This window comes from Diceros bicornis, chromosome 22, assembly GCF_020826845.1.
Source record: "Diceros bicornis minor isolate mBicDic1 chromosome 22, mDicBic1.mat.cur, whole genome shotgun sequence".
NCBI classification, from domain to species: Eukaryota; Metazoa; Chordata; class Mammalia; order Perissodactyla; family Rhinocerotidae; genus Diceros; species Diceros bicornis.
Genome location: NC_080761.1, coordinates 45,741,725 through 46,030,082, shown reverse-complemented (window position 1 = coordinate 46,030,082; position 288,358 = coordinate 45,741,725). Strand labels below are relative to the sequence as shown.

General features: G+C 38.5%; 1 protein-coding gene and 1 non-coding gene across 7 annotated transcripts; both read left to right on the top strand.

Annotated features, from left to right (window-relative positions):
* Positions 1 to 20,221: 20,221 nt before the first annotated feature.
* LOC131420292 (U6 spliceosomal RNA) lies at positions 20,222 to 20,323 on the top strand. Its single transcript, XR_009223521.1, has one exon. It is a non-coding gene; the product is annotated as a U6 spliceosomal RNA (small nuclear RNA).
* A 114,539-nt stretch (positions 20,324 to 134,862) lies between these two features.
* ELAVL2 (ELAV like RNA binding protein 2) lies at positions 134,863 to 266,452 on the top strand. 6 transcript variants are annotated; one of them, XM_058565909.1, is made up of 8 exons: positions 134,863 to 135,346; positions 192,886 to 192,976; positions 195,765 to 196,008; positions 226,850 to 226,953; positions 251,466 to 251,619; positions 255,508 to 255,733; positions 263,068 to 263,106; positions 263,677 to 266,452. In XM_058565909.1, the coding sequence occupies exons 2-8, from the start codon at positions 192,905 to 192,907 to the stop codon at positions 264,002 to 264,004; spliced, it is 1,167 nt and encodes a 388-aa protein (XP_058421892.1). In that variant the 5' UTR covers positions 134,863 to 135,346; positions 192,886 to 192,904; the 3' UTR covers positions 264,005 to 266,452. The 6 variants fall into 6 exon arrangements, with proteins under 6 accessions (XP_058421892.1, XP_058421891.1, XP_058421894.1 ...); XM_058565908.1 differs by having other exon boundaries at positions 263,674 to 266,452; XM_058565911.1 differs by lacking the exon at positions 263,068 to 263,106.
* Positions 266,453 to 288,358: the final 21,906 nt, after the last annotated feature.

Here is a 288,358-nt window from a genome sequence, read left to right as displayed (position 1 = left end):
TACTCACATGTGGAAGATAAACAAACACAAAGATACAGAGAACAGGTTGGTGGTTACCAGAGGGAAAGGGGGTGGACGGAGGGTGAAAGCAGTAAAGGGGCACGTATGTATGGTGAGGGATAAAAGCTAGACTCTTGGTTGTGAACATGATGCAGTCGATACAGAAACTGATACATAATAATATACATCTGAAATTTATACAACGTTATAAGCCAGTACAACATCAATAAAATAATTTTTAAAAATTATATCTATGGGGGGGTCCAGTCTGGTGGCACAAGCGGTTAAGTGCACACACTCCGCTGCAGTGGCTCGGGGTTCACAGGTTCGGCTCCCGGGCGCACACCAATGGACCGCTTGGCAAGCCATGCTGTGGCAGCATCCCATATAAAGTGGAGGAAGATGGGCACGGATGTTAGCCCAGGGCCAGTCTTCCTCAGCAAAAAAAAAAAAAAAAAAGAGGAGAATTGACAGATGTTAGCACAGGGCTGATCTTCCTCACACACACAAAAAAAATTATGTCTATGGGTTTTGAAATTGTAAACTATTTTTTAAATTTCTTCTCTATGCTTTTATGTTTTCGAACTTTGTACAATGAATATATATTATTTTTAAAGCAAAAAAGGAAAGAAAATGAAATATGAGTTAGCCAGTGGTCAGTAAATATCTATTGATCATCTACTCTCTATTAGGCACTGGGTTAAATGACATTCAACTCAATAGGACTCTCTTCCCGGAACCTATTACAAATGGTTATGGGAAAGGTGTCTTTACAATAACATAAAAAGGAGAGGCTACTGATACTTTATTCATAATTATGAAGACTGTCTCTTTTCTCTCATTTTTGAAGTTTTCTTCCTCGTGAATATAAACACACTGACATTTTCAATTTTTTATGAATGGATATTTATCTCATAATGGGAATTTTCATAAATCATAAAATGCATCATCATTTATTAAGCATCTACAAGATTTGAGGGGCTTGGAACACAGTTTACTGACACTATCTCTAATGTTCACAACAAAGAAATAAGGTAGACATTATTATTCCCATTTCATGGAGAAGGAAACTGAGGCCCAGAGAGGTTTATGACTCCTTCAGGATTCTTTGAATATCAAGTGCTCCAGGCATATTTTAAAGCATATTTCAATTTACACAAACAAATGTTAAGGCACCCATCTATTTCATCAAGCAAGGTACACCTATAAAACCCTACACGCTGTTTGGTAGACCACAAGGTTTTTTAACAGCATCCCATATTTCTGTTTTGAGTCTCTTGCCGCTTGGGTAAACATTGTACTTTTCATTGGATATACTGTAAGTCATTAAAGTCAGTAAATAGCAGAAATGAATAAAACAGCAACTTAGATATTTTTAACACCTCTGAGTTAAAACCACTTTGCAGTGGGGAAGAAGAACAGACGCCCGCTTCTAAATGTGAGAGCCACCAACTGGGAATTTGCTAGTTGTAACTGCCGCCATCTGTTTTCCACTGTTCTTTTTACCTACCTTTCTTAGATTTAGTATTTGAATTCTGGGCCATGGATTCTTGGTATAAGCAGGAGAGGAGTGGGAGGGACTCCAATTTGAAATTTTCCCAGGTACTCTCCCGCATTAAATCAAAGGTAACTTCTCAGGGAAAAAATATCATGAGGGCGATTATTTAACAACTGCATTTTTATTCTTCTACACATACTTTGTGCTCCTATTTCCATGTGCATTTTTTCTGTTTAATCAACTTCCTGCTTTTCCTAAGGGCATTACGGAAATGCCTCTCTGATGCCAATTAGGGCACTGCTGTGTGAATTAGTTTCTTCCCTGACTGAATAAATAATTTTAGTCAAGACATACATACATTCAGAACTCTCTTAATCAGCACGTAAGTAGCTTTCGGCACGAGCGTAGTGGGCTCTTCCCCTTAAAGCCAACATGTTGAAGGAGACACTACGTGTGCCGAAGGGAAGTAGATGAAATAGACAGGTTAATAGGACTATAAAGGATAATAAGAGATTGTCCCAGTTCACCCTTCTGCCTTCACATAGAATTGCTCCTAAACTGTACACAGCTAGAAGAGAAAATGTGCCCTTTTCTTTTAGGAACATCTGTAGGGGAGGTTTCTCTATGTTTGAATGTAATTCTGAACGACATATGTGCATGTGCATATAACTTCTGGCTAAAGGCCAACAAAGAACAAGAATAATCATCCAACCTGCAAATGAGCTTTCTCTTTAAGTCTATATGATAAAGGTACACTTCCCATTTTTACAAAAGAGAAACAGGTTCAGAGAAGTTATGTAGACTGGTCAGAGTAACACAGCTAGTTAGTGACATACCAAGATTTAGTGCCAACTCTGCCTGATTCTGCATTTCGCCCAAAATAAGAGAGCAGTGCATCAGAAGGCAGAATTGAATTAATAACTTCCATTAGGAGTTTCTTCTGCTGCTTTCTTTTCATAGTTAGTCTGGAAGTGTGTAAGAAATAAACAATGTGGAAGGATCTTTCAAGCTATATCCTCAACTGAAATGCCACGGCAAAGGTCAAGCCTAACTAGTCCTCTCCAACCAAACCAGGACGCTAATCCTCATACTGTAATATTGAGGCAGAGAAACCTACTTAGGAAAAGCCAGTCTTTTTAAATCACAATGTACAGTCAATAACACAACTTTGGTTTATTTGGAAGTTCCTTCAACAACTGTATAATAAGTGAGTCAAAATATCTGTAGAAAAATAAGGGATATCAACATGATAAAAGGGCAGAGAAGATGATTATCTGCTTGAGAGAGTTTGAGGTTTCCTGGGATGGGCCATCTGATTCTCAACCCAGACCAGCAAAGTTTATTTCTAATACAGAGGCTCTGTGTTTAAGATACAAATTCCACTGGGAGACTTAGGTGAGTGGCTCAGAGTAACTCTTTTCAACATATATTCATGTTCATATGTTTGTGCTAATGTGTCCTATTAAGCACCATGGTGCCTGAGCTAACATGAGGATTGGATTGTCAAATCTGCCCACACAAATCAGAGATCTCACTCGGAATCAAGCTTTCCTAATGATCTCAAGGATACAGGCAAACAATGGGAGACAGAGCAGAGAGAGGTCTAGGACTTCAAGGGTGGTTCCTCAGGCCCTTCCTCCCTCCTTGAACATGGGCCTCTGCTCAGAAACCATGGCTGAGTTCTCTAACTGAGGCTTGAAGGTTTCCCCCACACAGCAGGGAGCATTTAAGTTCGGAAGCATCTTTGTTTTATACCCTAGATCAGAGGCTGTCAAACTACAGCCCACAAGCCAACCACGTGTTTTTATAAATAAAGTTCCCCTGGAACACTGCCAGTCCTGTTACCTATTTTCTATGGCTGCTTTCCCACTACAAACCAGAAATGAGTAGTTGCCACAGAGAACATTTGGTCCATTTGCCTAAAATACTTACTCTCTGACCTTTAAGAAAAAGTTCATCAACCCCTGCCCTAGATTATTTGTAGCCCATATGACATTCTCCAGCCTCATATTTCCTGGGTTCTATTTACTATAGGTAATCCTTGGCCAGGGACATCCTACTACAGGCATTCTGCAGATAATGTCTCTTCCTCCCGGCAAATATCACTATCCTACTTACCTGGAGGTTAAGTCAACAAGGAGACTAGACCAGGATGTCTGCCTTCTTTTTTTTCCCCCAGAGCGTCTCTTACCCCACCCTCACCCCAGTGAAGGAAGTAAATGGATTCCAAGCCAGGTGTTAGAACTCCTTCCTCCCCAGTGCTGAAATGTCAATAAAACCTGGTGTGCCCTCAAGGAAAGGAAGAATAGAAACAGACAAATTACAAATGATAACACCGTGGAGTGAATGTCATATCACAGACGTATACTAAGTGTATGAAAACAAAGAAGGAATCCATAATTCCAAGTTGGGAGAGGCAAGATAATAAAGAAAGAGAAAGTAGGGATTTGGAGTGTAAAAGAGAGCTTAAAGAACAAAAAAGTAAATTTGACAAGTGCATCTAAGAAAGGAACAACAGAGGGAATAGCATGAGTTAAAATATTTTTTTTTTCAAGGAATGCATTTGATGGATGAGGAGGAGAGAGTGAATTTGAAAAGCCATTTGCAGAACATAAGGTCCCTGAGCTCCGAAGGTTGGGAACAGGGACCAAGAAGGCAAAGAGACAGAGGTACCTGAGGTCATCATTCTGAGTACAAGTGGAGAAGAAAATTTCCTGACTACAAACTCAGTTTGAGGAGTTTTCTGCCTTTTTTTTTTAAAAACTTTTCTTCTCTTACATTTACTTACTCTTGGTCACTGCATGACTCCGGTGAAAACCGATATAATACTTAAAGGTTAAGCGCCACAAACAAATTTGCCTCATGATGGGAGAAATGTCAGGAAAAGGAATTCATTAAAAGAGAAAACACTGTCCCTCGTAACCAAAGTCCTTATCTGCAGTTCAATCAAGATCTTACCATCCCCAAATGTCAAATTTATCTCTTTTGACTCACTCCATTTTTTTAAGGAAGGAGGTATTACCTCAAGATAAATTAATAACAACATTTCCATGAGAAATGATCTTTACTTTTTAAGTAAAGAAAAGGGTCTCTATCACAAGCTGAATATCACAGGAATAGTTGGATTCATTTATTTACACATATATATTTACACATATAGAAAGCAAAAAATTAAACTCCAAAAGCTTGTGTTTATAAACAGAATCCAAACAACAAACATTCATTTACTATTTTTTTCTTTTAGCTCTACAGCATCTTTCAAGAAACAGCTTTTTTTTTTTTTTTGGTGAGGAAGATTGGCCCTGAGCTAACATCTGTGCTCATCTTCCTCTATTTTGTATATGGGATGCCGCCACGGCTTGGCTTGATGAGTGGTGCATAGGCCCACACCCGGGGTCTAAAGCAGTGAACCCCGGGCTGCCAAAGCAGAGCATGCAAACTTAACCACTACGCCACTGGGCCAGCCCTGAGAAAAAGCATTTTTTTTAAAGCCAAATTCAGTCAGCATTTTTGGCGTAAAAATAACCTGCTGTATGTTATAGAGTTCAAATATAATTCTTTTTAATCCAAAATCATTTTGACTCTGAAGTAACAAAAAGTATAGTAAAGTATTTCAATCAACAAAGAGAATGTGTTCCAAGGACATAGACTCTACTGTCAAAAATAACTCACTGGAGGGAGATATAATGAAGTTCTGAGAACTGTTAAGGGATTCCCTTCCAACAAACAGCGTGTCCCTCTAATCAAGGCCCCACCAACTCCAGGTGTCTAATCTCCTCTCCGTCCACTGTGACTGCTCAGATGCCTCAGGGCATCCCTCCTTATTCTCTGCTTCCAAGATGACTTCGGTTAGGAGAAAGATTTTATCCCAAAGAGTTTGTTAATCCCATCTCCTTGATCCTTATTTCAATGAGAAAAACTTGTCAAGCCAAAAACAAACCGGGAGTTTCCCTTATGATTCTATATCAACTATTTCAACACACATCGAACAGATCCCAAATTTAGGGGGAAACAACTTTTAGTTGATAAAAGCAAATTATAGGACATGATACTCCCCTTCAGTGCATGTCATTTGAAGCTTTCTGACCTACATCAAAAATACCTCTGCCCCGTCCACTAACATGCCAGCTGGGATCCAAAGGCTCAAGATGACTACATGAGAAGCAGTTGAATGTCCCCGATGCTCTATATGGTGGTCAGAAAAACCACAGAGAGACTCTTGATGAACTCCTCCTGAATTTACAGAAAAATGGATTTCCAAACTCTTGTACTGAAATAACTGTAGGAGAAGAAATAGCACAGGGCTTTTGTAAATGGTGCTTCTCCATCCAAAGGGGAACTAAAGCGAACTTTATTTGTAATAAAAGATAGTTTAGCAATAAGAATAAAGTCAGTAAATATAAGGTCTCCAGATATATCATTTGGGACCCAAGAAATGCTATCTTGGGCATAAATATTACAGGTCTGTCGTTTCTTAACTTGGCAGCAAGATTTTCTGTAGGTGGCAGGAAGTCGTTCCTGCTCACTGATTTGGAAGGTCTCTGTTTTAATCTTTTCAAGGCAGAAGATTCTTATATAACCCAAAAGGCTTTAATAAATTGGTAGAGATCATTTTATAAATCATGGAAAATCAGTATTTAATAGAATAATCTAACTCTGGGAAAATATTACATCAATATAACATGACATCTATTTTTCTGTGAGGCATTCTCCTTGACTTGCTGTTTTGTTGCTGTTTTGAAGCGAGTTGTTTGTTTGTTTGTTTTACCTTGCCTGGCTCTTTTACCCGGAAGCAGGCATGATAACCATGGCAGTCCCACTTCTGCCGCATACCCATTATGAATAAATCTCTAAAAGAGGAATTCCAAGACTTTAAGGCAAGTTGGTGGGAAGATATTGAAGGAGCCCTAGTTTCGTACATCAGAAGATTCCCTATAGCACTGAATTTACTCACCACTCTAGTCACGGCTTCGTTTCCAAGACCATGTGCGTGTACAACTTACAACCCAATAACACCCAACTGGGGCTCTTTCTTTTCTTCTTTTCATATATTTAATTAATTATTTATTTGTTCATCAAATATTGGGTTCCTCCTCTATACCAGGCACCCTGTTAAACAACGGGGGTCATAGTGATAAGAGAGAAAGACTCTGCTACCCACAAGTTTATGGATGACTAGCCCCTGCGATGACCAACTTCCCTCCCACAGATCCTATTCCTCTGAGCCTTCTTAACAGACCCTTCCTGCAAGAACTTGAATCTAATCTCTGAACCCAAGCACTTTAGCTGAAGTCTTTCTAATTCGTCTTTGAATGGCTACCAAATGAGATTTGATGCAGGATCTGGAAAACAGCTGAGCTTCTTGGGCACTGAGTGGTCCTTGTTAAAGACAGAGCAGAGGTGCAATCACAGTCTCAGGTGGACTGCTAGATCTGGAAGTAACCTCGGACGCTGATTCAGATCCCACTGCGATCCCTGGGCCCCAAGTCAACCAGGCTCCTTACGATTCTCTTCCCTTATGAACTCAGGTCTCTGACAGCAACTGCATGAGACATTTCTGAAAAACAAAACCAGTGAAGCAGAGACTATGTTTTCAAAAAGTCCTATTTGCTGACTCCTAGATAGAGAAGCAGACTTACTTCTGAAGCCTAGGTAGCTAGTGCAGTCCTGACCTCAACTGCTTCTATGTCACCTGGGTGACATAGAAGTCAAAGGAGGTCAGCAAGTCAGTTCTGAAACAGTCAATAAATGCATCTGAACTAGAAAATTTTCTCTAAAATAGTATTGTTCGGATAACTTGCCCTCTATAATCTAAGACGTGCCGACCTCTGATCTGTGAACTGAAGGAGCCCAAGTGGATAAGAGACTTTCCCAAGGTGGGTCCTCCTGCCCGACCTACCCCTAATTCCACACCCATTTCCAGAGGCAATTTTTAATTGTTTCTTTTCTTCATTTGTCTGTAGTTTCCTCCATACACAACTACATAATTAAAAATGAGAAATTTATCACATTTATATCTCCCAACCGCCAGAGGCAACTTTTATTCTTATCATCTAGAGACTCCTACTCCAGAGAGGAGATCACCCCAGTGCAAATATACAGACAGAAGCACAAATAGGCAGAAAGAGTGACAGAAATAATAGCAGTCCAACATGATCATACCTATTTCTGATTTCTAAATTACTTTTATCTACTTGAATTTTACTGTAAGAGAATAATGTAAAACTGAAGAATAAAGTAAAACTATAGTTTAGACACCACTTCATTCACCAGCACATAATATTGGTTCCTAGAAGATTTCTTTGAAGTTAAGAGAAAATATTTTAAAATATTAAGAGAAAGAAATCATTACTTCAGGGGGAAAAAAAAACACATGATTTAAATTTAGACCATGACCTTGAACCTCTACTATAAAAGATGAGGAAATCAGCACAGGAATACTAACTCCTATCTCTTCTCTCCCCATCTTGTAATATTTAGTTGTTAGTTACAAAGTTTGTAGCATTTATATTCCGTTCTGCTGAAGAAATTCCCACAGTTATTTAATAGTATATAATTATATTTCAGTTTAATTATATTTCAGTATACTCAGTATATAAATAATTATATTTCAGTATATTCAATGCCAAACATGGGTCTGCCATCCTGAGTTTTAGTTTTGTTCTTTTTTTGGGGGGGGGGCGGTGAGGAGGATTGGCCCTGAGCTAACATCTGTGCCAATCCTCCTCTACTTTTTGTATATGAAATGCCACCACAGTATGGCTTGATGAGCAGTGCGTAGGTCCGCGTCAGGGATCAGCCAAAGCAGAGCACACGGACTTAACCACTACGCCACCAGGCCAGCCCTGCCATCCTGAATTTTTTAATTCGTTTTGTCATTTTTTTGGCTGGATATCATTGTCCAGTTTTTATATTTTTTCAACTAAAGTTTGTGGGTACAGTATTGTTTGACTGACTTACTTTGAGAATGTCTATCCATTGTTTTGTTACTTGAAGGAAATTTTGGTTGGATTTTAAGATTATTAGGACATACTTTCTTCTCTCAGAGTTTTGTAGACATTGATCCTCTGTCTTCTTACTGAGACTGATGGAGAAGTCTTAGGCCAATATTACTTTGCATCCATATAGGTGACTTGTACTATCCATAAATTTTTTTATCTTGATCCTTGGTAACTTCACGAGAGTATGTCTTGTTGATGTTTTATTTACATTTTTCCTTGGATATGGTGTGCATTTTAGTGCTGTTGAATACAAATTCCATGAGAACAGTCACCTTTTCCATCTTTTTCAATACTTTGTTTCCAATGCCTAGAATGGCATCTGACAAAACTAGTCACTTAATGAATATTTTTTGAATAAAACAATAATATAAGTGTTTATTTCAGAAAAGTTTTCTTTTAGTATATCTTTAATTATTTTTCATATTTCATTTATCCTTTTTTTCTTCAGTATCAGCAACTATGCAAACATATAAACTCCCCAATATGTCTTCCATATCTATTAACCTTATTATAATTTTAATATTTGCACTTATGTTTTATATATGCTCATCTACCACATCCCTGATTGTACATACAGTAGTCCCCCCTTATCCGTGGGGGATACGTTTCAAGACCCCCAGGGGATGCCTAAAACAACAGATAGTACTGAACTCTATACATACTATGTTTTTTCCTATACATGCACACCTATGATAAAGTTTAACTTATAAATCAGGCACAGTAAGAGATTAACAACAATAACTAATAACAAAATAGAACAATTATAACAATATACTGTAATAAAGTTATGTGATTGCGGTCCCTCTCTCTCACAATATGTTACTGTCTGTACTCACCCTTCTTCTTCTTGTAAGGATGTGAGATGATACAATGCCTATGTGATGAGATGAAGTGTATGGCGTATCCAAATTGCCAGCATCACTACTCTTGTGCTTTGGGGCATTATTAAGTAGAATAAGGGTTACTTGAACACAAGAACTGCGATTTGCAACAATCGATCTGATGACCACAACGGCTACTAAGTGACTAACGGGCAGGTAGCATACAGCCTGGATATGCTGGACAAGGGGATAATTCAAGTCCTGGGCAGGACAGAGTGGGATGGTGTAAGATTTCATCACACTACTCAGAGCAGCATGCAATTTAAAACTTATGAATTGTTTATTTCTGGAATTTTTCATTTAATATTTTTTGACTGCAGTTGACCAAGGGTAACTGAAACCACAGAAAGTGAAATCATGCATATGGGGGGACGATTGTCTTTTCAGTCATATGATTCTTTTTGTGTTGCTTTTAATGCAGTTCTCAACTTAAAATATTTCAGGGATTTTTTTCTTTCCTGAGGCCTGGCATCTACCTGTTTAACTGCCTATTCAACTGTTTCATCTAGATATCTGAATGATATCTACGTGCCCCAAACCTAATCTATAATCTACCCCAGAAACCTAGTCCTCCTCCAGTAGCCCCTATCTCAGTAAGTCACACCACCATCTATCTGATTTTATGAGGCTGAAACTTTAGAGTTACTTTAGGATAGCCTTCTTTCATCAACCCATCTCAATCACCAAGCCATCTCAATCACCAAGCCAACACCCACTCCAGTAAAATCCTTCCTATAAAACATGTCTTCCACACATCTACTTCTGTATATCTGTTCTGCCACCAAATAATCTTAACCATCTCTATCTCTTGCCTGGATATAGGAAGTACAGAGTATTGTGTACACTACAGTAAGGAGTTTAAATTTCATCAAAATAAAAAATTGGGATCTCAGAGCTAAGCATTTTGTATACTTTATCTCATTTAGTTCTTCCAACAATCTGAGGTAAGCAGGGGTAAACCCATTTTGCACATGCAGAAACTCAGTAGTTTCTCAAAGTCACAGAGCTAGTAAATGATGGAGCTTGGATTCAAATTCATTTCTATTTGAATCCAGAGGCCAAGGTTGTAACTCCTATACTACACTGTCTCTCATCTAGGTGGAAGTGATAAATGAAACCATAAACTAAGGGATTCCATAAAACCATAAAAAATGAAACATAAAATAAGGGATTCAATATGCAGAAAGAAGAGATGAAAATCAAGGATGTGCCTTTGATAAACAACTGTATTGAAGGATAGGAAAATGATTCGATGAAGGTGGCAAAGGGGTACCACTTTCAATATCATGAAAACAAAGAGAAGAATGTTCCTTAAAACACGTAACATGCCTAACAGGGATGGTGAACAATGACATCTGAAACCTGTGATCTGTGATAATGCCACTGGATGTCCTAATGAGGAGGATTTCTGGTGACCTGTGATAGTGCCATTCTTTTGTAGTGATGAGGACAGACTTCAGATTGCAAAGCATTCAGGAACAGTGGTTGCATAATTTGAAAATGAATATACCAAATGTATGGGTTTTTTTCAAAAAATTTGCCCATAAAAGTAAAGACAAAACCTTATATCTCAGAATTGTTGCAACAGAGAAGGAATTGCTAAGGGAGGAGCAACATTTACGTGTTTGTATCAGTGTAGAAAAAGAGCACCTGTCAGATGAACTCTTACCGCAGCCATCTGAACAAATCAGTTAGCCAACGCTCAGTTTACCTGTTTAGAAACTGACGTTAATAACACCCACTCCAACCATCTCACAATTATGACAAGAATCATACGAGATAATACTTGTGAAAACTCAGCAGTGCGATACAAACATAAAATTTCAATTTCATTGTATGATTTTCATTACAAATCATACATAGCATTCATTACAAAGCATACAAAATTGCTTCACATACATAAAAGAAGTCATTTAATATACAGGTTTTCTGCTTTGTGCAAGTTCACTAACGTAAGCCTATATCTGTGTGTGTCTGTTGAAGAAAAGAATTTTCAGTTGAATTTCTTAACTAAATTAACAGTCAATTTCTTCATAGTAGACAAGATCAGTTGTGTCATGTACCTAGCCAAACTGATTGGAAATACATTTAAAACAACCAATCAATCTGTATTTTGGTCTTGTATTTTTTTCATGTCACAAGTCATGGGTGGAACTCCAGTTAATGTGTACAGTAGGGATGAACAATTCACAAATTCAATTCACAAATTCATTAATTAGAAGCCCATTAGCACATCAGTGGTTAAGTCCAATAAAAAATCAGCTTTTATTAATGTCAGTTAGTGAGTAGGCTTGAATTTCCTCACGTGTAATTAATTTTCACACTCCTTTATTTTTTATCAGAAATAAAACTTCAGTAGTACTCAACATCTAAACATAGTATTGTGTATTAACTTAAAAATGATGATGATGAATTTTATCAAAAAAAATCATTTTACCAAAAATGGTGTCTCCTCACAATACAAATATGGAGCAAAATATGATTTTCGAAACATGTTCATTAGTCTTCACTGCCACAATCCTTAAATAGTTCTCTCTCCAGATATGCCTTCAGGGATCGAACACACGTCCTAGAGATGCAAGAGGCAGGATAATTGAGTCACTAAAAGTATAGTCTCTGGAATGCACAGACACAGTTTCAAGTCCTAGCTCTATCACCTAGTAGCTGTAGGATTTGGACAAATTATGTAATATTGCTAAGGTGGATTTCCTCAGTTGTAAATAGAGATCGTAATAATAATAAATCCCACCTCATATTGTTGTAAGGATTAGGTAAGTTAATGAAACTGAAGTTCTTAGCACAATGCCTGGGAAGTAGCAAGATTTGTTTAAACATTAGCTATTTTTCCTCTTTTTTTCGCAGTTATACAGTAAAACAGGGCGAGGTAAGGATGATAGGTTGAGATTAAGTATATAGGAAACTTACTGAGGAGTCTCTTGGAACAATGCCTATGGGGGAGTGAAGGAAGTAGGTAGCAGAGGGAGAGGTCAAGCTGCAGTGCTGTCACAACAAAGGCCTCAGCCAATTCTATGGTGAGCTCTGCAGCTGGGATGGCCAGACAGAGTTGTCCCCAGTTAAGGCAAGAGGACCAGGTTTTTATATTTCCACTAGAGCAGGCACAGGGTGCAGGCTGCCCCCCAAGATGGGGTGTGACCTTGGTCAAGATGTCACTCTTTAGTTGAAGGCAATTCTCAGAGAGGGACTCAGCTGAGACCCTTCAGCCAACAATATTTCTAACAGCTTGGGAATCAGTGCCTTGGTCCGAAAGGGGATCTGGGAGGGGCACCACGTCATCTACTATCATAAGTTACCTAAATTTTTCACTAGTAAGTAAGCTATAGTATGGTAAAGCACTATTCAGATCAAGGGAAGATCATTTTAAATTACAGAAAAATATGCAGAAATATTCTTAAATATATTTGATTATTTTAGCAGATTCTCATTTAAGGCAGAAATAAGTTTTCAATCTTAAAGACTTTTCAAAATTTGTTGTGTGTGTGTCTGCTTATATGTATTTCCTGCAATTTAATTATGCTTATCTCCCTGGTAAATTTCTTTTTAGAGATAAGATATTCAAACTTCAGCTCAATTCAGGTAAAATTATTACAAATTCAGCCTTAGTGAAGACTATTTCAATAAAGTTTCATTGTTTTCTCATTATAGACAAAGTATAAGTACTTTGCCTGCAATAAGAGAAAAGAACATTTCCTCCATAGTTACTAGGAGAAAACTTCCTGGAGAAGGTTACATTTGAGCAGTGGGAAAAGTAGAACTTGCGGAGGTGCAGAAGTTCTTAACATAGATGTAAATTGAGTGAATTTCAAAACTTCTGAGATAGACAATCAGGCACATTGGAGAGTGAGTCAGTCTGCCTCAGTGGCTATTTTGAGAAAGCCTGATTAAGAGATTTAAACCAAGAGTTTTGTTCTTATGCCTAAGGTAATTAGAGTTTCTCAGAGAAATGTAAAAAAAATCTTATTATGGTGGAGGTAGTGTTCAGACAAAAGAAATGTGACTATGGCATTCAGTACTGACTATAGGAGAGGATGCTGGGACTTGGAAATTGATGTGGGTGAGAACAGAAGCATTCTATTGGAAAGCGACCAATACATGGGCTATGGATATATTCTAAAAAAAAAATTCAAGAGAGGCAAGATATAAGGAAGGGTGATATATATTTAAATTCAACCTAAGTATGAAGGATATTAAATTAAGAGAAGTCTAAATTGTTTAACTTTTCTCTGAAAAAAATGTAGCTGAGAATGAAACATTCTCAATTCAAAAGAGAAGTAAAGCTGAGAGAAGAGATTAGAGGAAGAAACAAGCTCTTGTTATTTTTTTTCTAAATAACTGCATTTATTTTTGCATTAAATGAAGAGAAAAAAAAACCCGGAGCCATAATTGGAGTTCAAATACTGGAAAATCCAGGAATTCAGAAGGATGAACAAAATCATAAGTCATAAAATTTTAGAACTAGAAGTGACTTTAGATCCATCTAGGCAAAGGGATTTTAAACTTCTTTTAATTTTAATTGCAGAAAATTTTCTTTTCTTTTCTTTTGCAAATGAAATCTTTTTCATTACATCTTATATAAAAAAAAGATAAACGCACAGCTTTCTTGCTTAAAGTACTACCCATCAGGTTCATCATCTCACCCTTGGAATAAAATTTAATAAACCCCGTTCTAGTTCAACAGTCTTCAGTTTATGTATAAAGATACAGAGAACTAAAAAGGCCAACTTACGCAATCCAAGAGCAAATGCATGGCAGAGCCAAAACTAGGATCCAGATACTAAACTCTCTGCACAACTTGCCTTCTTACAAATTGTTCCATATAGACAAGACTTCACTGTCATTGGAGGAGAAATATAGACCACATAGAGTACAATGTAATTTTATTTTATTTTTTTAATATAATTTTATTTATTTATTTTTCCCCCAAAGCCCCAGTAGATAGTTGTATGTCATAGCTGCACATCCTTCTAGTTGCTGTATGTGGGACGGGGCCTCAGCATGGCCGGAGAAGCGGTGCATCAGTGCGCACCCAGGATCCGAACCCGGGCCACTAGCAGTGGAGCGCGCGCACTTAACCGCTAAGCCACGGGGCCGGCCCTGTAATTTTAAAAATAGGTAAATATTAGTAAAATATAAAAGTCTAGAAACATACTTTATATTTTCTAATAACACAAATTTGTCTGAAAATATGCATCACAAAATTTCAAAATGCCTTTCACCCAGAAATTCCACTTTTAGAAATGTATCCTACAAGTACATACTAACACAAGTTTATAGAGATTCAAGTTCAATGATGCTCAGTGCACACCATGTGAAATAGCTAATAACTGGGGAGAGTCTTCATGTCTGTAAGAGAGATGTGAATTTTAAAAAATTACACCCTTAAAATCTAATACTATGCGAACATTAGACAGATGGAGGTACATCTATGTAAGTGGATATGGAAATATTAAAAATATATTACTGAAGACTTCTGATTTTTGAGATTTGATGGACTAAATATTCTGAAAGGTCCTCATATTACCAAACAACTAGATGCTGCACAAAACATATTGTATTGATAGACTCCCAAGAAGTAAGAAATCTCCAAGGGGAATCAATATTCCTGTGAGCTGAAACTTGATTAGTGAATGATAAATACAAAAGGCAGGCATATCAGATAGATACTTGCCATTATTAATACCACAATCAAGAGACAAATGTCTTAACCTGAAGGTCATGGGTATGAACCAGAGACTGCTCATTTAAGCTGGAGATCCAGGAAGGGGCTAAAGTAGAACCAGGTTAGTAGCAGCTATTGCCTTTGAAAGAAGTAAATGCAAACCATTTATGAAGGATAGGATTTATACATTCAACCTTTAGATCATCCCCAAATTAAAAGCAATCAAATACGATATCACAAAAATCACAAGTATACATTTTTTTAAAATGTATTATAAATAACTATCAGGCAGATTTGAATAAGAAAAAAGTAGAAGTTTTTTTATAAAAGTGCTACTCATCACCTGTCCCTCTACAATTGAGTAACAGGTAGAAAAACATCCTAAGCCCCACCACAACCGGTTAATTTTGGGTTGAATTGTGTCCCCTATTGTGAGTTGAATTTTGTCTCCCTCAAATTCATATGTTGAAGCTCTAACCCAGTATCTTAGAATGTGACTTTAGAGATAGGGCCTTTAAAGAGGTAATGAAATTAAAACTAGGTTGTGAGAGTGGGGCCTAATCCAAACTTACTGGTGTCCTTATAGGAAAAGGAGATTAAGACATATGGAGAGACACCAAGAATGTGTGTGTACAGAGGGAAAACAATGTGTAGATGCTGCAACAGGGTGGCCATCTGCAAGCCAAGGAAAGAGAGGCCTCAGAAGAAACCAACCCTACTGACACTTTGACCTTGGGCTTCCAGCCTCCAGAACATGAGAAAATAAATTTCTGTGTTTAAAACACCCAATCTATGTTATTTTGTTATAGCAGCCCTAGCAAACTAACATATCCACAAAAAAATATATGCTGAAGTCCTAATTCCTAGTACTTATGAATGTGACCTTATTTCAAAATAGGGTGTAAGCAGATGCAATCAATTTAACTTGAGGTCATACTAGATTAGGGAAGGTATTAAATCCAATAACTGGTGTCCTTACAAGAAGACCATGTGAAAATAGAAACACAAAGAGGAGCATGTCATGTGAAGAGGGAGGCAAAGATTGGAGTGATTCATCCATAAGCTTAAGAAGGCCAAGGACTTCTGGCAACAACCAGAAGTTAGGAGAGAGGCATGGAACAGATTATCCCCTAGAGTCTCCAAAGGGAACTGACCCTGCCAACACCTTGATTTCCAACTTCTAGCCTCCAGAACTGCAACAGAATAAATTTCTATTGTTTTAAGCCATCCAGTTTACTGTAATTTGTTACAGCATCACATAGGCAAGTAAGATCCTTCCCTGAAGCTGGAGGAGGATCACTAAGACTCCACATTCAAGACACAGGAACATAACACATGCCTTTGACAGAGGCTGAATCAGAATCCTAGAAAGCACTCCATCAACCCACACACACACACAACTAAAAAAGTAAGAACCAAGTGAGAAATAACAATAGTCTACTGCTTGAGGAGAGACAAGAAGATAGAGAGAGAACCTCTCTGAGGTACAATTTTGATAGAGAATGTCAAAAGCTGAGTGTGGAATGAGTACACTGAGAAGAATGCCCCATCAACTCAATCCCCACTCTAAGCACAAAGTAATGGGAGGGGAATTTTAAAACTTTGGAGCACTAGGGAAATTACAGCAAGAAGAAAACACAAACATAGCTCAACTCCTGAATAGACTGTCTCAAGATCCAGCAAAAAGAAGAAGCATACCCATTTAGAAACATTAATACTATTAACCTCAGTCTCTAGTATCCTACACAGTTATGTCCCATTTTCAATCAAAATTACAAGACACACAAAAAAGAAGGAGAAAAAAAAGGAAATACAATGTCAAGAGTAAAAGCATTTGACAGCACCAGACTCAGATATGACAGATGTTGGAACTATCAGAGAATTTGAGATAACTATGATTAACATTTTAAAGACCCTGTGGGAAAAGTGGACAACTCGCACAAACAGATGGAGAATTTCAGCAGAGAGGTGAAAACTGTAGGAAAAAAAATCAAATTGAAATGATAGAAATGAAAAAGATGGTAGCAGAGATGAAGAATGTTTTTGATAGGTTCATAAATAGGGTTGAACAAGCTGAGAAATGAATTTATGAACTTGAATAAAAGTCAGTAGAAATGACCCAAGCTAAATTTACAAAAACGAAAGAAGAGTAGGTGGAGAGAAAACAGATCATTCAAGAGCTGTGGGGCAATAAAAAATGGTCTAACACATGTATAATTTGTATACAGTAAGAGAAAGTGAGGAAAAAACTGAGCAGAAGAAACAACTGAAGAGATTATGACCAAGAAAATTCTAAAATTAATGAAAGACACAAACCCCAGGTACAAGAAGCTCAGCAAACACCAAGGAGAATAAATACTAAACAAAATCACACTCATATCATATATCATATCATATTCAAACTTGAAAACCAAGATAAAGAGAAGATTTTGAAGAAAATCGGGGCAAAAATACAAGTTACACACAGAGAAACAAAGATTTAAATAATATAGCAGACTCTTGTCATAAATTACCCAAGCCAGAAGACTATGAAATAATATCTTTAAATTACTGAAGAAAAAAATGTAAGCCCAGAATTCCATACCTATTGAAAATATCTTTCAAAAATGAAGGCAAAAATTAGACTTTTTCAGACAACCAAAAGCTGAGAGAATTCATTACCAGCACACTCGCAGTACAAGAAATGTTAAAGGAAGTTCCCTAGTTAGAAGAAATATGGCACCAGACAGAAACTTGGATGTACCCAAAGAATGAATAGTTTTGGAAATAACATTAATGAATGTAAATATAATTTTTAATTGATCTAAAAGATAGTGGACTGTCAAAGCAAAAAATAGTAGCAATCTATTGTGTGTGTGTTTATAGTATATGTGAAATTAAAATTATAACAACATCACAAAGGATGGGAGGGAAGAATTAGAAGTATAATATAATAAGGTCTTTATCCTACATGTAAAGCATTGTAATATTATGTGAACACAGAATATTATTAATTAAAGATGTAAACCCCAAGACAACGATGAAAAAAAAATTTAAGAGGTAAAAAATAATAAGCCAGTAGTGTAGATAAAATAGAATCATCATACAAATGAGTACTCAATGAAAAGAAAAAGCAAGAGAAGAATCAAAAACAGATGGAACAATAAAAAATTACTAGCAAGATGGTAAATTAATCAAAAAATATCAATTGTTACATAGAATGCAAAAACACACACCAAGTTAAAGAATAAGATTCTCAGATTAATTTAAAAAAGCAACACTCAACTATATTGTCTACAAAAAACTCACATTAAACATAAGTATATGGGTAAGTTAAAAATAAAAGGATGGGAGTATATACACCATGCAAACATTAACAAAAAAAAAGCTGTAGTGGCTAAATAAATAGTAGAAAAAGTAGACTTCAGAAAAATAAATATTATCAGAATAAAGAGTAACTACTTATTAGGAAAACTTAATCCTAAATGTTTATGCATTTAATAATAGAGCACCAAAATATATGAATCAAAAATTTATATGATTGAAGAGAGAAATAGACAAACCCAATTACTGTTGGAGACTTTAGTACTCTATTCTCAGTAATCAATAAAACAAGTGAACAGTAAACTCAGAAAGAATATAGAAGACTTTAACAATACAATCAATCAGCTTAACCTAACTGACATTCATACAACACTCTATCCAACAATGACAGGTCACATACTCTTTTCAAGTATACATGGAACATACACTAGGATAGACTGTATTCAGGACATAAAACAAAACATCAGCAAACTTAAAGCAATTGAAATTATACAAAGTATGTTCTTTAGCCATTACAGAATTAAACTAGAAATTAATAACAGAAAGATATCTGGAAAATTCAAAAATATTAGTAAATAAACAATAAACTTCTAAATAACCCAAAGGTAAAAGAGGCAGTCACAAAGAAAATTAGAAAACATTTTTAATCTAATGAAAATGAAAAAACACACTGTCAAAATTTTTGAGACACAGCTAAAGCAACAGTTAAAGGGATATTTATAGCATTAAAATGCTTATATTGGAAAAGAAGTAAAGTTTCAAATAAATGATCTAAGACTCATTAACGTTAAGAAAACGTTAAGAAAATAGAAAAATAAGACCAAATTGTACCCAAACAAATCAGAAGGAATAAAATAATAAAGTTAAGAGCAGAAATCAATTAAACCAAGAACAGAAAAACAACAGAGAAAAATCGATGAAACCTTAGCTGTTTCTTTGAAAAAAATTGTAATCTGTTAGCCAAATTGACCAAGGCAGTAAGACAGAAGACATGAATTACAAATATTAAGAATTCAAAAGAGGAGACATCACTACAGATACCACAGACATTTAAAGACATAAACTATGAAAACTCACTCAACTAAAAGATAACCTGAATAATCCTATTTCTATTAATTAGAGTATTCCTAGTTTAAAACTTTCCAACAAAACACACTCCAAGCCCAGAGGGTTACATGGGAAAATTCTCCCAAACATTTAAGAAAGAAATAATACAAATTTGACACAATTTCTTTCAGAACAGAAAAGAAGAGGGAACAAAAAGTTCCCAAGTCATTTTATGAGGCCAGAAACACCCTAATACCAAAACCAGAGAAAGACAACATAATGGGGAGAGGGCTACAGACCAATATTTTTCATGAATATACAGAAAAAAACTCTCAACAAAATACCAGCAAATTGAATCAAGTAATATGTAAAACAAATAGTGCATCATGACCAAATGGGGTATTCAAAGAATGCCAGGTTTGTTCAACATTTGAAAAGTAAGTAATGTATTCACCATATCAATGGAATAAAGAAGAAAAAATACATGAACATCTCAATAGATGCAGACAAATCTGGTAGAATTCAATATCAATTCATAATTTTAAAAAACTTTCAGAAGACTAGGAATAGAAGGGCATCTACAAAAAATCTACAGCTAATGACATACTTATTAATGAAAAACTGAATGCTTTCCCCCCCTAGGATCAGAGCATGGCAAGGACATCTGCTTTCCTATTCATCATCATACCAGATGTCCAAGACAGTGCAATAAGGCAATTTTAATAAGTAAAATGAATACAGATTGGAAAGAAACAGAACTGTCTCCATTCATGGAAAACAAGATCGTGTCAATTTTCTGAAAACCCAAAAATCTGTGCTCACTTCAGCAGCACATATACTAAAATTGGAACAATACAGAGATTAGCATGGCCCCTGCACAAAGATGACACAAATTTGTGAAGCATTCCATATTTTTCGAAAACACTAAGTTGAAAAGATATTTGCATCACTATGTTCATTGCTGCATTATTTACAATAGCCAAGACTTGGAAACAACCTAAGTGCCTATCAATGGATGAATGGATAAAGACGACGTGGTACATATATACGTAATGGAATTCTACTCAGCCATAAAAAAGATGAAATTTTGCCATTTGCGACAACATGGATGGACCTTAAGGACATCATGCTAAGCGAAATAAGTTAGAAGGAGAAAGTCAAATACTATATGATTTCACTCATAAGTGGAAGATAAAAAGAACAACAACTAATAAACACATAGATATAGAGATTATATTGGTGATTACCAGAGGGGAATGTGATTACCAGATACAGAGATTAGATTGGTGGTTACAAGAGGGAATGGGAAAGAGGTAATAGGGAATATGTGTATGGTGACGGATGGCAATTAGTCTTTGAGTAGTGAACATGATGTAATCTACACAGAAATCGAAATATACTTGAAATTTATATAATGTTATAAACCAATGTTAACTCAATTTTAAAAAATCTATTCTTTAAAAACTACTAAAAATTAGTAACTGATTTAATCAAGGTTTCAGATATAAAGTCTGTATACAAAAATCAATAGCATTTCTGTAAACTAGCAATGAACAATTGGAAATTGAAACTTCAAAAGTACCACTTATAATAGCACCAAAAACATTAAATACTTAGTTATAAATCTAACAAAATGTGTTCAAGATCTGCGTGCTGAAAACTACATAACACTGATGAAAGAAATCAAACAGACATAAATAAATGAAGAGACAAGCCACTTCTAATGGACTGGAAGACTGAATATGGTTAAGATATCATTTCCCCCCATACTGATGTATAGATCAATTTAATTTCAATCAACATCCCAATAAGTTTTTTTGTAGAAACAGACAAGCTGATTCTAAAACTTGTGTGGAAAGACAAAGAATTAAATAGTCAACATAATTTTTTTAATGAACTACCCAATTTCACACTACCTGATTTTCAAGACTTATTTTATTTATTTATTTTTTATTTTTCCCCCCCAAAGCCCCAGTAGATAGTTGTATGTCATAGCTGCACATCCTTCTAGCTGCTGTATGTGGGACGTGGCCTCAGCATGGCCAGAGAAGCGGTGCGTCGGTGCGCGCCTGGGATCCGAACCCAGGCCGCCAGCAGCGCAGCGCACGCACTTAACCACTAAGCCACAGGGCCGGCCCCAAGACTTAGTTTAAAGCTACAGCATCAAGATAATATGGAATTGGTAAAAGAGTAGACACATAAATCAATTTTTTTAAAAATAAAGAATTCAGAAGTAGATCACACATATGTGTTCACTTGATTTTTAAGAAATATGCAAAGATAATTCAATTGAGAAAGAATAATTTTTCAACAAATAATACTGAAACAATTAGCTATCCATATGCAAAAATATAGGAACATTGGGGCCGGCCTGGTGGTGTAGTGGTTAAGTTCACGTGCTCTATCAGCAGACCAGGATTCGCAGGTTCGGATCCTGGGCATGGACCTATGCACTGCTCATCAAGCCATGCTGTGGCAGGCATCCTACATATAAAGTAGAGGAAGATGGGCACGGATATTAGCCCAGGGCCAATCATCCTCAGCAAAAAGAGGAGGATTGGCAACAGATGTTAGCTCAGGGCTAATCTTCCTCACAAAAAAAAAAATAGGAATGTTGACCCATACCTCACAATATTGATCCATACCTCACACAATATACTAAAATTAATTGAAAATGGATCACTGATGTAAATGTAAAATCTGCAATTATAAAACTCCTAGAAGAAAACATAAGAATTTTTGTGACTTTGGGTTAGACAAAAAATTCTTAGATACAACACTGAAAGTATGAACCATAAAAGAAAAAAATTGATAAGTTGGGTATTAACAAAATTAAGAATTTCTGCTCTTCCAAAGACACTATAAAGAAAATGAAAAGATAAGTCACAGATTGAAAGAAAATATTTGCAAGTCACATATTTGTTAAAGGACTCATTTCTGTGCATAGAAATTTTCAAAACTCAATAAGAAAATAACCCAATTTTTAAAAGGGCAAAAAATTTGAACAAACACTTCACAAAAGAAGATATATAGATGGCAAATAAGCACATGAAAAGATTCTCAACATCATTATTCATTCAGGAATTGTTAATTAAAACCCAATTAGATCCCCTAACAAAAGAATGGCTAAATGTGAAAAAAATAAAAAATGAAACAACTGATAATATTAAGTGCTGAGGAGGATGCAGAGCAACTGAAATTTTGAAAAACTGCTCGTGAAAATGCAAAATGATATAACCCCTGTGGAAATATTTGCTATATCTTATAAAGTTTCTTATAAAGTTAAACACACACATGCTATATGACCCAGAAATCTCACTTCTAGGTATTTACTGAGGTGAAATAAAAATTTATATTCACACAAAAAAAGTGTATCCAAATGTTTATAACTGATACATCTGTAATTGCCAAAAACTGGAAACAACCCAAAATGTTCTTCAGCTGATGAATCAATAAATCATAGCAAGTACATCTCTATAATAGAATACTACTTAGTCATAAAAAGAAATGAACTACCAATACATTCAAAAACAGGGATCAATCTCAAAAGCATTATGCGGAGTGAAAGAAGACAGACTCAAAAGACCACATGATGTATGATTCCACTTAGATGACATTCTGGAAAAGGCAAAACTATTGAGACAGAAAACAGATCAGTGGTTGCCAAGGGCTGGGGTGAGGGGGTGGGACTGACTACAAAGGGGCTTTTGAGGATTTTGAGGTGACAGAACTGTTGTATATCTTTTTTGGGGGGGTTGCCCTCATGTCTCACTGCCTCAGGTTCCTTTTATTTATTTATTTATTTATTTTATTTATATTCTTTGTGCGTGTGAGGAAGATCAGCCCTGAGCTAACATCTGCCAATCCTCCTCTTTTTGCTGAAGAAGACTGGCCCTGGGCTAACATCTGTGCCCATCTTCCTCTACTTTATATGGGAGCCGCCACAGCATGGCCCAACAAGCGGTGCATGGGTGCGCACCCGGGATCCGAATCCGCCAACCCCTGCCCCCGCAGCAGAGCACGTGCACTTAACCACTTCCGCCACCAGACCAGCCCGTTTTATTTTTTTTATTGTGGTCACATTGGTTTATAACATTGTATAAATTTCAGGTGTACATCATTATACTTCTATTTCTGTGTAGATTACATAATGTTCACCACCCAAAGACTAATTACAATTCATCACAACACACATGTGCCTAATCATCCCTTTAGCCCTCCTCTCTCCCCCCTTCCCCTCTGGTAACTACCAATCCAATCTCTCTCTCTATGTGTTCGTTTGTTGTTATTTTTATCTTCTACTATGAGTGAGATCATACGGTATTTGACCTTCTCCCTCTGACTTATTTCACTTAGCATAATACCCTCAATGTCCACCTATGTTGTCACAAATGGCTGGATTTCATTATTTCTTATGGCTGAGTAGTACCCCATTGTGTGTATATACCACATCTTCTTTATGCATTCATCCCTTGACGGGCACTAGGGTTGTTTCCAAGTCTTGGCTGTTGTGAATACCGCTGCAATGAACACAGGGGTGCATGTATCTTTAAGCATTCTGTTTCATGTTCCTTGGATAAACACCCAGCAGTGGGATAGCTGGATAGTATGGTAGTTCAATTCTTAATTTTTTGAGGAATCTCCATACTGTTTTCCATCGTGGCTGCACTAGTTTGCACTCCCACCAGCAGTGTATGAGAGTTCCCTTCTCTCCACATCCTCTCCAACACTTGTTTCCTGTCTTGTTAATTATAGCCATTCTGACAGGCGTGAGGTAATATTTCATTGTAGTTTTGATTTGCATTTCCCTGATAGTTAATGATGTCGAACATTTTTCGTGTGCCTGTTGGCCATCTGTATATCTTCTTTGGAGAAATGTCTGTTCAGGTCTTTTGCCCATTTTTTAATTGGTTGTTAGTTTTTTTGTTGTTGAGATGTATGAGTTCTTTATATATTTTGGATATTAACCCCTTATCAGATATATGGTTTGCAAATATTTTCTCCCAATTGTTACATTATCTTTTTGTTTTGTTGATAGTTTCCTTTGCTGTGCAGAAGCTTTTTAGTTTGATGTAGTCCCATTTGTTTACTTTTTCTATTGTTTCTCTTGCCCAGTCAGACACAGTACTTGACAATGTGTTGCTAAAACCAATGTTGAAGAGCGTACTCCCTATGTTTTCTTCTAGAAGTTTCATGGTTTCGGGTCTTACATTCAGGTCTTTAATCTATTTTGAGTTAATTTTTATGTATGGTGTAAGATAACAGTCTACTTTCATTTTTTTGCATGTGGCTGTCCAGTTTCCCCAACACCGTTTATGGAAGAGACTTTCCTTTCTCCATTGTATATTCTTGGCTCCCTTGTCGAAAATTAGCTGTCCATAGATGTGTAGGTTGTTCTATATCTTGATTGTGATGATGTACACATTTATCGAAACCTACAGAATTGTACACCACAATGGGTGAAAGTTACCGTATGAAAATTATACCTTAATTTTGAAAAATGAAATAAAAAGAATATACATTTATGTGATAAAACCATTTTAGAAAAGGAAATGATAAAATTCAGGTTACTGTGTATCTATGGGGAGGAGAAAAATGGGATGACATAGGAAAGAAACACCATCACATAAGTAACGGTCCAGGTCCTTATGGATGACGGATTCACTAGAGTTCAATTATTATTATGCTTCATCACTTAGGTATCTGTAATACATATATTCTTTTACATTTGTCAAACATTACATAACTTTAATAGAGAAAAAAAGGAAGTGTGTTTTAATTGAAAAACGAAGCAACAAAGAAAATATATTATTTAAATGAAAAAAACAGGTGAACCTCACCTATTCCTTGATGTGAAAATGTTAGGTCAACCGGCGCGCACATTTTAAATGTTTGGGATATATATTAGCAAATTTATTTATCTAACCACTTTCCGTTCTATAAAAAGTCATACATTTATGCATTTTTTTGATGACACAATATTAATTCTAACCCATTAATTTAGAAAGCTTTAATCCTTGAAAACAAAGCACACTCTTTCCTGTTTCTTTTCTATTCCATCACTTCCATTTTGAATTTTAACAAACCCAGCCCCATTTTAATATCATGTACTACTATAGCATTCCTAAAACTTGACAGTCTTCCTCTGAGGTATGTATGTGAATCGCATATGTAATGTTCAATATCTTTACACAGCCACATCAACCCAAGAATTATGATAATTCACTGATTGCATGTATATTTTAAAAGAAGAACCCTGCTCAGTCATGCAAAAATTCACGCTGGGATCTCTAAACCCTCCAAGTGTTTGACTAAATATTTCAAATACTCTTTAGTAAGGGTAATACAAATGTGAATCGCTTTCTCCTTAATTGTCAGTATATGACTGCTCAAGATACACATGCAATTGACGTACTGCTCCGCCACTTGCTGCTCAGAGGGTTGGAAAAGCAGCTGTCACTCTGATACTAGTGATCAGATCAGGGGAGCAATCAGGCCAGGCATGCACAGATTCCATTATCTTCCCAGCCTTAACCCTAATTGTGCCATCCCACTGAGCAGGGCTCTAAGAGGAGGATCCAGCCAGCACCCCAGCTGCAAGTCTTCCCCTAGTTCTACATTAGCCGTCATCAGCAACACGCCACCATGGAGTCTCATGGGAAGTGCTGGTCCACTGCTTTCATCTACAGACCTTAAATCAAGCAGCCAACATCTTCGCAAATCGTCCCTCCCTTCCCTTACCACCCCTATATCCCTAATGTGACTTATTTATATTTTTAAAAGCTTTGCAGGCAGTCTGTCCCATTTTTATCATGGACTAAAATCCATCTGAGTTAAAATCATTCAAGTCTCTATGCACGATGGGGGAAAGGGACAGTGTAAATTAATGTATTCATTCCAGAGTGTATTTAGCTAACATCTTTCTTCACTTGAGCCTAACAGCTCGAGGGATTGCAAAATTATTGCATCAGCTTGACTGTGATGTTTTGTTCATTTAAAAGAAATAAATCTTTAGGCTCTGGTATCACCCTACCTTAAAATACTATTATAGTTTCCTAGTGGCTATAGGGACTGTGTAGTTTCATTTAATCTCTTTGACTCTTCAGAGATCTGCATACCCTACCCATCTCCATTACCTCAGGAATTATGATTGGATTTAACCTTCTGCTCATTGAATTAGTGTCAGCTATCATCCTCAGTGTACATTTGTTAAACTCAATCTTTCCTATAGGAGAATGCCAGGCAGAGAAACGATAAGTGTATTAAATACTCAGAGATGGAAGACTGCAGAAATTGGGACTTAGCATCACTGTGCAGATAAAGAGAACTAAGTTCATGTTGCTGCTTCGTTTCTTTCAAGGAGGATACAATCGCAGCAGGACGTGTAAGCCTTTATAGTCAGCCTTCCGGAGTGTAAGGAATATTAAGTGACTTGGGACTTTCTTTTCCCTAAACTGAAGAGGTGGGTTTTTCTAAATCAATGCTAGTGCAACTGGGAAAGGAACCATATGGAAAACCCTAGAAATTCTGGTCTTCTGTTAATCTTCAAAAAAAATTACAACACAGGCAGTCGCTGTGAACACTTCCTGCCAGCAAAGCTGAGCACCTTCAACTACTGGTTCAGAAATGAGGCCATCATATCCTTCTTAGCCACGTGGCTCACAATATGGAACCACCCCTGATCTGCAAAGGTCCACAATGCTGGTTAGAGTATGTATTCATCATGCTTTCATAGGAAATCCCTGTGTGTGTTCCAGGGCTGGACTAAAAGTAAATAAATGAACAAAATACTAAGAAAATATGGCAAAACAATCCATGTATAAATGAATAATCAAAACTTTAAAAATTGGTCAGAAGAAATAAGACATCATATCATTAAAGTCAGAAAGGAGAAAGCCAAATAAGGTTTAATGGAAGAAAAATCTAAACCAACACACTTACTACAATATATCCCACTTGATCTCCCAATCCTCCCAAAAAGAGAGAGCTGGCTGATCTAAGAAGCTTCCAGAACAGAAACATCCATAAGCCCAAAGATAGGATGAAATATGAAGGAGCGAGCAAACACACAGAAACGTTATCCTGCATGCCTTGGGCCTAAAAGGAGTCAAGGGGCCCAGAACATAAATTAAACAATAGGCCTAAATGAAATTTAGTGTAGGCTGCCTTTCATTTCATTTCCCTTTTAGCTTAGTTTTCTAAAGAATTAGTTCCTCAGGGTGAGACTGTATGTGTTTTAGCTTCAGGGAGAGAAAGAGATTTTGGCATCCTAATACAATGTTTCTGTAACATTTTTCTCCCCAGCATTCCTTAATACAGCAAAACAGTCTGAACTTTTAAATAAAATAAAATTTCTTTAAAACCCTGGGAAGGGTTTCAAGATCAAACTGCTAGAAAAATATAAAACTATATTGCCAACACGCAAATGCAGAAAACAGCAACTGAGGCTTATGAGGAGAGTAGGGAAGGAAAGAAGCATCAGAGGTTTTATGAGGGGGAATAAGCAAAGGAGAGGGGCAGGGATAAGCCAGCCCTGCTCACACTACTGTGACAAGAAATCCATTTTCTCTTCTGCTTAATTTTTATGAAGGGAGGGGTGGCTGGAGAAATGGGGACATTCAAAATAATACAAGATCTGGTTTCTCAGTGTTTTCTTAACCTGCCTTCCTGCTAGGAGACCACAACTATAAGAATGAGTGGTCTACCAAAGGACTTGAAGGAGGTACTGTATTTCATGATGGAAGAATGAGAATTAGAAAACACACATACATATATATTTATATGTATTAATTATATTAATACATTTATTATAGTATATATTAATTATATATCCATCATCACTAATAAAAATAATCTATATTTAACAAAGTTCCATCACTTTTCATTTATCAAAAGAGCAAAGATTAATACAGGGAGAGAGACTGGCATCATGATAAATCCCTGGCAGGAGCAAAAGGCAAGACTCCTTTGGAAAGCAATTTGTCAACTAGTATCAAGAGACTTAAAACGTTTGAGATGCTTTAACCCAGTAATGTTCTTCTGGGAATCCATCTTAAAGACATAACCTTGGGGGCGGGCCTCGCAGTGTAGTGATTAAGTTCAGCGGGCTCTGTTCCGTGGCCCGGGTTCTCAGGTTCAGATTCCAGGCGCAGACCTATGCCACTTGTCAGCCATGCTGTGGTGGCAATCCACATATAAAGTGGAGAAAGATTGGCACAGATCTTAGCTCAGGGCTAATCTTCCTCAGCCAAAAAAACAAAAGACACAACCTTGAAAAATAGTAAAGCTTTATTCAAAAAGATGTTCAGCACAGTATTCACTATGAATGAAACTGTCGGAAAACAGAGGAATCAAGAAATAAATTCAGGGCTGGCCCCGTGGCTTGGCGGTTGAGTGCACGAGCTCCGCTGCTGGTGGCCCGGGTTCGGATCCCGGGCGCGCACCGACGCACCGCTTCTCCGGCCATGCTGAGGCCGCGTCCCACATACAGCAACTAGAAGGATGTGCAACTATGACATACAACTATCTACTGAGGCTTTGGGGAAAAAAAAAAGAGGAGGATTGGCAATAGATGTTAGCTCAGAGCCGGTCTTCCTCAGCAAAAAGAGGAGGATTGGCATGGATGTTAGCTCAGGGCTGATCTTCCTCACAGGAAAAAAAAAAAAAAAAAGAAAGAAATTCAAAGGCCAGCCCCGTAGCTTAGCGGTTAAGTGTGCATGCTCCACTACTGGCGGCCTGGGTTTGGATCCAGGCGCACACCGATGCACCGCTTGTCTGGCCGTGCTGAGGCCGTGTCCCACATACAGCAACTAGAAGGATGTGCAACTATGACATACAACTATCTACTGGGACTTTGGGGAGAAAAAGGAGGAGGATTGGCAATAGATGTTAGCTCAGAGCCGGTCTTCCTCAGCAAAATAAGAGGAGGATTGGCATGGATGTTAGCTCAGGGTTGATCTTCCTCACAAAAAAAAAAAAAAGAAAGAAATTCATTTTATAATGTATTCTGCAGTTATGAAAATGTTCGTACAGACAGCAATATTAAAAAATGTTTACAATGTTTACTTCCTATGGAAAGTTTGAACATTTGTATTGGCCCTTAGGATAAAGGGATTCCATTACCAAGATAGTTTGGAATATCATTATCCTTTATTCATACAAGAAAATACTCATTCTCTGACATGGTTGGTATATAAAGTATCAGGCACCTAGAACAAGTGAAACAACATATTCAGTTTCTCTTAGTTCACTTTATTTTTTATGGAAAAATATATTTTTCAGGAAAACTTGTATTTATTGTAAATAAATTCTTGTGTTCTCTCCTGGTGAGATGGGTAGCATAGGACAGAATACTCTAGCAGGAAGTAGAAATAAAAATTATTTATGAACAATCTAGAATTAATAACGCTAGTAAGGTTACAACAGGACACCAAACTGCTGTAGTCCTAATCATTTTTTAAAGTCATCGTTAGGCTGACTTGTTAAGACTTTGAAGGATTCACTTCATAAATATTTCCAATACCCAGTATACTTCAGTAATCTAACTGCACATTTGAATAGGAAATTTTACTAACATCCTTGACCAATATATAAGAATTCTCTTGTTCATACTTCTACAAATATGGTTGCTAATATTATAGCAACATCATCCTTTAACTCTTTGCAAAATGTTACCTGCTCCCCTAACACCACCCTTCCCTCCAAACACTCTACTTTAAATAGACCAGAGTTGCATTGGAAGAACTGTCCGGGAAATAAAATAAGAAACTATGGTTTAATTATCAAATTGACAGGTAAGAACAACATGGACTCACTGCTTGCTGAATTCTTTTAAAATGTTTTATTTTTCCATATCAGTTATAGATAACCTTGGGTATATGGTAACAATAACTAGTCATTTCTAGACCAGACAGATGAACTCCTGGACAAAAATTTAATAAAAGATTTGCTTTCTGCCTGGCAGAGATTTTCACTATAAGCATAGAGATACCATCTTTCCTTTGACTGTTATGAATAAGCTGAGAAAATAGCAGATTACTAAGATAGTACCCACGTATTCCCTATGATAATGGCTCGAAATAAAATTAAACCTGTGAACAGTTGCAGTATATAGTGGCTCCTTTTCCATCTACCAAAATCCCTAAACTTTTTCTTTAGTTAAGTCATCATTAACAGAACAATGTAGAGGATAGTATTTCAAACTGATAAATTACTAGATAGGAGAATTCTCTCTCTGTTCTAAAATTCTGATGTACTGGTGAATTTCCCCTCTGGGAAATTACAGAAGTATTTGCATGTCCTCATCTTCTAAATATGGTTATAGGTTTTATGCTTGTGCAGGCATGTACAATTGTTGATTTAAAAAAAAAGGCTGAGGGATCCCAGAACCCCATAATTGATATGCCTCTTGCTATAAACTAGAATTCAAGGTATACGAAACCACACAAAATTATTAATAGCATCTTCTTTGCATAGAAAAACATCCATCAATTTCTCTTAACTCTTGAAAATCTAAACTCTTTTCAAGTATCTTAAATTGTAGACATGTAAAATGGATACATTAAATATAGTAACTAATGAGAGATTTTATGGCTCATGCATTATATAAGCCTCCAACTCTAATGCATTTGTTTTTTCTTTTCCCTTAGGGTTCACTATTACTTCCCAATTATTTCTTTTGATTTTTATTATCATAGGAAAATATAATATTATATTTTAATATAAAAATATGAAATTTAGGGATGAAAATGTGGCCTATAGCAGTATCATTCAACAGAACTTTCTATGATGATGGAAATATTCTAAGTGCTGCCCAATAAGGTAGCCACTGTCTGCAGGTGACTATTAAGCAATTGAAATTGTGGCTAGTGCAACTCAGGAACTGAATTTCTGATTTTATTTAGTTTTAATTAATTTGAATTTAAATAACCTCATGTGGCTAGTGGCTACCATAGGAGATAGCACAGATCAAGACCAATCAACCTTCAGATGGTTGGGACCACTCTTGCAACATCCCTCTGAAGCTTCTGTCTCCAAATGATCACTAATAACTATTCTGAATTCTACTTTGAATTTTATTATATAATTCTAAAACAAAACAAAGCTCAGGTTTGATTACACTAAAATGCCAAAGGTGTGTGTATGTGTGTATTGAAAGTTTTCTATTTGCTCAGATTTGTACTTCACGTAATGCAGGCTGTAAGAATAAGAATGTGTCTATTCCTTGCTAAACAGCTTAAGACAGACACATACAAAAACAACCCTGAATAATACACAGCAATGTGTGGTTATATATCTACGTCTGTGAGTGCTGAAACATTTTGAAAGAGAAAAATTAGGAAGGCTTTTTTCACTAACTCTAACCAATATGGCTTCCTAAGAGGATAATAAGACACTTAAGTTACACTATGTGCAAAATTAGTCACCTATTCTCTGAAGAGGGCTTGGTTTTCATTAAAAAAGTAATTGCATGGCTATTTTAAAAGCAATATATCATCAAGAAAAGTTCCATCAGTAACCAGGTGGTTAATTAACTGCAAATCATTAACTTCTGAGCATATCATTTCAAATGTTTTATTGGTTATATAATGATAACAATATCATCTTTTTAATTTAACTTAAGTACTATCATAAGGGTAAAAATATCTGAAAATGCTTTTGAAATTAAATGTGTAATGTACATACAGTATACTGTTTTAGGATTAAGATTCAGCAAGAAAATGGTACAACAAACTACAGAGTAAAAATATTTGGCTACTGGCTGAATTTTCAAAATTCTAGAGGAATAGAAATACAACTCAAAATAAAAACGTTACCCTAGACAAGAAAGTACACAACACTTTGGATGAACTACCGGACCAACACCACTTCCTCTAAACAATAAGAAAGCAACGTGGGAATTAATGAAGATCTGGCAGCTTGTCTGCACAGGCTGCTCAACAAGGCAGACAACCTTCAGAATAAAAGATACAAGCTGTCAGGTTCCTCCAGCTATAATTGGAGTATATATTGACTTTGGTCAGTTTAGCAAAGAGAATATCAACTCACAAAGTGCTGGCTATGATGGAGATGTGATAACTGGAGATCATTGTTAAGATGTGTGCCACTTTTAAGGATTCGTCCTCAGAAGTTAATAGGAATTTTAGATTGCTGCAACAATTGCATGTCAACATGAACTATTTCTTGACTATTAAACATAAATTTATAACGTATTAATTTGCTTGAGCATGTTCTTTCTGTCATTTAATTCAATTAAGATTGAATAATTGTAAACACATAAATCACTAGAGCCTAAAATAACTAATTTTCAAGAAAAAATAAGCTAAGAAGATAACAGATTATTCATACGCAATCACATTTTGCCATTGAGCTTATTTTTCTGGTGAAATAAAAACTTAAAATGGCGTGCTATAATAGAATCATTAATAGATCCTTAACTCCATATAAAATGAGTAATTCTTCCATTATGTATATTATATATCGTTTGGGTTAAATATATCATTGTATCTAGTAAATAGTTCAATTGGTCTGCTTTCTTTTAAACTAAAGCAAATCATTTCACAAAGAAATATATATTTCAGAAGTACATAGAACCATAAATAATGGATATATGTGGAAGCATGAAATTGATAATGCCTTGGTTTGATAGACTCCAAAACTGAAACTGAAATTATAGTCAGTCTGGATAATCTATCTACTGTTTTACATAGTTTTGTTTCAAGCTTAAACATTAACAGAAAGGAAAAAAACTAAATTATTTTCACTGAAGCAGCAAAATATTGCACCATAACCTGAAATGCAAAGTTTACAGTGACCTGAAAACTCTATCACGCCTACTTAGCTGAAAGAGCATTCTTAGACCACCAACTCTTGCTAATTTAGTAACAGGAAAACCAAATTTAAAGATTCTGTTCTTCATTCTCATTTAAAATCAAAATACAATTTTTTTAAAGTAACTCAGAAAAAAGTATAGGAAACTCAGGTGTCCTGATCGCATAAGCAAAACTATCTTCAGTCCAGCCTTTAGAACAATCCCTGTCCCCTCAATCTAGTTCCTAGTTCATGAAATGACATTTTATAAACCAGAATAAACGAGAAAATCCATTTCTGCTCTACTGAATTGGACTATTGTCCTCGCTAGGATTTCATGAAACAGTTTCAATGACATAACGCAGTTACAATAAAATATTTTGAATCATATTAACATGATCACCTCAGCTTCACATAGAAAATATTGAGAATGTGTAATTTTTTTTAATTTTAGCTTAGTAAATCCTATCATGTTTTCCATTAAAATACTACTAATGCTAAAAGGTACACAATACTTCTTCACTGTAGGCTCCACATGACTAGAGACTTGGCACTTGATGGCTCCAGGGGAATCACTAATGAGCAACAAAGCCTTTATACCTCTGGGTCAGGAGTTTGGATTGGACCTAGGTTGGGCATGACAGAAAGTCGTTACCATCTCATGATAGTTCAATGGTATATGTGAAGGGAATTCATTGTTTCAGGCCACTTTCTAATGAACAAGCATCCACCTCACAAAAAGTCACCACCACTTTTGACAGTAATTGGCAGAGACCCAGAGAATGAAAAATTCAACCAAGAGTTGTGTTCCCTCCATGCTAGGACTACCAGATCCAAGTTAGGAATTTTTTTTAATGGAAAAAGATACAGTGCTTTGCAGGTATGACTATGAAAAAGACGGCTATGAGAGAGAGGGAAGGAGAAAAACCAAAGAGAAAGGAGAGAGCCATCCAGAACAGAGTAAATCAAAATGCTATAAGATTCATTATCAAAAGCTTTACTTAGTACTTACACGACAAAGGTATTTAATTCAGAAAAGCATATGTTTTTTAATCTGTTTCTCCTCTGATAAGAAGGCAATACAATTTTAATAATGTTACTTGAGGCCTCTCAATTAAGGAGTCAAAAAGATGATAAATGCCTTGAAATAATGATTCCTTAGCAGAAAGTTGTCACTACACGTCACTAGAAAACTTTGAATACACACATAAACACACACACAGACACACACACATGCCATTGGCATTTTAGTGTAATCAAATCTGAGTTTTGTTTTGTTTTAGAATTATGTAATAAAATTCAAAATGAATTTAGTGATTAGTGATAGTTGTTAGTGATCGTTCGGAGAGAAGAGCTTCAGAAGGATGTTGCAGAGCGGTCTCAATCATCTGAAGGTGGATTGGTCTAGATCTGTGCTATCTCCTATGGTAGCCACTAGCCACATGAGGCCATTTAAATTCAAATTAATTAAAACTAAATAAACTTAGAAATTCAGTTCTTGAGTTGTACTAACTGCATTTCAATTGCTCATAGCCACATGTGGATAGTGGCTACCTTATGGAGCAGCACTTATATAGACCATTTCCTTCATCACAGAAAGTCCTATTGGATGGTACAGGTCTAGACCACATTTTCATCCCTAGGGAAAACAAATTTCAAAATTATATATCACTTTAAGATGCTTTCAGATACATGTAACACAAAACCTTAGTCAAACCAACTTAAACAATAAGGTTTGGACTCTGATAAGTACAAGTCAAAAGGTAGGCTAGGCCTCAAGGTAGGCTTGATCTAGTATTTCAGCTCTATTTCTCCAGGATCCCCTTCACTCTTCCTTCCCCCAAATTGGATTCTTGTCCAACATAGCTTCCTTCGTGCCAGAAAAATGGATGTGGCAACTCCCAGCTTCAAATCTACACATCCTGAAATCTAAAGAAAGAGACAAGATCTCTTCTGATCTCTTCTGGGTCAGAAAACTTCATTCATTGAAACTCCAAACAACCCTATCTCCTTGCAATTCATTGACCCAAACTGGGTTCCATGTGCCTTCCTGAACAAGACACTGACAGGCTGCCTGGGTCAGGCCTATATTCCTGAACACCAACTGTGAAAAAAGGGTAAGACTGATGAGGCTTAAACCAACCAGGCCCTACTCCTTGGAGTCAGTGTGCCATTACCTTCCTTTGAAGCACTTGGACAACATGGTTGAAGGAAAGCTACCTGAAATTTTGGGGGTACCCTTATGAGAAAGGAAGAGTGACAAGGAATGCTGGGTAGACAAACAATAACAGCCACCATAGGCAGAGAAAAAATTTTGTTTTATTATACAATTTTTATACATTTACTAAGACTTCCTTTGAAATGTGACAATTTAGGAGTCAGTATTCCCACCCACTTGCCCCAAAACACTGAAACATAAAAATAAACAGCAGAAACATCTTTATTTTTAAATTATATGAGGCTCTGACATTTGAGTGGGTAGAAAAAAGTGAGGCGAGTGACAAGGGTTGTGCTACCACGGAAGATAATTAAAATACAATGTAAAAAGAAAGAACTTCTAATCTGGGGGGGGGGGGGCGGGGTTAGAAAGGAGAATTCAAATTAACATATCCAAGAAAAATGCTCTGTCCCAAGGCAGATCTTTAACAATTCTCCCAAACATAATCTAATTTGTGTCCTCTAGAGTTTAAAAAAAATAAATCTGAGATATTAAGCACGTGCCTAGAGACGGTCAGTGGCTGAGCCAGATCTCACACCAGATCTATCTAACTCTAAAGCTCCTTCCAGATCCCTTCAGCCAAAGCCAGTACATCTGAGCCAAAGCCTATACACCACATAGTTTCCATTAAAGGCCCATGTACTAAGGAGCATGATGAGGAAAGCACTGAGCTAAGCACTGGTTGGGGAGATAAGATAAAAATTTAAATATATGCATCAGTGCATGGAAGCATATGCTGAGGGCTCAATCAGTAATTCAGGCAAGGAGCTCCAGCAGAGTGCAGAGATGGAGAGAAAAAAAGAGGAGAAACCAGTTACTACAGTCCCAAAATAAACCAAAGGGAAAGGACATTATGGATTTTGGTGAACATTGGGCATATAGAAACCTTCAGCAATATGAATCTGAGGAGGATCAACATGAAAAGTTTTCCCAAGAAGAATCTCAATTCTTCATTTATAAAGCACTCTGTAAATTTTAAAATATTTTCACATCCATAAATTCCAATGAGAGTTACCACATAATATATCAGATATTCTACATGTATTATCTCAATCCTAATTGTAGCTGGTATAGACAGGTCATACGATTTGACCATAGTCACCCAGTGATGGAGCAGAGAGGGAACTCAAACCCAGAGCTGTCTGACTCTAAACATTGTGCTCTTCTCACTACTTTGTGATTTCTCTCATTGCTTTATTTTACCTTCAAATTGATATTCAGAGATAGGGTGTGAAATTTTATAATATTTCAACTGAGTTGAGTTGAGAGTTAAATAGTAGAAAGATGGATAATTGGAGAGAGAATATGCAGTAAAATTTTATATGTGGAAAATGGGGAAAAAATGATTTTTATTTTTGTAACTTAGACAGTCAAGATAGACTGTACATTCCTGGGTGTTGAAGATACCAAAAAATCAGCATTGATCCTCCATGAGAATTCCAGAATCCCTTCTGGAAAGGATGGGGGACACACGATTTTATGTTTATGATTGCTTATGATTGTTCTTCCTCTGCCCAGTGTGAGATTCATCCATATGAGTGGATACACTACGCCAAAAGAAAATATAGGTTAACAGGTACAGAAGGAATTATACTAGGATTCCAGAGGCACAGGATTGAGTCTTAAAAGATAGGAGAAGAAAGAAGAAGAAAATATTCAGAGAAATAAGATGTATCTGTAAGTCTTAGGTCACCTAAGCCAGCCTATCAACTTTTAGCAATGGACAGAAAGCAAGGGTCTGAGTGGGTGGAGAGAGACTTGTTATGAACACCAGAACTTTCTCCACTGAGATGGAGTAGCATACATCAGCCCTAGCATTATGTCTTGCATTTCTCCTATATACACGCCCTGGAGCAACCACATTCCTGCGAATATGAACAAAGTTTAACAACAAACCCCTTTCGAACAGAGTGCTGTTGGTTATGCTATCACAGTTGATAGTTCTTCCCCCCTAAAACCAAAACTACCAAACAATGTACATCTTTGCACCTGAGAAGAGAGTTGAAAGCAGAAAATACAAAGAGAGGTTCAACCTAGAATCACCACTGCAAAGATGAGAGTAAACAAAATCAAAATGCCCATAAGAAAATATGCTGATACCACAGTCTAGTAGAATGTTATTTTAAGTACTATTTTAAATACCTTTATTGGTTCTGTTACTAAAATTATTTTGCTCATTGAAAAAAAAATCAGACAATATATAAGAATACGTAAGATATATATCATATATAGATACATGAATATATATAAAGGTATATACACATAAAGATAACTGTTAATATTTTATTGCATACTCTCCCAGAATATTTGGAATATTCTGATATATATATCAATAATTATATATTTATATCATAATTTATAATAACTGGCAAAAAGAGACTCCCCTCTTCAAATATAGATTTAGGAATCACTGGAGTAAATTGTCTTAACTAAAAGAAGAGTCAGATTTAAGTTCCATTTGTCATAAATGTTAAGAAAAATAGTATTTGAATTTTAAGAAAATGTAAAGGAAGAAATTGATGACAGGAAGGGCAAAAATCAAAGATCCGTTGGAAAAAAGAACGTGGTGAAAATCCCTTTATGTTTGTATTTATAAACTAAAGTTTTAAATTTTTATCACTAATCTGATTAATATATTTTAATCTGATGACAAATTTAAACTTTTAAGATAATATTTTAATTTTAAAGACATTTGTATTCAAGAACATTAATAAAATTTATTTTCTCTTAAAATGGAAAGGATAATGCTACATGAGCACTGTGAGATCAAACAGAAATGCTAAAGTGATACTGTCTTTCTCTCCTCTAGACTCTTAGGTGCTCCTTTTCTCTCCAGCTAGTTTTCACTTCATCACTGCTTAATGATATATCTTCCATGGCTGAACTGAAATTTCAATAAAAGTTAAATAACCACATTGGATTCAAAGCATAAAACAGTATTGCTTTCTCCAAAATCCTTTTGTTTCATCTCTCGATATATTTGCAAAGTTCTTAAAGATATGGGCGTTTCTTATCCTACGTGCCCCAAATTGGGTAAAATGAAACCAGAAAAGATAGATAGTCTGTAGTACCTACACGAAGCCATGGCCTAAATATTGTTCATCTCTCTTGTCAATTTTACTCAAAGGCTTTTTGGGGGACCGGTTAAGCATTCCTTACCTTTAATATCAGTAAGAATTTTAAAATGTGTTTACATTGTTTAAAATCCAATGCAAAAATCACATACAAAAAACAAAAAAATCTTGAAAGAAATGTGCTGGTGGTCTTTTTGGGGCTGTTTCCCCAGAACCCTGAGGGTGAGAGGTTTCACACTGCATTTGGGATTTTTGGTAGAAAGGTTTGAGAAGCAATGTCTTACGATTGGCACAACATTTCTTACACATAATGGAAGTGCAGTAAATAATTATGTTGATTTGGTTTGAGTTGCCATTAGATGTAACTTGGAAATCTTGCAAAGTTTACTTTTGACACACTAGACAGCACATCAGAGGGAAAGGAGAGGAAAAGAAAATGAAAAAAAAAAAAGAATAAATTCTGTTAAATGACTTCTTAACACCTCTCACAAGAATATCGGAATTCTCCAATGGCTGCATTAGTGCCAAGTGATTTCTCAACCGCCTGTGGAATAAAATCCAAATTCCTTAGCCTGTCGCGTATCCAGGATCTTAACACATCCTGAGTGTTGCACTTTGTCTCCCCATTTTATTACTCTGTTTCAAGCCTAACTGCACTACTCCCCATTCTCCACACACATCCAAAATTTTCCTATCTATGTCTTCAGCCAATCTATTCCCTCCGACTTGAATACCTTTCCCTGTCCCAGCATTATCATCTATTACACATAGTCCAAATGTCGCTTTTTCCAGAAAGCCTTCCAAGATCTTTCACCCTGAAAAATTATGCTTCTTTCTGATCTGAATAAGAAATGTATAGATGCGCTTTTCGTTGAATTTATTTTCTGCCTTATGTTATATTTACATATATGTCTTACTTTCCCTATTAAATTATAACTCTTTGAGAGAAGATAAAATACATGTGTAAATGCCTAATAAGTAAGTAATGAACACATTCAAATCCTTTCCAAAAGGCAGAAATATCATTAACTTGTTTGAATTTTATCCTTCAAATATATTTAACCCTGTACCTAATCAGAAAGGCAGAATGAAAGGACCACTTTGGTAGTCCATGGATCAATTTTCATTATCTCCTATAACAATTATTTCATTGACTGGAGAAAGCAGAAAGGGAGGGAAACACCCTTTAATAAAATTTGCAAAGATCCTATCTGTTCAAAGTCTCTATTAGGAACTCACTGCCAAGTTCCTTTTGGATTCTGTCAGCAGACTTTCAACCACTTTAATTTAAATGAATCATCCAAAATATTTATGGCATTTAATACACCCACCTCTCAGAGACATGAAATTCAGTTTTTCTTTATGAATTTAATTGATGGTGCCATATAATGTCAAAAACTTACTGATTAATACCTCTTTCTGGTTTGGCGGAAATAACCAAAACAAAAGTTTGATAAATTATTTTTTACAGAGATATTTGGTCTAAGTGCAGAACCAGACTTAGTACATAATAGTTGCAGGATCTTCTCGGGTCTGAGTGTAACTATTATAGACTGTAGAATGAACTTTGAACTGGTTCAAATGAGGGCATGATTACAGCAAAATATATATTTGTAATTAGCCCAACCACACACAAACATAAAAATATGTTTGCTGTTGTTTCAGAAAGGGTTGGAGGCATCTGAGAAAACAACATAAAAATAAAAGTAACACCACCATGACATCTTTTTGAACACAGAGATTGCCAACAGGAAAATCTTATTTTAATTTAGCTTAAACTTTGCAAAGCAATCGAATGTTGAGAAATCTACAGAACTTACTGTACGAAATCCTATTCCTTCTATACATTGAAGTGCGTATAATATAATGTAAAAATTGTTAACCTAAAAATAAAGAGCCGAAATGAGAGACAGAGAGGTGTTTATTTTGGGATCAAAGAAGTGCAATCCGAGGAGCACAGACTCAGGTAGAAACCCAAATAGTGTCCTGATTACAGGACAGGGGTTCAGGGTTTTTATTGGAAAAAGGGAGGACGAGGTAAGTTGTATTAAAGAAGAGTTCATCATCCGTGCTAGATAAGGTAAAGCTAGGTTTATACTTCACAGATTGGCTTGAGATTCAGTCATCAGGCAAAAGGCTAGACTTGTCATTCATTGATTGATTAGTGATTCGTGATTCCGTCATCAGCAAAATCGAATTTCATCAGTTCTTACAAACAGGGTATTCTTGCCTTTACTGACTTCTTGGAATGCTAGTGGTTTGGTCCAGTTTGGAAGATAAAGAAAACAAGACATGCAAAGCAATTCCTCCGAAATGGCTGCTCTGGGTCTATTGTCATATAGCTCCACCCGTGTCTTCTTTCACAAAACAAATTCTCGTGAATGTGTGTGATTTTAATAGCTTTCTTTTTATTCTCAGCTATACTGAGATATAACTAAGGAGTTCCTTTTGGATTTACTTCCAGAGTTCTTCCAGGTAACTCCAAAAGGAACTCCTTAGTCTGATTGGCTTAGATTTATGCAAAACTGGTTTTTGTTAGAGGTTACTTTTTGAATTGCTTATTTTCCTTAACGGGAAATTATCATTTTCAAGGAGCCTTGACTCGAGTCTTTCCTCTTCTCTTAGAATTTCTCAGCTATTACATCCTTATCCATCATTCATAATATGCACAAGTATTTCTGTTGCACAAGAGCAAATAAGTAAGATTTTTTAGCAAAAGAAATAAATTCTATTAGCTTACTCAACTTTTCCAATAACATCCTATGTAGAAGTATAAATAATTTTATATCCTTTAGAGCTGGAAATTCCAAATAAGGTGAATTACCCTAAAATATGCCCAATATCACAATATACTCTCAACAACCTCAGAGAGTAACTGAATATCCGTCTGTTATCAAGAGGTAGACTTTGCTGAATTCTTTTTTACTTTTTTCTTCAAATCAGCTGTATGGAGGTATAATTATATACAATAAAACTCACTCATTCAATGTAGTTTGATGAGTTTTAACAAATGTATACAGTCATGTAAACATCACCACAGTCAAGAATCAGAACATTTCCATTATCTAGAAAAGTTCCTCTATTCCCCTTTAGGGTCAATCAACCTCCTAACACTTAGCCGCACGCAACCACTGATTTGTTTTCTGTCCCTATAGATTTCCCTCTTCTAGAATGTAATATAAATGGAATCCTACAGGACGCAGTCTTTTGTCTCTGTCTTCATTCACTTAGCATCATGCTTTCAAGGTACATCCATGTTGTCTCAGGTCTTTGTAGTTCATTCCTTTTTATTGTTCAATAGCATTCCATTGCATGAATATAACACAATTTATTTATCCATTCATCATCTGATGGACATTAGGCTTGTTTTCAGTTTTTGGTTATTATGAATAAAGCTTCTGTGAACATTTGAGTACAGGCAGGCCTTTATGTGGACCTGTTTGTATTTCTTTTGGTTAAATACCTAGAAGTGGGATTGCTAAATCATATGACGCGTGTTTCTCTTTTTAAAAAACACTGCCAAAGCTGTTTTCTAAAGTGTCTATATCATTTTGTATTCCCGTCAGAAACATATGAGATTTCCAGTTATACCGCAACCCCATCATCACTTGTTATTTTCAACCTTTTTAAATTTTAGCCACTATGGTAGGTCTATAGTGGTATCTCAATATGATTTTAACTTGCATTTCCCTACTAACTAATGACGTTAAGCATCTTTTCATGTGCTTGTTTGGTGAAATGTCTGTTTAAAATTTTGTTTATTTTTTAAATTGGAGTGTTTGTGTTCTTATTACTCTAACAGCTCTTTATAAACTCTGGGTTCAAGTCCTTTATCAGATACGGGTTGTGACTTTGCCGAGTATCGTAGTATATATCCCAGTGAACACTCATCCAATGACTGTAGGTCAAATTAGATATGGACTGTACCACTTGAGATCAAATTCCCTAAGAACTGTACCACCCAAAGGTCAATTTCCATGAAGACTGTATTACCCAGTCGTCAACTTCCAAAGGACTGTACCACACAAAAGTAAATTCCACAAAGACACCCAAATGGCAAATTCCATGAGTACTCTATCATTCAATGTCTTAGAAAGAGAATAGCTCTCATTTATCATATTCTGAAATCAATTATTGTGTGTTTATATAAAAGATGATCCAATTAGGTCATTCTCATCAGGTCATGTCTTATACCTTGAAAACAAAAATGCTTAGAATTTATACTGAGGGCAATTTCTAAAAACATTTATCTTTGTGCTATCAAAATTATACTTTTGAAGATTCAATAACCTCACTAACTCTAGTTTCTCTTTTCCATGTCCAGACTCATTATTGGGCCACTTGGTTATGTTAATTTGCGTTTGTATATTTCATTGCAGGTGTTCTGGTGCCTGTTTTTTGCTTGTTAGCAGCGTCTCTCCTAAGTTAAGAAGCTGTTCTTTCTAGAGTACAGAGGCTAGTACATTGCTCAGTGTTTAGCTATGTGTCAGTCAGGATCCCAGGAGGAAACAGATTTCACACTCATAAGGGATAATAAAGGGACTATTTACAAAACTGTAGGCAGGCATAAGGGAAACCAAGCCATAGTTGCTATTACTTCTAGGTCTGAAGAAAAATGGAGAGGGAGAAGTTGCTCAAACCTCAATAGAGTAACTATAGCTAAAGAAGGAATGGTCTGTTGTAAACAGATTCAAGAAACCTTATGGAGATATGACAGGAAACAAAGCAGGAAGAAAAAAATACCCCAACCTTATTCTCCTTCAGACCTCCAATCTCCTGACAGTGACTGCCATTGGGAAACCCCAACAGGAAGCCAGAGAGCAAGAGATCACGTTGAGGCACTTCATGAAGGTCAGCCTCACAGGACACAGAACAACAGAGAGAAGAGTGGAGAGTGGATCTGGATGGGCCACAGAAATTATTAAACATAAGAAGATAAAAAGTGTGCTCTAATGGCTGAATAGCTACTCCAAGTAGAACTCTGGATCCAGAGAGGAAATAACACATAAAATAATGAGATTAGTGTCCCCACGAAGAAATAAATGACTCTTATTAAGTCAGATGTTCCACAGACTCTTTATGTTTGGACACAAAGCCATTCTATATGGCAGAAATAAGGCATATATTTAGGTGTTTTTTTTTGTTTTATAACCAACTAAAATATTAAATTCCTAAAAGGAGAGGGCTTGGGGGAAGAAGGATGAGGGAAAGTAACACTGCCTGATTTTTACTTCCTCACCTATCAATATCTGGTAAGAGTATTGCTGCTGCCATTCTTGAACCACCTCTACTATCCTAAAAGTTACATAAATTTCACAAAAAGGTTAATTTATCTTCTTAATCTGAGCATTTACGCTACTCTTAGGAAAGTATATGGAAAATGGCATGGAATTAGGTATTTGGTAGACCTAGGCTGGTATCGTAGCTCAATCTTTACTAGTGGTATGACCTATGGCAAAATAGTTAACCTCTCTAAGCAAAAACTTCCTCTTCTGGGAAAAAAAAAAAGGAAAAATAGTAATGACTATTCCTCAGAACTAGGGTAAAGTATAAGTAATGTGTGAAGAACTTCTCATCACTACCTCTGGATAGAGATACCTCTCTATAAATATTAGCCTCCTCCCATTTTTACTTGGGGGCAAAATCTCTTTGGATCCTAAAGAAAGCTCTATATCTTTCTTTGAAAAGCCACTTTTCAAATAATTCTAGAGCCATTTTACCTGTAAAGAAAAGGACTGCCAAATGATATAGATGACAGTGGGAACACTATGGCCTACACGTTGGAGTTTTGTACTCTATTCCAATTACCTTTTTTTTTTCTACGCACACTCTGGGCTCACACTCTAATATCTTTGAGCCTTGAAAAAAAAAATAACATTTTGGATTTCACAAAACTCTTCAAATCACCTATAAAAATATGCTAGACAATAATTATTTCCTTAAATCTCTAACTGAATGGAGGTGGGAAACAAAGGAAGAACACAGAGAAATTGATAATCTCTGACAACAGTCACTGGACTGAGTGAGCAAATCTCACGTTTGGATAGCTTAGATGATCAAAACCCAATGAGAAACACAGGACTAGACTAAGGAGGTACCCTCATCCTCGGGAAGAACAATCACATTTGAACTGACAAAATTCACACACTTTCTAAAGCAATCGATATTCTCTATGTATCCTACTTCCAATAAACTTTGCACATGGCAACTCAAATTTAAGGATTAGTAACAAAAATTATAATATCCCAAATATGAGCTCATCAAGTACTCAAGATCTCAAATATAGCTTAACAAAATATTGGACAATTATCTATTCTGAGTCCCAAAAGCAAGATGGTGTGGAATGTTTTTGATTCTATTCAATTGAGAAAACTATTTAAATAAATGTTTGCATATACATTTACTTAATTTAAATTTTTGTTATTAGCTATTTGTGTGAGTACTACTGAATTTAATTTTTTGTTATTCATTATTTGTATAATTACTACTGAAAATTATAAAAATGATATCCTTTTCATTTTATCTATTAGATAAATTTAGTACCTGCTAATGGGTAACGACATAATCTGATATTGGAAAATACAAAAGAAAGTAACATTTTAACATTTGGACGCTATTGCTATCTAGGACTGGTTATATACACCTAACTAGAAAGGATAGTTAACATTACGTGAAACGTGTGTTTATCATTGGCATGCCAGTTATATACTTAAAATTATTATGTTACATGAAGTGTTAAGCCTACTACTGCTCAACTTCCTGCTCAGTCTGGATAAAAAGGAACCTCTACTAGGTTTCCTGGCCCTAGGGAGGAAGCAGATCAGTGCAACTGATGGGAACACTATCAGAGGAAGGACTCTCTACTGTGCTTTGGAACTGAAATATATGTTAAAAAATGATACCAAAAAAATCACAGCAGAAAAATTAGTATGGAAATTTCAAAGTAACCAAATGAAAGAGGTGGGAGGATGTTAAATTTCTGACAATGAATAAACCATCCCACCTGCTAATTTCCCCAACTGAAATTATATCTAAACCACCAGCTTCAATTTTAAATAATAATAGGTACCGTGTATTGAAGAAAGAGCTTTACAAACATTGTGTCATTCAATCTTCAACATAACCCTATGAGGTATATATTATGGTTTCTATTTTATAAATGAGAAGATTGAAAGTCAGAGACATTAACAATATATCTAAAGTCATACGCTTATAGCAAAGATTAAACCTATGTTTTCCAGAAAACAAAGTTTGCACTCCTAGCCATGAACCTAGGTTGTCAATTACTCCAAGTGCTTCTTAAGGTAGAAAACTCCTTAGGACAGAAACAGCCAAATAATCAAACCATGATGTTTTTGTTTTATTGATAGATCCCAAAAGAGAATGACAATGATAAAAAAGTTATAAGAGGTAGGTATATGTTGTCTCTCATGCTTATTTATGGCAATCTCTGTATTACTCAGTATTTTAAGTTGTTTTCAAAACTAAGAGTGTAACAAAAACATCAAATTAGAAAAAAGATCAACATTCAGTACATCAGAGCACTTCCAGAACGGCAGAGTTAGGACCTCTGAAAATCTGCCTTTCTATAAAAGCAATGAGAAAGAACACTGGCAAAAATCATTAAAATCACCTTTTTCAGAACTTTGAAATTAACTAAAAACTTGAAACAATCCAATGAGTGTTTATGCAAGAGAAACAGCTAAAACTTGATAAGAACAGCAAATTTTGTGGCATTTTAACTTGCCCTAATTCCATCTCCTCTTCCTCACCTTGAGGTAGCCTGGAAAACCAACAGCTTCACAATGATGGTAGCTATGAAACTCTTGAGCCTAGGAACCACTGGGGAGGGCAGAATGGGTTTGGAACTCCCCCCAAAAGCCCTATCCCCAGAGAATATCACTATTTGACCTAAAACCTCCCTGAAAAGCACCATTCTCAAGGTTTGTCTTTATTTGGCCTGATGCAGAGGGTGCTCAGTGCAAATGGACCTATCCCCAGCGCATTTATCAAAAACAATCAGCAATGTTTAGTGTCGATGAACGTGGTAAATATTTAATGTAGCAGCTGCCTGAGGGAGTATTATCAGTTACGGCTAATAAGAGGACGACCAAAAAAGCTTGAAAGGAAAAACTGAGGAATGATGTGTTCACAGGGGGTTTGCAAAGCTCTGACATTTACTAGAATCTAGAAGGCCACATGCATGCGTAGGTTTGTGGGCATGCCCAGGAAGACCTAAGAACATACTAATGTCTCACCTCTGGCTGACCTTGAGGCTCTGCACAAGCAGAAAGCTAAAGCTAAGGCAGAGTTATAAGCTGCCCATTGGAGCACTCAAGACATGCCCCAATACACACACAAAGCCTCTCAGCAAAGGCTGGGAGACTTACCCATATAAGGCATTTAACCATTCAACCGTGAGCTGACCATTGGGCTAACCAAGTAGAGACATCAGTGGTCAGACACAACAAAGAACACAAACTTTACATAATTATTCCAAGAAAGTCACAAATAAACAAATGGCAAGAAATTGCAACAACAACAAACCCTGGAGGTGAGGGGAATCTAATATCCAAAATTACCATACTATATTATTTTAAATGTCCACTTTTCAACAAAAAAGTGTAAGACACTAAAAGAAACAGGAAAGTATGACCAATATACGGAGGGAGGGAAGCAATCAATAGAAACTATCCTTGGGAAGTCCAGATTATGGACTTACTAGACACAGACTTTAAATCAGCTACTATAATTACGTTAAAAGAATTTTTAAAAACTGTATCCAAAGAATTAAAGAAAATTATTAGAAAAACATCCCTACATCATGCCACATATAAAAATTAACTCAATATAGATCATAGATCTAAATTTAAGAACTAAAACTGTAAAACACTTAGAAGAAAACATAGGAGTAAATCTTTGTGACCTTGGATCAGGCAATGGTTTCTTAGATATGATACCAAAAGCACAAGCAACCAAAGAAAAACAGATAAGTGGACTTCATGAATATAAAAATGTTTATGCTCAAAAGAACACCTCAAGAAACTAAAAAGACACCCCACAGAATGGAAGACAATCATATACATAACAACAGATTTGTATCTAGAATATATAAACACTTACAACTCAATAATAAAAAGATACCCAATTTAAAAATGGGCAAGAATCTAAATAGACATTTCTTCAAAGAAAATATATAAATGCCCAACAGGCACAAGAAAAGATACTCAATAAAATTAGTTATCAGATATACAAATTAAAACCATAATGAAGTACCACTTCACACCCACTAGAATGACTGTAATCAAAAAGATGCTTAACAACAAGTGTTGGCAAGCATGTGGAGAAATTGGAAGCCTCATACATACCTGATAGGAATGCAAAATGCTGTAGCTACTTTGTAAAACAGCCTGGCAGTTCCTCAAAAGTTAAACATAGAGTTACCATATGAACCAACAATTCCTCTCCCAGGTATATACCCAAGAGAATTGAAAATATGTCCACACAAAAATTTGCATATGAATATTTACAGCAGCATTATTCATAATAGTCAAAATGTTGAAACAACTCAACTGTCCATCAACTGACCAATGGATAAACAAATGTGGTATATCCATGTAACGGAATGATCTTCAACCATAAAAAGGAATGAAGTACTGATACATGGTACAACACGGATGAACCTTGAACACATTATGCTAAGCACAATAAGCCAGATATACAAGACTACATATTGTATGACTGCTTTTATATGAATTTTCCAAAATAGACAAATCCATGAAGACAAAGTAAACTAGTGGGTGCTGGAGGCTGAGTAGAGGGAGGAACAGCAGGTGACTACCAATATATGGGGTTTCTTTTTGAGGTGATAAAGTGTGAAAACCCTTCTCAAATTAGATAGTAATAATGGTTGCATAACTTTTTGAGTATACTGAAAACCACTGAACTGTATAGTTTAAATGGGTGAATTGTATGCTATGTGAATTATATCTCAAAAAAGCTTTTATTTTTGAAAGTATAAAATATATTTGGGTTGCTGCAGACTTCTGACTGGGGCCCCAGGGTTCTGAGCCCGAAGCCTGTGTCGCTGCCCTGGGCCCTTCCGGCTCCTGGAAGGCTATATTTTGGGGGCCCACCCATGTGCAGTTCACTCCAGTGCACTGTATTTGGGCCAGAGCACGTTCCCAGCACCTAGCTGGGCCTCTGGGGTGTGGTGCCACTGCGCTGTTACTCTGATTGGAGGGGGTCAAGGAGCCCACGAGCATTGGGAATTGCATGACAGCTGGTGTGAGCCAAACTCCTTAAGTACCAGTCAGCGCTGGGGCACCCACGTATTTCTCAACCCAGGACTCCCGGCGGGCCTCCTGAGATCCCGCGAGATCGGGCTTCCTCTGGGATGCCTGGATGCTGCTGCAGCTGCTCAGGCCTGATTGTGCCATTCTCTGAGCCACCACTGACGCCCGGTACATCCCAGTCCATCCTCTCCTTGCCACTCACCAGCACGTGCACTTACTTCCCCCACACATTTGAAGTCAGGTATCGCACCCCCTGACCTCCAACTGTGCCCTGTTTGCCTTCCTGGAAAACTCCACACTCTACCTACCCAGACTTGGCCCCGGTCCCTTGGTCTCGAGCATCCTACATGGTATTCGAAAGAGAAACTACTTCCTGATGGAGGGGTTTGGGTGAAGGAGCCAGCTCCCCCATCACGCAGTGCCAATAGAAGTCAGAAACAGAGAGCAATGCCCAGAGGCTGCTCTTCAAGGCAAATGCTCCAGGACAGAGAAGGTCTCCTGGGATGAGTTTTAGACAGTGGCAGCTGCCAGGAGAAACAACTAGCCCTGGGGATGTGCGTGAGTGCCTGGGATTCTTTGCATTCTTGTATGAGAGAATGATTGAGTGGGTGTGTGTTTTAATTCTCCCTACTGTGTGAAGTGCAGTAATTTCACTGAGCGTCTTGCACTTTCTCCAGAGCAATGCCCAGATGGGGAGCCCAAGGTGCTTTCAGACCAGGTGTAGACTGTGTACTCGTTAGTGTACCTTGGGTTCAGGGAGTAAGGGCCGTTTTTAACCTTGGGCTCAACTTGTGCTGAGAAGGCCATTTCATCCAATGGGACAGCCGCCAGGTCTAGTAGTGAGAATGTCTAGTCTGCCATAGTCGGGGCACAAGCTGTTGTTTGGGAGGGTTGGTGTGTGTCAGTGAAATGCAGGCGCCCTGTGTACCGCAGAGACATAGTGGGCCTTTCTCTAGGGCATCAGGGGTGGAGTGCTGCCAGTCCCTTATGAGCCCTGGATCTGCAGGCCCAGGTGATCACACAGCTGCATGCCCTGCTCCTTTAGCTATCAGAGGCCTGGGCAGGTGAGGGTGACACGATCTGTGGGTTGTATGGACGCAGAGGCAAGTGGTCTTTGGAGGGCACTGTACTCACATCTGCGGAAGAGGAGAAAGAGGCAGCCAAAGCTGGCAGCACCGGGTATTATCAGGCGGGCTTCCATTCAGGTGCTCTTCCAACCTGACACACCTTATTTTCTGATTTTAGAACGGACTGGCGCGTTCAGGTTGCTTCGGCCTTGGACCTTGGCAGACGTCGGATTTGGGCCCCGAGTTCCACGCCAGAAGCTGGCGTGGCTGCCCAGCGCCCTTCAGGCTCTTGGAAGGCTATAGATTTGTGGCCTGCGCTTGTGCAGTTCACTCCCCCGTCCTGCTTAGGGTGGTCCCTGCCATGCACAGCTTTTGGGGAAGAGGTAGTGAGAGAGAGAGAGAGAGAGTGTGTGTGTGTGTGTGTGTGTGTGTGTGTGTATGTGTGTGTGAATGTTGGACAAAATCCAACAGAGCTAAGGAACCCAAAACCTCAAATGGAATCAAAAATCACAAAAGAGAGTATCCTCCCCCAAAATCAGTTTTTCCTTACAAACTCAAAACAATTTCATGATCATAAACATTGAGAGCTGGGAGAAAAAGTAGGCCTTGGAAAGGAGGCTGATTCATTCATTACAATTTAGCTCTACTCCAGGGAGAAAGCAGAAAGAGTCCTAAGACAAGTGAAATAAAACATTGGCCCTGGTAACTTACAGCCATCATAAGGGACAGAGAGCCTCCTCATAAACAAGAAAAATCTATCCAACAAAAATGTCACCCAGTAATAAGACTCAATCCCTTACTTCCACAAAACTATGAAAGTTCTAATACCTGTAATAGAAATCTACAGTCACTTATCCTAAGAATAGAGATCCTCAGAGACTATAATGATAGTGGCTAATAAAGTTATTGTAGACCCTAATCCATAAATACAAATGGGTAATCAAAAATCACCAACAATTGAGATGGACAAACAAAAAGTAAAAGAAAAATAAACAAGAGAGAAATAGAACTCAGATATAGAACTAATTGCCAGGGATCAGGATTAACACAGGAGAAAGTGGAAATTTTAAAATTACATTTAAAAATTATTCGTAGAAAGAATATTGCTTCTGTATTTAAAAAGTAAAATAAACAATAAGCTACAATAAAAGAGAAGAATTGAAACTTTCAAAACATTTGCTAAAATGAAAATTTAATAAAATGGCTGAATAACAGACTAGATATAGGTGAAAATTAATTATTAAACTGAGAGATTAAAATATGGGATTATGCCATAATGCAAGGCAAATGGAAAAAAAATCATAGGAAATAATGATGTAAAAAATGTAAGATAGATCCAGAAATCCCAGAATCTATTAGAACTTTGAAATGAATAGGAAAAAGAGAATAGAAGGAGAAAATAATGGTTACTTATTTTCCTTAACTGAAAATTCAAATCTTTAGATTGATAGTTCCCCAAAAAGCTGAAAATGAGAAATGAAACCATATGTAATGAAAATGTACAGATATATTACACAGTCTGTCTAGTATGTATATTTCTCAATAAATGTTTAAAAACTTTGAAAAAGGCAAAAAAAATTTTTAATAAGTGAGAAACAAACTACTGATAAGGAAACACTAACAAAAAGAAAGCAAAAGTGATAACATAAATATTGAAAAAATATCCACGGGGAAAAAAAGCATTAAATGTGACATGACAAAAAGTGGTATTTTATACTGATAAAAGATACATTAAGAAGTTACAACAGTAATAAATATTAATGCACTTAATTGCACAAAGTATAAAAAGCAAAAGTTATTAGAAATAGGAAAAAGTAGTTTCTGTTTCAGAGAATGTGGGGCAACAGATATCTTGAATGACTTCCCACTACAAAACATTTAGATTCAGGGTAAAACTTTTTACTGTATTATTGATCTTTCAGGAAATTAAGGAAAACTCCAAGAGAAAAAGAAAAATAAAGTTATAAATGAAAGAGAAGCAGTAAGTTCTAGCAAGACGTAAAAGGTAGGAGTACCTGAAGGATAAATGATATGCCAGCACTGTACCAGGCCTTGGTTCCCAAGTGAACCAAGTTGACCACGTTATTGGTTTAAAGTCACTAGTATCCTCTAGTCTCCATAAAAAGCAATGGTAAATATACTCTAGGGGGAAAACATCATCAGTTTAAGCCCTTAAGATTTCTACAAACTCAGATCAAACATTGATGAGCCTACAGTCAAGAGGATATAAATACTGAACTGTTTCTATGAATGAAACTCAGCATCAATATTAACGACAAACTTGAATACTCAAGAACTTCAGGTATTAAAATTATCAGATATACAATATAACAGAACTTGTATAAGATGGTTAAAGAAATTTTTAAAAAATGGAAATAACAAAATGAGCAAGCAACAGGAGACTATCCAGAGTGACCAGGCAGATCTTTCAAAATAAGCAAATAGAATTTTGGAAATGTAAAATAAAACTGTTGAAATCAATATATCAATGGAGAAAGCATATTAGACACTGATAAACAATTAATGACAACACAGGAAAATAGAGAATAGAAAAGATGAAAGAGAAATCAAGAGACCTAGAGGATAAAATGAGAAAGTCTACCATGCGTCAAGTCAAGTTCCCAGGAAAGAATGAAGAAAATAGAGGACAGGAACCATTTGAAGAAACAATGACAGAATTTTCTAGAACTGGCTAAAGATATGAATCCACAAATACAAGAAACACAATGTATTCCAAACAGGCTAAGAAGAAATCCACACCTTGAAAGTTGTAATGCATCTGCAGTACACCAAAGACAAAGAAAAAAGAAACTGATTAATATGTAGATAAATCTAACTAAAATAGTCTGTATTAACTAGTAATAATAACAATAATGATGATGATGATGCCTAATTTTGAGAGTTAAACAAAGGCACAGTACTGAAATGTTCTAGCATGTTATTCAGGAGGTCAAGTGTACTTTGTACTGGAAGGGTGTTAAAACATGAACATTAGATTTTTGCATAAATATACATCGTAACAATATCAGGGATAAATATTAAAAGGATAGAAATAGAGAATGTTACTTCAAGCCACTAGAGGAACAAATGAAATAAGAAAAAGAGAACTATAGCAAATTCTGAAAAAAGTAATGAAAAGAGAAAGACAATAAGCATTTGTAAAGCTGAATGAATGGAAAGCAAATAGTGAAACAAAATTAAGTAAAGATATAAAGGATTTGAATAACTGTTTAAGTTTGAGTTAGTAGATCTACATAGCAATATAGAATTTTGTACCCAGCAGTGAATATGCATTATGTTCAGATAAAAAGGGAGTATTTACATTTACTAGGGTATCAGTCAGGATCCATCAGGAGATAGAACCCACACCGGCATACTAGGCCTCAAATGAAATATCAACAAAATTTAAAACTAAGAACATAGACCACATTTCCTCATCACAATTCAGCAACACTAAAATTAAAAACAAATGGTTCCACCTTACCACTTAATCAGGGAAGGAAAATTCAAGCATGAGTGTATCAGTTTTCTATTTCTGTTCTAAAAAATTATTGTAACTTAGCAGTTTAAAACAACTCAAATGTATTATCTTACAGTTCTATAAGTTAGAAGTCGAACATGGATCTCAACAGCTAAAATTAAGGTGATGGCAGGTTGCCTTCCCTTCTGGAGGTTTTGGGAAGAATGTTTCCTGTTTATTCAGGTTGTTTGCAGAATCCAGTTCCTTGCGGTTATAGGACTAAGGTCCTGGTTTTCTTTCTGTCTGTAAACTGAGGGCCATTCCCAGCTTCTAGAAGCTACCATATTCGCTGGCTCATGGTTTCCTACTTCCGTCTTTAAAGCCAGAAACAGTGGGTCAAGTCCTCATTCTGCGTTTCTCTCACCCCCTCTTCTGCCTCCCTCTTTCACTTTTAAAAGCCAGTATGATTATTTTGGGCCCCCCTGGATAGGATAATGAGAAAAATCTCCCATCTTAAGGTCCTAAGAATGGAGATCCTCAGTAAGAGACTATAATGATAGCTATTAATGAGGTTTGATTAATAACCTTAGTAAGCTTAATCATATCTGCAAAATACAGTTTGCCAGGTTCTCAGAACTAGGACATGGGCATCTTTGGGGGCCATTAGCCTGGCTACCACAATCAGCTTGGCACACGCACACAAAAAAAGATTGACATTTCCTGATGGTTAGGAGGAAGGAAAACAGTATTGTTGTATATATATATTGATAAAGCCTTTTAGAGCCCAATGATTTCTATCTAATCTAAAATATAAGTTTCAGCCCTATGATTCCAATTCTAGGATGTTCCCCTGAAGAAATACTTGCACATATGCACTGAGATACAGGATATTTTTGTAGCACTGTTTGCAAGAGCGAAAATTCTAAAGAATCTAAATTTCCACCTATATGGTAATGATTAAATAAATTACGATGCATCCATAAAACTTAATGTAATGCAACTTTTAGGAGAATGAGGCAGAACTTACTGAATGTACTGACTTAGGAGAAAAGTAGAAATATATTATGAATCAAAAAACAACTTGCTTAATATATGTGATGAGAAACAGCTAAAATAAAATCTATCTCTTTGAAATTTAAAAATACCCTCCTAAATTACTTACATTAAAGAGGAAATCAAAAATGAAATTAATGAGTATTAAGAAATTACTCACAAAATCTATGTGATGAGCAAAGAAGCACTTAGCAAAGAAATCATAGACTTAAATGCATGTATTAGCTGCCAAGAAAGAACTGAAAATAAATGAGCTAAGCATTTAATACAAGAAGCCAAATTATAATAAAAAATCAACTTATAAGTAGTTGATATTTATAAAACAATAGAAAACATAATGAGTTAAAAATAGAAAAAAGGAGAAACAATTTTAAAACTAGTTCTTTAGAAACGAAAACTTTAGAAAATCTTTTTTTTAGCAAAAAGATATCAATAAATAAAATTAGGAACAAGAAAAGGAACATTGGGAAATATTTTTTAAGGTAAAGATAATAACATAGAGATTGATTACCATAGGTTGGGGGTGGGGAGAATTAGATGAAATGGACAGTTACAGAAAATTTCCCAAAAAGGTTTATGCTACAAAAATTGAGTTTAAAAACAGATAGGAAACCTAAATTAAACAATAATGAAAAATATATTGAAAGGATAGTCAATATCTATCCTTCTTCCAGAATGCACAAGTCCCAGTTTTACTGGTCAGTTCCACCAAATTTAGAAAGAACAGATAAATCCTATGTTATTTAAACTTATTCAGAGCATAAGAATAAAGATGAAAAGCTTATCAAAATCATTATTGTTTACAAAGAAACTATAGATTCCTCTTACTCATGAATAGAGATTTTTATAATGATAAATAAATATTGGCAAATCAGGACTAGAGTTGTATCATGTTAGGGTTTATCACAAGAAAAAAAGTTCTACATTAAAAGAGCTATTAATATAATGCAAATCATTAACAGATTGGCTTAAAAAATATGACAATCCTAATAAATGCTAAAACATTTTATATATAATTTCCCCTCTTGGTGGATCCAATCTGAGGCACCATCTATACCCACAAAGTCCAGGATGAATTCCACAATGTCACACAGTATAGGTTAAGGAATACACTTTTGGAGGGAAAGGGGAAACAGGCATGCCAGTAGTTAGCAAGGGAAGAGATGACATAGATGGACACCCCTAATCCTCCCAACATGCCACAGGGAGGCCAGCCAAGCCAGGGCACTGCTGGCCCAGAGTCTATGTAGGCTGTTCTAGCAGAGGCACCTTAACCCCCACCCCTACTACCGCATCCACATCCTCGTCTCTTCCTTATAATTCTAGCATGAGTCAAACTTGAGGGTGGGGAGAACACTCAGGCTGCTTAGCATCAGGATCTGTGGATTTGAAGTGAAAGCAGTTTACAGGAATTTCCCGGGAAGGTCAGCCATCTGTCTTACTGAAGACTTTGGGGCAATAGGATGCTGCAGTCTCTCTTGTGAAGGTGGGGCAGGGAGGGGGTAGAAGCCGGGTTCAGTAAGTTCTTTCCTTACTGAAGTAGGAGAGGCATCCTTGTCTCAGCTAGCCTGATCTCCAAGCAAGCCAGCCTGAACCACAAGGTCACCTTTGGATAATTCTGCTTCTTGCCTCACAAAATTCAATTCCTATGCATGTCTTTTCAAATCTTCATAAACTTGGAATAGAAAAAAAATTATTTTGCTTTATTGAGGAAAATCTACCAAGAATGTGAAGCAAGCTTCATATTTGATAATAGCAGATCAAAGGCATTCCCTATTTAAAGCAGGAATAAGATAAGGAGGACCTTGCTTTTATCATTTCTGGAGACCTTCCCAATACAGTAGGAGCAAAAGAAAGATATATTTTTAAAAGGCAGGGTTGTCAGTATTTGAAGATACGATTGACTAACCAGAAAACAGAGGTTTCTGAAAGAGTGTTGATTTTATTTCTTGACCTAGCTGATGCTTATATGGTGTGTTCACTTTGTAAAAATCATCAAGATTTTTACTTACAATTTGTGCGTTTTTTGTATATATCCTGCTCTTCAATTTTGCTTCAAAGAGAAAGAATTAAAATCAAGAAATAACCATGCATATATGGATATTTAGTATAAGATAAAATTAACATCTCAAATCAGTGGTAGAAAATTGACAACTCAATAAACAATGTTGAGACAGTTATCTAGTAAGGGAAAATTTAATTTAGATCACTTATAGTTAGAGAAAATTATAGATGGATGAATGATCTAAACATTAAAATCTATAAACCTACTAGAAGAAACTATAGGGAAATATTTTTATAATTTTTGATTGAAGACACAAAGAAAAAATTGATAGATCTGCCTACAAGATACCAGAAGCAAAGTTAAAAGATAAGTGACAGACAAATGGGAAATATTAACAACATATATAGGAGAAAAAGGAATAACGTCAGAATTTATTAAAGAGCTCGTAAAAATCAATAAGAAAAAGACAATTCAATATTTTTTTAAAGAGCAATGGTATGAACTGGCAATTTACAGAAAAAGCAATGCAAGCGACCGACACATTTAAGTAAATATGTTTAGTCTCATATACTGAATGAAAAAATTAAAAATAGTAATGTAATACTATGAATCACACAACAGATTGACCTAAATGAAAAATTTGACCATATCCAGTGTTGGTTAAGATATGGGGAAACAGGTGCTGTTAAGAAGCATAGAGGGGCCGGCCCGGTGGCGCAAGCGGTTAAGTGCGCGCGCTCCGCTGCGGAGGCCCGGGGTTCGCTGGTTCGGATCCCGGGCGCGCACCGAAGTACTGCTTGGTAAGCCATGCTGTGGCGGCGTCCCATATAAAGTGGAGGAAGATAGGCACCGATGTTAGCCCAGGGCCGTCTTCCTCAGCAAAAAAAGAGGAGTATTGGCGGATGTTAGCTCAGGGCTGATCTCCTCACAAAAAAAAAAAAAAAAAAAAAAAAAAAAAAGAAGCGTAGAAATTTGTGCAGCTCTTTAGAAAGCAATTTGGAAATATCTATCAAATTTAAAATAAGCATACTCTTTGAGACAACATTAACATTTAATACTATTCTACAGAAACACTTGTACAAACAACAAAAGAATGAAATATTTATTGTATCTTAGTATGTAATAATTAATAAAATATTAGAAATAGCCATCCAATGGTAATGTTAAACAAATAATATATATTTGAGTTATTAAAAGAATGAGATAGCCAATATGTACAAACAAGGTAAAATGAAGAGAAAAAGAAGGTCATAAAAGATTATAGTATAGTCCCATCTTCAATGAAAAAAAAAGTCTATACATGTTGCTGGGGATTTTGAGCAGAGCCTATCAACACCACCTCTTCCTCATTTAGAGTACATAAGAAATTGAGAGAATCTAAGCCCAAATAGATGCAGTTAGAGAAAAAATATCATCTTTATGTGACAACTATAACTGACAAGGTATCAGATAGACTTTCTCTTCTAACAGAGTATTTAGTCAAGTGGGAAAGAAACTGATAATAAACAGATGAAAAATAAACCAACAAGATACTTTCAGATGCTGATGAGTGCTGTGAGAAGAATAAAACATAGCAATGGAGAAGTTAAGGGGTGGGGTTGGGATGGGAGGAGCTACTTTAGATTGGGTAGTACGAGATCTCTTTGCAGAGTTGAAAATGCCAGGGCTTAGCCTCTTGAGATCTGGGCGATAAATGCAAAGGCCTTAAGGCGCTACAGAGCTTGATAGGTTGAAGGAACAAAAACTATGACAGTGTAACTAAAGCACAGTGAATAAAGGGGAGACAGTTGAGAGAAGAAATTTTTTAAAGTAGGCTGGAAACACACCTTGTGGGGCATTTGGACTTAGGCAGTTGTTTGGATTTTATTCTGAGTATGATGGCAGGGTTTTAAACTCAGGCTGGACATGATCAGATTTAACATTTCAAAAGGACCACTTGGCTGCTGGGCACAAAGTGTAAGGAGACAAGAAGGAAAGCTGAGGGGGGCTTTCTCTGGTTAGTCCTAAATTGAAAGCAGGAACAAAAATTAGGGAAGCTCTCAGTTGTTAATGAAGTCCTGGCCATTTGGGGCTAATTGTTACAGAAGTTATTGTTTTTCTTCTTGGATTGTTTCTAGAGATAGCAATCAGGCTTCCTGCAAGTCTGACCTGTAGCAGGCTGGCTTCCTGGGCTGTTTATTGTAGATTAGGGGTTAGTTTCCTGGGAAGATTGTGGGTTGGAGTTCTACTTTTATATATGGTCTGGCTGTTGTCCATTTGTATATTCAGTCTCTCAAGTGGTAGTGGTTTGAATGGGAAATGACCAGACTCACGGCATTATCTGGCCATGGACCTAACAGGACTTGTTAATAGATTGGACACAGGGAGATCAGGGAAAAAGAAGAATCTGGCATGATTCCTAGTCTGGGCCCTAACAATTAGGTATGTTAGACAACTTACTCTTACAATCGAAGAAGCAAAGTGTAGCTTGGGCCACAAAGCTGAGCCCTTGTATTCAGAGCAGTGGTCAGCAAAATTTTTCTGTAAAAGACCAGATAGTGAATTTTCAGCTTTGCAAACTATGTGGTCCGTGTTAGAACTCCTCAACTCTGCTGTTGCAGCATGAAACAGCCATAGACAAAATATAAATGAATGAGAGTGGCTGTGTTCCAATAAAACTTTACATATGAGCAAGGAAATTTGAATTTCATATAATGTTCTTTTCATTTTTTTCAACCGTTTAAAATGTGAAACCCATTCTTAGCTCACATGCCTTACACAAATAGACAGCCGACAGGATTTGGCCTGAGGGCCATAGTTTGCTGACCCCGATCTAGAGTCAAGGATTGTTAGGTGTATGTGCCAAACATCACGCTATGACTTAATACAGATTATTTTATAATTCTTACAACTCTATGAGGTCGCAGTTATTATTACAGTATACCCATTTTAATAATTAGGTAACTGAGTCTTAGCGAAAGTAAGTAGCTTTTGCAAGGTCACTTGCCTAATGAGTGACAATACCATTTGTTACTGAACTAACAACATTTGACTTGGATTCAGTGCAACACCTCTCTTCACTAGGCAGGTAACCTCAACTCAGTTGGCCTCTCTCACCTTTAGTTTGCACAAGATTAAGAATGATAATAATATATATCTATCTTCCTATGGTTGTTGTGGAACTCAAACAAAATAATACACTTTGTAATGCATTTTATGAACTGTAATGTTTTATCTCTACTCTTACCCCAACGTAGCCACATGGTTTGCTCCCTCATTTCATTCAGGTCTTTGCTTAAATTTCACCACATCAAAGAGGTTTTTCCTGGCCATCCTATCTAAGATAGCACCCGCTGTACTATGATGCTTTTTCTTCATAACACTTTTCACACTCTGATACATTATAGATTTCTTTATTTGATTACTGTCTGTCTTCCCACACAAGAACACCATGAGAAGCACCAGGAGAAAAGAGACTATCTGTTTAGGATGGATTTTACTGTTCCTGGCCACTAAGAATTGTACAGTGAGCATTACAAATGTGTGTGTGTGTGTGTGTGTGTGTATGTGTCTGTGTGTGTTGTAATAGCAATACAGTGTGGTAAATGCTGTAGTAGCAGTAGGGAACAAAATATGTTTTTAGCTGCCTTGGCAGAATTGGAGAAGGTCCTTCACAGAGAAGATAACATTTCATATCGCCAGTAAAATAATATTTTGGAAGTTGCAGAGGAGGAAAGATGTCCAGACAGGAGAAACAGCATGATCAGAGGCACAGAAATCTGTAGGCCACAAAGAGAAGTCCAGTGGGTTTCAAGGTTGGGGATGGCAGAAAATGTGAGGTTAAATGAGAGGTTAAATGACCATTCATCAAGGATGTTTGATAAAGTACTCAAAATTTGGGAGGAAGGTTGAATTCTAAGGTCCCTTTCCACTCTATAATACTAGGCTATGTTTATTTACTATCAATAACTTATGGCATCATATACTGTTCTTGCCTCAGTGAGCTATTTGTAAAGTGAATAATCAGCTTCTAATTTACTTGTTAGCAATTCACAAGTTCACATAAAGAGTTTGCTAACACTTGAAGAGTCCCTATTCTGACAATAATAACTGAAAACCTGATACTATCTATTGATGAATCATTCTTGTAAACTGTTGAATGCTGTTTCGTTTTAAAATGTTCTTGGAAGGACCAGTACAGAGCTTGGTTATCATTTGCCTTAGCAAAGTGTCTCATGGGTAAAAGTTCTCATGGGTTGAAAATTTCTATAATGGCTATACTAAAAAAGAGATAAAAACTATTGCTTTTGTTGTTATAGTCAAATAAATGACTCAATATAATATTAACAGCAGATTCTTCCACAGGAAAAAAAAGTGTAATCGTGATTACAAGAAGCCCAAATATTTTATTTGGACACTTTCGATTTTGAATTATTTTATACACAAAATTGTGTCCATGCAAAACCCAAATATTCATAAACATGTTGCTTAACGATATCACAGAACATCTCTAATTTTAACAATTAGTGTTTTCAATATTCCCTAGCCATTTGTGAAAATAATTTCAGTGTATTCGACTCAGTTCATGCAAAAATTAAATGTATGACATTTTATATTTTGTTGGCAAATTGAATAACCTAGCATTTGATCCCAATATCTTGGAAAAGAAACTCTTTATAGGTAACAGTGGTCCTATCAGAGTTTTCTCAATCTAGCCATATCTCCAAGACCAGCCAAATTCTATGTGTAGTAGAATAAACACAGATACACTTTCATGGAGACAGTGTGCCAGTTTTTAATCATCCCTTTAATCACCTCCAACATCTGCCAGCTTTTGTCTTTCTGAAAGTGCAGCCACTTTTAGCGTGACCCCCAAGAGGCAAGTGCAATATACAAAAAGCGTGGTGTGGTGCTTTCCAATTGAGTCCCTCTTGGCTTTCAGTTGAATGATGCCCCAGCCTGGTTTGGCTGAGATCAGATGGATAACTCCCCTCCCCCACCTTTCAATATGGCAACACCACAGGAGTCCTGGATCCTGAAGGGTTTTCCAGCGGTTCCTGAAATAAAATAACATAAAGGAGAAACCTCTGAAGAGGAGGTTCACAAGTCAAAAGGACAAAAATTGTGTGAGGTGGGTGGACACTAATATATATGTGAGCAAAAGCAAATCACAGGAACTATGTAGGATTTATCAACAAATCAGATGCCTTCGTTTAGAGTAGCAATTCTGATTGCAAATTAGCTGGGTAGGATAAAGTATTGGAGACAGTTTACAAATCAGACAGATTCAAAGAGTGCTCCTACTGGGGCTTGGCTTAGAATAAATCCTGCCTGAGTACCCTGAAATTCTGAGTTTAAATAATCAATTGCTATTGATTTTTCACTTTTGTTCTGCCAACATTTGGTTATTCCCTGGGTCATGTAGCCCTGCCATTTGAGCCAAAGTCAATAAAGAATTTATTCATTCATCAGAATCTGCAGAGGTAGAATGTAATGCTGAAAAATTACATTTAAGATTTTCTACAGTAAATATCAAACATTTTGTGTGGAATTTTAATGTCCATGACCAATCTGTATTAAGGACACCAGCAAAATAAACTAATGACTGATTTTGATGACTTGAATTGTATTACTGCAGGAGAAAAGTAACTTAAAAAGAATCAACTTATAATTGTTTTGGACCTTGTAGAAGGATTGTGAATATTAATTTCTCATACATAACGATCATGAAGTTGTATTATTATTTTCTTTATAATTCTTGGAAGCACCAGATACAAATAGAGTGTTATGGTCTGACCTCTATTGGCCAAGTTCGTTTCAATGATAAGCTGTTGATAAGCACATAGAAGTAAAGATTTCTGTAGCAATATTGAAGTATAAGAGCTCCCAGTTTGTCTAATCTTTACAACTAGTGCTCGTGAAAACATCTCGATTAACTAGAAAAAGTTTATTCATTTCTCACTTATTACATTTACTCTAATATTCTCTTTAATTTTTATAAAAAAACAAAATGTCTTGTAGTGCCTTTCAAGAAGGAGAAAGCTCTAGCTCTATCAATTACTTCCAATAGTAATATCAAACTGGTTTTTTTTTTATGTATATAAAGATGGTAAATGTTGCTCAGAATATTTTAGTAAATTAATAAGGTTCTATTTCATCATATTATTTAGCAATTATTTTCTAGGACGTTATTTCTTTTTAGAGTCATCTGTTGATTTCTACCTGGGAACCTCTTTGAGGGTAACCATTGGTGTACAGTCTTAACCACATTCTTACTTCCTTCTGTGATTCAGTATATGAAGTTCTCAAATTTATGACTGTGGAAACTTCTCGGATCTTCTATGTCTTTCCTAATATTATATAGCCTTTGTGTAGTGCTTTATATTTACAGAAATTTTCTCATCAGTTTTCCATCCTATCCTCACATCAGGCATTTCCTCTGTTTTACGCATGAGGAAATAGATACGAAAAGATTAAGTGAAACCAAAGTGTAAAAATGTCACTTATAGAATCCAGATTAGAACCCATCACTTTCTCCACTAGATCAGTTTCCATTCGTCCTGCTTGAGTTAAACTTTAAGGATAATAGCTCCTATAAACTCATTAGTTTCAGACAATGTTCCATAAATTCAATAATTTTTTTAGCTATACAAAACTCAACCTGGGACAATGAAGATAAGTGCCATTATACTCAAATTTTAAAAACTAATTCATGAATGTTAATTTATAAAATTTACAAAATAGTAAATCATATGAACAAGATTTTCTTCTCCCAAATAAATGAATATATTAATGTAAAATTGGATTTTCCAAAAATGACCATATATTTTTTATTTCCATTGTAATTTTTTTAAAGAATTTTAAGTTGTTGGGGGAAGGTTAAACCTTTAAGAAAGTGCATAAAACAAATGTTTGCCTTAAGTTTCTTTTCATTAACAACCATTAGAAACCCACATGCGGATTTTCCAAATTCATATCCCATCATCCAAAGTACATATTTTAAATAACTCTTTGGATTTGTATGGAGTTTTGTTCTTTTTCATACCAAGTCATTCATTCCTATATTAAGAATGACATTTTGAATCATAAGATATTTTTATCAAATAAAAAATTAAATGATTGACTATCTCAACATTTTCATTTTACAAATACAAAATGTAGATTTCAAAGATAGATTCAGCAGTGTTTTTTGTGACTCTAAATGGTATTTTCTTTCTGCTTTTTCAAAACAGGAAAAAAAAATTAAGTGAGGGTTTGTGTGGCACACAAGTGAACACAATTAAGGAAACCCTCATTGTTGTCTTCTGAATAGACTTGTCACATTACTATTCACAGCTTTGTCTAGTGGCAGTGGAATATCAAAAAGATACTGAATAATATAGCAAAAATCTATTGTGCCACTGAGATCTAATCTTTGTCTGAATGTAATTGCCTTATTAAAAGATTTGCAAGCTTACTCTTTCTGTGATTCTAAAATAAGCCAAGAAAAACCATGCTGTAAAACTATAACTGTAGTCTCTATGATATGACAACAGCTTGTAAGTCAAACTGAAAATTAAAGCCCCATTCCATGGCTCCCCAGCAATGGCATGGATGCTTCTAGTCCTGCAATTATCCCTGGTGGTATGAATGGCATTTGGAAGACTTTCTTCCCATGAACTTAGCTCAGAGTGCCTGAGGAACTGCTTATGTAAATATGAATATCTCATTTAGATTGTAATTTATGTTATGTGGCAGTGTCTGCTTCTTAGTACCTGTTCATTATAGGTAATAGATTCAGGATAAGCTCCTTTGTCTTTTTTCCCCACCCCCACTCCTCAGAAACACCTTGCTCTAAGCCTTCCTAGGGGGAGAACAGTTTCACCCTTCAGTGGAAGTAAAGAAGTCATTGCACATACTGATGCCAATACCCATTACAAATTGTCAGCGTTAGTAAATAGCGTAAGTGGATGAACCTTCTCTCTTTTTTTTTGCCCTTAAGCCTATTCCTTTTTTATATATTGTAATGTTCTACTTTTATAATTTCATAAAAAGCATTGGTTCCCACTCCCTTCACTCGAATATAATAATAAGACATAATACAAGCTCCACAGTAATAACAGCGTTAATTCTCTTTGGTTGTGGCCTCATGTCCTAATTCTTAATAGAGAATGAATAACAACCAATTTCATTTTTCTGTAATATAACTCTCTCATTTAGGAAACAGTAGTCGGTTTAACACAACCCCTTCAGTAAGAGTGGATTGGAGTAGGGCAAGGGGCGAGGGCTGTTGATAGATTCATGTATATTTTAGCACTGTGGAAGTCAGAAGAATTTTTTGTTATTCATCCAGCCTTGATGGGTTTTTGGTATATATTAGATATGTATAAGATATGACTTACGTAAATTAGACAAAGTTTTTCTTCAATATTCTCTGCACTTCAATAGCATAGGAGCAATCTATTGACATAATTGTGAATTCATAACCACTTGTTTGCCAAAATGAAAGTATAAAGTTAAGTCTACTCAGAAACTATAACTCATCACTGTCATCACCATGAAACATCAATTTAGCACTCAAAATTACATTTGAGCTCATCTTCAAAACACAAAAATTTGACATATCAACTACACAAAAGGGGATTTCTTCAGTGAGAGTATAGCAAAATTCCCAGAATGTAAGCTTGTTTATAGTAGTAAGCTTCCCCTTACAAAATCCAGATTTTGGTTAGCTGTTATGGAAATTAGGACTACATAACTGTCCTTAAAAGAACATTTTTATTCAGACTATAGGTATACAAATTAAGAAGACCAAATATATTTGCACATAATTTGCATGTGCAAATTTATCTGTACCTTCACATCTAAATAGTCACGATTTAAACTCAATTATTACTTCCCAATAGTCCATTTCTTGATTTTTTTTCCTTCCTTTTTCTTAAAATGCTCACCAGATCTTCTAAGTTTATATCTTGCATGGGAAATTGGAAGATAGAAACAGAAGACTAAAATATATTGTCTCAAATAAGTCCAACTCTTAGTGTCCTTGAGCAAGAATGAAGTAAATGCTGCTGTACAGCAAGACTAACCCAAGTTTGTCAGGTAGATAATACACAATTGTCCAATTAAAGCAAAATTAATGTGATACAACATTGGGCTTCTAACTTTATGCAATTCTGGCAAAGCCGTTCATTCATTCTCTTTCCAAAATCTCTTGGATTAGCTGTAAGAATGTAAGCAAAAAGGAGTATCCACTCCACCTTACCCCATCCGCATGGCTTAACCAAATTAAACGCTCAATATCCTAGGGTTTCCAAACTTGGATGGACAATTCTGAGTGTAAAAGAGGGAGCTCTTAATAATTATACCAAGAAAAGAGTAACCAGAAGTGTCTCATGAAAACTAGGATGAATGAATACTACATCCTTCCTCCCTAATCTCCCCATTTCCAGGGCAGGATACCTCACACTTTTCTCTCTTAGGATGGAGATAGTGAGTAATAGATGTGATGTTGATGACGTATCTTAGACAAAGACTTGCCTGTTCCTGGAGACATCCTTTTGTAATCAAAGGGGTAAACTGTAAAGTTTAGTCTTTGGGGGTCTCAATTTTTCATCTGTAGAATGAAGATGTTGGAATGGATAATTTCTAAGACATCTTTCCTATTGTAATATTCTAGGATTTCCCACATGAACTTGAAGTTCTGAGTTGTTAGGAAGAGGAAAACACAGAAAATGTTTTGCTCCTTGTTTTAAAAATGTTAGTCATATGTTAAACGTAAGAAAATATCACATTTTTTTCTCTTAAACATGAAATCTTTGAGGGCCTGTTTTTAGAGATGGTACATAAGCTTGGGTTCTAACATCTTCAAGGAAAAAAATATTTCTTTTACTAAAATCTAAGTGTAAAGCAAAATTGAAAAAATAGATTGTAAGTGATACAAATATTGTCATAAACCAATAACATTTTTAATATTTTATAAGACCAATACTGATCAAATAAACATTACATGTAATGATTTTTATTTCAAACTCTTCAAATTATGCCAACATCCCTCTTCTTCTGAGTTTATCTCCTTGTAGCCTCCTACACCTTCAGTGAAGACTATTTTCTCTCTCCAATTTCTGAAACAAATTACTTTATCTCTGAGATGTTGAATACTCATTTGTTTCTCACCAGACAGAAACGTTTCTTAAGTTTCTTAGGTTCCTTACATGCAAGATCAGTTATTGTTTGAAGACAATTACTTGAAACAGATATGGATGTTTTTTCAATTAAATCATAAAAGCGTATCCAGTACAATCTCATGAACATCCATTGTAAATTTTCCATTTATTGACTTCAGTTGGTTGTATGTTTTCTCCCTCTTTTGTTTCTAATTTTACCTTACATAATAAAGGTTAGCCTAAAAGTTCATAGAATTTGTGCAGAAGATCTAAAGTGCCTAATATCTCTATACAATATTTAGGTTATTTTAGAAGCCATTTTCTGAATCTAGCCATGATTCTTGGCTACAAAGAATTAGAAAATATATTATACTTGTGGGTATAATTTTAATGTAAATATTTTTAGAAAATGATATTTTCATCCCTGTGATATATTATGATGCTATAAGTCTTGATTTCAAATTGGAAGATATTCCAATGAACATTTTCCTTATTGTCACAGTCAATATGACAATAGGTATCCCATCTCTTCTCTAATATATTGACTGTATTCATACCGAATGTAGATTTTTTATTAGTATCTTTTTAAAACGTAAATTACTGGGGCCCACCCAGTGGTGTAGTAGTTAAGTTCACACCCTCCACTTCAGTGGCCCATTGTTCACGGGTTCAGGTCCTGGGTGTGGACCTACACACTGCTTATCAAGCCATGCTGTGGCAGGCATCCCACACATAAAGTAGAGGAAGATGGGCATGGATGTTAGCCCAGGGCCAATCTTCCTCAGCAGAAAGAGGAGGAATGGCAACAGATGTTAGCTCAGGTTAATCTTCACCAAAAAAATTATGTATATAAATTACTAACTTGTAAGTCCAAAAAATAGTGTATTCTTCTTTGAAATTCCTAGAATATGATTTTTTGTACTACATTTATACTATCCCATAATTCACATTTATTTTGCTTTTGTTTTATCAGAAGCAAGTCTTTTGGATTATTTGCTTATATTGACTACAATACAGTGTAGATATAATCAGAGAAAATCTACTATTTAACTTTAAGGTTACCGTAGGCATTAAATATTCTCTGACAGATCTTATATGGTATTGTCATAAAAAAAGTAATAATTGTTACCTTGAGAAATCAACTTGGATTAAATATGAACATCATGTATACATTTCTTAATTAATCTACTGGTACTTTCAACAATATTTTCAACTTTATGGTATTTTAAATGAAAGTTATGTATGGACTTCTACTAAAATCATTTTTACTATAACTTTCTGTTTTAAATTTTTTATTTTATCGTATTTTATTATAAAATTAACACATAAATATTACCTAAAATTTGTAAAATAGAGAAAAGTAAAAGGAACAAAATACATTCACTATCTCAACATCTAAAGACAGTTTTTATTACCGTTTTGGTAATTTTCCTTCCAGTCTTTATTCCATAGACTGTTTTAAAGTTGATTTTAATTACACTGTGTAAAATTGTGTATACTGATTTTTACATTTAACATCATATAATGTTTCTTATAGTGATATAAACTATTCATGAATGTCAATTTGAAGGATATTGCGAGAATCACATGAGATAAGGCATAGAAAGGACTTAGTATAGCTCATGATACACAGTAACTATATGTCAGCACATGTCAGCTACTATCTTCATCATTATGTTATTATATAATACTGAACCATAAGGCTCTACCATAATGTTCATAACCATGGAGTTATTAAAAGATTTTTAGTTTCCTTACCTTTTTAGCTTTATAAATAATGCTGGATTTGACATATTTTGTACATAAAGCTATTTCCACATTTTATATTGTTTCCTTAGGAGAGATTTCCAGAATGGAATTACTGAATAAAGTGGGATGCACATGTCAAAGGCTTTTAAAATACATCACCAAATTTTTTGCAGAAGGTTGTCTTGACTTCTACTCCCACTATCGGTTTACAAGATTGGACCCTTTGTGGCGCTTGCTCTGACATTCAATACTGTCTCTTCATTTTTTTCCTTGGTACACATTCACCTACTACTTTAATCATATTCTTAGCTATATCTGTACCTAATACCATATCCCCTTTTCTATTTTTGAAGAATAACCTTATTGACATAATTTAAGAACAACGGAAAAGACAGAAGAAAAATGCAAAGAATTCTCTAATGCCCTTTATCAGAGTTCCAAGGTGTTGGCATTTTATTACATTTGCTCAACCCTTTTCTCTTTCTCTCTCTCTCTCTCTCTGTTGATATAGATACAAGTTTTTTTCTGGAATGTATAAGAGTAAGTTGCATAAATGACACATCTACCTGTAACTACTTATTTTACATGAACACAATTATCAGTAAATTAACATTGACATGATAATATTGTCTAATCAATAGATTAGACTTTTAATTAAAGCATTTGTGCTATCTCAGGATTGGTTTCTATTTTCTGCTTTTTTTCTGGACTATAGGTCACATTTTCCTTTTTTTTTTGCACGGCTAGAAAAAATTGTATTGTGTACTGGACATTGTGGATGACACATTGTAGTGACCAAATTTTGCTTTCTTCCTTTGAAGAGTTTTGAGATTTCGTTCTAGCAGAAAAGTGAACTTGGGATGACTCACCCTCCAAACTATCTCCCCTGTGGTGAGCAGCAGCTGAAATCTGCTCATCTTTTCTAGCTTTCTGACTTGACATCACCAGACTGCTTAGAGTCTTCCTCATGCATGCCCAGTTTGGGGGTTAACCACGGATTTGAGGAAAGATTATATATAGATTCAGGCGCTCCCCACTCTGTGGAGCCCTCTTTTGTGAGATTTACCCCCTTTTGATTTTAAACTATTCAGAGGGCCCCAAAATCCGTACTTTGACACCACAAGCCAATAATTCTGTCCCTCCACTCTAGCTGCCCTGCACTGCACAGACTAGGGAGAGTCCTCAGGGAAAAGTCTATACAAATGTGGATCTCCATTCAGTGCAGTTTTCTTCTTTCAAGGATCAATTTTCTTTCAGTACTTTTTCCTGCTTTTGGTTAAACTCCGTGCCTTCTATTTTTTTTTAAACTTAATCCACAGATTACAATTGTTATATGCAGGATGATTATTCCAATACAAGATCTTTGGCTATGACTGGAACCAGAATTTAATGATTTTGTAATCTACATCAGACTCTAACAGATTTAAAGCAGCATTTCCCAAAGTCTGTTGTATAGAACACAAGTAGTTCCTTAAAATGAACAATCAAGGGAACGTCGTTCTGGGGTCAAATATTTAGGAACACTGCCTAGTCTTTCATCCACTCTGCCTCTCAGACATTTACAGTTGTATAAGCATATTGAAGGATAGTCCAAGTCCTTAAGTAAATAAAACCATTAAACTTTAACACACTGTTTCACTGATTTAATAAATATTTATTAAGTGACATTTTAGTGTTTTTCCCAGACATATTTCATTATGGAACTCTCTTTTATTTTCTTTTAACATTTTTTATATTCTGTAACCTAGTGTTCTATGTAACACACTTTAAAATACTGCATTAAAAGTATGGCCTTCAAAATGCAAATCAAACCTACAATGAAATATCACCTTCTACCTGTCAGAATGCCTATAATTACCAAGACAAAAAAATAACAAATGTTGGAGGGGATGTGGAGAAAAGGGAACCCTCATACACTGCTGGTGGGAATGCAAACTAGTGCAGCCACTATGGAAAACAGTACAGAGATTTCTCAAAAAATTAAAAATAGAAATACCATATGATCCAGCTGTTCCACTACTGGATATTTATCCAAAGAACTTGAAATCAACAATATAAAGAGATTTATGCATCCTTATGCTCCTTGCAGCATTATTAACAATAGCCAAGATATGGAAACAACCCAAGTGCCCTTCTACAGATGAATGGATCAAGAAGATGTGGTATATATGTACAATGGAATACTACTCAGCTGTGAAAAAGACAAAATCATCCTATTTGCAACAGCATGGATGGACCTTGAGGGTATTATGTTAAGTGAAATAAGCTAGACAGAGAAAAACTAATTCTGCATGATTTCACTCATATGTGGAAGATAAACAAACAGATGGATAGAGAGAACAGATTAGTGGTTACCAGAGGGGAAGGGGACTGGGGGTTGGGCAAAAGGGGTAAAGGTTCAACTATGTATAGTGATGGATAAAAATTAGATTACTGGTGGTGAGCATGATGCAGTCTATACAGAATTTATAAATAATAATGTACACCTGAAATTCCACAATGTTATAAACCATTATGACCTCAATCAAATAATTGAAAAAAAAAGTATGGCCCTTACCTAGAATTTTAATTTTTTCTCCTAGAACTACATTTCAAAAATTTTCTGTTCCAGAAAACTGGTCTATTATCCCTTAAACACATCTGATTTGTTTTTAACCTCCATAATTTTATTTAGGGCAATTATATTTATCAATATATTTCATCCCTAACTAGTAAATTTATATTTCCCAATTATTTTACCATGAAGGTCAATATATTTTTTACTGTTTTTATTCAAACTGGAATCCCACTAAAAATCTAAGATAGTCCATAAAATTTCTCCCACAGGTGTAGCACATATTAGAGAGCAAGCAGAATAAAAATGAAAGCAGAATTACAATATATAAAGCAAATGTCTGTTGTTGTTTGGTTATCTATTACTGTGAAACAAACTACCCCAAAACTTAGTGCCTAAAACAGTAACTGTTTTATTATATCTCATAATTTTGTGGGTCAGATATTCAGGGAGGATTTCGTTGGCAACCTCTTCCTCCCCACGTGGCATCAACAAGAGTTACTCAGGGATCTTCAGCGAGCTTCTGGGCTGGTCAATCAGGTTTAGATAGCTTCACTCACTTCCTTAGCACCTTCATTGGGATGCAAGGAACCATCTGCATTTCCTGTGGCCTCACAGCCTCTCCATGTGATGTCTCCTGCTGAGGAGTCAGATTTTTCCTATGGTGGCTCTGGATTCCAAGTGAGGAAGGTGGAAGCTGTCATTCCTCTTAAAAGTAAGGTCCAGAATTGGCTGGAGGGCCCCTTCTCTCATAACATTTTGTCAATGTAGTCATTGCCCATCCAAGATTCAAAGCACATGGGAGGAATTTCAAAGAATTTGTGTCCATCTTTAATCCACCATGCCATTCTCAGGGTAAAAGGCAGTAGACATTCTGCAGAAACTAGTATGAAAGATAAGGAATTCTGTTCTATTCAAAAATTACATAGATAGGGACAATAAGTTAGTAGAAATTGCTAGTGTTAAGACATATTATTGAAGAAATTATTAGAGGTACTGCAGACATCAAAAATATATGAGTATATGATGAACTACTTCATGCCAAAACATTTGAAAATTTAGATGAAAAAAATTTCTAGAAGGTATAGTTTATAAAACTGGTTTAGGCAGAAATAGAATTATCTAGGTAGTGCTACACTATTGAAGAAATTGAATCCAATCAAAAATCTTGCCACCTGGAAAACTTCAAGCCCAAATGACATCACTAATGAAGACTTCCAAACATTCAAGGCAAAAGCTATTCCAGTCATAGGTCTTCCAAAGAATAGGAATAGAGGTTATATTCCTATATCATTATATAAGGCTAGCATAGTCTCATGTATGCTATGTTTATTGGAGAGATCAGCTCATAATTGCCTTTTCTTGTGCTGTCCTCAGCATGTCAATAACTCTAGTTTGTCATTATGTAAATACATAAAAAATACAAAATATAACTTACATTATACATTCAATATTACCTCACATTATCAAAAACTAATTAAACACTAACACGTGTTAATGTGTGATGATCAATCCCCCTCAAGAACTTAAGGGACATATATGATTGGATTCTACACAGTCTTTTTTTCCTTTAGATTTTCTGGATATAACAAGGAAAAAAGGTTTTTAGTGTTAGTGTTCTCTGTTTTCCTCTCTTTCTCCCCATCACTACTAGAGCTAATTTTATCATTGTCCATTTAGATTCTCTCTCTCCCTACCTCCTGATGAGAACTCCTTTTTTGCTGGACCTGTTCTTTTGTGATGCAAAAGTATAAGGATGAGAGTGAGAGAGGGAAGAAGGAGAGAGTCCTTAGCCACAAAGGCTACATTTATTTATATAACAGAACTGGGAGAGAGGGGACAAAGAGATTGAAAGACCTGGGTATCTGGGAGAGTTTTAGGAGGTTCCTAAGTAAGATTCTTCAGAGAAATTACAAGATGAGTAAGGTGCATTTTAGAAAGTATAGTTTGGGACTATAAATTTGATCCTCTTTTTTGTTCTATAGACATAAGTAAAGATTGAAATTACGTTTCAGTGACCAATGTAGTAGTAACTAACACTACAGTGATAGTCTTTGCTTATTTATGACACCCTTCAAAGAATGAGCAATGTGGAGCACTACAATGAACATGTTCCATTTTTACAATAAATATTAAAAGAAAAAATTACTCATTTATCCCAGGTATCAGCTGGGGTGCCCTATGACCTGAGCAAACTTGGCTTGATCTGATTTACAAAATACAAAACTCTTCCAAAAATTGCAACAAATTCCTGAGAGGTTTGTGTTCTTAGAACCTCTTTTGCCACCATGGCTTGTTAACTATTACTATAATGCGCAGCTTGAACCTGGACATGGAACTCAACACTCTCTTCAATGTACACACACACAAATGGCATGAAGTATTCATGCTTTTAGTAGACTTTACTGACTTTCCAGGATAGGAAGGGAAATAGGCTTATATCTCATCAATTAAAACAATTTCCCTTAGAATATTGTCTGAATTATTTTTAAATGCCCTTCCACCATTCCACTATTTTTTTCCAACTTTATGAAACCCCTCACCTCTTCTCCCTTTGTCTTTCTCCATGTCTCATGCAGAGCAACTTTCCCTCTTCTGATGGTGAAAATAATAATAACTAACATTTATTACTTCATACATTTCAGATACCAGGCTAAGTGTTTTACATGTATTGTCACATTTATTCCTCACAAGAATCCTAGAAGCAACTAATAATATTATCATCCTTTTTACAGATGAGGAAACCAAAAGGTCTAGTAATTTTTCCAAGTTCACACTTGGAAGTTTTCCAAACTAATAAATAGCAGAGCTGGGATTTGCACCAATACAGTCTGATTCTAGAGCCTGTCCTTTGAGTCACCCTACCTACTGCCTCAAACTATAATATATGACTCTCGCAACTGCCACACCATTGCAAAAAAATACAATTTATCCCATGTGAGCGTTTTACCCAAAATCCCTTCTCACCATGAGAGGAATTCTGAGGCCAATTGCTAGGGTGATAAAATATTTTCTCATCTCATTACACTTGTATTTTTAAATCTTGAGACAAAAATTTGGCACAAAACAAGGTGAAAAAAGTATTATTGTTTGATCACACTAGAGATATTTATAGACAAATCAATACTTAGACTCAAGGCATGGTGATCTGCTTGGGAAAATAGGAAAAGACAAGAGGAAAAGGGGGAGGGGGTGGTGCAGGCAGAGAGGATCTGAAAGGATACCTGTATCCTAAAACAAGTTAGGTCCTAGGGAAAGTGCCCTGGTTGCAAAGGTAGAGCCGTGTAAATAATGTTGTATCCTACATGTATAGCTTTGGTATTCTCAGTCCATTAAATGGAGATCAGAATCAGGATATACAGGAAGCAAACAATAACTAATGAATTAGATGAGCTGGATGGTAGAAAGCTAGTAATTCATTATTCAGTATAAGGCTTTATCCTATAGGCCAGCTTAGGGGAGGCAACCAGTAATATAAGATCCAGGCAAGAAGTTAGCTCTATTGCCTATACAAACACGCAGTGGAGGAGCTACAACAGAGGTCCTGAGAACATTAGAACATGAGAGTCACATGGGCATCTAGAGGTGTTTGTACCTGTCATGGTTCTCCAAAGAAACAGAACCAATAGGAGATTAGATAGGTAGATTGATTAATCAATCAATAGATGTAGATAGATATTTATAGATAGAGATGTTATGTATGGATTTTATATTACACACACACACAGATTTTTAAGAAATTGCCTTATGCAGTTGTAGGGGCTAGCAAGTCTTAAATTTGAAATCTGTAGGGCAGACTAGCAGGCTGGAAATTCATGCAGGAATTCTATATCACAGTCTTGAGATGAAATTCCTTCTCTCTTGGCAAACCTCAGTCTTGGGTCTTAAGGCAGCTGATTGGATGAAGTCCACTCATATCAGCTACGGCAATCTCCTTTGCTTAAAGTCAACTGAATGTAGATGTTGATTAGATCTACAAAATACCTTCACATCTAGACTAATGTTTAACCAAACAACTGGGCACCGTAGCCTAGCCAAGTTGACACATAAAATTCAGCTATCACAATATTCTTTAGAGACATTCAATTCTACATCTGGTTACTAGGGAAAAAAATCATGGATCAACAAAGGGATTTCCCTCAACACAGACTCAGGACTGAGAGGAGAGAGACAGACTGGTGTAAGAATAGCAGACCTTTTCGAGAAGCTAGTGAAATGGGAGGGAATACAGAATGACTTAGAGGATCATGATTTTTAAATGTTAGGTTAAACAAGAATCACCTGGGAAATTTGTTAAAAATGCATATCCCTACATTTTTGATTCTGTAAATTTGTGCTGGAATCTAACAGTCATCCCAGGGGATGCTGATGCAGGTCACACAAAGATGACACAAGGAAAAATTGAAGTTAGTAACGTCATTCATCCCATGACCAAACAGAAAGTGAATTCCTAAATATAATACAATCCCAGTGAAGACAGGCTTCACACACTGAAATAAAGGAATGGCCAGCTAGACCTAAATCCTATCATCCCACAGAATGAAGATAAGCTCCATAAAACAAAAGGAAATGATAGCCTAGATATGCCAAGCAAATTTAATTTCAGAATAGCCATTTTTGAATGTACAAATGGAATTATAACAAGTCACAATTGACAGCCAATTCAGGGTATGGCCTGTACCCTACTTCCCATCCCTACGCCTTTCATTTGTTTGTGGTAATAAAATTAGAGCATATCACAGAGAAACAGAACAAAGTAACTGTGATGCTAAGTGAACAGTTTGTTCTCTGTACTCAGTTTTCCAAAGTGCTGTTTATGAAAAACAACTGCATTCTTTTTGCCAAATGAGATGCTCACCAGTTTGAATGACTTACACAGGGTATTAGGATGCAAGCATACCAAAGACAAAGGTTCTGACAGAAGATGAGCTCAAAATTAAGTTTTAATTGAATTACTGTTGGTAATAGAGAACAGAAAGTAGAATCAAACTTTCATCTTATAAGACAAACCATTATCATTATCATGTGTTTGAAATCATTCTTGTAGCCACATAAGTAGAAAATAAAAATTTCTCCTCCTCTGAACTGATCTAATTCATTATTGCCATCCAAGGACCTCTAAACAGTATCCTATCATTTAGAATCATGGATTTCTAGAATCTTCCATTTAAAAGTGGGCTTGATATTAGATCCAAATAACCAAATCCCCTACAAAATGTATAAGCCAAAGGGAGGCAGCGGAAGGAGTGGCAGCAAGTGGAATCTGCGACCAATACTACCACTATGCAACGGAACAAATCCACCCCATCAAACAGTATTAAGAGGTATATTAATAGTCCAGACCAGAAGGAAAATCGCAAGCACCCAGAAATTAATCCTGAAGGCACAGAAATTTACAATCTAAATGACAAAGAATTCAAAATAGCTATCATAAAAAAACTCAACAAGTTACAAGAAAACTCAGAAAGATAGTTGACAGAAATCAGGAATAAAATTAATGAACAGAGGGAATTCTTCACAAAAGAGATTGAAAGTATAAAGAAAAATCAATCAGAAGTGTTAGAAATGAAAAACACAGTGATTGAGATAAAGAAAAATCTGGAGTCCTTAAATGACAGAGCTGATAATATGGAGGACAGAATTAGCAATTTAGAGGACAGAAATATAGAAATGCTTCAGATGGAGGAGGAGAGAAAACTAAGACTAAAAAGAAATGAAGAAATTCTCCAAGAAATATCCGACTCAGGAAATGCAACATAAAGATTATAGCTATTCCAGAGGGAGAAGTGAGGGAGAAAGGAGCAGAGAGCTTGTTCAAAGAAATAATGGCTGAGAACTTTCTAAACCTGGGGAAGGAGATGGAATTAAAAGTAAAAGAAACTAATAGAAATCCTTATTACATCAATTTAAAAGACCTTCTCCAAGGCATATATAAGTAAAATTGGTAAAATTCAATGAAAGAGAAAAAATATTAAGGGCAGCAAGGCAGAAGAAAATAATCCACAAAGGAACCCCTTTCAGGCTTTCAGCGGGTTTCTCAGCAGAAACTTTACAGGCTAGGAAAGAGTGGAATGATATATTCAAAATTCTGAAAGAGAAAAACTTTCAGCCAAAAATACTCTTTCCAGTGAAAATATTCTTCAGATATGATGGAGCAATGAAAACGTTCCCAAATAAACAAAAGCTGAAGGAGTTCATTGCCACAAGACCCCTCTGACAGGAAATGATCAAGAAGGCCCTCATACCTGAAAAAAAAGAAGAAAGTGTTTACAAAGCCTTGAGCAGGGAGATAAATAGGCAGACAAAATCAGAAAATTGCAGCTCTCTATCAGAACAGGTTAGCAAACACTTAATTATGACATTAAAGATAAAGGGAAGGAAAACATCAAAAATAACTATCATCACTTCATTTTAACCACAAACTCACAACACAAAATGGAATAATTTGTGACAACAATAACTTAGGCAGAGAAGAGGAAAAGGGTGGAATATGCTTAGACTAAGGGAATAAGAGACTATCAGAAAATGGACTATCTCATCTACATGATCTTTTATACAAACCTCACAGGAACCACTATAACGAAAAACCAGAAGAGAGATGCAAATGATCAACAAAGAGAAAACTGAGAAAACCATCATAGAAAACCACTGAACTGAATTGGCACTCCAAAATACATGGGACAAGAAACAAGGAAAATACAGACCAACTGGAAAACAAGTGATAAAATGGCAGCATTAAGACCTCATATATCAATAATCACTCTAAATGTAAATGGATTGAATTCTCCAATCAAAAGACACAGAGTGGCTGGATGGATTAAAAAACAAGACCCAACAATATGCTGCCTCCAGGAAACACATCTCAGCTCCAAAGACAAACACAGGCTCAGAGTGTAGGGATGGAAGGTGATACTCCAAGCTAATGGCAAACAAAAGAAAGCAGGTGTTGCCATACTTATATCAGACAAAGAAGAGTTCAAGATAAAAAAGGCAATGAGAGACAAAGAGAGGCAATGAGAGGCAATGAGAGACAAAAGGGACAGGCCACCAAGAGGACGTAACACTTATAAATATATATGCACCTAATACAGGAACACCAAAGTACATAAAGCAACTATTAACAGACCTAAAAAGAGATATTAACAGCAACACAATAATAGTAGGGGCCCTTAACACCCCACTTACATCAATGGATAGAAGATCCAGACAGAAAATCAACAAGGAAGTAGTGAAATTAAATAAAAAACTAGACCAGATGGACTTAATAGATACATATAGAACACTCCATCCAAAAACAGCAGAATATACATTCTTCTCAAGTGAACATGGAACATTCTCAAAGATAGACCATATATTAGGAAACAAGTCAAGCCTCGATAAATTTAAGGAGATTGAAATCATATCAAGCTTCTTTTCCAACCATAATACTGTGAAACTATAAATCAACTACAAGAAAACAGCTGGGGAAGTGACAAATATGTGGAAACTAAACAACACGCTACTGAACAACTAATGGATCCTTGAAGAAATTAAAGGATAAATCAAAAAATACCTAAAGACAAATGAAAATGAAAATACTCAGTACCAACTCACATGGAATGCAGCAAACGTGGTCCTAAGAGGGAAATTCATAGCAATACAGGCCCACCTTAACAAACATGAAAAATCTCAAATAAGCAATCTCAAACTATACTTTAAAAAACTAGAAGAAGAAGAACAAACAAGGCCCAAAGTCAGCAGAAGGAGGGAAACAATAAAAATTAGAGTAGAAATAAATTAATTTGAAATAAAAAAGAACAGTAGAAACAATCAATGAAACTAAGAGATTGTTCTTTCAGAAGTTAAACAAAATTGACAAACCCTTAGCCAGACTAAGAAAAAAAGAGAGACTGCTCAAATAAATAAAATTAGAAATTAAAGAGGAGAAATTAGAATGGATACCACAGAAATACAAAGGATTATAAGAGAATACTATTAAAAACTATATGGCAACATATTGGACACTCTAGAAGAAATGGATAAATTCTTAGACTCATACACCCTCCCAAAACTGAATCAAGAAGAAATAGAGAATATGAATAGACCAATCACAAGGAAAGAGATTGAAACAGTAATCAAAAACCTCCCAAAAAATAAAAGTCCAGGACCAGATGGCTTCTCTGGAGAATTCTACCAAACATTCAAAGAAGATTTAATACTTATCCTTCTCAAACTATTCCAAAAAATTGAAGAAGATGAAACACTTCCTAACACATTCTATGAGGCCAACATCACCCTGATCCCAAAGCCAGACAAAGACAACAGAAAAAAAAGAAAATTATAGGCCAATATCACTGATGAACATAGATACAAAAATCCTCAACAAAATACTGGCAAACCAAATACAGCAATACATTAAAAGAATCACACACCATGATTAAGTGAGATTTATACTAGGGATGCAGGGATGGTTTAACATCCACAAATCAGTCAATATGATAAAACATATTAACAAAATGAAGAATAAAAATCATGTGATCATCTCAATAGATGCAGAGAAAGCATGTGACAAGATCCAACATCCATTTATGATAACAACTCTCAATAGAATAGGTATAGAAGGAAAGCACCTCAACATAATAAAGGCCCTATATGACAAACCCACAGCCAACATCATACTCAATTGGGAAAACCTGAAAGCCATCCCTCTGAGAACAGGAACAAGACAAGTGTGCCCATTCTCACCACTCTTATTCAACATAGTACTGGAGGTTTTGGCCAGAGCAATAAGGCAAGAAAAAGGAATAAAAGGAATCCAAATAGGCAATAAAGAAGTGAAACTCTCGCTATTTGCAGATGACGTGATTTTATATCTATATATAGAAAACCCTAAAGAATTCATGGGAAAACTATTAGAAATTATCAACAACTACAGCAAAGTTGCAGGGTATAAAATCAACTTACAAAAATCCATTGCATTTCTATACTCTAATAATAAACTAACAGAAAGAGAACTCAAGAATAGAATTCCACTTACAATCACAACAAGAAGAATAAAATATCTAGGAATAAATTTAACCAAGGAGGTGAAAGACCTATACAATGAAAACTATAAGACTTTATTGAAATAAATTGATGATGATATAAAGAAATGGAAAGATATTTCATACACATAGATTGTAAGAATAAACATAGTTAAAATGTCCATACTACTTAAAGCACTGTACAGATTCAGTGCAATCCCAATCAGAATCCCAATGACGTTCTTCATGGAAATAGAACAAAGAAACCTAAAATTTATACAACAAAAGAACAATAAAAGACCCCGAATAGCAAAGGCAATCCTGAGAAAAAAGAACAAAGCTGGAGGCATCACAATCCCTGACTTCAAAATATGCTACAAAGCTATAGTAATCAAAACAGCATGCTACTGGTACAAAAACAGACACACAGATCAATGGAACAGGATTGAAATCCCAGAAATAAAACCACACATCTATGGACAGCTAATCTTCAACAAAAGAGCTAAGAACATACAATAGAGAAAGGAAAGTCTCTTCAATAAATCGTATTGGGAAAACTGGACAGCCATATGCAAAAGAATGAACAGAGACTATTATCTTTCACCATACACAAAAATTAACTCTAAATGGATTAAAGACTGGAAGGTAAGACATGAAACCATAAAACTCCTAGAAGAAAATACAGGCAGTACACTCTTTGACATCAATCTTAAAAGGATCTTTTCCAGTACCATGTCTACTCGGGCAATGGAAACAAAAGAAAAAATAAACAAATGAGACTTCATCAGACTAACGAGCTTCTGCAAGGCAAAAGAAACCATGAACAAAATGAAAACACAACCCACTAACTGGGAGAAAATATTTGCAAATCATATATCTGACAAGGGGTTAATCTCGAAACTATATAAAGAACTCACAAAACTCAACAACAAAAAAACAAGCCACCCGATCAAAAAATGAGCAGAGGATATGAACAGATGTTTTTCCAAAGAAGATATACAGATGGCCAATAGGCATATGAAAAGATGTTCAACATCACTAATCATCAGGGAAATGCAAATCAAAACTACATTGAGATATCTATCACCTTATACCCATTAGAATGGCTATAATCACGAAGACAAAAAATAACAAATGTTGGAAGAAGATGTGGAGAAAAGGGAACCCTCATACACTGCTAGTGGGAATGCAAACTGGTGCAGCCACTATGGAAAACAGTATGGAGATTTCTCAAAAAATTAAAAATAGAAATACCATATGACCCAGCTATCCTACTACTGAATATTTATCCAAAGAACTTGAAATCAACAAGTCAAAGAGATTTATGCACCCTTACGTTCACTGCAGCATTATTCACAATAACCAAGACGTAGAAGCAACTCAAGCGCCCATCAACGGATGAATGGATAAAGATGTGGTATATATATACATACAATGGAATACTACTCGGCCATAAAAAAAAGACAAAATCATCCCATTCGCAACAACATGGATGGACTTGAGGGTATTATGTTAAGGGAAATAAGCCAGACAGAGACAAACACCGTATGATTTCACTCATATGTGGAAGATAAACACATGAACAAAGAGAACAGATTAGTGGTTACCAGAAGGGAAGGGGGTTGGGGGTTGGCATAAGGGGTAAAGGGGCACATATATACGGTGACTGACAAATAATAATGTACAACTGAAATTTCACAATGTTATAAACTATTATGACCTAATAAAATAAAATTTAAAAATAAAAATAAAAAATTTACTGAAAATCAACATAACTACATCATAGAGCTCACAAGCCTATTTGCTCAGATGCCATACCAGTAAAGAGTGAGTTTACATTGTATAAAGGAAATCTTGACCCAGCTGAAGAAAAGAAAAATGAATAGGAATCCTGCCTCTATTACTTACCACCTATGTGACAACGAAAAATTATTTAATTTCTCTGAGCCTCAGTCTCTTCATTTGTAACATACGCATAAATTATTATTATTGTTATTAAACTATCTTACAGCATTGTTGCAAAGATTACAAACATTTCTTGTGAGCTAATAAACACAATACTTGGTACATAGTGAGACTCAGTAAATCATAGTTGTTGTCGTTGTTGTTGCTTTTGTTGTTTTAAATGACCAAAAGTCAAAGCAAAAAAGACTCAAAGCAAAAGCAGGAAATTTAAACAGTTTCTATAGTGTTTATGACGATCTTTTGATCTTAGAATTTATAACTATTGAAATATGATATTGATATAAGAATTCTTATATTTAGTGAGTTTCTAGAAAAACCTTTCATGATAAACATTACAATTTTTTTCCCCCTAAGGAAGATTCACCCTGAGCTAACACCTGTGGCCAATCTTCCTCTATTTTGTATGTGAGCCCCCGCAACAGCACGACCGTCGACAAGTGGTGTAGGTCTACACCTGGGAACTGAACCTAGGCCGCTGAAGCGGAGCATGCCAAACTTAACCACTAGGCCACCAGGGCTGGCCCACAATTATTTTTAAATGAATATGAAAAAAAAAAGAGTTACAAATTATCACCGTACGATTTAGACAAGAAAATCGAGCCTCAGAGAAGTCACTGCTTGATCATGATCACACAGGTAGTGCACTGGAAAATCAGAACTTTAGGCAAAGTCTTCTGAAACAAGGTTCAATGTTTAGACTAATAAAATAATAAGGAGAATCAGAGCCAAAAAAATCAATTTTCCATAAAATAGGAGTGGTCCAATATGAGAACATGAACTAAGCATATACAAGCCAAGGTATTCAAAGTATTTGATCCTCCTCATATATCCCAAGCAGAAAAGACCACCTCTTTCAATTGTTATTTATTCATAAAATAATGAAATCAAATGTAGGATCTGTTTGTTAAAACATCCCCTTGAATGTTTTCATCATTAAGTACAGTCATCGCCTGGTATCCACGGGAAAATAGTTCCAGGACCCACACAGATAACGAAATCTGAGGATGCTCAAGTCCCTTATACAAAATGGCATAGTATTTGCATATAACCTGTGCAAATTTTCCTGTATACTTTAAATCATTTCTAGATTACTTATAACACCTAATACAATGTAAACACTATGTAAATAGTTGTTATGCTATATTGTTTGGGGAATGATGACACGAAAAAAAAGTCTGTACGTGTTCAGTACAGATGCACCCATCGTAGGCCTTTTTATCTGCAGTTGGTTGAATCCAACCAATGTGGAACGAGCAGATAAGGAGGGCTGACTGTATTAACTTAACTATAATAATTATATATTAATTTTTATTAAAATATATGAATATATCAATATAACTAATTTGGCACATGTGTGTGGTGATGGGTTATAATTAGTATTTGGGTGGTGAACATGATGTAATCTATGCAGAAATAGAAGTATAATGATGTACACCTGAAATTTATACAATGTCATAAACCAATGTTACTGCAATAAACAAAAAAATTTAAAAAAAATAATTACTATATAATTAATATATTATTATATAATAATGTATTTATAATATAAAATATATTTATATAATATATACAATATATATTTTATATAGTACAATACATTATATATGATTATTATATATAATTATATTGATTACTATTATTAGTTATTCTAAGTATTTATCAGGGATCATATAGAAGTAACATTCACTAAGAAAAAGTCACTTAAGTCAGTATTCATTAAAGTATGCTCGATAGTCCGTTTTATTTAGAGTTGTATTATTACTTTATGATACTTAACATGAACAATTTCATCACTAGTGATTTATCAAAAGGAATTACTTTCTCCCCCTAAATTCTAGTCAGTCAGTGAGTGTGTGAGTGAGAATATTGTCAAACAGATCAGTTAGGTGATCCAGCAAAAAGGAGCTTAATAAACACTTGTTGATTATTTCATTGATCGGTGCATCAAATCTAAAGAAAACTGCTATCGACTACTTTCAACTTCAATATTTTCAGCTCCTTATCTTCAAAGCTATCCTGAAGAAAAGAGGATTTTCCCACTTAAGAATGTACTGAAAATGCATTTTAATTAATAAAGGACAAGGCATCAGATGATAACAAGCAATCGTGATTATGTGAGAAGATGTCTATATGTTTTAGAGATGCATACTAAAGTAGGCTTCAGTATGTAAAGTTGAAATGACAATGTCTGGAATTCACTTTAAAATACTTCAGCTGGGGCCGGCCCAGTGGCTTAGTGGTTAAGTGCATGCGCTCCGCTACTGGCGGCCCGTGTTCAGATCCCGGGCGCGCACCGACGCACTGCTTCTCTGGCCATGCCGAGGCCGTGTCCCACATACAGCAAATAGAAGGTTGTGCAACTATGACGTACAACTATCTACTGGGGGGCTTTGGGGAAAAAAAGGAGGAGGATTGGCAATAGATGTTACCTCAGAGCTGGTCTTCCTCAGCAAAAAAAAGAGGAGGATTAGCACAGATGTTAGCTCAGGGCTGATCTCTCTCACAAAAAAAAAAAAAAAAAAATTTCAGCTAATGTAACACACCAGAAATGCACACATATGTTCACCAAAAGACGTGTGCAAGAATGTTAACAGTAGCACTATTTCTAATACCAAGGACTGGAAACAACCCAAGTGTTCAACAGTAAAATGGGCAAGTAATGGCCTATTCATACAACTGAACTCCACAACGACAAACATGAACAAACTCCAGCAAAGTGCTATATCGTGGATGAATCTCACAAACATAGTGTTGAGCAGAGACACACACAGAAGAGTTTACACTATATGATTTCATTTATATAAAATTCCAGGAACAGGCAAAACTAATCTATGGTGATAGAGGTCATAATACTTGAAGTTGGGAGTGGAGGCTGGAAGGGGCATGAGGAGACTTTAGGATTCTGCTTCTTGATGTGATGTTTATAGGGTTATGTTCTTATGGTCTATGCACTTTTCTGTAGTTTGTTATTCTTTTTTTTTAAAGTGCATATAAAATACTCCTGCAAAATTATAATTATGAAGCAATCATGATAAAGTCTTGATAACTGTTGAATTTGGATGATGGGTATACAGGGATTCATTTTACTTTTCTTTCTACTTTTGTGTCTCTTTGAAAATTTTCATATTAGAAAAATCTAAATGTAATCTAAAACAATACTACCTCATTAGGTGGGGACCTGAGAATTTGAAATTTATGAACCCTTCAGAGATACAGATTCAAGAAGAATTTAAGTGTAGTACATTGAATCTTGCGAAAAATAATCAAGATTCTGCCCAAAATGCCCTTTCCCTATAGACCTAACAGCTTATTGTTAAATCAAATTGAGTTGTCCGCCCTAGACAAATTACCTGGCTAATGCAAGAATAATCACATTAGACTCCAACATTTCCTTATAAAAGAGCCTGAAGAAATTAAACCAATTGCCAACAGGACGTCTTCCCTGACAACTGAAGAAAATAGCTATGCCTAAGTGATTCTTATTAATGTTTATTATGTGTATCCTAAAGACTAGTTCTAAAAAATTTGGATGGGGTGGGAAAGGAAGTAAAAGGAGAAAGTGAGTATTTTGAGAGCAGGCTGGCTATAATTTTCAGCAAAGCAACTTCAAATTTAGATGCAGTTAGAGCTGGACAAAATATCATTAGGCTATTGATTTAAGGAGGTAAAGAAAATTTAGCCTACAAGAAATAGTGTAATATTTCATTATGTTAACATGAAACCTCAAGAGTTTGCTAAATAGAACCTACTGGGTATGCATGGCCAACACTTTGTCTTTCAAATTAGGCCATTTTTATACCCACTATCAAGAGCGCTCTTTCTGAGAGTGTTATTAGTTAAGCTTTGCAAGCCTAAAAAGGTATTCTCTTGGTATATGTAGAAATAATTGATTTCTCCCTCTTCTTTGTTTTGCTTCTATGAATATGCTTTTTACATTACATACAATCAGAAAACTTGATGTCTGAGGTGAGGCTGGAAATTACCAACTCTAAATATTGATTGATTTGTTTTTTCATTTTGTAACTATTTGCTAGATTATTCCCACTTTTTTTCCTTTTAAAAAAATGTTTTACAGCAGCCAGTTACAACAAAAGTCAGTTTCTTTTTAAGCAAGCGAGCACTGCTTTTTGCTTTTTTATGTTAAAACTCAAAAGGAATTCACACCTAGTCACAGGGTATATGAATTGCTGTTAATAAACCATTACTCTCTGTGAACATTATGATTCTAGGTTCTTACTATTATATATTTCTTAAATTAAAATGTAAAAAAATCTCTTTTCATTCAGTACAAGTAAAATAGGCTTAACAGTAAGTAATTGCTGATCATTTTTGCCAGATATTTTTATTAGAATTGCATGGTAACCATTAAAATGGGTTTGCATTTTCTTCAGGAACATTAATTTTCGGATTAAATAAAATACATGGTCTTATTTTAAAGCAGGCTCATTTTATACAATAGACCAATTTTTTAAATGAGCTACCCTACACTTAATGTCATTAGTAAACAATGCATGTAGTCACACAGGAATACCAGGCTCATACATTTAAAACACTTCAGCATCTTGTTATGCCAGCTGAACCCCTACACACTGATGTAACCTAACAATAGCTACTTACATAACCAAATGAATATAGGGGACCAGATTTTCCAGCCCAGATGCTGCCTCTTATGTAGCTTCTCTAGGACAATGCCAAAACAGTGATCATTATCTGTATATGTTGAATTTCTATTTGGTATTTTTCCGGGAAGAATGAGAAAATCGGAAAATTGATTGTTATCCACACCCTTTCACAGAATTCCATGGAAATCTACCAAGTAAGATTTTCCAGGAGATTGTTCTTAGCTCTAGAGCCTATTATGGTATATCACAGGAGGTATCATAGGTTACATCTGTTATACATGAGGGTAGAAGTCAACAATGGTAACATCATTCTATCATTAATAGTCAACAATTATTAAGCATTTACAAGGCAATGTGCTAAATCCTTCACATGCTTAATCTCATTAAATACTCACAAGAGCCCCATGGTAGATTCTATTTCCCCATTTTACAGATAGAGAAACTGAGACTCCAAAGGGATAAACAATGTGCTAACGATTATACAGCTAGAAAATGGCAAACTCGGGATTCAAGCTAAGCCTGTCTGACCATAAACAGAAAATCACCTCAGCCGACTTTCTAGCTTTTTAAAATAGTGACTTCTGTTTTTTGTCTTACTTTATGCTTTCTATTTTTCTCTAAAACTGAAGCCCCAGCATTTGCTGGTGCACTGAAAGTTTTGGCACTAACTCCAACACAATTGAAGCACCTATACAAGTTATGTGCAAATAAATGACTTCTTTTCTTTATTTTAAATAATCATCAAACTGTGATGCTTCTATAAGATGTAAAATAATAAATAAAAATTAGTAGATCCTTAAAAATTTTATTAAATTCAATTTCTTAGTTGCTGTTATCATAAAGATGACAGTTCAGATGTTTTAAATAATAATATAGAAACATAATACTTTTATGAATAAGGAAGGAATTTTACAATATTTGAATCACAGATACTGTGGGGTAAAAATCTATAGGAATCATCTGGTCCTCTTCTGCCACACCATCCCCAGCTCCAGTCCATTCTCACAATGTACACACACACACACACACACACACACACACACACACCCATCAGATGCTTCAGCACCCTCTAATAGCATTTCCATATTTGGAGATTCTTTCTCTGCTTAATTGCCCACCAACGATGAGAAACTCGATCTCTATCTATCTTATGAGGAAGCTTATTCCATTTTTCAGGTAGCTCAAATTGCTTAAGTTCTTCCAAAAATAATGCTTGGCCCCTAGTCTCACTAAGTTAAGTAAGTAAAATTCAAAGTAATTGGTCAGAATAATAATTGCAACATTAATAAATGTCTCCCTTTTCATTCTATTCGTCCTTGTGAATTTATATCTCTTCAACTCCTTGACTGTGGCTTTAATATAATTTCAGGAAGGAGCACAGACAAACTCAAATTTTCAAGAGATGGATTGATTGATTGATTGATTGATTTAGTGAGGAAGGTTAGCCCTGAGCTAACATCTGTCTCCAATCCTCCTCTTTTTGCTGAGGAAGATTGGCCCTGAGCTAACATCTGTGCCCATCTTCCTCTACTTTATATGGGACGCTGCCACAGCATGGCTTGACAAGCAGTGCATGGGTTCATACCTGGGACCCGAACCTGCGAAACCCGGGCCTCGAATGCAGAGCATGCACGTAAGTAACCACTACACCACCAGGCCAACCCCTCAATGGATATATTTAAATAGTATATTATAAATTTTCTCACCTCTATGGCTGTCTCAAGAAAGGTCTCTTGTGATATATCCACTCTCAGAAGTTTAACTAGAAAGTGTATGGTGTATAAATTTTGCGCATTAAATATTTCACAACTAGTTTCCCTGTAAAATACTCAAATTTACATAAAATATATTCATATTTAAGCATAGAGTTACACATGCAATTATAACACTTTCAGTTTACTACAGAGTGGAGATTTTTATTTTACGAGAATGAGTAATTAGAAGGAAAAATAACTCTTCATTCATAAATTTTAAATGATTTTAAGTGGTATGTATATATTTAACATGAATTATTGTAGTTAATAGGTTCATATTATGGCTTAATAAGAAAGAAACTAGAAAAGTCATTTCACCTGTGTTGTAATCTCAAAATAAATCAACCAATACAGTGACATCTGAAAGACTAACCTTCCCTTCTGGAAAGCAGTTTGTTGTTTTCTCCTTTCAAAATTTAGTATTTTAATAATAAATGATAGCTTTGTTATTTAATTCTGAGTATTCTGCAGGTTTGAGGATGGTGAATAACTTTGTTTTCATTTATTTTTGAAACATACTTCACGACTATTAAGTTGTAGATGAATGTCAATGCTGTTACTCTGAGTCTGTTTGATATTCAAGAGAGGACTTATTTTCATACCTTTGAGATATTAGAGCATCCTCATTCCAGACTATCTACACGTTAAACTTGTGAACAAGTCCAATTAAATTATTTTAAAACCTGGAGCCAACCAAACAGGTCTAGCAGTTTCCCATCCATTTACTACAGAAAATAGTTCCAACAAATTACTGTCATACAGCAGAATTCTTTATTTTATTTTTTTTTTTTTTTGCTGAGGAAGATTTGCCCTGAGCTAACATCTGAGCCAATCTTCCTCTATTTTGTATGTGGGTCACCAACACAGCATGGCTGCCTATGAGTGGTGTAGGTCCACACTCAGGAACTGAACTCAGACCGCCAAAGCAGAGCGTGCTGAACTTAACCACTAGGCCATGGGGCCAGCCCCAGAACTCTCATTTTTAAAGCAAAAGTGAGCACTGCTATTAGTAAAATCAAAAGGTTAATTAAGATGTTTGTTGTAGATAACATAATCTTAATATTTAAATTTAGATTAACATTTGAATTTGTTCCTGCTATTAAAAGATATTAACACCAAAATTTGAGAAAATACTTGAAGTTAATGCCACTCAAATGGTAACAAAATTATTTTGAATTACTTATTTTCAGTTTAAGTATCAATGAAAAGAAAATGTAAGCTATCCCCCAAAGGCATAATTCAATTTATGTGAATCATGTCTTCAAATATGTAATTATATTTATGTAAATATATTTTTTTCCAAATTGTTTTCCATTTGTTTTCCAAATTGCTTTCATTCTCCTATATCTTCAAAAATCATTTTTATTAAATACCTTGATAGGCACACTTAGAACTTTGAAAAATTAAGCTAAAAAGAACTAACCCATGTCACTTAAACATAAAGTTATAGAAAAGAAACACCATTCCATATCTAAGATATTTCTGTGAACAATGCATTTTAAACAAATTAAAAAATAAAAATTCACAGTTCATTTGTATAGTACTTTAGCTTGTGATTGGTGTATTTTCTCCTTTCTCATAATATTCTGCATTATACGGTGGGGGAGTGGGTTCGTGGAGGAAAAAAAAGAATGAAACGACGACACAGTGATTAAGAGTAGAAAGGCTAAGGAAAAATAGAGGCTTTGAAAAACCAAGAATAAAAGTAAAGTAAGAGGCAATAATTATGTTTAGCAATGGAAAAGGAGCCAGAAAACTCTCATAGTGAAGGGGAAAAGCAGCAAACAGCACATTACAATTATCCCTGTTTTGGGTGCAGGGAGAGGGGATTGGGAATTCTGGAAAAAGTGGTATATTCCCACAATGAAATATCATAATACAACAATAAAAATGGACAAACTACATCTGTAAGTAACAACATGGATGAATTTTATAATGTTGAACAAAAGAATCTAGGGAAAAGAATACATACTGAATGGTTTCATTTATATAAAGTCAAAAAGAAATACAACTAACTTACAGTGTGAGAAGTCACGGTGGTGAACAGGGACAATAGTGACTGGGAGGGGGCACAATCCCTATGTTACCAATTTCATCTCACTCCGGTGGGACTCCAACCCACATTCAGAGAAGCTCCAAGGAGGGGCCCAAGTGTGGGCCTCGTACCCGCAATCTGTTCTCACTTCCCTGAAGGGCTCTTTTCTGTTCCATGTTGCAGATTTGAAATGAAAACAAAGCTGAGCATTCGATGGCACAAGCTTTTGTTCAATGGCCAAAGAATGGAGAAGTGGGAACTATGTTCACAAATCAACTTCTCAGATCTTGGGGCAAGTAAGCAGCTGTTATAAGGTGTCAAGGTAATGAAGGCAAGGAATATTCATAGTATTCGGGGGACAGGGCAGGCTTTTCTGGGGAGCAAGGGTGCCACCTCTTTTCTTTCCTTATTTAGTCATATCCTGCCATTGCCATGGCAATTGTAAACTGTAAGCTGGTGGGTGTGTTATGTAGCATGGTAATGTATTACATTGAGCTTATAATGAGCTGCAGGGTCTATGTCATGTCAAATCAGACTGCCATGTTGCCTTCAACTGACGTTAACTGGTTTCAACTATATGTCTCAGCTATCTCCTCCTTCTTCTCATTGTGGTTTCCTGTAAGCTAAAGAGAATGTGTCAGGCTTGTTCTGAGCAGGGTGGTGGTTGATATCTTATGGGGCCAGGGGCTAGGGTAACACATGCTCCTGGAGTTTGGGCCATGTTCTATTTTTTGACCTGGATAGTGCTTTCCTGGGTTTTACTTTGTGTTAAGTCATTGAGCTATACCTTTGTATTTTGTGCACTTTTCTGTGTAGGTGTTACATTCAAAGTGGAGTTCAAAGAAATAATTGAGAAAAAAAATCAATGAGATAGTGACAAGACACAAAGCCAAACACTAAACTTCAGTCATACAATTATCAAGGCTCAAATACTAATACTATTCCATCTTCATGGGCCTCACTGCCCATTAAAAAAAACAAATTTAATTAGAAAAATTTAAACCAGTGATCTAAAAATTTTTTATAATTTTATTTGTTTATTTTTTCCCCCAAAGCCCCAGTAGATAGTTGCATGTCATAGCTGCACATCCTTCTAGTTGCTGTATGTATGTGGGACGCGACCTCAGCATGGTCGGAGAAGCGGTGCGTCGGTGTGTGTGCCCAGGATCCGAACCCAGGGCCGCCAGCAGCGGAGCGCGCGCACTTAACCACTAAGCCACCGGGCTGGCCTAAAAATTTTTTAAAAGGTCAATTTTTTTAAATCTTTCTATTGACTTATACAAAACGGGTTTTAAATAAACATTAAATACCAACTACACAGCATTGGGCTTAATAGAGAAACAATGAAAGCATTTCCATTAAATCAGGGATAAGTAAAAGATTTTCTTTGCCACTGTCGCTGTTGAACACTCATTCATTCAACAGACTTTTATTTAAAGTGAATTGATGTTAGGCACTATTCTAAGCAGCTGGGATGAATCTTTGTACAGAAGAGCTAAATACTCTGCCTTCATGGAACTTACAGTATTAGGGGAAAACCAATAAATGAGCAAAATAAATATTAGATAGGTGTCGACTTAAAAAGCAAGTTCACCAGTTATTTTAAACTGGTGAACAAGTTTATTTGAGAATAGCCAAAAGAATTACAATTCAGGACGTGCATGTTATGGTGAACCATATGCAAATCTGGAGAACAAAGGAGAGGAGCTCACTTTTATAGAGAAAAAGGACAGGCTCTTCTGAAGCAAAGTCCTCCCTTGGGGGAAAGGAACAGTTCAGGGTGGCAACAGCTTCTCATTGGCTGAGCTGCAGCATTTCTCATTGGCTGGGCTATTGCTGGGTGGAGAGAGAAATCTTCCTTCAGTAGTAAAGTAGTCCTTCTTGCTGAAGTTGCAAGCCGAAGTCTCTTCCTCTTTAGAGAATTGATGATGTATGAGAGGGCATTAGAGCTCCTACAGGCCATCCCCACTCCAACTTAGTTGTGGTTTCCTTTATAAATTTCCACAGTAGGGATAACTGCCATGGGCAAAAGATAAAGCAGGGTAAGAGAGAGAGTAAGCTAAGTTGTAAAGATGGGTGAGGCATTGCTATTTTATATAAAGTGATCAAGGACATCTCTTTTAAAGGGACATTTGAGCAGAGACTTGAAGGAAGTGAGAGAGCAATCATGATGATAGGCGGAGAGGACTTGTTGTGGAGGCGTTAGTCAATGCAAGTGAATATCAGAAAGAGAAAGAGATATAAAAATTGGAGTGGAGGAAATAAATTAGTAGTAGACAGTAAAATCGTTTATCTAGAAAATCCAAGAGAATCAGATAAAAAGCTATTCCAAATATCAGTAAGATGGCTAGGTATAATATTTAATCAATAACTTTCATATATTCAAACAACTTAGAAGACATACTGAAAAAAAATACCCAGTTAAAAATAGCAACAAATAAGATAAAATCCCAGGAATAAAATTAACAGGTAACGTTATTAGCTCTGTATGAGGAAAACATTAAAATGCCACTAATGGACACAAAAGAGGAGATAAATATTCAGAAAGGCATATCATGTTCTTAGATAGTAAAATTTAAGCTCATAAATAGTCTAATACTCTTTAGTTTAATTTTTAAACTTTAATTTTATCCCAATACAAATAGTTAGACAATATTTTTGGAACTTGACAAGCTGCTTCTAAAGTTCATATGGAAAATAATCAAGCAAGAATGACCAGAAAATTCTGAAAAATAAAAGTACTAAAGAGTCCTATTCATGTCAAAAGTATTAAGGTATTCCAAGTGGAGAGCCATAGCCACTCCAGGTATCAGATATTGAAAAACTACATTAATTAAAAGACGATAGATTGGCCCATGAATGTGAGCGTGTATCAATGAAACATTAACAGACCCAAATACATATCAGAATATAATAAATGATAGAGGAAGCATTACAGATAAATGAGAAAAAGATTGGGTTATTCAGGCAATAGTGTGGAAATAAATACCTGGAAAACACAACTTTGCGTCCATACTGCATACCTCATACTGTAGTAAATTCTAGATGGATCAAAAATGTACTGTGAAAAAAAGCAAGCCATAAAAGTTCTCAGAAGTGGGAGAAGCTATTTAAAGTATGATTTTTTAAAAAGAGATACATAAGAAATGTTTAAATTCACTATATAAACTCAAAATTTTCTGCATGACATAAAACAACATAAACCAAGTCAAAGATATGCAAATTCAGGAAAAATGTTTGCCACTCATATTACAGAAAATCATTTGATTTCTTTAATATGTTTATTTAATGATAAGAATCTTAAATTCCTATCATTTAATTTTTTTAAAAAGTCTCCCAAAATGAGCAAAAGACATAGACATTTCATAGAAAAGGAAAAACAAATGCCCCTTAAATTATAAAATGATTTTACTTTCCCTTACAGTAAAAAAAATGCAAATTAAAGTGACAATAAGATACAATTGTTTTATTTATCAGATTGACAAATTAGGAAGTTTGATTACACATTGTATTATATTGTCCTGTGTGTCAGAAAATAGGTACTTTCATAAATTGCTGATAGGAGTACAAATTGATATATACCAAAATTTTTAAAGTATAAATCATTTTATTCGGGAATTCTACTTATAGGCATTTTTGCTACAAATGTGCTTGCACAAATGAAAAATGACACATGTAAAAAGAAGTACAGAATTGTTGGTAATAGCAAAATATTGGAAAAAACTTAAATGTCCATCAATAAGGAACAAGCCAAATAAATAATACAGGATGTTAAGATTGAAGTTTCCAACAAGACATATATGAAATTCCAAAGATAAATTGTTACATATAGAAGTTACAAAGCACATTTAAAAACAATTACTACATCAAACTTAAGAACTTGTTCATCAAAGAACACAATCAGCAGAGTAAAAGGCAACTTACAGAATGGGAGAAAATATTTGCAAACCATATATCAGAAAAGGGGTTAACATCCAGAATATATGAAGAACTCTTACAGCTCAACAATAAAAAAATCAAATAACTCAATTAAAAAATGAGTAAAGGACTTGAATAGACATTCTCCAAAGATGATATACAAATAGCCAACAACCATATGAAAAAATGCTCAACATCAACAATCAGCAAATTATTAATGCAATAATTTAGAAATGCAAGTCAAAACTACAATGAGATAGTGCCTCATACCTACTAGAAAAACAGAAAATAACAAGTGTTGGTGGGGATTTGGAGAGGTTGGAACACTTGCACACTGTTGGTGGGATTGTAAAATGGTGCAACCACTATGGAAAACAGTATGGCAGTTCTTCAAAAAAATTAAAAATAGAACTACCATATGATCCAGCAATCCCACTTCTGGGTATATATCCAAAAGAATTGAAAGCAGGGTCTCAAAAGAGATATTTGCACACCCACGTTCATGGCAGCACGATTCACGATAGCTAAGAGGTGGAAGCAATCCAAATGTCTGTCAGTGGGTGAATGGATAAACAAAATGTGTTTTGTACATACAATGGAATACTATGCATCCTTAAAAAGGAAGGAATTCCTGTCACATGCTACAACATGGATGAACCCTGAGGAAATTATGCTAAGTGAAATAAGCCAGTCAGAAAATGACAAATACTATATGATTCCATTTATTTGGTATCTAAAGTAGTCAGATTCATAGATATAAAAAGTAGAATAGTGGTTACAAGGGGCTGGGGGGAGGAGGCAAAGGGGAGTTGTTGTTCAGTGGGTATAGAGTTTCAGTTCTGCAATGTGAAAAAGTTCTGGTGATCTGTTTCACAGCAATGTAAACATAATTGACACTGAACTGGACACTTAAAGATGGCTAAGATGTGGGTACTACAACAAAAAAATTAAAAATAATCACTAACACATTTAATTTTTTGAGTGCTTGGCATTAATACAAGCAATTCATATGAACTGATTCATTTAGACCTTACAGGAATTCTACGAGGGACATAATGCTATTATCACAATTTCACAGATGAGGAAATTGAAGTTCAGAGGGTTTAAGTAATTTCACTGGTAACTGGCCAGGGCAGGCTGTGAACCTAGCTAGTTTATTTCTAGAGTCTATTTCTCCAAGTGGTAACCATAGTACTTCTTCATTACCTACTCAGAACCAATTTCAAGACTGGTGGATTTCTCAGCTGGATCAAACTATCAAAACAACTCAAAGTACAGAAAGAGGGAGGATTTTGTGAAGCAATTTTTCTTGGAGAGAAGTGTTGCATTGATGTGGAGGGGAAAGAATGAGGAATTTTCCCTCTTTTAGCTCAAAGTACGAGCAGGGCCAAATGCAGAACTTGACTGCTAATATGTTTTTTGGGGGTGAATTAAAATATTACAAAACCGTGATGATTGAAAACTCTGAGAATATATTAAAAACCAGTCAGTTGTACACTTTAAATCTATAAATTTTTTGATATGTGAATTACACCTCAATAAAGCTATTACTTAAAAAATGTAAGGAAATGCCAAAAACATAGTAATCAAGATAAATAATAGTTTAATGCAGGATTTTCAAAAATCAAAATTGATGCAAAACCAATCCACACTGAACAAAATATCAAAATTTTAAATAAAGGTAGGCTGTTGTTGTTTGTTTGTTTTATGACCTGGCATTATTGTGCAACGGAAGAGTCATTTCCAGACAGCCCTGGTTCCAGGGCAGCACAGCCATTGTGTCTTTCCCACTGGGCATGTCTATGTGGGTTGACAAAAGTATGCAAACACATTGGACAACAGTGAGGCTTTACATAGAGTCATTTGGGTAGGTGGTGGAAAAAGAGCTTTGAACTGTCTTCTGCTTGCTTCAAAATATGGGAGGATATTTTTATACGTGTACATAGGGGTGCGCATTTTCCTTTTGCCTCAGATGCCATTGTAGCTCAACAGAGTACTAGAAAGGGGCTTTCACTGGGGCCAGTGAGAAAGCTTGAGATGTGTTTCCTGCAGGGGACACCATGGGACATGAGAAGTTCAGATGGTAAAAAAAAAAGGGCTAACTAACCACTTGATGGCGAAACCAAGAGAGTTCTGCGGTGGTGAGAGCGGCCCACAGTCCCAAGATTCCCCATGTCAGGGGAAATGATGTGATTCCCTGTGGACTGGCTACGGACAGAAGAGAAAGAACCAGGCTGCGGCCATCTTCAGCTTGGCCTAAGAGGGCTTCTGGAAACTGGCAGAGGGTGAGGGGACTGGTCATTGAGTGACTATATAGGGTGGACTGCCAGAGACATGTAAGTTGAGGCAGGACAGGAAGGGACTTGCTGGAGGTCCCCCTATTCAGTGGGATCCAGCAGGGAACCTCTGAAAAGCTCACTAGAGAGAGTCCACTTTAAATATATGCCCAGTCCAGAAGGCATGAAGAAATGCAGCTTAAAAGGGGTCCATCCAAATATCTTGCCCTTCCGCATCCTCCCAGCTCTGACCCTGGAGGGCTCAGAAACCAGCAAATTTCAAGTGGTTGTGGGCAAGGGTGGTTGGAGGGCCTCCATAAGGAAGAAGAGTTTCACGTTAAAACAACCCTGTTTCCCTTTCCCTCAGCAAACTTCCCACCTGAAGCTTGATGTGTTAAATCAATTTCAAATTGATTTTCTCTGAGTTTTGAACGATCTCTGAGACAGTGCATTCTGATTTCTGAACTCAACCTGTGTTTGTGACAAAGAGACTGTAGGACTACCATTTCCTAAAAGGGAACAAAAAAATCACAGGAACCTGCCCATGTTTCCATTGTAGGAGCAAGGGAAGATTATGGCCACTAAATAAATTTTAAAGGAGCAGATGGGGAAACAAAAGTTTGTTTTTATTACATAATGTGAGTCTGATTTACGTAATTATGCATGAATATAGAATGAAATATGCACAATTAAAAAGAATACAGCACTTGTATATGTTTTTATATGGAACAACCTTCAAGATATAATGTTTTTAAAAAGTATAAAACTGTGTATCCTGTATGCTATTTTTATTAAAAAAAATAAAAAATAATATATATGTATACATATATACACAGAAACCATTTCCAGAGATTTACACTAGAAATTGGTAATTGTAATTGCCTCTAGGGAAAGGATCCATATAGATGGGAGATAGGAGTAGGTAGGATACTTCCTTTTCCCTGTAAACATAATTGTATCTTTTGCATTTTGTACTGTGTATTGACTATTCAAAAAAATAAATGTTAATTAAAAAGAAAAAATGACTTCAGACTTACACATAGAGATGACCAAATGAAAGTAAATTACAGAATTGACTACAGAAAATATAAAAACCAGGCCAAAATAATCACATATAGAAGAAAAGGGGCATAGTCCAAGGCCATTAAAAAAAAAAAAAAAAAGATGGCCAAGGAAATGAGTAGAGGATTCTGGAAGACAGCATGATGAATCTCCCAACATCAACCTCAAACCTGCCCCACCCACACCCAAACCATAGTGTTGAGGTCTCTGAGGGGGTCTTTCTGGCCTACATGTATTCTGAAGGGGAAAAAATGAGAAATAACACAAGATATAGGCAGATGGGAGACATAAATATCACATTTATAACTGAAAGCAGCTCAGTTGATGTCACAGTGTAGAGTAAGAGCAAAACGGGCCACCATCTAAAACCCAGAATGAGATAGATTTATCCACCAGGTCAGAGGCACCGGTACCCATCAGAGAAGTCACTCCATCTCCGCTGGAACTGAGAGAGCTAAGCAAAGGCCAGAATAAAGTACTAATGGACCTCGTTCAATAGGAAAAGTACCATCAGAAGTGGGTAACTGTATCTTTTCCTTCTTCTGACTGGAGAGTAAAAGGAAACAGTCACTAAAGGGAAGGAGATGACACAAGGAAAGTGAACAATGGTGTGGGCTCTCTCTCTGAAAGAAGTGAGGTCTACAGTCAAAATTGAGAGCACCCTAATTCCCAACGAGAGTGAAATACACCACCACTGCCCAAGTAGGGAAAATGAACCCTGGTAGAAGACCTGTAACAAAATGTGCAAAGTGATAGCAGACCCCAGATGTTCACATAATCTTAAGTTCTCCCTCTTCCCCACTTTGCCTTCATGGTCCAGGGAAAACAAAAAACTAGAACACTGAATTCCCAGCCATCAAACTCTATATAAGTGGAGAAAACAAACTGGCATTAGTTAAGGTGCCAAGGTTGTCAAAACATTCCTTTAATTATAAGAAAATAAATGTAGGTCTGGGCAGATCTCCATGCACATACATGATGCAAAGAAACAGCAAAGCAACAATGAAAACAAATTAGGAAGAGAGGAAGAGTGTATAAAAGACGGACATTGAACTAAGCCTAGAAAAAAACATAATGCAAGAAATTGAATTAATTTCTCTGCAAGTGTTTTGCCATTTAGAATAATTTAAGAAGAATAAAACAAGAATTCAAAAATGAGTTTAAAAATGCAGAATGAAGAAGAGGGATTGCAAACCTAGGGAAATAGAAGACTGAAACAATATCATTAAAGAACTAATAATAAATTTCAAAAGCAAGAAAGAGAGGAAAGACCTGAGATAATCAGAGTAAACGCAGATGAAAAAAGAAGAAATTAAGCAATCAGAAAGGAGCTCATAGAAGCAGAGGACTGACATATTCTGTACAGCAGGGCAGTGTCTCTTAGGTAGAAAATCCAGAGGAAGACAGCAATGTATCCAAACATACAATTTTTTTTTTTAATGAAGAAGAAACTTTCTCTGAAATGAAGGAAAATTTAATCTGTAGATTGAAAAGTAACATATATTCCAAGATAATTTGATTGGGAACACTATTTGCTGAGATAAATCCTTAGTTAAATTACCAATAGCCAAGGATAAAGAATTCTTTAGGGGGCCAGCCTGGTAGCGTAGTGGTTAAGTTCACACACTCTGCTTCCGCAGCCTGGGGTTCAGATCCCGGGTGCTGACCTACACATCGCTCATCAACCCATGCTGTGGCAGCATCCCACATACAAAATAGAGGAAGATTGGCACAGATGTTAGTTCAGGGACAATCTTCTTCAAGCAAAAAGAGGAAGATTGGCAACAGATGTTATCTCAGGGCCAATCTTCCCCACCAAAATAAAAAAGAATTCTTTAGGCATCCGAAAAATCAAAGCAAATCCCCGTTGAAAGGAAACATCCATGCTGGTCTCATACTGTTTCATAGTATTCTTCAGTATCAGAATCCACTGGAAAATATCTAAGAAATTTTGAGGGAAAGAAATCTAATCTAACAATAATATAAACATCCAAAATATACAAAGAATACATGAAAGAAGTCTGAAGAATACAACACCTATGCACCCTTCTTCAGCAAAACAAAACGAAAACCAAAAAACAAACACACATCACTTGGTAATGAAATCCAGCTACTTAAGAAATGACGGAAAAATAAAGAGAGGAAAATGTGTGAAAGGCCTCGGGTGAACATTGAATCAATGTAAAATATATCTAAATAATTGCAGAATAGAATGTAAACGTATAAACCTTGGCAACATATAAATAATATAAATAACAAGATCAAGAGGAGGAGAGGGAGAAAGGGAGAGGCTAATGTCTTCATCTTTCGGAGCAGGGAAATGATTGATGCTATCTACAATTGAAAAGTGTAGGTTTTAAAGCTGTGATGTCAACATTTTAATGTTTTTAATAATTTCTTCTTAACTTTAGAGAGATCTCTTAAGAAATATCCTGTACCGAATCCTACATTTATTAAAAGTTTATCAATCCATTCCAATTAATTGCAGCTTCATCCGGCTTCTTTCTAACTCATTACTTATTTGTAAAAATGGCAAGTATTATATGTTGATAACGGTAAAAAGGGATTTGGGGTGATTTTTTAACAAACCTCTTTTTACTTTTCTGCATGACTTGAACTCATTATAATGAGCAAGTGTTGTATTTACAAAATCAATAAAGTAATTTTTCTTTTAAAAATGAACAGGAAAGATAAAAACAAGGAGACATTTAATTTTAACAAACAAATGTCGAGCTCAATAAAAAACTGTTGTAATTTAATTAATTCTTAGACTTAAGACTTTCTCTTCACTTGAATAGATCTCATCTCCAAATTCCAGATAAGTGCTTCCATTTGAAAATCCTTTGATTCTGTAAACAGAATTTAGCATGCAGAAGAAGTCCTAGCACTTAAATTACTGACTTGGCTGCAAAATCAACAGCATAGATGGGACCCAGGATTGGAGCCAGAGGAAATGATGAAAGTTTGAGACTGGAATTATTACATCATAATAAGAATGCAAAAAACTGCCTCTACTTTTACATAACCATCTTTTGTTCTGTTTCTTCTGTTATACCTGTACCCATTTCAGTTGGATCCCCATTTCTTTGGGAAGGGGCTGGTTTTTACAAATGCCCTCGGGTTAAAAACATTTCTTACAGAACATGAACTCCAGAACCACATATGCTTTTAAAAAGTTACACTCACACAGTCTACTGCATAACAATTTTCTTCTCAATCTTATTAGAATTTTCAGTACTTTACATGGATTCCCTAAAGTCAAAAAGCTTGTCACATTTTTATTTGTATTTTGTCTTTGTGAATCCTAGAGAATAGATGTCACATCAGATACTTGTTTACCATGAGAAATTTGTTTCTTCACTATGTAGATGTACTAGGCAGAATAGTGGCTCCCATTTAAGATGTCCATGTTCTAATCCCCGGAGATTTGTAAATATATGTATGGCAAAGGGAAATTAAGGTTGCAGATGGAATTACGGTTGCTAATCAGATGACTTTGAGATGGGGAGAGTATCCTGGATTATCCAGGTGAGCCTAATGTAATGGTAACAGTCCTTATAAGTGAAGGAGGGAGATAGGAGATCGGTGTCAGAGTGATACTACATGAGAAAGATTGCACCCACCATCACTGGCTTTGAAGATGGAAAGGGGCCACCAGCTAAGGAATGTAGGCAGCCTCTAGAAGCTGGAAAAGACAGGGAAACAGATTCTTCCCTAGAGCCTCTAGAGGGAACACAGCCCTTCCAACAAGTTGATTTTAGCCCAGTAAAACACACTACAGACTTGTGACCTGCAAAGATTTGTGTTGTTCTATTGTGTTGCTGTAAGCTACTAAGTTTGCAGTAATTTGTTATAGCAGCAATAGACAACTAATACAGTAAATAAAAGGTGAAAACATGGCACAACTTTCCTCCCTGGACATGCTTCTGAATGCCCATGGCTACGGGGCTGGCCTTAGGGAAAACATCAAGTAGCTGTCTTGGGCAACTTGCTCCCTGTCAGCATCTTACTGCTCCTTTTGGGTAACTTTGCGTCATACAACCCACAGAATTTAAAAAATGAAAAAGACGCTGTCCTCTGGATACCTATACTACATTGCCTCTCCAGGACTAGACAAGTAACTCGCGTTTCACTGTCCTCCCGCTGCCGCACATTTCTAAGACCCGGGTGGTGGGTGAGACAGCTGCAATAAGAGAGCCTGTAGTGCATAAAAAAGACTGGGTGTCTGAACGTAGAAACAAGGCAAGACAATCATTATCCAAAAGACAGGGCTTCCAAGGAAAGCTTTCCATCTTTTATCCTCTTAGGGAGGGTGTAACGGGAATAAGGGAGTGGAACAGACAGGACACAAGCACAGTTGGCAAGTAAATCCTGTAGCAAAAAATGAGCAGGTACTCAGGCAGGTAGATGGTTGTTTAATTTCAGGGAAGTTCAAAGGCAGATATTGACCACTAGGACAGGTGATGAGTAAGGCCTGTGTATGATCATACCAGTCAGTTAATTGTATAAAGATCTAATAATACCCATTAGCAAAGAAAGTGGAGAACAAAGCAGATTTCTTCCTAGAAAATTATGGTCAAAGCAGAAAAACCTTTAGACCGAATCAATGCTAAGCTAAAAACTTCAGACATGGAGATCCATATAGCACCTTTACCCTATGAGAGATGTCGTTTATCTCAAGCTTGTCATTATATACTTACTGTGTTCAAAACAATACTTCTGAGTCCCATTCTCACTGGAGCCTTTATTCATTAGATTTCACTGTGTGAGAGTAGATTTACCAGATAAAATAATTGAGGCAGCATAATGCAGTGCAGTAATACTTCTCAACCTCTGTTGTTGTTGTTAACCCCTATATACCTGGGGACTGGAGAAGATAAATAAACCCATCAACAACAAGAGTTTACTATAGCAAGCATTCCCATATGGGGAGAGTGGGGTGAGGATTTTTCAGTCCTTGAAGGGGTGGTCTGAACAAGCCCCCCAGGGTGATCCTGTTACATATGACCTCCTGCCCACACTGCACCACCAGAGGGAATCCTTCGGCCTGTTCTGTTGAAAATCACTGGTGCAGTTTGAAGCTGACCTCGCTGAGAATCAGAAGACCAGGGTTTGAGTCCTGGCCCCACGACTGATTTGACTCAGCCTTTCTCAGATAATTCATGGCCCACCTGCAGCAGAATCATCTATTATGCTTATTTAAAAATGAATATTCCGGGGCCGGCCCGGTGGCGCAAGCGGTTAAGTGCGCGCGCTCCGCTGCGGAGGCCCGGGGTTCGCTGGTTCGCATCCCGGGCGCGCACCGAAGTACTGCTTGGTAAGCCATGCTGTGGCGGTGTCCCATATAAAGTGGAGGAAGATAGGCACCGATGTTAGCCCAGGGCTGTCTTCCTCAGCAAAAAAAGAGGAGGATTGGTGGATGTTAGCTCAGGGCTGATCTCCTCACAAAAAAAAAAAAAAAAAAAAAAATGAATATTCCTCTGCCCAGGTCAGAACAACTCTGAGGATGTTGCTCAGGATCTCCATTTTTGCAATCAGAGGTGAGCATTTGGCATTATAAAGATTGAAAACTTTATATTGTGAATCACTTTAGCCAACTTATTGCACTTCTTTGGTTTCTTTACCTGAAAAATAAGAGGTTTGGGCTGGAAAGTATACACAGTCCTTCCAGTTCCTACAGTGTGGCAGAGTAGAAAGATAGGACCACGGGCACTAAAAGGACATGGGTTCCAATATCAACTCCACCACTTACTGTGCGACATTGAATTATTCAACCTATATTACTCTCAATTTCTTCATCTGTAAAATGGAATTGATAATAACGTCCGCTTTGCAGAGTTGTTGTAAGAATTAGCAATGGTGTCTATAAATTGCTTGGCAATCTTTACAATAATTTTTATAAAGCAAATGTTTTAACGTAATGCCTTAACCTCATTCAAATGTTATCATTGTAAAGTTTGTTTAAGGAGGGAATAGAACAGTATGTCTTCTACACATTGGGTAGGGTGTATCAATTCCCATACTGCCGCATAACAAACCACCCAAAACTCAGTGGCTTAAAACAGTACGCATTTATTGATGCTCATGGTTCTATGGGTCAGCTGGGCAGTTCTACTCTTGGCTGGCCTTACTCATGCATCAGCTGTGGGCCCTGTGGGCAGCTCTCCTGATTTTGGCTGAGCTGTCTCACGTGTCTGGAGTTGACTCATACGCTGGTCTGAATGGCCTCAGCTGGAACACCTGGGCTCTCCTCCATGTGCACTCTCATGTTTTAATAGACTACTCTAAGAATGTTTATATGGCAGTGCCATATAAATCAAGAAAAACGAAAGATGCAAGGACACTTGAGGCCAAGGTACAGAATTGGTACACTGTCACTACTGCCACTGACCATTCTGTTGGTCAAAGCACTTCACAAAACCAACCCAGATTCCAAGGATGTGGATAGAGACTCCTTCTCTTGATGGCAGGAACTACAAAGGCACATTACAAAGGACATATTCCTTTGCTCAAGCCTACAGCAGTGGTTCTCAAACTTTAGCATGCATCAGAATCTCCTTGAAGGCTTGTTAAAACATAGAGTACTACGTCCACTCAAGTTTCTGATTCAATAAGTCTGGGATGAGGCTCAATAATTTGCATTTCTAACAATTTCCCAGGTGATGACGATGCTGTCTGCAGATCATGCTTTGAGAACCATTGGTCTACAGCGGAGTCTTCTCTATGTCAAAAAAAAAATTAAATTTAACATATACATAATTTTATTTCTAAACTATTTCCTGCATAGCATAACATCTATTATTCATGATATATTTCTGTTTTAGTAAAATATGAAATTTTAAAAATCTAAGTACTTTTTAGAGGACTTGGATTTTCCCTTTTTTTCTGAAAAATATAATTTCCTTTTTGAGATTGTACCCTAAACACATAATGAACTCTAGTCGATCAAAAACTATGAAAGATTTTATTTCATCTCTCCTTTTGTCTTTCTCTGCCACTTCTTCATTCTATCCTCCTTGATGCCGAATACAATTAGGTCAGTGAGGGGAAGGTCTGGTTGAGTCAAATGAGAGAATTGTATTTTATATTTTGTTAAAATTAACCAGAAGCAAATAATTAACTGAAAAGTACATTCATATTCCACTTCCTCATTTAATAGGTGAAGGAACAGGCTCAGAAGAGTTGAGTAACTTGCACCCAAACACCGATTTTTGTTTAATCACCTCTGCTTGATATGTCATAAACACACATGATCTAAAGCAACAGTCATCTACCTTCTACTTTTACCTGAGTTCTCTGAATAATGAAATACTTCTGAAGATCTCTTGTAAACTCCAAGTTAATTGTGACTTCCTGGTTCTTAGAAAATGCATCTGGTTTTCTATTCTTCATTAGCAAGGAAGAAAGAAGAAATTACCAGGTTCTTGCCTATTTTTTGAGAACATTTCCCTGAGAAGAGAGTCATTAGCTATATTATATGGAGGTAACATGAGACTTAGGTAGGTTAAGATTTATCCAGATTGATACACTGGAACCAGGACTGGTTTGTTTAGGACAAAATTTCTTTCCACCACATCAAACAAAATAATAGATAAATATCCAGATTAGTCCATGTTAGTTATCCACAATTAACACATAATTAACTCATAAATTTATTGTTAATTTCTTTAGTCTATTTTTCAAAGTGTCAAGGAAAACATCTTTATTCCATTAGCTAGCATTTCCATTTTTCCTCTCCTAATAGATATAGTTCTAGGTTAGAGGAGCAGAAAGAGAGATCAAAGAAAAGTGAACTAAGTAAAATGTATATTCTTCAGAATGCCTTCAAAGCTGTTGAAAATTAGAGTTTTGGAGTTGCAGTACTTGGTAGCAACTCCTATACAGCCTAATATTCTTTACATTTTAAGTATTTCAGAGACTTCACTATTTGCCTAACATGGTATTATCATAAGTGAAGCTTGTTGATTGCTTACTATATGCTATGAATTACACACAAAGCCCATATTTATTATCCTATTTAATATTCACAACTCTCAGGGCAGGCCCAGTGGTGTAGTGGTTAAATTCATGAGTTCCACTTCAGCAGCCGCAGGCCGGGGTTCTCGGGTTTGGATCCCTGGCACAGACCTACACACCACTCATCAAACCATATACAAAATAGAGGAGGACTAGCACAGATGTTAGCTCAGGGACAATCTTCCTCAAGCAAAAAGAGGAAGATTGGCAACAGATGTTAGCTCAGGGACAATCTCCTCACCAAAAAAATATATATATATGTATATATATTCATAACTCTCTAAGCTAGGTACTATTTTTATCTTCATTTTACAGATTAAAAAAAAGTAGGCTAAATGATTAAATAATCACTCAAATCACACAGCTAATAAGTAGCAAGGTTGGAGCTCAAATGAAGTTCTGTTTGATTCAAAATCTTTCTATCTCATCCATGACACTATGTTATCTTGCTACCTGTACTTTTTTTTAAAAAATAAACTATGGTAAAATGATAGTACTACAAAAATGTCTTTGAGTCAATTGAACACTGAGCCTGTTTCAGGAAGAAGAAATTTGTGACAGAATGGAAGGGCAAAGGTGAAAAGGAAACATCTGGTTTCTTCAGAGAAATTGCAACTGAAAGTAGCTATAAGACTGACGAGTTTGGCTAACACACGTGACCAAGTGTGGGGACCTCCAAAGCAGTCACCTTGGGAAGACATATGTTTATTTGAACAACTCTATCACTGCTACAACACATCATTAGACTTGTTTCAGGTCTGATGATTTTGTGTACATATTTAATTGTTTTTTTAACAACCACAAAAATAATTCCAGCTTGTAAGTGATTGCTTACTTAATTTACTAGATTTGACTCTGAACAACTTTTGGATATTTTCCAAAATCAAATCCAATCTTCAGAGAACATATTTGTTGACATGGCTGGCATTACCTAAAATTGTGATTCAGATTCTGAACATAATTCCTAAAAAAGACATTTAAAATTGTGTTGGCTATGGAAGCAAACTAGGGTCATCAATTAAATGTGTTTATAGTCTTTCAAGGTGAATATTCTGGATATTTCAATATGAATACATTCCAGGTGACTATGCCTATATGTTTGAAAACAAGAACAATGAGAAATTTTATTAGGAAAAAAAAGGGGAAAGATATTTGGACTAGATAAACTGTAGGTTCAATCTTATAGGACAATTATGGTAACTCCTCAAAAAGAATTGTCAGTGGCAGGACTTCCTCAAATAAATGGTCCTTACAAACCCACTCCTGCTTTAATAATTTGAGCTAATCATCCCACCCAGTATCAGTGACCTGGTTTTGGGTGGAGTCTCAGAGAAATCTTTTACCTGACATTCTTCAAAATGGCTGACATCCAGGGTCATAGGAATAAGGCAGATTTCAATCACAAGCAGGAAACCACAACAGTAGCAGACGTGTCAGGAAAGCTTCAAGTTACAGGATATTCAGCTAAATATAGCTTAAATAAAGAACAGTTTATTTTTTCACATAAAACAAGAAGTCCAAAGGGAGGCAGCCCAGGACTAATTGAGCAGCTCAAATATGCCATCAGGAACCCAGGTTTTTCTCATCTTTCTTCCCCACCATCTTTCAGGATTGGCCTTCAACTTACTGCTTCATAATTGCAAGATGGTTGCTCCACCTCCAGATGTCACACAATATCTAGGTAGGAAGAAGGGGGTAGAGCAAAGGGGCAAAAGATGGGGGCAGCTCTGTCTACTCATCTTTCATCAAGAAAGCCATAGTTTTTCCAGAAGACCCCTCAGCAAATATGTATTTACATTCAATTTGCCAGAAATGTGTCAAACAGCCACTACTAGCAGCAAGGAAAATTGGATAAACATTCAACTTGCTAGTCTCTAAACTAGAGTAGGATAAGGAGTGAGGAGGTTGAGAATTCATGTTGAGTGAGCCCAATTACAACGTCTGTCTCAATAGGGCTTACATTTTACAAGGCAGTGCGTTCTCACACTTTGTATCATTAAATCACCACAACAGTAGGAGTTGGTCCTTCTTCTTTTACTTTTACTAAAGAGGGAAGTATGATCTAGAGTGGTTAAGAGAATTGTCCAAGCCATTCAGCTCATAAGCATTGGAATCAATTTCTATATGATTCCAGAAACCCTGCTATCTAACACGGGCAAAGAAATCATAACAGCTCGAAAACAATGCTTTCTCAAAGACTGAGTATTGAACTTGCTCTTAAAAGGCAGCATGCAGGAGAATCTTTTGAATCCTTATAGGAGTCTTACACAGCCATCTTGTTCTTACCTGTAACAGAACTTGTTGAGAAGTTCCTAAAAAGAAAAAGAGCCAAGATCACTTGAGATTAACCATTGTATTCCATTAGTCACTGAAGCCTTCGAATGAGTCTCAACATTTACCGATTTGTGGGAGATTTACAGATGGTGAATTACTTATTTAATATCTAGCTTATACATTTTCCAAACTTGGTTTGCTTTTATTGATTATAATCTAGTCCCTGATGTATGCCAAAGAAATTATTTTGTCCTCTATTTTTCCCTGCCACATAGAGTAAGGCCTGAAATAAATCAGGCCTATAAACATATTAATAAAAATAGAAAATAGAACATATTACTTTCTTCGGGTATTAAACACCCTCTTTTCAGAGTGTACTAACACCATCATATGGGTTATTATGGAACAAGCTAGGAAATTTCGGTAGAATAAACACATTTGCAAGATGGTAGTTTTTTTTTTTTTTTTTTTTTTTCTTAACACATATACAGTTTTTCTTTGAGCTTGATATATCCTTCCCTCCTAAAAAAATTTCAGTTTACATTTAGGTATATGATTCTTGCCAGTTCAGTACAACTGTGTTCCACACTAGGCTCAAGCTCTCCTCATTAATGCTGAGTGAGTTGATGTGTCTTAATAATCTCCAACTGTGTTAACTTCTCCCAGGTGCAATCTTAGGTTTCACAAGGTTAATACATTTAATGCATACACTTACCGAAACCGTTTTTATCACATCTTAAAATTTTCATTTGTTAAAAAATCCAATTTCCAAATTTATTGTTTATTTCTTTATTCTGTTTTTCACAGTGTCAAGAAAAACACCTTTATTCCATTAGTTAGCATTCCCATTCCTTCCATTTTTCCTCTCTTAATAGGTCTAGCTCTAGGTTGGAGGAGCAGAAAGGGAGGTCAGAGAAAAGTAAACTTAGTAAAATGTATATTTTCCAGAATGCCTTCAAAACTGTTGAAAAGTTCATAGGGTTAGAGGAGAGAACTTACCCCACCGGTTAATGAGCTAGTCTTTAAAAAGTGTCCTAGTAATTTTCAACCAGGGGAATATGTTCAGAGATAAGTATTTAGTATCTTTCCCATCTAGGTCTTGAGGAAATGGAGAGCTGTGATAACACCATAAACTTTTATTGTTTGTTATTGTACTTATAATTAATAACATACTACAAAAGCCATTGGTTCTGTCACCACTCACAACTATTTTATGAACTAACCCTTTTACATTAGGTACATTATTAATAAAACAATGTAAGAGGAAATGTCTTAAAAAAGTTTTTGATACCCTTGAGAGCTATTTACATAGACACAATTATTTTGTTAATTATATATAATTCTTATTCTTACTCATTAAGGTTTATCTCTGAGGATTTCTTCCAAGCACGCTTTATTAAGTCCACGTTACTGTTAGTCAATAAATTAATTAATTAGTCAATTAATTTAGATTTCTCACTAATTCCAATCCGTCTTCCCTCCTCCCCAACCTCTCCCCTTTATTTAATTATAGGAAATATGTGAACATAAGTCTAGCACAACCTTTAAATCATAGAATTGTAAAAAGTTGTGAAAAGTAATAGGTTAAAAAAAGAGCAAGGCTTCTATGCCCTTGAAGGTTTATAAGACCGGAAGGAAGCACGTAAAGTCAACACCACACCCTTCTTTTTTTCTATGCTGAAAGTCTCTGACAAGATCTCTCCTTCCCGTCCACTAAAAGTGGTTTCTTATTAGAAGCAATTAAGAGCTTCTGGCTCTTTTCCTTTCCCCATGGATCAGAAGCTCTTTGAGGAGTGGCATAAAAGTCTTCTTTAGTGCTCTCCCATGGCCTAGAACAGGCTGCACAGCCTATATACACAAATTTTAAGTGATTAATAAATAAATAGCTGACATAAAAAGGGAGAGATGCTTCATTAGACATAAATGTCCTGTTTTCCCTCTGCTTGCTTTCTCTTAGCTGCTATAAGGCATCAATGATGAAAATATAGAAGCCGATTACACAGTGTCAGAAAAGTGGTGCTCCATAAACTGTAATAAACATAAGTATCATCCACGCAGTTCTGGGGAAATCGCTCAGAACGTTTGGAACAGGTGCTTTGTAGCCACGTCTGGAGTGTTAGCATCACAGTAAGTTGGAAATGGAATGTAAAGTAACAATCTATTTGTCCACGTGGGGAAATAAAGTATCCTGTAAGGCTTTCTTCAACTTGACACATTAGTGCCCGTGAACTGGGTTCTTCTGACCGTTAGCAAAATTGAAAGGAAAAAAAAGGTATCCGCGGATGTTTTCAACGGGGCAACGGGGGGGAAGCGAAGCAGACTCAAGACTCTCCACAAAGGGGGCGAAAGGAGAGACGTTTTTATGGGCTTTCTGCCATCCGGGGCAGCCTGGGCGGGACGCAGAAGGGAATGAGGCTGGCCGGGGGTGTCAGGTCTGCAGGGAGCGGAGGGGAAGAGGCAGGGGTCGCGTCCCGAAGCTGGTGACCGCGCTGCGAGCAGGGAAGGGAGCAGCCCGAACTATGACGCGGGACACGGGCGTTGGCCCGAGGGGTACCCAGCGGCCGGGGGCAGAACTCGCCCCCAAACCGGCCGGCTCCTATCCCGGAGCTCTCGCCAACACCGGCGGCCCCGCCCCGGCCGGTCGGGCTCCTGGTCTGGGGTCAGGGTTCCTCCCCCACTGGCCGCGCGCGGTCCAGGTGCGGGGGCCCCTCCTGCAGGCTCCTCCCGGCCCGGGGACTCTCCGGTTGGTCTCACTGCCCCCTCCTCACCCTGCTGCCCTCCCCCTAGACGGTCTCGGGGCCCCGGAGGAACGCGGCGGCGGGGAAGCGGCGTCCCGCGCCGGCCCGCTCGGCGCAGAGTGGGTGGTGCGAGTTGACGGACAGGTGCAAACTATTGGCTGTGAACGTCCCGCTCGCCCCCCACCAGCCCCACCCTGCTCTTCTCGCCCCCCTTCCGCCTGTATTTTAGATTTTAGGATCTTCTCTTTCCTAAAGTGTTTGGATAAATTCGCTATCGATAATCTGTTCAGATGGAAATGACCCGATGCTTTTCATACTTTGTTGAACGCTGACTGCAGGAAATGTCATAGGGAGGTGGGGAAAGAAGGCAAGTGTGTGTGTGCGCGCGTGTGCGCGTGTGCGTGTGTGGGTATGTGTGAGAGAGAGAGAGACATCGACGTGTAGACCTAGGGGGAGGGTAGGGGGCTTCCCTCTCCTGGAGGACAGACAGAATGATACATACTGTCATTAACAGTTTTGACCCACCCAGACCCCACCCTTCGGTTGCATCCATCACACAGTCATTACAAAGGGGCAGCGCTGTCACGCTGCTTGCCCTGCTCCTGGGGCTCTCGGGCTGGTTTAATGAGGTGCACCCAGCCGGGGCTATTGTGCAGCGCGAATGAGGCAGGAACGAGACGGCACCGATCCTAGCAGCTGCTCGCAGCAGCCCCGCAGCAGCAGCCAAGCCCAGACTTCAAGTGGATGATGCCTCTGGAAGTGTTTTCCTGAATGCACCCATCAGGCAGTGGAAGACTGTGGCAGGGCTAGTGAACTTAGATGGGGCATTCCTCTCCCGCAGTTGAGCTGGCTGGAGGCAAGTGCAGTCACTCGGGTAATCGCGGGGGTGCTGGGGGCGGGGGGAACGGTGGTGGTGATTTTAAGCCAGTCCTCAGTCAAAAGGCGGCTTGGATCAATTTCCCCTCCAACCACTCAACTCTCCCCTTTACCTTTTGTTTCGTTAGCTTGGCTTTTCCCACCCCCAGCCCCTCCCTGGTGTGATCCGAACTGTGCGTGTTGCTCTGGGGTTTGTGCATTTTAATGTAATTCTGATTGGTGAATGTTCTCTCCTTTTTGTTGTGATTACTAGAGACACTTTAGTCCTGCCTTCCCAGTTCTGCGCCCTGCACAAGCAGTTTTGAAAAATTAAGTGCAAAAAGCATGACAAAGCAATATGAGGTTGCCGTGGTAAGTGAACTTTTAAACAAAAAATTACCATTTCTTCTCGTATGCTTGGTTTGTGGGTGGCTTGAAGGGGAATCATCACACACAAAGGGCTGGGGGCTGGGGGGAGGGGGCGGTGAAACAAAAAACCAGTAGTTCTGATTTATTTTCGTCTTTACTATGGTCCATAGACGTGTTCCGTATTTATCTGTTTGATACTCTTGGGATGGTAATAAGTTTGATGCATTTAAAGTGAGTGAGAGTTGGCAGTCGGTAGGATCGAGGTGCAGGGGAGGGAGGCGAAGGGAACGGGTTATTGTCTGGTTTCGAAAGAAACGTGCAGCTCTGACTTTCTGAACTCAGCACAGTAGTCGGGTCATTCCTGATCAAAATCCTTAAGGAGAAGAGGAACAATGGGGTCACCCTCAGTCGCTACAACTATCTCTGTGCCCTCACCCGCTGTTAGACCTCCTTTCTTCCTCACACTTCCTCAGGTAGCAACATTAGAAGCCATCATTCTTGGACAAATTTTAAACGCTAAAGGATGATCAAATCATACATTGGGAAAGTTATGGTCTTAAAAAGTTCGAGGCTGGAGAAAGGAATTTCTGTTTCCCACTTCTCCCTTCTCTCCTCCGCACCACCCCCCTCTTTTTTAACTAAAGTTTACAGATTCATTTAAGGGTCCTTCCTCAACCCTTCCATTTGTTTAAAAATGGGTGATATCTTCCAGGGAAGGATTTCTGAGTTATACCCTTTTATCTCATTCGCTTTCTGAGAATAACTATCCGCCTTAACATTTGTAGTCAAGTTAACAATTCCAAGTTTGGTAAAAGGCTCAACCTTTCCTTCTGGAGAATTCTAAATTGTTTGCCCAGCTCTGCACTTAAAAAAAAAAATAACAGTGCTCAGTAGTCTTAACTTTTTCTGTCTGTGAATCTAGTTGCCTTTTAACTTGTCAAGGACTGTTGCCATGGAGATGACTGGGATGCCCCATATGGGAAAGGACCTGCACGTTCTCTGATGAGGCAGGGCGATCTAAGTTTTCTCATTTGAAGGATAGGATGGAAACAAAAATGACTCCCTGAAAGGGAGTTTTCATGTTTTGTTGAAACCATTCTTAACTTTCATCTACATGTGTGCAGATAAAATTGCATGTGCTTACATTTCTCAAGATCTATTCTGAGATAAAGATTTTTAAAGTTGTTATAAACTTCCTCTGATCAAGAGAAACACAGAAAATAACTTTTTTTAACAGATTATATTACAATAAAGATTAATGTATTTTATTGGGCATATACTTTTAATAACTTATTTTAACAACAGGCTTATTTTCTTGCCTATACTACATGAAGTTACTGTAATTTACTAGTAACTATCACAGGAAAGTGACACCTTATGCAGCTGGCTTCCAAAGTCATCACTGTTGCTCTTAGTCTTGCTATTTGCAATCACCATCCTTAAAACAATTTTCATTTTGAGATCTTAAACACCGAATGGCTAACTAAACTACTAATCTCTTGGTATAAGTGGAATCAATTCCGCAGAACTTTGAAAAAAAAAATCTCAGAACAGTTTGGATTAGATATAGTATTTTATACACTTGTAGTAGCAAGCATTTCAGTTGGCAAGCTTGCTTTCCTTATGTACTGATGTTCTTAGACTATAGAGTGTGAGCTAACAATATTTTTACCTCATAATTTATTTTGGACCGTACTGCTCAACCATCATACCTATTTAATTTTATAACTAATCTTGAACTATACTAGTACTAACTGGGGTTTTTAAAATAAACATCTTGAACTGTGTTTATGTACAGAATATAAACAAAGTAAGAATTCACAACTACTGCTGTACAGATATTTGCAAGTAAGTTTATGACCTGTATATGTGTAAAATTAGATTACTTTGAGAAAAACACCTTTAATCAGTTACTTTATCATACTCATAATCTCAAACGAGCCCTCAACTTTACTGTAATTTTCCACCTACACATTCAAAATACTGTTTCTGTTGAAGAAATTCATAAAAAATTATTATTTAAAATCAGTTAGATAATTGAAAGTTGTCTAAATGATAATAGTAGTGCATATAGTTTAATATCCTATAAAAGTACTTAGATTATTTAATGCCATATATTCCTGGCATTTTCCCTCACTAATATCATAATTCTGTGGCAATTTTAGATTTGATAAATATTCTCAATATGGAAATTTCTTTATATCAGAATGTAATACTAGAAAAATCCATTTCTTTCCTCAGTGTTCTAATTATGTGTTATTGGCACATGAGAAGTACAGTGGCCATGTTCTGATATTTTCCCTAAACCTCAGTCCTTTAGAATAAATTTTACAAATAACAGAAAGCTTACAGTGTTCATAAGAACAAAATTCTAGGTGTTTTCAACTAAGCATTGCTCTCATAGAAATATGCATTGCTTCCCATAATATTGACTCAGTTTAAGTAAAAATGGATGAGAGGTAGGGAGTGAAGGTTGGTGGCAGCCAGGGTCATCTAATATGACATTGCAGGTTTTACCCCCTGTACCATATTTAGGACACGAAATGTGCCTGCAAGCAAAAAAGTAAGAAAGGAGTGGCTGAGGCGATACCATGATTTTAAAAATTCAAGAATACCTTGCACGTATTACTTCTAATTAGGATTAAACTTAAGGTGTATCTTATATCAAATACACCATCTAAAACAGCTAAGAAGTTAACTTTAATAGTGCATTTGTGGTCTACCTGCTAGGATCCAGGCGTGAATCCAGTCATGTATACAAGGGCTGTACGTATATTATCTCAGCTAATCTTCAAGACACGCTAGGTAGTAGGTTTTATTATGCCTAGAAACTGAGTAGTATAAGGTCAGACAACTCAGGGAAGATTTGAATCAAAATCTATCTGACTCTAAACTTGTGTCCAAAATTTAAAAAATGAGAATATTAGATAATTTACTAGAAAATAGGAGATAATTTACTAAATTTAAATAGACCCTCCACATAAAACCCACATAATCACCACAAATTCCAAAGATAGGAATGATTACCTGTTAATCTTGGCACTTTCCTCCATAAAGCACTTTTGAAGAAAAAGATCTTACTGAAATATTTCTAATTATACTCCCAATTGAGTTTGGATACATCAGGCTACTTTGGCTGGTTGTTTCTCTTTACGGGCAACAATTCTGGAGAATTTATTGCATTCTCCATCCCACCCCAAAAACAAAAGGAAAGGAAGATTAAATCAATTATGATGAAAGAAGTGTTTTCAAACAAGTACCAACAATGGTTACTTAATAAAAGGAAAACCTCACTGCAAATTCAGTTTTCCTTAAAAGAACTCTTAAAATCAAATAAGCAGGGTTATTTTTTTCTCATTTTACCAACTTAAATGGGATTTAATTTTTCATTTTAAAGACTTTAAAATTTTGATTACAGTAACATTTGCTAAGGTAATGAAATGTTATGAGATTTTATAGGTAGCAAATCATTTGATGTTTTGACATATTTTCTAAGTTATTATAAATAATAAATATATAATATAACTATTATAAATAATATAATAAATATTAAAGATGATAGATTCTCAAATACTGGGAAAAAAATCTTTTCGCTTTAAAAATGTCTAATTTTGCTCCTTTTTTTATTTATAAAATCTTTGAACCTGAGAGATTGGGATATAGATATTGCATCTGCTTAGGTTTATTTATTAACTCATATCTGCATAAATGGAGATGCTAAGATTTTATCAAGATAATCCATTCAAGTCCCCCTAAGTACCAACGAAAAAATGTTTCAGGACATCATTTACGTTTAACAAACCTGCTCAATTTTTCACTTTCACCTGAGAAGAAATGAAAGCACTCAGAATAACTCTGTACTTTATGCAATAAATGGGCTCCTGAGTTGTTCTGTGTAAACTTTTTAAAAAATTGGGTTCCTTTTTGTAAAGTGCAGAGAGCTCACATGTTAAAAGGGCATTTGCATTAATGCTCTTAAGTGAAGAACTTTTTAAAAATTGATTCCTCTGTTTTGTAAGTTTCAGATTTTTATGAAGTGAAATCATCCAGATCTATCATGTTTAAACCCCAAATACTATGAGAGTGCCAATAGCTTTTTTAAAAGTCGGATAATTTTGGACTGTTAAGAACCATGTTATAAAGGTGAGAATTATGAGGCTTGAGCACTTCAACCCCACAATATTCTAGCAGTCAGTCACATAACTCAGTGCCACTTCACTCTGACCTCGGAGATCACGCCTTGAAAGACCCTTGGATTCCCCACCCCCCCAAAACTAATTCCCATTACTGGCTTAATTTTAATAAAATTTAGGCTCCAATTTTATCATAGTTAATAAAATATTTGTATAATTTTCTATTTTATCCTTGATTTGGAAATTAACATTACATTATTATGTACTAAAATCATAGGACTGTATCTAGACAGTTTCTTTCCTTTCCAATTTATTGAAGGGCACAGTTCTGTATATATAAATAATAAATATATGTAAATATACATATACAAAAAGTTATGGTTATATTAATATGAAGTAAAAAAGAAAAGTTATTAAAGCAATTTTTCATTTTTAAACTTATGTTATAATTAATGCCACAAAACTAAATTTTATCTAATGATAAGAATATTAGCTATATTTATTATTAACTAAAAATCTGTGAATAATTTAGTATAGGTCTCTGGAGTCTATTTTCTTCTACCTCTCCACTATTGCTTTCCCATAACTTCATACAAAATGATAATTTCACTTGAAAAATTAAGAGGAAAATGTGGACTATGTTTAAATTAGGAAAAGAATGAAAAGACTTGAAGATAGTTCCTGCATAGGTCCTGGAATTCTTCAAGCTACGCACCTCAATTATCCCTTTAAATTCTTTTACACATGAAATCATTACATTTTGTGTTAAAAGTAAAGTTATATGTTATGGACTTTCAAACCTCTCAGGGCATGAAGGGTTTACAGAAAAGGGCAGAATAATACAAGTTAGATACCACTACACCTGACAGACATTGACAAAGACTAAGAAGGCAGGGTTAATGGTTTTAATTTAAAAAAAGAAATATTAAGCTAATGAAACCTGAGGTCAATACCATTAAAAACTGAGAACTCAGCTTTTTGAGTGTTTCCAGTAAAAATAATTAACCATGAGACACATTATAAATATTTAATAAAATCTAAAAAATTACCACTATCCTTTGTTAAAGATCATGAGAGTGAAGATTGCTGTAGAAATCCAGACTTTTGAATTTCTAATATCTCAGGGTTTAATTTACCACCGTTACATTTGATAGTATGGCAGAGATGGTATTTAATACATGTTTGATTCTTATCATAGACACCATAACATTTTGATGTGTCTTGGAATACACATTTGATGATATACTTCATTCAACAAACATTATTGAATGCTTACTAGGTTTTAAACACGGTGCTAGAGCCCGGGAATACTCCCCTGGAAAAGAAGGCTTTGCTGTCAAGCAATGCACAGTCTATGTAGGGGACTGACATGTCAACAAATGGTTATAGTTCAGTGAGATCATTGCTCTCAGAGATATGTACAAAGTGCTTTTAGGAACACAGAGGAAGCTATCACCAATATGCCTGCCTTTGGTCTTAGTGTGGGTATTCAGGAAGTGCTCAGTGGAGGTGAAGTTTTGCATAGTGACTTTTTTTTCCCCATTAAAAATGTGATAGTGGACCTTCAAATAATATAAAGACGAAGTATGTATTTTTCTAGTTTTTACATATTGATAGGTACTTATGACAAAGCAGAGCAAGTTTTCTGTGTAGGATACTGAATTTTTCAAGATTCATTAGTGCAATTTCTCAGATACACTGCCTTTGACAAATGTGCACAGCCGGGAAAGCCTTTAATATATTGATTATGTTAGAGTTTTGTTGCTTGTAGGATAATGGATAAAGCAAATGCTCCATTTTTATTCTTCTATGCTCTACCAAAAAAAAAAGTATCTTGCAAACCATGAAAGACACACAAAGCAAAAGTAATTAAATAACATAAATGGAGAGGGAGATTGCCTGTGATCTGGGCTAGAATTAGAAAGTGAGGTATAAGAAAGAGGTTATTTGAGAGGAAACGATATGAAAATGTTTTTAAATAGGAAAAAGGGTTCTGCTCCCTAACAATAGGGTATCAACTTAAGGAATTTCACTTTGCTTTGCATTGCTTTCACATTTACAACAGGGGAGGGAAGTACTGTTAATCTGAAATTTTCGTTATTTATGACTAAGTTTCATCATTGAGCAGACTAAAACACCCTGTTTTCTTTCATAAACTCCCAAATGCATGAAAAATCTTCACTTAGGCATGATTAGTACTTTATGCGAATATCATTATGCGTTTTGCTCCCTGATATCTTGACAGTACAGTTTAGCCCATTCTCACCGGGATTCTTGCCTGGTAACAAAATTTTATTTCCTTGTGTTCATTTTTAGGAAAATCCTCTCAATATTATTCTATGTATTATTTTATAGGAAGGAAGCGTGTAAAATACTCTTGAACTCATTTTACTTGTGAGTTTGAATAGCATTCAGATTAGAATGATTTCCCCAGAATTTTATAGGCTTGCCCAATCCAGCTGTATATTTTATATGCTAATGTAAATTCTATTTTTGTTCCCCTTGGGGGTTTAAGTGATTATAATTGTTGCTCTTCAAAAGCCAAACAGATGATGATTGCTGCTTCAGGAGTATACCAAAAGAAACTGGCTTTCATTAAACCTGCTCATCCACTTCATAATTATCTCCATTTTATCTAGCTAAGAAGCAGGAAAAAATGGCAAGTACAGTTCATTGAAGCCAGTTCAGTTATTTAAACATTGCTTTATTGAACTAGCAGGAGGTGTCAAAGTAGGGGGAATGTTTTCTTTCTAACACTGATATGTAGCCAGTGGCCCAACTCAAGAGTTAGTTGAGCATCAAATGCCAGAGGCCACAGGCAATGAGAGGGGAGATATTTTGAGCCATTCTGAGAGGAGTCCTCTAGTGGATACAATAAATAGTACTGCAGTGGCAGCTATTCTGAAATATTCCTTTTGCTTGTTCTTCTTCCTGTAAGTTCAAAATGGAGTTAGCTGTTTAGTATCCACTAAGAAAGACTCAAAAATGCATCCTAAATGAAAGGGACGTTTTGTATATAACGTAAAAAAAAAAAGGATGGGATATTGTTAAATTCTAAAAGGATACCAAATCCTGAGACTGACTGACATCACAAGTCCTTCAAAGAATCTTTATGGTCACATGAGCCTTGTGATCTGACCGTGGATCAGAAAGCAGATTCTTATGGAGGCTGGTTTTCCTCAACCTAGAGAATATCTCCCCCATTCAGGCGACACAGGGACTCTGAGTTGTCTGTTCCCTAGTCCTAGGGGGTGTGCAGAGGGATGGCCTTGGAATTGAGTAGCATTGGAACATGTTTCTGACCACATCCATTGCTGGCTGTCCTCCTGGTGGCACAGTGAGCGTCCCTGAACCCTCACCCACGGGGATAGAAAAATGCCAGTGGCAACAGCTGTTCCACCTTCCAGCCGGGAGAAAGCAATTCTCTACTGGCTAAATGAAAAATTCTGAAAGGACTCTTTCCCCTAAAATTTCAGAGCCACATTTTAGAAACCAATTGTCTAAGGCTAGACATAGATAAAACATTACATTCATAAACAAAGAAAATGGAAGATTTCACTTTTTCTATAGATTTTTATTTTCATGTTCCATGATAGTTCAGCAAGTTTCAGGCAATTTCACTTTTTGAAGTGTTAACATAGAGTTGTTATCTGACAACTTGATTTTGAAACTTTTGGGAAATCATATTGAAAAAAGGAGAAGGAAAGTTTACTTAATAAGAAAAAGGAAATATGTTCCTGAAAGGCTTTTGGACAATTTACTGGACAGTTGTGGGCATTAAAAAATAATTATTTTCCTCTTGATTCCTATGCCACAACACTAAAAATTTTCCCAGTTTTCGTATATGTAATTTTATTTTGGCTTCACAGTAATCTCATGAAGTCAGAAAAGCAAATACTATAATTCCATTTTATGTATAGAAACACAGAGATTCACAAACAGTTTTAAAACTAGAATCTGGGTATACCAACTCTTGGATCAACGTTTCCTTGATCTAGTAACAGCTTGCCAATACATGATGTTGAACTATATCTTGACTGTAGAGTCATTTCTAAACCCTGAGGGGTTTCCAGAGAACAAGTATTTTCCCAATGGGCTCTTAGGTAATCTATGCAATTTGCGTTCTTAGATTCAGGGAGGGGTACCTCATTGGGCTGCTCTCTAAAAACTCTCTAAGTTAAAAACTCTATCTGGTGGTATAGCAGTGTCCTAAATGTATGTTATCATTTGATAAGACAGACCCATTCAAAATCAAGTCCAGTCAGATGACTGCCAGATTTCTATGTCAGGGGAAGATATTAAGGAGAGTAGTGGTTTCAGTTAATATTTACAAGTCGCTCTCAGGGAAAATGCCCTCGTTGTTAAACAATCATGCTGAGTAGCTTGTAGGGTGGTCATGTCAGGCCAAAATATATATTTTTCTGGTAGTTGCTTTTTTTAGTGGCACTTCTTGATCTCTATCACTGAAGAGACTGCTGACTTATCTCGAAATTGGACAGTTAGAAATGAACTACCTCCACTAGTTATTTTCCTTTTCAGAATAACTCTGAAAAAAAATGGATTTGGTAGTATTGGCTTATCTGCCTGTGTTTATTAAATAGAAGTAAAAGCTACAGGACACAATAAACACTAAAATATATCCATGCCAATGGAATGACTCTGTAATTTCCCGGGGTTATCTCACTTGTCTGTTCTTTTCTTATAATAACAGGAAATTGTGGAAAATCACGCTCTCTGTGACCTCACAGATAAATGAATGTAAATAAAATCTTTTAAAAGTCTCCCAGTTAAATCTCTTTTAACATAACACAAAGTACAAACCTGGCAATTTTTCTAATTCATCTGCTCAAGAGAGAGAGGCAAACCAAAATAGTTCAAGCTCGAGTTGACTTTAACTTCTTGTTAACTTAGCAACTGAAAAATCTGTACTATTTTTCGCTTTAAAGCAGTGGTTCATTAGAATCATCTGTGGAGATTTTGATAAACACATGTGCTTAGATCTCACTTCAGAATTACTGAGTAGAATCTCCCAGAGTCAGGACCAGGCTTCTTAAAAGAAAAAGCTTCCACAGGTAGGTTGAGGTGTTGATGCACAGCTCTGTGTCAGAGCCACTGAGCTTTCATCTCAAGTCTTCTGTTGCTCACTGAAGATTCACTCTGTGCCAGGCACGCTCCTAAGCACTTGACAAATATTCTTTCACTTAATGCTCACAACATCCCTAAAAGGTGGCTATTGTTTTTATACTCATTTTACCAACGAGAAGTCTGAGGCTTGGAGACGTGAGCCAATGGGCCTTAAGTCATATACCAAGGACACAGGAGAGGCAGAACCAGAATCCAGGTCTGCTCGAATACTTTGAACTGCTACAGCCGTGAAAAGGCCTTTTTAATATACAGATTGAAAATGTATGGTCGTCTTTTATAGCTGTAATTTCCAACCTAGAAGCTTCCATTTTGCTGCTTTGATTACCCTAAGATTATCCGATGCGTACAGGGATTGTTTCCTTTTATGGCCTTAAAAGAGAGCCACTATGTTCATGTGAAAGGAGACGTGGTCTAATAGGTAAAAGACACTTTAAAGTTGTAGGTAGAATGTTTTGTTTTCTTTGTCTAAAGGTCACAGATGACTTTCTACCTTAATTCTTAATTCAGAAACTCAGGAGTTGCTGTAAACTACTTTTTAATTTCATGGCTAAAAAAATATTCAGAAATGAGACAATGTTAGAAGAGCACAATTTTCCTTCCAGGTCAATTTCTTACGTAAAAAATATAAAAAATTGTATAAAATCATTGCAGAGAAATGCAGTTTCCGGTGTGGAATATGCAATTTTAGGATTTGTTCTTTCTGATGTGGGGCTGACACCATTATTTAGAATAGTGATGACTCATGTCTAGGACTGAAATCTGTTTTTCATGGGTTTATACATTTTTCCCCTTGAATTGCACCAAAAATGGTTTTTTAATTGGCTTTAACTCATGCCCAATAAATTGGACGAAAATTGATTGCCGCAGTCATGTTTGGTTTAAAATTATTCAAGACTGCGCCATGAGTCAAATGAGAGCATGAGCCAGGGCAGTGGCACTTTATGTCCTCCGTTTATGACAAATAACATTTTTCAGAATGGTCATCATTCATATCTAAAAGTTAATATATGTTTGCAATTTATAAAGCTTGTAAGATAGTAACAGGGCCACGTTCAAACACATCATATTAAAAAATAAATTTCTCTTATTTTGATATCATTCATTAGTACCTTCTTTTCCAGTTCCATCAATACTACAAATTTAATCATAATATTCCTTTAAATATAAGTAATACCTGCAGGTAGCTCTTGTTAGATTCTTGGTCATAATATTAGAATATTTTTAAATGGCAAAATTCAACAAACCAGTGAGGATGTTCAGACTGTACCGTCCTATCGAGTTGAGACGGTGAGCCAGTTTCCCATTCTCTGCAGAGTGATTTTAAAGACAAAAATTAAACAATGTGAAAATTGAATTAACTCAGGTGACTGCTTAGGGCATTGAAATAGCAATTTACTAAATGGTACTGTCAGGAAGCCAGTTTTTGTTCAATCTCATTATAATTATTTACTGTATTATGGTTTTCATTTATTTATATGCTGTAGAAATATAAGCAAATCACTTTAAGGGCTTTGCTAGTTGGGAATAAAGGTTCATTTTATGAGATTCTCCAGCAACTGTGGGAATGGGTACAAGAGAAAAAAAGAAACGATTAATTAAATGAAAAGAAGAACATCCCTTGGCCCTAATACTACAGACGGGCAGTAAGTGAAGGAAATAGTTGATGTTCTTGTGTGTAATTAATATCAGCAAATCTAATTGGACAGGATAGTTACATCTGATATTGCATCTTCTAAGAAGCTGGGAGAGCAACTTTGGAGATTTTTGTCATTTTGCTCTGTCATATTTATTTTTCATATATATTAAATATCAAGATTTGTTTTTGTAAGTGAATATTATTTTGTTGATAAACTGTAAAGCTCCAGGACTGTCAATCTGTCCTCTCTGAATCTGAGTTGTCTTTTAAGAGGTCACTGGTTCTCACCACTCAGCATCTACCACCTGCTCCCACCTGGTGGCTACAGGACTGAAGCCTGAGCTCTTGAGCTGCGTTTCCCACTCCAAACATAAAACAACCTATTTTTCTGATTTATAAAAAAGAATGCATGCTCAGAATTTTTACAAATCCAATGATACAGAAAACGTAAAGAAAAAAGTGACTGTAAGTCCAACTCTATTACCTTAAAATAGCCACTGTTTAATGTTCTAGTGACCATCCTTTATATGTTTAATACTCCAGCAATATTTCATGAAACTCTTTATATGTCATTAAATTATAAGTATATACTATCCTTTTTAATGGTTTTATAACTGCTTGCTATATGGTTATGGACTTCTGAAAATTAAAATTTATAAAAGCTGAATTATTAAAATTTCCTCAAACCCCCAAATAATATTACAAGTGGTTAGGACCTTCTAGACATCTTATATAAAATTTCTCAAAATCCTATTTGATTTGACCTGAATTATTTTAAAGAAGCAAATCATCCAATTATTACTTTTATTTCTCTTCCATTTGTCAGCAATAGGATGGCAAGACAAGAGTATGATTATTTCTGTTATAAAAAAGAGAGTTTTGTCTGTTTATATTAATAGTAATATCTATTTTCCTTATGTGAAAGTACCTTAGAGGTCATCTAATAAATAGTTGCTAAGGACTTGGGCCATAGAAATGGACTTCTTGGGGTCAAATCCCAGCTCTGTCAATTTCTAGTTGTGTGATTTGGGACAAATTACTTAAATTCCTGTTTCCTCATCCTTAAAATGATAGAATTGTTGTTAGGCTTAAACGATGTAATGCAAGTAAAGCATTAGAATGCTGCCTAGCACATAGTACACACCCAGTATTTGTTACCCATTATCATTATTTTTGCTCATCCAATCTCCTCCCGGGAATCATGAGGTTTAGTCAGAGTGACTTGCTGAAGGGAATCAGCAATTAGCGGGAGAAATAATACCAAGATTCATGTCTCCTTTCTCCAAGCCTAGGAATTCTAGCTCAGTGCATCCTTTCCTAGCATCCTGTCTTTAAAGCCTGCTCTTGACAAAGGCACAAAGATGTCTTCGAGGCATCCACAGCTAAGCAGGGTACAGCCTGATAGGCTCTGGTTCCTGGTTTCTCTCCTTCATAGCTTTCTTGGGCTTTTTGGCTCAAAAGTATGATTTGTTCAGAACCCTATATCTTTCCCAGTGCCTGCTATAAATATTTTGGCCGTCAAAACATTTTCATTATAATCAGTGTGAACTCCTCTTTATACCTGTCAATCTTCCCCCCATCTCTATTTATCCTCTGACCTTGCCACCTCGTTCCAAGGAGTCTTAGAGTTTTAGACAAAAAGCTTCTTAACCTTCCTATGTCTTGATCTGATTCCTATACCTTTAGTCTCTTCCTACTTGGCATGTCCAAAATTTACACTTGTCAATAGATATATCCTGTATCCAGTAGTTTTATGTCAGCACTTCCCTCTGCTGGCTTTCAAAGCCCTCCATAATGTGACTCCTCAATACCTAACCAACCTAATATCCTGTTGCTCTCTAGCCCACTTCCTCTACCAAAGTCTTGCAGTTTTCACCTCTGAACCTCATTTCATCTGCTCTAAACAAACATACACAAACACCAATAAAGTAGATTTATATGAAGATCTTTTAAAACTAAGGACTAAAACACCATAACATATATTAATATTTTCCTTTTTTATGAAAACCTTGTAAAGAGACTCAAATTTTTATGTATCGTTTTGATATGACTAATATGGAGACACACCTCTCTTTTAGTATTCATTTTACATCTAGGAAATATTAGTATTCTAGAAAACATCAGTGCTCTATGAGTTAAATAATGAGCACTGACATAAAAGAAAGGCTTTTCTTTTTATTGCCTGCACAAGGAATCTAGAAATATCAGCAAGAGAAAAAAAGAAATTTCACAGTAAATTGTGTCAAAATAATTCAAGGAAATGTCTATTTGTTACTCAAACAGCTTAAACAGTCTGTAACACCATTCATTTATGTTACATCTTCCAACTCATGTTTACACAAACTGACATTTCAAACAACCATATTCTCTAACTTCTGATACCAGAATGACAGTGACCGAAGGAACAGAACATCATTTCTATTACAACAGTATCCTCAGCCTTAAAATGCACATACATATGCTCAATCAGAGATATAGATTTTCCATTTAGTCGCATCAACATGAAGCTTTTAAAAGGGTTGGTGTGAAATGGCAATAAAGAGCAGCTCTGGCTAGTCTGTGTGTATGCATGTGTGTTTCTTCTTAGTGCTAATTACACTTCCTCGTAGAAGTTTGGCAGTTACTTGACTGGGCTTGACTTTGAGTGGGTCCATCTTATCCAAGTATAAGATACATTTAGGATACAGATAGATGCCCATTATTTAAAATAAAAACATTCAGTCTGTCTTTCCATTGTAAGCTATGAATTTAGATATCCACAAGTTTAAGGTTCATTCTTTTATCAGACTGCTAAGTTTTGTTTCTTTCCATTCTACTCACTCACTGGAAGTCCACATCTGTAGCTACATCTATATCAATCCATAGCAAAGTAACCCCAGGAGGGAACTGCAAAACTATAAACCATAAGCAAGTTGTAGTGTTCTTTTGATAGTCTATGTTTTACAATGTCAAGTGGACATTATTTCTCTATTGTGTTTCATTCAAAACAAAAAACTATTATAAAAAGCATATTCTCTTGTGCCTTTTATACAGTCTACCTCTATATTCCTTTGGATATTTATTTTGATAGATTTTTCAAGCACAGACAACCTTAGAAATAGAAAACTAGAGAAGAAAGTACTGTTACCCTATGTAAATGGAATAAATATAATAGCCTATAAAAATATTTGTGGAGAGAGGGAATGAGCCTGGGGAGAGGCAAGTGATAGGAGATTGAAACTGATTTCTTACAAGGCCATAAATGACTAATAACTTTTAAAATCTTGCCTTAGAGTTAACACAGAATGGTAAAAAAGAATGGATAATGTATGCATATACATATATATAATTGAATAATAAAAGTGTCTCGGCATAAAATAAAAATATTTTAATTTGATTAGATTGTGATGCTATGTATTTGACTTATAACCTATACTTAATGCCAAACACTAACATTTTGAGCACAACTAAAGTAACAGTGGTCATAATTAATGCCAAAGAGAATAACACATTGCAGAAAGACTGACATTCAGGAAACCTGTTCTCCATTTCTATTTATCTTAGAAATGCTACTTAAATTTATAATGCCTCTGTTATGCCCCTGAAAATGAGAAATAATTTATATCCTTTCTTACCTTCTGGGTTACAATGATAAATATGTAAAAGTGCATTGAGCTTTCTGTGATAAAAGGTACTATAAAAATCTAAGGTGTTTTTATTATTATATCAGTCAAATGGGATCTCAGACTAAGTTCCTTTTTGAAGACACACAACTTTTTATGGGTGAATCATGAAATCCTATTGGGAAATATATTGAAGCCACAAAACAGGGCAGACAGAAGATTTTATGCCTTTTGGGGCCTTTTAAACTTGGTTCTAATTAGAAATGTGAGAAGATATTTATCACAGGATATTTCAGTTAGGACATTAATGAAAGCAAATGAAAATATTTAAGAGACAGTATGTAAAAGCAGGCATTCTAATTCTGGCTTCATCAAATAAATGTGCCAAGTCACCATTTTTGTCCCCATAATTGTAGTTACCATGTATCTATCGACTGCTTCCTCTATGCCAGGAAGTTTGACTATTTTACACCTGTGATTACGTTTAACCTCACAGTGATCCTAAATTAAGCATTATTATCACCATTTTATAGATGAGGAAATCAAAGCTTAGAAGACACAAAGTAACTTGTCCGAGGCCCCGCAGTGGCAGAGTCAGGTTCAAATCTGGATGTGTCTGAAGGAAAAACCCAACCTCTTAACAATTTGCAAAATTGTAGCTCCTAGTAGAGTAATATTACAATTTCTATTTTAAGGACTAATTTTTGACAGTCTATACTACTAAACGACTTATAAAGAGGTGTTGTGCATAACTTTAGAGAGATAGTAACAACAAAATCCAGACACATTGTAAGGATGTTTTCTACAGCACATTGAGTTGTTTGAACCTCCCAAATTTTCCTTTCACTAGGATTTCTAAAAAGTAATCTGCTTTCCTTTAAGCAATTATTGTCTCTAATGTAATTTTATTATTCTGGCACATGATAGGCACTCAAAAGATGCTTGAATCAAACTGAAACGGGTCTTTTGTCAAAATTCAGAAATAAGTATTTAGAAATAGGAACCGAATATGTATCACTCATTTGACCCTCACCTGAAGATGAGTGTTGTATCTGGAAGGACACAATTACTTATCTGATTTTTTTTTGGTAGTAGAAATATAGTCAGTTTTAAAAAAAATATTACAACTTTAAGATATTTCCAAAGTGTCCAGTATTTTTGCCTTTATACATCATAGAGAGACTGTTTGCCTTAAAAATCTACTATCCCATTTTCCACAGAAAGGAATTAATAATGGGGAATCCCTTTTAAAAAATGTTGCATTTTTGGATTTTTTATTTTTCATCATTCATAATGAATTGCTAGAAACCATATATATCATTTATTTGTGATAAAAATTAGATGGGAGTGGTTTTTATATAATTTCATGCTAAAACATTTTTCTCTCTAATAATGAATATTTTCTGAAAATTATCTTTCAGTTTTGAAATGTTATAATAGTTTAAATTTATAAAATAGCTTTTTCTCACATTTCAAACTTAGTGGGAGTGAATCTTTTAACCCTATGCAAATTCTCATCTTTAAAATGTCCTACCTGTATTGACAAATAGTTTAACCCGTCCATTGTATGCATATTTTCAATTTAATTAAGAAAAAGAAAATAATAACCACAGCTGAAGAGACTATTAAAACTGGCAATTCAAACTTGTTTGAGTATTTGTAACAAGCAGAAAAATATCTGATTATCTGAAGATAATATAAGAGTGCCTAAAAGGCTGGAATTCATTAAAAGGATACTTCTTAAAATGCTTGTATAGTAGCCATTAATTAAACCAATATGATAACATTATGGAAAGTGCTGGTATGGAAGGGAAAAATTAACTTATATAACATAAATTTCTCTCTCATTAAAGAATACATACAGCACTCATTCATCCATACACTTGAATTTTTTAAAAAACACCTGTTCTCTGTGTTACAAGATAGGAAGGATTTTTATATAAAGTACTCAACAGAATAGTATTTGAGATTCCATGACTTATATTTATTTCCTTACCTCTCTGTGAGTAATCAGATAACAATGTCAAAGTTTTAAAAAATTGTTTTTTAATATATCTAAATAGTTTAATAACTATTGAAACGTATACTAGCATCTTAAATTTTTTCTCATCACTTTTCCCGACAAATTCATTTTTAATTCATCCTCACTCCACTGTGATTTATGCAGCCTTTATATTGTCAGTTAAGTGCACTCTGACATTGATCAAAGTTTTGGGGTTAAATAAAGTAAAAACTGATTGATCTTCTAGAGCTGCATTAACTATGTGTAATCAGCTGAAGGTATCTTTTTAGAAATGTTACTAAAACTTAAAACATAAATGCTGTTGCAGAAAATGCAGTGCATCCTCTGATACTTATACTCTCATAAATGCACATCAATGAATTTACAGTCCACTCAAGGACACAGAGAACAAGGTACAGTGCAAAGTCATTAGTGAGTCAAGACAACAAGGTCACTGCCTATATTCTGGTCATTATACATTTTAAACTTTTTGTGAAACATTTATCCAAATAATTCATAGAATTTCATGCCTTATATACATGAAAGTAGACAGAAGAGTGTAGATATAAAATGTGCTGTAAGACCTAGGTGGTGTCAAAATACACTCGTGGAATTTTGGAGTTTCCTGAATTATCCTATAGTAATTATCTGGGTAAAGGGAAGGGGATGAAATATGTCTTATTCCTGGAAGTAGCTAAGTGGATTCTTTTCCGTGGTTGACAACTTCTTATGCTATTCTAAAAACACCTGGGGATGTCTCCTGTGGCCCTATCACTTCAACAAAAAGGTCAAGTTAACCTCAGTTTATGGTAACTCCTCTGATCTGTTTTTCTTACAACAAAAGGAAAACTTGAGTCCATTGGAATCTAATACTGAGGTCAGAGAGCTTCCTCTGCTCCAAGCTCTGACAAAGACAGAATTCTATTATATATCAAATGGTTTTAAATTTTTCCTTCATCTCTATTACAACAAACTTCACACAACTCTATACTTTTCAAATTGTTTATGCATTGAGGCTATGATGAGGAATCATGACCAAGATATTGTGTCCCTTTGCTATTTCTCCCCACAGCTTCCCCTCTCCAAATAATTTTTAAAACTGGTGGATTTTCTCTCTCTGCTCCCCTCCCCCCATTAAAAAACAAAACAAAACAATATCCATTCCAGGCGCCCCCTCTCTGCCTGCGGAAAGCATTTTAATGACAGTTTACTTTAGCGGTCTATCAGCAGACTGCTGCCTCTGCCACCTGAATTTCAATTTCTTAATTTACAGCCCAGATAAAACAGAATGGAGCAGGATCTGGGCTGCTCTCTACATTGGGTTGGCCTTATCAAGCGTGAAGTTTGGCGCATTGCAAACCTATTCAAGTGATTATCTGTTGAGGACCTCTCGAGCCATCTCCATCTCTGCAGCGGGCTGATAAGACAGCTGTTTCTCTAGCCGCTGTGTCTCCCCGGGCCTCAGTCTTCTTCTGACACAAACTCTGCCTTTGTCACCGTGCCCCGGTGCGGTCACTTGCTCTATGGGGCAAGGGTTTGATCTGAACACACGTAGGGGAAAAGTGTGAGTGTGTGAGAGAGCAGAGGAGGGAGGAAAGAAGGGGGTAGGGCAGGGAGAACGAGAGGGGGAGGAGGGAAAGAGGGTTAGAGACCAGAGAGAAGGGGGGGCAGGGCGCGCGCCGAGCGCAGTTGATAGCTCTGATAGACTGGTCGCTCAGCCTGGCTTTATTATTTGAAATTAGACGTGCATCGCACACAAGTGGAAACATAAATCTTCAACATAAGAAAGAGCCTCCGAGCATCGGAAGCAGAAAAACCGTTTCTTCCTAGGTCCCGGTAAAGGAGCCGGCGAAAAGACTGATTGCCACCAGCTGAGACAGATGGTTTCCTTTAACTTTGGAAACTGCTATTTTTATTTACTTGTATTAATTTTGCATGAGATGTATCGGCTCCAGGAGGAAGTTTAGAGACGGCTGTTAGCATCCCTGAAGGAAACGGACGCAAAGTTCTGATTTGCCCTGTCTCACCTCCAGTTTTTCTTACCTCACCTTCGCCTGGTCGCCTAGATCTCCCTTTGCATGCTCTGGAAAGACGTGAGTTTATCCTGCTAAAAGTTGCTACTGAGTAAAGGCGGGGAGGAAAAGAAATCTAAGAACATTTGTGGGAGCGTTTACAGAAATGATCGTCGATCCGAAGCTGCAAGTATATTTTCCGAGACACTCTGGAGCACGTGCAACAGATCTTAGTCTGAATATCTGCAGGCAAATCATCTAAAGGAGAATGAACCTCATACAAATTTTGCCCAGAAAAAAAAGGTTGTGCTGCTGGGAAGGAAGAAAAATCTAGGCTGATCTCAAAGATTTACCGGGACACTAGATTACATTTATGTATTTTTTAACATTTATATAAACAAATTCACATGTCTTTAAGTGTAAACAGTAACTTCAGATTTTAGGGGGAATTCTCTCTGAGTCTGCTGTCTTTATAGTCTTTTTCCTCGAACAGGACTTTAAATACAAAATGTAAAGAGAAAGTAAAGGATGTTTGTGATACTGCTCAGTGCCGCCCCTGGCACTGTCCCTCATGGAAATTGTTTGTAATATAAAGGGTCCTTTGCAAAATAGTCTAGGAAGTCACTCACCTTCGGATAAAAGGCTTGTGCCCCTTCGCGAGGAAGTGGAGGGAGCCGGGAGGAGAATTGGGGGAGGGGAGCGAGGGTGCGCGAGTAGGCGTTTTGTTGCGATTCCCGCTGGGAATTTCGAGGATTAAAAACTCTGGAGTAGGTTAGCAGACTTTTCGATGACTACCTGGATTTGCATTTATTTTGCATGACCACTTTGATGAAAGACAGGGCAAGGGAGTGCATGAAAAAAGGACAGTGGAAGGTGAGCAGTGAGTTCGGGGCTCTAACCCTCCTGGCGGTTTGTCTCGATGGCCAGGTCCTAGCCAAAGCCAGTCTAATTCAAAATAAACGTGTTTCTATGGAGTAGGACAGCCTCTTCCTTAAAGTCTGTGGAATGAAACGTTCCCAAGAATTGCTGTTTCCGTGTCTCACAGGGAGGGACAGAAAACACTATCAGGCTTGCAAATCTGTATTCCAGGTCGGCGGGTCTCTGTCCATGGTGCTAATTCCTGCCTTACGCTCTTGCCCGGTTGCCACGTTCTAAACTCACGCTGGTGTCAAGTTTTTCAATAACTTTTTCTCTGTTTTCTAAACTGTGGAAGAAAAGTTGACGTACTTCTTTAAGAGGAATAAATAAAAGAGTAATCGTCAAGCTATATAATATCTATATTTCTCACGAAGGCATTAAACTGTCACATTGCCAAAATGATGAACCACGGACACTCCCCCCCACACACACCCAAACAGCCTAAGAAACTAACACAGAATGACATTTTTATTCATCTGAGAGGGCATAATGTTTTGAACTATCGCCCTAAGCCAAACATTGTAAACTAATTTAAATAGCTTAACTGCTTTATTTACTTAAAAAAAAGTTACAATAGTAGTTTACCATGTCTTTTATCACAAAATGCTAAAATTCTCCCCCCACTAGTGTAAAGGGGTTATTTATCCTAAAAGACCTTGTCCACAATAGCTTATGAGTATTTCTGCGAATGACTCTTCCTTTATAAAGACACAGGTAAAATAATCAATTGAATTCATTACTTTTTCAGCTTTGAGAACCATTCTTTTTTGCAACTTTCTCCATATTAAACTTTATCCAAGCTCTCAGTGACTCTGTAGATCTCTCCCTTCTCTGCTGCAGTTTAAAATAATGCCAAGAAACTTTGAAGATATATCAGAGCTAACATGACAATCATAACTCAAATGTCTTTTAAATGCTTTTCTAATGCACGTTATGATGCTGTGGATAATTCTTCACCTAACTATGAATGAAGAAGAGTTCATTACGATTGCTTAATGTGGAGTGTGATGTTTACACATAATCTTTATTAATTCCAAGATAGAATATGTTAATATTTCAGGCTATGACAACATGAATTTCAAAGTGAAATTTACGTTCAGATATCATTTGTTTTAAAGTGGCTGTATTCAGTTTTTATCTTTAAATGTTGGAAAAGTACATGTTATTTATGGTATCCCTATCAATTTAAAAGGCTTTAAGTTTAAAAACATCTGTTTTATTGAGGAGGCAAACTAGTATTTTACGATATTTTCAATTTCTTAAATAATTTACCTCTATTTTACCTACATAGGAAAAACAAGATGTTGAAGATAACAACATTTTGAAAATATTTGCTCCTCTGCCCAAACTGAAAAAAGCACATGCACTGAATCCACAGAATTTAGCAATTTGCATTTGAATGGACAAGTTTACCACTTTCCAAATAATTTCTTTAACTACATAACACACATACTAGATTTTCATCACACCACACCACACCCATATCCACCCTCCCCCAATCCTTTTGGAAAATATACCACTGTAATCTATAAAATCTTTCTTGTGGATACAAACACACACCAAAAAATAAAACAAAGTATTAGTTTCCACCCAGTTAGGAGACACTTATGTAACTGTAAGTTAATGGTAAAGATTTTCTTCAACGTGCTGAGAATTTCACGAACACATGCAACTAATTCAATATTAACTTCAGAGCATGTTAACAAGGAAAAAAGACAATTCATTTCATAGATGTCTGATTAAACAGTATTATAGTTTTACCAGAATTGTATTTATTCCTTTAAGAGTTATTTCCCCGTACTGAGCTGGGGATGAGGGGAGGAGTTGAAGGAGGATGACAACAAACCCAATCTTCCCACTGTTGATTCAGACAGTGATTAATCTATTTTAGATGAGGTGGACTCTTTCTTTCTTTTCCCTTCATTTATTCTTCCCTCAGCCCCTTGGCTCCATTTCTTCAAACTGCTTTTCTTTCTTCTTCCCATGAGTTCCACTCAGGTCTAGAGAATAGTTTTAAGTTGAAATTAGGACCCCAGGCCTGATGTTATATAAAATGTGGGGGCAGGGATTAGGGCATATAATTATACAAGCTAATGATAAGATAATATATAGATTCAGGCCTTCTTTCCCAACCCCCAGTTATTATCATGCAAAGTATAGAACTTGGACATATTATACAGGCTATACAGGGAGATAAACAGGTCAGGTTTTCTGTTCTTTGCCATTAATCATTTATCAACACTCAAGGACACTCTGACGGAACCCTGATTTACTTCACCCCTCACTTTCTAGTCCTTTTGCTTTGTGACTATCTGTCTCTTTTCCCTCCATCCCACTCCACCCTCCTGCAATTCTAACTCTTACCTCTGCCTCCACTTTCTTGCATTCTCAAAGATAACGACTAGTAGTAAATAAACAGGTAAAGGAATTCTTTTTAGAAAGGCATGAGCTTCAAGAGAAGATATATTACATTGTGTAAGAAATGTAAGTACTGTCTAGGAAGTTGGCACCATCTTTCAAGATTAAAAGAAGAAATTCAGGCTGGAAAAGAACCTAGGTCAAGTGAATATTGTCTCTATCTATATGTCAAGTCCATCTTGAGGACCACACTTTAACTTGGAGGAAGAAATAAATGCTATGAATAAAACTGTATTTTAGCCTCCTGAATATTATTAAAATATGGAGTTTAATAAAGTGGTCTTCATCTATAAAGCAGAAGCATTGACAGCACTTGGTCTTCTGGTTAAACTATCTAAATCCTCATAGACAGATCCCTGATAAAGGCTCGACTATCTTTACCGTCAGCAATGCATGTGTGGTCCAAGAACTGTATCGCCAGCAAATGCAGAGTAGGGGCTTGTTCTAATTTTATATACAGCTGCTCTTTTTGAGAGTCATCATACACCTCAAAGAAGGACCTTAGCTTTACTCAGCACCTCCTTTCCTGGACAGGATGTTTATCCTACACTCTTCTATTCTAACACGAAGTGAAAGCTCATTCAAACCGTGCAGCTTTATTTGAAAGCATTTCTGACTTCCTTCTTATCCTAAAAGGATGCTTAAAAAAATAAAAAATAAACAAGAGAGCTGCAATATGCATATATTAAAAAAGAGAAAGACATAAAATTGCCTAATATCTAATACAAAACACTGGAACACAAATCGAAAAAGGCATGCGGGCAAGTAATGGATCTACATTCATCTCTTTCACTCAGATCAAAGAGAGGGAGCTCTCAATGACTCATACATACCGGACAGAGTTTAATGTTATAAAGAAACGTGCCATAGATGCGGCAGTGATGGCAAAGAAATGAGTCTTTCGGAAGCAGAAAGATTTAAGAGGAAAGGAGATCGTGCCATATCGCAAACTCTGATAGTACAGTTCCAACCCTCCCACGTTGCGCTCTCCCCATCTCTTTTTGCTTCTTGCATTTCCCTTCGCCGCCAGTGTTAAGTGTGTACCTCCCCGCACAACTTACCTTGAAACGGGACTCCATTGAGCTCTCGAGAGTGACACAAGTTTCTAACCAATCACATCACGCAGCCTCGTCTGGGCGGCCTCAATGGAGGCGTCTGGACCAATCAGGATCCTGAGGAGATGAGCAAGTTGCGTTGTGGCGCGACTCGGCGTATACTTCCGCGCGTGCTGCCCGGGATAGGCGCCTGGCAGAGCAGCTGCACACACGGCAGTGCGGAGGCAGAGAAGGGGTTGGTGATACGGTGCTATAAATCTGTGGTCCAGTCCACCTCCCTTTTAAGACGTCCTCCCCCCTTATTTCTGTTCTCAGTTAGGGATGCAGCAGCCTACTCCTGTAGCGACCTACTAAAAAGCAACAAGGAGAAAGACATCGTCTTTTTGAAAAAACGTTCTTTCGTCTCTTTTCTTTGTTCCTTCGTTTGTTTTTCTTGCCCCTTTTTGTTTAGTTGAACGGCAATAGGAGGGTAGTCTCTCCGTCTTTTAAAACTCTCTTTTTTAAGTTTCCCCTCCCCTTTCATATTTTTTTTTTTTCGCCATTTCTTTTAGCGTTGGACTTTGGGGTCGAAAGCATTTCTTTTTATTTGCTTCTTTTAAGCCGAGCACAGTTTAGGTTTCGTGCTGTCTTAAGAGAACTATCCAGCAGCTTCTTGCTCATCCTTATTGGGAGAACTGCACCGTTACTTTAAAACACACATACACAAAAACCTTAAGGGAGAAAGGTAAGTTTCGGTTTGGTTTCTTTAATCATTAGTTGCAGCGATGCGCTGGCAAAACCAGAAAACCTGTAAGTGAGCGGAATACAGAATATGAAGTTAATTACACATGTTTGTCTCATATCAAAGCTACTGCTCTGCTTTTTAATTCTAGAGAGCTAGACTAAAAGACGATGGACGCGTGCTTGACGTACTGAATATTCGCAAATGTCAGTGGCAGAAACTTAAGTGGTAAATGTGGCCAGGGTAGAGCAGGGGTACAGTGGAAGTCTAGATGTTGAGTGAGCTTCGGGATTGAGGTTGCAAGTTCATTTCGTGGGAAGAGAGGGATAACTTGGGTTTTGGGGGATGCATGCCTCTACTTTCGCAAAGCAACCGAAGGACCAGAGAGGCTTTAATACTGTTAAGGGGAATCAGAAGCCCGGACTTGTAGATTAGACCAGCGAAAATCCCAGACTTAATTGCATTAACCAGATAACATGTGCTGAGGAGATGAGATGGCCAGATGGAATTTAGATGCTGCACCAGGCAGCGAGTTGTAGTTGACTGAAAAAAGTACATGCTGCCTGAGGGCTGGGGCTGGGCTGTGGCTGGGGTGGGTAGAAGCTGTCAAAACTCATCATTGCTAGGTGTGCGGGCTGTAATTCACGGGCGCCAGTGACCGTGATTCTTTTTTAAAAGAAGATAGCCAATTTGGGGCCGAATTCTTAAGCCTGTACCGGATATGAGATTCCCTTTGTTCAGAAAAGCGTAAATAAGATCCTGGGAGCTGTGTCTGTGCAGCGGCGGCTGCCTGGGAGCCTCGCTGTGCTGGGCGCTGGGAAGTGGATTCCAAGCCCTGTCCTTGGTCCTACGCGGCTGACTTCGCCTTCGGGGCGAGGGGGAGCCCCTTCGCAGCCCCGAGGCTTCGCAGCCACCCCGGGAGCCAACTCGGCGACGTAGTCTTCACCCCCTTCCTTACCGCCCCCCTCCCCTTTTTTCTCGAATAGCTATTGTTAAACTGACGCCGGGAGAAAGATGGTTGGGGATGAGACGTTGGGCAGACACATGCTTCATTTTAACTTTTGTGATTTCTCAGGGTTTAGGAGAAACCAGCTGGGTTTTACTGCGAAAAAAGAGAATCCAGGGTAGATGTGGGAAAGGGGGAGGGCGTTCGAGGGGCGGGGAGGGCGGAGGGGGTGGTGGTGGCGGTGAACGAGGTGCTGCCTTTGCCTAAGAGAAGTTTAAATTATTGGCAGGAGGAGGTGTGGGTGAGTGTGTGCGTGAGAGCGCCCGTGTGGGGCTTGAGAGGGAGACGATGGGGGAAAGGTACAAAGCCGGCCGGGGTTGTGAATTTCTCGCTGCTCTCCACCCCACCCACTCTCCGGGTTCCAAAAGCCAACGCGCGGCCAGCCTCCTCCAGACTCGACTCTCCCATCTCTGGGGCGGTGGGGACTGGGGATGGCAAGGTGGCAGTGCCCACCATGGGAGCTCCGCCGCGAACAGGACCTCTGGTGGCCATTGTTGCTTAATTTATGCCCAGCACGTTGCTACGTACCCACCTATTTCACGTCTGTAAAGAATTAATATGAGAGCTATACAACTGTGGCAAATTGGAGGTTGGATAGGTTCCCCGTTTTCCATTTTCAAGTACGGGTTAGCGAGACTGATGTGGAGACTGGGTATTTTCTCTTGTGATTACCGGCTGCAGATCTGGCTTTATTGTGGTGCGAGTGAGAGCAATAGTCAACCGTTTAGTATCTACTCTTAACACTGCTGGGCCGGGAGGGGTGTCTCTCTGTACTTTCTCCCCAAAATGCATGGGTTCTCTCCCCTCCCCCACTCATGTACAAACATTTCTGTTGGTTAAGATTCTAAACCTTCAGCCCTTCCCCACACCCCTATTTATTATACCCATCCTCTGGATGTTGGGAGTGGGAGGGAGATGGAGATGGTTAATTTCTTAGGCCTACACTGCAACCTATGAGATATAGGCTTAAAATGGGGGGAGGGGGAGGTGCAGAGCAGACAATAGTTACCGAATAAATTATTTTCCTATTTGAAAATCAGTTCTTAAAGGTCAGGAAAAAGGCATGCATGTTTTGGGGATGGAAGCATAGGAAATCTCTTTGGGCCGGCAAGACGACTTCAGTAAAATGGCTTCTTAAATGGGACATCTGAAAGATTTGTCAGAATCTGAACAAATAAGTTTGCAAAAAAAGATGTTGAGTATTTAAAAGTCGCCTTTTGGGGCGTGTTAAAGAAATTAACTGTCCCCCTTAGTTATTGCTGTCATTCCTTGTGTTTGTCTTACATCAGGCACTCCTGAGTTCCCCTTAGCTCTTTTCACCGACTGCTTGGGCATCCCCATTTTATTAAGCCAATCTGTTCTGGAGTTCTCCACTAAAACGCAAGGTTTGCAGGTAGAAGAGGTTTGGAAGACTTGGGGAACTCGGTTGAGAGAGAGGTCTCCCATAACTTCAAGAAGTCAGCTGCAGGAAGCAGGGCCTTCTAAGAGTTTTAGGTTTGGACTGGCAAATTTGGTAGGCCCATTTTTGCCTAACGTTTGGAAACAGGCGTTTTTAGCAATCCCGCCTGCCTGGGATGGGAAGATTATAATTAACGGTTTAGAGGGAGGTCAAAGAGGCGCAGGCGCTTTGAGCGGTTTTCCCAGGAACCCGTACAAAGTCAATTAAGGTCATTTAATTGCTAATCGAATACGGGGTGACAACAGAAATGTTAATATAGAATCAATTAGCTCTTTCTGGTGTCCCCAGTCTAGGTCCCCCTAAATTGAGGAATGGACTGTCTCCATTTCGATCGTGGTTGAGCCCCCTACTTTACCGTGCCTGAGCTGACTTCGCCCAAGAGGGCAATTTTGCCTCCCCCACCGGCCCGGGGTTAGAGGAGTCCTTCCCGGCTTCTCCCCCAGCCCCGCCCGTCGCGTGGGGGCGGGGAGCGCTGGGCGCCCTTAGCGGACCTTGCTGCATCAAACCCGCATCATGCCCTTGAAGCTGTAACCTCGGTCACGTTCTTGCGGCGACTCAGTCGCCCACTGCTCAGTTCCTTTCTCTTACCTCCTGCGATTTCAGGTAGGTATGACAGGTGATTTTTTAAACGTAGCCTTTTAGGGGGAAGGGTTAAAACGGAAGCCTTTGCAATGAAAAAAAAGCCCAGAAACCCACAACCCAACACGCCAGGTGCTCTCCTAATTAAGCGGCTGAGCAGGTGTAAAAACGTGCTCCCGCGGCGTGGCTCGGGGTCGGTTTTGACTCCCAGTCGTGGGGCTGGGTCTGAGGACAGGCACAGGTTTTTCTGGGGAAAAGCGATTGAGCCGGGCGTGGGGGCGGGCGAAGGAGAGGCACCGGTGGGACGCCCCCTCGGTGAAGAGTTGGCCATTTCGGGGCTTCGGTGGGGGGCGTTGGAAGGATGCGGCGAGCGGCAGGCACTTGTATAGTTGAGTGCAGAATTTCCTACTTTGCATTTGAAGCAGAGTATAGCACCCCGCACAGGTACCTGGGGCTTCTCTGAACGTCAAATTCCATCTAGAGAGGCAGAGAGGGGCGGCGGGGGCTAAGCCTTTAGTTTTCCGCCAAGGGACAGGACCCTTCGGTTGTGAAGTAGGGAAAAAAAGAGCCTTTAACTCCGCTTGCAATATATGGGTACATATATGTATATAGATGTATTTGATACACATATATATCAAAGTAACCCCCGCGCGAATCGCTCCGGCTCGCGGTTAGCGCCCCGAGCCTCGGGGTTTGCAAACTCGCACCTGGAATCCGCCGCCCCTGGGCGCGCGTGGCTGTGCGCGCGGCCTGGGGAATCTGGTCAGGGAGCTCGCTGGGCAGCGGAGGCCGGGAAGGACGGAGCCCGGCGGCCGCAGCCGGGCGTCTCCTCGCCGGCCCCGACCCGCGGGGCGGCCGGGCAGGGCACGCGCCGGCGGCGGTGGATGCGGCGCCGCGAACTCGCCGCCGGCCCCGCCTCCTGGCGCTCTTCCAGGCAAGCCCCTCCTCCCCGCCCCGCTACAAACGGCGGGCCCGCGGCGCCGGGGCGTCACTGAGGCAGCTGCCGGCCCGGTGAGGAGGCCGGCGCGGCGCGGGTGGGGCGGGGGTGCCACCGGGTTCCAGCGCGCCTTCCCGCCACCGCCAGGACTGGGGACGCCGCCGCCACCGCCTCTCCGCCGAGCCCGCCCGCAGCGGCTCCTCCGCGGCTGTGCTGCCGGCCGGCGGCGCGAGCCGTAGCCGCCGCAGCGCCAGGGGCAGCAGGCAAGTGCGGGGGGCGCGGGGAGGGCGGGCGTGCCGCGCCCCGCCCGGCTCTCTTTTGGCCGCCGAGGCGAAGGCTGTGCGCGCCGCCGCGGCGCCGTGCGGACCCCGGCCTCGGCTCGGCGGGAGCCCTCGTCCGGGCTCAGGGCGGGCACGCGGGTGGGGGCGCGGAGGTGGTGCACGCGAAGTTCCTGGGGCTTGGCCCCTCGCGGCGGGAGTGGAGGGCATTGGGCGCCTCGGGAGGTGGCACCGCCCCTCCCGTGGGCACAAGCCGGTTGGGGGCGGCGGGAGCCGAGCGGGGCTAGTCGCGCCCGGCAGCGTGCACAGGCGTGGACGTGCCCGGGGCCGGCCGCGTGTAGCGCGAGAGGAACTGCGCCCAGAGGCAGGTGAGTGTATTGGAGGGAAAGTGGGGGAGGGGGCTTTTCTAGAAAAAGGGCAGGCTTCCTGTGGTGGCCTGGCGACCTGGCCCGGTGGGAGCTGTGTGCACTGGTTCTCCAGCTGGGTGGTGGCTGGTGGCGTGCCCACTTGCTCCGGCGCCTCCTCGCGCGCGGTCCTTGGAGCTCCCAGGGCGTCTGGAGACTTGCAGCGGCCGCGCAGCGCGCGGAGGTGGCAGGGGACCGTGGGCGCCCGGGGCCGAGCAGAGGGTCCCCCGGGCCGCGCTCCCCCCTCCGCGGTGTTAGGGGAGGCCGGGCGCAGCTGCGCGAGGTCGCCACTCGCGGTCGCATCCCGGGTTTGCGCGCGAGCGGTGCGCTGGGCGGGAATCGCGGGGCGCGCCGGGCCGCCGGGCGAGGCCGGCTCCGGGCTCTGGCTCGCTCGCGGGGCTTGCGGCGGCTGCGCCTCCAGCTCGGCCGGGAGCACTGGGGGACGAGCACGGACGAGCGCGCGTGCACTGGGGGGATTGGCGGAGTCTCGCGCAGACCGGCATCGGTCCACCAGCAGGTGCTCCTCCAGCGGTCGTGACAATGACCAGCAACCATCCTTTCCACGGCGTTTCCTTAAAAGCCTACTTGTTATCCTAGAGGGCCGGAGCGCAAAACCTTGCCTCTGGATGTGAGCTGCGAGCACGGAGTTATAGCTGTCTAGGTGGTCATTTAAAATAGTGTGCCTTTTAAAAGATCATCTTTATGATGAAATTTCCATCCCCTGTCTTCTCTTTTCATTTTCTGAAATGTGAGAAAGGGAGGATTTGTTACCGGTTATCTACTCTCCTTTATATCCTCTCCAAAGAATGGCGCTTAACGATGCCAAATGAAATACCCCCGGCAAGGACAAAGAGCTTTTTAAAACTTAATTTTTTGGTGGAGCTATCCTAATAATTGTCTTCATAAAAATGTAGCTCAGCCCCCAAACCTATGGCGAATAAGTCCATTTAAAACCACTTGAATACCAGTTGGGGTGTAATTTCCCCATCCTCTTAAGTAAAATCGATTTGTTTGAAATACTGTTTAGTTGCCCTTGAAGACAGTTTTCTGAAGAATTGTTTCCCCCGAGTAGTTTGAATTTTTCATTTGTGCTGAGGTCGCTCTTTCTTGCGGAAGCTGACCTGGAGTCTCCATTTTGGTGAGCGAGTGGCAAAGCTTTCCGGGATCTACTTTTTCATCTGGATCTTTGGGTCTAGAAATGGTGACTGTTTTGCTGGATGGACTAGAATGTTACTGCATTTGTTTTTGGGCTAGTCTTTATAAGAGGTTTGTAGGAATGTTCATATAACACTGCTCAGGTGTGTGTGGGGGTACACACTTAAAGAAACTTCCCCTGGAAATGGGGGAGGAAAAGGGGGCAAGAAGAAAACATCTGGACGATATGGCTGGGGTGGGGTAGGAAAAATTAGATTATGAAGAAACACAGTACATCCAGTTTTCTATGACTCCTCTGCTTTTTTCTTTTCATTCTTGAGAGCATATTTTTGTGTTTGTGTGATCAAAACTGGCCCCTTATGGCCTCTTTGGGTAACTTTGTGCTGCCACCTTTCGGGGAATGAGATTTTTTATTTCCCCTTCAAAGACAGAGCCTTAGGCATTTAAAGCCCTCTCTTCCCCCTGTCTTGAGGTGTTTTCTCCACTCTGTAGTGTTTGCTCTTAGGAATCAAGTCCGGTCAGCTGTTTGGAGCTGCACACACTCTTTCCCCATGGTTCAAGAGAATTTTAGTTTAGGATATGCTGCTGGAGTAGAACAGGTACCTCAAAATGGTCAGTGTTGGCCAGGCCGTAGGGTATTGACTACTGAACCTTATTTTCCTTTTCTAGGCTCCGGATATGTTAGTTGTTCGAGATCGTGTTTTGGTTTTGGGTTTTTGGTTGGTTTGTTCCACTTAATGCTTCTCCACTAGAGAAACCAGGTCTTTCTCTGGGTTTCGGTGCTTTTAGTTAAGACCCAGCTCCCGGTGGCTTATGAAGAACAGTGCTGTCACTGGCATTTCTACCACTCCATTCCTTAATCCAGCCTTTAGGTTCTTTGAACGCAGACAGATGTTCCTGGCTGAATCTTTATCACTTTCAGCCATTCCAGCCTTCCGTGCTGATTTTCTTGTTAACGTGATTATAATTTTTAAAAATACTGCTTTTTTCCCCCAACCTCTCTTTCTCTTCTCTTCTAGAAGCAAGTCCCAGGTTCTCTTTAAGGACACAACAAAGCCATCCGGAATACCATGACTTCTAAGCTGGAATCAAGCTTTTTCTCTTCCTTTGGGGGGAAAAAAAAATTTTTTTTTAAACCTGTGATGCTTTTCAGGTGTTAGTATGGCACAAGAGCAACACAGTGGCGAATTACCCTTCAGGTTCTTTTTCCCCAAAGAACTAGATACTCCGAAATAGCATCTTATCAAGACTGACTTGACCATTCGCCTTTTGATCGCTTGGCCTTGCGTGGTAGGGTCAGTTCTTTTGCTCTTATTTGAAATCCTGTTAAATCTACCACATTATCACATTCTTATTGCCGTCTTTGTCACCAGTAATGTTTATTGGGAAGTAAGGGAGGCTAGAGATCTGCAGTACCTAGCCTGGTCAGATTATTTTTTTGATGTCCTTGGCGGGGGGGGGGGACAGTATAGGTGAGGTGGTGTAGGCCTGGATGGTGTGCCACCCTGTGGAAAACGTGCCCATAGCAGTCTTCCCCAGTTCTTTCTGATTCTTTGGATACTCAGCTGGACAGGCTGATAATCATAATAAGCTACCACATTTGAGGTTTTTGTTTTTTTTTAGTATGGGTACTTGGTTGGAGGCAGGGCGCCTTTACAGTCGTGTGACCTGTGCAGTCATAACCTCTCCCCTTTCAAATTCTTAATTTTTGAACAAGGGGACCCTGTACTTTCATTTTTGCACTGCGACCCACAGATGATGTAGTTTATTCTGGTTAGAGGCTTTCTCGATTGTTACTATTTAGCTGCCAGCATTACTGCTTTATGCTAATATATTATAGAACTGTTGGAAATTGAAGGCTTTATGGGCTGGTGCTGCCACACCCAATTCTTGAATTAACTCTATGGCGGATATTAGATGCGTAGAATGTTCACTTGCTTTGGCCAGTTTCGTTTTACATATGTGGAAGTCTTCACTGGTTCTGGTTACTCACAGAACCCACATGTTGTGTACTTTAATGCCAGATCCATTGTTTTTTATGTTTCTAATTTGGGAAGAATGGTTATCGTCTATTTATTTGATTCTACATAGTTGGTTTTCTTGATTTCAGATAATATAAATCTGCTAAGTAGAAACAGAAGGCACTTAGGCTTGAAAGGCAGCAATTTGTTTTAAGGCTTTTGTGTATTGAAAGATACACTTTTATGGTTGAAATAGGATTGGTAACTTGGAATCTAAACTAAAAATAGGAAGTAGTATAGTAAAATCCTATAGAGGTTTTATGGAGTAGTTAGAAATTTTTCCGCTAATGGGAAATGAATAGATTTGGCTTTTAGCATGCGTGATGTGTATCATAACTTTAATTTTAGTAAGGTCACAGGAGAATTTTTTTAAGGGAAGATGACTTTCTTTATCTATAGGATTGTATTCCCTTACCTAAAACAAAACAAAAGGCGACGCTTCTGTGAGTAATACTGTGCTAGGCACATTCCCATGGGCATCCTCCCCTTCAGTACCAGTGCTGAGTTTCCAGAAATTGGTCTACATAAAAATATTTATTTTTGGTAAAGCTGGTAGTATTTATTTTTTCAGAGTTATGGGTTAGGTTTTTAGTGCATCAATTTCATTGATACTCTTAACTGCATGTTTCCCTTTTGAATGTTGCTGAATCGTTTTGTGTGATGACAGTTAAGGGAAGGGTTTTCCCTGTAAGAAGTCTTCATGCAGAGAAGGATAGATGCTTAAGGAAGGAGTGGAATAGGAGAAATAACCTAGAACGTCAAAGGATAGGTGGCATGGGTTTAAAACCAAACCAGTTTAGAAGTTGTCTTATTAATTGCACGTAACTGTGTTGTTTTTTTTTTTTTTAACTTGCACTTTCCTAATGCTTGTCTATATTACTCATTTCCATTTTCTCACTTTCTGCCTGAAAATAAATAGATTTGACAGGCAAGACCTCCTTTCCCACTTTTAGAAATCCTTTATTTGAAAAAAACTTGACAGTTTTTCTCAGACTTATTTATTGTGAGACAGTTGTCGTAAAATGTTAATTTTTTTTTTTAAACATGTTGAAGGTTTTAAACGCTTTAGATAAGTTTTGAACTTCTAGGTTGAAGTATCTGTATATTTTTCCCTTGTCTAATCTCATAATGATAGATTCATATTAGCCTTTTTACCTCGAATTAAAAAAAAGTCTGTCTCATAAAAAGGAAATTTATGTTCTACATGACTAGCTTTTCTTTTCCTGTAGAATTTTTGTTGTTGTGGGCTGTATTACCGGAGATGATTTCAGCAACTTTAAAGACTCTTATTAATGGAATATCACAGAAATCCCTATTTTCATAAATATCAAATGGAGTAACTGTTCTTTCAGGATGAGTTTTCATTTCACTTCATTTTGCTTTTGGTTAGCAGTGGTCAAACTCACTTCAAGCTTCAGTCGTTATTTTCTTGACTAATTTTATCTGCTTATGAGAATAAGGACAGTTGTTTTAGAATTCTTAGCTTTCCTGTATTTCCTTATTATGGAGTCACTGTAAAATTGAAATTTCTTGTTAATATTGAGGAGTTCTGAGTCTCTTTGAGCATCTGAAGAAAGCAGTGGCCCTCTCTAGGGAAATGCACATACGCAGAAATTTCCATACAGTTTTTACCATCTTGCCCTCTGGAGTAAAGAGTGTTAAAATAAGGTTCTATTTGGGAAATAGCTCTTGGAAAATTGGAGTTGTCGTCTTACCCTGATGAGAGCAGGGCAAAGTCATTCTGATCGGTTCTTGTCTGCTGTAGTGTTCGCAATGTGGGCCTTGATCTTTCATGGAAGGCGGACTGGAAGCTTGTCTCCTCATGGTGTGTTTTAAAGTCCATTCTGATTTTGTAAACAAATATTACACATGTTAAGGTCTTCTTGTGAGCACAGTGCTGCCAGCTTAGCTACTGCCTTGTCTTGCCTCAGTAGATTTTGTCACTTGGGTTGAAATTCTTAATTTAGCGGAGCCAGGTGGAAAATACTAGGCTGGAAGTCGGAAGTTTCTCTAGTTTTGGCTCAATTACTTATGTCCTTGGTTCCTTAACCTTATTTGAATTTAAAACCTGACCCTCCACATCTCAAGGACGGAGTAAAGAAGAGCAAATTGAGGTATGAGATTTTTGGCAGTGGAATGACGATGTTTACTGAATTGGAAAGGTGGTAATAGGTGGTCCCCATAGATTAGTTATATATATTTGGCCTTCAATGTGTTATTATGAACCATTGTTTTTAGTAATTCTTTATAACATACCATCATGTACTGTATATTTCTATCATGGAGAAAGAGAAAATTCCCAAACTGCAGGGAGGTTTTTGGGAGAATTGTGACTTTGAACGTTTCGGTATGGAAGTAGATATAAATGTATCTGTGAGGATAGAATTTGGAAGGAAGCTTAAAATGCATTTTTTCTTGAAAGTATAAATAATGCTAAAAGATTACATGTGAAATTATGAGAATTTAGCCAGCTAACATTCCAGGAATATAAATGTCTTAATTTAAATTTTCCATCTTTTTTCAATGAGAAATCAAATTTTTAAATTTAAGCATTTACATTAAAATAATCAGTCCATATTTTCCTGATTTGAATTTTGTTTAATCTCTTATCGAGGATCTATTCCAATGCATCACAAAATGGAGTTTACACAGAAATACATTTTTTTCCTGCTTGTTTCAATTCCCTCTCGCCACCCCAAGTGAGAAGTCACTGATGGATGCCTTGTCAAGTAAGTTATTGGAAATTGCTCACTTGTTCAGTTCTTAAAGGATGTTTAACACCTTTTTTATTCTTTAGGCATCATTTGTGTATATCAGAAGTACAAGAGGTATTTCTCAAAGCAAATAAATCACAGTGTATTTGAAAATAAATTCAGTGAATTGGGTAAGGAGGGAGAAATATTCCTGGAATTGATCGTACTTGATCTTGAGTTTCCTCTGAACTCATTTTCAAAAGTGAGATCTTCCTGTTTCACTGATGCTGCCTCTCTCTGCTGGAGGTACCTCTGGTGATGTGAAGACCACTCGCCTTTATTGCAGAGCTATCCAGAACATTTAAAATATATAGTTTATTATGGAGTGAGCAATTTTTTATCACTTATTCCCAGCTAAGGCCTATTTCTGTAACATCACTGTCTCTCCCCTACGTGCTTCTTATTGGTTGCTGGCTTATTTTGTTTAAACCCTTAGGGTCCTTTCTGGCCTCTGGCTGTGAATGACTCATGGGCTTTTTCCAAATACCAGGTCATCAGTGCTTTTGACTTTCATCCCTTCCCTGCCATTGTCTCTGCAAGGAACTTGAACTACTCACAGCCTTCCTCTCCTTTCTGACACCTCTGTGCTAGCCCTCTGTCCCTGAGTCTCCTAAGCTTCTGAGCCCTGTGCTAGTTCTATGTCGAGCCTGGCAATTCTGGGACATGAGTTCCTTTATTTTCTTATCTGGCTGGCACTTTTGCATTGGCTCTTAAGAATATTGTTACATTTTACTCACTGAAGAATATCTTCTGTGACTAAGTGAGTTGCTGCTGTTGGAGGATGAAGGGGAGAAATGGGTATCAAAGGACCGATAGTTTCTGCCACAGGTCCCAAATGGTGGCCCACGGGCTGCGTATGGTCTGTAGCTATTTTTTTGGCCTAAACTGTATTTGAAAAAAAAATAGTGAATTATTGATTTAGGTGTTGGGAAATATCGTGTAAAGATCTAGAGCCATATTTCGTGTCTCTTGAAAAATTGGAAGGGTGGAGCAACGCTGAGCACATATTTGTCACCTGCACCCTTTATATGGAGGGAGGTTTGTTTCACTTCAGAATAAAATACTGCCTGGTGTTTGAGTTTGTGACTCTGATGCTACAGTTCCTAACGCCGTGGAAATTAAAAAAATTTACTCAAGTATAAAGACAAAGGTGGTAGTTCTAAAGACTTCATGTTCTTTTGATTTTCTTTGTGTTTGCAAATAATATTTGAATTATGTTAGATGGCTCCTTATGAATTTGGATCTTGTAGTCTCCTTTATGTCCATTAGAGAAGTCTTGTCTTGGATCTCTCCTTCCTTAATCCCTGGTGGCAAGACAGTTTCTCCTTCCTTTACAAGATGTGCTTCCATCAGTTCCCCTTCCCTTTCCTCTCCCCCTGGGATTTTAGACCTGCTCTCATTGGGAACAGGAATTTCTTCCTGCCCGTTGCCGGCTTGTGTTTGTTCGGGTGCTTTGGGGTCAGCAGAAGTTGCTTGGTGCTGTGAAAACGAATAGGATTGTTACGAGCTGTTAAAAGAGGCCGGTGACCCACCTGGGCACCTCGTTGCTGATGGTGTCAGCTTAGAAAAGACTTTCTCCCCTCAGATCCCTGTAAAAAAGAGCTGATATGAGAGGTTACCTGGTGTGAGGTTTATATGTGTGTTGTTTCTCTCTCTCTTCCCCCTTGTTTTTTTCAGTTTTCAGCCTTTTCTCCCCCTCTCTAGAAACAGTGGGGCAGCTTCAGCAAAGCTTTCTCCCACGTGTGCAGTAGAGCAAGCTGATGCTCCAGCAGAAGGAGAAAGAGGCTCCACTTGTCATGTTTGGACCAATGCTGTAATTTTATTTCACAATAAGGAAGGTGGATATTATTAATCTACTCCTGAGCATAATAGCCCGATTTGAATAGCAGAGAGCAACTTTGGTGTGTGTTAATGTCTAGTGAGATGAATACAGATGAATGCTAAGTAGGTAGAAAAATGTCAGTGTAGAGCTTTCCTTTTGGTGACTTTAAGCACTTACATTTCTAGTTAACTTTTTGTTCAGCCTGGCAACAAATATGAAGATCTCTTTTATCAACCCAGCGTTAGTGTAGCTTCTGAGGACGGAACAATGCCTATAAAGCCCTGCTCTCCTGGCAGCCACTTGAGCTGGGCCAGTCATAACGAGGAATTAGAGTGTGTTCCCTGTATTGAACATCTTAGCAAAACCCTTCAGAATAATAGCAGCTTAATGCTGGCAGTTTTAAAAATTGGCACAGTCACCAGCCCAGCCAAACTTTTTTGACATTTGGGGTGTGAGTAAAAGTGTACGCTTATTTGAAAAAACTAATTTTGAATTAACTGTGTGTATAGTTTAAAAAAAAATTATTGCAGGTATATTCTGACCTTATTTGTAAGAGGCACTTAAAAATAACTCTTGGTACCAAGTATCTTCCTTGATTACTATTCTTTTAGATGAATACGTTGCTTATTTTGATGTGCCCTGGAGCATCTGGTGGAGGGGTTTGCAGGGTGTCTTTGTTGTTGGATGGGGGTGGGGAATTGAGAAGTGGTAAAAACAAAACAAAACTGTGTTTTATCTCCCTAAAGGTAGAGAAGCATTGCCATGTAGCTTCTTACTGTGTGATAAGAAAGACTTTGGTATATGTGGGTTGGTGGTTAACTTGGAGTCTAGACCTTTTCCAAATTCATCTCAAGTTTTTTCTTTTGGTTTTGTTAAAGGTTCTTAAAAAACAAGTCTTCCAGTTTTTTTATATTGGGCCTAAGCTCAGAAACCAGGAATATTGTGTAATACTTCTTGTTTCATCACACATTAATACTAAATGCTGAGGTCCTGAGAGCTTTAGAGAAGTTTATAAAGCATCCTTGTCCTCATATTCCTTGGTCTGTCTGCTCAAGGAGATGCGCCAGAAAATGATAATTTAAAAGATGTCACAAGCGTGTCCTCACCTCCCCCGGTTTAATAGTGTTTGAGGAATTGAGAAAAGAGACCTGTCTCTCTAGTCTGGCCGTGAGGGGTATGTCCAGGTCGTGGATAGTGCTTTGGGGATGGGACTATGTGGCTTTTCTTCGTCAGTTTTGTGTCTATTTATTTGCTTAGTTTTTGTGTTTCCCCTTCCTCCCATGTCATTTTTGTTCATTTTGATTCTCTTTCGTGGTATGAGTAAATATTTCCTGGTTTGCCAGGAGCCAGTCACAGGTGAAGAATATTTATGCATGCAGAACCTGCCAAGTTTTAAGTTGTGGATGGAGACACCACTGTGGCTGTCCTAATTCTGCTGTTGTCCCAGGAAGAACGGATCCCAGGCACATGGCGTGTGGAGCTACATGAAGCCCCCAGCCTTGCCCCCAGAGTTTTATTCTCTCGATGGCATGATGTGCCAGCAGCCTCCTCTGGGCATAACATTTATTTTTCAAAACACCTAGGAAAAAGTCATCAAGATTATAACGTTTCTTTGGCTCGTTCCCTCTTAGTTTAGTTCCATTAGCAGAAAGCAAGTAAGGGTCAGAGCTGGGATGCTTTTAAGAGCACGGATCTGCACCTTCTCCTTGAGTCTGCCACATGCCTGAGACCATATCTGCTAGGAACATGGGTTCTCAAGGCTGCTGATCATATGTAGCTTTCTCATGCCCGTTCTTGGTGTTCTCAGGTCTGCCTGTTGCTTTTCTGCATTAATGGCATTTACATTACTTTTTTTCTTTCTTCTGAAAGGTGATTGAACGGCATGTATGCTGCTTCGTCTTGTTGGTTTGCTGGAGAGGCTCATTCCCTCAGTTGGAACTGGCTGTTTGGGAATAATATGTATCCTTGCTTCTTGGACTTGCTTTTAAAAAAGAGTTTGGCTAATCTATCGGTATTATTTTGTGGACAGTAGAGGGCAAAGTTTGATTTCATGGTGAACAACATAGTTTGTGATCTAGAGAGGAAAAGTAAAGAGAGAGTTTTTTTTCCCTTTTGTACAACTTATAAAGTAACTTCTAAGTCATGGCCTCTTAAGAATGCAGTTAGAGTAAAAAATTTTGTAGTGGACGGTCAAGTTGGCAACGCATTGGGAGGGGGCAGTAAGGAGCTGCCTGTTTTTAGTTGCTGATGGACCTGGCTATTAGGACAGAAAAACAGATGGAATCAGTAATTAAAGGTGGCATACCACCCACACTGATGGAACCAGGAGTTGAGAGCATTGGTGATGACAGCCAGTGTTTCTGTTTCTTCCAGGACCTCGCCACAGCTCCCTGGGAAATGAGTTTATAGGTGAGGATGATGAGGCTCAGACGCCAGGTGGTTTGCCCAAGGATTCAGCCTACCGAGGGGGAAAGTAGGACGCAGGTCTGTAATTCCTAGTTCAGTATCTTTGAATCTTTGACCCTGGACTCAAGAATGATGTTCTTTCTACTGCTGGTAGTTCTGCTGGTTGTAGTTGAAGGTGCCTGAGGCCGGAGAGACAGATCCAAGCGGCAGCTCAGCGACTGTATCTCATCTCCAGACTTTACTGTTTGGCTCCTCAATGGTGGGGCTGTTATAACAGGTTTTTGTTTTAAAAGCTTCACTCTGGTCCCCGTAGCACTGGCAGCAGAATGCCAGGATTCTGATCTTGCGTCATTTTAGGCCTGTAACTAGGTGACTTCCGGAAGGATTCTATCACAGGCTGGTGTCCTCCTGATGCCAGCTGGCAGTGTGGACTTACAGGATTACTTTTTGGAACCATATGAAGTATGGATCGGTTATTTTCTATAAGAGAGGGCATGAAGACACTGTCTTCAGACTTATTTTAGGATGCTGTTAAAATCAAGAAAAAAGATTGAAATACTGTATGTTCCATTCCCCTTGAAAGTGACATTCAGATAACCCTAGCTCATTGTAGTGGAGAAACGGTAAGGGCTATTCCTTAAACTTGTTAAGTTTCTGAAACTAATATGTTCCCGATCTGGTGGGCTTTTAGAAACACCACTGTTTTTGTTCTGAGAGAAAAAGTCACAGGTCAGGTAGTTAATAGGATGTCTGATGTCCAAGCTTGAATCAACAAGATATCCACCCAGTAAAGATTGTTATTGATTCGTCTTGTTTCTCCAACTTAACTGTCAGAAAAATTGGTTGGAGGGTGGTTGGAGAAGAATACAGATTCAAGATAATCTTTTTGTTCTTCCCTGGAAAGGGGACATCTACCTTATTATTTTATTCCTTAAGTCTCCTGTGCTACTTATTTGCAGTAGAAACTCGGGAAATATTTAATTCACTTGAATTCAAAGTTTGGAATAGAGATAACAATACAGAGGAAAAGTGAGATAATACAGTACTTGAAACTTACTGTCAATTAAGTTTTGTTTGCATCTGTAGGTGAACCATGAATGATAGGCGATCTTATTAGAATTTTAATCACTACAAGAAAATTTTAGGAAAAAACATTGCTTTAACTAATGCCATATTTCCTCAAGTCTTAGACGTACAATTTTTATATTGTGTTTGAATCTCATAAATGTGTCCACTTAATGTAGTGATTTTTATTTCCCTCAGAGCTGTGCAGTTAGTGGTGCATCTTTCAATCCAAGATGTCTTAGAATTGAGAAGCCCAGGTAGCTGCTTGTTAACATGTCCTTTGGTTTCTTATCCCTGTGTGTATTTGACTCCTTCAAGCCTATAAATATCATCCTTGTGTTCTGTGAAGCTGGTGTAAACCTAAAAAAAAAAAAAAATCGAATTGTCTTCTTATTTCAAGCAGGTGTCTCGAGTGTAAAATTGGCCCAACAGGCTATGCACACAGCAGAGAGCAGAGCATGGCAGTCAAGTGGGATCCTGCCACGGATGCTCCATAGTATTTAGCCATGGTTTAGGACATCACGAGATGAAGCAGAAGTTAAGACAGGTGTTGAGAATTCAAAGCTGAATAGCTTTTTACATCAATTCATTTTATAGGACACTACAGTCCTAAACTTTGGCTTTAATGACTATGCACCACTTCACTTTAATTTCTGTTTTTTTTTTTTTTTTGAAGTTGGCCTAGACAACCAAAGATTTTGAGTAAAATGTGTCTATAGTCACCTAGGTCTCTAAGAAATTCAGAAACGTAAAGAAATCCAGGGACTTGTTGTCAAGTCTGGGTGTCCTATTTTATTTCAGAGTTTCCCTAAGGAGTTTTATGGAACTTGATCTGTAAGGAATTTTTCATTATGGCTGGCATTTCTTTCTCATCCCCATTCCCCAGGATTATTTCCTGTCTATTCTTGTCTAAAGAAATGAAGCAAATTTGATGTTCACTATACCATTTTGACAAAATTTAAAGTTGTTGTTAGTGGCTTTAAACTCTTCTCTAGCCCTGCAGCTTCACAGGATTTAAATTTTGGGGATTGTGTTGTGCCTGGCATGCTCACCTTCATGGTGTTTTGCTGTCTTTCTGATTGCTCATCCATTCACTTTTTTTAGGTTGTTGCTCAACCTTTTCTGCCCTAGAGTAGTTTAAAAACAATTATTTTTCTTGCTGATATGTGAGAATTTCTTGGTTTCCTGTGCAAAAGTTCATTTATTCAGTAAATATTTGTGTTCATACTGTATGCCATGCAGCATCTTAGATACCGAGATACAGTAGTGAACGTGATGAGTCCTTGCTGATATGAAACTTAGAGTTCATTGGAGCAGACACATGTTCAAGTTCTGGAAGTTATTATTTATAATTGTGATTTGTGCAATGGAGGAAGAGTCTTTGGGGCTCCTACCTTAGTGTGGGTGGTCAGGGAAGTTCATTTGTTAACTTTATCTTCCCTCCCTTCTACCCTCTCCCTGCCTTACTCACACAAAAGCAGACTTTCTAGTTTTTACTTTTATAGGCATTAGAATATTAGAATAGAAACAGGTCCTCAAGTTGAACTCTCTTTTCCCTGATAAATTCATGGTGAACTTTGAATCTTGGAACTGATCCTACCTTGTATCCCACCATAGATCTGGCATTTTTTTTTTTTTTTTTAAACAGCTGAGAAACAAATTTTAATGTTCTCTTAAGAACAACAATAATTAAACAGTTTTCACACTAAAAACTATACAGTGAATGCCAGGTCCAGCAGTGACCTGCTGCATCTACATTCTTTATTCTCTTCACTTATGGCTTTGAAAATGTGCTGTCTCTGATTTTGAAGTATAATTTATCAGTATTTTTTTGATTGCACTTTTCCAAGGTATTGATTGAAGTGGTAAAAACTAAAGAGGAATGTCGGTTAAGCTTTTTGCTTGGCCAAAAGGACTTTACCAACTCACCCAAAATTGTAGTTGGTCATTGATTGAATTATTTGGTTAGTTTATGAATAACCTTTTACAGAACTCCTCTCTGTCAGATCTTGGCAGCCCACCACATTTCTTCACAATACTGTGTTCCTCCCAGTATTCCTTTAAATTTAAACAAAAAACAAGCACCATATTAATTTGGAGTTGTCTTTAAAATATTTGTTGGGATGGGAGAAGCTTAGGCGGTTTTCTTTGTAGAGACCTGGGCAGACATTTATTGAAAAATACTTTTTTCTTAAAATGACCTGACTGGCTTTTGGGTAGTCGCTTAATCCTAAAGAGCTACGTATGTTTCTAAGAGTTTGGTAGAATCTGGGAAATTGCTCAAAGTAATCAGAAAAAGACAAGGAAGAAGAAAAGACATTAAAGAAGATGAGAGGAAGTGATTCTCCATGTGGTTCATTTCTTCATCACACAGGTGATCAGAACTAAACAGTACAGTGAATTTATGATGTGGTATTTTAATGTAATATCTTATCAGATCATTACACTTACTAGAATATATTCTTAACTCATTAGTTTCCAAAGAGAGGTGGACTCTAGTGGCTAAAACAGTTATTTTCTCTTGTTTTTAATATTATGTGGTCTTTTGAAAGGTAATTAAACTTGGAATCCCTTTTAGTTTATATCATCTAGAATTGTTTAACATGGATGTTGCATTTTTTTTTCTTGTTGGATCTGATTTCATCACAGCATTTGGATCTCAGCCTCTCTTTCCTTAGTTGTAGAAAGAAGCCATTGGAAATATACACAATAACCTCCGCCTCTCTTTCCTTAGTTGTAGAAAGAAGCCATTGGAAATATACACAATAACCTCCGCTCTTGAGTGAGAGAACTTGGAGAGAAGTAAAACAAGTTTCAGTTCAGGAGAGGAGAATTCAAATGTTACTTCTGGCATAGCATGGATGGCAGGGATGAGAGTTTAGGGGGAGAGGGTGGAGGAGGGGCTGGGATAACAGCTTTCCATTGCCTCCACTGTCTCGGTGTCTTGTCTGTTCTTAATGGCTCTTTAAATTGGTTTGCATTTCTAGAACACTTCTTAAATGTTGTTTTCCACTACATTGGAACCTCCTTGATGTCAGTGATCCTGTCTTGTTCTTTGATTGTAGTAGGTCCTGTTTCTTTAAAAGAAAGATTAAAATTATAAAATTACACATGACGCAGGTAAATACTGCGTGTAAGTTTTTTTTTTTTTTTTTATTTAGCGCTATACTTAGCCTTGGTACTCTGGTTACTGTGAAGTTGCCACGTATTACATACATATTTGACCAATTGGAGTTAATCAAAATTCTTAATGTTTAAACTGAGCATTTTAGTATTTTTTTTTACAGACATTAATTATTACTATACAGTAGTAATTAAGTGCTGGGTAGTAGATAATTTAATATTTTAAGATGACTTGTATTAACAGTACTATTTCTCTCCATCCATGCCTGTGAATAATTAAGACCTTACTGTATCTGTTTGCAGTTTCCTAGCTGGTGAGTGTAACAGTTTACTTGGACTGTGCAAGAAGATGTATGTGATCAGATGTGATGCTTCTGTAACCACTTTGACTAGACTGAGGCTCTGCCTTTTACATGTATTTGTGACCTGTTTTATACAGCTTCAAAACCTGCTACATTAAAAAAAAAATCCCTGCTTCAGGACTGGACAGAAGTGGCTGTGTTTGCCAGGATTAAGGAGGCAGGCTCCAGGGATGACCGCCAGGCCAGTCATTTAATAGCAGTGTGAAACCTCTGGCTGTCGGGAAGAAAGGCTGCTTTCCGCTCAACACAGTCTTTTTGGCAGCAGATTAGGGAAGTTGAGGTCTAAGGTGGATGTTCTCTCATCACGGAAGGCTAACCTTAAGAAGGGTTAGTGGGCTGGGTACTGCTGTGGTACATGCCTGGCCGCTACACACACGCACACACACACACATGCGCTCATGCACGTGCGCGCGCACACACAAAATCCAGGGTGCAGCAGCAGCTCCATCTGGTATGTTGCAGGCCTGCCGTGACATAGAACTACTTGTTCTAAAGCAACTCATTTTAAAGCTGCAATATGTTAAATGGGCTGCCCTTCATTGAAGGCCTCGGGTATGTTGGCAGTTTATCAGCAGCGGGGTTGTGATCTTGTCACTTCTTGTTAATGAAGTCTTTTATTTAGCTTAGCAAATCATATCTCCTGTTAACATCCACTCTTTCAAATGGTAAACTTGAAAAGGATGTTTGTGACTTTTTATTAATTAGTAGCTATTGGGGTGCTTTGGTCTTTGCTGGTGATAGCCATTTAGCTGTATTTCTTCTGCTGAGATGCAGCTTGTCTTAAACTAGGAAAACCCCCAAATGATTAAAATAATCCTTTTGTTTGTTTGTTATGTTTGAAATTTTTTTTTATTTTTCCTCTTAGGTGGCCATTTCCTCCAGTCTCAATTTCACTTCCATTTTTAAATTCCTAGCAGGGATTTTATCAGAGCATTTACTTTCCCAGTATAGCAGTTTTACTTTTCCAGCACTCGTTTGTTTATTTCTGGGCAGCCCAAGAGTAAGTATTTGGTCTTCAGATTTAATGTGCATTTCTTATATATAGCAAATTCAAGGACATCAGAGAATATTAGAGCTGGAGGGGCCCTTACGCACAGTGGTGACCAACACTCTCATTTTATACGTGCAGAACTGCATTTATACATGCAGAACTGGTGCTAAAGATGTGTTGCCTAATTTCTTATGAATAGTGACAGTGGTTGGTGACTCTGGACCCATGGTTGGTTCCTAACTTGCCTTTCCTTCTCCCAGTGCCCTCTTTTCTCTCTCTCTTTTTTTTTTTTTTTGGTGTAGGAAGATTGGCCCTGAGCTAACATCTGTTGCCAGTCTCTCTCTTTTTTGTATGCGGGACGCCACCACAGCATGGCATAACGAGCAGTGTGTAGGTCCATACCCCAGGATCCGAACCTGTGAACCCAACCACTATGCCACCAGACCGGCCCATCTGTTTCATTTTTTAAAATTCAGGTGATGCCTTGGTGGGACTGTAAATTGATAAGTTTTTAGAGGGCTCTTTGGCAGCAACTAGCATAATTAAAAATGCAAATAGAAATTGCTGGTTCATTGTCTATCTTTATATTTTTGCTGTCTTGTATAAGGTATTTATTGCAAGCATTGTTTGAAGTACTAAACCTTGGATGTTTATCAGCAGGGCATTGGTTAAGTTAATTCGGGCACACTCTATTATATATCCATCTATAAAGAAAATTCTTAGCGGCTTAACTGTGGCTTAGCAGTTAAGTGCACATGCTCCGCTGCTGGAGGCCCGGGTTCAGATCCTGGGCGCGCACCGACGCACTGCTTCTCTGGCCAGGCTGAGGCCCCGTCCCACATACAGCAGCTAGAAGGATGTGCAACTATGACATACAACTATCTGCTGGGGCTTTGGGGAAAAAAAAGGAGGAGGATGGGCAATAGATGTTAGCTCAGAGCCGGTCTTGCTCAGCAAAAAGGGGAGGATTAGCACGGATGTTAGCTCAGGGTTAATCTTCCTCACACACACACACAAAAAATTCTTGATGTACTGATATTTAAATGTAAAAAGCAAGGTGCAAAGAGCATTATAGAAAGCCTATCTCGGTGTATGTGTTAAAGTATTTGCTTTCCTCACCTGTGCTTGTACACATTTATATTCTCTTTGGAAATGTTCAAATTGTTAATGAAACTGTTAACCTCTGGGCTGTGGGTTGTAAGAATTAGACTTCTACCTTTAATTTTATGAAGTTCAGCAGTTATCTTTTTGCATCACATATGTTTTTTAACTTGCAAAAATATTAACATGTAATTACTAATTACTTCAAAAGATAATTCCTCTTGTGTTTTTCAGAGAATTTTAGTAGATTTTCACCACTCTCCACGTCTGAAAGTTTGTTAGTGTTTAGTGCCTGTGTTGAGCCGAGCATCGTGCCTGATCTTTGGGAGTTCAGAAGCAGTAGGATATGGATGCTGTCCTTAAGTTGTTTGTCTGGTTGACAGCCCGTAGGCAGGAAATGCGATGAGTTGATTATGGGAGGGGGTCTGGTGAGGGCTGCTGCCCAGTTGGGAAAAGGTTCATGAAACTAGGTAGATGTGATGGCACTCTTGGGAGGTTCTGTATAGGTAGAGCGAGACTTTTTTTTTCTAGGAGAAAAAGAGGAGGATTAAGCATGGCATACTCTTAGTATATTGAGTAAACAGTTTTGACTGTTAGAGAATGGTTAGGTTTCTAGAGGGCCTTGAAACCCAGGAAGAAACGTTTCCATTTCTGTATGCTGAGGGGCGTTGGAAAGCCTTGGGAATATAGGAATAGAGAAAGAAAACTTGAGAGAAACCAGACTGGGGACAGGTTTGTAGGATGGCTTGGTGAAAGGAAAGGTGAAGTAAAGGACATAGGCTGATATGGCAAAAGCAGCCCTGGGAAGGAAAGAGCAGGACTTTGGGAGGAAAACGGGATGGGATTTGGTGCTTGACTATGGTGGAATCCACCAAATGAAAAACGACTTGACATCCTATGTACTCCTTCTAGGAGAGATTCATAAGATTCCCAAGCATTTTCTAGACCAAAGTAAGTGTGCAACATGAAACATAACTTACTACGATGCTTTACAAAGTGTCTTTTCTGGTTATAGTCATGGTTCCCCTATCATTTTTATAAAAATTCTATATCAAAGGAAGTTAAAGTGATTAAGATAACTACTGGGCATAAGAAGTAGTTTACACAGTCTCCGGGCTGGAGGAACATGTCTTTGAAGGTAAGGAAAGCAATAGGAAGCTGTTCTGAGGTTTATCCATATAGGTTAAAGAAATCCACCATTAAAGAAAACTTATTTAGCAATGAGTTAGTTCAGTGATTCTCAAACTTTTTGGTGTGAGGACCCCTTTATACACTTAAATTATTGAAGACTCCAAAGACGTTTTTTGTTTATTTAAGTTGTGTTTACCAATATTTATTGTTTTGGAAATTAAGATGAAAAAGCTTAAAAATATTTGTTTAGTTAAAAAAAAATCCATAACATATTTTAAATAACATTTGAAAAATGAAGGATATGTGTATTTTTCTAAAACAGAAAAAATAGTGATAAGAGTGGCATAGTTTTACATTTTTTCATCTCTTTAATGTCTGGCTGAATAGAAGTCAGCTGTATTCTCATATTGCACCTGACTGAATGCTGAAGCAGATACAACACATGACAGAATCTTTGGAAAGCGCTAGTATGCATTTATGAGAGAATGAGAGAGAAAAAGATATTGATTTGACCTCCTGGATCTATGAAAAGGTCTCAGGGACTTTCAGGGGTTCCCAGACCCAACTTTGAGAACTGCTGGGTTGGACGAATGGCTTCCTGGAAGAAACAGGGCGAAGCTCATTTGAGCCTTAAAAGAAAATTTAGAATCTGTGTTATAGGGAGGAGTGGATAGTCATCTTTGCAAAGGAAGTGTAAATTTAAGAAGAAATGCATGGAATTAGAATAATTGAAGGTGAGCTTGTTGAAGACTTCAATGCTGTGACCAGATTCTGTCACTATCAAGTTTTACTTTGGTCCAAGTCTTGGGTCTTACTTGTCTTACCTAAAAATTGAGGCTGTGGACTAGCTCTCAGAAGTCTCTTGTAGCATTAACATTCTATGATTTATTCATGTATTTTTTTATAGTGCTCTCCACACTTTCTATAAATACGCACATGCCCACACATCTGCGTACACACATTTGGAGCACGTTGGATGGTCCAAAGTGAGCTAAAAATGCACCTTGGAGTAGTTCACCTAAGCATTTTCTTTTTCCTACATTGGTTTCCTTGTCCTAGTTTGTTTCTTAAATAGAAATTGACTAAATGGTACTGTGGGTGTATATAGAGTCTTAACCTCTTGTCAGCTGTTGAACACACCTGCACTTTTTTTTTTAAACCTTCCACTGCATTTATCCCCCCCCCCCCCACTAATTAGTCATAGGATTAGGTGGGTAAGAAGGAGGAAGGTGAGATCTCATCCCAACCCCCATTGTCAGGCAGGGCTCCACTGTACATTCCAGGTTGGGAAAAATGCCACAGTAGTCTCTTCTTCCTTTAAAATGCTAAATGGGGGTGGTGGTGGTGAGGGGCTCCCCTTTATTTTTCTGTATATGATTCCACATTTGTTTAATATTCTGATAGAATTAGTTTCCTTCAAGTTTCAGATTTGCTCATTTAGACATTTTCTGCATTTTAATCTGGGTAACAAATTCCTGAACATTTTGTTGTCAAATATCGAGACCTTTATATGCCCTGAGCTGATCAAGGAATATCCATACCAGTGGCATCTAGCATTCTTCGTAGGGTTGATTTCTATGTAAAACTAAAGTCCCTTTGCTAGGATACCTCTGGTGGGTGGTGATGAGGATTACTGGTATTGGAATTTCCCTTTGCAAGAAACTTCTCTGAATACTCTGAAGTCCTTGAAGGCAAAGAGACACTTTCATATTCTCATAGTTCCTTGTACACAGAGCTTAATATTTATTGAGTGAATGATAGTAAAACTTTTATTTCCTTTCAAACACAAAATTCAAGATAAGAAACATTAATCACTTTTTTATTTTGGAAATCTCTTGTGGCTGTAAAAAATGAAATCTTCAACCTGAGAAAATTTCTGCCTAGTTTAAAAGAAATCAGGCAGTTTAATATAGACATTAAATTCGAGATGATTTCCAGTAATGCTGCTTTTGTATTTCTTCTGGCTGTGACATTTCATACCTTTAGCGGTTTCTGGGTAAGGGTATCTCTGAAGGCAAAGGGCTTTTTTGAGAAAGTCTGCAGGGCAACTGCGTCTGTGTTATACAGTTCCAAATTGAAAGGAAAAGTAAAAATGGGAGGAAGGGGGCTGGCCCTGTGGTGTAGCGGTTAAGTCTGGCACGTTCTCTGCGTTGGCAGCCCTGGTTTGCAGGTTCGGATCCCGGGTGCAGACCTACACCACTCGTCAGCCATGCTGTGGTGGCGTCCCACATACAAAATAGAGGAAGATTGGCACAGATGTTAGCTCAGTGACAATCTTCCTCAAGCAAAAAGAGGAAGATTGGCAACAGATGTTAGCTCAGGGTGACTCTTCCTCACCAAAAAAAAAAAAAAAAAAAGAGGAAGGGTTGCTGTACAATTCACAATATTTAGGCTTGAAACTGGGTCCAGCTGGAAGGTTTATTGGTGTAGAATGTATTCTTGATCTGAAAAGCCCAAATGAGGTGCTCTTGTTTCGGAAGAGTAGTGAGAGGATGTTAATGCCGGTTTTCCTGCGGCTTCTGTTGAGTAAATGAAAATGGAATCTTCTGAGGAGATTTTTTTAAAATTGAAGTATAATTGACATACAGTATTAGTTTCAGATGTACAACATAGTGATTCGATATTTTTATATGTTACGAAATGATCACCACAATCTGTCAACAAATGTTATTGACTATATTCCCTACACTGTGCATTACATCCCTGTGACTAATTTGTTTTATGACTGCAAGTTTGTACCTCCTAATCCGCTTCACCTATTTTGTCCAAACCCTCAAACCCTCCCCTCTGGTAACCACCAGTTTGTTCTTTGTATCTGTGAATCTGTTTCTGTCTCGTTTTGATTTTTAGATTCTACATGTCAGTGAAATCATATGGTGTTCTTCTTTCTCTGACTTGTTTCCCTTCGCCTCATCCTCTCTAGGTCCATCCATGTTGTCACAAAAGGCAAGATTTCATTCTTTTTTATGGCTGAGGAGATTTAAAAGGATGTTCATCGCCCTTAAAGGCCCTCATATCAAATGAAGATAGATCTAAATTAGTATTTGAATACGAATTCCAAACATTGCATCATCTAAATTTAAAATTTAGTTTTAAACTTTTACTGTAACTTATTTTAAATAGGTTGAGTTTTTCTAATTTTGTAGGTTCGTTTGCTGAGAAGGGTTCTATACTGATTCTGCACTTAGAGAAACCAAGTCATCTGAAGTAGCTTTCCATTCTCACACTCCTTAGGTTACAACGAGTTAAAGAGTCAAGGTGGGGATGATGACCTGTCTTTTGAAAGGTTTTTTAAAATTTCATTCTAGTTTTTTAAGAAAGCAAATGGGGCTGCAGTCCACGTCATGTTATCCTTGGATGAGAGGACAAGGAGCTGGGGGGAGAGTGGGTTCTAAAGGTTGCAGAGTCACCTGCGGCTGTGAAACATGCTGCCGTTTGCTCCTGGCAGTTCAACAGTGCTGCTCTTTGGCTGCGCCGTCTCTGGTGGTGACATGGCACACTTAGGCCCCTGCGTGAGCTGACAGCCTGTCACACCTGCCAGTGCTAGATAAACTGAGAGTGAGGAATAGAAGCTCTTCTGTTTTAGAACTTGACCGTTACACTCGAGGTTAAGAATTCAGGGTCCTTATTCAAGTCTCCCAGCCTCTCCAACCTTACAAAGTTTCTGATCTACAAAATGGGAATAACGATGATACCTATGAGGAAAGATTGATTGGGATGCCATAGTAAAACTCTCAAAAACAATAGCTCTTTTCCTTTCTCATTCCTGAACTGGAATTCTTTGGAAGACTGAAGATACTCACTAATGTTAATGAGAGTTTTTTAGGAGAAATTAACTTTAAAGGCTTTGTTTCTACAATATTGAGAGTCCTTCAGATTTTGCTTAAAGATCCGATCTGTCTTATGCACCACAGAGCCCTTGGACAACTAAGTTTTTTAAAGGCGAGGGCTTGTGTGGATTTGCTCTCATAGCTTTTGGGAAAGGAAAGAGAATGGAAAACTAAAGAGCTTAGATTTCTCTTTTCAGTGATAAGTAGAGCCCTACCAGGGTTTTCTAATTCTTAATAGATTTCTTGCCCAACTGTGTGTCTCTTGTTTGGTGTATTAGGTCTGTGAAGAAGCTTAGTCTAGCCAGAAGGGACTTGGGTGTGGTAAGGCAATTACAGGCTCTCAATAGCTGATGCACTAATTAGTGATCTGCATTCCTTTCAGACTCGGGTGTTGGCTGCTGGGAGTAGCAGGAGTGACTATTAAGCATCAGTGACTAAGAATTAATCTTATTTAGCTGGAAATGGGGATAGATATTGTAATTAGATGTGAGAGATGCAGTGATCAGCCTTGAAAATGTAGGTCCTCTAAATGATTTCCATTTTTCCCACCCACATGGTGGGGTGGAGGTAGAGTTCCAAATCCTGTTTTGCACTGGAGGAGACCTGGGTTCTAGTGCTGGTTAGACCTGAGTGTCTTAGGAGAGCACGTCACTCCTCAGGGTCGGTTTCCTACATCTAAAATGTGGGGTGGGAAACAAGCATAGGGTTCGTTTTCTCTTTTAAAGATCTGATTTGTAGATGTTAGAAGCAGGGGAAGGGTTGGATGGTGTTACCGATGACTTTGTTTTCTTGTTTCAAAGTAGTAGGTGTGTTAAATACAACTTTCTATTTTGGGCTTTTTGTGGGCAGTTGTTAGGAGACAGAGGTGAAAAAAAAAAACAAAACAAAAAACCCAAACTGCCGTGAGATTGTATTAGGTGTGTTAGGCTCTTTACTCTCAGATTACGCCTGTCATAATTGGGTAATAATTAGCACTTTAGAAGGCCATTATGGTAAGGGTTTTAATAGTTCTTCTACCCTTCGCTTTACATGACCACCACCTGGAAGAAAATTTTGTGCACCTATCAAGGAAGAAAATAATCAAGTTTTGGATTTAAGAACCTAATTGTTAAGTCTTGATTAAATGATGCCTATTAGGTTGTAATTATATCTATCCATAAAAAAGGATGATAGCAGATTTGATTGCCGGGTTTCCTAAAGCAGTGTTTTAAGATAATGAATTTTAATTACATACGTGTGCTTGGGAACCATTTTAAGCCATTGAGAGGGGAAAAATGGACAAGGCATATTGAAAAAGTGTTCACCTGGGTATATAGCTTTTAGCTTGTTTGGGAAGGATAGGAACAGAAAAATCTGACTCCTCCCTCCCCACGCACGTACACCTCTACAAAAGCTCCTGAATCAACATTCATTCATTTTATATGAAATGTTACAATAATACTGATCAGATGTCAAGTAGAAATGGTTGGATCAGCATCACTTGGAAGCTTTTCTTTGTGCCTGGTGCTCTTCTAAGCAATCTACATTCTTTCAAGTCCTCAGAACTCTGAGGTATAGCTAGTAACATTTCCCTTATTTTACGGATAAGAAACTGCAGCACAGATTGGTTTAAGGTACTGGCGGGAAGACACAGTAAATGGCAGAGCTAAAAGTAGAACTCACGCATTCTGGCTCCAGAGTGCATGATTTTAACTATACTAGAATTCTCTGTGCCCAGGTGTTAGACCTAAATTGTGGATCAGTTGGAGTACTGTTTTGCTTTTGTAACCTTTTTAGCATTGATTTTTATGAACGATCTCCTTGGATAAAAATAGCCTTGTAGGATTTAGACACCTTTGAGCTAGAACTTTGTATGTAAGAGACGGATAACGGACAGCTCTGGCTCTGTCACTCCTGCCTGAGAACGTCATTGGCTCCCTATGACCTACAGAAGAGATTTCAAGCACTTTTAGGCCATTCTTTCCCAAATGTAACGTTCGCTTTTATCAACTAGACGAATAATTTTTTCCCTTGAACGTGGTCAATGAATTCTTAGCCCATACTTTTTATTCACTCACGTATCTCATTTATGGCAACCATAAATCCTACACGTGATATCCTTTTTCATCTCCTCTTAGCCCCTATCTTTTATTAGTTCTGTCATTTTCTCCTCCTCCCCTCTAGTACCCTAACTTTCAGTTTTCAATTCCCGATGCCTGGCATTCAGGGCTCATTTAAGTGTGTATTACATGAGATTTACCTCTACCATCAAGATGCGTTACACATTTCTTCACCTAGTTTGTGTTTATATTTATACTGTTCCTATGATGTATTAGGGACTTACTCAGGATCATGGATTTACTTTAGGCTGCTTATGTTTTAAGATTCAATTTAATGATTTTTAGAAAATTGTTCTCGTTCGAAGTGCTTTTGTTGGTTGTGTTTTTGGGAAATGCTTGTAGTTTTTTTTTTTTTTTGACAGAGAGCCTGGAGGTTCACTTTCGGGTTTAAACAAAAAGTAGGATTCATTCTGGATTTTGGTTCTTTTTTGTCTCAAGTCTTAAACTGTTCAAATCCTGTTGTTAGCAGCTCAGGACTCAGCTGGGCAGATAGTATCCATTATGCAGGTCAGGACGCTGAAGCATAAAGGTCAGGTTAATTCAACCCGTGTCCACTTAGCTAAATTGGCTACCATGTCATGCTTGTGGGTTGGACTCGCCATCAGCCAGCTTTGGTTTCCATCATCCCATTCCTCATCCTTTATGGTTTGCTGTTTATCAAAGGCATCCTTATTATTGGCCATAAGGAGAATCGGGTTAAAGTGAGTGGATAAGCAAACCTAAATCTAAATTCATTCCCTCTATTGCATTCCATGATCATGATATTGATCAGTAGGGCAGCCTCTACAAGGGACATAGGCAAGTGCAGTTGTTTCAGAATAGCTTTCAAATATTTGGGATATCATTCTTTGTTTTGAAGAAACTTAATTATAGAACTATGATTATATACCTTCTTGTTCAGGGAACCAAATCTGTACATGGATTTGACAATGATAGTATCATGGCTCCCTGTAAGAATGGTAAACTCTGAATACCTTGTTTATGAAAAATCATTGCCCTAGTGAGGTCAACCACATGTCTTTGGCCCATAAGGACTATACAGCAGAATTATAATCTGGCAACTTTTGTAGGTTTACCGTTAGAGTGTGAAGCTGTTTTTGCCTTTTGGCAGTATTTTGCTTTCACCAAGATGATCTCAGCTTTCATTAAGTTTTCATCTAATTGAAAAGATTGATTTTTGAGTAGGTGAGAGTCTTTTTATGTAATGTCTCAAAGGACAGAGTATGGGTCAGATCACTCTTCAAATGGATGGTAATTGTGAGAAAGAGTCTTTTAAAATGGAGATAGCAAGTTACCCAGAGCTTATTGGAACTAAGAGCTTTTATGTGTAAGAAGCTTCCACATGCGTAAATACGTGGAACCTTAATAACCCCGTGAAAGCCCGAGACCAAGGCTTGAACCAGAGCTGCGCTTTCATTTTTATCACCTTTCTAACACTAGCGTTTTGTCTTAGGCTCTCCTTCTCTAGTAGAACCTAGAAAGTTCTTCGTTCTTCCTTGGATTGCTGAAGTAGTCTACTCTTCATAGTTGTGTTTCTTGTAAAATTAAGACTCAGTAGAAAATCTAAAGACCAAAATGAGTATACTTCTTTTGTATGATACTCTGCAACCTGGTGGGAAAAAATATTGAGGTCAGGTTAAGTCGTTGAAGCATTTTTCCCAGCCTGTAAGGGGGTGGTGGTGGTGCCACAGGGCAGGTGGTGAAGAGGAGTCAGTATTAAAAACTATTGCTTAGCTCTTGGAAATACTTCCCTGGAAACACTAAAAGCCATAAGTCAGCTTTCAGGGAGGAGACACATTGTCATTAAATGTCTTGTTCTTGTGTCAGCTTTGTACTGTTCTTTCTTAAATATGTGGAATCTTGAGATTTTAAATTCTGTCTTAGTACTGGCAATTTAAAATTTCTTCTCTGTGTAAGATATTGTGTTTTACTGTAAGAGTCTCATTCTCTTTAGGGTCATTTTATATGTTAATGATTATGGACATAATCTCGTCTAGTATTCAAAATTCAGTCTTCTCAGTATCCGAAATAGTCACTGGTGAGATCTTGGACTCTGAGAATCTTTATATAAAATATAAACAAATTACCTACTTAATCATGAGCCTAATACTCTTATGGTCTATGAAGGTAGGGGCTTAATTTGTTTTTCAAGGTTGTTGGCTTTGGAAATATTCCTTAGAAATGTGTTTTAATGTCTGAAGAGCAACAACATTATTTTACTCTTGTAGTTTATTTTGATCGCTGGTGATATGTAGGGTGTGTATACAGGTATTTTGTGTGTGTGTGTAAGACAAAATAAGAGGGAAAATTTGATTAAAGACAAATGTTAATCTTTTTAGCTTTTGGTAAATTTTACTTTTCTAGGAGCTACATATACCTATTGTATATGGTCCTGGCTGTCTGCTTATCATTGTAACGATAGAGGGTGGAAACAGTGCTTACTTTGCCATATTTTATCTGTGTTCTGTTGGTCAGAAAATTTTCCCACATTTTGGAGAGCAATGCCAGGTAGCTGGTGTACTGGCTCTGAAAAGATGAGGTTGCATTTAACTACATGAATTTTAAAATGATTTTCCTAAGCACCGGGATTGATTGTACAAGCTTTGTGTAATTTTAATAATTAGTCTGGTTTGACTAATGTAATTACGTGATCCAAAAAGGATTGGTATTTTGGAATTCTCAAATTCTAGGAATTTTGAAAACTGAGAGATATTTTATTAAGCCTTGACTTTGCGAAAGGGGGCTATCTATCCTCTATGGGTTAGAATATATCCTTTCATCTTTTAAAAAAATTGTTGTCCTCAGAAGCTTTTAAGAACTCTGGCAGGACAGCTTGCCTTTTCTCCTGCAAGAGGCCTGCTGTATATGTGTTTAAGAGTCAATCTGTCTTAGAAAGTGGGTGGTTCTTTCTCCCTTTTGATGGGAAAGCTGATGGCCCAGCCCTCTTGGGCACTTGGTGTTCCAGGCAGCGAGAAAACGTGAGCCAGTCCCTGACGTCCTCGAGTGTTATACTGTCAGTTTGCTTCTGACTCTGGGCCCCGATGGTAGATCTGCTTGGTACCATTTCTCTGACTTTTCACCCCTAAGTCATAGTGGGAAAGACAAGCTAATCAAGCAGTTGGAGTGCCGTTGGTGTGCTAGTCCGTGCTGTTGGAGTATCTCTGGGTGCTGCTGGCTCTGGGGTGCTTAGCTTTGGGTTGGAGCAATAGAGCTAAGGCTCTTCTAATTTAAATCTCCACTGTGGTTGGGTCTCTACGTAATAACTACCACATATAGGGGAAGTCATTATTGGTGAGGTCTTAACAGTGTCTGCATGATATAGTGCATGCTAAGGTGCCAGGAAAGAGCTCCTGGAGGACTATTTTTAAAGGGAAGGGGGATTTGAAGTTGAATGAAATTTTATAGTGATGAGCATTTGTGTGAATTGGAACGGGGGGAGAGAACATGCCAAGTGGAGCAAACAGTTATAAAAATGTGGAAGTGGAAAGCCCGGTGAGTGGGACAGAGGCTGTTTTGGGAGCATATAAAATTAAGAGCCAGGCATTCAGTTTGTGGAAATCTTTGTATATTACTGCTTTTGTCACCCACATGATGAAAATCAGTGAGGATCTGGTGTAGATTAGGAAGCTCAGTTATGTCCTCACAAAAAGAGGGTTGATGAGGCTTGTGAAGTTATTGGGAGGGCTGATAGGGGAGGGGATCATTGCAAATTGGGAAAAATCTGAGAGAGTCCGTTAGAAGTTTTGTAGCTGGGATATAGGCGGTGGCTTTAGAAATAAAGCAGTGGGTTTGAGAGGAGAACTGGTTGAATTCGGAGATCAGGTCTATTGGGTGCCTCATGGTCTCTCTAGACCTTAGGTGATGCTTAGGATGGTAAGATATGGGGGGAGGAGTTTCTGAATACTTGCTCAATTTCATTTATGTACGATTTCCCCCATTTCCTGTTTATATGGAGCTGACATTTTTGTGTGTTGTGAAAGTTAAACATCACTGACTCTAAGAAGAGCATGTAGTCTGTTTTCATGTGCCTGTTTTCAGAGGCCAGTTGAAGCCTCATGGGTTTTTTTCCTCCCTATCTCAGAACAGATATAGTGTGGACATGTTACGCAGTTTGTGATTTTCTATGTCCTATTTCTCTCTTACTAGATACCATCTTTCAGATCTTGTGTAAGAACCTGGGATGATGCCTTGGTGGGGCTAACAGCTTATTCGAATAAAATAAATTGTGTGGCAGAGCAGCATATTAGGGTAGAAGGTTTTGCCACAGCCCTGTGATTGTATATTGTTCTTCAGTAACTTCTCTCTTCCAGCCACCATTTTAGAAAGAGGAAATAGAGCAGAGAGGACATTCTAAGTTGTTGCAACAGTGAGAATAAAGGCAAGGAAATAGGAAAATGCAAGAGAGATTCACAGGGTGGCTATGGGTCATTTTGACGTTGTGCAGAGTTTTTGCATGAGAAGTTGGGAGAAAACATTAGGATGGGTAAGTTGTTAGAAAATGGAAAATTGGCCCTTGAATGCAGGTCTGTATGCATGCAATTGATGGTATTGAGCAGGTGATGGAATGACATGTTCTTGGGACGTTGAAGCTAGCCAGATTGGAATGAAGTATAGGTGATGGGGGGAGATGGACAGGAAGCAATGTGTATGGTGATAAAGGCTTGCCCTTGTGTCATGGGAATTGGAAGATGGAAGGGTAGATATTGATGGTAGTGAAGGAAAAATTAGTGGTTGTGGATTCAAAAGTAAGGAGGTTTGGTTCAGTGGATATATACCCAAAGTTCAGATCACAGGAGTTTGTGAAGGTTGGGTGGCAGCGTTAGGAAGAAAAAGATAACTGAGAGAGAGAATTGGTTTGGAGGTTGTGTCAGTCTCCTCAGGCTGCCATAACAGAATACCACAGATGGGCTTGCTTACTCAAATTTTTTCTCAAGTTCTGGAGGCTAGAAGTCCAAGATCAGGGTGCTGGCAGGGTTGGTTTCTGATCAGGCCTCTCTTCCTAGCTTGTAGATGGCCGCCTTCTCTCTGCATCCTCAGATGGTGTTTACTCGGTGTGTGCACACTCCTGGTGAATCTTCCTCTTCTTATATGGGCGCCAGTCTTATTGGATGAGGGACCCACCTTTATGACCTCATTAACCTTAATTACCTCCTTAAGGGCCCTGTCTCTACATACTCACACTGGGAGTTAGGACGTCAACATGAGAATTTTGGGAGACACATTCAGTCCATAACAGGGGTAAAGGATTTAATTCCTCCAGGAAGGAAGAGAAATTAGTCTCTTTTCCCTGCATCTCTGATCTATAGTTTTCCTTTTTTCAGTGCAGAAGAGAAATGCTTTCTGATCTTACAGCTGGTCAAAGGCTCCCACTCCAGGGATTGGGCATTTCCAATGTGGAGATTTTTCTTCCCCTTTCACCCTGTACAATCTCTACCTTTTAAAGTTTAGTTTTGACAATTGATATGCAATTGATTTCTTCTCTCCTCTCTTCAATTTTATGGTCTGACCTTGTTACAGCTGCTTTTAAAGGCATTGTGCTTATGCTGTAAAAGGCACTTCAACAGAACATATATTTAGAAGACACAATGCTTTTGTCACAGGTGTTAAGAGGGTCTTGGCAGTGTTTTCCCTGAATGTCTGCTGAAGTGTCCTGCAGCTCGGAGACCCTCTGGGCCCCCTTCACTTGGAGAACATCAAGAGATCAAGTGTTCATTGTGGAACCCGTGATATTTGTTGGAAACGCTAAGAGATGTGAGGTTTGGGGTGTTTTGTTTCTTTTGCTCTGTGTGTATTTACTCAGAGCACACATCTGCAAGTCAGCCTTCTTAATGAGGCCCTGGTTTTCCAACTTAAAGAGAAAATTAGCAGTGGAACCCTATAGAAAATATGAAATCAAAGCTCTAGGATAAACAGCTGACACCTAGTTACATTAGCTAGTCAGTGTATAGTTTCTGGCCCTGACCTGGCTTAGCTATTGCCTTCCTGCCTCTTCAGGGTGACTGTCAGAGATGCAAACCTTTAACTTTCTTCTCTTGGGGGAATGCAGAGAGATTTTTCGCTTTCTTTGGGCTGAGGTTTATAGGTGTTTGTGAGATTGAGTTGTGAGAATGGGATGGAGCCTGAGATGGATATTATCCTGAAGGAGTCAGGTTTTTAGTGTGGCCTCATTTTGTTTGAAAGTGAACTCCCAGGGCAGCCGATATGCCTGTAATTAATCCTAAGTAGAAAATCACTTCTAAAGCCAAAACTGTATTTCTGCTTTACGTGTGCAAGCACAGAAGGTAAAGAGGGGGTATGTGGGTCTCTGAGAATGTGGATTCAAGTGGTTTGATGAAAATATCCACTGTCCTTTCATCCAAGCACACATTTCGGTCTACTTTTGTGTCCCCTCTTCCCGGCCTTTTCACCCCGAAGTTGGTCAAATTCAGGATTCCCTCTCTGATCTCTCCTTGGTATTCATTAAAACTATTAGATCTATTTTGTTTCCAGTACAAAACAAAAGAACAGCAGCAGGACCGTTCACTTCTTTTAGAGTGGTTCTCTAGCCAAAAAATGATTTAGGAGAAAATTTCTCATTGGCTGAAAAGCTTTTTTCCTCCTTACCAGCAACTGCCATTTTGTGTGTGTCTTAATGGGTTATCTAAGCATTATAGCTGTTTCTCTTTGAAAACTTTGGTTTCAGGCATTAGAAATTAATTATTTCACTCTAGGTTCCCCATTACCTCTGAGCGTGCTACCTCTGTTCAGTCAAGAGAGGGTTAAAAGAACACAACTCTTTTCCATATGTCCCCCCCACCCCCTTTTAAGAATGTTTATTTTCTTGCAGAGTGAGAGATACTGTAGTCAATCATAAGGACAGGATATGATAGCTTGTATAATATAACAAATTATTCAGGAAGCGATTTCTTGCCATTCAGAGTGTGGGTTTAAAGATCACTTAGCTAAAGGATTACCTACTAAGCGTGTGGGAAATCATCTTAAGACATAAATGAGGTATGTGAACATGAAAGTTAAGTAGGAAATCTTATGGACTCACAACCAAGCTTTATGATGAGGCAGGTGCCAGATTTTAAGTTGTGTGGGTTATTTTGACTAATAATTGGAAGTTGAACCAATCCTATCACTAGATTTAACTGTTTCCTAAAGAATATTTGGCTCCAAGAATTCAGTTGAGGACATAGAGTATCATTTAACACATAATTTTATGTCTAAATTTAATATATCACTTAATATATAAATTCTCCAACCATTTGTGAAATGACAAGTACTTTTCGGGGTGGGAGGTTACATTCCACTTGACCATTTCGGGAAAATTTCCATTTTTCATGGCTGCGTCTCGCTTCTGGATACTGGCCTGGACTCCTGTAGAGAGTAATTGAAAATAGAAACTGAATAGGCAGGTCAAGCTTCTTTTCTGCGTTTACTGAGTCTTTAAAATTGTCAAGGCCGTCTAAAGCTGTAATGGTAAGCAGGGAAGAACTGGCGTACTATTTTCTTACACTGCACTCTATTAGAATACAGCAGCTCTGAGGCTGTTTTCTTGTAGTTGGATTATCTCATTTATTCCTTTCGATGAGTGAGCAAGATGTGATTATTTTCTCCATTTTCTAAGTGAGAAAATGGAGGCTTAGAATAGTGAATGGGCGAAAGGGTCACCACAGAGCTCATGGCTGTAACCACGGCACTACATCTCGTTGCTCAGCAAGCCTGCTCATGTTCTGTCCCTTCCTGCATTTTGTGTGTCTGACCATTGGCTTTAGATTAGTCAACCATTATTCCTTATCTTCCTAAAATTCATATCCCGTATGTTACATTAGTGATAAAAATCGTTTTGTGCCCATTTCTTACCTGCAGTCTTAAAAGTACAAATTTCCTGACCGTACCTTGCGCTCTCAGCAAAAAGAGTCCAGTCGACTTTCTCGACCTTTTTCGTCACTGCTCTGGTGCGATTTTCCCCGCACAGGCTCTTGCCTGGCTGTCCCTCCGCAGCTTCACTGATGCTCACAGTCCTGTTTCCCTCAAAACCTGGATGCCTTCCTCTGTCTTTGATTATTTGGCTCGTGTCTGTTCTGCACGACCCAGCTGATATTCCACTTGTTTTATGAAAGTCTTTGCAGTGGCTCTCAGCCTTGGCTGCACATTAGAATCAAATGCGGTGCTTTTAAAAATCCCAGTGTCTGGGCCCTTACGCAAAATTCTTGTTTAATTGGTCTGGAGTGAAGTCAGGCATTGGTTGTTTTAACTGCTTTACTTATGTGGTGCAAAGAGCATGTGCTTTACCGTCTGATAAACCTGGATTTGCAAGATGTGTAGTTCTGGGCAAGTTAATCTTTTCTAAGCCCATTTCCTCAACTGAAACATAGGGATAAAATGACCCATTTCCTTAGGTTCTTAGGATTGCATTGGGGGATAGAACCCCTTAAAAGGGTTTAGCGCACTGCCTGGCACACCCTAAATTAAACTAATAATAGCTATTTTCTTTCTCACCCCATCGGACAATGTTGTCTTCCTTTTCCAAATGCCCACATTCTTTCTCACATTTGCCATTTATATATTGCCTTTCCTCGATGTTTGAATTTGTCTTTCCCGTTAAAATTTGTTTACAGGTCCAAGGTCCTCAGTGATGTTTTATTCCATTGTGTGCTTAAGTAAAAGCATGCCTTTTACCTCTTAAAATATATTAGACATGAAAAGCTTCCAAAGAAAAATAGATATATAGCATCAAAATTCTTTGAATAGGAAAGTAAACTGGGTCATGTGGGTGTCGTTTTAAAATTTCAGTGGCTTAGATTTTTAAAAGCCTTTCTTTTCTTTTTTTTTCTCTTGCCGCTAAAGGCTGTGTTACTGAAACCACTGCAGGTTCCCTGCTAATATACTTTTTGACCACTTCTTAGTTTTTTTGTCTTAATAGGCTCCTAGTCCTATCTTACCTGAAGTTTAGTTTTTTTCCTCCAAGCTTCTTATAGCTTTAGGGTGACTTTTTGAGTGATATATTCTATCTCCAGTGATACAGGGCAGATCAACACCAGTTGAAAAGGATAACTGTCTTTCTATTTTTAAAAGATGGGTTTTTATTGAACTGCAGTTTTTTTTTTTTTTTTTTTTTTTTAAGAGTAAAAGAAACTCTTTCTCTCCCTCAAAACTCCCACTGTTATTCTTATGATATGTCAGTCATCACCTTTGGGTTGTCATCATTTTAGTAGCTAAGTGTCCATGTATATTTCTAAATCATTCATGTCTTATAAATTTCTATGTGAAATAAGCATCCGAGTTCCTTGCCTGGAATAGTCGGAGCTATATAGTTTGTCTCAACATAAATTAGATCTTCATTGCTTATATCATTTTGATAAAATTAGATACCAGGATTTTTGTTTTCTTAAAGTTCAGCTTGACTTTCCTGGTATATAATAAAATTGTGTTTTTAAACTACTTTTCCTTTTCTGTGTTACTTTTTTATTAGTGTACATGATGCAGGCTTTCACGGCTGTTCTTCTGGAAGGTGACTTTTCTTCAGTAACAGATAAATGCTTTGATACAGACACAAATGTTTCTGATGTCCTTGGAAAGATTTAGAAATCGCTCCAGTTCAGCTAGCTTGAGACAGTTAGTGTCCAAAATAGAGCATAGCATCGGTGAAGACCAGCCAGGCTTTGCTTCCTGTAGATCAGTTACCTGCTGGGAGAATTCCTCTTCAGGGTGACCTGATCTGGTGACCTTCAGGGCAGAAAGGTCTGGAATTCTTACTTAGGTCACTGTTTCTTCTTTGAGACTATAAATTAAGTGAAAAAGTTGAGATAAGCCTTCTTCGAGTTAGACCCAGTGTCTCGCCAACTCTATGCAGAATTCCATAAACTGATAAACTATTTTCCCGTTGTGCACCCTCTCCAGTTTTAACCTGTTTTTCTGCTCAGGCTGAACCTGGTCGTTCGCCTCAGAAGTACTTGTTTATGGGTGGATCTGGACCTTGAGTAGCTGCAAATTGGCAGGATAGGTCCAGGTTTCTGTATTATAGCTGATTAGTGCCTGCAGTGGGAATTTTGGGTTAAGCAGATATGCGTCACTGAGGGGTGAGCTATTGTGGCTTCAGTTTGAAGCGCATGTTCCCCCTCGTTATTTTTGTTTCCGCGCTATCCCTAAAAAAGTATAATGCAAGCTTTGGAAAATACGTGAAGGAAAATATGCCAAGGAAAGGCATTTAAAAAAAAAAATGGGACAGAATCTCTATTATTACCATCATTTCCTGGAAGCTTAGACACCCAAAAGTAGGATGCACATAATTTCGGAAGAGAAATTGAGTATATTTCACTTCACGAAAAACTCACTCCATGTTTCATTTTGTCCTGAACCAGGGAAGGTTATTGCACAACATGTAGTGAAGTGTTTGGCACTCTACTGTTTTCCCTGCAGATGTTAAATGTTCCTTGTATATTACTAATTTACAGAGCTCTGATTTTCCAGATGAGTTTTCTGATTGAAAGCTAATGGGCAGTGCAGAGTAATGGGAGTTAATGAGCTGGGGCCCCCCCACCTCTGCCTCTACCATTTCCGTGACCCTGAGCCGATCTCTGGGCTTCATTTCTTTTGTTTGAAAAAAAGCAAGGTTGAGCTGGATAGGTGTCAAGATATCTCTAGGTTCTTGAGGTTCCTTAATGGTAAAACTCTGCTTACTGGGCTCCCCCATTCTGCATGTGACTGCTTCAGGAGGATGAGATTCCTCAGGGCGCAGGTTGTATATTATTTACCATCCCCTCCACACCTAGCATGTTGCGTGGCTCCATCCCCTCCTTCCAAAGACCAAGCATTACATATGTCTGAACGTGTTCCTTATCTTTAGGTCTCAGTTTAAATGTCACTTCCCTAGAGAGGTCTTTTATGATCACCCTTCCCATTTTATTCCTGTAGATTTCCATTTTTTTTTCCTGGCATGGCTTTATTTTTATTTTGTATTTTTTGTGAGGAGATCAGCCCTGTGCTAACATCTGCCAATCCTCCTCTTTTTTTGCTGAGGAAGACTGGCCCTGGGCTAACATCTGTGCCCATCGTCCTCCACTTTATATGGGATGCCGCCACAGCACGGCTTGCCAAGCAGTGTGTCGGTGCGTGCCCGGGATCCGAACTGGCGAACCCCAGGCCGCCGCAGCGGAGCGCGCGTACTTAACCGCTTGTGCCACTGGGCCGGCCCCCTGGCATGGATTTAAACAATCATTTTGTTCTTTTGCTTGTTTAATATCCGTCTCTCCCACTAAGTTCTCTGAGTGCCTGTCTTGTGGACCCAGACAATAGGCATTTACTAAATGGTTGAATCCATGGGTGGCTCATCCCCTATTTGAACATATGGCAATGGGTAGCCTAGTGCATATGCCCTTTCTCTGTTCTCTGAACCTTTGACTTTTTTTTTTTTCTCTGTCATCCAGATATAATCCCTCCTTGTCACGCTTACCAGATTGTGTCCTGTGTTGTGGTTCTGCATGTATTCGTTCTTTGCTAGACACTAAATGGGGACTCCTTATCTGAGTCATCTTGAGTATCCAACACAGTGCCCTGCATGTTATAGGATTTGCATATTAGAATGAATGTGAATGTCTTTGATATTTGAGGCATATCTATTTTTTCCATGTCCTTTCAGTTGTGACTTAAGCTTCCTTCAAAAAGCTCCATCTCAAAGGATCCCTGATGCCTTTTATTCAGTAATGAATCTCCTTATTTTCAGGTTGGTGTATGGCCACTTTGTAGTCATGCAGAATTGTACACGTTTGTCATGCTGTCTGAAGTTATGTTGTTTCTTCAGTTTAGCTTCTTTGGTTTGGCTTGCAGTCACTTCATTTAAGTGGCTCCTGGATTGTAAGCTGAAATCTTGCTGTCTTCCATCCTTGGCTTTTTGAGCATTTTTTGTGTTCACTTGGCTGTTTTTACTTGAGCAGTAAAGGTTAACAGATGAGGTAAGGATAATTCTGCCCCATGGACCGTCTGGGAGTGGTACTGCTCCATCCCCCAGAGAGTAGAGGTTGGCTACCTTTCACAAGTATTGGAATAAATTTCCAGGTATTTCCTGCCCTTTTGAGGTATGTATGTTGGATGCATAGAAAATGAGGTGGGCTCTCTCCCTCTAGCTGAATATGTATCAGTTAGTGTCTTGAGAGATTTGGGTACCCAGCTGAGCACTCAAATGGGAGAGGGGCTGAGGGCCCATTGAGCAGCTGAAATGAGAATCTAGGAGGGAAGAAAAGGGCTGGTAAGATGTGTACGAGACTATTGAAGAAATCGGGCTGCCTCCTGCTTTTCTTCTTAGTCTTCTCCCCACCCCCCACGCTGCCTTCACCTCAGGTGCTCTGGGGTTTCCATCTTCAGTTATGCTTTCCGCTTGTGCCCAGGTCTGTTTGGTGGGCTTGTAAGTGGTTTCTTTTTCAGTAAACTCAGGTAGGATTGCCGTATTAGCAGACTATACCAGGAAGTGTTTGGCTGTGTAAAGTGGTTTTCTTGGTGAGGTGTGGTACATACTGATCATCTTCAGGTTTAATTTTAGTTTATAGTTCAAGTTCTTTAAAATGGCCTAATCTCTTGTGTATTTTCAAGAATGCTGAGCATTTACTATTAATCACAGGTTACTGTCAATTTGTCGGTGATGCTAAGACCCTGTGTTAAGCACTATGCTGGGCTCTGAGCAGGTGCCTACTGTGTACTTTATAAATTATCGCAGGATATCTATAGTGTATGGTTCTTAGATTGGCATCTGAACATCACCATCAGCTATTTAGCAAGAAGGTGTTTTGAATCGGTATCTGCTGAAACATTTTTATGTTAAACTACTGAAATAGTCTATTCTGTCTGCAGTGGTGGTTTAAATATTTGGAACTTAGTATTCGGGAGTTCTTAGTCTGCTTGCAGGGAGCTTAAGATAGAAAATGGCCCTTTTTTTTTTTGGACTGAGTGAAGAAAGTGCAGCCTGGTCTATATGCAGGAGTATGTGTATCTTTGTTAACTTGAATTTCCCAAGTTACAGTGATTGTGACAGCTTGACCTGAGCATAAATTAGAAATGTGCTGTTAGGTGGGAGAATGTGAGAGCAGAAAACAGTTCTCAAGAAGGTTACTGTCTTAAGAACCATACTTTGTATAGCATCTTAAAATTTTTATAAGCCATTCTTATATCTATTTAATTTATCTCTTGTAAAAGCCCTGTTTGCTAGGCAGAGTGGGAAAAATCTGTACTTTTTAGATGAGGAAAGTTATTGAGGTTAAAAATTTGTCAGAGATCACAGAACTACTAAGTAATACAATTAGGACTGGCAGCCAGCTTCTTAACCTCAGACGGGCTTGTACTTTTATCCTGTTTCCGTATCCTCATCAGTTGTCTGTTAGACTAAGACCTGGGAGTGAGATGTTTGGCCCCTGAGGTCATTCCTGACTTTGGTTGATGTGAAAGCTTAAATTCCAGATTTCCCCCGCATGCTACGTACGTAGTCTTGAGACTTGTCTTTTGTCAACCTTGGTATACCTGGCCATCTCTGAACACCTCTGAAGAAGTGAACTGAAGCCTTCATTTTAAGGCAAATGGATGCATTTTGTTCTGGTATTTTAGATATGGGAAATAATAGCTATACTTGGGAGCTGCTGTGTGTTACACATGATAATTTTGATTTGAGTTTAGACTGATCCAATGCTTTTATTTCTGTAACCTTGGCCTTTAATGGAGAATATAATAAGAATCTTGGTGTGGGCCGACATAATTAATGATGTGAGCTAAGAGGTGTACCTGTTACCTGATATTCATGTATCCTAGAGTTTAACTCTTGTAAGGTCATAGTGAATTGACCAAAAATATCATGAGAAAGTGGTTATACGAAGACTCATAAGGACTCGATACTTGTAAACTTTTGTCGAATTGGAGGTATTTAGTACGTGGAAAGCCATTTTTTAAAGTTTATTAGGCTGAAAACTTACTTTAAGGGTTAATAACAATCAGATGTCAGGCAAGAACATAAATACTTGCCAGTGTTTATATTTAAATAAAATGTGAGCATTTTATATTCTTTTTAGTAAGTTCTCTATTGGTTGACTAGGCAGAAATTTATTTTGGAGTCTCATACACTAGATTAGTAAATAAATATAAAATGATTAGTATAATGTATTGCTATTTAATGCCAAATGTTGGTCTGTTCCCAGGTCATGTTTTATAATACAGCCCTGGAAGAAGAGAGACTTGACCTAGGTTACCTCCAAGGTTTTGCAGAATGGGCAGTGTGCTCAGTACATTTAGGACCTCATACCTTCTTCCCTCATAATTGAGATTGGACTGGAAGTTCATGAGGATTTTTTCTTTTTTAAGGAAAATTACCATGGATTTTGGGGAAAAAAAATCAATAGCATCAAAGTGCTACTCTGTGACCTTAAAGATTTACAGTTGATAGAGAATAATTTAATATGCCCTATAAAACCCTCAATTTGGGAGTTCCTATGGCTTTTTATTTTTAGCTGTGGCTTTTAGTTAACAAGAAGAGGTGAAAAGTATAGTTTTCTCCAAGTCGCTGCCTGAAATTACTGAAACTTTCAATGTTAAAGACTTAGTTCAGTAGATTCTTGGGAGACCATTATTATGCATTGGGTGGTGTTGGCCCTTACTCTTTGTTCAGACCTCTATTTCTAGAGAATGGGAAAGAATGGTGAATTAATTACCTCAGGATTTTTTTTTTTTTTCAGAAAATTTTTTTTTGAGGAAGATTGGCCCTGACCTAACATCTGTTGCCAATCTTCCTCTTTTTTTTTTTTCCCCCTCCCAAAAGCCCCAGTACATAGTTGTATATCCTAGTTGTAGGTCCTTCTAGTTCTTCTATGTGGGACGTCACCTCAGCGTGGCTTGATGAGCGCTAAGTAGGTCTGTGCCTGGGATCCGAACCTGCGAACCCCTGGCCGCCAAAGCAGAATGTGCTAATAACCTAACTGCTACATCACTGGGCTGGCCCTACCTCAGGGTTTTAACCAAATTGTAATTGCTCTGATATTGCCAAATGGACCTAAGGACAATTTTTACTTTAAAAACTTATACTGGAAACAAAAGAGCAGCTTGGGGGGCAGGGAAGAATGTGTTCAGCCTACCCTCTGGTGGTTCCTCCCATCAACCACCTCCCAGCTGGAGCCTTCAGCCTGCTGGTGAAGCAGCCCGTCTTGAGGCAGGGCTTTCTGCAGGCCCAGGGGTGGCCTTGGTCCCACCGCCCGCCCACTCTGGCGGTTTGAAGCAGGTTTTCACGGGAGTCTACCTGGGTAAGCTGAAGGAGCAGGATGAGTGTGAAGACCTCTCCTTGACGCTTCTGTCTGTCCCCGCTTACACTCTCTTCTGCCTCCAAAATGTAATTTGTGGTATATCCTGAGACAGTTTTTAGGGAGTTTAACCTTGAAATTTGTTTATGTTAGTTTAAGGGCTTCTGGTATAATACAAGGTGATTTTTATCTTTTTTTGTGTGTGCTGGTGTCCCCTTCCCGCATCGTCCTGGAGGTAAAGCACTTAATGTACCCTTCCCCTTCTTTCTGGCGTAAAAATATTTAATTAGGTCCAGATTAGCTTTCTCCTTAGCCTCCAGAAGGGACAAGATGGGCTTAATTCTTTGTGGACGAGACGGGTTTCTAGTCCCAAGCCAGAGCAGTATAACGTGCAACACGGCTCTCACTATAGAGTGCACTGAATGTATGTGGCAGTCCTATTAGGATGTAGACTAACGCAAAATTGATGCTTTTTTGCTTCATTCTTTGTTATGGTTATTCCCTGGAATATTTCATGGATGATGAGGTCAAAAATGAAAGATCTTGAATTTAGATGAACGTGCTGTGTCAAAAGTAGGTAAGATTAATTCACCCTTGCTCCAGCCCATCATTAGTTGTAGCTCTGTGCTGTCTCTGCAATGAAGTTTTCAAGCATTTTGCACTAGGGATTCTTGTCGTTTCTGTCCCCTGCCCACACACCAATACTCTGGTCTCTGAACCTCGCCCACCGTGGTAGAAAGCTGTACATCCTTCAGCATGTTTGATTTTTAATCTATGATGTTTTACTTGAGACCCAAGCCTTGCAGGGACCAGGACGTTTAGGGAAAGGAGTAGAGCTGGTGTTGGGAGAACTGTGGAGAACATGCTCCATTTAAAGCACAGCCTGCTGGCTAATAGCTCTGTGGGAATGTGGCCTCACTTGCCAGTCTGTGTTTTTTTTTTTTTTTTTTTTTTTAAGAGAGAGAAGCTAGGAATGTTTTTTAAAAATGTGAAATTGCTAAATTGATAGTTTTAAATGTTAAACACTACTAATTTAAAAAAAAAGACATTGGATAGACCAAATCATACGTTTTCAGACTTCATCTACCCTCGGGCTTCCAGTTGTGACTCTGGCCTGGAGATCTTGAGCAGCGTTCATTGCCCGACTGCTTTATTCCATCTGTCTTTTCCTCCAAGAGGCGTGTGCATGATCATATGTGGGTACTGATGACTATTTTTTTTGGCACCTTTCCTTATTCCTTTTTTCAAATGTGATCCTGTAACCTCTTTTGGACTTTCTGCGTGAATTATTTAAGCAGGGTCCATTGTTGTCTTTTAATTTTATTTTTGGTTTTACTAACTGTGGCCATCAGACTCTGCCATTTATTTGAATGCATAATACTTTAATTAGGAAGACTTTTGACTGCTTCCCTCCTTACACTCCATGGCTCCCTCTCTCCCCAACATTTCTTCTTGCTCGTCAGAGCCACTGTTGAGTCTTGTTCACCACGCCGTTAGGTGTATGATGAAGTTTATACCATGAAGAGTGTCAAAAGTGGTCACCTGGCTGTTGTCATTTCTGTTGGCCATGTTGAGTAGGTCTCAGTTAATGTGTAGCCGACCTTGACGGATAAATAAGAGAATTCATTTGTTTGCTTTTTGGTCAGTTCTTAATATGGGAGGCCAACTGTCTTTAGTCGCAGCAAGTCAAGATCTAGGTCGTTTTCAGTGAGAACAAGAAGTTACTTTGGAGAAATCCCGCTGTGTCTTGGCCAGTGATGCGTAGTAATTGTTCTTTCTTGATCTGATGGCAGTGAAATTCGCCCTAATGAGTGTTACAATGCAGTGGAAGTTTTCTCCAGTCTTAATTTACTACTCCAGCTTCTGCCTCCATGATTCCCTTCCCCTGTTCTTACTCTTCTCGAGATAGAGAATGAGAAATAGTATCCCAATTCCTCAATTCAGTTCCAAGGCCTGCGGTCCCCAGATCTTTGCTGTGAATCCTGGGTGTTAGCCTGACACAGGGTGGCTTTAACGAGCGTGCTGGGTAGGGCTGAGGGTATAGTAAAATCACATTTCTAAATCATTCCACTTCCCGTATAGTGATGATTCTCAGCCAGAGAGTGGCAATCAAAATCAAGTCAAGGAACTCTTTAAAATATGTCTAAGAAAGAGTGTACTTGTATAGATCTCTGCTTTCTTTACAGAAAAAGACTGAAAAATTTGGGTTTGGGGCCATAGCCTCAAGAATGGCTTGAGGATCCTTTTTTTTCAAATGCACCTGAGATTAAGGTGGTAGTAGATGGTAAAAAATTTTTCCTTTTAGGCTGATCGGAAGGAGAATGCCATCATAACTGCTCTAGACTAGCATATTGCCTGTTACACAGTAGGTACTTTCTGAAAGTCTTGTCAGCAGTAAAATATTGTGTTTATTGCTAAGCAATTTACGTGTTAAATCTACTGTACTGAGAGAGTTCTTTTAAAGAAACTTGCTGTTTATATGGAAACGGGTACCAAGAAACTCTTAGCAGTCCTGAATCCGAGAAACTCAGCTTGTGCTTCTTGGTAATTTCAAATTTTCATAACGAGATAGAAATCCAGTTTAATGTTTAACTGTGAAAGCTGTGCACAGTCTCCTCTTATTCTCTGGCATTTTAAACATTGGGAAGCAAAATGCTTCATTTCTGCTCAAATATATGTCCAAGCTCAGATGTTTAAGTTAGAGGTGGTAGTTTCCATAGCAGCAGTGGCTTTGCCCTTTTATCTTTTTCTTAGAAGCACAATATTTAGCATAGGTCGTCCAGAGAGATTATTATTCCTGGCTGTGGGTTCTTAAAGACTGCCTTGCAAGCCTTTGACTTCTCTGGGTGCAGGTGTGGCTCCACAGAGGCTCCATGAGGGGTGGAATGTGAGTATGTTTGGGCCATCCTTGTTTTCCTCGAGTCTGGCTCAGTATGCCTATCACGCCCAGTGAATCAGGGATGTTGCTTCTCTGGCCCTGGGTGGTTTCTTCTGTTCCCTAGCTTCCTGAGACCTTGGCGGGGCTGGAAGAGAGAGGGAGTTAACTTCTGGTGTGGTCTTGGTTTTTCACATTGATGGTGAGGTTTGCTTATTTTCAACTGTGGTGTGATGACAATGGAACACTTCTGTCTTTCCCTCTCTCCTTTCTTTCCTGAGGCTTACACTGTTTTAACAAAGGCTAGTAGCTAGGGATTAAAAAAAAAAAAAGCAAATTCAACTTGAAGCTTGAGCTTATAAGAATTAGTAAGTGTATCTGGAAAGGGATGTTTGTGTGTTAGTGGGGGGCATGACAGCCTGTGATGTCTACCTTCCCCTTTATTAACAACCTGAGGCGACGTTGACTGGCTCCTCCAGGTAAATGTAGTTGCAATGGAGAGTTTCCCGCTTGGCAGGGAATGGGAAACCACATGAAAAATCCCATAAGTATGTGGGAATTTCTTTTACTCACCACCCTGAATTGCACTTCACGGCATTGATGCTCTTTCTCTTGGTGGATCTCTGTGCATGTGTATTGCTGAGGAGACCGAGGTGAGTGCATGGGCTGACAGGAGCACAGAGGCGGGGAGTGCCTGGCCTAGCTCAGCGAGCACTTCACAGAAGGCTTCTTGGAGGCGTTGTGCCTCCTTGTCGAGTGCTGAGGATGTTTTCATTATCAGAAGAAAGGTAGCGAGGCTTTTGCAGGCAGAGAAAAGAGCACGAGTAACAGTGGGAAGCAGCCTGGGCGTGGGAGGAACCGTGGAGCGATGGTTAGAGCCTCGTGTGCAGTGTGGAGTGGTGGGTATGCCATGCACCAGGGGGAACCATGTCGAGTTGGATGCCTGGCTCTGGAGTAGAGTTGCTCCTTTGTAGGCAATGTGGAGTCAGTGAAGGTCTTGGAGAGAGAAACAGTTGTGGGATGCTGGCCGTTTTAGGTAGATCACTGTAGCTGTGGTATGGGGGGTGGATTGGAGAAGGGTGAGCCTGGAAGCAGAGAGATCAGTTTCCAGGCTTGAGACGGAGTCTCGGCACTGGTTTCAAAACCCATCTTCTCTATTTAATAGTAGCTGTATGGACTTAGGAAGTTTTGAAATCCTCATTTGTAAATTGACGATAATGTGTATAGCTCATAATGCACAAAAGGATTAAGTGGGATTTTGTTTGTAAAATACCTAGCTTGAGGCCTTGCCTGGAATCAAGAGTCAGTAAATGCCACTTTCTTTTCCTTCCCCACCTTTCTGTACCAGCTCTTTTAGTAGTAGGATTCATTAAATCTACTACAAGAGGCACTCAAGATAATCTGAACCTCTTTTCTGTAGCAAAAGATACCCAAGTCCTGTGGAGAGTTCAGGAGGATGCCTTATTTATTTTTATTTTCTTTTAATTTAAACATATTCTTAAAACCAAATTTAGTGCCGGCTTAGGAAAAGAACGTTTAAATTCTGATAGGAGAAAGTTGGTAGGAGACTGTACAGTTGTGTATGGGTGTGTACAGATCATTTCCATGATCCGTGAATTGTAGAAACGGTGATACTATGTGCACATTATCAATCTAGACTCTAGAGGACAATCATGGATGAGACTTCTGCACTCTTTTCTCCCTGTATTGTAAATAATAAATCTGAATATAAGTAGAAGATGCTTGTATCGTCCTTGGAGTTCTTAGCAAAAGGAACAATGAGGTAGCAATTTCTAATCTTAAATATTAAAATTCCAAGAGGCTGAGCAGCTGAGCGTGAGAAGACTGAGTTGGGGAGGATGGAAGGCGTCTGCACTGTGAGAGTGTGTGTGTCCTTTTTAAAGTAAGGTAAATTAAAACAGACAAGGCTGCAACTCTGATGTGAAACACTTAGGCTGTTAGCACCCTACATATTTAAATCTTTAGAGGTCTGGGGTTAAAAATTGCAGCATTTCAAGTAAAAATTCTTATCCTCCTTAGTCACCGTTTGTGACTGTGTGCTAAATGTAGTTTAACATAGCATCTGCCTCAGAGGTGCTGCACAGGAGTTGACAGTCATGAGTGAGCAAAGTCTGCGTACCGCGCTTCCACAGTGTTCCCTTTTCATGTTGAGAAGCTCCCAACGCAACTCTGCACCCTTGTTGCCCACTTAGACATGGTTTAAAAAAAAAAAAAAAAGACTAAAGCTTAACCTAAGAGACATATAAGCAAATTCTCTGTGGTAACATTTTAAAAGAAGCATCTTCCTTTGTCCGACAATAATGATAATAGCCCCTAATATTCACTTAGCACTTCAGAATTTGTGAAGTGCTTTGACATATTATCTGACTAAATTATATGTATATAATTAAAGCTTTTAAAGAAAACAGACCCCTTTATCCCCTCTCCCTCTTACCAGAGTGGAAATAATTCAAAAGCTAGATGCTTTTGTGCTTTGAGTCTTAAGAAAAATTTTCCTATGTTAAAATGTAGCCTGTGATTTCTATGCGCCCTCTTTCTCCGCTTTGACCTCTGGGAGATCAAGACTGCTTCTCGTTAGCTCTTGGAAATATGTTTTTACGTACATAAATAGGTTCTGTGTACATATATATGCTCACACACTTGCCTCATTGTTCATTATACAGTGGGGGGACTTGCCCCAGTGTGCTTTGAGAGATCCTTAAGCATTTATTTAAAATGTGCTTTACTTTAGTGATATTAAGGTAAATTGTAAAATGAGAAGTCTGACTAAAGTGGAAGTGACAGTCATTGACAGGGAACCTAAGCACCTTGACTCCTTTCCCTGTTAGAGAGGTGTCCCAGATCTGGGATTGGGTGTATGTGCCTGCTATGGATGTAATAAGCAGAGTCTGAGGCTATGAAAGGGCTTGCCTGATCTGTAGTGTGTAGCATTAACTTACTTTTTTTTTTTTTTTTGTGAGGAGATCAGCCCTGTGCTAACATCTGCCAATCCTCCTCTTTTTTTTTTTGTTTTTTTGCTGAGGAAGACTGGCCCTGGGCTAACAGCCGTGCCCATCTTCCTCCACTTTATATGGGATGCTGCCACAGCATGGCTTGACAAGCTGTGTGTCTGTGCATGCCCGGGATCCGAACCGGTGAACCCTGGGCCGCCACAGCGGAGAGCTCGCACTTAACTGCTTGCGCCACCGAGCCGGCCCTGCATTAACTTACTTTTTGTGTGTGTTTTTTTGGAAGTATTAACTCTTATACACATTCTTAGGCAGCAGACTAACCAGAAATTTCCTTGTGATTCTCTCCTCAGGCCCCCTCCCCCAATTGGAATCACTAGGAGTAGAAATAATACTTTAATTGAATGCCAATTCTTGCCCCGCGACGTCTTTTCTCTCTTGAAATGTAGTAAATAACCAGGAACTTAATTACATAAGAAGTCACAGATGGACCTAGGTATTTTTTCTAGCTGGGATGTAACTTTTAAAGAAAGCTGTCTTTTGGGGAGGATGGGGAAGAGGTGGGCCAAAGGAAATTAAGTATCTTTCTTAGTGTGAATCTTGTTTTTTAAGATGCTCCAGCTTTCCATACTAAATAATTCATAGTCATGTTTCTAAATCAAAAGTGTGTATCTCTTGGGAATGTCAGGACTTGAAACATCAGCTGAAAAGCAAAATACGGTGCCTAGGCGAATACCAGATGATCCACATTTCAGAGAGGAAGGAAGCTGGCCGTCTGTATTGATCAAAGTTTCCACTCCCACCGTCCTACAGTGGACGGGAGAGAGCCATTCTTCTGCTCTCCACAATACACTAATGCATTACAACATTTTATATGTCCGAGGGTAGCCTCTCTTTATTTTCACTTTCTCGGAAGTTAAGCTGAAATATTTGTAGCCTTCCCAACATTGTTAAGGAAGTATACGTTGTTTTGTGGACATTTTAGATGCCTTTGTTTTGGTATAAGCTGCCTGGGGTTAACTCCATGGTTTCTGGTTTTCTATCTATAAGTCTTGCTAAGTGACAGTGCAGAGTAAAATGTTAACCTTAGTGGCCAGATGGAGTATTGCGGCCCTTTATAGCACTCGTGAGTTAAAAACGATATTTGTGACTGTAAACCTTCCTTGTCTTATATTATATTCCCTTTAAGACTAGGCATACTTTCCGTTTTGGAGCTTGAATATGACAGTATTTTAGTGTCTGTATTTTGCAGAGGAGCTATGTTTTAACCTACCTAATGAAAATACTCAACTACTGGGATTAATTTGAGGATTTCCAATCAGCCTTTCACAATTTGTTACTACCCTGAGGGGGCTCCCCTTAGCTGTGACTTTTGTAGAAGAATGTGAAGATAATCCAATTTCTATGTTGATGACTATGTTAACTGTCTTAATTTAGCAATTCAAATTTATCTGCCTATACGAAACAAGAACTGTGCTACAAAACTGGGACTAGTTGATTTTATTCTTATTATACTCATATCTCTTTTTAGGTTCTGTAGGTGAATAATGGCATGGAAATTAATTAGGCCCACTGAGGCTGGAATGCAAGAATGAGGTTGGAATGATGCATCGCTAGAAAGTAGTGTGTGTAACCAAGATTGGGTTAACTCCTGACTTAACCTTCACTACTGTGGAGGTATATAATTGGCCTTGTGGAAGAATATAGATTTTAACGTTTACTTGCATTTCACAAGCTGTAACTTATTCTCATTACCTTCGTCTACTTGGCCTTAAACCTTTGGAGGGAACTTTGAGATATTTTCTTTTTTTCAATTCTGAGAGCTTTAAAGAGGCTCTCCTAGGTTATGAATCAATTTCTGACATACTGTACTCCAGTAGGTTCTTTTAGGTTACAGTCATGTGCCACATAACGATGTTGGAAAGGTCAGCACGGACCACATATAAGACGGTGGTCCCATAAGATTAGTACCAGATAGCCTAGGTGTGTAGTAGGCTATACCATCTAGGTTTGTGTGAATACACTCTATGATGTTTGCACAACAATGAAATCACCTAATGATGCGTTTCTCAGAACATATCCTCATCTTTAATGGATACAGGACTGTATAAGGACTCTTCTGTTTATATTGGGCCCACCTGGATAATCCAGGGTAATCTCTTCATCTCAAGGTTATCTGATAAGCAACCTTAATTCCATCTGCAATTTAAATCCCTCTTGTCAGGGCCGGGGGGTGGCTTGGCAGTTAAGTTCTCAAGCTTTCGGTGTCCCCAGGGTTCACTGGTTCGGATCCTGGGGTCGGACCTATGCACCCCTCATCAAGCCATGCTGAGGCAGAGTCCCACATAGAGCAACTAGAAGGATGTACAACTATGACATACGACTATCTACTAGGGCTTTGGGGAGAAAAAAAAAAAAAAGGAGGAAGATTGGCAACAGATGTTAGTTTAGGGCCAATCTTCCTCAAAAAAAAAAAATCCCTCTTGTCATTATCAGCCTATAAAAATCAGAAACCAGTTCAAGAGTTAAAGTATTTATTGGGAATCAAAGGCTTGCAATTTGGGGAGCACAGATTCAGGTAGAAACCCAAATAGTGTCCCCATTACAGGAGAAGGGCTCAGGGTTTTTATGGGAAAAAGGAGGAAGATGAAGTAAGGTGTTTTTAGGAAGAGTTCATCGGTGCCGACAAGCTAAGCTACTCTTGGCTGTCCATGATTGGTTATTGATTCTATCTTCAGAAAGTCCACAGTCGTCAGTCTTGTGATCAGGATGTTCGTTCTCCTGCTGACTTCTCAAACAATTGCTTGTAAAAACAATTGTTGTTTTGGCCCAGTCCAAAAGTTGTCCCATTTCCAGATTCAAGGAACAAGACGAGCTCGACAGTTCCTCTGGAATGGCTGCTCTGGCTCTATTGTAAAATGGCTCCACTTATGTCAAGTTGCACATCATGTAGCTAAACATATTCAGATTTCAGGGGTTAGGATGTGAATATCTAAGGTGGACTATTATTCTATTTACCACAGTGGCTAGCTTACATCTCCTTCATACTTGGGCTTAAACTCACCTTCTCAGTGAGGCCTCCTGTTTGATACTGCAAACTGCCCATCCCCCATCTCCACATTCTCAACTCCTTTGCGCTGCTTTGCATTTTCTTTTATTCCAAAGCACAATTCTTTCTCGCTAATATACTATTTTCTTATATATGTTCATTATTGGTCTGCACACACATTGCAAGTATACACTCCAGGATACTTCTCATTGCTGTATCTCAAGACCCAGGACAGTCCTTAGCTTGTTGGAGTTGTGTACCAATGTTTGTTGAGTGAATGGATGAATGAACAGTGTGTGAAGTTTAAGCAGATCTTTACTTTCTTGTTGCCCAGCATGGTTGCCTGCAAATGGACCTAAAATGAAGAGAAGTACTTGGGACCCCTAAATTCATTAGCTTTACTCTCTAACCTCAAAGCTTTTAATCCTGCCAGCTCTAGAACTACAAAACCTCAGAAAGACTGGTGTCAGCAAGACTCTGTAGTTTGTCTGTAGGAGCCATAAAGGGCCAAGAGACAGAGAGATGTTAGTGTTCGCTGCCAAAGAACATTCTCCCTGTGACTCCTGCAGCTGTTCCGTGCATTGTCTCTGGCAGCTCTTGGACCCTTGTTAGCCCCAAGGCCAAAAATCTGAGCTTGACAAGGCCAAGGAATCCGTAGAGCTGGTGAGGCAGCTAACATGGTGTGGGGGTGAGGTGGGGATTCAACAGGGATTCTAGAATTGAGGAAATCCCATGAAGTTTAAGGCCACAAACCTTTATTATTTTAGAAACCATAAAGCAAAGTGAAGAGGTTTGAGGAAAACAAATGAATGTCTCATTCCTGTAGCAGACACGTCAGCCCCATGATTTTAGTGCTTGGTTTGACTCTTCTGTTGCTTAATTCAGTAAAGCTGAAATGTATCCTGAAAATGCCATTTTAGTGGGAAAGATAAAACAGTATTCTGTAGGAATAGTGTCTGCTGGATAGATGACCCCATCACTTGCTTACCCAGTTCTCATATGTAAAGTTCTCAGTACTCACTTCACTGATTATTTTGAGCGCTTTAGCTCCTTGCCTCGAGTTCCCCCTAGACAGATGCTTTTTGGCCAAGGTAAGTTCTGCTCTTAAACTTGAGAGACAAGTGGCTTCTGTTCACCTTGTAATTTGGCCTTTAGAGAGGTTTGATGTGGTCAGAGGAAAGGGTTTGCACTACCCTGGTTCTGTGCTGCTCTAGGTATTGCAAACGCTCTAGCTGCAAGTAAGTGTCCAGACCAGGGTCACTATCCAAGCTGGGCCTTTTGAATGTGAGAGAGATGCTTGTTCTTGGCTCTAGCCATGATGCTTTTTAGAGATGTCACCTTTTATATTTGCTTAAACTTTCTAGTCTGTATCAAATTAAAACTGTTTGAGATACGTAACTTAATTATGATGCATTTTTAAACACCTTTGCGTTAAAATCTGTTTAATTTTTTCACAAATACCTTTGCTTTTGCCATTTCCCTCAAGTTAGACACAGATTCCAGATGCCACACCTCCATAACCCTGCTGGCCAGAGGCTTGGAGCTCATTTGTACCATGCTTTTGGATTTGTCTTGGCTTCCAGCTTCTTGTAGTTGGCAAGTTGGTGTGATAGGCTCTTGAAATGAAAGTACACAGGTGATCACTCCAGATAGTTTGCTTTGTTATGCCATTTAACAAAAATACGGATTTCAGTGGGTGAGGGTGGCTGATGGAGTGCGCCAAAAATTGAAAAGATGCTTTCATAATTATCTCTGGTTTGAAATACCTGATGGGGGGGGTCGAAAAACAAGCTACTAAATTTGCATGCATTCAGGGAGGTGATTGTCCTTTCATATTCCTGGTTTTTTAAAGGAACTATTCTTATTCTTACATATGTTTTGAATACTTAGTCTGTACAAACCCCAGAAATGGATGTGGGGTAGGTATAGCTGGAACTGCCTGAGCAAAGCCGGAGGATGTATAGCTTTGAATGGACTGTGACTGTTTGAAGGACAAAGAGTGGTTCAGATTTTTAGGTGCTTGAATAAGTGAGCTGGGAAAAGTAGTTGTAGAGGGTCTCAGATGTTTACACTGTTTATAGTGAGTAGTTTGTACTTAATTTGATAGGCAGCAGGGAGCTATTGAGGGTTTAGGAAAATCCATGTGGGGTTAATGTGGATTAGGATGATGAGGGACCTTTTGGGAGGCTGTTACTCAGTGGTCCAGAAGAGAGATGAGAGCCTAGATGAGGATGGTAACCATAGCAATGGAGAGGCCTGTGCAGACAGGCCTCCTCAGGGGATGTACAGTGGCCTTTTGAGCAGTCCTGCTATGACTTTCACCCGCAGAGGTCTGGTCCCCAAATCAGGTGGGTTCTAGCTCTTGGACACCTTTTTTTGTCTTGCAGACATTGCACTTAATGAGAATTCTCAGAATGTATTTAGGATGCTTTTGTTGAGCAGTCTGTCTTGTTTCGTGGCTGTCTGGAAGAGGTTTGAAAATAGAAAAGCTGATAACCTTAGTTTTCAGAATTTTTTGTTAAGAAGATTGGAAAATGGGGACTTTTCCTTTTCTCTCATATGGCCAGAAAACTGTGGTCCCAGATGTGATAAAGCGAGCAGTAGCATTGGTTTCCTAAAAACCCACTATTGTAAGAAACTTTAGAAATGAAAGTATGTAGAGGGCCATTTAAGTAAAAAGGAAAAAAAAAATCAATTTAAAAAGTTTTTATGGATTTTTAGAAGTAAATTATGTGAGTGTGAAAACAGAGCCCGCTCCCCCTCCTCCCAATAAAATCATGCTTCCACCAAACTAAAACCTCATCATTATCTCTTGGAGCCCAGGGAAAGTTTAGAATATTCTAGATCGATCTATGCTAAAGTGCCTCTTCGTAAATTATTACATGGAGAATAACAGGAGAAAAAGCAGTCTCAACTGGCATAATTGACGTCTAAATTAAGACACGAACATATATTGAAACACTATTTTTTTAAGCCTTAAAATTAATGGTTCTGTGTCGCTGGAATATGCCCTTTTTTCCTCTTCCAAGGAGTTTCAGAGCCAGTAGATGCTATAAATAGTGCACAGCCTGGTTGTCTGTGGTAGATTGAGTAGAGCAGAATCGTCTGTCCTTAAGTGAAGGGGAAGTAGCTTTACATTTTTAGTAACTGAATTGTTGGCCAGCATAAAGGTTGAGGACCATGTGAGCAACTTATTTATAACTTCCCATAAAGGTATGTGTCTGCCTCAAGCAGGGAAACTGTCTGGGGTGCTTGAAATGTACAAGTGCAGCAGAATCATTTTCCATACACAGCCTTCCTAGTTAGTTGGTACAATAAAGCGATTGTCCCCATCCCTGGGGCTTTCAGAAAGTGGGGTGTCAATAGATTAGTTCGTTAGCATCCGCCTCCTAGGGAATAGATGGGACTGAGGCCATTACATTTGAATCTGTGGTTTTATGTAGTGAAGCATGTTTAGATATTAACTCTTGAGGACATTCAGGACATAAATTTAAGCTTGGTGTAACTTGTTGGGGTGTGGTCCTCCTACCAATTCTAGCCATGTAGTCTAACCACAATTAGGTCCTTGTCAAAATATTTCACGGGTATAAAAGCACTTTATTTTTTCACAGGTTCAGTTCAACTATAGTTTTTTTTTTTTTTTTTTTAATTTAAATAAAGGACATAGAATCAGACTGCGTTCTCTGGTAACAGTGGGAGAAGGGAAGAAGAGTAAAACATTTTCGTGGCATCCTGTAAAGAGTATGTTAAACCCTTTTGGTAGATGCCAGAAAATGGAATCTGTTGTTACATGTTATCAATGTCATCACTCGCATCAGGAGTAAATCACTTAGAGGCCAGGTTTAACTCTAAGGATGAAATTTTTCTAATCATAAATACGCAAGTAAAAGGTGTTTTTGGCCTTCCTTTGTTGCTCATTGTTTATTTTCAGAGAATGAATTTTTCTGAATATTATGTTGATTATTTAAAGCATCTGCATGTATAGCTAAAATGTAAACTATGGCTTTTGTGCCAATATCGTGGCTGTGTTTAGTATTCGGGCAAGTTGTGTAAGTGGGAAATGGCCCATTAACTATATTGGAGGCCTCATAGCAGCACTAATTTCAAATCGTGCTGGGTTTACAATTTACGTATTAAAAAATGTTCACTTGATTTCGTTCAGGGACAAAGCTGACATCCTATACAAGCGTTACTCCAAACAATCCTATTTATTGGTCCAATTATTTCAATTAAAAGATGCTGGTTTACTGCCTCTTAGTACATGTGAACAATTCTCAGTGAAACTGTTAGAGATCAGTTTGACTATAGTGGCAGAATAACCTCACGGGGTTTCGATTCACTTTTAATTTTAAGTCCCAGGATTAAGGATCATTTATAGTATAATGTAACGATGTGGGCAAATATAGCTTCTCTTAATGCCCCTCTGATATTTTGGGGAAAGAGTGCTTTTATGCAAAGCATTCACTTATGAATTGCATGGCTGCATTTTCCCACTACAAAATTTCATTCACATCTTCTCCCTTCTCCCACATCCTGAAGAGACAGGACAGCATGCAGTGTTTTGCTTCATTTTATTATTATTTTTTAAAATTTTTGAGATGTGTAAGGTTAGTTCTTTAGGCTAGATGCCAAGGTAACTAGTTAATACTGCTTTAAAATCAGGCTCTTAATTAAAAATGCTTAATTTGTGCAAGAAAACTACATGTTAAAATGAATTTGGAAAGATTAGATTGGAATTGCCTCAAATTCAATTAAGCCACACTGCATGGACGTGCTGGGAATATCAATACAATCACTGTAAATTTTGTACAAACTGATTTGTTGCATTATCTTGCTCATCTAACATACGGTACTTTTTGTGTCCATATTGCAGACGGCAACTCCAAACTAACATGGCAGTCAGACTGTGTGATGTGGCTTCTCTGCTTAGAAGTGGTTCGTGGGCAGCAGAGCCTTGGACTGGGGTCTGTGGGATTTTTCTTAAATTCTGTAGGCTACTTTTTTTAGCATGTTGCAGGAGTGCTGAGGCCATACCAAACACTTGAACTTGTCATTTGGCGTACTAATTATTTTTACATTAAACCTGTTGCGGTATGGCCATCATTAGGACTTAAAGCCCATTGCAATTTTAACCATAGTGGTATATGTAGCATCAGAACCATGCTTTTGTATGTAACTTTTTATAATCAAAATTAGGATTTAGTGCAGACTCAAAAGAGTGACAAGCTTTTTTTTTAAAAAACAAAAAAGTTTTGGTATGGTCTGAATACTAAGTTACCGTAATTCTTTACATTCTGTTTACTATGTATTTTTTTGGTTACTAAATTTTGAAGTTATTTACAATTCCTGATGCTCAAAAAAAAAAAAATTGTTGAAATCGTAAATCTGGCTGAAAATTATTTGCCCAGTAACTGTTGAAAGAGTTTGCATTCTGTGAACAGTTGTGTTGAGCCTATCAATGGAATATGCATTATTTGTAAAATATAGCACATTAGTATCATTTTATTCTGAGCAGATGGTCCTATAGCTGAGAGATGCTGTAATTTTCAGCGCACACAGCCTACTGCAGCTGTTCACTTGAATGTTGGCTTAGGAGCTCATTCTTGCCACCTGAACATGGAAATAAATGTGCAATTAAGTGAGGAATGTTTGTTGTCCTTGCTAAATCCTGCTAATTTCAGTCAATGATCACTTTATATTTCAAATGCCACCCTAGTGAGCTTCTGTCCGAATCTCATATTTCGGGCTCATATAGTTTCTCCATATATCCTGAGTTTTGAAGAGCAATTTGTTTTAATTGGCTTTGGCCACTTTTATCTTGCAACTCATTGTTTTCATAACTGCTGGGCAAAGGTTAATCCCACAAGAATTTTGCTGTGAAAAGTGACCCACAGCTAATATTGTACAAACTGGAACAGTTATGCTTTATTAGCAAATCTGAAACCTCCTTTCTCAGTTTCAGATAAATTAGTTAATTATAATAAAATGCATATCTTGAATTGTTTCAGATTTTTTTCATACAGGTTTCCAAAGGTTTCTTTATTTTCTTTTACTCCTTTAAATTTTCCCTGAGAACACTTACCTGAGAGAGAGAGCTTGCAGCTTGTAGAATAAATACACATTTCTTTGAAAAGGAAATGAAGTTGTGGAGGGCTTATAGATTGTTCGATATTCATAGATAGTCTGGATTTTGTCGCCTATTTTTTATCATGATAGCACTGATTCTTGTCCAGTCTGACCAGTCTCACATCTGTCTTATGCTGCCGCCTTTTATAAACATCTCTTGGCAGTAGAGATTTCTTCCTATAGATTTATCCACTGTCGTTCCCCTGGATTTTTCTTAGGCAATATGCTTTTTAAGACTTTTTTCTCTTTTCTTGTAACATTCTTTCCCTCTACTTTGCTTTTTTTATTTTGCCTTAGATTCTTTACCTTTTATATATTAAAACTTCCCTAAAACTAGCATCCCATCGCTTTAGAATTGTCAATTTTGAGAAGCAGTTCTTTGTGGAGATGAGTGATATATTGGATGAAATATGAAGGATAGTCCTCTCAGTGATGCTTTGATTTTTTTGAATTCCCCTACAATCTTGGCTGTCCAAAATAGATAGCTGTTGGAAGATCGTTTTAGAAAATTTGGGGTTGTGGTTTGTGACTCTTTTTTGCTCAAAGAGTTTAGGATTGATTTTTTTAGGAAACTAGATCCAAATTTGCTTTAATAAGTGATTTTTAGAGTAGCCGGAACAGTTTGAGGCCATGTTCCCTAATTCTGCTATTTATCCTGTATTCGGAGTTTATGGGTTCCTTATTACTTGCATTTTCAGCAGGCTCATGTGCTCAAATCAGAATTTCTTGGGCTGGTCTGTTTGCAAAAGTTGATATACTTTGTTGTTTTGGTGGATTGGATAGGTTTTTTTTTTTTCGTTTTTTCCTTTAAAGTCAGAGTCAAGGCAAAACGCCATATTGAATTGTTTGGGGATTTTATTTTGATGCTGTAGATCAGTTGCCTTGTTGGTGATCTTTAGCTGCCAAGGTAGATGAGAATGGCTTATTTACCTACAAGGTACACGCACTGTACTCACAGCTTCTTTCCCAAGTTATCCTACAAATTCTTTTCCTGCCCTAACATATAACAGCTGATATGATTCTTATTTCTTACCAACAGTAGAGGTATAAGATATTGTTAATCAAAAATATTTTCAATATGTAACCAAAACAGTACATGTTGACAAACTTATATTTTTTTAAAGTACTCTTGCTCCTTGATTTTAAGTTAATGGATGTCTGTCAGTTTTAGAGTATTGAAACTCTTAGACTAACTGAAAAATCTTGAAAGTTAGGTAGACTACTTTTTGGTTTGTTTTTGGTAGCATGTTAAGTACTTTTATTTTCTAGTATGATTTTTAGTCAGAGTTCAATTCTCTGCCCTTGGGTACTAAATTTCCTCAAGTCTCTGGACACTGCAGGTGAGTAGGGGTGTGTGAGTAGACCCAGAATGCGGTTCTAGAGAATATTTAAGATTTAAATTGTGCTTATGTGCATGTATGGACTATGTATATGAAAATATAACTGTTCTTAAATTGAATAACTTAATATCAAGTAAAAATTAGCATAGGTGTTGCACTTTTTGTTGAAGCTTTGTTGTAATTTCAGCAGAACGACTTGTGTTTAGTGACAAGTGTTTAAATTCTTGGATGGAATCTCTAGTAGTGCAATATGAATTCTGACATTTCTTATTTTCTCTGTTTTTAGCAGGTAATTGCTGCCATGGAAACACAACTGTCTAATGGACCAACTTGCAATAACACAGCCAATGGTCCAACCACCATCAACAACAACTGCTCGTCACCAGTTGACTCTGGGAACACAGAGGACAGCAAGACCAACTTAATAGTCAACTACCTTCCTCAGAACATGACACAGGAGGAGCTCAAGAGTCTTTTTGGGAGCATCGGTGAGATCGAGTCCTGTAAGCTTGTAAGAGACAAAATAACAGGTATGCCGTTTTATATAGGTTACTCACATTTAAAGGATTGTGTTTGAAGGTGTTAGAAAATACTAAGTTTACTGCTTGTAAATCATTCAGTGCTGTAGTTTTGTGCATCTAGATATTCTCTTTGCTACTGACTACCTCAGTAGTATGAAACTTAGTTTTAAGAGTTTTGTTCTCCTTTTAACACATAAAGTATTTGTATCGGCAGTGTGTTATGACTAGACTTTCATATACTCTGAACTGTACAATAACATCTTTGAAAAATGTTTTAAAAGTGTGTGTGTGTCTAGGGCAGCAAGTGTCGTGTTAACCTTTAGTTTGTAGTTCTGAGTTGACACAATTTAGCGTTTCAGCAGTGATATACAAGGACAATATTGTGTTTGGGAGAGAGGAATAAAACCGCGTAAATGTCCTTTCCCTTAAGTCTGTATAGTCCTTTTGCTTATAATATATATGACAGAGTAAATGGTAATATTCACATTGTCAGTGTATAAATATTTGCACTGATATAATTTGAGTGTAGCAAGATCTTATGTTCTCTTCCCTGACAAGGAAAGGAAAAAGTGATGTGTGAGTGCTCTTCTTAACATAAAGATAAGAATGAAAGGGATGGGTAATTTGGCCTTTAATGATGGTACGTTTTGAATATTAGGTAGTAGAAAATCCCTTTAGTATTTTGTAAGATTTGACTAAATTTTTAGGACAAGCCAAAACTTAATTAAGGAGCATGTTCTTGGGATAGAGGGTTAATGCTCCCTGCAGGCGTTGTTTTCAAACACTGAAAATGTGTGGAATTAAGCGTAGACTAACTCTTTAGCTTTTTCATTTTATTGTTAAATGTGAGTGATGGTGTGTGTCAAATTGCTTTACATGGCTTATAACCGAAAATATAAAACTATTTGAAACGAGTAAAGGATACTTAAAGGCAGTGTGAAGAGTTGTACCAGGAGTCTGAACTTCAGCTAGTCATATGACCTTGGACAAGTCAGCTCTTGGCCAGGTTTCCTTTGGGTAAAACAAAGTAGAGGACAGAGGAAGGAGTCACACTAGGTGATTTCTGAGGTCAATTTTGACTTTTTCTGAGATGGTACCATTAGTTATTCTTTTATCAAGACAGCAGGGCTTACTCTGTCCAGGATGAGTGAGTTCTTAGAGCTGTCGCCTGGGCTTGGCCTCACAGTCGTATTTCCTTGAGCTACAGATTGAGGTTCACAGAGAGAACTTATTCACTGAAATCAGGTAAATCAAGTAAAAACTAAGTGAAACCTGGTTGTCATCAATCCATACTGAATAATTATATTTTAACTACTTATGTTACTTAGATGTTCACCATGATATCATCAGGGAGGTTTGTCTTTTGTTTATGACTACTGATAATCAGATGGATGAGATTTTTCCATTTCTTTTTCCAAAATCAATGTGAAAGCATAAAGAACAATGTGAAAGAACAAAAGGCTCTTATTACGTGTGTCTGTTCTGATAATGAATTTTATTTTATTATATTTTTTAAGCCAGACAGCATCCTTTATATATGAATTTTGCAACCTCTTTGACATAAATGACTGATAAATGGTATGCAGGCTGTGACATAGATGATGTGATTTCTGGTTTGATTGCTTATTAGCTGTCCCTACCGTTAAAAAAAAAAAATGCTTGAAGAAGGCATATTTATATCACATTTTTTGTTAGGATACTGGGGGTAGATGAAAATATTAAATAAATCATACATCCTTTGTATTAGACATTTTCCACAGGAAACATCTCAGAGATTTTCATCTTTCGCCTCTGGTCAGTCTTAAATTATCTTATTCTTTTGTAAACCTTTTACTAGAGCTGTTAGATGGTGCAGTAGGATAAGTTTGAGTTCTGTATCTTCACACCCTTTGCCTCCCTGGCTTTAGTGTGGTGGACAGTGGAAATAGAACCCCAGCCCACGGGTATTCTGAAATACCTGGTGAGATACTGGCAAATTGCATTTATATTTGTCCATCTCTTTCATCCCCCGCCTCCATTGTCTTTGCAGTGAGAGAGGGCTAACAGAGTTCTCCACCGTGGTAAAATTTCTGTTTCAAACCTCTGGTAAGAAAGTGGAGTACCCAAGAAAATCCATAGTGGGCATAAGGATCGAAACACGTTTTCTAAGCTTTGTTCCATGAGGTATAGTCACAAATAGTCCTCAAAATAAGTGTTCCATTGATAGACAAGTTTGAGAAATGCTGCCCTCCATAGTTTCCTAAGATCCACACTGCAGATCATCAGCATATTAAAAATGAAACCAGTTTTACTTAGAGTTGCCGGGCCTTATTTGACCACAGAACTCATTTTGGGGGATATCTCCTTGATACTAGATTTCCACTGAGCATGTTGCTACAGAAGCTTTTGAAGTCATCTGTTAGCTGGTTACCACACAATCTGAAACTCTTCTGTAACCTGTTTATATCAAAAAATATGAGCATGTTTCATAAGATGAACATCCATGATAACGAACTATGAAAAGTTGAACAGGTAAATCTGAATACAAAGGACCTCTTCTTCTAGTAACCCTGCTTTGATGTGGCCCACCGACATCTTATTCTTAGTGTGGGTTAAAACCGTGTTCAGAAGGGTCTGACTCATTTAGCCTCGAGCATAAATTACCTTAGATTTTTTTTTCTTCTGAGTTTCTTAGAAATTATTTGTATTGAACAAAACAGCCTCGTAAGTGGTAGATTTGTTGCACTTTGCAAAGTGGGCATCTCTTCCTAAGAAGCTTCTATTAACGTGGGTCTGTGAAGGTTTTGAAAGAATTTGTGAGGATTTGGACCCTGCCCTGTGAGTGAATAGTATTAGCCAGCTTATGCAGCTTATCAGTACACATTTTTAGGGTCGAATTGGAGTTACTTGGTCTCTCTCTAATTATCCAACTCATTCTACTTCCTGGGGAGCTCTTGGGCCAGCTCTTTGTATTCTGTTTTTGTAGGAGGTGAGCATTAATTGTCTGGGTTGTACGAAAACTCTGGGAGCGCTCTTGGGGAGGAAAATTTCAATCCTCCTTTTCACGTTTCTTAAATCTTTTCTTACTTAAATAATGCTGAACTAGGAAACTATATCTCAGGTACCAAAATATCTAGTGAGGAAAGCGTGTGCCTGTTTCATAAGTCCTAAGAGTATATAATTTTTAGATTGTGTTGGTGTTAGCAAATTAATGTCACTAGTTTGGTAGTACGAGGATTAGGGAAATGCATTAAGAAACGTCTTCAGCAGCAAACACAGTAATGTCTCTAGCCTAAATTCTATTTATCCTGGTTTTCAGGCCCTGTCTTTGGGCTCGTGCCCAGCTTTATGCTTCATCTTGTTTCCTGTCTATAGGCATTCATCATGAGAAGCTACTGCTGCTCGTACGGCTTAGCTGACGTTGGTCCATCCTTTTGAGTTCTTAAATGCACTTCAGAGTCCCTGACACCTGCTGATGCTGCGTTCTAGAGGAGTGAAATGGATTTTATGATGCAAGGAATGAGTAATAGAGCCTTAGAGTCAGGAAAGCCCTGGAGGTGACCTTAGCCAACTCCCTCACTTAACAGGTCATGAGAGGCCCAGGTTTGTTGGAATGACTAGTTCAAGGCCACAGGGCTATTAAGTGGTAGAGCGGGGCACAGAATTCTCGCTTTCTGATTCTTTCCCCGGGATGTTTCCTCCTTGCCTCTTATTAGAGGCCAGAACTCTTTAAAAATTAAGCACAGGACCAACTGATGAAATTATAGTGAGACATCTAACTTGTACAGGATCACCGAGGGGCATCTTCTGGTGAGTGTCTTCTTTGGAAGGAGAATGGGAGATTTTTGAGAGTCAAGGGCTGAGGGATACATAAAATGAATGAGAACATCCAGGCTTCTCTAGAAACTTCATAGTCTATGATTGTGAATTCAGATATTCTAGCCCAGTGGTTCCCAGATCTGGCTGTACATCTGGAGTTTTAACAATACAGATTCTGGGGGCTTTGGGAATCTGTTGTCAGAAGGCTCCGCAGGTGATTTTGATGGCACACAAGCAGTTTTGGGAATCAGTCTTTTGAAGTATGGTCAGTAGTGGTCTTGAATTGAGATCACTTGGGTTGACTGCCAAAAAGGCAGGTTCCTGGGTCCTGCCCAGAGTTATTGAATCAGAATCTCCATAGGTAGGGCCTGGAATGTTCCTGTTACCTTGGAGTTATGTACTTCTTTTCCTGAACGTTTTGCAGGGAGATAGAACCAGGCTGGAGGTGGGCAGGAGAGGTGTTACAACTTCAGTACCTAATTCTGTGGCAAACCAAGTTTCAGGTGCTGCCCCCTCCCCAGCATTGGTCTCTGATGGGTTGATTCCTGGGGTTCTGGACGAGAGATGTGGATTTTAAGTCACTGAGCTGTGTCTTTACTGAATGCCTGACCTGTCCCTGAAAGTGTGTGTGTGTGCACATGTGTGTAAGTGTTAATTAGTTTTTGAAACTCCAGGATTGAGAGAATTAGAGTTGGTTGAAGACCTCAGGTAGTGAGCGGTGCTCTTTTTTCTCTTGGTGTGGTGTCTTCACTCTTAATCTAGGAATTATTTGGGGTGAGTCCTATGCTGACCCCATCAGCTGCCAACTAGAAGCTTTCAGACAGAAGGGAAAAATAAAGACCAAAACAAACAAACACAAACTACAGGGGGCTGGAGGAGGGACTTTGGTGATGTTGATTGCCTCTGAACAGGCAGTGCCATGGATGGTAACACAGGCCTCCCATTTTTTTTTTCATAGGACCTGTGCCGTAAAATCGTTTTTCATATGAGAGTTCTTAGCTAGGTTTAAGTTATGTCTCTGTTGTTTCCTGAGAACTTTAAAGTTGGTTTTGATCTTGGTTTATCAGAATATTGTGATTTTCAAGCTTCATTTTAATGGCATGGTATTCTCCCCTCCTCTTTTTGAAAACGAATACAATCTTAGCTCTCAGGATTGAAACGGATAAGTGGTATTTTATTAGTCTAATGCAAACCTTCAGATTTAATAGCATTTATTTACTGTGATGTAGTCAATCACAGTGAGCATGCAGCTGTTTTGATGAACAGTAATTTAAAAAGGTGGTCGTGTGTATCAGTTAAAGTCTTAAGCTTCAGCTGTTAGGGGTCCGTGTATCAAGAGATCAAGAATTCTGATTCTTGCAGACAGGTAGTTGAAAAGAGCAGGGTGATTAGGTGGTAGTAGCTTAATAAACAATTCACTTGGAAGAATCTGGGTGCTATTTAATTAGAAATTTGGCAGAAAGGCTGGGTGTGTGCCCAGGTCTTCACGAAACAAGGTAACTTGGCTGTAAAGGGTAAATTCTTTGGTGGTCCCTACTGTATTAACTGTGGAATATAGTACATTTGAATGTGGCTATCTTTAGATTTTAGTGGCTAAATTTGTATAAAATGAAACAAACTTCATTTTTTTTGTGGTACTGAAGAAACTTTATTTGCATATATTTATCAATATATCTTTAAAAACCTAATTATTTTTCCATTGTAGCTTTGTCTTTTCCAAAGGTCGTGGCTAATGAGTCATTTTAAAAATTTCATGTTATTACTATAGAAGCTTTTTATAAAGTTTTGGGGGAAAACTTTAAAATTTATTTTTCTAGGTTCTTTTTTTCCACTCAAACCTTGAACTTGGGTGTGTTATAGAACAACTTTCAGAGTGATAGTGTTGATTAATTTGGATAAAAGATTTCAGGATGATGAAATCAGAAATTTATAAAATTTAAGAAATCATATTTAGTTATTTACCCTTGTTAGGGAGGAAGAACTTTTCCTCTACCCTCTTAGTTTAATTTGCAGCTCCCCAGGCACTGAACCTAACAAAAGACAGATCATACAATGTCAGGTCAGTTATATGTCAGTAAAACCGAGGGAAAAAGAGATTAACAGGAGAAGAGGCACACAATTTTTATTAGTATTTTATGTGCACTGGAGTTCATAGAAAAGAAGTGAAACTTGAAGTGGTTAGACTTAGGGGCTTATATACCATTTTAGCAAAGGAAAGGGGGTTTGGGTTCCAAGGGACTATAAAACATGGGGAAGTGACCAGGAAATATATGGGGGAAACTAATGGAAGATAAGAGCTATTTTAACTAGGTTTGTTTATGCAGACTCATCTCGTGCCAGCTCTCCATCTACAGTCGTGGTGTCTTCTTCCTGGTACAGGAGAGGGAGACACCTTCACAAGGGAGATTTATGACCTGCTTTTAAGCAGAAAAGGGGAGGGCAGAACACTCTTCCTGCATCCGTTGATTCTTAATTGCCTTCAGCTCAAAATACTCCTGATGCCAAAGTGGCATATTTGGGATGGCGTATTCTGGACCCCTTTACCATGAAATAAGTTGAACTTAAACAAAGTAGTTTCTTCTTTGGATATCCTGTGGTCATGAAACCTTAGATGGCTAGCTGTTGGGAAGAAAAACCATGTATTGCGAGGATATAGAAAAGTATGAAATAGAGCCATTCCTGATTAATTTGTTAATCATCTGGATTTTTTTGTTTCTCTGATATCTTGATGTTGATATTGGTATTACTTTATATTTTATTCCATTAGAAGAAAAATGAATAAAAGTGTTGCAACTCGTAAGAACTGGTTACACGGATTTCCAACTGCTTTTTAAGAATATTTACTGGGAAAATGAGGTTGAACCCATGAGGTCAATGAGGTTTAGGAGTCTGCATTTTGTGCTTTCTTGGTCTTGCCACTGGGACTTCTCGAATGACCATATTTGTCTTGCCAGTAGATTAGAAACATAGTGTTTAGCGCCTTTGATTTTATTCTTTTATTAGTTTGATACAAAGCACAAACTTTGTTAATGTATTCAAATTTATAGAAAATAAAATACAGTTGAAGCTCTTCCTATAAAGATTTACTCCCCCTTATGATTTAGCAGGATGTGAGTGCTTGGATGCTGTTATTTGCTGTTCTAGATCTTTTAATTGTTTCACACTGTTTTTTCTAGTTTTTGTTTACTTTTGCATCAGGAGATTGGAGGTATAGAATAGAGACTATTTTCAATTTATTATTTAGTAACCATCATAGTAATGATTGGAAAAATGTAGATTGAAAAGATAGCACACTAAATGGGAGAAGATAAAGAGCAATTAAATTCTGATACAGGATTTCTTACTACTTTTTTTTGTGTGTGTGTGAGGAAGATCGGCCCTGAGCTAACATCTGCCAGTCCTCCTCTTTTTTTGCTGAGGAAGACTGGCCCTGGGCTAACAACCCTGCCCATCTTCCTCCACTTTGTATGGGACGCCGCCACAGCATGGCTTGACAAGCGGTGCATCAGTGCACACCCGGGATCCGAACCGGCGAACCCTGGGCCGCGGCAGCGGAGCGCGCACGCTTAACCGCTTGCGCCACTGGGCCGGCCCCATTCTTGCTACTTTTTGTAAGCTATAAAATGTTAAAATCCAGTTTCTCCTCAGGTATGAAATTGACTTACCCCCCAACCCCCCATTTCGTGATGTTGTACAAAATTAACCTGCTTTTCTTTTGACAGTTTTCATTCTATTTCATTACCTTATCTAATCTATTATGTTACCTTAGCACCAGCCTTTGTATCTTTTTAACTTCCTGTCTAAAGTCTGAGTAGAGCAAAGCATTTTTATTTTGTACCTTTTGGAACATTTCCTTTTAAATATTTCCTGACAGAATAGTTGATCATTGAAGCTGAAGTAGTGCTTCAGAATTCGTCAACTTCTTTTGGGCTTGTTCTGAGCTAATTAACTTTCAGTGAAGTACACTGCTTCTCCTGAATTCTGAGAGCTGTGGAAACCCAGAGAGTGTGCCTTTCCAACTAAAAAGGTCAACTTTAAAAAATATTTTCTGGCATTTTACTTTGTCAGGCCTGTGCGGTGGCTCATTTAGCGTGTTTTACTCCTTAACGTATTTGGTTTTGCCTTTTAAGGTTTTAAAATGTCAATATTTTGACACCATTGGATGTCCCTTTTATTGGTGACGATATCTGTCATGAAATATTTTTTTGAGGCGCCTTAAGCTGTGAAGCAGCATTGGCAGCTCTTCGAAGTTTTGTGAAGAAACAGATCCTCAGTTAAAACTGTCTTTTTGGGATCTATCTACTCAGTAATCGGACATCTTACATCATCTTTAGCTAATTGAGGGGTGATCATTATACGTGGTTCTAAATTAGAACAAAGGTTCTCACTCTGTATGCCTCCTTCAAGGGAAGAAATGCAAGATGGCAGTATTTAATTTAAACTGTGTCCTATACGTCTTTCCCTGTGCAGTGGAATTGAGTGCAGTGGTAATAGGATTTACCAAACCCCTGTGTACACTAGGGTTGTTATCTGCGTAGCTTGGGATCAAGTTCTTGGGATTAACATTGAAACAAAACTCCGGCTACCTTCTACCCCCTTGCTAGGGAGATGGCCTCATGAATATTAGTTTAGAGGTTTTTGCCTGGAAAGGACGTGTTGCATTTGAGTTCCAATCCCACCCTAGCCACTTATTTGTATTGTAGCCTTCCATAGGCTGTGTGGCTCTGAACTTGTTTCTTCTGTCAGGTGCCTAGCACACAGGGTACTCTCTCTCGCCTCTCCCCTTCCTACCAGTTAATACGCATTCAGGTACATGATGGTTGCAGACTTTTTTTCCTTGGGTCAACTGGTTTTTGAAAAAATCTCCAAATAAATCTGTTATCTTAGAATTTTTGTAGATTGTTAGGATATGGGGAGAATGTGAAGCTAATTTTCTATCCTTTGCTTTTTAGGTCATTTGACCAACATAATTGATTTTCTAGGAATGGGACAGGGTGGGAACAGGAAATGTACAAGGCAGGACTTAGGAACCACAAAAGATGATTAATGGTATTACACCAATCTCTATGAACTAGGGTGCTGGAGTGTGAAGTTATTGCTCTTGGTATATTGTGTGAGTGTTATTCAGAATGAATTAGTTTGACTTAAAATATGAAGGTACCCTCAGCTGGGCTTCCCCAATGGACTGGCATTGGCCCAGAAGGTCAGCATGTTGTTAAATTGAGCCATGATGTATTGGTTAGATAAAAACTGAGGCTTGTTTTCACTTTCATTGACATCTTCTTCCTGAAGATTAATACCCCTTTAATATAAATTGTAAATACCATCACTAAATATTCTGATTTCATAAAACAAGATTTTTCAAGTAGAGAAATAGAGATCTGTGTGTTTGAATGTTAAGAAGCCCAGTATTCCTGTAGTGTTAGCAGATCAGAGGATTTCGGAGAAAATTGCTATCCCTTTGTTTTCTTTCTGTTGAAATATTCATTGAAAACATTTAAAGCATTGCTTTATTCAGTCATCACAGACTTTACAGATTTCAGTTTCAGTTTGTGTAAGGGGGGTGGCGATTCCATGAGGGCATGGTTAACTTAGCAGATGCAATTTTACATCTTGTTTTCCTTTTTTTGTTAAATCCTTATGCATATTGTGAATTAGAATTTATTTTTAGCTCTTAATGAGTTCTTTTCTCATCATTGTACTTTTTGTTGGAACTCTGTTTTGTACATAATGCTTTGATTTTGAAGGGGGAGAGTATATGGCTCACAAGTCCTGTAATCCACTGCCAGACCCCCGCCTCCAGCTCAACTAAAATTTGCATTTTTGCATTCAAGGTTACCTCTTACATTGTAGAGTAGATGTGGTGGTGCCCTTGACTCTTCACAATCTGTTTGACCTTTGGGCTGTATCATGAGAAAGTCAAATTCTCCTTCTCAAGTAAGATTTAAAGGAGGCGTAGCTGTGTAAACAGGTAAACCAGAACAATTTCGTTGTATTCAAGGTCACTGGAACCTGAAGGAACAATTTTATTTCCTCACATTTTGCTGCTTTAAATCCATTCTTAAGGAGTCACTGGGTCATTAACAGAGTAGCCTCCAAGGCACTGCTGTCTGAATCCTCCTTCCTAACCCAGGTACTTACTAGTCTCTGAGAGCTTTTTTCATGCCACTAAAGTGAATTCTAGTTCTCTCTTAGTCCATTTTAAAATGTATCTAAATAGGCTGGTTATGGTGTGTCAAATCAATTGACATCTCTCCTCGTATAAAATAAAGGAGCTTTCCTAAATGATTTCTGAAGTCGTATCTTGCTGTAAAATTCTGTGACTTTTCTCTTTTGTGAACATAACTGCCTAAGTCAGCTCTTCTTAAACATAGTGCCAAGGGACTCTGCCGTGTATGGTGCAGACAGCATATTACCTTATCAAGCAGAATGATTTGGGATTTAACATTTTAACCTCAAGATATTAAACCAGGTTTGTTTTTAGACCCTTATATTCTTAATATTTTTGGGCCTTCATTTCAGGGGTGAATCTCTTCATTCATGTTCATACAGTCACGCGTTGCTTAACGACAGTGCTACGTTCTGAGAAATGTGTCCTTAGGCAATTTCATCGTTGTGCGAACATCATAGAGTGCACTTGCACAAACCTAGATGGTGTAGCCTACTGCCCACCTAGACTATATGGTACTAATCTTACCGGACCACGGTCGTATCTGTGGTCCGTCGTTGACTGAAACGACGTCGTTCTATGCAGCGCATGACTATAATAGAATTAAAATACAGAATCGGTAATACTGATTTGTTACTGGGTTTTATATCAATACATTTCTTTTTGTAAGTGCTGGAAATCAGGAGCCTTTGCAGAACGGCATGATAATGTTCGATGTCTTATATCCCCCAATTCTGTATTCTAGAACATTAAAAATGGGACCTAATGTGCTATTTAAAAGCAGAATGTGGAATCTTCTGGCTTAGCTTCATTGCTCTTATATGAGACTTCAGTTCTCTGAGTGTTTATGGAAAACAATGTAGATGGACAAAGCCATCAATGTAAGAAGGGCATCTAGTACTCTTTCCTGGCTTCTGGAGCTGGACAGTGGACTTTTTAAGTGTCCCTCCATTTTTTTTTTGAGGGGTAAGGTATTGCAAATGGCCCTAGGTTAGTTTAATGTATACAGCTCCTGGGTAATTTTGGGGTGGGTGGAAGCAGGCACCAAAGGGGGCGTAGTGAGGCTTAGCTGCGTCTTGAGACTGAATTCTGCTATATGTGCAGACGTTTTAGCAAGCAGGCCCAAAGTGGTGGATACAGGTACTCTGCAAGCTTGACGAAGTCCCAGTTCTCTGTTCTGTTCTTGTGCTTTGAGCACACCTTATATGAACTGTTCACTTGAGGCTGACAGCATTTCAGAGGCAGGGATCTTTGCCCTCTGCATCATGCAAAAAGAAATTCTTCCGAACAAAGGCCGGACCCAGGGCGGTTGCACATTTAGAATTTCTCTCCATAAGGGTATAGGTTATAAGCCACCTTGGATTCTTGTGTCCTGTTTATACAAGGGTGGGTAGTGTCTCTACGCTAATTTAGCCCATCTACATATCTTGAGCACCTTTAATTTTACCAGTGAGACCCCATTTCTAACACTCATTATACTAATTAACAAATAACTAGCTTAAGGAACAAAAACCCATTTTGACATTCATTATGCTAATTAGCAGAGAATTGGTTGTTGATTTAGCTGTAGATAGTAGATAGGCTTGTACTAGTCACTTTTGGAGTTTGGCTCTTACTTGTATTATGCTAGTTAACTACTTCTGGACTGTGCATTCGTGATAGTGTGTTAGATGACCACCCCTAGAATTAGAGCTTAAACTAATGGTGCACACGTAACATCACACTGATTCATACCAAATTAAAAAAAAAATTTTATTGTGTTAAAATATACATAACATAAAATTTACCATTTTAACCATTTTAAGTGTGCAGCTTAGTGGCATTAACTACATTCATAATGTTGTACAGCCGTCAACACTATCCATTTCTAGAACTGTTTCATCATCCCAGACAGAATCTCTGTACCCATTAAACAGGGTACTCCCACCCCACCCCATCTCCCCCAGCCCCTGGTAACCACTGTTCTACCTTCTGTCTCTATGAATTTGCCTATACTAGGTACCTCCTATAAGTAAAAAGTGAAATCATGCAATATTGGTCATAACAAAGTATTTTAAAAGTAAATTACAGTGATTGTTTCAGGAGATAGTAGGTTTCTTTCTTGGGCTGTAGACTGTTGGGTGTATTCTGTTTCCCTTCATTTTGACGTGGCTTTAAGAATCAACTCCTTCTCTTGAAGTAAACAGCTTATTTGTCTTTAAACGTAGTTCTTGCCACTTTCCGCATACAGGGCGTATCCAATTAAGATAGTGAATTTGTGCAGCATTTTATGAGATTGCTAACTACTTGCAGGGACTCTGTCTTGCCCCATTCTAGTCATTCAGCCTGGTTTAGGCTGGTTTTATTCTGTGGAAGTTGCCGCCCATCTCCGTCACTCAGCATAATGGCAGGCCACCTGGAGGAAGAGGCGGTAGCATGTAAGGTGACTTCTGAAAGGAGAACCCAAGCCATTTTGCTCCCCAACAGTCTTCCCTGCCTTCACACTTTGCTACTTCGTCTGCTCCCAGAGAGTCACAGCGTCTGGGGAAGGATGTCCACGTGGGATCCTGAGCAAGTATCCCCAGACTTCTTTCTCTTTGCCTCGCTTCATCCTCTTTTCTGCTGAGAACCTGATGGAAATCTTGGCAGAAAGCCATTCTTCAATAGAGTAGCCAAAGAGGGAAAAGTAGAAATTCTCTTCCATAGTTTTAGTCCCTCCTTCCATTTTTTCCCTCCTTCTCCAACACTTCTCCGCCCCACCCCAAAAAAACCCCTCCCCAAAAGCAATTAACTAACCAAACAAACAAAAGCCCCACAGGACAGAGCCATTCCTTTTTCAGACCACAGAAACAATTTTTGTGGTAAAGGAAGACTTAGGCATCTCTCTGAAGCAATTTGGGAGACAGATGCTGATAATAGGTTGAATTTAGAGGCAGGTGGACTGTGGCCTGTTTCTGCCTTTACATTATTTCGGATTCCGTGTTACTCAGAGTGGAGCAATCTTCCTTTTAAATTTTAGGTCTCATATCTTGGCGTCCTGCCTTCTCTGTTGGCATCAGCCAAATGCCTGCTGGCTGCAGGAACATCGTTCCACACTTAGTGACTGTATTTATTTTCAAACGTTGGCTATTGACAACTGAAGAGGGATTCCATGAGTTGGGACTTAGCAGAAAGCCTCCCCCAGGTTATGTGAGTTTAAAATAATAAAAAAAGATAATACTTCTTATAGTTTCAGGCCTTAATTCAAGCTTCATATAGTTTTTTCTTCTCCCCACTGCCTATTTTGCACCCATCTTCATGGGGAGCTTTCAAAGGCCTCTTATTGGGATAAGGAAGATTTACCTCTGGACCCGTAAGGTCTTGTCTGATAATAGTGGTGAAGGTGACTCAAGCTTAACCAGCTGTTTGGCAACCTTTGTCTGAGTATCTCGGGCATGCTAGGGAATGTCAGCCAGCATTGGGTACTTGGTTTCAGGATGGTGACTATCTGTTGAAGAGATCCTGAGTCATGAAATACTGATAATGGGACTTCTTACTTTAAGAATGGTGACACCTTATCGTTAAGGTGAAGTAGAGGTGGAGGGAACTGGTCGTACTTTGGAGGGGGGACGCGGAATGTTCTCAACTGGCAGCTTTCCTTTGTGTTTGAGCTAGGATGTAGACGCAGTGCTTAATATGTGCAAGGATGGTCTGGCCCACCAATTGAATGATTTGTTGATTAACTCATTTGACGGTTAATCTTTGACGCAGTCTTTTATTTGAACAAAATAGGAGTCGTATTTCTTTTCAGTTTGTATGGAGATTTGTAAGGTCTTTCACGGCTTCAAAAGAAAATTGTCTCACCTTTTCGTTTTATTAAGACCATTCCGTACTGGGGAATTTTCTTTCCTAGTGTATAGCTAGTAGGAGGGTAATTCCAGAAGCCAATGGGGCAGGTCCTCTCTGTTCCTGCCTTACTATAGGCAAGGGGCCAGTATGGGACCAAAGTAAAGTCAATTAGACATTTTCTCCCAGGACCTAGACTCTTAAGGAAGTGATGGAAGAGTGAGATGAGGATGGTGGCCTATCTCATCAGCCCTTGTCTGTTCTGGCATTAAGATGGTAGTAGTTTTTTCCCGACTTCTTCGCCCACTGGATCCTGGTTCCCAGCCCCTATTGATTCTGAAAACCTTTTGTGCCTCTTCCAATACATTCTCTTCTGCTAGTTAGCTAGAGTCAATTTGTATTTCTTTTTTCTATTTTTTTTTTGTGAGGAAGATGGGCCCTGAGCTAACATCTGCCAATCCCTTTCTTTCTTTCTTTTTTTTTTGCTGAGAAAGACTGGCCCTGGGTTAACATCCATGCCCATCTTCCTCCACTTTATATGGGACGCAGCCACAGCATGGCTTGACAAGCGGTGCGTTGGTGCGCACCCGGAATCCGAACCGGCAAACCCCGGGCTGCTGCAGCGGAATGTGTACTTAACTGCTTGCGCCACGGGGTCGGCCCCTCAATTTTGTATTTCTTATAATTTACAACTCCAGTGAAAGAATTTTTGTGTAATTCACATTTCTCTCTCTTGGTGTTTTTCGTACTTTTCAACATACCCAAAAGTAAGCTTATTGCTTTTTTGTTGATATTACTCCGATCCGTAAGAGAGTAACTTTTGTAATTGCTCAGAAGCCTCTGTTTTGAACTTTCCCTCTTTCCATACAGGACTGTCAAGGAAGGTTCAGGTTCCAGTTATCCTCTTCTGGATACCTTTGGAAACCGACACTGGAGTCGCCACCATGGTGCTTAGAATAGAGTGTTTCCATAACATCTCAAAGGATGTTACTTTGAATCAAAATAGGCGATGGAGCCCTTTTCTGGTTCATGGCATTAGATATTTCCAGTTAGTTGGATACCTTTGAAACCTATATCATTCTAACCTGAACTTTTAGTCCTGTAAAGTACCTTGTGTGCTTAACTAGAGTCTCTAAAGCATCTATGATGTGGAAGAAGTTAAGCTGTAGTCTCGAGTCACCAGATACTCAGCTGTATTACTGCTTAATAGGGACAAAAGGTGTTGTAATTTTTATTTGTTTGTTCAGAACAGCTTTTACCTCTCCTGATGGAGTCTGAGGGCTGTTGTTTGTTTAAGGGCTATCTTCTACTTCTAACAAAACAATTGCCCCCTTTGTAGAGTACTCTTCATTGCCGGTAGCCCTCCAAGGTTGGTATCTTGACCATTTCCCCAGTGTCTGCTGGGTCCCAATTTCTCTCTTGAAGTTGTTATATTTGTCTTGGCTGTAATGGATGAACTGCCTAAGCCTGACTGCATACTTTCCCTGAGACATTTAGCTTTGAGGAGAACAAAAGCTATTGGTAAAGGAGCTTGCCTCTGTTTTGAGAGGTGTGTATGTATGTGTATTTTATAAATAAAGTCACTTGTTTCTTTCAAATAGTTGACTCATATTTGATTGACATTGTCACTGTTGGGCAACACCAGAGTTCTGATATAATTATTCAAAGATAGTAGATGCAATGAAGATATTGATATTCCCTCCCGAGTAACATCTTGTGACTTCTCCCTCATTTCATTATGTTTCGTGGTCACTACTGTCCTGTGAGTGTGACCAAGAACATCCTGAAGCATGGCTGTGATGACTAGCAGCAGTGACATTCTTGGTGATCACTCAGCAGGTCTTTTCTGGGTGTTTCATCTCTAACTTGTAATCTTCAGAAGTCAGTAATGTTTGGTGACTTCTGTTGCTTATAGCAGCTGATGAGAGCCATAAATCTTGTGAATGACCTTCATTTATTCCATCTTCCTATTTAGTCATCATTTAATTAAAACTCTTTGGTGTCTAGCCATGTGGGGACATAGATATGCTTAGAGGCATTACATTTGTGTGTTCCATGGCATCAGTGGTGTACGTCGTCACTCTCAGTTCTTTTTGGACAGTCTTCAGTTTTGTTTGAAAAGATCAAATTCTAGTTTTATTTTTATTTACAGTGTTTTTATTTCTAACTAGTTAATGCAGAATCATAAAACTGTAATTGTTTGAAAAAATATCCAGGCAGTTTTATGTTCTTACCCTGCAACCTGTTAAGATATTTATGTAAGCTTGAAGTGTATCTGTTCAAGTAGCTTTAAGTGAAAACATGATGTAGGGGTGGGGAGAGGGATGGCCTGGCCAGGATATTCCCAGGTTTTAGGAAATGATACAGAAAATCTTTGAATATCACCTTAATTAGGCTGTAGATTCTGCATTCAGAAAACAAAATGGGGGGGGGTGGTTTGTAATAATCGAACTTAGCTCCTGGTCACTTGATTTTAGTTTGCTTAGAAATTTTGCATCCCTTTTTATTTATGTTAGATGAAAATGACAGAGAATAAAAATGAAGGAACAAGGTAGCTTTGTAAGGAATAATGGAATCAAGGGTCTTGGGGCAATAGTTGAGATTGGGAAGTAATTATTTCTTCTGGTAAGATTTAAAATTTGACCAAGGATAATCATTTGATAAAATTTGATGGCTAATATAGTTATCAATGTGATTAACCCTTAGTTTTTTGTTTCTGGGTATTCAATTGGAAGTCTCAAGAATTGCTAGGAGAGAGAAGAAATTCTAGCTTAATTTCCATGTTTTAAGAGTAGAAGGACTAAAATTAAGATGGCCAAGTAGCATAGAATAGTTAGTTGAATTTTTATATGTTTAATGTAATCTTTCATATTCTGGATGCTTCAGAAAAATAGTTTGCTCCTCTCCCTTTCTTCAAAAAGAATGCTGTTTAGAGCCAATCTTTATCTGAATCTTAGCTAATCTCAGAGGTATTTGAAGTTTTTATATGTAAACAAGTCACAACTGTAGATAGAAGATAAAGCGTCTTAAACATAGTACAAGTTCTACTTCCTTTAGTCTTAGATGTCATTTTTTTAGAGAGGAGTGGAGGATCAAGAGCCCAAATACAGTATAGAAGGCTTTTGAATTAAGGAGATGCATTTCAGTATATATATGTCTTTTCTTGCTAGGAAATATTCTTGCTTGAGGAAAATAAGGTCGATAATCTAGGTATAAATGGAATACTTTAGTAGTGTTGGTGTTAATTAGGACAACTAGAATAAGCACCAACTTAGGTTGTATTATATTTGGGAGTAGAGCTTGACTAGTAAGTGATCTGGCAGCATGTGTAAGATTTTTCAAGTTTCTCCCCAAATAAAGGAGATTAGTTTATATTATATAACTATTTAGTCTCCTGCTCCTTTATAAATAGCAAGGAAAAAATTGTCAGCAACAAAATAGGAAAACTCCTTGACACTAAAGGCTATTGTATGTTGGAATGAGCCGAAAGACTAGTGTTTAGTGAAATCTTCATTTGAGTGGTGTACTTGTAGTTGAATACCTGGCGTTTTGTATAGCATTCTGCAGCGTAGGAAGCTCTTTAACATGCATGGTTCTAATGCACAGGTCTGAATTTATTTGTGAAGCTTACTTGACAAGGGCAAGGTAGATGGTTGAGTTACAGGGGCGAGCATAGAGAGCACCTTTAGCCTGGGTTTTTTCACAGATGAGGTATCATTTATCAGATCTAGGTCTCAGAGTCAATAAGGCTAGTTAGCAGGAGGCCTTAAACTCGCAGCCCTTTTCTTTTAGGGGACACTGTGGCAAAAAGATGGATTATTCTGAATGACATACCTTTTGCTGCTTATCTTTGCCCTAACCTTGAGATGTGTTTGCAGAGTTCCATGTAGTATGGCCCAATAGCCTAGAAGCTCTGTCTATGGAAAGTTACTTCCCACATCAGTTGGTCTTTAATATTATTTAATCTGCTGCCATAAAAACACAGCATCTTCCCCAAGAATGAGCCTCAGATATGTCAGTAAGCAAGTAATCAAGTAACTTCAGTAATAGCAGGTGAAAGAAAGCATCATTTCAAAAGTTCCTGAGGTGAATTAAAGTTAAGGTGCTCTTCTTGAATAAAATTCTTTTTACCTCCACCCTGCTGTAGATTAATGGGGACTTGAGACAATAAATGGTAATAAGTTAAACAGATTATTTTTGTGTTTAGGTTTTTCCTATTTCCTGGGAAAAATGTATCTAGAGTTAGCAGCAATGATCAGATGTACTGAGTTGTGGACTATATGATTTTAGTATTTCATTTTTAATATACTTTAGTCAGTGGTAAAAGACAGTCTTCAGTGTGATGGCACATTTACTGTGATCCTGATGTGGACAGAGCCAAATCACTTCTCTGTGTTAATGGTCACGGTCTAGGCAAAATCTTTTAAGCATTTGCTTCTTTATCAAAGTGTTTATGTGAATTTTAAATTTGGAGGATTACAATAGCTAATCTTTTCAACTTTTAAACCAGGTCATTTTGTAAGAAATTCTTATGTGTCATACGAATGTGGCAATCGTAGGAGCGAGACCATTTTGTATTTCTCTTTAGAAGCCATCTGTTAATTGGTGGGCAAATTGCCCTGCGGCCTCAGAGTGGTTTGCTGTAACATAGCTGTCCCTTAGCAAAAACAAAATGGGTATTTATTTCTGTCAGGTTACCTCTTTGACTTAATTTGTAGCCATGGTTGCCATCCACCCTGCAGCCTTTAAACCTTGTCTGTGTACCGCTTGGCTTCTTCTGTAGATTGTGTTCCACTGGGATTCTTTCCCGTTACTGCTTCAGCGAGGGCTTTCTTGAGGCCCTTGAAGCTGTGTCTGCAGTATTTCAGTAGGTTTCCTTTATAGTCAGCATTTATACCCTACCCTGCCCAAACACAGTTGGTCTGTTTGGGGATTTCTCCTAAGTATAAAAATCAATGCTTTTGCGTGACTATTTTAAATTGAAGGGGAGGAATAAAAACAGGTTCCTCATATCCTCTTGAAAATGTAACTACCTTTCTTTATTAAATATAAACTAAACAAAGTGTCCTGTACAAAGAGAAGGAAAATCACATGTTATTTATACCTAAATCTTATGTCAGTTGGGGACAATGGATGTCCTTTGGAATTTTACTTCCTTTGTGTTTGCTAAAAATATCACTAATTTAATTATGGTCTTTCTTTTTGAAATAAAATAAAGTGGAGAGTTGTCCCCAGGTGGGAGCTTCCTTATATATATGGAGGATGCTTTATCCGTAATACAGATAAGAAGGTGAAATGATACGTGTGTTTTTACTTTATTTGAAATGTTTTTTTCTGATGATGTGATGTTGTCCACTGCCCTCTTAAGTGATCCGGCCTGCCCCCTGCCCCGCCCTTTTTCTTTTTTGACTTGATATCACCATTACTTGACTTGATATTACATGTGAAGGACTTAGGTATGTGTGTGTGTTCAAAAGTCTGTATAACCTTGCAATTGCTGCACAAAATGTAAAAATAAGGATTGTTAATGTTTGTGCCCACATATGGTGGTTATTAACACTTTCTGTCCACTCAGAGCAGCTTAACTGGGGGGAAGGGGGATTCAGGCAAACATATTTTATAGCTCTGTGAAAGAGGTCTCAAAATCATAAGCCTTCCCTGGGGCATCATCTTGGGTTTTGGTTTTGGTGGCTGGGCTTATCCACACTATTTGATACCTAGTGATGAATATTTCAGAGGCTGTTGGGTTGGTGCTCTGTATTAATCTCTGGGTATTAACTTAAAGTTCAAGAGGTTCCTTGTCTCGTTACTCCTATGAAGGTGAGAAGTTAGCATGCTGTGGAAGTTCAGATTTTCCTGGGGCGTAAGGGATTGCCTTGATTCCAATCCTGGCCTTTATTCTGGAAGGCCCACTGAAGGAAAGGAGTACTTGGTCTGAAAGTTCAATTCTGGGGAAAAGGGACTTGAATTGAGTTAATGTCGGGGCAGGGAAAATCCCCTTTCTTCCCTTCTTGTGTTCTTATGGCTGGACTAATAGTAAAATAGACACAAGACCAGATGAACAGGAGAAAAATCCAGTTTAATACGTGCGTATTGGAAATCATAAAGAAATGATGCTCAGAGCAGGCAGTATATATATATTTTACACGAAGCAATAACTTTGTGAAGAATTAACAGGACAAAGAAATTTAGGTTTGAGGTACGTAATTAGGAATTTAAGCAGAGTTTAGGCTTGAGGCAGTAAATTAGGAAGGTTTGTTTATGTAGGCTGCCCGGCTGTGAGTTCCCCAGCTCTGGTGATAAGGATGCAGGGAGAGCACTTTTCACATGGGAGATGTATTTCCTGCTTTCAGGGGGAACAGAGAGACAGGAGGGTCAGAATGCCCTTTTTGCTTCTCAAGTAACTTTAATTCAAATAGTCAGTATGCCACTGTGGGATGTTTTGGGGTGGCCTGCCATGGTCCCCAACGTTAATCAGCTCATCCTAAGCTAAGAGTGCGTTTGGCAGAGGCTCAGAGGATGGTAGCGTGAACAAAAGTTTTTGCGGAATAGAACAAGGAGAGAAGATTTGGGCTGGGGTTTGTCCAGATGAGAGGTTAGCCGTTTAGGATTGGGGCCGTTTGTAGGGATTGGTGAAAGAGATTTTATCCTCTAATTTTCATTTGTTAGAGATTTCTGGGGACTTGGGTGAAAGACATTTGGATCAGGTCCCCTTTCTGGGCTGTCACAACTTCTTTCTCAATGGACTCCTTGATCCTGGATCTGCATCTCCTCAGCGATGGTTCCGGGCTCCCAAGCTTAACCTCCCTAGGTTTGTCTCATGTCTGTCTTTGTCATCCTCCCTGTTTGGTGCATCCTGCAGCTTAACCACTGCTGACCTTCATGTGGGGTGCCCCTGTTCTCAGGGTGTCTTCTTCACCTCCACACACATCTCTTGTTGTTCAGCGTGCCTTTGGTCTGACCATCTCCTCTCCACTGCTTTACAAAGGAGCTCTTCTCCATACGCCTGGTTCCTTAATTTCTCTGTCAAGAAACTCTTAAATTTCATCTCCCATGTTTCAACCAACTAAATACTTCTCTTTTTTCAAGTTCATCCTGGTTAAGCCTGAAACCCAGTGACTAACCGTAGGTGTTCCACGTTCATTAGATGTTAGCATCTGCCCTGTTCACTGCCATGCTTTACATTTTTGAGCTGAGATCTTAGAGGGTGGAGACCATGTGGTATTGATCCCCCTTGCTTTTCTTCAGCTAGGAAACCACGCTATGTGTACGAAAGCATTTGAATGCAATCTGCTGACGAGAGAAGTGTCTTGTGTGGGAGACAGTTTTGGCAGTAGCAAACATGTTTGGCTTTAGCCATAAGAAATGCTTTCTGAGTTTCTGGAAAAGAAGTATGCAAATCAAGTCGTGTTTTAAATGAATCTTTTTATAATGTGAATACCTCTCATCTATCTGTTTTGTAATGACGGATTTGTTTTGAGGGTTTAAGTGGTTTGTGTACCTGCAGGATGCACTTCCTTTTCTTTCGGATTTTTTTTTTTTGTTTTATACATAGTGTCTTGATGGATTAATAAAGGATAGTGAAGTTCTAGTCAATTGATGACGTGAAAAGAACAAGACAAAAAAAAAGCAGGTGTATTTGGAGATTATGAATATCTTGGTTGGAAAGTTGTGAACTTGGGCTGCACAGGACCCTGCCTCAAAATAATTCCCAAACTTGGCCAAAGGCAATGAAGTGTATGCTGGAAAGACCAGGTTTGGAGAGGTCAATCCTGGCTTCGAAACCTACCTACCATTTACCAGCTAGCTGTGTGCCTTTGACAAATTGATTAGCGTCTCTGGACCTCCAAATTTATATCTGTGTAAAATGGGTACAGATGTGTCTACACAGAGCTTTGTTGTGAGAATTAAATAAGAGTATGTGTAATGTAAGGCTCATCAGTTACTTGATAGCAGTTTATAATTAGGCAGTGATACTGCTTGCTTCCAGAAAGGTAGATTGAGGCAATTTTAGGGTGGTGGGAACAGACTTTTCCCACACGCTTTCTGAGCTTTTCATATTGGAAGGCTGGTGAACTTGAACTTTGGGTGAGGGAGAGATCTTTTTTTAAAAACCATTATGTATTCAAGAAGAAAATTTATCATCTCTAACAAGAATTTTTTATTATGTGGACCTGGTGGGATTTGTATGGTCTGACGAATGTTTCCCATTCTTCTGGACAAAACAGGTTGCTCTCCATAGTGGTTTGCAAGATGCTTTGACACAGTTTCAAAAAGGGCACTGAACTAATTATAGTTCTTAGGGCTTTTAATTTTTTTTTCTTGCAATCGCTGGATAAAAAATGATCTCTTACAAGGAGAGAAACACATTAAGAAGCCGCGCTGCTCTTTGATGGACTGCGTACTGATATCCGCGTGCGTGTGTGAGTGTGTGTGTGTGTGTAGATTGACACCAGCTGGTAGTGCAGGCAACAGCAGATGCCCTTTTTACTATGGCAGTTGTTATCTGGTTTCCTTCTTTACCACAATAATATTTTGAGGAATACAGTTCCTTTGCCCTCATCTCCCGCGATATTTACTTGAACAACGTTATTGTCTTTTAAGTAAGCACAAGATAAAGCAGATAACACAAGCCCCTTTGTGTGTGTGTATATGTGCGTGGGGAGAACCTGTATGAAATTAATTATAATTAACAAAGAAATGAGAGTATTGCAGCAGACTCGGATCTTTAACTGAACGTCGATTTTGCCGTAGCTCAGAGTACGTTACTGTCCTCACTTTGAGCTGTAGGGTCTGACTTTCTGGTCAACTGACAGCTTTTTGGCTTTTGCTCTCATCACGGTGGCAGCCGGAGTGTTTGAAGGTAGAACTGCTGATTTTTCGTTCAGAGCAACTACTTAAATCAATAAGTAATGAGAACCGGCTCTTGTTTGAACTGTGGTGTGGAGACGCTCCAATTTCTCCCTCACTTTCTCTGAAGCTAGAGAGCCTGCTCCAAGTTCAAGCCGTATCCTAAGATGCATATACTAGAGGAATTGGTTTATTTTCCCACTTGAGATAAAGATCATTTTTCCTAATCTTGCTGGTCTTTGGAGGCAAGATATCTTAGTGCCCATATGCAGTACTCTAGAATTTAGAGGATTTAATATGCTGCTGCCGTTCTCGGTAGCCTAAGACTGAATTGTGTGGGAGTTCTTAATGTTGTCTGAAATCGTGATGTATTAAGAACCCACAGTTTCGCCAACTTAAGCAAGGTCGTGCTGCGTTGCCAGCAGATTCATAATTACTGGGTCTGAAACTATAGGAAAATAGAGCTCTACCAGTTGCATAACCAGAGGACAGAAATGGCCATTAAAATTTACTTGAAAGGAAAATGCCCTGCTGCTGAGGATATTAACTGCTCCCTCTAGAATGAGGCTGCTTAGGTAATATTTACTAAATGATCACTATTTACAACTTTGATTTCAGCAGAAAAGTTACAATGTAAACTCTTCTATATTATCTCAATATTATCTATGAAGTCCTGGAAACCATGTAAAAATATTGGGGCATTTCAGTCTCGGGCTAGCTTTATTAGCATTTGGGTGGAAGGGGAGTCTTTGAGTGAGCCATCTGTTTTCTGTATTATGTGAGCATCTAGGTTGAATTCTCCATCCTTGTGATAATCCCTGGTAATGTCCTTTGGGAAGCTGGTAAAAAGGATCCGAGCTTTCAGGGAGGCTGGCGTGGTCTGGAGTATTAGGATCTCCCCAGTCCTGTGGCTCACAGTTTGATCTTACTCTTTAGAGGGCGGCGAGGAGGACCTGTTTAATTTGACCTCAGTTAGTTGAGTGTTTAAGTGGAGGGACCTGCTGCATCTGGCATGCTGCATTTGAGGAGATTCAGGCTAAGTCAGGAATTAAAATTTGCAGAGAAACATGACTAGAGGAGATTGCATCCCTCTGTTCTAAGATTCTCTCAAACCTTTCCCTTGATGTGTGTTACCCACATGGTTTTGTTACATATGGGATCTGAGATCTTAAGAAAGCTCCTTTGTAAAGTCTGGTGCATGTTGCTTTGATGCCAGAGTTGCAGTGCACAGCCTGTGTGAACAGACACTCATAACGAGTGCCCAAGAACAGGAAGTCCATCTGAAGAAATACAACGCATTTGCAACTTTATTGTGTGTTTGGGGGAGGAGGAAAGAAGGGTGTTAACAGTGAGGGAAAGTGGTGGGTCTGTCTTTAAAAACAAAAATTTTCCCCCTTGGAGTGAAAACTTGTTTTCCTAAATCAGATTATTTTTTTTGGTTTGTTTAGGGATGCGGTTTTATATAGGGGCCGTGTTTGGAGACTGAGTGTTGTCAATTTGCTTTTTTTCCCCAAGTGTTACATTATTAGACCTCAGGTTGCAAATAGTCCTGCTTGTCAAAGAGCACTATAGTGACCTGTTTCTGCTAACTATGGGATTTAAAAAAGATTTCATGCTGCTTTTGTCCGTTTTTATTTCATAAAACATTACTACTGCTCTAAATGAAATAATAGATACACATCAATCAGCACAGTCACCTTTTATTGTTGATTCAACTACCAGGTTTTTACAGAATTCACTCTGCATTTTATTTGACTTGTACATGAATAGTCTCGGCAGACTTAATTCTATTAGTGAAAAAGCACTTTCAACAAAATTATATGCTGACATCCCATAATTCATACTTACAGATTTGTGAAACAGATTTATGTAAATCTATCAAATTACTTTAGATGACATTATTTTTTTAAATCGAGATTTCATTTAAATGGTATCTGCAGAAAATTTTCATATGAAAAATTTTACACGAGCTATGTAAAAAATATATCTCACATCACTCTCTTGTAAAGACAGAATACTGTAATGTTGGAGCATCTTGTCCTCGTTTGTTCTGTAATCCATCTGGTGTGATGTAGGGACTTGGGGAGCATGTTCATAAGGGCATCTCTCTCCTAAACCATAGGCTCCTGGAAGGCAGATGGCTGTTTCGTCGTTTGTTGTTCATTCCTTAGCTCGTTTCTTCATGCATTCATTCTTTCAATGAACATGTTAATAATCTGTGCTAGGGTCTTCTGTGTCAGGAACCGTGCTCAGCTTGCCGTTGCTCAGCAGTCTGAAGGTGGGGGGAGACATCCAAATTGACTCAATACCTGTATGCACTAGGATAAAGGTATAATATAAGGGCTGTGGAGGACTAGGGTGGAACACTGAACAGTGTGCTTTGGGAGTGGGACAAATTGTGGCAGGAAATGGTCTCAGAGAAAGCCGCAAAGAATATATGGGAGTTGGGCGGTTGGAGATGTGTGCTCCAGGCGCAGGGAAGTGAAGGTGCATTTTAGGGTCTAGGTGTAGGAGCAGTGGAAGTAAGCAGGAAGCTGATGATAATCTTGGAAACCAGAGCATGATCAGATTTGTCTTTTAGGAAGATTATCCAGACAACAGTATGGTGGAGAGTTTTGGAGTTAACAGGAGTCTAGGGAAGGAGTGATGGGTTGGGTTTATTGTAGCAGTAATCCGAGTTAGAATAATACGTGAAGACCCGTGCTAATGCAGATGGGGTGGGAGGAGGGGCAGATTCAGCTGGTAGAGCTGGCAGGGTGCAATCCCCATAGGGTAGAACTTGCACTGAAATAAATCCACTTGCACAGCTTCCCTAGTGGACTATGAGCTACGTCCTTCAAGTCTTGGATCTGATGTTACCTGCAGGATGAGGCTCACTCTGACCCCTCATCCCCCACTCTCGTCTCTGTGCTTTTTTCTCCTTAGCCCTTATTTTCTTCTAATACACTGTAAAACTTGATTTTTTTGTCTCTTTTTACCATCCTTACCAGGATGTAAGCTTTATGAAGAGGAACCTTTTGTCTCTGCTATATCCTCAGGGACTAACAAAAAGTAGACTTTCTATAATTGTGGAACAAATGAATGCTAAAGATTGGAGAGAAACATGTAGGATGACTTTCTTTTTTAACCTGGAATTTTGTTTTCCACAATTCCATGTTGAGAGGGATCTCACTTAATATGGGTTGGATGAAATTAAATTAATGTACCAGGTTTATAATCAAGAATTATGGTGGTCTATTGCTTTTACCTTTAAACCTGAGGGGGTAATTTGATATTCTGAACATTGGTAGTAATTTGAAATGGAAAAGACTAAATAAAGTGACCTTTGAATTAAATGGGTCCAGAAGATTGTATATTTTTAATTAAAATATGCAATTAAATTTTTAATTAAAGTATGCTATTAAAAGCAATGTAGGTGGCAAGGGAATGGCTGCAGCTTTGAATTATGCACAGTTTGGGATAAATTGGAGTTTCCTGTGTTTCCCACCAGCACTTAGTCACTAAACGGCTTCTCTTCCTGTTTTCCTCTTCCTGCTCTGACCCCGTGCTCTCGGTGGGCCTCGGTCCTGCTCAGAGGCCCGTGGAGTGTTGCAGCTCAATGCTGTCCCATCATTGGACCTTGGTTCTAAGCAGCCTGTTTGTAACTGCTCTCCTTATGCCAGGAGCAGTTTCCAAGTGATTTTTCTATCACTTGTGAAGAACGGATCCCTTTCTGTGGCATATACGTTAGATTAAAAAGGAGGATGCAAAACAAAAGGCATTCACATACACTGTGTACAGAATACTTGTGCTGACGTGCGGTGTTGACCTGCAGTTTTCAGTACCTGCATGAAGGTCTTAGGCTGTGTAACTCTTCAGATAGCTTCCTCTCTAGGAAGTTCTAGACTCCCTGCCATGGCTGTTAGGACCAAGGCTTAGATGAATGATTCCCAAGTCCCTAGGAGCAGAAGACCACAGGTAGCTAGTGAGGAGAGCTGAGGACAAGTAGTGTTGACCTTATTCTTGATGTTCAGTTACCGGAAGGAATTTTTTGGCTTCTAAAGACAGGATTTATTTGTCTTGAAGGCTCTTTTGGAAAAGTGTTCGCGTTGTCATTTTGTTCAGAATTTTCTTTTAATCGTGTTGGTTTCCATAATGGTTATACTTGGGATTTAAATATAGAGCTTTATACATTTTTTAAATAAGCGATTCTTGGTTTTGGGATTGTCAGTATGCACAATTCAGAATGATTTGAAACACAGATTGGGATGATAGGGATAAATGATGCTTGGTTTCCAAGCCTTTCCTGGTGGTTTATGACTGTTACTAGCTGATGAATACAAAAGTGGGAAAAAGTGGATCCAGGGTAAGTATTGTTTCTTGACGTTTGACTTGCTACTGCTTTTATTTTTTTAAAAATCTGCACTCACTTATAATAACTTGAAATAGGCACTATATAAATAAGATGCAATTTACATTGTCATAGGAATGAATAACAGCACAGAAATTTATATATAGTGAAACTGACATTGGCACAAGAAGTACAGGAATTTGAGACAGTGGGCAGCGGTCTCAAAACAATTTTTAGTAGTAGAACCCTGTTATAAAATGCCTGGTTACGTTATACTTAAGGGGTATTGAGGATGGTCTGGGTTCAAATATACACTAATTGTGAACTGAGTGAAGAAGACCATAGCATTTGAGAACTCTGGATTCAAGTCCTGACCACTAGTTCCAACCTGTCTTTTTGATGTGAGGAAGTTGATTGGCCTTGCCCTGCTTAGGATAGCATTTCTTCCTTTCAGGAGAGGAATTATGAGTATCTCGTGTGATAAATGTGAGGCTAAATTTAAACAATAAAATAACACACAGCTAAAAGGTGAGAATGGGGAGAGACTTGCCTGTCTTGGTATTATCTGTGATACCTTTATATATTTTAAGCATCCAATAAATATTTGCTGACTTGACTAACTCACTGTAAAATGAAAATCTGTGAAGTTCCTAACTTCCCTGTAGTTCCATTGCCAACACGTTAGTGCATCTACTATAATGAACTTAGGAAAGCAGCCGTTTAGCAGCAGATATCTTCTTTCATATTATTTTGCTTAGGATAATAGTAAAATTTTGTTTACGTCAAACACATTCGAATTGATGGGTTGTGTTCTTCCTAATAATGCCACTAAGCAAATGAGAAACTTTGTTCGTGGAGGAGAGGTCGTTTGGGGATAGATATTGTCTGAGTGTACTCAATTTACAGGTAGTAGAAATTTGGCTGACTCATTATTATAGCTAGCCATGATTTCTTGAGGGGTTCGGGTCAAAGACCCATTCAATGGATGGGCCGTCTGATGGGGATGTTGAAGATAATCTCTTTGGTTAAATACGTATCCCCACTATGCTTCTCATTCTTTCATTTAGCAAGCTTTTGAATGCTCAGGTGTGCTAGGAGTAAGAATTCAGAGGCCAGAGCGCGAGACAGCTAAGCAGGGACTGACAGGACAGGCTTTTCACTTTACCCAGCGACCCAATTCCAGCAGGCACTGCTGTGCCCAAGAGCGCCCTCAACAGGCCAATAAACTGTTTCTCTGAAGTGATGATAACATGAAGATTTGAAAAGAAATATCCACTTGTATCTTAAAAATGCATCTGCAGAGTCTCTTCACTTACCCAGACTGTCAGCGCTCGGGCCTTCTCAGGCCTCCCAGAAGCCTGGTTTGTAGCCCCGGATTATCTCTTGCCATTAAACGTGATTCTCAACCTTGGCTGCATGTTAGAGTCACCAGGATTTTAATAACGTAGTACCAGTGCTTTGTAATAGACCGATAAAATAAAAATCTTTGGGAGTGGGACTCAGGCATCAGTTTTTTTTTAAGCTTTGTAGATGATTCCAGTGTGTAACCAAGGTTGAGAAAGCACTTTGATTACAAGCTGCTAAAATGCAGGTGTGAGGGTAGTGCCAGTCCGTAGGGGAAATGGACTCTTAATGCTGGTACAATTGGTAATCTGATTTATTTTGTTATAGAATAGCAGTGTGACAAAACTACACGGTGTTCAGCTTGCCTTTCTTTTCCCCATTGTATTTGTAGCATCTTCCTGATTTAATTTTAAATGGATATAGTAAATTCCATATAGTAGATATATGTTATTTTGTTACTTTTCCTTGCTTTATCTTTTGACTAGAATGCTCTACTTCCATCAAGAGTGAAAGATCTCATCGCTGCCTCAGTAATTTTGTGAGGTGGAAATCATTATCTTCATTTTAGAAGTGAGGAGGTTATGGGTCAGAGGGGTTAAGTAGCTTCTTTGAAGTCACACAGCTGGTGAACCGCAGAGCCAGGATTGGAGCTCCTGTGTGTCTGTCCCCAAAACCCATATTCCTTCCATCATAAACTACTGCCTGGAGCAGATTTTGTTATGTTCACCCATTTGAATCCTGCTCAGTGGCAATAGAACTGCAGCACCTTTCATAAGAGGCACTCTGCATGCTGTGGGCACATGATAAATGTTTGTCAAATTAGTAAAAAGCTGACTAAAAATACAGTGGTTTCGCATGCAGCTTTTTAAAAACAGAACTGTGAGTAAAACAAAATCTCTGATTAGCGTGAGAAAAAATAACTGAATTAGTTTGAGCTCTCCCCCACTCCATTTTTTTAAAAACAGGAAAAATTACAATATGATAAGAGGGCATAAGTTAGCAATGATTATCCTAAATAGTTTTTTTTTTTTTACTTGAGGTATAATTGACATATTATATATTAGTTTTTGGTCCCCAAAATGCAGTCGCAAGTTTTCATGGTTATTAGGTGCTATACTTAGCATCATCTTTTTTTTTTTTGGTATAGTTACAAGGAACCACGTCAGGGTAACCACAGTGGCTATTCTAAATACCTGTGTTCATAATGACTTGGACCTAAGGTGCCCTGTCAAGAAAAAGGCCCTCGTTATGAAATTGATGCAAAAACCGTATTTAATTAAAAGCATTTTGACCTTTACTGGACAGGCATCTTCCAGGAAACCCTCAATTAGTTTGGTTTGACTTTTAGTAGACTAAATCTTTTTTATGTCCATTTTTGTCACCTTTCTGTAGTGTTGCTCACCTTTTCAAATGGAGAAACTTTCCCCTAGTTGAAAAATTGAGACCTTAAGGATTGGCTTTACAGTCATGCTTCGCTTAACAGGGATGCGTTTTGAGAAATGCATCATTAGTCAATTTCATTGCTGTGCGAACATCATAGAGTGCACTTATACAAACCTGAATGGCACAGCCTGCCACACACCTGGGCTATATGGTACTAATCTTATGGGACCATTGTCATATATGCGGTCAGTCATTGACTGAAACGTCATTATGTGACTCATGACAGTACTTATCTGTGCATTCCACTGGTTCTAACCCCTTGATACCTCCCATTTTTTGAGAATTGCGCCATCATTGAGCCAGGGGCAAGAGGGCTTGGATGATAGGGAAAAACAACAAAAGACTTATTTTGAAGGAACTCGCACACCTCCAAATTTTCTGTTTTGTTATTTTTGTTTATGCTCTCTCTTCTTCCTTTCCCACATGTTCTCATTGGTTTAGATGTCCTCACTGTAAATCTTTGTGTTCATATTTCTCTGTATTCCTTGTCTAGGTCATCCAGCTCATTTTAGAAAATTGGATTCAGTTTATTTGGAGAGACCCTCCTGTAAAATAAATGTACATATACGTACATGCACACACACGTGTGCACACACACGATTCTTCACCTTTTAAACTCTGAAATAACTGTACTTGGTAAAGACTGTAAATTTGTCAGGGTACAGTGTATAGAACACGACAGATTCTTGGTCGATGCTTACCGCCTTCCCATTTTGTGGGTAAGGAAACTGAAACTGAAAAAGTCATGTCATGAAGCCCACTCAGCAGCTCGGCAGAGACTTGTGCCCACGGTTTCTGAAGCTGAATATCGCCTTGCTGCTGGGCGCCCTGGCTCAGCCAAGACAAGGATGATGGAAGACTTTGGGGATGTGTGTTTTTTTAAGCGGCACAGCTTGCTGAGTTCTAACTGATGTTTAAACTTGCAAATGTACTAGACAGAAAATGGAAAAAAGAACACGTGTATATTTCTAGAAGAATTGATGTAGACTTCTTTTTACTATTGAGAAAATATGCTGGTGTTAATGAGAAGACCATGTGCCAGAGTGAAAGTGGATCTCTGTCTTCAGTGGTGTAGAACTAATGTATGCCTTTTTCCCCTTCCCTTTCACTAGGGCAGAGCTTGGGATATGGCTTTGTGAACTACATTGACCCTAAGGATGCAGAAAAAGCTATCAACACCCTGAATGGATTGAGACTTCAAACCAAAACAATAAAAGTATGTTTAAATTTTTTTTTATGTTTATTGCAGAACAGAGGTTAAAAAAATTAAGGTATATTATAGTTCTTTCCTTTATTTATTTTGTGCCCATATAGACACTTCTCTGGGAGGCATAGCAGAATTTTTTGTGCTTGTTGCCTGATGGGAGAAACTTTATTCGTGAGTGCTATATGTAATCACTGGTGTATTAACAAAGGGATAGAGCAGGAACTGTCTAGAAAAGAAAGTATTTTATGAAGCCTACTGAATTAAATCTCCTTCCTTGAAAGAGAATTACTTGCCCTATAATTTGAAGAAGCCTCAGACCATCTTCTAGCACAGAGGTTGGCTGACTTGTTCTGTAAAGGGCCGGGTAGTGAATATGTTAGACTTTGTGAGCCATCGTTTCTGTCAAGCTTCTTGACTCCGCCCTTGTAGCTTGAAGCAGCCATAGCCGCTACATGAACTAAAGGATATGGCCGCAATCCTATAAAACTTTATTTCTGGACCCTGAAACTTGAATTTCATGTAATGTTCATGTGTTACAAAATAGTCTTTTTATTTTTTCCCAATCATTTAAAAATGTAAAAACCACTCTTAGCTCATGGATCATGCAAAAACAGGAGGCAGGCTGGATTTGGTCCTGGGGCTGTGGTTTGACTATGTTCTGGCAGGTTCACCTTACTTTGAGGAGATTGACTAGGAGAGCTTACATGCCTCACACGTTATTTTTCCTGTTATATTTTTGTCTCAAGACAAATGGTAAATAATTTTGTGGATATTTTTCCGCTTTTGTGAATTTTTAAAATGCTGATGTAGATTTTCTCTGGTTAAGAAGTTAATCCAATTTGTAGTGTAGACTTCTTTTCCTTTAGAAAATAAAAGGGACGTTGCCGCTGGCAAACTCTTAGTAAACGTGCCATCAATTTTCTCTCTCCTGCCCAGCGTGGACATTGCCGATCAATCACGGCAGTCTTTCTTACTGGGTCTAGATGTGGCTCCCAAATATTTTTCAAAATAGTGTTCCAGACAACCTCTATCAATTGACTCAAGTTGCAACCTATTTTCCACCCTTGATTTAAGAAGTCATCTCAGACTATAGCCTGAAGTGGTGACGGGAAGTTAGTCAAGGCTGACTGTGGCATCCGTCTTGCTTAGAGACTTGTCTAGAAGATTTCTGCTCCTTTTTTCAGGTATCTGGAAATGCAGTGTCATCTTTGTGCTTAAAAGTTGCTTCTCTCAGAATTGTCAGTTAAGGTAGTTCGTTAGCCCTGGGTAGTTTTGACATCTCATTCTTTATATTTATTGGCCCAGAGGAGAAACACCTCACAGCTCTGTCTCGTCTAAAGGGAACTGTATGCTGTGGCCCCCAAGCATACTTGGTATAGTATGTCCAAGAATTCTACACGTTTCTTGATCAAGAAAATGTCCTAGGAAAAGAATCACCCTTCCACCAGAAAATGGTCTGGTTACTGTCTTATGAAAAGTTGAGGAAAAAAATTAGATTTCTAATCCATTCTGAGATCACCAATACTTAAGTTTGTTTTGACGTTGGTTTTTCAGTCTGGACTGTTTTTTCTAACTGTCCACACTTCTTTCTCTGCATACTTTTGTTTGTGTCACAGGGATTAACCTTTTACAAGTACTATTAAGTAATAACCGTGCTTTTAAAAAGAAAACATCCAATATCCACTTACCTTCAGATTGTCTTGTGTGTGCTCTATCCTGCAGATTTTTGCGAGCCTCTCCAGCTTAAATTGATTTCCAGGATTGCTGCTAATTTATCTTAGTTTTGAGGTCCTGAGTTGTGGTTAAGAAGAAAATGGAATAGATAGTTGGATGGCTCATTTCAGGACATACCCTTTTTTCCATTCGAGAAATAACCACCCTTATTTCATTCTAATGAGTCCATTCTTTTGCTAAAAGTCAGTTCTTTTGCAGTAGGTCCACAAGAAGGTAGAAATGCAGGGGAGGCAGGTCACTGCAGAAGAAATGTCTGTGGCCTGTAAAGAGACCACTGGTGACTGCTGTTGTTTCACTGTCCATCACCCAGCCTTCTCTTCAGGGCCCAGCTGCTCAGGCAGAATTGGGGAAGAAAGGACAGTAATGCCTTGTGGCTTTTACTCTGTGACATCTGCTACTTCTCTTCTGATTTTCTGAAATGAGGGTGGGGGTGGTGTAAGCAGCAGGCTACTTCTTTCCCCGCCCCCATTCGGTTCCTGCAAAAATATCAGATAACAGCTGGTATCCTCAATTTGGCCCACATTTCTCTGAGGCAAAGCAGACCATTTTCCAAAACTGTGTAGCACCATTTTTGTCTGTTCCTTCTGTTTTTTTTTTCTTATTTTCAATTAGACATGTCTGTGTTCTTATACACCATCTTGAGCCAGGTTTTTCTAGTGTTCGTTGCTTTGAGTATCTTTTGGAAGCTGCTTTTGAGCCTTACCATTCCCTGTTCTATAAATTAGTCTCTTTTTCTTTCCTCCAGTCCCTCCTGGTGGTGGCTGTCAGGCTAATCTTACAAAAACAGCACTTTCGTCCTGTTACTTCTCACTCACAGTTCTCTTGTATTTCCCTACTGTTTTTACCATGTCATTTGGCTTAACTTTGGGGTGACCCAGTGTTATTACTGTTCTTCACGGTAGTCAGACCCGTTCTTCACTTGCAAGCTGGTCGTATTCCCAGCCTCTGGAGTTGGCTTACGTAGCTCCCACTTGCTGGGAGCTTTCCCACTCATTTTAGTTTAATGGCAGCCATCCCATCTTTTGGAGTCCATCTGAAGTCCTTCCTTCAGCTGCTGCCTTGCTGGGTTGTTCCAGCTTGAGTTGGGTTCCCCTTTCTTTGTAATGTGTTCTTTTTACCCATGAGGAACCACAGAAGTTTTGGGATTGAAGGGACCCATATATAACGGAGACTTAAGCACTACCCTCTGCCCCCAATAAAAGAATCGAGACCTTGGAGGTCATATAGTTTAACTAAGACCAGGCATTTGAAGACAACTGTGACTCAAATCCCTGTCTTTTGATACCGACACCAAAACGCTTGCCATGACACCATGCTTTCCTTTAGAACGCTACAGTAGATTAATTAATGTATACATTATACACAAGTATACAAGTGTTTGTGTACTCCTTCAGATTTCTATGTCTCCCAAGCCCACTAGCATTTATATGTTTGGTAGAATTCCTACTTATTGGGATATTGAAACAGTGAATCAAGTGCTGTGAGAGGTGGTTTATTTAGCAGTTTGTCCTGGGGCTTCCTAATAGCATTAGCCCAGTAGGGTTTTGTGCAATAGATGGATGGTGTGTTGAATAAATGACAGATATTCAGTATTTCTGCAATGAGTGAAGCAAAGTCCCTCAGGCTGTACGAAATCCTAAGGCAGTTATTCCCAAACCTGGTTGCATCAGAATCACAAGGAGAATGAGTTAGAAATACCGATACCAGGACCCACTTCAGACCTGCTAGATCAGTGTCCAGGGGTGAGATGCAGAAGTCTGTTTTTTAATATGCTTTCCAGGTAATTTGTGACAGCAAATGTAAGACCTAGTGCTTAGGAACCACCAAAATATACCTTTTTTTGAATAGGCAGGTTTGCTAAATATTTGGTATTTTTGCAGCTGAAGTTCAGTTCGTTACCAGCTTTTGTGTTGATAATCCTCTTGTGGATAATTCTCTTAACTGGAATATTAACCATGCTTTTTCTTGAGTGTACTGAATGATAATTTAGCATTCGGACTAAAAAGTAGTTCATATAGTCTTTACTTTTTAAAAATTGTGGCTTATAAATTAGGAAAACTTAATATGTTCACCTTATGTTAGAAAGATATTTATTTATTTGAAGTAGTAGCATTCATAGATTAAAGTTTCCAGGGGGTTATTCTCCTCTCCTAAGGATCCCTTTTGTTCCTGGTTGGGTGGTTGTCCCAGCAGCTCACCTTGCTGGTGACGTCACACCATCCCTGAACTGCACGGGAGGCAGTCGGGACAGCTAAAGCCTGTCCACGTGGTCTCTAATATTGAGATGGTACGTAGAGTATGAACATTACAAGATGTTTCTAACGTCTGATACTAGGGAGGGTGGTGAAAAGGTAGTGTCTGAACAATGCAGGCATCCAGGGGGAAAAAAAACCTTCTCATGGCAGTGGCAAAATTGTATGCTGGGGGGCTCTCTTCAAGAGCTCTCTGGTCCCCATGGGAACCTTTCATTTTGTGGGCTGTCTAGGGGCTCAGTGGTTGTGACTATTGTGTTCAGGCTTCATGTTCTTTCTCCATTTATTTTGTTTTTAGAGGGTCTCAAGTATTGATAAAATCTCAACAGTATAGGAAACATTTATGGCTTCAAGCCAATACTTTTTTCCCCTCCTTAAGGAAAAATGTATTTTTGCCTAGGTTAATGGTATTGGACTTAAATTCATGATTAGCAGAGTAAACTCATTCATTTCCAAAAATACTTACAGGCTTTTTTCCCCCCATCAAGTGGTATGACTAGATGATTATCACGCACACAGTGAAATGGATGTTTTGACTCCCAGCATCTCTTCCAGCTTCAGCCCCTTCTACCAGGGGCCTGGGAAGCTTTATTATTCCTGTAAGTGGGCTTGCTTTCTCTGAAAGTAGGAGCTCTTATCTCAAGGAATAGAACTTTTCATTTTTATTGATAGATACTACCCCTAGAAATCCATGTCTTCTCTAGCCCACAAAAGAAAAAAACATGTCTGGAAATAGTACCAGCATAGACAAACTGCCTAAATTTGGTTTTGGTTAAACAGATTTTTTTCTTAATCATTCAGACATAGACCAGGCTCAATTTTACCTTTGTATAAAAATTATTAATTGATATACATTAATGTGAAGTTTCTAGTATTAAAACAATTAAACTATCATTTAAGCACATGGAAAAACTGTTAAAAAATTGGAATACTAATTACCAATAGTAATATCTATTCCTTAAAGTGTTCAGTTTGTTGGAAAGCAATTAAATAAAGCTAATAAACCTTTATTCTACGCTATTGTGTTGCTTTTAATTATTTCTTAAATTTATACAATTTCCTAAGTAGCCTATCCTTTTCTCAATTAGTAACGATCATTTTCACAGACTTTTTTTTCTGTTTAGCATGAACTGTGTCCTTAATATAGGCGGAATATAAAGCTACATTCCTGAAATCTTACCGTCCCTGACATGGCTAAAGTGATTTAACTGGCTTTGTGATCTTGGGCAAGTCTCTTAACCATTTAAGTTTTCATTTATATCTGTAAACTGAATGAATTATTCATCACTGAGAATGTATACTACCAGCCTTTTTTTTTTTTTTTTTAACTTTTCACGGTCTGCCAAATTGCATTTTAAGAAAAGATGTAACTTTTTAATGGACTCATGGTTATCATATAGAGTGATTGAGTTAGTGATTGAGTGAGTTAGTGATGAAATGCAGCACCCTGTCCTGAGGAGATAACAGTTGTACCTGTTTCCCGTTACCACTACTGAAAGTTTAAGAGCCACAGTAAAATTTGTGCTGGGAAACGCTTTTTTAGCTCAGCCTTCTTTTTAGTACAGGATCATAGAGGATGGGGTTGGTTTTATTTATCATTGTAAGTTATTTTATAAAATTTAATTCTACCCATTAGGAAATATTCTATAGGTACTGCATAAATTGGCTCCCCACTGTAGAGAAGGAATGGAAACTGGAATGTAAGTGATGCTAGGCTGTGGGCTTGCCACCTGGTGGGTGCTTGGTTAGCATATCTGTTGCACCATTCTGGGGTGTTTGAGACAAGTGGGTTTTTTATAATAGCAATAATGCTGAGAGTTGATGCTTTTGTAGGGAAGTTTGAAAGCAGATGTTAGGGAGACCAGATAGTTAGCTGGAGCAGAAAGCAGGATGGGGCAGTAATGCAGACGTGAGCACTTAGGGATCATGAGAGGTAGGGGTGCCATGCCAAGGGGTCATGGTTTTATATTGTAGATGAGGGAGAACCGCGGGAGTTCAGAGCAGAGCAGTGATGGGATTGGAGTTGAGTATTTATTAGGAGGGGAAGGTCTGCTTTGTATTTAAACTCCACATCTCTCTGAGCATCTCAAGCCACCCTAGTGTTCTTTTGGCTTATGTAGTTGATCTTATTTTCCGTGAAGATACAAAATGTACAGGCTTGTAGAAGTAGTGTGGGCTTCACAAATTTATAAAGCATCTCCTATAAACTACCCCTCATCTCAACATTTGCATATAGATCATCATTTACCTTTTACCTTGACCAGATTTGGAAAATTTGGAAGTAATAGTCTGAAGGACAGGCCTCAAATTAATGGACAACTTTTGAGATGTTAACCTAATTTGCTATTTAGCTGGTCAGATCTCTATTTGTGGAGGGACAAAAGAGTTGAAAAAGTACATATGGGGCCAGCCCCGTGGCTTAGCGGTTGGGTGCGTGCGCTCCGTTGCTGGCGGCCTGGGTTTGGATCACGGGCGCGCACTGCTTCTCCAGCCATGCTGAGGCTGTGTCCCACATACAGCAACTAGAAGGATGTGCAGCTGTGACATACAACTATCTACTGGGGCTTTGGGGGAAAAATAAATAAATAAATAAAATTAAAAAAGAAAAAAGAAAAAGTACATACGAGGAGGGGAGGCAAAAATGGAAACTTTGAGTAAATGTTTTTTTTGCGTTTTTAAAAATTCAGACTGAGTGCATGTTTTTCTAACTTAATTTTTAACTCATGGTCTGAAACTTTCTAGAGCTATGTGCCTGATTTCGACAGCATATGGCTACATCTGATTATCAGAAACTTTTCAATGCATTTAAATAAATTTCCTATATCTATATCAAGTCCAGTACACAGTCCTTATTTGAAATAAAGAATAACAGATTTTTTTTCGAGTAATGTGTTATTTGTGTAATGTCCATTGTATGTTTTGTGGAATGCTCCATTGTCAGCTTTTTTTTTTTTTTTTTGCTGAGGAAGATCGGCCCTGAGCTAACATCCATGCCAATCTTCCTCTATTTTTTAGTATGTGGGCCACGAGCACAGCTTGGCTGCTAACAGAGCTGTGTAGATCTGGGGCCAGGAACCGAACCTGGATGGCCAAAGCAAAGCACACTGAACTTAACCACTAGGCCACTGGGGCTGGCCCTGATTTTTCGGTTTTTTTAAAACACAAAAAGCCCCAGAGGTTGTTACTTATCTAGGGTGGCCTAGAGTGTATGGGTGGGGGTCCTAGCAGGGTCCAGAACTTGGTCGTCCCCACTTCAGGCCTGTTGTGTTACTCCTGCTTCTTCCAAGCTCTCTCCAAAGTGGGAATTGGATATTTGAAAATTCCCAGAGGGCAATAACTTGTCATTCTCTGAACGGCTTTTCTGTAGATACTATTCCACGATTGTTGGAGCAGAGGCTGCACCTGCACAGAGGGAAGGGTGAGGAGGAGTGTTCCTGGTGGCAGTGTCCTAGCTCACTTCCTGCCCATCCATGCTCTTGAGCCACGGAGGGCCGTGGTGGTGGAGAGAGGCTCAGCAGTTGACTGAACCATCTGCCTTAGGAGGCAGCTGATAGCTCATTTGGACACCCAAGTGTGCCTCCACCTTTCCTGCCTGTTTCATAAATGTGCATCAGCAAAGGCATCTCTGTTAGCGCTCATCTGCTTAACTCTTCTGCTGTTTAAGGGTAGGGTAGGTTAGGGCTTGTTGTCGTATATTTATGGCTCTGGAGAAGTAGAGCTAGGTCAGTTTGATGGCTTGTCTGTTCTACCAAGCTAGCTAGAGAGGTTCAAGTTAGGTGTGCTAACTTCTGAAGAAGAAGAGCCCTTTAATTCCTTGCTGTATCAGCTTTTTGTAGCATTTTCGTAGGACTTTTATCATCTTGTCTGGATTCATGCAAAAACAACAGTAGTCTCGTGTAGGCAAATACTCCCTTTAACCGAGGAAATGAAGCTTAGGTTAAGGGCCTTGTTTCATACAGCTGATAACACTGCTGGGACGGGAAACGTTAAGTCACGCTGGCTGATGCTGGTAGCTTTTATTGTTTTCTTTCTCTCTTAACGTTGTTGACATTCAAGTGTTTTGCTTAGGACCTGGTTGTAGATACCACTATAAACAAACCGAATATTCTCTTGCGGATCTTAAGTCAGGGTTTTTAGCTTCTTGAGACTTTCTGAATCAGGTCTTTGTTAGGTGCAAGGGAGTGGAGCTGTGCCTAGTGGTGGAAACACTCTCCTGCCTTTCAGAAGGTCGCTTGAGACAGCCAGACCTTCAGTTTGAGAAGAAAACTGGTATCTGGAGGTCGTATTTAGCAGATAGGTGAGTTAACATCGATTTAAGTATTTCAAAGGTAATTGGACAGTAAAAGAATTATTATAGTAACCTTGAGTCTCTGTTTTATAGGAGACTACCCATTCTTCAAGAATATTTTTCTGGTAGGTTCTTGCGAGTCTTAGATGCTAGTTTAAAAATTGTAGAAGAGTGCATTTGTCTCTCTTTAAATTTGTGTAGACTCCTTAGAAAAACGTGCGTGGTCCATTTTTTTTGCTCCCACCTCGGCCAGATTTTCCATCAGTGCCTTTAGCATCAGTTCTTAGCCACAAGTACTACATCAGAATTACTCTGGGAAGTTTCTTGATATACTGTTTGTGGGCAAGCAAGAGAGCATGTTCTATTTTGAAAACAATACAAGAAATCTGCTCCCTGTCTGCCTCTCCCTGGGAAGAACTGCTTTGAATGCTGCATCAGGACCTGGAGTCACAAGTCCTGGGTTTGTTTCTGCTGTTGCTCTCTTGGTCTAGTTTTCTCTTTTGTAAAGTGGTGGAGATGGTCCCAGGCTACACAGTTCTTGTGAAATGTTTTGCTTGACATCTAGAGGTAGAAAATACTGTGGTGGCCTGTTACTTTTGGAGAGAGATCAAGAATATTCAGTGTTTTTCAATCTTCCTTTTCTATATTAAAGTTTTATTTTAGAAATCTCGTTGGGGAGGGCTTAAAAAGCTACTTTTATTCTGAAGAAAGTAGTCACTATGTTTAGTTCTTTGGTTTAATTTTGTTGGATATTTAAAAAATTACTTTAGTTACCTTGTGTTATAGAGAAGTGGATTGGGGAAAAAAATCAATAAATCATGCTAATACACTATGTCATTAGTATAAGGTTACCTCCCCCCAGGGGAATGAGAAGTTGAATCCTTCCTGCGTAGGTTCTGGGGTTGCTAATGAGTCTTGAAATGACCCTGGGTGAGCAGGGGGAAATACAAGGAAAGGCAGAACTTCTGCATGGTCCTGGAAACTGGTAATTCCGAAAAAGCTTTAGTTCCCAGAAATTTTATTAAATGACTGTTTAGAAACTCGACTGTTTCTGCTGGCTTTATGCAAACAACCCTGTTCGTATTCCTAAAGAGATTCTGGAGTCATTGAGAGCGGCTCTAACCTCTTAAATCAAGGACAGCAGCCTTTTGCAGAAGCTGGCTAGGCTGATGGGCTCCCTAATCCAGCTGAGCCACGTCCAGCCAGTCTGATTCGTGGAAATACCTTTGGATGAGTTTTATGGGCTTTGTTTTATTTAACATTTCTGTATTTGGTAATTCATATTCACATATACTCTTTGCAAGCTGCCTGGGAATTTGTCCTACTCATTGGGAAAACAACATCAGTGGGTGGCGAGGAGGAGGACTTGACCTCTGTAATTTTTATGAGGTCTCCTGGAAACCCAAAGATGCCCCGGAGTTGGAGGATTACCTGTTTAAAATACCTCTACATTAGGGACTGCCAAAACTTCAGTGTTCATCGGAACCACTAGGGTGGGGTGGTTGATCAAGTGCAGATTTCTGGACCCCAATCAAGACTTACTGAATCCGATTATCTGCAGAGGGAGGCCAAGGAAATTATATTTTAACAACCACTGCAGGTGATTCTTAACAGGTGGTGGTTTGATCTGAGAACCATTATTTAGTGGACTTGAATGATTTGCCCTTGGATTGGTCTATGGTGCTTATTTCAAAACAAATCCGCATGTAAATAAGATTTTAATTTGTGGGTTCTATCATAAACTATCTGCTATGCTTGTGATTAACAGATACACTTTTAATGAATGTAATGCTGGACTTATTTAAGAAATAATACATATTCTCTCTCTCTCTCACACACACACACAGACACACAATTTGCTCATTTTCTGAGCACTTGAATGTCATTATATACTTTTAGCATTACAGGTACATAAACATCATTTAATATTTGAATCTGAGAGTGGGGAATTTGCAGTACGGTTCTTCTGGGGCCCATTCATTTAAAATGGGTATTTCATAGCATAGAGGTTGGGGGTTGAATGATATGATCCACGGTGGTTGTGAATCCCTAAATTATGGAAGCTGCTTTTACAACGCAATAAAAAGTTGTCTCATATTTATAGGCTCCTAACCACACCCTTCCCAGTATCTGGATGTTTGAACTTTCTGGTCAGGGTTTGAATAAATGGGAATTTGCTCTATTATCATAAGAACCCCCCCACATAGCATGTTATAAATATTTAAAGAAAAAAGTTTACTGTATGCCACCTTAATTTATAAACCTTTTGATCTGTAAACTGAATTTTGTCCCAGAGCTGTGTGAAAACAGTGCATACCATTGCCTCCTGCTCAGATTCGCAAAAATGGGTTAATAAATTCTCATCACCAAATTGCAGGATTTTCCTTCGTGTTCTTCGTCATTAACCAGTGTCTTTGGGGAGTTGTGAAATATGCATTATCTGCAAGCTCCTGTGGCTCACAAAGTCAAATGAACTGTGAAGGTGAGGGCTGAAAACACCCCTCTCACCTTTGTACTTTGTTCTTTGAGTATTAAAGAACATTGATCTACCAAGTGGCAAAGGGAATACTATTTGGCGGTTTAATTACAGCCAGTGAATGTTATTGATGCTATCAATCAGCGAGACCCGGGGAAAGGGCACGGTGCCAGACCATTCGGTGCTCCCGACAGTGTAATTAAATACTGCAGGACTGGATTCTCAAGGTAGAGTGAGGTGCCTCTGCACGTCTGAAGCAGGAGAACACTTTGTCGTACAGCAAAGGTAAAGGTGGTTATTCCTGTTAACGGCCCCTCTTTCAAGTCCTGAAGTTCTGTGCACGGCAGTGATCGGTCTCTTCATTGTGTACAGTTCGGGTTGTCTTGTGTTTTCCTTAAAAAGCCTCTTTCTTGTAAAAATCTTCACAACTGTCATACAGAAGGCTTTAGGAATACAGCAATTACTTTTTGCAAAGCTGTTTAGGGGACTGTGCCGCTCAGGTGTCTAATAGATACTTGGAGAATGAGGGATTGTCTTTGAACTAGACTGTTAGTCCTACAAATCAGTTCATTTAAAAAAGCTTTCCCTGTGATTATTCTCTAATGTCTAATCGTGTTGAGAGAAAAATATCTTGGTAGGTTTGAAGTTATAAAACATTCAGTAATATTTCAGGAGTTATTCCTTTTAAATTACCTATTGAATAAATTTTTCATAGTTGTATAACTTAGGTCCACAAAATATATGTAGATAAAGCTTTCTTTGGCTCTGGAGAGGTCTTCTGTTCCTTTATCTGTGTACCTTTATCTCACACACAAATTTCCACCTAGGCCTATTTGAGAGATAAGAAATGCCATAGACAATCGCAAATGTGTTCTGGTACTGCCCTTTTTTTTTTTTTTTTTTTTAATGGTGTATAGTTTGTACCGAGCAAGGTTTACCATAAACAGGCTACCCTTGAGAGTTGGTTTCCTAACTTTTTTCTTGGCATGTGTGTGTACACACACATACACGTACACACGCACTACGTCCTAGCAATTGGGTCAAATTAGGCCTGAAAACACTAAATCTTGGCTCTTGTGGTTTACTGTAATATAGGTATGGATTGCAGACTGTTTTACATTTACAACAGGTGTTTGAAGGGGGATTGTTGAAACAAAATATCTTACCCTTTGTTTAAAAGAGAAAAATTGTGAGAAATTTTCCTTTGAAAGTTTGAGGAATAATTTTTTAAAGTATGTTAAAGGTTTAGTCAGAGTGATTATTTCATCTTCAAGAGTCCCATCCCATTCGGGCCTTATTACATTATATGGAACTATAACAAGACCAGTGGTCAGTCTCCAAGTTTGAGGGAAGCTCATGTGCTTTAAAAGGTATTAAATGTTCATCATGCATGTGCTTTTTTTCCCTTTCCCCTCCCCCGCAAAGGGCAAAGATATCAAATGTAATGTTAAAAAAATATTTAGTTGCAAATTGTTTTTTTAAAGACGATACAATCATGGTTATACAATCTTGGGTAGGGAATATATGTGAGTAATTAAATAAGTGCTAATTCTGCAAGCGTTGTGTCTAGTATGTACCAGTCAACTTTGCTAAATGTTGGAGCATTGCTAAAATACGACAAGGTGTATGTAGTCTTGTCCTTGGTGTCATTGTTTAGGATGGGAGATAGCGCTTGCTTTCGGTGACCAGTATTTGGATGTATGATAAATGAATGCAGAGTGCCATGGAAATGGATATATCACTGGCTGTCGAAGCCTCTGCAATGGTTTCAGAGGCAATAGAGTTTTACAAAATAGGGTTTTTCAGGCAGAGAAGGAAGGAAAGGTATTACACATGAAGGTATGTCTCATCCAAAGACACAGAGGCCTTTATGTGACATGTACTTTTTGGAAGAAACTTACGTCTGAAAACTATAAAGTATACTTACTTTATCAAGTAATAACCTTCTACAAAAATGATTGGTAGGAAAATTTGATTAAACCTAGCCCCATATTTTACATTTATCCTTTTTTAGTGATTTTGATTGATTTTGACTATTCCCCTCACCTAGGTTATGATGGGAACACTTCCTCTATATGGTATATGTATATGACATACACATATACGTTTCTGTCCTTTGTCACTCCCCTGCTCATAAAGGCTTCACCGTGGCATTTAAGGGCTCTAGAATCTGCCCCAGGTCACTATTCCAGTGTTGTCGTCCTACAAAAGCTGGTATCCTGGCTTAGCTGGGCTCTTCTTCCTTGAATACGCAGGTGTAATAGTTATTTCCTGCCTGCGGTCATTTTTTGCCTGTAGTGCCCCACACTATTGTCACTATTTACCAAGTTTTATTTGGCCCTGAAAGCCTTCATTTTTCACTACACATTCTCCTTCTCTCCTATCTGGTGGTCTGCTCTCTGAGGGCAGGCATCTTTGTCGCTAGAGCTCCTCACAGAATACTTATGCTTTTATTTCTCATTTCTGAATGAGGAAGTTGCTGTCTGTTACTGCCTATGAGAAATAGTGAGGGTCTGCTCTGTGTGCTCAAAGATGGGAACATTCACAATTTAAGTGAAATTAAAAGTGAAACTCTGTCACTTCTTGGTAGGGGTTGCTATTCATTGAAGTTATGATCAAATGAAGGATGTATAAAAGACTCACCAGCTGTTTCTTTTCTACAACAAATGAAGGTTCAACTATCGTTATCCCTTTATGTGAGATTTTCCACAAAATGTCCGTCAGCCTGTGTCTTGTTTCCCACCTGTCTCCTTAGATGCAGGACTGTGTGAAAGCCTTAGGACCTATCACCTACCGAAATTGGCTTGTTGAGAACTATTTTCTTTTTCCACACATTACCAACCAGTACTAGTTGGCTTTTATTCTTAAACAGCTCCTGTTTACTTATACTGGGTACTGTGTAGTCCTTCTTTGGGTTTAATTTTCTAACCCAACGTTTTAATCTGTCAGCAGTGCCTTAGATAAACTAGATGCTCAAATACTATATAAATTATATTTTAAGTTTATTTTTGAAGGTAAAGTTGTGACAGGTATCTTTATAGTATGGCTTTGGTTGGAGATTGCATCTGATTAAGTTTCAGAATCTTGAAAGAACGCTTAAGAAGCCGTTACTGGAGAATGGCTTTCTAAGAATTGGATGAGTACATCTGTTTTTCTATAAGCCAATTTAACTTGTGTAGTTTCCAATGAAGCATAAAGAGCCAGATTGTTTGGACAAGCATCACACCTTCTAATCATCTTGCCTAAGAGGCACTTCAGAAATAGCCCCTGCAGGAGGCCGTGGAATAGATTCACTCAGCAGATACTGGAGTGTCGACTTGGTAGGTGGGGCTATCAGGCAGGTATACATATAAGAATTAGTTTCAACCCTCCAGGAGCTTCAAGTCTAATAATATAAAAGCTTTGTAAGTGAATTGTAGTACTTGTTATCCTGAGAGGAGGCTTGGAGGCTGTTTGCTGCTGTGGCAGGATTGAACATACCTGAGTATCGAGTACTAAGTACAGAGATTTCCCTTCTTCTCTAAGTCTCTCTAACGCCCTCATGCTATATCTAGTGAAAGTGTCTGAGATGAAAAATTTACAGTACTACCTGCTAGTGTAGCCTCCTTAGTATTTTTTTATGCTGTGAAATCACATTGAGTCATTAGGCGCTGGTTGCATGGTGACTTGTAACCCGTCCCACATTCAGAAACATACATGTAAACCCTAATCTGAAGTTAGGCGCTATTCCATTGAAATCTACATACTATTTCTGCCACCATCTCCCAAAAAAGTATCCTCTCTTTCTCATTTTGCATCTCACTTTAGGCTCTAGCAGATCTCTGTGAGGGAGAATGAGTAAGTGGGAGGATTTAATATGTGGTATTTTGATTGGAGAAATAAAATTAAGTTGGCCTTTTCTATCAGCCCATTTAAAGATGCTGGATGTTGACCTTCCATAGGACAGTAAGACAGCCTTTTCCTCTTGCTTCAGCCAGGCGTAGGCTTCCAACACACTCATCTGCTGTTGTCTTACAAAACACTTGTAATATTGTACTTGAATATTGTAATAATTATTATAAGAATTAATTTCTATAATAACTGCCATGGATTTGGAAGAAACCTTATTTGTCTAATCTTTGGACTATTTTTTTGTTAAAGTGCATACATCTTCTTTGTGCCAAGTCCCCTCTGTCTTCTTATCTGATCTCAGAGATAATATTTGAGTTTTTTCTTCCATAAATTGAGAATGCTGGTAATACCCAATTCCTACATTTATTGTGAAGATCAGTTGCATTACTTTATGTTAAATACCCAGAACAGTGCCTGGCACATGGTAAGCACTTAGTAAATGTTAAAGGCTATCATTATCTGTATTGCTGTGATTTTATATATATGAAATGATATATATATATATTATATAATGAAATCATTATATGATGATTAAAACATTATTATGGTTCTCCACCTTGGTGCTAATAGTTTTATTATTCCATTTAATCCTTGTAAGTTCCCTGTGAAGTAAGGACTATCATTAACATCAAATTACAAATGAAGAACTAGAGGCTTCAAAGGACCTAAGGAAATTATTTCTGAGTTATATAACTGGTAAGCGACGGAGGCAAGACCTGGACCTAGCTGTGTGTGATTCCATGCCCTGTGTATACTCCTTAACTTTGGAGGGCTCTAGTACAAGCATTAATTTCTGGCCACTAGTTTATAGTATGCTGTGTGGCCAGAACTTCACTGGAAATAATGCATTCTCTTCTGCCTTTTATAAGTTTTTGACCTAGTACTAAACTAACTCATGTTTGCCTCAATTCCAGCCTATTCATGTTACTTAATATTTCTAAAGATTATGTGGCTAAATAAATACAGGCTTATTTCTCATTTTTAATGTTAAAAGTAAGGGAGTCAGTTTTCTTCACCACAACTGTAAAATTCCTAATGCAGAGAGGATAGGAATGGACTCTTTGGTTGCAGCTGAAACTCCCATCTTTGTTTTTTTTCCCTTTTTTAATGCCCCTTTAGTGTAATCCCTTTCTAAAATTTTAATGGGCTAATGAAGGTACTGGATTGGAATGGAGTATGGAACATTTTGATTGACAGATTCCTGCTCAGACTGTGGAATGACTAATCCACCACTGCAGTAGTGGATTTGGTTCAGCCACCCACCCTGCTCCTTCACGTAACTTGTGTTTTATTTTTTGTTAAATTCTTTACATGCAGAGATCTTGAGGAATTTGGAAAGCATTTGTGGCCTTTCTAAGTTGTGTTTCAAGAATATCTTTATCGTGGACGCCGTTTGCCTTTACCAGCACGAGAGTCCTTGTTGAACCAACTGTGTATAGCCAAGCAGAAGCCACGGTGAAAGGGCAGACAGGATCTGCCAACTGTGATACTTTAATAAAAAATAAAGATGTCTGTCAGGACAGCCTATTTGGACCCTCATTTAATTGATACATATGGATGAAGCTGTTTTGGATAGCATTTAATAAATTCTGCCCAGTGTAGTTTTTCAGAGGCTAAGTTTAAGATGTGTGAAAAAGGAAATCTAGTTTGTCAAGTCTCCAGTTTATTATTAGTTGCTTAATACAAATCTTAGAACCAGCATACTTTTCTTTTCGCACGGCTGTTCAGTAGTGTCAGTATTATTTTTGACAATGCCGTATATGATCGCTTATTCTTATGACGTTACTTATTCTTAGCTTCATCTTTAGGTTGGATATGAGAAACAACTGCCTTGAATTTTATTTAATGATGTTGCACTAAGACTTAAATGTGGGGGCCGACCCTGTGGCTTAGTGGTTAAGTGCGTGCGCTCCGCTGCTGGCGACCTGGGTTCGGGTCCCGGGTGCGCACTGATGCGCCGCTTCTCCGGCCACGCTGAGGCCGCGTCCCACGTGCAGCAGCTAGAAGGATGTGCAGCTATGACATACAACTATCTACTGGGGCTTTGGGGGGAAAATAAATAAATAAAAAAAAAAAAAAAAAAAAGATTTGAACGTGATGGGAAGCGGCGAAGTCTCTCTAGTGTAAATAAAAGCAGTTACTATTTTCCCTTTCTGTTAAGTGGTCTGTAATCAAACAAAAGGCAGGCATGTTTAATATGTAAAATATTCTGACTATTCTAGGTACATTTTAATTTAATTGGTGTAAAGCACTGGTCTCAGGATTCTTTGTTTGGTTTTTCTCCCTTCAACTCCCCTCTTCTCTACCCACCCCATGATAGATTTTTCTCAAACATCTCCTAAATGACTCTCAGGCATTACTAGTAGAAGAAATAAAGTAACTGTCCTAGGGGAATGACGCATTTTGATGTATTTCAGGTTTCTTTATGTGTATATAGGAAAAAATTTAGCAAAGCCTAAGATTCTTACCTTCTTGTGTATCTCTTCAGGTATTTCGTTATAAATGTCTGGTCACACTCCCAGTAACCATCATTTAACTAGAAACTTGCATGATTTCAGATTGTGCATTGCAGCCAGTGGTATAACGGAGAACCCCTTGACCAAGAGTCAAGACCCCTGAATCTTATACCCAGCTCTGTGTCTTTGGACAAGTCACTTCACCTTTGTGTGCATCAGCTTCCCTTTTTTTTTAAATATAAACAGATTGGACTAAATGATTTTTATATATTCTTTTTGCTCCAAAATTAAGATCCCTCCCTCCTGCCAGCAACATATTATTCTGTCAGAGATTTTATTGCCTCTAGGGATTTGAATCTCCAATTTGCTAAATAAATGTTTAGTGGAATCTCTAGTTTATGCGCAAAGTACCGTCACATAGGATTTTTGGTATTATAAGGTGGATTATGACCTCTCTTAACTTTTTAGACAAGATTTCAAAATTCAAGTCTCCCCAATAGTATGTGATTATAAATCATCTTACTGCAATAGGTGTGTGGTAGGTACTAGGGTGAATAAAGTAGGATAAAGGTAAGGTTTCTTATTTCAAGGAGTTAAGAAGCCGGTTGCAACACAGGGTAACAGACGAGTACATCTTGGTTTGTTTAGTATTTAAGAGAACAAGGCATAGAATGCAGTGTTGTGTGTCCAGGTAGGAGGTACTAACCCAGACTAGAGTGGAGAGGATGGATGAGAGGTGAGTTTAGGAACTGAGTGATACCCATGCCAAGTCTGAAATGACCAAAATTTAGATGAGTAAAAGCAACAGCTTACGCTAACACAGGGAAGTGAGAGAGCAGGAAGTTTTGGGAAACTGTTGTAGGTTGTGTGTGTTTGTATAGAAAAGGTAGTCAGCGTTCTGAGCATAAAGGACCAAGAAATTTGAGATTAATCTTAAAGCATTAGGGAGTCCTTGAGGGATTTTAAGCAGAGAATAAAATGATCAAATGTATTCCATGGTATCTCTGAACTTCTTGTTTGAATTAAAACAATCTTTATATAGACTTCAAACATTCAACAAATCCAGTCTCAGTACAATTTGAGGTTCAATATGTATTTTCCACTGATGTAGTTTTCTAAATTCTGTGTCTTGGAATACCTCTTAAAGGTAACTACTCTAATCTATAAGCCTTCCTGTTAGGTGTGATTATTCCTTTTGGCCCTAACACCTTTGCTAGAGCTAATCCTTACTTTCTTGCGGACTTATTTCCATGTGCTTTGTTCTCAGGTTTATTCATTTGCAGCCCTTCGTGATACATGTCTGTCCTTATGCAAAACCTAATCTTGGTGAGATTACATGTAATTACATTACATTGCTTGTGAGATGTACATGCCTTGATGTGTGTTTGAGACCTATCTGGTAGGGTTTTGCATTTAGAAGTAGATCAAAGTACTCTACTCTCTTTTGGGTGAATTTTGAGGTCTGTGGCCTGAACTGTGGTTAGAAATCACTTCGTTTCTGTGTACTTTACTTCTGAGTTCTTTTGGAGGGTCCAGTGTAGCTACCTGTCTACAAAGCCTTGATGCTGTCACAAGACCTTTGCTACTGCCTACCAGAGCCAGAACTAATTTTTATTTAGTGATAGTCATTTTTCAGACAGTCTCATCAAGACTCCATTTTTTGATATGAACAGCAATTAACTCTCAGTTTAAATAGGCATAACTATGACCTTGTCTACTCTTTTCAGCCGAAGAAATCGAATGGAGCTTTTCAAAAAAGTCTGAAGTGGCACGTCTCTAATTTGCAGGTTTAATGTTTGTAGTCCTGGGTCAGTAATTGACAAGTGATAGTCGTTCAATGGTGATCTTGCCAGTGGGAGATTTTTCAAATGTCCTTAGTTTAATAAAGAAGGAATTTCTTTGTTCATTTATAGACTTTATCACTTTCATCTGTTGGTATTAATGTCCACGGTCACTGATCTTTCCGTTGATGAATCAGAATCGAGAGTGTTTGTGTTTTTGGACAAAGGCGTTTGGACTTCTATTGAAAGTGATGTACTGGGATTTTAAACCTTACTATGTGCATGTAATAAAGTACCAGTTCTTACCCCTGAGATATTTTTGTTCCTTTTAATTCTGTGTATTTTGATTAACTTGTGTTTTGATAGCCCATTCTTAGTATATCTGTTACTTGTCATTGAATGTTTAATGTATAATTAGTTTTAGTTGCTGATGAAGAAATGAGTTTTTAATTACAAAGAATATACTGTGTCTCAAACCATTCCATTTTTGAGACCTAATTACTTTGAGAAATCTATTTTTATCTCTGTTTTGTCCAGTCTGATCTCATTTGTGAAGAATGATTTGAGAAACCATTGGCTAGAACATCTATTTGCCTAGTTCTTCTGACTGCCTGCCTTCCTTTCCCCTCAAGTCATCTCACTATTGCTTGTCTTTGTTTATTATATCGCTTGTAGGGTTGTGAGAAATTCCAGGCTCAACCTGAGTTTTAAATTGCTAACTTTGGAGTAGATTGGTGTTCAGTGTTGTGTTCCCTGTATCATCTTTAAATATTTAAATTGCAGACTTTCTGGCTGCCTCTTAAATTAGATCCGTCACTTAGTAGTTTTGACATTTCATAACCTTGTTCCTCAGGCATTAAATATTCACCTGTTTAAATGGCAGTGAAAATGTAAAATCCAAACTCATCTATTAATCCAGTGAATGGAGATTGGAGACAGCTTGCACTCAGTGAAAGAAGCTGTTTTCACCCCCCGGGACATATGCCGGAGGGTTATCATACTGCCCTGTGCTAACATCTGCCAATCCTCCTCTTTTTTTGCTGAGGAAGACTGGCCCTGGGCTAACATCCATGCCCATCTTCCTCCACTTTATATGGGACGCCGCCACAGCATGGCTTGCCAAACAGTGTGTCGGTGCGCGCCCGGGATCCGAACCGGTGAACCCCGGGCCACCGCAGCGGAGCGCGTGCACTTAACCACTTGCGCCACTGAGCCGGCCCCTGAAGTATTTCTAATACAGAATTTTCCATAAAACAAAACCATCTCTTCGGTCTTCTCCAAGGGATTTTAGTCTTGAAGAACCGCAAAGATAGACTTAACCCTTTAAGGTTTCAGATAGCCCAAGAATGGTTCTGTAGGTGAATTTTAAAGCCAGGCAACAGTATGAGCTTCAGGTCCACAGAAAAATCAGAAGGGAGAATTGCTGATAGTTGCCACATACAAAGTTTGGTCTGGAAACTGATTTGAATCTCCAAAGCACAAGTCCATATCCCACTGCAAGTCTTCTTCCTACTTGGGTCTAAGTACATTTTCTGCTTATAATCCTTTGAGGTAGAAGAAAAAGAAGAAGAGATGTTTTCTTTTTCCTGGAAAGGAGGATGTTGCTGACAGTGAAATCCTTTATAGAGCAAGGGAAAGGGGCTGCTTTAATCCCAAGAAACAATAAAAATGTAGTTGGGAGACGTGGCAGTTGGTCTGGGAGGAGGGCGATGGCCCTCTCTTCTTCTTCATTTCCTGGAAGTGGGTTGGAGGGGGGTGATGGTGGTGCGTTGCTCATTTAATCACATTCTGAGAATTAGAAAGTAACAAAACTAATTTCAAAATCCTAATTATGATGTGCAGTTTCTCCAGTTAATAGCAATTAGTGGCCACTCATCCTTTCTTGGGAAAAGTTAGTTTTTAAACAATACTAATGGAAAATGAAATAACATCGCTTTTGACTTAATTATAATTTCTAGTGCCATCCTGTTTTCTGCTGTCTGTGCTCAATTTCACTGTGTACGTGTGTGTTTAAGAAACAACCAAGATTCGTTTCATTTTTCCAAACTCTCAGAACAACTGCACTGATAAGCTGTAGTGTGGTATTGTGGCAAGAAAACGGGAGAAGGAGCCAGGGATGTGGGGTCAGAAGGTCAAATTTGAATCCAGAATTGAGCACTTGTTATGTATAACCTTAGGCATGTTATTTACCTTGTCTGTACCTGTTTCCCTGGCTATAAAATACTAATGTATTTTATACACGGGGTTGTTGTGAGGCACAAACAAAATGGTTGTATTTGAAAATGCTTTGCAAATGGTGAAGTCTCATAAGCCCCTAAAATTAAATAGAAATATTGTTTGTTACCACCATGAGTTTGTATACAATTCAGTCACCTCTGTCCTGCCTGTGGTGGTGGGAACCGGTTCTTTGACAAAGGTACTGAAAAATACAGTTTTGAGAAGATTTGTTATTGGTTCTTGGAGCCCATTTAATGTGGCTGTGTTCTAAAAATGTACCCGAGATTTGTTTTAATCAGGTATGGTAAGATATACAGACATGGAGATGATTGTTATAAAGGAAGAAGTTTATACTTACAGATCTCTGGTAACAGGAGGCACGACACGCTGTGCAGGGCCACAAGGGGAGGCACCAGAGGTGGTCAGGAGGCAGCGGGAGAGTGCAGAACCTTTATTGGGGTTCTTGTGGGAAGGAAAGGGTGAGGCAGGGTAGGTATGCTGGGTAAGTTTAGCACTGGATAGTTGGAATAATTTTGGAGGGCTCTGGGCTATAGGGGTGGTCCCTGGTCCCTGGTCCCAGCCCTAGCCTGGGCTGATTTGAGGTGGGAGGAATATTGGCTTAGTGTGTGTGTTTGATAAAGGAGATAGGAGTGTGGGCTCTGGATTGGTTGGTTTGTATATCAAAGGCATACTCACAGGGTGGTTACTATCTCTAGGAATTAGCTATCCCTGGGAGGCCCAGTCTCTCCAGGATCAAGGCCCTAAATGCCAGAGCATCAAGAATACAGAAAATAAGAAAATATAGTCAGTATAGGCTGGGAATTAAAGAAGCAATGTGAACTGAAGACTCGACATTGAAGGAAAAAAAAGAAAGCAGATAACATAACTGACCCAAGTATGTGTTCAAAGCTTTTATATAAGCACTAAATATAAACCCGTTTTCCTAAATATATTTTAGGATTACTTTTAAAACACCCCACCCACACTCCTCTTGAAATGCACAAGGCAGTGAATGTCACTGCATGAGTGAATTATTCTGGAACACAGTAATGGACTCAGGTTACTCTCAACTTTAATGGTCTGGATCTTTACATTCTCAGATGCATGTCAAGGTAAATAGTATTTATAATGTCATCATCTAGGCCTTTAGGCTCTGTGCTAAGCATTTTATGTGGATTAGAGATTATTTTATTAATTATTCTTAATAACCTAGAAAGAAGGTACAGTTATGTGGTAGTCGACTTAAAGAATTTGTCCAAGTTCACAGACCCCTTCCTGGATTGAATCTGGTTTTGAGCCCAGGCACATCGGTTAGAGAGTTGTCACCGTCACCTGCTGTTAGACTGTGTCACGCCGTGCCTGAGCTCATGGAGAGGCACCCTGCCTCTACTGCGTGCTTCCTTAGCCACTGGGAGTTAGCCTCCCAACTTTGGGAATGTAGAGATGCTTACTCTGTTGCCCATGGGAAGTGACTCCCCATAAAGGGGCACTTCAGCCCCATGATCTGGAGCAGACTAACAGCTGACTTGCTGAGAACTCCCTGCCGCTGAAATAAAGCCCTGACATTCTAGATTCTAAGGGAGTCCAAGTGGTGTGATTTTTAGCTTACCCAGATAGTTGAGAATTGTACTTTAGAAAAGAAATTGGATATTCATGTATTCACATCACTGAATGCATGCGTAATTCATTTGCATTTGCTTTATATTTTTATCAGTTTATAGTAGTCCCAAGACTAGATTCCATATGAATTCTTTTGGAATTTTCCTTCATTTTTTATTTTGCACTAACATGTAAGTTCCACGATCTTTATGGTTCTTAAGTGTTTAGGCATAAAGAAAAAAGAGTAGTATGTGAATAGTTATCTGTCTTCTCTCCACTACTATTCCAAATTCCTGTGTCTGTGGGACAAGACAGTGCTAATGTGACTTCCAAATATAGCCTTTAGAACAACAAAGGCTTTCAATTGTTAACGAGCAAACTCATTAAATAAAGGATAAAGGTATTAAATGTTAACACTATTGGGGCGGGGGTGAAAGATAGCAGGACCTTTATAAGGTAGTATAAAAACTGGCTTTGTTTTTCTGGAAAGCAAAAAAAAAAAAAAAGTAATAACACAGAGAGCTGTGGGCATAATTTAAACCATGGAGAAAATATTTGGTGTTTCATACCAAATACCAAAAGCTGTTTAAATTGAAAAGGTGGTTTTTTGTTTTGTTTTTGCAGTAAGCAATGAACTAGAACAAAGGTGGATACTAATGGATGAAATGAGCAGGCAGAAGTTATCATCTCCTGGTACTCCAGCAAATCAATCCCAGAGCTAGACCTACTGGTCATTTTTATGAATGATCTGGAAGATGGGGGTTTATTGTGATGGGGGTATGTCTGTTTTTGCAGTTAGTCCAGAAAAGCTTACAGTTAAACTAAAGGGAATAGCCAGTGAGACTCAGAACTATCTAAAAATTGGCAGAGATAGGTTTTAGGCAAAGAGTCATTTATTACAATCTGGGCAAGGTCTAGGTGACTTGATGAACTATCCCTTAAGTGCTATGGTCCAGTAAGCTGTTGTGGACTCACAGGATCAATGGGCTATTAGATTTGCTTTACTCAGCAAATATTCTAGCATCTATGACAAGCCAAGATAGAGAGGATACAGTGATAAGCGAGATAGCTGTAGTTCCCTCCCTCATGGAGCTTACGTAAAGAATTTTGATTATAAACAAATACACTCGGACTTATTCTCTCTTCCATCCTTGTAGAATTTTAGAGACTATATCTCAAAGATAGGAAGCTTTTGAAAGGATACATAAAACGGCAAGTAAAGTCAATAAAGAGACTTAAGATCTTTTGGAAATCAAGGTTAAAAAGACTTATGGATAAGAAAACAATAGGGGATAACGGGAAATAGCTCATTCACATATTTAAATTTATGGGAATTTAGGGGTGATGGAAAGCTATTTTGAATTAAATCAAAAGGGCATACTTACTGGTAGTAGGATAAATTTTTTAGAAACATGGCACCCCCAGAGATGGGAGAAACTCAAAAACAAGTTACAAAAATGTGTCAGATGAATTGAGTCTTTAAGCTTAATCTTTCAATGGATCCTGAACCCCTACTTTACGGGGTTGGCCTCATTGAGGACAACTTCCCACTATGAGTAGTCCTGGACTATGTGTACCACTGGTCTGTTTTGAAAACTTATAAACCTAGGGGTAAATACTGTCTTCCTTCCATCCAGAGGAATGGCATTTCTCATTTGTTGAGAATTTCTCCAGAAATTAGTAAAACAGTTAACGCTGGACTTGCCTTAACTTCGGTGTTTGTCGAGTGTTCCTTATGGAAAAGCTGCTGACTTGAGGCAGTCTTTGCGTTTCTGAAGGGAGGTAACTGCATGTGCGTATACATTTAATTTTATTTCCCTTTTCCAGGTTTCGTACGCTCGCCCAAGTTCAGCTTCTATCAGAGATGCAAATTTGTATGTCAGCGGACTTCCAAAAACAATGACCCAGAAGGAGTTGGAACAGCTTTTTTCACAATATGGACGCATTATTACTTCTCGCATTCTTGTTGACCAGGTCACTGGTAAGTAGGCAGCCGCTTTGGACAATCTTTTATGCGTTCTGACCGGCAGATTGTGAAGTATTCTGCCTTCCCATACAGCAGTCTTGCCTCTAGAACACATCAAAGGTATATGTGGGCCAGAAAATGCAATTTTCTGCTGGAATTGTTCATAAATATGCATGGATAAAAATAGACTGTGGAGTGTAGTGAGTGAGCCTGAGTCATTTCCACCCTGAAGGTGCAGGTTCGAAGCCTGTTTTATGGCTTGTAATAAATTTACAGATGCTATAATCTTCATTTCCAAGTTGCTGTGTGAAAAAAGCTCCCATCCTTCTTATAAAGTACTAATAAACAATCTTATTTTTGTAAAAAGCATAGTTTAACACAGCCATATGCAGGTAGTTCTCCAAGGGAGGATTACACTACGTCTACACTAGAATAGCTGTTCAGGTTTTCCTGCTGTGTTGTATAGGCAGGTGTAAGAGTTTGAAATTTTGAATGTTAAAAATTTGTTTTATGCCTAATGTAACTTTTAACCAAACTGAAATGAGAAGACTAATATATTAAAACTTTTGTATGGGGGCTGGCCCAGTGGCATAGTGGTTAAGTTCGTGTGCTCCATTTTGGCAGCCCGGGGTTTGCAGGTTCAGATCCTGGGTGTGGACCTACGCACTGTTTATTAAGCCATGCTGTGGGAGGCATCCCACATATAAAGTAGAGGAAGGTGGGCACAGATGTTAGCTCAGGGCTAATCTTCCTCACCAGAAAAAAAAAAAAAAGAAGTTATATATTCTTGGGGGACCATCTGGTGTCATAGTGGTTAAGTTCAAGCACTCTGTTTTGACGGCGCAGGGTTCACGGGCCCAGATCCCGGGCGTGGACCTACACACACAGCTCATCAAGCCATACTATGGCAGGCATCCCACATATAAAGTAGAGGAAGATGGGTACAGATGTTAGCTCAGGGCTAGTCTTCCTCACCAAAAAAAAAAAAAAAAAAAAGAAAGAAACTTTTGTATGTAAGGAAGCTCTTCTGCCATAACTTTAGAAAAGCTAGCAATACAGATTTGATTATGGATTTTTAAAATAAAGTATAGATATACTTTTCTATTATAAAAGCAATACTTATTCTTTTTAAAACATATTGAAAGTAGAGAGACATGGTAAGGAGGGGGAATAATCACCTGTAGTGTCATACACTCAAGCAGTCACATTAAGATTTTGTGGGGGCCGGCCCAGTGGCACAAGCTGTTAAGTGCACGCGCTCCGCTGCGGCGGCCCGGGGTTGGCTGGTTTGGATCCCGGGTGCTCACCGATGCACTGCTTGGAAAGCCATGCTGTGGCGGTGTCCTGTATAAAGTGGAGGAAGATGGGCACGGATGTTAGCCCAGGGCCAGTCTTCCTCAGCAAAAAGAGGAAGATCGGCAGATGTTAGCTCAGGGCCGATCTTCCTCACTCACTCACACACACACACACACACACACACACACACACACACACACACACACAAAGATTTTGTGGGTTTTGGGGGAAAAAATAGGTTTTCCTCTTTTCTTTCACGGTGTTTCTTCTTTCTCTTTCTCCTCTTTTACTCTCCTTTTTCTCTTCCTCCTCTCTCTTCTCTCTTTCTAATAATAATACCACTAGAGATACATTGTGTATTACAATGTCTGATTTTTTTTTTTTTTCTAAGAAAGCAGTGGGTTAACCACAATAAAATCAGGCCAGGTTTTTAATTTTTCAAGTGAAGATTAGTTTCATTGATCTGAATTTGATCAGAAGCAGCCCATGTTATGCCCCTCTGTGCTGTTAATTGGCCTCATAGGAAGCACTATCTTTAGAGTTCTGAGCAGAGAGATACCTACCATCCTATACATGCTTAGGAGACTGGCCTGTGGGTTTTGCTCTAAGGAGGAAGTTTAGTTAAGTGAGGCTATATAAAAATACAGTCTTTTCTGCTTTGCTGCATTTCATAATCCTTATACATTCTGTCACAATGTGTTGTCTTGTACAGACTGCTAATGGGGTTAAATAGAAATCCAGGCCTAGGGTTCAAGATAAATTTGTTTAAAGCAAAAAAAAAAAAAAAAAAGGCATTTTATTTTGTTCATGTTATTCATGCTTTTTAATTCATTCATTCTTAATGAGGACTTAGTGATTGAGAGTACATTTCACCTATGATGCAGAAAGCCTATGTCTTAACTGCAAGTCTGTCCTGAGTATATGGGCTCACAGGTGGACTTACCTCACCACCTCCTGGTTTAGTCAGTGGTTCTCAAGCGTGGGCCTGCATCTGCAGCACCAGCGTCCTCCTGGAACATTGTTAGAAATGCAAATTCTTGGGCCCCACCCAAAACCTAATGAATTAAACGCTGAGAGTGGGCATTTTACCAAGCCCTTCAGGTTATTCTGATGCATGCTTAAATTTGAGGACCATGGCTTTAGATGACTCAGCCTGTGTAAAGGCCATTTCATTGCTAATCCAGTGCTTTCCTCGTGGAACAGTTAAGTCCTAGCGGTTATTAATTCTTAAGAGGAGCTAGTAGGTAACTGAAAGGATATGTTTGCTCCCATTTCATCTTTATACTTAACGGCTTTCAAGGTGAAATTATTCACTTTACTTGAAATGAAAAATCCTACAATTTTGTTATTCAGCCATCAGGTGATAATAATGTGCAACGTATATAGCTTTATTAGGAAAGGCACAGTGAGATAAGCGTATATGGAGAAAATGCCCTGTCTACCTTAGAATAAAATCCTAAGCCATTGAACTTACACAATATTAATTGTAAAGCAAGGAGACTTTCATTCCTTTTTAAAATTCCTATAAATCGTGATGGTGTGGTGCATTTTCTCAGCCTGTCTTTCTCAATAACCTCTCATTGTTTTCTTCAATGACATTACTCTGAGTCATCTAGACTTTTCTAGCTACTAGTCCCACGCTGGTACTGCTAGTACCTGTTCGCTTGCCAAGCAAAGTGTTTCCCTGCAAATGCGTATCTCCTGATGGCCAGCTCTGGCCACCCCACTGGCCTGTTTAAGCATTCCACTTAATTAAGTGGAATGAGTTGGGTGTCCCTCCACCCCTCCACCGTTTCTGAAAAGCGGGACAGGTATTCCACCATCCCTCAGCTTTCCCATTCTTGTCTCTCAAAGCGGGGAACGCCTGAGACAGGGAATGGCAGTCCATCCTCAGGAGTATTGCTGCTAAAGCCAGCAGGCTTCGAGACTTCATTTTATTTATTTTTAACATCTAAGACCCTTGTACCTCTTTTTCTCCATATAATATTATTTCTCTAATAAAGTATAGCTAGTTAAAAGTAATAGAGGAGTTTCAGGGAACCAGAAAAGCCTCTTCAGACATTTTTCTTAAAGGACTGGTATCCTATATAATATTATTAAGTAGAATTTTATTATCTAAAAATTTAGCTGGAATATATCTTTCTACCACTGTGCATGTATTTTTAGCAAATGCCTGGTTCTGTTCTCCTTGTTACAAGAAAGGGAGTGCCCTTTGTTTCTGAGCTGTTTGTCCAATAGCATAATGTGAAAACTAGAACTCAAGCTTGCTGTTGGCATCATTCAAGAGAGCGAGTGTCTGGGAGGGAGAGAAGAAGGCGGGGAGGGAAAACACGGACATGCTTGGGTGCTTTCTCTTCTTGGCTTATTGGTAGGCATGTGATAGTGGGTATTCATATTGTATAGGTGACTTCATGCATTAAAAAAATGTATCTAAAATTGTGAGTCTACACTGAATTACTGAGTTAAGGTAAAACTTTCCTCGTGTGATTTTGTGGCAGATGTTATATGTGGGTGAAAACACGTTCTTGAGAAGGAAAAATTAATTTATCCTTTCTTCTCTCCCCTTCCACGCCCTCTTTCCCAAATCCTTATCCACATCTACCATAGGCATATCAAGGGGTGTAGGGTTTATCCGATTTGACAAGCGGATTGAGGCAGAAGAAGCTATCAAAGGCCTAAATGGCCAGAAGCCTCCTGGTGCCACAGAGCCAATCACTGTAAAGTTTGCTAATAATCCAAGCCAAAAAACCAATCAGGCCATCCTCTCCCAGCTGTACCAGTCTCCAAACAGAAGGTATCCAGGACCTCTAGCTCAGCAGGCACAGCGTTTTAGGTAAGTCTGATGTGGTGCTCACGCCCAGCTGGTAAACTCAGAAAAGCTTCACTAGTACTTTTGTTGACAGGCTCTCTGGTTTGCTATTATTATTATTGTTGTTGTTGTTGTTTTTCTTATGAGCACAGAGAAAACATTGGAGAATAGTGTCATTTGCTAATATTGAAGATGAGGACAAAAGGATGATAACCTACAGGAGTGATTCTCAACTGGGGATAATTTTGCTCCTCAGGGGACATTGGGCAGTGTCTGGAGACATTTGTGTTGGCATAACTTGGGTCGGGGTGCTGCTGGCCTCTAGAGGGTAGAGGCCAGGGATGCTGCTACACATCCTACAGGGTGCACTGTAGCCCCCAACAACAACAAGTTAGCCAGCCCAGAACGTCATTCGTGCCGAGGTTGGGAAACCCTGCCCTGCAGAGTGCTGGGTGCTTCCTCACTATTTCCAGTTCCAATTTCTTCCTTTTTGTTTTTTCTTGATAAGATTTTATTCTGGTGTCTCAGTTTTTAGGTCAAGCTCTTTCAGTTACTTTGCTTTATGATACCTGCACCACTAAGGATATATAACCCATATGAATACATTGTTGCTACAAATAGGTCCCTCTCCCTTTTAAAATTTTTATTTCTTATAGTTTAGGGGGTATCAAACCTTCTCTTTAAAGGGCCAGATAGTAAATATTCCAGGCTTTGTGGGTCAGAGTCTCTGTTGCATATGTCTTTTTTTTTTTAAAAAAAAAAAAACAACTCTCTAAAAATGTAAAAAACATTCTTAGCTCTTGTGCTTTACAGAAACAGATGGCAGCCTGGATTTGGCCTGTGGGTGGTGGTTTTTAGACCCCTGTGTGGTCTGTAGAATGACCGTGCATCATTAGCCCAAAGAAGATGTTCTATCTCTTAGACAAATAGAAATATTCTAATTTTTTAAGTTTTATTTTCATCCTGGGGTAACAACCAAACAAGAGTCATTTAGAAAGCATCCCTAATCTGCATGTGAGAAGAGCAGTGACTTTAAGTTAAACAGAGCACAAAGCAAAGTCATAAGCAAAGTCACTCAGGTTTTTATTTTGCAGAACATTTTTTAATATCCTTTTTGGCCATATGGTATACTCCAGCCGTAATGCCATCTAGCCTCCATGCTAATTTTTTTTTTTTTTTTATCTCAAGTTCATGTCAATTTTCATTCTTTCCTTGCTGGGGCGGAATAGTTAATTCCCAAAAATGTGATCATAAACATAGCTTAATAAGGAGTTAAATATTTTCGAGCTTAAATCATGTGCATTTTTTCATTCGGGTATTGAGCGTGCTGAAAAGAGTGGGTATAAAATCAAATAATCTCCTTTTAAAATAATTATGTCACCTGAAGGGTAAGAAAGAAATTTGCTATAAACACATGTTCACTTCCTACTTAGGGTGGCTCTTGCCCTGGGAGAAGGGCTGGTACTGTCAGAAGGCTCCATATGGACCTGGATGACTGGGTACCCAGTTGGTTGAGCCTTGTGTTCACTTCCCTCTTTGCTTTAACTTTTTGAGGTAAAAAAAAAAAAGCAAACGCTCCCACCTTTGACTACGGTGGATGGTAGTGGCAATTGGGCTGAAAGGAGAGATCTGTGGGGGATGCTTGACGCTTGCTCTTGTGGAGAAGGAAATCTCACAAAGCCTTTTCTTAGCTCTGCACGTAGGGTTCCTCTGTGGCGTCTTAAGTAAATAATATTTTTTGCAAATTTAGCACAATCTTGAAGGAATGTCAGAAGTGTTTCCTGGGCAGCCTGTTCAGTTAACTTCAGAGCTCTCTGGGGCCTAGAAAAGAATTTTGAGCTTCAATAAAGTTCTTTGAAACTTAGTGGTTGGTTTGAACACTGTGAAAGTTTAAAATGTTCACTGTTAGTAGAGAGCTATGTATTCATTTAAATTGTTAGTTATTTTTCATGTTTTCAGATTTAAGCTCTGGTTTTTGTTTTATGGTAGTTAAGTAAAACTGTGTTCTTAGAATCAAGATTGCGTTCTGAGGAAGATTGAGCAAGAGGTCTGAAATGACAGGATATTCAGGAGAATGCCTGATTATTGAAATGGCAAGGCGTGTAGGTGACTCAAATATTAGGCTGTTGAAAACTGCTCTCTCTCTTCTCAGCCCCACCGAGCCCCCTCCCTACATGCCCTGTCCTTTTTATTTGTGGTTCGGTAAAGCCTTACAGGATGTTCAGATGGTCAAATTCAATATCTTTTTAAATATCTTCTGCCCATTCTTTGTTTTTATCTTTTAGTTCCATAAGTTATTAACCTGGAAATTCTTCCTTTCCTTGACTCCTGTAAGAAGAAATTTTGGTAAAAGGGAATAAGAGTTGTCTGTTTTAAGGGAAACTTGGTTTCAGAAAATAAGGAAGATTTTTATTGTCTTTTCAGATTCCCAACACTTATCTCCATCACCTCACTTCTCATTTCTTCCATAATCTCTGTCCAGATAATAAATTGTGAACTAGTCTTTGAGCTCGGTCACAGTGTAAGATTGAGTATAAGAAGACATTGCGAGCCTTATTCCTAGAATTCAGGTTTAATCTGATGTGTATTTGGTTGCTTTTCTCTAATATCTGTAAAAATTTGACTGTCATTACTTTTTTTTTTTTTCCCTGTAGTTAAGGTTGCATCTTCTTCTTTTACCTCATAAAGATTCTTGAATTAAGGACTTGCTTGTTTTGTTGCTATTTTGCTCTTCTCTAGTTCAGGTCAAGATCATCACACACATATTTTTGTTCCTAATATCTGTGTCCTGATTCTCTGAGCCTTGAGTTTCTTACCCTCCGGCAGACACTTAGAAAATTTCTCGCTGTGTGTTTTTATGTTGTCATAGTACTTTGGGAGTTGAGAGAGATTGGAGAATACAAGTTTTAAGTATAATAATAGTCAAGGATACTTGTAATGTTCAGGAAATGCACCATATTACTTAAGGTCCAAAAAATTAAAATCTGTGTAATAAGGATTAAGTTTAAAAGTTGGGTTGTCAGGTTTATGACTCAGCCAACCCATGTGAGTAATTAGAAAGAGAAATTATTTTAACATGAGTACTCCTGATCTAATATGCTGATTTAATTGACTACAGTTTTCAAAAGAAGACCAGCCTTATTTATTTGGATGGATAGTATAATTCAAGCCCCTTAAGTATATTCTTGGGACATGGTATCTGAATTAAATTTTCAGCTAAATTTTTTCATCTCTCTTCTTGTAGAGCAGCTCTAATTTTATTGAATGTGATCTAGTCTAATGGCCTGCCTGCCTGCTTCTCTGAGCCTTTATGCATTTTTAAAGGAGCCTTTTAAATCGGCACTTGAGTTGCATTGAAGGCATGTGCTAGTTGCACTATCCCAGTTTCCTTTTGGGAGAAACTGGTATCAATCCTCCTGAATAATATTTGTCTCTCTTAGAGGACAGATGATACCATCTAATTGGATAGGGGGTAACTTGATGATCTTGTTGTGGTTTAACTTCAAAGCAAATCTTGAACGTTCTTTGGAGAGGTTTTAAGAACCATTATTTGTAGAGTTCAGGGTGTTTTTTGTCTTACCCACTAGTAATCTCTCTTTATATTTTTATTTCTGACTTTAATTGACTTTACATTTCTCCTTTTACTTGCATGTGGGCCCTCCTATAGTCTGTCAGCTAAATTTCTTGGAAACTAGGCAGGTACCTTTTTATTCTCTGCTTACAAACATCTAGCTTTAAAATGGGAATGCTTTACCTAATATATGGTTCTCTTCAAAATATTGCCTGGTCATAGTCCAAGTTGTATTTCTACTGATAGAAAAATGTTTGTATACATATCCCCAGTATATATATTTTCATAAATTATATGCACATGGGCTTGTGCTGTTACATTCTTTAACTCATAAACCCTAATCACACACAGAAAATAAAGATAGGATAAAGATGAAGTAAACAGTACATCAGATATCTTGCTAATTATCATGCTGACTGGTTTCATATTTTATTACCTAATATCTTAGTAAATAATATACCGTTAAAGCGAGATTCATAAAATGATGATCTTGATAATTTGGTATTTCTTGTCTGACTTCATTTGAGACATGTTGGGTTATCTTGTATCTAACCTCATAATGTGGTTTGTACTGGGAGTAGGAGAAATAATCAGCTCTCCCGTATTTGCTTGGGTTTCCCTTAGTGTGTCATCCTCACCTTGATGATGATGATGATGATGATGATTACTGCAGTAATCTTTTTGAAGCTACCTCTTCTTTGAGGGTTAATTAAAGCTAGGTTTCCCAATCTAATCCTCCAAATCCACTTAACGTGTTATTTGTCCAAGATAAAGAACAGGTGAGAGTGTCACTGTCCCCTTGGGGACCGCTCAGTCTTCCCTCAGGAAGGTATGTGATGCTTGGAGACTGAGTGAGGGTACTGGGTGCAGTGTATCGATTAAATATGAGTAAAGAATACTTTATTTTTAAAGTTTAAAAACATGTATTTAATAGACACTTTAATATAACTTGCCACACTGCAGTACACCATCATGCACACAACCCCCCCGCCCCCCCCCCGCACGCACGCTCGCACACACACACACACACACACACACACACACCGGCTCATTCTGGAGGCTACTAACTTGGTCTCCACTAAAAATTGGCTTCTGTTTTTAAATGAGCACATATAAACGGTGGCTGTTCTGGAGCTCTGGACAGACCCAGCAAAGATGTATAATTGTGGAGAGGAATAGTGGCCCCTGTGTCTGTAAACTAGGCAGTGCATGCCGCACCGTTTTCTCTCGTAAATGCCTAGTTCACAGTTTTCCAACTGCTATAGACTTGGGGTGCATGGTGCCCACATGGAGCGCTCACTGCTTTCTGCCGGCTCCCGTGAGAAACATGGGTGTGTGGCACTGAGAGAGCAGGGAAAACTGTGACCCAGCTGACTGCAGGCAGAGGTTTTCAGCATTGCTTGGGTCCTGTTTCTTAGGTCCCATGTTCTTTCCTGCTGCCCTCATTGATGGGAAAGTGGGGAGAGGAAGGAGAGGGAGGGGGAAAGGTTGAGATAGAGGCAGATAACTTGACTTAAATTCTAAAGGCCTGAGTTTTTCCTAAAATGGGGTATTGAGTGAAGAAATCAGTGGTCAGGATTATGGTAGCATACAGGATTTCACAGGTGGGGCAAATGAGAGGCCCACTGAGAGCGTCCTCAGAGAGCCTAGTATAAACATCCCAGGCCTCCTGCCTGGAGATTCCTGGGATGGAGAGTGGGAAACGAGATGTCTCTTCCTTAAAGTGCGTAATTCACTTCTAGGGCAGTTTTGGTTTCCCCCCTCTCTTGAAAATACTAAAAACTTGCGTAGGAGATTCTGTCTCTGGACTTTTGGTTGGTGTCCTAAGCTGGTGGTGGCAGAGTGTGACACTCTCTACCTGGGCCCAGTTAATGGGCAGAGATGATGTAACTATTTTGAGTGAACCGATGAGGTGTCTCTGCATCTGGGCCTTTCAGCACTTTGGAAGGAGACTTCAATATGTTCTGTTCTACAGGAATCACATGCCTAATGCATTCTGTATTGACCATTCCAGCAATTTTATGAAATTATCTGTATCAGATTACTTCATGGTTAGTGATAGTAATTAGTGTGCATCTTTATTTCTGGTATTTGTGGCCTTTATTTTGGAGTATAAAGGCATGGCGTCTTTGACTATACTCATCATCTCTGCAGAAAACAAAGCCCTCCCACCTGTGTGTTCTTTCCACACATGTGCTTTCTCCCGTGTATGTGCAAATGGGCTCCCCCCCGCAGCCCTCCTGATTAGTTTAATTCTAGATTAGTTAAGGATAATGTTGGTAACCTCATTTCTTTAATGTGGTCAGTGTACTTACTGTAAACCTGCAGTGATCCATGCTTAGTGGTACAATGAGGAGTGAACATGTCCCTGCTCCTGAGAGGGTGGTGGCGCTGAAGACACACACGGATGAGGATCCTTCGTCACTGTGATTTGTTCGGTTTCCTTATGCTTTGCATCAGCTCAGTTCTTTCTTTGCATTTTTACAAAAAAAAATGCCCAGAGGTGATTAGGAACAGGAGTGTGTGAAGGTTCTTTTTCCAATTCTGAAAGACCAGAGAGAGAGGTTTTTTGGCTTTTAGAAAACTAGAAGGAGTTGCTTTCTCTTGTGTGCTGGACCCTCACTTGAGGCCACAGGTTAGACAATAAGATTGATACATTTTTCAAACTTACCGTTCCCAGGTGTTTAAAACAAAGAAAAAATTGTTCCCCCAATCCAGGGTCTTAGTTGGAGAGTGTTGAACATTGTGGCAGTTGAGGGTGTCATATGGGCAAAGGATTAAGTTATGCCTGCCGCCTCTAAACATGTGTCATTAATTGGTGCACCTCGTGGACATTTGAAACATGAGAATGGAAACATGAGAATCTTTGAAACTGATAAAGCAAGAAGAATCAAGTACTATAAAATCAATTTGATTTTTGATATAGTGAGAGGGTGGAGAGTTTTAAAGAGTATCCCCCCCGCCCCCCCACCGGCAACCACTTTCTTTTAAAAATTTTAAGAGAAGCTCAAGTTGGTTGGTTTGTTTCTCCCTGGCTCCTTACCCTGTGAGTAGGGCTACCCTTCCTGTAGCGTAGTCACAACAGGCATCAGGCTCAGGTCCCAACTGCTCGCTTTGTCGCTCACTGGAGCAGTGAGTCTCCGTCTTTCTTTCTCTGGACCTTCGCTGAGCATGTAGAGAAATGGGAGGTTCAAGGTTGTCTATGAGGTTCTTCCCACTTGTAATAACACCACTTTGATTCTAAGAAATGAAAGTCCTTGCAAGTTGGGAGGTTGAAGAGAAATTCATGGAATTCTGTCATCTGCAGAGTTTGACTATCAGTGCCACCATTCACTAGCCCCGTGGTCTTGGGCAAGTCACTTAATCTGTGTGCCTTTCATATACTCAGGAACAAATAGAGTTAGGAAACTTACAAGTAGGATAGGTACACGTAGGTGCCTGTGGAGCAGTTAAGAACTTGCTTGGCAAAAGGTGAGAACCCAGACGTTCATGATTCCGGAGCCTCCACACGTCCTTTCTGAATGGCTTCCTCGGATGACCACCAGCGTTTCCCGTGTGTGGCACTGACCCTTGTAGAGATAAACTGTATCCATCAGAAGAGCGAGGATCTTATGGCAGTGGGTACCCATTCTCTCAGGAATGTGAAAAGACCCAATGTTTTGTGACTTCACGTACAATTAATAAATATACAAATATCCCCTTGGAAGATGGCAGTAACAAGCCCAGCTTTCTGGAACATCGAGGGGGAAAATTAAAAACTGAAGTTTGCTAAATGTGTGTTTTGCAGGTTGGACAATCTGCTCAATATGGCTTATGGAGTAAAGAGGTAATGATAGAAGTTCATGATACTCATAATCCCTTCCCATAATTAATTAGTTTCTTTGATTTGGGGAGTGACACCCTTCATAAGTTTGTGTTGGGTTTACTTTTGCATGTACAACTTAATGAAAAGCTGCTGTTTGAAGCACGGTTGACTCAAGGAATATTTTTATACCACTGGCTGCCACTTGGGCTTTGACAAAGCCACTATTTGTTTTATACTGCATTGTGACATTATAGCATGTTTACATATGTGTTGGTCCCCCCCCCAATCCTGCTTAATTCATGAAGCCAGTTCTAAATATATGTCTTTGCTATTGTGGATAATATTATTCAGTCTAGCATATAATGGCCATTTCATACCTTATTAATACCTTGACAGTACAGCATGTCACTGCAAACCACACACAGACTTTGGTTGAAACGTCAAATCGTTGTATGTATCTGTTGGGGGAGGGGAGTTACTGAAACTCTTGGGATGGGAAAGGGAAAAGACAGAAGTCCATTGCTGTAACCAACCTCTTTTTCTGTTGTGTGTGTGTGTATGTGTGTGTGTGTTTCCTATTTTGTTTAGTAGGTTTTCTCCAATGACCATTGATGGAATGACCAGTTTGGCTGGAATTAATATCCCTGGGCACCCCGGAACAGGGTGGTGTATTTTTGTGTACAACCTGGCTCCTGATGCAGATGAGAGTATCCTCTGGCAGATGTTTGGGCCTTTTGGAGCTGTCACCAATGTGAAGGTCATCCGTGACTTTAACACCAATAAATGCAAAGGTTTTGGATTTGTGACTATGACAAACTATGATGAGGCTGCCATGGCGATAGCTAGCCTCAATGGATACCGTCTGGGAGACAGAGTCCTGCAGGTCTCCTTTAAGACAAACAAAACGCACAAAGCCTAAAGAGCTCTTGTCCTCAGTCCATTTATATATGAAAACTATACAACAAAGGCAAGTTAAGAGAAACTTTATACATTAGTAAATGTCTTTGTAAGTCAGTGTTGAGATGGGGATAATACGACTACTTAGCATCCTAAGAAATATGTGAGATTTTTTATTGCTAGTATTTGAATTAAAACTTCTTAAATATCTTTTATGTTTGAATATGGACAAGAGGTACAGGGTTTTTACCTGTCACATTGCATTCTATTGCCTTCTTTGAAGAAGGTGGACCTTTTAAAGTGTTTCAGCTAAGGGAAGACATTTCTTTTCTTTTTACATAACTGCCTTGAACCTGTGAGTAAATATTGAGGCTTTGTGTTGTAATTCTTCAGTTGGTTGTGTCTTTTTTTCCCCCTTTTTTTTTTCTTTTTCCGATTAGCTTTGTGTTTGGTTTACATTTAAAGCATTGCTGTTATGTCTAAGAAAAGTATTTTGAAGTTTACATTTTATTTATGAAGTTGAAAACAGTATTTATTTTGTAATTATGATTTGGGTTGGGGAAGGGGGGGGCTACATTATAAACGCTTATTGTAAGAATACTGGAGAACTTTTCGTAAAGCAGTACCTTGCCAAAGAGATAAGAGCCTCTTTGATGTGGGTTTAAAAAAAGCATCTATTTTTATAAAAAAGAAAATTTGGAGAAACTTTTTACTGGTCCTGGAACAAATATTTTGACTTGAATACTTTGAGAAATCTCTTCATATGACACCTAGTGAGCTTTTAAAATTTACCAGGAAATTTGCAGCGGTTGGAAAATTTAGAAAGATTTATGATGTAGAAAATACTTTTGAGATCTTTGTATGAAAGGAGTAGAATCAATGGGGGAAACACTGCTGGTTTTGTTTTTGTAATCACCAGTGGAGCGTCTGATTATCCTGGTTATTATGTGATAGGTGGCTCACATTGATTTGTGATTTTGAAACAAATAAAAAAAAATTTACAAAAGAATATATAAGAGCAGGCAAGAAATTTAAATTACCAAGAGATGGGGGAAAAAAATCTGTTCTTCCTAAAGAAATCCCTTCAGATAGAGCTCATGGTGTTTAGTGATGTACTTGCAGTATTGTTTGAAGAATTGTTTTGTCTTAAGGAGAAAAGATGTTGCACAGGATTTGTACTGCAGCAAATCGGCAAAAGTGATCTGAGTTGGATATATTTGAAGGTATTTTGAAAGTTACGTTCAAGGCTAACACCTGAGCTTTGTGTAATGTAAATAAGACCTTGTGTTTATGAACCTTTCAGCTAATTTGATTTTTTTTTCCCTTACATGCCAAGTGATGTTCAGGTTTTGAATGTTTTTGTATCAGTTTTTTCCTTTGTAAATGGCATTAACATTGTTACTTGAGGTCTTGCTTAATCACTTTTGTTGTCCTGAGGACTTGAATTTACAGTGCATCAGATTTGTTGCTAATTTTGTCTGTAGATAGTCTAGCTTCAGCTGTTTATGGTGATGCTACATTTTCGTTTATAAATATGTTTGTGGTAAAAAAAAAAAAAAATGAGTATAACCATAGGTTTTGAACAAATTTCCTTACATTTTTCATACAAAAATCATAAATATCTGTATGCTATTGAAATTTAACTTTGTATGATGCTTAAACCACTATTTGGGGAAATAATAAAATAAGTCTTTACCATGTATGAAAGAAATTTTAAAAAATACAAAATATTTTCTGATTAGCATCTAGCTTATAATAAATTTTCAAAAAAGCTGAAGGCAAAAATGCCTTCATCAGGATGCACTGAGAACTATATAGTTACGTCCTGCTTTTTGTATAAACTGAGATGCTCACATGCTTCCCCTTAGAACAGGCAATGTGCTATGCATAACGTAGTTGTACATTATCTTTGCGGTTGCGTTGAGTTTTATTTTTTATCATTTAAAATTGTAGTTATAAAATTTTTCAGTATAGTACAGTACATATACTGTGAGGCGCGTGCTAAAGTGAATAAGCGAGTTTTCATGCTGACCCACTCAATGCTATTCAGAAATCAATTGGCTTAGCACTTTCTCATATCCTTAGGTGCATTTAGATTGTCAGAGTTAACCTTCTGCGTTTAAAAAAAAAAATAAAAAAAACAAAATAAGTGTATATACTTAAAAAAAAATAAGGTTTCCCTCATGGGAAAACAGCGGCTACATGCTTCTTTCCTATACTACTGTAGCAAACCAAGGCATTGATGAGAGGGCATGCAAATTGTGCTTCACTTTACAGTGTTTATCAGAGCACTTAATAAAATGTAAGGCTGGTATTTATTTGAAGTTGTACAGTATGACTTAATTCACATCTGTTGGAATAGAAAATATATTCTGTTGAGTATTTAAGAGGCTGTACATGTTTTCTTTTGTGTTTGGATTCTTTGTACTTTTCCATGTTCAGTACATCAATAAACAAAGTTGAAGGGAAAGTACAGTGTGGTGAGTAGGTCTTTATACGCATTCTGGGGGCTCCTGTGCTCAGTCTAATGAACTTGCTCTCTTCAGTTAAAAGAGGTTCCCTCAGAGCCGTAGTTGAAAGCAGGGTCATCTAAAGTAAGAATTCCAAAAGGCATATTAATTGAGGTAGAATGTGCAAAAAATTTTTTTGAATGACACCTTCTGATTAGTTAGCTTTCAAATATGACTTGATGAATAATTTTTATAGGAATACGTGCTTTTATCTGCTAGTTGTAAAGTTTGGGTAATTGGATGCTGACATCATTCTATAGCTCTGATTTAATAACCATCAACCTTTTTTGACAAATGGGAGTTGTCTTCACACATTTACTTGCACTAAAGGAAAACCAAATAGAAGGAAGGTAACTTATTTTGCTTCCACTGGCAAAATTCACTTCACCCACGGGAGTAAGTGTTGGTGTGTGAAATTTATTTTTGTTGCCCAAGGACCAGATTGTCAAAGAGACTCTTCTCTAAAATCAGAAACTCAGTTTTCATTAGGTAAGGATTGATATGTGTAGCACATGTGTACAAATCATGAACTGTGCCAACCCCGTGTTTCACATACGTGTTCAATTCTTGTAACACATCCTTAACAGATCTGTGGAGGAAGAAAAATATTTCCTGCTGATCTTTTATGCAAAAGTTCTACTTCTATAGAACTTAAGAAAATTTGATATAATAATATCAATAAGTACTTTTTTCTTTTTTTAACAAAGTATACTAAATGGCTTCTTTTAATTTGATTGTATCTGTCAGCTTTTTTGGTACAAAGCCATTGTAAAAGTAATTGTCCTGAATTCACAACTTAGTAGTCAAGAGCATAGCTGAATGACAAGACGATTCCTTTTCTTCCAACATGCAATTAATCTCAAATCTCCATACTCCCTTTTATGTTATATGAATTTAATACTCTAATTTTGTAATGTTGGAACATCCTCCCCTCACCTCTCTCCTCTTGCATGCTTATCAGTATTTTGACTGGTTTGCATGTCAGCAGTTCTTTTATGTTTGAGCAAATAGTGGAAAAATTCTCAGTAAAGGAGATTTGTGAAGCTCCTGGTGTACTTGAGGAGAAATGTTTTTTCACTTAGAATCCTTTCTCACCTTATGTTTGCAGATTATCTAGGGTATCATGATTCAGTGTTAGAGTAGCCAACATAAATTTTTAATCTTAACATCATTTTCCATTATTTTAATCTGATTTGAGGAAAAGTGTTAGCAATTTAACCTTCCTGTTTTTTAAAAATAAACAGATTGCACGAGTTCCAACCTTACTTTATAAGAGGATGAAAAATGTAGTGGAAGCTTCTGACTTTCTGCTAAAAGGATATAAGAAAATGTGTATATTTTAACAAGTATGTTAAAATTTTAATACACTTTCCGAACAATGTGCATATACCTTTCATTGGTTAGAAGATACAAAAAAGGCAGTGGTTTTGATCCTTTATGCCTCTGTTACCATATTGGAACCTTAAAACAGTGGAAGAAAACAGAAATATTGCTAAAATCGTAACAATTTATTATTGTTTGAGGAGCGTTTATAGCCTCAATTATTGCGATGAATGGTTCATTTTTCTCTACTATTCTTTGTATTTTTCCTCTGAAATTCCCAAAAGTGGGCTCAGTTCCCTTTAAGTTGGATGGATTAAAACATCTACACCATTAATATATGCAACCTGTTGACATAGGGTTACTGAAATTAACCTTTCCAGAATTCTGGTTCATAGAAATAAACGCAAGTATTTTTTGGTTGTTCAACACAGGTTTATTGGTTATCCATGTCCTCTGCTGTACCCCAGGTCATAAAAATGAGCAGGATGTGGCTCTTAACCTTCTTGGAAACTATCACCTAGGAGAGAGGACAGATGAGCCACCAGGCCATGACCACAATGTCATAAATGCTATGAGAGCTCAAAAGCAGGCGTCAACCTACCTTGATGTAGTTTTTATAAACCCAGTTACAACTTGCAAAAATGAACCTGCTCTGCCCTTTTTATAGATTCTGCTTTTCCTTTCATGGTTTACTAGCTCATTTGTGTAATTTTCAAACATTTAGTTTAGTGAATCTTAAGATGCTTTCATATTCGATAAGTTGTCCATATCCTTTCTGAAGCAAAACAAGAATTATATACAGTCAGATACTAGTTATCTGAATAGTTAAGTTGATGGAGGAATTTGGCTGGATGTTCTTGCTCTCTCTAAACATATAGCATGTGGAGTGACAATTTGCAAAGCACTGATATAGAAAAATACCCTGAATATTAAAAGGATGCTGACTGACTTTATGCTACTTTGAATTAAGACATGTCACAATCTTAGCGTCTCAAACTCAGTATTAACATTTCTTTTAATTTACATAATTAAAGATGTAATTGTTGAAACTAACCAGTAGTAGTTGATACTAACCCCCAGAAATACTCACGGACGTTACATTTTCAAATACCTTATGCAACCAAGCATGAACCCTTGCTGTGTACAGCGTTTCAAAAGGGCAGACATAAACGTTTGGAAGACATATGCCTCTGTGTTCTCATGCAGCCTGTCTTGTGCTCCAGAAGATTTATCCACATCCACAGGCAGCTGTACAGTACAAAGAAAGTCGACAGTGCTGTGCACAAAGTACATCCAAAAGAAAAGGAGGAAGGGAGTGGTGTGTGTGTGTGTCGTGTGTGTGGGGGGAGGGTAGTGAGTGGGGTGGGAATGGGAAGCCACGCAGAAGTGATAGCAATGGAGCCTGGGTCATTAAGAGTAGGTGGGATTTGAAAGAGATTGGGGGAGGGAATTCAAGAAGACAACACTGATCAAAGACGTGAAGGTAAGCTTCTCACTACTTGTAATATTTTCTGGGTGCTTAAGTCATATTCAATATGACCTGTGAGTTCCTTAAACATTTTTGTGTCCATGACTCGTTAAATCTCAGATGAATCTGAAATTTGAGTCCGTAATGAAATAGAAAGGACCTGAACACTGAAACTTGGTTCCTGTTCTCTTGCCCATTTCTACTGGAACACTAAAAATATTTGCTATGATAGATTATATGTGAGGTTATATGTGATTTTAGGAGTTGCCTAGAACTTGCTAGTAAGGACATTGCCTTCTTTTAAGAGGCATTTATTTGGAGCATGTTGTTCAGTGTATGCAAAAAGACCAAAAAAAAATCTCAGTAATAGAATATTGGACCAATCTGTTTCTCAGAATGTATACTTTTCAGACTCAATGGTTTAAGATGATAAAATGATGCTTCTTTAGTGTTGATACTGTTGCAAGTACTATAATACCTGGGACACTCTTATGTTGGGTATGTATTTTATGTTTTTCTTACCCATCTCACTCAAATGTCACCTTCATAGAAGGCGAGGGGAAATTATATAAAATCCAAATATTTCTCAGAAATTTCCAAGATGAGGTTTTAGTGTGACGGCCTTTTACCTTTTTGTTGTTGTTTTGGAAGCTAGGTGAATAGCCACACCTTCCCTTGCAGTGAAGAACCTCAGGAAAGAGAGGCAGCCCATTAAAATAGCCCTTCGGGGGAAAGGTTTGTTTGTTTGTTTATTCCGAAGGGCCCTTTGACGTACAGATTGTTATGCTGTCTAACTCTGATGTTCATTGTGCGCTCCTTTCGAGACTCCTCCCTGTGCAGTTTCAGAAGCAACCAGCCCTGCTGTGGACCTCCTCGCAGATGTGAAGAAACCAGCAGTCACCTTCAGTGTGACCCATCCTTTGGAATGAAGCACAGTTGGCAAGGTAGCTTTGTTCTCTGGATTGCACTGCCATCATGACAAAGGTGCAGCAACTGCGGTGAGAATGGGGGAGGGAAGTTATGACCTGTAAATACAGGTGGTCAGGCATCCAGAAGATGCAGAGCCTTGATTTCTTGGAGCCTGAAGGAAAAGCAGCCAATGGGGAAGTACCTTTGAGCACGATGTTGAAAGTGAACTCCATATGTTTACAGGTGTGTTGTAGATCTTTTCCCTCGTTAAAAGACAGGTTTTGTGAAGTTGCAAGTAGTAATAATTACAAGAAATAATGCAGATTTTCACACCAAGAAGTCCCCGAGTTACTATCAAAAAGGATAAATAGCTATTGCTATAAATGTCAGACCAGAAATTGCATTACTATATTACTTAAATATTCTTTAGCAGAATTTCATCTTTTGAGAATGGTTGCTGCTGTGTGTTCTCCATTTGTACCCAAGGATATGTTGCAAGTATTTTGGTTTTCAGGAGTAACTCTTAGAGAGGTACCTGTTTTACACCCATCCATTGCATAAGGAAAGCCTCTTTGCTTCTTCAAGTAAATTGCTACTCCTGTTTTCTGTCTGAAGATTAAATGGCCTGAGTATCTGATGACATTCTGTCTTTCCTAAATAAAGGATGGTGAGAACTTTTTATGAGTTTATCTGAAACTTATCCTAATAAAGATGAATTATTTTTCAGTGCAGTGGTAATATACTTTTAAAGTTGTGCTTCACAGACTTTTTCATGTCATGGGCTACACATCTGTGACCTCTTTATGATGTGACAGCACACTGGCTCACAGGTTGGGATGCTCTGTTTTAAATATTTTATTTTTTAAAACTTCACTCTGGTAATTCGTTCATTAAATGTACATTGAACACCTGCTCTGTACAAGTAGCCGTGCTGTATTTCTGGGCTGAACATTTAATTTATGTCTATTTTTTACTGTAGTTTTGAGCTGGAGGACACTCTAGGGATCTCTTTCAGCACCTTATTTTGCAGGTGTGTAAGTCAGGCCCAGAGAAGTTAAGGTTCTCCAAGGTTGTTTTGGTAACATGAGACCTGGCACTTGAACCCGGTTCTCCTGACTCTTGGAATTCTGCCCTTCTCTATCACTGAAGTACCAGAACACATGCTGAACCTGACTTTCATCAACTGTGTCCTTTGTAGCATCAGATTTATTGACTCTACAGGGTATGTATGGCATCTAGAAGTTGAGTATAGGTAAATACGTGTAGTGTCATATTATGATGCACTCAATATAATTTACATCCTTGTGGATAATTTCAGTCAATAATACTAATATAATCACTGTAGAAAATTTATGAATTTCAAAAAGTATAATCAGAATTTACTCAGTCTTCCCCTGAAAAAGACATTTGAGTACCTTTTGTCTGACACTTTTTAAGTCGTGATTGTATATCTAATCTTTTTCATAAACATTTTAAACATACACATTTGTTCTTTTTTCTTGACAAGGATGTTTTCCCGTCTTTTGATTTTGTTCCATGAGTGTATGGGGAATGTTTTTTAACAGACATGAAATAATGCATTTCTGATTTTGCTTTAAGACACGGCACCTGAAAGTGTTGTCTGGTTTTTATTGTATTGCTTGCTGCTGACATTTTATCAGTGAGGTATAAAATTCAGGAGTTCTACATGGTTTCCCATTATAGCTCCATTCCTCCAGGCTGTTATACAGGCTGAAGACAAATTAAAGTCCAGAAACGGGGGTGATGTCTCCAATCCCCAGTTTGGGGAGATGCCTGAATGCCTCCTTGCCTCTGTCTAAGGCGGGTGATTAGGTTGCAAGTTTCAGCCAAGCATCAGGGGCCTGGATGGAGAGAGAAGGATGAAGCCACCTTTTCTCCTTATGGACAGAGGACACATAGATGTCCTGGAGTACTGGTAAGTCAGCTGCCTCCGTCCTTTCTTTGCTTAGCAAAAGGAAATGCTCCCTTCCCGAATCGGGACGAGGAGGAGAGGATGACGACGAAGAACCCAATTGTGGGTGGGTAATTTTTCCGCCTCCTGCCTTGGGTCTCTGATTGCACTGATCTTCTCTCTTGCCAGGGTCTGGGTAAATACTGTAGTGGCCCCTCATTGCATGTGCTCAGAGAAGTGGCTGATGGTAGAAGAGCACTTGGAAGAGGATTGAGGAGGCTGAAAGACGCTCGTTAGAGTGCACCTGGCTCCTGCCATGACATCACAGGCGGACAATAAACGGCTCTCCAGAAAGCACGACAGCCTTTTTTCACCCCTTTCTTAACAATGAGACGTAGATTGGGCTTGTTCTCTATTCAAGCATCCTTATGAGTAAATGTCTATTTTTACGGTAGAGCTGCACTTTAAAAATAGCTCCAATCAGTGCGACTCTTTTTCCCCATATGTTAAAAAGTTATACACGAGTTAAAATATCTCAGATTGCTTAAATTCTTCCAGACACAAGGCACTTTCCTTTTTCCTTTTTTGGGGGGTGGAGGGAGGCGGAGGAGGATTAAATACGAAGTAAGGACTTTCTCTCTGGGCGTCTTCAACCCCATTTTTGTTCTTTGAGACTTTTTTACCAGTAACAAGGCTTTTAAACCAAGATTTGAGATTTCTGACTGTTAAAAAAATTCATTAATATTTGGCGGGTACAGTCTGCTTCCTGGAGCGATTGTTTATTTTTGTTGCTGAGAGCAATTAGCTAGAACAGTCACAGTGCAGCTGTTAGATACTGTAAGCTCCAGCGGAGATCACAAAAGGCCTTATGCACATTTAGAGTTTGTATTTGGATTGTTTTTAATGGGTGATTCTCCTGGATTCTAACATGGTAGCAAATTCGATTGGGTGATCCTGAGCCAAGTCACATGTACGATGGGATCCTCAGCATGCTGTGTTGATCAGAGTCACTTAACACCTTGCTTTGTGGAAGCCCGGATGGCTGTGGCTGCTGCGTGCAGGAAGAAGCTGTGCCACTCCTTTCTCTCTCAATCCTGCCCTTGCAAACCTGAGTACGGCTCATCCCAAAACACCACGAATTCGTCCTTTGTGTTTTCTCAGGAATTCGTCCTTTGTGTTTACTCCTTGTTTGTTGCTCTTGACTTGTTGGGGCTTTTGTGGGATAATTTGCATGTAAAATTATGAGAAGGAGATTCGCAGATGCAGTCTGGTGCCTATTGATTTATATCTTTAGGAAAGATGGCTTCTTAGAGAATCTTGGCTCCAGTTTAATGCCTGGTACTTCAGACACAGCAGCTCAAATGAGGGGATTGTTTCACTATTTTCATAGTGTCTGCACTTTTGCTTTTGAATATAGTTTGGATATAAGAGTGTATATCTATTTAATAATCATACTGCTTTAGGATTCACCATATGCTTTTATATACCTTTTCTCATTTGAGTCTCACGATAACGTGTGAGGCAGGGAATTCTGTGTTGTCCTCATTTTGCAGATGAATAGATAGTCTCAGACTAGGTGAGTAGCCAGCCACCTTACTTTCTGTACTGCAGCCATTCACTTTGTGCAAATACGAAAATATATATTTTGTGTATTTTACTGCTAGTGTACTGAGTGAAGCAGGTTGATGGACTCAGCTTTATTTTAAAGGCTGCTAGAGATTGCTTTAATGCAGAAAGACTAGTTTATAGTGGCTTCTCAGTAAGATAGAGTAGAACCAGGATATGATACCCCATCTTTATTTGGGGAAATGATTTGGGAATATTGGAGGGTTTTGGTAATCATATTACAAGTTGGAATCTAAAATGGACAGTGTAAGTTTGTTTCCTGTTAGCTAGCATAAATTAATTAGAAGTCATTACATTTTGATGAGATTTAGACACTTATATGAAGATATCTTTAGAGCAGCCTTTCAAATGGCAATTGATCGACCAGATGGCAATCTGTTTGATCAGCCAGCTTGGATCTATTACTAAGTCAAGAGGAATAGTTTTTTAATCATACCCCTCTCCAATAAAAGTTTTCATATAATTGGAGAGGTATGCACACTGGTGAATTAAATATTGGTCTAGTAATTTTAATGAATTTTTTCTGTAAATATTTTTTCTCTCGTTGGATGACTTTATTTTTAAATGATACTGTAGTCTCCTAAAGGTCGCACGATTTCAATTGAATACACAAAAATTTCAGCAAAATGCAAGACTTTGGTCCCGCTTCCCTTCTGAAGATTAAATAATTGTAGTAAAACAAATTATTGGTGGCTTTGTTTCTTCAAACTCTTTGTGGCAATTTCTTATGTTTTTGAACATTTTGGAAACCTAACCAATATATACTAGGGCAGCACAAACATTAGAATTGAAGTATGTCTATTAGACAAAGTTTTTTAAAATACTCAGACTTGATTATAAATACATTTGAAAGCAATGAGGCAGCATCATCTTGGATACCTTAGTTAAGGACTCAACAGAGGTGTGGATACGTGAGATGAGATGGGTGTGGAAACATGGATAGATGGGTTGGCCAGGATATCTGAATGGAGGAGTGAGAGCATCTGTGTGTGATGCTCCCCTTTCCATCACATTGAATGGAAGCCTGGGGGTGAGGGGTGCTCATGAATCAGTGAGAACCCCATTCAGAAAACTTCTGGATGGAATTTTGGACAGTGATCTTGAGATTTTGAAGACTAGGCAGCTATATTAGCCACAAAAAGCATCAGATCTTAACTGAATCATGTCTAAAACAAATATTGCAACACTTCTAAAATATTTTGTCTTCCACAGTGGTTCTCAAACTTAGATATGCATGATACTCACTTTTGAAGCTTATTAGTATAGACGCTTGAGGCTCAACCCTAGATTCCGGTTCACTGGCTCTAGGGCGTGTCCCAGACAGGATCCATGGTAGAAGGAGGCCTTCCTGCCAGGGTAGAGACATACTGGTCTGGTGGTTGGAATGAGGTGTAGAGGGTACGGGAATGTGAAGTGTTCCTACTCTGCATGTGTCCTCTTCCGTTTCTGTTGTATTGTCTTCAGGTTCCAGGAAGCCTATGATTGTCTGTTCCTACCTCAATTTTCACTTAGAAAACTTTGAGTATTTTGGGTCAAGCAACTTGCTAAATACTTGATATGCAGTATCTCAATCTTAAGAGAGGTCTTCATCACAAGAGAGGTATTCTACTAATCCCTATTTTGCAGAGGAACAAAATGAGTCTTAAGGAGGTTAAGAAACTTGTCCAAGGACTGCAGCTAGTCAGTTGTTGAGCCAGGGCTGCAGTTCGCTGTCTGCCTTCAGAGCTGACGTCCTAACGGCACAGTCTACTGTGGTAGTGAACGGGGGGCGGCCATGTTAGAAGTACTTGATTTTACCCTCAAATCAGGTAGTCTGTTTTCCTGCTGCAAATACAGCTCCTCTTGGAAAAGAGTCCGGCTAGGTTTTTCTGTTTGTTTTGTTTTTAGATATGTTTGTTCCTGCTTTAGCTCATTTTCTATACTGGGGAATTCCTTAGGGTAGGATCTTTCTGTGACTCAGCTTGATATTTCTTTCCCTCTGTGTCCACCGTTGTCCCTTGTACATTGTGAGCGCCCAGAATAGTTGTAGAATACGTAAAAGGGAAGAATGAAGTTTGAGCAGCTGCTGCCTACTCAAAATGAGGGTTGACGTGAGACCTAGATTATTCTTAAATTTGTTTTCTCTATCAGTAAGTTACTCAGTGTCTGTGCTTCTTAGGCATTTCAGGTTTGCTTGCTTGCCTTGAGGGTGCGTCAGGTTCGAAAATAATACCTCAGTTGTAAAATGATGACTCCAGGAAAAGTATGGAAAAGGAATTCCTGTGTTCCAGGAGAAAGTGTGAGTCTACACACGTAGGGACTTTTGTGACACATTCTGCTTCTGTTCTCCTTGGATAAGAAGTGCTAAGTGTGAATGTTAGGGATGTGAACGGTTAATGTCTTTTTTCTGGACAGCATATAAGCTGGCCCTGTGTCTGAATAGTGTGTATATCGGTGAGAATGAGACAGAAATGTAAAGAGAAGTTGAAATGTCTTTGGTTCTACTTCTCAGGGGTCCCAGGTGACCCGGTATTTGGTGTACATGTATAAGTACAAGATTTCACAGCTCTTCCCTTTTTTTTTTGCAAATATTATGGTGATAATAACCTGAAAAGTAGCCTGGCCTCTTTGAATTTACTCATAGTAGTAGAATATCCCCTGCTTAGAGTTTATAGCTTGACTCATGTCATTTCTTCACCAAATCCAAATCCTAAGAGAATCATACAAGAGTATCAGCCTGTTAAGGATAGTGTCTTAGTTCTGGCTGCTGTAACAGAATACCATAGACTGGTAGGCTTATAAACAACAGAAATCTATTTCTCATAGTTGTGGAGGCTGCAAGTCTGAGATCAGGAGGCCAGCATGGTCAGGTCCTGGGGAGAGCCCTCCTCCAGGTTGCAGACTGCCAGCTTCTCGTTTGCTCTCACGTTGTGAAAAGAGAGCAAGCCAGCTCTTTGACCTCTTTGTGTAAGGACACAAATACCATTCGTGAGAGTCTACTCTCATGACTTAATTACCTCCCAAAGGCTTCACCTCCAGATGCTATCACATTGGGGATTACATTTCAACATGTGAATTTGTGTCTGTGTGTGTGTTGGGGGGTGGGGGACACACAACCCTTCAGTCCATAACATCCTGTGTGGAGTAGTTCTAGGGTGTATTTGGGCAGATCTCTCTAACTCACATCATATAAAACTGTCTTGTTACAACAACTTTCTTCTGTTGAATGTCAGCCATGCCCAGTCACGAGGCTGGGCATTTCACATGGGTTATTGCTAATTTTCATGATAATTCTGAAGGGTACATAATGTTATCCACATTTTACAGATAGGAAAACCCAAGGCGTGGGGAAAGAAAGTAACCCCTGATGGAATGAAAATGTTTTAGCTTCTTTAATTATTGCTAAATAAAATGGAAAGGAGAGTTCTCCATTTCCAGGGACATAAATGGTAAATTTGGTAACAGTATGATTGGGGAATAAATTTTGGGACTGGAACTCAGATTATTCCCTTCGTCTTGTGGTACATGCACCTCCAAGAAATCAGAAAACTTGGAAGCTTTAATTTAATCTGAACCTAGTTCAGATTAAAATCCTGATTTTTCTGCCTTCAGAGACAAAAGGGTATTTGTTCTTGCGGTGGATACAGAGTTATCTCACTGCTTTCAGTGTATAGAAAATTCTTATCTCATAGCGGTTGTGGTTGTTTCTGCTTTTACTGTTTCCTATTTGTTGTGCATGGTTTTGTACCTATAAGGGATGCACAAGCCTGTGGATCAGCTGGTGTAAATGCCTTCATTTGGCAGGTGAGGGACTCGCGTGAAAGAGAAGCGATTGACTTGACTAACGTCGAGCCCTCACTGTGTGATTAGAACTGCAGACCTCCAGGTACCAGGCTGTAATTTAGAAACTGAGCAGCATCATGTGAAATGATACCTGGAAATACATTTTGCAGTAGCGCTCACTATCTAAATGGAAGTGCATAAACACAGAAGGTACGGGCTTTTCTAAAATAAAATGCCTAGTATTTCAGGCAGTGGTCCAATTACTTAGCGTCACAACCATCTCTTTCCCTTCAACATCACATAATTTTGGTACCCAAATTAGATTGCTGATAAATTGTTGTAGTACACAGAGTAAGAGTGTTGGACTCTGTTTTCTAAGGTCTTGCTATTCTAAGTATGGGCCATGGTTCAGCGACATTGACATCACCTGGGAACCTGTTAGAAATGCAGACTCATTGTGTCTCCGCCCTCCAACCTACTGAATCATAATCTGCATTTTAGCAGGCTTCCCAGGTTCATTCATATGCACATTAAAGTTTGAGAAGAAGTGCTCTAAGGCACTGTTTCTCAAACTTCAACATGCTTAAGATTGACCTGGAGAGCTTCTTAAAACACTGATTCCTGGGCCCAGAGGTTGATTCGGTAGGTCTGGGGTGCTTGCACTGGGAGTCGTCCTGTCCCTGGACACCTTGCAGCGTTGGTAGGATGGCCCCCGGTGCTGGGATATTCTCAGTATCATTTGGATGGTTGAACTCAGTGAGGTTAAGATCCTGTGCAGCCAGTTCTCTAGGTACCTTCCCCGAGGGCTGAAGGTGGACCCTCTAGGTACCTTCCCCGAGGGCTGAAGGTGGGGTCCACAACAGTCCACATTTATTTATTGAAAAGTTACCCCGCAGAGGACTAAGGTTGATGGAAAACTGTTCTGTGGTCACTAGAAGGGGAGATCTATATATATAAAGATAAATAGAACAGGGGAATAACGTTCGAACAATTTCAAGTAAACCATTTGATAGGTTGGCCGGAAGCATTGCCCTCTTGATCCATCAAAAAGGAAAAATTGCACTTCTCAGCTTTTCTAAGACTCCGCTTCCTTCTAAGAACTCGATAACGTCTCATCACTCCTCTTGCCAAGTACAGCAACGCAGACCAGAACTCAGCAGCTGACATGGCCATCTAGTCATTCCTTTTTAAATTGATTTAGGGCAGTTCTTGTGCAGCTGAGGGTTGGCTGCCTACTACTTTGTGTCAAAGCATTTTTTTTTTTTTTTGGTGAGGAAGATTGGCCCTGAGCTAACATTATTGCCAATCTTCCTCTTTTTGCTTGAGGAAGATCGTCTCTAAGCTAACATGTGTGCCAGTCTTCCTCTATTTTTTATGTGGGATGCCACCACAGCATGGCTTGATGAGCCGTGCGCAGGTCCACGCCTGAGATCCGAACCCTCGAACCCTTGACCACTGAAGCGGAGCGCGAGAACTTAACCACTAAGCCACCGGGCTGGCCCCTGCCTCAAAGTGTTTTTATCCCCTGAGAGTATAGGTGCCTTTGACGTGTATAATCAGTTCTGTAGATCAGTGAACCCCACCACGTTAGACTGCTAAATCTGCAGGGAGATAGGTGTTGGATGGGTTTTATTAGGTATGTTTGTTTGTGTTGGTGTCAAAATGAAGACTCTTGGAGTTTAAGTGCATTTGTGTTTGTGTCAAGAAATTTTAAAGCAGTGATAGCACTGGAAAAATCACTCCCCAAAAGTAAATTTTTCTAGAGGATTTTTTTTTCCTACAATGTTTAAACCATTGTTTATCTTCTGTGGTTGGGCTTGAATCTTTTTTTTTTTTTTTTTTTTTGGTGAGGAAGATCAGCCCTGAGCTAACATCCATGCCCATCTTCCTCCACTTGATGTGGGATGCCACCACAGCATGGCCTGACAAGCGGTGCATCGGTGCGCGCCCGGGATCTGAACCCCAGGCCATGAGCAGTGGAGCACGCGCACTTAACCACTACACCATGGGGCTGGCCCCTTGGTGTTGAATCTTAATAAAAAAAAAAAACTAAGTTGCTTTGCTACTTGTGGTGGGTGTGATACCCAGCAAACTGTGCTTTTTTAAGTTTGCAGGTGAAGCTTGGGTATGTGACGGTTTTGCTCGTTTGCCCTTAATTTTCAACACACTCCTTTTTTTTTTTTTTTTTTTTTTTTTTGTGAGGAGATCAGCCCTGAGCTAACATCCGCCAATCCTCCTCTTTTTTTTGCTGAGGAAGACGGCCCTGGGCTAACATCGGTGCCCATCTTCCTCCACTTTATATGGGACGCCGCCACAACATGGCTTGACAAGCAGTGCGTCGGTGCGCGCCCGGGATCCGAACCAGCGAACCCCGGGCCGCCGCAGCGGAGCACGCGCACTTAACCGCTTGCGCCACCGGGCCGGCCCCTCAACACACTCCTTTTTAATAATAAAAAGTAAGTCATTTACAGATAAAGTAGCTTCTAAGTGGGGGGAATTTTCTCTATGACAGGTGTCAGGAGTTGAAAATCTGTACTCCCTGTAAATTGTTTTTGTTTCAACACTTTGTGCTTTTGGAACAATATGAGTTGAAAAAGTTGGAAGGATATTTTCTGGCAAGTGTGTCCTAGGAGAAAGTTGAGTTCAGTGTTCATTTTGGACATGGCGTGCGCATGTACTTAACCATATTAAGAAATGAAGATATCGCAGAGCCATCTGATAATTCCAGAAGTTTTAGTTGGAGGGGACCATGGGATTAGAAGAAGAAAACCAGAGTTTCATCGAGTAGCCGCTGTCAGCCCAGCACTGTGTGAGGCTCCTCACAATTCTGTGAAATGAGCTGTTTGTTCCACTCGTAAAGCTGAGGAAGCGGGCTTAAATAAATTCCCAAGATTTATTTGCAGAGCTGAGATTTAAATTTGGATTTGAGCATGGACTCTGAAACACGCTTTCAACTGTACCTTATTTTGTTGAAAGCTGGGTAAGTAGGTTTGAGTCCATGAGGCCCTTAATCGTGAAAATGCCTGATGCCTACCTCAGGGTTTTAAAGTTTTAAATATATATTTTAATTTGATCCTCACAATCTTGTGAAGTAGATAGAGCAGGTGCTAATGTGCTCATTACAGGTGGGATTGGGGTGGATAGGGAAGAATCTGAAACCCAGCGAGGCTGAAGGACTTGCTGAATTGAACAAGGCTTGTGAATGGCAGAGCCTCTGATCAAACACTCTTGTTGACTTCAAACCTGATAGGCGTTCTTGTGCCTGTCCTGCCAGTTTGTTAACAGTGTGTTTAAAAGAGGCTAGAGCAGTTGTTAAGCAAAATATCTCAAGATTGTAACATTTCATAAAAAGGCTTGTAAAATACACCTTTACTTCTATCCCCGTCCACCGCCCAGCTGCTTTCTAAACTGACTCCAGCAGGAAGCTGTGTGCTGCAGAGGCCACCTGGATGCAGTGTGTTAATAGTTGGGGTCTAATCTGATCATATTTAATACCCATGTCTTTAGAGCTTAATTTTCTTAGGAAAAAGTTTTTAAATGCCCTGTTTTTTTGAAGTTAACTGTTCTTTCCAGTGGATTGATCATGCCTCCTATAAAAGTTTGTTGATCTTTTGACTTATGTTGCAGCTTATAATATTTACATTATTAATTTTTGTATGCATAAAAATGAGGTTTTATTCCATAAGAACCTCTTTAGCCTCCTTGCTCGAGAGGCATTTGGAGTTTGACGGTGGCGTCCAATGTGAACACTTGTGACTTTGATGGTGAATGTCGCAGGGGAGGGTTTTCCTTCCTGCAGGGTTACTTTGCTTTTGTTATGACCGATCAGGCCCGCGTGTCCGGCTCGATCTAGTCATGTGCGCAGGTCTGTGCTTCCTGTCTGGTCAACCCAGGCTTGGGAAGTGACTTGTCGACCCTGCCCTGAGAGCCTGCTGGAGAGGTTGGCAGACTCTCCTGGTCCTGCTGTGAGTCCCTCAGGCTTGTGAGGGACGACAGATGGTTGAGCTAAACTCGGAGCCACCCCTCTACGTAATGAGGAAAAATGACCACCTCCTGGTAAGTGGAAATCAGAACCCATGCACCTTTTAATTCTGATAAACAGGACATTGAAACAACATAGAGTGAAGAAGGACGAGGAAAGCCTTTCACAAGGTACCGGTCTGTCCTTGTTGGTACTTTTTGCACTTATTAATAGTGGGAAAACTCTTTATGAACCTACGTTTTCATCTGTAAAGTCACTACACGTAGACTGCTGAGACAGAGAAATAATCCTGTGTGCCCTTTTGGGTATAAATAATCTCTGTAAATGCCAAAAATGTGAGCAGGATCCAGGTAAGGTTGCAGGATTGTTTTCTGTGCTACATGAGTGGCGTGGGGCCCACCATGCTCACAGCCCCGTCCACGGCTATCTGCCTCTCCTGTAACTCATGCTGAAGTCACAGCCTCAGAACTCCTGCAGCCCAGGCCTTTGTACTTGGCCTTCACTAACTGGACCATTGGTACCAGCCTCAAGAACAGCTGGTGTGTAGTCTAGCCAGTGAGTGACCTGGGCCAGTTAGAGTGGAAGCAAGTTGGTAGAGGGCAGAGAAACAGATGGGCAGAGTAGTGGAGTCTCAGTAGTTGTGGCCCAAAAGAGTAAAGATTCTTGAACTGTGCTGCCTGAAGACCCTCTAGTTACTTTGGTTCCACTTAGTGTCCCCATGAAGCATGTTGTTGGACTCTTGTAAGATCCTCGTCTTCCTCATTACCACTCATATCCTTATGATGATGCTCCCTTATTTAAGCTGGCATGCTGGAGGCTCTGTCCACGGGCACTATCGCACAATGGTTACGAGTGCACTCAGACAGCATGGCTTCCATTCCAGCTCTGCCCAATCCTAGCTGATGAGTTCTTGGGTAAGGTCCTTAATGTCTGTAAGTATCAGTTTTCTTCCGCTATAAAATGAGATAACAGTACTTGCCTCAGAGTGTTGGAAGAATTAATGTATAACAGACGAGGCCCTTAGCATAGTGCCTGGTACATGGTATGTGCTCTGAAGATGTTAGCTGCTGCTCTTACTGTTATTGTTGTTATTATCATCACTCAGAGACTGATGAATAAACTTCCCTTTGCTGGGAGAGTGTGAAGTCCCAGGGCTGTCATTGTCCAGTTCTTGTCCAGTTCTGCTGTCATGGTGTTGCGGCCTTTTAACAGTGACATTAAATCACACAAGGTCTTCCTTTCCTTTCCCTAAGCCCTTGGAACTCTGTCTGTTGGCCTGATCTTTGTCCACAAACCTGAGGCTGTTTTCAACTGCTCCTGTTCGAGAGAGAAATATAGCATACAAAGGGAGACCCCAATCCCATGAGTCTCAGATTACTGAGGGATGATCATACCAGGATAAAATCATATTTATATGGTGTTGTCTTTAAGTACTTGTGCACTTTAAATGTCTCTCTGCTAACCAATTATAGAAAAGAAAGGGATTTTAATGCCTTTCCTATATATTTTCCCAAATAGCTTGTTGTTTGCTGAAATACGCAAACATGCCACAATCTTTTGACCGTATCTCTTCTCTTTTGATGACCAAAGTTCTCCAGGTTTTCTCCTGCTGATGCCTGGACCAGGAGAAGAGGGTAAGCAGAGATGGTCTTTTATCTCTGGACCGTTCACCTTTGGCTCAGTGCCCTACTGCTTGTGTACAAGAAAGAGAAGTAAGAAATAATTATTAAAGAGAAATTCCCCACTGTCAGTGCTGTGACCTCCTTCTCTGGCAGCCAACTTTTTAAACAAGCATCTTAATAATTTCAGCAGATGGTGCTAAGGTTTGTTAAAGCAGCCTACAGTATTCCCAGTTCATTCCCACATTTCTGGATTCCTTGTAATTAGCTCGCAACATGAGTGAAAGTGAGCTCAGATGTAAGCTAAACCCGTGGAGCTTGGAAAAAGAGAAGCATCTGGTGCGAGGAGTGGAATAATCTCGTTTCAGGGAGTTGCCCCAGAGGTGAGCTCTGTGAGGTTCACAGCGGCTGGATGTCATTGCAGCTGTGTTCTGTAGTCTGTCCTGGCCACCCGTCTGCTTCTAGATGCAATTCAAGTATTGATTTTCATTTATAAAGCCCTTTGTCATTTTTGTCCCCAGCCTGGTTTACTTGAAAATCTAGTCTTGCTCCCTGGTTTACTATTTGTTCATTGTCTCTGTTCCTGTGTTTTATACATGTGTCTGAGAATCTCGTATAGAAGGTTACAATTTTAGAAAAAAACTGAGTTAGATATTGTAAACAAATAGTATGTTCTTAAGAACATCTTATAAGACTGTTTATGCCAAGTAATTCACCACCTTAGGATCAGTGATATTATTTTCCTAATGTTACAGCTACTTATACTTTTTTTGTAGAAGGAACTCTTTCTTTCACAGCCCATTCAGTGCCTAAGTAAGACGGGGCACATCATGATTTCTTGATTAATGTATGCGGTGCAGCATCATCTGCAGAGCCCTCCAGTTGTTTGAGGTGCCGTCTTCTTTCCTGTGATGTGGCCGCTGGGTGAGGCAGTGTTGGATGGCTGTGTCAGGCTCACAGGTAACCCCACAGAGGGTCTGCGACCAAAAACGCTTCAAAAGCGGGAGTTGTTTTAGTATTCCTAATGATAGGAGTACTGGGTGTAGAACTTAAAAACGACTTTTCTACAAGAATTTTCCTTTGTCTCCAAGTATATGCCTTAGAAGAAAGTCAGGAAAGATATCTTTCTCTTGTGACTTCTCCCCCTGTCCGCCCTTGTTTCTGTTTCTCACAGCACTGTGCTCTTAGGGACTTGGCTCAGTCATGGTTGTTAAGTAAGTATTAAACACTTACTATGACCAAGCACTGCTAAATGACTTATATGCATTTTCGTTCAATCGTTATGATAACTCCACAAGTTACTAGGTTATTATTTTATAGATGAGGACCCCTGCGATTACCCAGAGAGTAAATGGTAGAGCTGGGACTTGAACCCAAGTCCGTCAGACTTGGAAGCCTGTGCCTGAAAGTGAATGGAAAGAATCCATCTGCCCTTGCTTTCCTTAATGCCCTTGTTTCTAGTTACCTAATGTTTCCTCTTTGTCACTTCCTAATTTTGTCTCCTCCTTACCTATGAATGGAACAGACCCAGCATCCACTCTACACTATTAGGAAGGAAATGGGGAAAAACATCAGATCTGAGTTAATTAACTTTGCAGATGTATGGTTTGTTACTCAGGGAGAAAAACTCTAGAACAACAAGGTCAGAATATGAAAGATAAGCTGGAGTGGTTAATGAGAAAGAGAAGCATTGCTGTATCGAGTGGAGAGCCACTGTGAACAGGTCAGAAAGTAAATATTGCTCCTCCTATTCTCTGCACATGGCACAAATGTCTGGGTGTTATTTTCCTCACCTAAGGGATTATTTACTGTCAGAGGAGTGAACAGGTTCTTTGAAATGGGGTCTCTGAATGAGTGGTTACCTGTTCTGGTCTTCATCCTTATTATCATCTTCTGTCCTTATAATTATTTGAGATTTCTTGTCTGAAGGGCAGAGTTGGAATGCTTTACTGACGTTTTGACAGAGAGCAAATACCTGAGGTTCTAGCTGTTGTATCTAGGATTCCCCTCCTGAATGTTAAGCAAATTCAAATGGCAAAGGTAATCCTAAGGAATCCTTTTTGGCCAGATGGATCAGGGATACATTTCCAAAATTAGTGCCACACAGAGAATTCTCTCTCATGGACTAATTCTTCTCTCCTCTCTGAGGACCATCTGTCTCATGGGCAGAAGAAAAATAGGCATCTGTTCAGATCTGCAGGGTTGCCGCCTGGACCCGTTCCTATAGTGTTTCCAAGTGGAGAGTTGGGCTGTCTTTGGGCCAACCCAAGCCTTCAGTACCGGGGTCTTAAGTGAGGAATTATAGAATCAAGACAAAATAATTTTGATCCAGAACCTAGTTTTGTAGAGCAAGCATTGGTGACTGATCCATCATTCTAGACCAGGGATCAGCAAACTTTTTCTGTAAAGAGCCAGGTAATATGGCTTTGCAGGCCATATGATCTCTGTCACAATTATTCAACTTTTCTATTGTAACGCAGAAGCAGCCATAGATAATACATGAGTGAGTGGTCATGGCTGTGTCCCAGTAAAGCTTTATTTACCCAAAGTGGTGGCCAGCAAGTTTTCATCCACAGATGTAGTTTGTCGACCCTGTTCTAGACCACAAGAATTCAATATATATGGGAGATTTTTCCATCAAAGGATTTGGATTCATGCAGTGTAGTTGTTAAGGCTGTTTTGTGAAGTCTATACCCTTAGATTTGTAGGTCTTTTTAAGGTAGTTTTGCCCTCCGCCTCCACGTTGTTGACTATTTATTCACAGTGTAGGTCATTTGGAAATAATTTCATCATCAACACAAGACGACACCAAGAAGATCCTATGCTGATGTTGGCCTCCCAGAAGAACGCCAGATAGATGCCTTTGAACATCAGTCTGAACACATCCACTTAGACATGCTGCTTCTCCACTGAGTGTGACTCGCTCAGTCCTGGCAATTGCTGGGTATACTGAATAAAGTCAATCGTGTTGAACAGACTGTTCCTTACTTCTAGACCTTGCCTCCATATGGAGTTCTTCATCATGAAACTAATAACTTCCTTCTAAAGATGCTGTGGGTGGTTCAGCTTATCACAATCACAGTAATGAATTTAGGCCCAGTAACTTTGTTCCCTTCTCCATTTTGGCTCTGAAAGGATACATTGAGGGGGAAAAGCTGCAGATGTGAGCCACCAAAATAAACACACTTGTGACAGAACTGATGCTTCCTGTTTGTTGGTTGGGCTTAAATTCTTTACATCCAGACTGATGGCTAACTGTCTAGGCAAGTGAATTAGAAGTTGTTTACAAGCTAGAATGTGAATACCAGTCAAATAGTCTGCATTATTTTGCATCATTTCCTCTCTCTTCATTCTCTGTTGGGCGGGCTTGTAATTGTGCCCATCTGAAAGTTCTGCTTTCACTACCCAATTTAAAGAGACAATGCCTCGTTAGACACGTGCAGTGTTTGCCTTTTCATTAGTGATCAGGACTGTGTGGTAGGGAGGGAATCTAACCTCTTTGCTAGGTGATGGAAAGGCAATGTTAATATTTATGCATTGGTTTTAGACTTAATTTCTTTTGATGGGATGAGTCAAACAGTTGGGCAACTACTTGTGTTCTCCTTAAACCTCTCAGTGTTGGAGACACATGGAATCCTCAAATGCCCACGGTGCCTTATGCACTTGAGAGCTTGTTTTTGCTTGGAGAATTCACTGTCAGACAACAGAGAAGAATGAATGAGAAATGAAGAAAGTAAGGAACTATAGTGAGATAGAGGGGTGAATACTGGCTTATGTTCTCTCATCTTATTCCTAGTCTAGTGAACTGTAAGCTTCTAGGCACCATTAATTGATGTTAATGGAGTTTATGTAGTAGTCTTATGAAAAATGGTACATGGAGTATTCACTTGTTATACTCCCATTTGTATGTTGTGTTAACCCACTTACTGTATCATCATACAGGCAGATGTTTGTGGAGTCCTCAAAGGGCCCAGTAGCTAACGTTGCTATCTAAGAACAGAGACAGTAAAAGGAGGAGAGTGGAGAAAATTATGTGAGCATATAGATTTTTTTTCTTTAGTATTTTCTTCAGAACTGGAGGAAGAGTTGTGAAAAATGAGTACATACTAATATACAAATATGAGTAAATACAGTAGTATTGGCTTATTAGGGAAAATAGTTTATTTTTTCATGTGTGAGATTGCAGGATTTAATGATGAGCTCCTCCACAGCTTCTCAAGATAATGAGTGAGCAAGACAGAAAGGCAGTTGCAGTACAGCGTGGTGGGGACAGAGGAGGAGCTTCTCACTGGGACGCGAAGAGACAGATCTGTGTTCCTGGCAGAAGTAGCAGATGAGCTGAGACTCTAAAAGATGAGGGGGAGTTAGCTGGGCACAGCGGCCAGCGGGAAAGGCACGCTGTGTGCAGCGTTGTGCCTGTCCAGAGGTAAGCAAGAATGTTATATGATTCAAGAGCTTTGCAGGAGTTCATTCTAACTAGAGTAGAAGGACAGAGGACGAATAGTGAGCAGTAAGGCTTACAGATATGGACAGGGGCCAGATCTTGATAAACTTTATACACTATGTTAAGAAGATTAGGCTTTTTTTCCAGGGCTGGTGGGATCCCTTGAAGAGTTTTATGCAGGGGAGTGATGCAATTAAATCTGATCATTTTGGAAAAAAATATGGTTGATGGATTAGGAGGAGGGTAAGATTGGAAGCAAGATGTGTTAGACTATTGCTATAAAAAAAGTGAGAGAGGATGATCTCCAATTCTAAAATGTGTCCAATTAGAAATTAGTGGCTATAGAACCTTTTAAGAAATTGTATTCAAAATTAGAGCAAAGGAAAGGTAGTTTGGGGTGATGAGATTTCTGACTTGGTTTTGCCATACATTCAGTTGCTCATTTGTTCAGATGAGGAGCAGTTGGGGAGAACAGGGTTGGGGGGAGGAGATGAGTTAGTGGTATATTATCAAACCCATTATAGCTATTTGAGAAGAGGCCTAAATTGGATTTAACAGGTGTTAAGTACGAAGAGAGATGGAGCAAGAGACAAGGCTTGGGACCAAGTTAGGGAGGTCCGTAAATGCTCTGTATGAGGCCAGGTTTGTAGATGAGGAATGGTAATGTATTCTGAGCTGTAATTGAAGAGCTCAGGAGAGAGGGAGGAGGGCTAGGAGGCTAAGTTGCCTTTGCATTAGGCCAGGTGAGAGGAAGGGAAAGTGCCTGTGGAAATAGGAGGAGGCAGCTTACGAGAAAATGGAAAGGTAGATGCTGATGGAAT

Bases quoted from the DNA above. Each gene is read 5' to 3' on its own strand.
- ELAVL2 (XM_058565908.1), top strand. From the start codon at position 192,905: ATGGCAGTCAGACTGTGTGATGTGGCTTCTCTGCTTAGAAGTGGTTCG. The intron at 196,009-226,849 runs GTATGCCGTTTT...CCCTTTCACTAG, and splicing joins TGTAAGAGACAAAATAACAG to GGCAGAGCTTGGGATATGGC. The intron at 226,954-251,465 runs GTATGTTTAAAT...TCCCTTTTCCAG, and splicing joins TTCAAACCAAAACAATAAAA to GTTTCGTACGCTCGCCCAAG.